The sequence below is a fragment of the Rattus norvegicus genome, chromosome 2 (genome assembly GCF_021556685.1).
Source record: "Rattus norvegicus strain SHRSP/BbbUtx chromosome 2, alternate assembly SHRSP_T2T, whole genome shotgun sequence".
Taxonomy (NCBI): Eukaryota; Metazoa; Chordata; class Mammalia; order Rodentia; family Muridae; genus Rattus; species Rattus norvegicus.
In genome coordinates, this window is record NC_141535.1 from 174,780,731 (window position 1) to 175,065,624 (window position 284,894).

Below are 284,894 nucleotides of genomic sequence, written 5' to 3' on the forward strand. Positions count from 1 at the left end.
AATAAGATTTTTAAAGTGGAGTCAAACCAGTCAATGAGTATTCTCTAACCACAGTGTATTTACCTTAGCAACTAACAACAATTATCTCCAGAAAAATCTCTGAATATTTGGAAAATAAGTAAGTTGCTTTTAAATAAACCATGGCTTTTAATGGAATGAAAATGGAAACAGAAACATTTCAAAGCCTGTGCAATAAAAGTAAAATTAATATTAAAGAGAGCTTCATAATATGAAAATGCTGTTTTATGATTTTTTTAAATTGTGTGTGTGTGTGTGTGTGTGTGCGTATACACGCACATGTATACAGGTACCCATGGAAGCCAGAAGAGAGTTTTGTATCCCCAAGAGCTGCAGTGGTTGTGAGGTGCCTGATGTGGGTGCTAGGAGCCAAATTTGGGTACCCTGGGAGAGTAGCACATCTCTTAATTGCTGTGCCATCTAAGAAGAATTGGGCTGGGGAGATGACTCAGCTGTTAAGAGCACTGACTGCTCTTCCAGAAGTCCTGAGTTCAAATCCCAACAACCACATGGTGGCTCACAACCATCTTAATGAGATCTGATATCTGATGCCCTCTTCTGGTGTGTCTGAAGACAGCTACAGTGTATTCATATATAATAAGTAAATCTTTTTAAAAAAAGAAAAGAAAAGAAAGAAGAAGAACCTTAGTTCAACCTTATGAAGCTAGGAAAAGAAAAGCTAATTATATTAAAAGGAAACAAGGGTCAGCATAGAAACAATGAAACAAAAACAATACTGAAAAAAATCAATGAAACAAGAGCTGATTATTTGAGAATATCAATAAAATGTATAAAACTATAGTCGGATAAACAACAAATACCAAGAATAAAGGAAGAAACATGGTATTCATATATATTAAAACATAAATGAAAGAACAGCATAAACAAGAGACGATGTAATGGACACATTCTTGCAAAGACTGAACTGATCAGAAATGTATTCAAGGGGCTGAGAGAATGTTCAGCAGTTAAGACACCATTGTTCTTGCAGAGGACCCAGGTTGAGTTCCCAACGCCCACATGGTGGCTCACAATATCTGTAAATCCAGTCTCAGGGGATCTGCTTTCTTCAGGTTTCCATGGGCACCAGGCACACACATGTTGCAAATATACACATGCATACAAAATAATAACATTTTTGTTTGTTTTTCAAAACAGGGGTTCTCTATGTAGACCTGTCTGTCCTGGAACTTGTTCTATAGACCAGACTGTCTTTGAACTCAGAAATTTGCCTGCCTCTGCCCACCAAATGCTGGCATTAAAGGCATACACCAACACTACCTGACACTAACAATTTTTTTTTAAAAAAACTTTTTATTGGTTCTTTGTGAATTTCACATCATGCACCCCAATCTCACTCATCTTCCTCTCCCTTTGTATCTGCCCTGCACCCTCACACCTTCCTCCCAACCCCCAGAGGAAAAAAAATCTCATTGTGGAAGCTGTCGTGTGTCACAGTGTACCTGAAAGCATACCCTCTTGTCCACGCATCTTGCAAACATTCGTTGCAGTGACTCATTCATTGGTCTGGCTTCTGCTACTCTATCAATACTGAAACCTCATGGGACTCTTCTCAGATAGCCTGTTGTTGCCCTGGGTCTTGGAGTTTTGGATCTGTAGGATCAGCTCCTCCATATACCCCAGCAGTTCATCAGTGGGGTAGATGTTGGGGTGGACTAATTCAAAGCCCTGGGTCTGGGCCTGAGAGGTATTTGAACTGGTCAGCCCACCAGCTCTCCCATTCTTACACCCTTGGGGCCAGTTCACTAGCAACTCTCACAACCAGGGCCAGCTCTACCCTGCTGCCTGGGTGAGTTACAGGGCCTACTCCCCCAAGTGTTGTAGACAAACATGGCCAGTTCTCCCACTCTCATGACCCCAGGCTAGCTCTCCTACTTGCCATAGGTGGGAAGAATCAACTGCACCACCACACAGAAAGAAGAGGCAGGGCCAGCTCTCCTGTGCTGCCCTGGAGAGGTGCAGGGGTTCAATATCCCAAGTGCTGCAGCCAGTGAGGGGCAAGGACAGCTCTCCTGCTCTCCAACCTGCCACAAGTGGTGAGGGGGGAAAGGGGGGAGAGGGGATCTCTCCCTTGTTCATGTCACCACATGAGAGACAAGTGGCAGGGCCAGTTCTCCCACACTCATATTCTCTGGATTGGCTCGCCTACAATTCCTGCAGTGTGTGTGGGCCCACTCTCCCGAGTACTGCAGCTGGCTAGGGGTGGGGTCAGCTCTCCTACTCTTACATCCCCAGGGCCATCTTTCCTGTGATGCCCAGGTGAGGGGCAAGGCCAGTTCTTTACAGCCCTCAGATATCAGCATGTCCCTGGGAGCCACCCAACCCCAGGCCAGGGACATCAGCCTGGTCATTGATGGTAACAGACCCCTGCTGCTTCAGGGCCAAGGACCCAGACGTGGTTCCCAGTGGCAGCACAGGCCAGGACCCCACCATGGTCCCAGGTGGCATCACTGGCCACTCACATCAGGCTGGTCCTTACTACCATTAAGTCTCCAGTTCCTTGTCTCTTCATTGTGCCCACATCCTTCTGTTTCTCTTTCTCTTCCATTTCTCCACCACTTACTGGCTCCTCTTGGTGGTGCCAGGGTCTTTGAGTGTCTGGGGCTTTCTCAGGAATGGTGTCAGGGGTGCTATACCTTGCTCATGCATTATGGCACCAGGCAGGGGTCATCTTGGACATGGTCAGCTCCCTCAGGCCTATAGGTGCTGGGGAGGTAATCATCTCAAAATAACTTCCTATCTGGGCCCATGGTGCCAGTCTGCTGGTCATCTCAGCTCGCTCCTTGCTGAGGCCTGCCTGAGTGGTACTATTTGAGGGTCTTCTGCCTCAGACTCACTCTTGTACAGGGCCAGAGGTCCCAGGCAAGGTTCTTCTTGTTTCTGGCTCAGTCTTAGCCTGGGAGCCTATCTGGGGCTGCACAGCACCTGACTGGTGGACTGGTGGTCATCACAGGATAGCTCCCTGATCAGGTCCGTTCTCTCTCTCTCTCTCTCTCTCTCTCTCTCTCTCTCTCTCTCTCTCTCTCTCTCTCTCTCTCTCTCTCTCTCTCTCGTAGGAAATGTAGGCTACAAATCATTCAGATGTTCACAGACCAGAACACTGAGCATAGACATGGCCTCTCCTCTGCCACCTACTGACACACATGTGACACAGCAGCCACACCTGCAATGCTTCTAGGGGCAGGAACATATTTTTTAATTACTCAAAAATATAACAGATACGCTGAGTGGTGGTGGGCCTTTAGTCCCAGCACATGGAAGGCAGAGGCAGGTAGATCTCTGTGAGTTTGAGGCCAGCCTGGTCCTCAGAGTGAGTTCTAGGACAGTCAAGGCTATACAAAGAAACTGTCTCAAACAAAACAAAATAAACCAAATAAATAAATAAATAAATAAATAAATAAAACCCAGATAACTCAAATAAAATTATATATACATATATATATGTACATATAAATTTTCTGCCAAAATAACTCTATTTGAATGACTTTTTTAAAAACCTCATTTTTCTGTTTTATGTTAATATTTATTTTTAAGATTATTTTTTATTATTTTTAATTATTGTATGTGTGTGTCTTAGGATTTCCATTACTGTGAAGAGACACCACGACAGCAACTCTTTCTTATAAAGGAAGGCATTTAACTGGGGCATTTACAGGTTCAGAGGTTTAGTCCGTTCTCATCATGGTGGGAAGCACGGTGGTACACAGGCAGACATGGTGCTGGAGAGGGAGCTGAGAGTCCTACATCCAGATCTGCAGGCAGCAGGAAGACAGAGAGAGAGCATTTGGGCCTGGCTTGAGTTACGGAAACTTCTAGGTCCACCCACTGCAGTGCACTTCCTCCAACAAGCCACATGTCCTGATCCTTTCAAAGAATGCCACTCACTATGAATCTATGGGGGCCATTTTCATTCACACCACCAAGCATAAAGCCTGTGCGTGAGTGTGTGCGCACAAGTGCAGGAACCTGTGGCAGCCAGAGGCAACAGATCCCCTAGAGCAGGAGTTACAGACTGTTAGGAACTGCTCAATATGGTGCTTGGAGCCAAACTCAGAGCCTCTGTAGGAGCAGCAAGCGCTCCTCCCCTCAGAGCCTTCTCTCCAGCCCCTATTTATTTATTCTGTGGCATATGTATCTGGGTGCAGGTCAGAGAGAACAGACTACAGGACTCTCTCCTTCCACTATGTAGGTTCCAGGGCAGCATCATCTTTTGCATAGACCATCTAATTCAACTACAGAATCCTAGAAGCAAGAAGGAAGTTCATAAAACTGAAAGATTAAAGATGAGTATACAGAATGCAACTAACTGTTTCTACATACTAGCAGTAAACAATCAGAAATTTAAATTTATAAATGCCAGTAACTATAAAGTAAATGTCCTATTATATACACAGAGCTAGATGACATAGATGAATCTGAAAATAAAATAATTATGCATGTCACACACACATACACACACGCACACACACATATACATTCTGATCTTGGTTAGGTATATTCTAAACAATGTAAAGAAATCTATAGAAGCAAAATTGCAGGGGGGCTAGAAATAGGAAGAGAATCAAAGAGAAGGGTTGGGATGAAGGATTAGAAGGAACAAAATCAGCTTTTCCTTTCTTTTTCTTATTCTCTCATACATAACATCCCAACAGCAGTTTCCTCTCCCTCCCCTCCTTGAAGTCTCTCCCTTACTTCCCCCTTTCCCATATCCACCACCCCCAAAGTTAGCTTTTCAAGATAATAATTCCCTTCACTGTGCTGACAGCTTCCTACATGAGTGTTTCAAAACATCAAATTCTGTATTTTACATTTGTGTAATTGATTCTGTAATTGTGGGATTGATTCAATAATTATTTTCATCATTCTTATTTTCACTACATTCTTTTTTCCTTTTTTCTTTTTTTTTTCCTTTTTTTCTTTCACTACATTCTTTTTTTTTTTATTAACTTGAGTATTTCTTATATACATTTCGAGTGTTATTCCCTTTCCCGGTTTCCGGGCAAACATCCCCCTCCCCCTCCCCTTCCTTATGGGTGTTCCCCTCCCCATCCTCCCCCCATTGCCGCCCTCCCCCCATAGACTAGTTCACTGGGGGTTCAGTCTTAGCAGGACCCAGGGCTTCCCCTTCCACTGGTGCTCTTACTAGGATATTCATTGCTACCTATGGGGTCAGAGTCCAGGGTCAGTCCATGTATAGTCTTTAGGTAGTGGCTTAGTCCCTGGAAGCTCTGGTTGCTTGGCATTGTTGTACTTTTGGGGTCTCGAGCCCCTTCAAGCTCTTCCAGTTCTTTCTCTGATTCCTTCAACAGGGGACCTATTCTCAGTTCAGTGGTTTGCTGCTGGCATTCGCCTCTGTATTTGCTGTATTCTGGCTGTGTCTCTCAGGAGCGATCTACATCCGGCTCCTGTCGGTCTGCACTTCTTTGCTTCATCCATCTTGTCTAATTGGGTGGCTGTATATGTATGGGCCACATGTGGGGCAGGCTCTGAATGGGTGTTCCTTCAGTCTCTGTTTTAATCTTTGCCTCTCCCTTCCCTGCCAAGGGTATTCTTTTTCCTCATTTAAAGAAGGAGTGAAGCATTCACATTTTGATCATCCGTCTTGAGTTTCGTTTGTTCTAGGGATCTAGGGTAATTCAAGCATTTGGGCTAATAGCCACTTATCAATGAGTGCATACCATGTATGTCTTTCTGTGATTGGGTTAGCTCACTCAGGATGATATTTTCCAGTTCCACCCATTTGCCTACGAATTTCATAAACTCGTTGTTTCTGATAGCTGAGTAATATTCCATTGTGTAGATGTACCACATTTTCTGTATCCATTCCTCTGTTGAAGGGCATCTGGGTTCTTTCCATTTTCTGGCTATTATAAATAAGGCTGCGATGAACATAGTGGAGCACGTGTCTCTTTTATATGTTGAGGCATCTTTTGGGTATATGCCCAAGAGAGGTATAGCTGGATCCTCAGGCAGTTCAATGTCCAATTTTCTGAGGAACCTCCAGACTGATTTCCAGAATGGTTTTACCAGTCTGCAATCCCACCAACAATGGAGGAGTGTTCCTCTTTCTCCACATCCTCGCCAGCATCTGCTGTCACCTGAGTTTTTGATCTTAGCCATTCTCACTGGTGTGAGGTGAAATCTCAGGGTTGTTTTGATTTGCATTTCCCTTATGACTAAAGATGTTGAACATTTCTTTAGGTGTTTCTCAGCCATTCGGCATTCCTCAGCTGTGAATTCTTTGTTTAGCTCTGAACCCCATTTTTTAATAGGGTTATTTGTTTCCCTGTGGTCTAACTTCTTGAGTTCTTTGTATATTTTGGATATAAGGCCTCTATCTGTTGTAGGATTGGTAAAGATCTTTTCCCAATCTGTTGGTTGCCGTTTTGTCCTGACCACAGTGTCCTTTGCCTTACAGAAGCTTTGCAGTTTTATGAGATCCCATTTGTCTATTCTTGATCGTAGAGCATAAGCCATTGGTGTTTTGTTCAGGAAATTTTTTCCAGTGCCTATGTGTTCCACATGCTTCCCTAGTTTTTCTTCTATTAGTTTGAGTGTGTCTGGTTTGATGTGGAGGTCCTTGATCCACTTGGACTTAAGCTTTGTACAGGGTGATAAGCATGGATCGATCTGCATTCTTCTACACGTTGCCCTCCAGTTGAACCAGCACCATTTGCTGAAAATGCTATCTTTTTTCCATTGGATGGTTTTGGCTCCTTTGTCAAAAATCAAGTGACCATAGGTGTGTGGGTTCATTTCTGGGTCTTCAATTCTATTCCATTGGTCTATCTGTCTGTCTCTGTACCAATACCATGCAGTTTTTATCACTATTGCTCTGTAATACTGCTTGAGTTCAGGGATAGTGATTCCCCCTGAAGTCCTTTTATTGTTGAGGATAGCTTTAGCTATCCTGGGTTTTTTGTTATTCCAGATGAATTTGCAAATTGTTCTTTCTAACTCTTTGAAGAATTGGATTGGTATTTTGATGGGGATTGCATTGAATCTGTAGATTGCTTTTGGTAAAATGGCCATTTTTACTATATTAATCCTGCCAATCCATGAGCATGGGAGATCTTTCCATCTTCTGAGGTCTTCTTCAATTTCTTTCCTCAGTGTCTTGAAGTTCTTATTGTACAGATCTTTTACTTGCTTGGTTAAAGTCACACCGAGGTACTTTATATTATTTGGGTCTATTATGAAGGGTGTCGTTTCCCTAATTTCTTTCTCGGCTTGTTTCTCTTTTGTATAGAGGAAGGCAACTGATTTATTTGAGTTAATTTTATACCCAGCCACTTTGCTGAAGTTGTTTATCAGCTTTAGTAGTTCTCTGGTGGAACTTTTGGGATCACTTAAATATACTATCATGTCATCTGCAAATAGTGATATTTTGACCTCTTCTTTTCCGATCTGTATCCCCTTGATCTCCTTTTGTTGTCTGATTGCTCTGGCTAGAACTTCAAGAACTATATTGAATAAGTAGGGAGAGAGTGGGCAGCCTTGTCTAGTCCCTGATTTTAGTGGGATTGCTTCAAGTTTCTCTCCATTTAGTTTAATGTTAGCAACTGGTTTGCTGTATATGGCTTTTACTATGTTTAGGTATGGGCCTTGAATTCCTATTCTTTCCAGGACTTTTATCATGAAGGGGTGTTGAATGTTGTCAAATGCTTTCTCAGCATCTAATGAAATGATCATGTGGTTTTGTTCTTTCAGTTTGTTTATATAATGGATCACGTTGATGGTTTTCCGTATATTAAACCATCCCTGCATGCCTGGGATGAAGCCTACTTGATCATGGTGGATGATTGTTTTGATGTGCTCTTGAATTCGGTTTGCCAGAATTTTATTGAGTATTTTTGCGTCGATATTCATAAGGGAAATTGGTCTGAAGTTCTCTTTCTTTGTTGTGTCTTTGTGTGGTTTAGGTATAAGAGTAATTGTGGCTTCGTAGAAGGAATTCGGTAGTGCTCCATCTGTTTCAATTTTGTGGAATAGTTTGGATAATATTGGTATGAGGTCTTCTATGAAGGTTTGATAGAATTCTGCACTAAACCCGTCTGGACCTGGGCTCTTTTTGGTTGGGAGACCTTTAATGACTGCTTCTATTTCCTTAGGAGTTATGGGGTTGTTTAACTGGTTTATCTGTTCCTGATTTAACTTCGATACCTGGTATCTGTCTAGGAAATTGTCCATTTCCTGAAGATTTTCAAATTTTGTTGAATATAGGTTTTTATAGTAAGATCTGATGATTTTTTGAATTTCCTCTGAATCTGTAGTTATGTCTCCCTTTTCATTTCTGATTTTGTTAATTTGGACGCACTCTCTGTGTCCTCTCGTTAATCTGGCTAAGGGTTTATCTATCTTGTTGATTTTCTCAAAGAACCAACTTTTGGTTCTGTTGATTCTTTCTATGGTCCTTTTTGTTTCTACTTGGTTGATTTCAGCTCTGAGTTTGATTATTTCCTGCCTTCTACTCCTCCTGGGTGTATTTGCTTCTTTTTGTTCTAGAGCTTTTAGGTGTGCTGTCAAGCTGCTGACATATGCTCTTTCCTGTTTCTTTCTGCAGGCACTCAGCACTATGAGTTTTCCTCTTAGCACAGCTTTCATTGTGTCCCATAAGTTTGGGTATGTTGTATCTTCATTTTCATTAAATTCTAAAAAGTTTTTAATTTCTTTCTTTATTTCTTCCTTGACCAGGTTATCATTGAGGAGAGCATTGTTCAATTTCCACGTATATGTGGGCATTCTTCCCTTATTGTTATTGAAGACCAGTTTTAGGCCGTGGTGGTCCGATAGCACGCATGGGATTATTTCTATCTTTCTGTACCTGTTGAGGCCCGTTTTTTGACCAATTATATGGTCAATTTTGGAGAAAGTACCATGAGGAGCTGAGAAGAAGGTATATCCTTTTGCTTTAGGATAGAATGTTCTATAAATATCCGTTAAGTCCATTTGGCTCATGACTTCTCTTAGTCTGTCGACATCACTGTTTAATTTCTGTTTCCATGATCTGTCCATTGATGAGAGTGGTGTGTTGAAATCTCCCACTATTATTGTGTGAGGTGCAATGTGTGTTTTGAGCTTTAGTAAGGTTTCTTTTACGTATGTAGGTGCCCTTGTATTTGGGGCATAGATATTTAGGATTGAGAGTTCATCTTGGTGGATTTTTCCTTTGATGAATATGAAGTGTCCTTCCTTATCTTTTTTGATGACTTTTAGTTGGAAATTGATTTTATTTGATATTAGAATGGCTACTCCAGCTTGCTTCTTCTGACCATTTGCTTGGAAAGTTGTTTTCCAGCCTTTCACTCTGAGGTAGTGTCTGTCTTTGTCTCTGAGGTGTGTTTCCTGTAGGCAGCAGAATGCAGGGTCCTCGTTGCGTATCCAGTTTGTTATTCTATGTCTTTTTATTGGGGAGTTGAGGCCATTGATATTGAGAGATATTAAGGAATAGTGATTATTGCTTCCCTTTATATTCATATTTGGATGTGAGGTTATGTTTGTGTGCTTTCATTCTCTTTGTTTTGTTGCCAAGACGATTAGTTTCTTGCTTCTTCTAGGGTATAGCTTGCCTCCTTATGTTGGGCTTTACCATTTATTATCCTTTGTAGTGCTGGATTTGTAGAAAGATATTGTGTAAATTTGGTTTTGTCATGGAATATCTTGGTTTCTCCATCAATGTTAATTGAGAGTTTTGCTGGATACAGTAACCTGGGCTGGCATTTGTGTTCTCTTAGGGTCTGTATGACATCTGTCCAGGATCTTCTGGCCTTCATAGTTTCTGGCGAGAAGTCTGGTGTGATTCTGATAGGTCTCCCTTTATATGTTACTTGACCTTTTTCCCTTACTGCTTTTAATATTCTTTCTTTATTTTGTGCATTTGATGTTTTGACAATTATGTGACGGGAGGTGTTTCTTTTCTGGTCCAATCTATTTGGAGTTCTGTAGGCTTCTTGTATGTCTATGGGTATCTCTTTTTTTAGGTTAGGGAAGTTTTCTTCTATGATTTTGTTGAAGATATTTACTGGTCCTTTGAGCTGGGAGTCTTCACTCTCTTCTATACCTATTATCCTTAGGTTTGATCTTCTCATTGAGTCCTGGATTTCCTGTATGTTTTGGACCAGTAGCTTTTTCCGCTTTACATTATCTTTGACAGTTGAGTCAATGATTTCTATGGAATCTTCTGCTCCTGAGATTCTCTCTTCCATCTCTTGTATTCTGTTGGTGAAGCTTGTATCTACAGCTCCTTGTCTCTTCTTTTGGTTTTCTATATCCAGGGTTGTTTCCATGTGTTCTTTCTTGATTGCTTCTATTTCCATTTTTAATTCCTTCAACTGTTTGATTGTGTTTTCCTGGAATTCTTTCAGGGATTTTTGTGTCTCCTCTCTATGAGCTTCTACTTGTTTATTTATGTTTTCCTGGAATTCTTTCAGGGATTTTTGTGTCTCCTCTCTATGGGCTTCTACTTGTTTATTTATGTTTTCCTGGAATTCTTTCAGGGATTTTTGCGATTCTTTCAGGCATTTTTGCGATTCCTCTCTGTAGGCTTCTACTTGTTCTCTAAGGGAGTTCTTCATGTCTTTCTTGAAGTCCTCCAGCATCATGATCAAATATGATTTTGAAAATAGATCTTGCTTTTCTGGTGTGTTTGGATATTCCATGTTTGTTTTGATGGGAGAATTGGGCTCCGATGGTGCCATGTAGTCTTGGTTTCTGTTGCTTGGGTTCCTGCGCTTGCCTCTCGCCATCAGATTATCTCTAGTGTTACTTTGTTCTGCTATTTCTGACAGTGGCTAGACTGTCCTATAAGCCTGTGTGTCAGGAGTGCTGTAGACCTGTTTTCCTCTCTTTCAGTCAGTTATGGGGACAGAGTGTTCTGCTTTCGGGCGTGTACTTTTTCCTCTCTACAGGTCTTCAGCTGTTCCTGTCGGCCTGTGTCTTGAGTTCACCAGGCAGCTTTCTTGCAGCAGAAAATTTGGTCTTACCTGTGGTCCTGAGGCTCAAGTTCGCTCGTGGGGTGCTGCCCACGGGCTCTCTGCAGCGGCAGCAACCAGGAAGACCTGTGCCGCCCCTTCTGGGAGCTTCAGTGCACCAGGGTTCCAGATGGTCTTTGGCTTTTTCCTCTGGCGTCTGAGATGTGTGTGCAGGGAGCAGTCTCTTCTGGTTTCCCAGGCTTGTCTGCCTCTCTGAAGATTAGCTCTCCCTCCCATGGGATTTGGGTGCAGAGAACTGTTTATCTGGTCTGTTTCTTTCAGGTTCCGGCGGTGTCTCAGGCAGGGGTCCTGCCGCTCCTGGGCCCTCCCCCACGGGAGCCCAGAGGCCTTATACAGTTTCCTCTTGGGCCAGAGATGTGGGCAGGGGTGAGCAGAGTTGGTGGTCTCTTCCGCTCTGCAGCCTCAGGAGTGCCCACCTGACCAGGCGGTTGGGTCTCTCTCTCACCGGGTCTGGGAGCAGAGAGCTGCTGCGGGCCGGGATCCGCGGGTATGGGACTTCCGGTAAACACAGAACGTGCCCGGTCCTAGAGAAATTCTGCTTCCGTGTGTCCCAAGCTCGCCAGGCAGCTTTCTTGCAGCAGAAAATTTGGTCTTACCTGTGGTCCCGAGGCTCAGGTTCGCTCGTGGGGTGCTGCCCACGGGCTCTCTGCAGCGGCAGCAACCAGGAAGACCTGTGCCGCCCCTTCCGGGAGCTTCAGTGCACCAGGGTTCCAGATGGTCTTTGGCTTTTTCCTCTGGCGTCCGAGATGTGTGTGCAGGGAGCAGTCTCTTCTGGTTTCCCAGGCTTGTCTGCCTCTCTGAAGGTTTAGCTCTCCCTCCCACGGGATTTGGGTGCAGAGAACTGTTTATCTGGTCTGTTTCTTTCAGGTTCCGGCGGTGTCTCAGGCAGGGGTCCTGCCGCTCCTGGGCCCTCCCCCACGGGAGCCCAGAGGCCTTATACAGTTTCCTCTTGGGCCAGGGATGTGGGCAGGGGTGAGCAGAGTTGGTGGTCTCTTCCGCTCTGCAGCCTCAGGAGTGCTTCACTACATTCTTAATTTACTGTATGAGTGTGGTGTGATGTGTGCGTGTGCGTGTGTGTGCATGCGTGTGTGTGTGTGTGTGTGTGTGTGTGTGTGTGTGTGCATGGAGGGTTGCTGAGGAAAACCAGGCATCAGCTTCTCAGTCCACAGGGTTCTACAAATGGAATTCAGGCTTGTACACTAAATGCCTTTTACTCTCTGAGGCACCCTGCCAACCCACCTTTCAGTGTTTAAAACACGTTTCAGGCAGTTAAATTATTTATTTCCTTCTTGGCATCTCACCTTTTTTGTTTCTCACATCTGATCCTAGAAACTAGTCCAGACAAGGACAGAAAATCACACATGCACCCAGCTTCCCAAAATAGGGGCCTTCAATCTGAAGCTAGTTTTCTTTCACACATTTTCCCTTTACTATCTATCTTAGAGCCTTCTCTGCTATTCAGTCTATCTCAGCTTCTACTGGTGTGATGACAGAAAGGTGGTTTCTAAGGTAACAACAGACAGGAAAGTATCAGGATCGGAGAAATGAAGGGCAAAGAGATGCTGCAGTCCTCGTGCCTTGCAGACAACCACAGCTGTCTCTCCAGCACGAGCTGGTGAGCAGTCTTTTCCAGATGAATGCTCTGAAATCCCTGACAGGGATGGGAGAACAAACCTCTGAGGGAAATAATTCAGGAGACACCAAGGACAGAGGCACAAACTATGGGCAATTAAGAGAAATCATGCTAGTCACTGTGCCATGGGAAAAAGAAACCATACCCAGTTATATAAGATCAGCACAGCCTGAAGACGGCAGGGAGCAATGATGGAAAGGAATGGTGGACCTCAAACTCAGTCCCATGAAGTATGGTCTAGTTCTCCTTCTGACCACTAGCTGCTTCCTGATTCCAACGCCTCAGTTTACACTGGGGAAATTTTCTTTTGTTTTCTAAACTGTGGTTTTATGTTCACTTAAACAAACAATTTCACGGAAGGGCTTCCTGAGAAAGCCATCCCCATAGTCTTCAAAGGGGAGCATGTGAGGAGACACCATGGTGAATCTGGAGAACATATTCAAGAATGTATTCAGAGCAGCGCTCAACTATAGAGAGGTAATTATTTAACCTCTCCAAGCTCTCCAATACTAATGGCCTAGCATACCCACTATATGAGAAATCTCCAGAAACTGCAGGTAACATTACAGTTAACATGTGTTCCCTTCATGGATTATGGACAAAAACAAAACTGGTAATTATTACAAATTGATGTTTGTTACAGTTTTCTGTAATGTCATTGGGGAATGAACACAGACATCTTTCTTTTATAGACAATCTCCTGGGAAAGGCCTAACACTAGCTAGTGAAAACAGGGAATATCTGTTATTCCCATCTTTTATAAGAAATGACTGTTGAGAACATAGGATCGTGAGGTTGGAGAGATGGCTCAGTGGTTAAGAGCTCACACTTGAGGACTCAAGTTTAGTTCCCAGGATCCAGTTCCACCAGCTCACAGCTGCCTGTAACTCCGGGAGACCTTAACACCTTTAGCTTCAGGGGCACGTACACACACACACACACACACACACACACACACACAGAGAAAGAGAGAGAGAGAGAGACAGAGACAGAGACAGAGACAGAGAGACAGAGAGAGAGAGACTCAATTTAAAAAGAACATGGGACCCAATACTTAATTTCAAAAACCAAACTAACCACAGCAATATATGTGTGTGCGTGTTGCGCGCGTGCGTGTGTGTGTGTGTGTGTGTGTGTGTGTGTGTGTGTGTGTTTAATCTGCCTCTTCAAAGTGACTTGACACTGTGTGGTTGACTGAGAAAGCCACTGCTTTTCTAGAGATTGAATTATTGGGAGCTTGTGAGAGGGCTCAGCAGTACAGGCACTTTTCACAAGTCTGATGACCTGAGTTTGATTCTAAGGACCCACAAAAAGATGAATGGAGAGAACCAACTCCACAGGTTCTCATCTGACATCCATTTGCACACCCTGGTATGTACACCCACCTACCATGGCAAAAACAGCAAAGAAAAGCTTTTAAATTATTTTTTAATGGGGAGAGAAAGAGAAGTGGGACAGTTTGAGCACCATGAAGAGGCAGAACTGGAGAGGCGAGAGTGAAGAATAGCCTGGTGTAAGGAGTCTGTCACCAGAGTCCATGGTGAAGTCCCAGCCCGTGCTGCTACTGATATCTGTGGCTCATATCAAAGGCCATGTGGACTTTCCAGGTCTGGGTTGCTGCTTGGGACCATGTTGATGTCTAAGGGCTATATAGAGCTGGGGCACTCAGGAGGGCAGACCCTTCCCTGGCCTAGGCCATACAGTAGAACTGGCACTGGTAGCAAAGGCAAGGGTGAGCCAGTCCCAACAACATGATGGCAGTAGAGTAGGAGAGCTGGTCTTGCCCCTTGCCAGCTGGCACTGGGTAAGCTAGCTGGGGAAGTGCTGAAGAGCTCACCATGGTGTTGTGGGTGAGAGAGCTGTTAGGCTGACCAACCCAACTACCACCCAGGCCTGGATCCAGGGCATTGAATTGGCTCACCCCAACATATACCCCATCTATGAACTGCTGGAGCATGTGAAGCAGCTGGTCCTTCAGACTCAAAGCTGCAAAATCTCCATGACAACAGAATATCCAAGAGGAGTCCTGGTGAGGATCCAGTATTGGTAGTGTGGCAGACCATTTTCTTTCTTTCCTCCTTTCTTTCTTCCTTTCTTCACCCTTTCCTGGGGATTTTTAGGCAGTAAATGGTTGCTGGAAAAGAAGGAACATTTTCTTTCTTTCTTTCTTTCTTTCTCTCTTTCTTTCTTTCTTTCTTTCTTTCTTTCTTTCTTTCTTTCTTTCTTTCTCTTTCTCTCTTCCTTCCTTCCTTCCTTCCTTTTTTTTTCCTTTTCTTTTTGTTTTTGGAGACAGGGTTTCTGTGTGTAGCCCTGGCTGTCCTGGAACTTGCTCTGGCCTTAAACTCACAGAGATCTGCCTGCTTCTGCCTCCCAAATGCTGGCACTGAAGATGTGCAGCACCATTGCCTGGTTGAGGAACATTTTCTTCAGTGGCATAGCCACAAGTAAGGTGCCCATGCTCCTGTAAATAACCCCTCACCCATGCTCCTGAGAGCAAGCTTCATTAAACGCACCAGAATAAGGTGTTGAGTATCTTCCTCTGTCACTCTATGTCCATTCCTTTTGAGGCAGGTCCTCTCTGTGAATCTGCCTTCTTTGCCAGGCTGGAAGCCTGCAAACCCAAAGAGTCTTGTGTTTCTATCTTCTTCAGAGCTGGGGTTGCAGGATTTGCAGGAATGCCCAGTTTGTTGCATGGGTACTGAGATTCAAGCACCGTCCTCATGATAGCAGGGAAAACTCTCTTATTACTGGGCCATCTCTTCAGTGTAAAAAGATGAGTTTAAAAATGTGATTCATCACACTAGGGTGACTGAAACAGGGAATGGTGAGCTCGAGGCTACCTTGGGCTACACAGTGAGGTTCTCTCTCTCAAAAAAAAAAAAAGTTTAAGTCTTTCATAACAAGGACATGCTTTAGAAAGTATATAAAGAAACAATTAAATAAGCATTTTAAAGTTATATGAAGCTGTGTGTGTCTTCATGAGGGTATATGCACATGAGTGCAGGTACCTGCAGAGGCCAGAGGCATCAGATACCCTGGAACTGGAGTTATGGGCGGCTGGCTATAAGCCACTTGAAAACTGAAAGTGGGTCCTCCCAAAGGGCAGTAAGTAAGTGATCTTAATCTCTCAGTCATCTCTTCAGTTCCATATAAGTAAACATTAAAAAATAAGTTGTTATATACCAAGAAATACATTTTAATGTTATGATGACTACTGATCTGTCACCTCACACATGAGAGCATCCTTTTTGCAGGCAGCATGGGAATAGAAGACAATGATGTAGACTCTGTGCTCCATCCACTTCCTGAGTTCAGTCTGGTAGAGATGAAAGCAGCCCATGCTGTTGTGTTCATCAGCACAAGAACGAATGCTCGATGTTATCAATTTACAAAGATAAAACAGTGCATTTCAGCCAGTCTACCCGGGGCCAGATCAGCAGTCCAATAACCTCCCACACCCTACAGCCTGACTGCCTCCCAGGGACACAGGAGGCCTGCTCTAACCAGAGACACAGGAAGCCCACCCTAACCAGAGACAGCACGGCTGGCTTCCAAGGAGACTGGCTCTACCCCTTGTCACAGAACTCTACATGTCTCCAAAGAAGCCAGCTCCAGTCAGAGACACCCAGGCCAGTTAACACCAGATGGGCAGAGACAAGCACAAGATTATAAGTGATGGAACCCAATATAATTCAGCGTCATCAGAACCCAGTTCTCTCACTAACACACCTGGATACCCTAACACACCTGAAAAGCAAGATAATGATCTAAAACCCCATCTCATGTAGATAATAGAGGCCTTTAAGGAGGATGTAAGTAACTCCCTTAAAGAAAAACAAGAAAACACAGGCAAATGGGTAGAATCTCTTAAAGAAGAAACAAATGAATACCTTAAAGAAATACCGGAAAATACAATCAAGGAGGTGAAGGAATTGAACAAAACAGTCCAGGATCTAAAAATAGAAGTAGAAACAATAAAGAAAACACAAATGGAAGCAAGCCTGGAGATGTTAAACCTAGGAAAGAGATCAGGAGCTTCTGATGCATCACCAACAGAAAGCAAGAGATTCAAGAGAGAATCTCAGGTACAGAAGATACCATAGAAAATATTGACACAATGGTTAAAGAAAATACAAAGCAAACAAAGCTCCTAACCCAAAATGTGCTGAAAATTCAGGACGAAATGAAAAGATCAAACCTAAAAATAATAAAAATAGAAGAGGGTGAAGAATCCCAGGGGCCAGAAAATATCTTCAATAAAACATAATGAAACACTAAATGCATAGAACAAGGAAAGAATATTAAAAGTAGTAAAGGGGGGTTGGGGATTTAGCTCAGTGGTAGAGCGCTTGCCTAGCAAGCACAAGGCCCCTGGGTTCAGTCCCCAGCTCCGATAAAAAAAAAAATAAAAAAAAAGTAGTAAAGGAAAAAGACCAAGTAACATATAAAGACAGGCCTATCAGACTTAGACCATACTTTTCAACAGAGACTCTAAAAGCCAGAAGATCCTTGACAGATGTCATGCAGACCCCAAGAGAACACAAATGCCAGCTCAGGATACTATATCCAGCAAAACTCTCAATCACCACAAATAGAGAAACCAAGCTATTCCATGACAAAACCGAATTTAAACATATCTTTCTACTAATCCAGCCATACAGAGGATACTGGAATGAAATTCTCCAACACAAGGAGGGTAACTACACCCAAGAAAACACAAAAAATTAAACACTTCATAACAAACCCAAAAGAAGAGAAACATACACACATAATACCACCTCCAGCAACAAACATAAGAGGAACTAACAATCATCTCTCTTGAATATCTCTCAACATCAATGGTCTCAATTCCCCAATAAAAAGATACAGGCTAACGGACTGAATACATAAACAGGATCCAGCATTATGCTGCATGCGAAAAATACACCTCAGTGACAAAGGCAGACACTACCTCAGAGTAAAAGGCTAGAAAAAAAGTTTTCCAAGGAAATGGTCCCAAGAACAAGTTGGAGTTGCCATTCTAATACCCAATAAAATTGACTTTTAACCAAAAGTTATCAAACAAGATAAGGAAGGATATGTCATATTCATTAAAGGAAAAAAATCTATCAAGAGGAAGTCTCAATTCTGAACATCTATGCCCCAAATGCAAGGGCACCCGCATTTGCAAAAGACACTTTATGAAAGCTCAGAACACACACTGAACCACATTAATAGTGGGGGACTTCAACATCCCACTCTCACTGATGGACAGGTCATTGAACCAGAAACTAAACAGAGACATAGGGAACTAACAGAAGTTATAAACCAAATGTATTTAACAGATATAAACTGAACATTTCACCCCCAAACAAGACAATATACTTTCTTATCATCACCTCATGGTACCTTCTCCAAAGTTGACCATATAATTGACCACACAAAGCAAGACTCAACAGATACAAAAAGATTGAAGTAATCGCATGTATCCTATCAGATCACCACTGACTAAGACTGGACTTCAATAACAACAACAACAGAAACCCCCATACTCATGGAAGCTGAACAACTCTCTTCTCAATGATAACCTTGTCAGGGAAGAAATAAAGAAGAAAACCAAAACCTTTATAGAATTTAACAAAAATGAAGACACATCACACCCAAACTTAAGGGACACAATGAAAGCAATGTTAAGAGGAAAATTCACAGCACTAAGTGCCTTCATAAAGATTGGAGAAATCTCACACAAGCAACTTAACAGCACACCTGAAAGCTCTAGAACAGAAAAAAGCAAACATACTCAAGAGGAGTAGATGGCAGGAAATAGTCAAACTCAGAGCTGAAATCAACCAGTTAGAAACAAAGAGAACATCATACAAAGAATAAACAAAACCAAGAGTTGATTCTTTGAGAAAATTAACAAGATAGATAAACCTTTAGCCAAACTAAAAGGCACAGAGACAGTATCCAAATTAACAAAGTCAGAAATGAAAAGAGACATAACAATAGAAACTGAGAAAATTCAAAAATATCATCAGATCCTACTACAAAAGCCTATACTCTACAAAACTGGAGAATCTAGATGAAATGGATGATTTTCTAGACAGATAGATAATACATACCAAACGTGATGGTTTATATATTCATGGCCCAGGAAGTGGCACTATTTGGAGGTGTGGCCTTGTTGGCATAAGTGTGTCATTATGGGCTTTAAGACCCTCATCACTACTATCTGGAAGCCAGTATTCTAGCAGCCTTCAGATGAAGATGTAGAACTCTCAGCTCCTCCTGCACCATGCCTGCCTGGATGCTGCCTTGTTCCTATCTTGGACTAAACCTCTGAATCTACCTATAAGCCAGCCCCAATTAAATGTTGTCTTTATAAGAGTTGAATTGGTCATGACGTCTGTTCACAGCAATAAAACCTAACTAAGACAGAAGTTGGTACCAGGAAGTGGGGCAGTCTTGCTGTGATAGACTTGACCATGCTTTGGAAGAATGTAGATTTTAGGACTTTGGATTTGGAATGCTTTAAATAGGGCTTAATGGGCTGTCCTAGTAGGAATATGGAAGACATTGTTACTGAGAGTGATTTGAATTGCTCAAACCTGGCCCAAGAGATTTCAGTGGAGAATTTCAATGAGGCCTAGAGACTGTTTTGTGGTATTTTTGGTGAATAATGTGACTACTTTTGGCCCTTGTCTGAAGAGTCGGTCTGAGGCTAAGGCAAAGAGACTCAGATTAATTGCATTGACAAAGGAAGTCTCAGAAATGCCCATCATAGACTTTGTTCTCTGGTTAAATCTCATGAAGAACATTTTGAACAAGCATAGCAAGCTGAAAAAGGAAAAATATAAGATATATGGTTCAAGTATTAAAAGGACACCAGGAAGTGAAACGGAGCTGAATCCTATATTCTAGGAGATAGCAGGTTAAGGGATTGGGACTCTGGGGCAAGATCCTACCCAGCTAGATTTAGATCTAGGCATGATGGTACACACCTTTAATCCCAGGAGATAAACCAAGCAGGTTTCTTTTCTTTTTTTTTAATCTTTATTAACTTGAGTATTTCTTATTTACATTTCGATTGTTATTCCCTTTCCCGGTTTCCAGGCCAACATCCCCCGAACCCCTCCCCCCTCCCCTTCTATATGAGTGTTCCCCTCCCCATCCTCCCCCCATTACCACCCTCCTCCCAACAATCACATTCACTGGGGTTCAGTCTTGGCAGGACCAAGGGCTTCCCCTTCCACTGGTGCTCTTACTAGGCTATTCATTGCTACCTATGAGGTTGGAGCCCAGGATCAGTCCATGTATAGTCTTTGGGTAGTGGCTTAGTCCCTGGAAGCTCTGGTTGCTTGGCATTGTTGTTCATATGGGATCTCGAGCCCCTTCAAGCTCTTCCAGTCCTTTCTCTGATTCCTTCAACGGGGGTCCCGTTCTCAGTTCAGTGGTTTGCTGCTGGCATTCACCTATGTATTTGCTGTATTCTGGCTGTGTCTCTCAGGAGAGATCTACATCCGGTTCCTGTCAGCCTGCACTTCTTTCTTCATCCATCTTATCTAATTGGGTGGCTGTATATGTATGGGCCACATGTGGGGCAGGCTCTGAATGGGTGTTCCTTCTGCCTCTGTTTTAAACTTTGCCTCTCTATTCCCTGCCAAGGGTATTCTTGTTCCCCTTTTAAAGAAGGAGTGAAGCATTCACATTTTGGTCATCCCTCTTGAGTTTCATGTGTTCTGTGCATCTAGGGCAATTCAAGCATTTGGGCTAATAGCCACTTATCAATGAGTGCATACCATGTGTGTTTTTCTGTGATTGGGTTATCTCACTCAGGATGATATTTTCCAGTTCCAGACATTGAACTACCTGAGGACCCAGCTATACTTCTCTTGAGCATATACCCAAAAGATGCCCCAACATATAACAAAGACACATGCTCCACTATGTTCATAGCAGCCTTATTTATAATAGCCAGAAGCTGGAAAGAACCCAGATGCCCTTCAAGAGAGGAATGGATACAGAAAATGTGGTACATCTACACAATGGAATATTACTCAGCTATGAAAAAACAATGACTTTATGAAATTCATAAGCAGATTTCTGAGTTCAAGGCAAGCCTGAGTCAGAGCAAGTTCTAGGTGAAGAAAAGCTTAAATTCAGGCTTGGTGGACCACACCTTTAATCCCAGTGCTTAGGAGGCAGGCATGCAGACTTCTGAGTTCAAAGTCAGTCTAAAGAGCAAGTTCCAGGACAGCCAAGCTTAGGCAGGACTTGGAAAACAGAAAGCTAGAGATAATGTAATAGAACAAGGGGACCGTGTTACAGCTCCAGGAAGCAGCAGAACTTGACAGCTTTGGCCATGTGGCTCTGGCTTTAGAGTCAAGAATAGAAGAACTACTGGGACAATTGATGCTGGTTAGCTGGAACTCAGAATTAATGGTGATTAGTAAGAAGAGACCAGCATCACTGAAGGGAATCTTCTAGGAAGTGTTTTCTGAGAGCACAAAGAAGTTGAGTTCCAGAGATAGCCAAGGTTGTACCTCATGCTGCAACTGTACTTGGTAATGTGTAAGAGTCACCCAGGTGGTACTGGTTTTGAAGACATGAAGGGGTCATAAAGAGCAGCTGAGGCCTGGCACTGTGAGAGGTCATAGAAGGCCATTGGTGAAGGTGCACCCTCAACTGCAGTTGATGGCCCAGGATTGAAGGTGTCATTCAAAGGAGTTGAGACTTGACGCCATAAAGAAAGCCTATTAGAGACTATTAGTGAAGCCTAGTTGCAGCAAAAGACCCCAGACTATTGGAGATACAAGTACCATGGGATGATCACCAAGAACAGCAGTGGCAGTGGAGTGGATCAACCTGAGCTTAGAGTGCTACAGAGGGCAGAGCTGGAGAAGTGATGCCAGACCTTTGGAGGAGCCCAGAAGATCATGTGTTCACCCCAGACATAGAAACAAAAAGCTGTAACATTGAAGTTGCCTTGGAGATCCCAAGATGTTTGAGGTGCCAGAGCCATGGGCTATCTACTGAGGAAAGCTAACAGGAAGTGAAATCAACCCAGAAGAAAGAAGTTTGTTGCAGTCAACAAAAGTGAAAAAGGAATTGGAAATCTAAAGACTGCTTTGACATCATACATGGAGATGCAGAGTTTGAATTTTGTCCTGCTGGTTTTCTATCTTATTTGGGGGATTACAGTTAAGTGATTGGATCTCAGAGGAGACTTTGAACTTTGGACTTTTAACATTGTTAAGACTGCTACAGACTCTGGGAACTTTGGAAATTGGTGTAAAATATACTTTTTTTAAATCATGCTATGGCTAGGTATGGCCCCATAGACTCGTGTGCTTGAACAAGCCTATGGGGGCCAGGAGTGGAATGTGATGGTCTATATATGTGTGGACCATGGCATAGTACTATTTGGAGGTGTGGCTTTGTTGGAGTAGGTGTGTCAGTATGGGTATGGGCTTTTAATACCCTAGTCCTAGCTGCCAGAATACTGGAAGCCAATATTCTGCTAGAAGCTTTCAGATGAAGTTGCAGAACTCTCAGCTCCAGCTGTACCATGCCTGCCTGGGTGCTGCCTTGATGATAATGGACTCTGAACCATATAAGCCAGCCCCAATTAAATGTTGTCCTTTATAAGACTTACATTGGTCATGGTGTCTATTGATAGCAGTAAAACCCTAACTAAGATACCAAAGTTAAATCATGATCAGGCAAACAGTCTCATAACCCCTTAGAAAATAGAAATAGTCATTAAAGACCTCCAAACTAAAAAAAGCCCAGGGCCAGATGGATGGTTTTAGGGCAGAATTCTACCAGACCCTCAAAGAAGAGCTAATACCAACACTCTTCAAACTATTTCACAAACTAGAAACAAAAGAAACACTACATAACTCATTCTATGAAGCCATAATCATTCTGATACCTAAACCACACAAAGATACAACAAAGAAAGAGAATTTCACTTATTAAGAGGCCAATTTCACTTATGAATATCGATGCAAAAATACTCGATAAAATTCTCACAAACCAAATCCAAGAACACATCAAAACCATCATTCATCATGATCAAGTAGGCTTCATCTCAGGAATGCAGTTCAATGTATGAAAATCCATCAATGTAATATACTATATAAACAAACTCAAGGAAAAAAGTCACATGATCATCTCATTAGATGCTGAAAAGCAATCAACAGATTCAATACAATTCCCATAAAAATTCCAACACAATATTTTACAGACCTCGACAGAGCAATTCTCAGCTTCATAAAAACATAAAACCTAGGATAGCCAAAACAATTCTGAACAGTAAAAGAACCCCTGGAGGAATCACCATCCCTGACCTCAAGCTGTACTACAAAGCAATCCTGATTGAAAAAAAACAAAACAAAACAAACAAATAAACAAAAAAAAAAACCCTACATGGTCTTGGTACAGAGACAGACAGATTGATCAATGGAATAGAATCAAAGATTCAAAAGTAAACCCACACACCTATGGACACTTGATCTTTGGCAAAAAAGCTAAAAACATACAGTGGAAAAATAAAACATCTTCAACAAATGGTGCTGGTCTAACTAGCAGTTGGTATGTAGAAGAATAAAAATAGATTTGTATTTATCATCTTGCACAAAGCTCAAGTCCAAGTGGATCAAGGACCTCAATGTAAAACCAGATTCACTGAATCTAATAGAGAAAGTAGGAAAGAGCCCCAAATTTATTGGCACAGGGGGAAATTTCCTGACCAGAACATCAATGGCTCAAGCTCTAAGATCAACAATTGATAAATGGGGCCTCACAAAACTGAAAAGCTTCTGTAAGACAAAAGACACCATCAATAGGACAAATCGGCAACCTACAGATTGGGAATAAACCTTTCCTAATCCTACATCTGATAGAGAGTTATTAACTAAAATATATAAAGAACTCAAGAAGTTAACCTCCAGAAAAAAAAAGTTACCCAATTTAAAAATAGGGTACTGACCTAAACAGAGAGTTCACAACAGAAGCCAAGAAGCACTTAAGGGGGTTGGGGATTTAGCTCAGTGGTATAGCGCTTGCCTAGGAAGCACAAGGCCCTGGGTTCGGTCCCCAGCTCCGAAAAAAAAAAAGGACCAAAAAAAAAAAAAGCACTTAAAAAAATGTTCAAAGTCCTTAGTCATCAGAGAAATTTAAATCAAAATGACCCTCACACCAATCAGAATGGCTAAGATCAAAAACTCAAGTGATAGCACATGCTGGAAAGGATGTGGAGAAAGAGGAAAACTCCATTGCTGGCAGGATTGCAAACTGGTACAACCACTCTAGAAATCAATTTGGAGTTCCTAGGAAATTGGAAATAGTTCTACCTGAAGACCCAGCTATTCCACTCTTGGGCTTATACCCAAAAGATGCCCTACCATGCCACAAGGATATGTGCTCCACTATGTTCATAGCAGCCTTATTTGTAATAGTCAGAAGCTGGAAACAACCCAGATGCCCTCAACCAAAGACTGGATTCAGAAAATGTGGTTAATTTACATAATTGAATACTATTCAGTCATTAAAAAACAAGAACATTATGAATTTTGCATGCAAATGGATGAACGTAGAAAATATCCTGAGTGAGGTAACTCAGATCCAAAAGGACATGCGTGGTGTGTACTCACTGATAAGTGGATATTAACCAAAGAGTACAGAATACCTAGGATACAGTCCACAGACCTTAAGAAGGGTAACAAGCAGAAAGACCCAAGTGAGGATGCTTCAATCCAACTTCGAGGGGGAAGAAAATAATCATGGGAGGTAAAGGGAGGGAGGGAGCTGTATGGGAGAGGGGAGGAGGAGGGGAAAAGAACCAGGGATGGGTGGGGTGGTGACAGGAGAGAAGCCCAAAGGGCCAGGAGAATGAATGGAAATAAGCTGTCTTGGGGGAATGGGAGGTGGGGCTCTCTAGAAAATACTAGAGACCCAGGAGGTAAGAGATTCTCAGAACTCAATAGTGACCTTAGCTAAAATGCCCAACATTGGAGACTCCAATCTCCAGTAGATAGACAGGACCTCAAGTGGGGGGATTAGGTTAACTAACCCACGGTCAAAATTTCTGACCCAGAATTGTTCCTGTCTAAAAGAAGTGCAGGGACAGAAATGGTGATGAGGCTGAAGGAAAGGCAGTCCAATGACCAGCCCAACTTGGGATCCATCTCGTGGGGGCGTTGGGAGGCATCAAGGCCTGACACTATTACTGAGGCTATGATGTGCTTACAGACAGGAGCCTGGCATAGCTGTCGTCTGAGAGGCCTAATAAGCAGCTGACTGAGACAGACACAGATACTTATACCCAATCACTGGACTGAAGTCGGACACCCCTATGGTTGAATTAGGGGAAGGATTGAAGAAGCTGAAGGGGAGGGTGACCCCAGAGGAAGACCAGCAGTCACAACTAACCTGGACCCCAGAGACTGAGCAACAACCAGGAGCGTACACGGGCCAGTCCAAGGTTCCTGGCACAAACAGAGCAGAGGTCTGCCTGGTCTGGCCCCAGGGAAGGGGAAGGTCTGGGGGTGAGCGGGGAGGAGACCCTCTCAGAGGCAAGGGGGAGGAGGAATGGGATGAGGGACTGTGGAAGTGGGGACCGGGAAGGGGGACAATGTAAGTACATAAAATACTTTAAAAAAAAAACAAACAGTTCATTTGGGCTTGCAGCCGTGGAGGTCCACCATCAATAGGCTCACTGCTCTGGGACAGTAGTGAGGAAGCAAATCATATCATAAGGATTTGGCAGAGCCAAACTACTCACCTATGGCCAGAGGCCAAAGAAGAGAAGAAAACTGTAAGACATGGACTGGAGGTATTCTAAAGAGATACTTTAGAATATTTAGAAGGCCTTCCCCTTCTTCTATCAGACAACAGGCCCCAGGAAACCAGAATTTCCCCAGGAGCTTCATGCTAGGAGAAAAGAAGGCGAAATCCTGGTACCAACCAGAGAAGGAACTCGTCTCTCAGAAAGATGGTTTACACTTTCTGACAACTTGTCGGTACACCATACAGGACAATCTGGAGCTAGGATGCTGATGGGTCGGCGACAGGCCGGACCACTCCACAACTAGACCCACTTGTTTAACCTCCTGTCTTCTCTTTCAACCCCATGTCTGGACTCCAACGATGGACTAGGGGAAAGATTGGACCTCTTTGTTCTTCCCAACGTGGCCACACAAAATAGTCCTTTTCTCTGCTCTCCACTACTGCTTGTCTGGTTAAGTGGCCTTTTCTGGACATGCGTTAGTTGTCTTATTGCTGTGACAAATTACCTGACAAGAGTAACTGAAGGAAGCATTGATTTTGGCTCAGAGTTTGAGCATGAAGTCCACATGGGAGGGAAGGCACAGACAGCAGGAGCAGGAGGTGTCTGCTCAGGTTGTGTAAGCAGTCAGGAAGCAGAGCGCAATGGATGCTGGGAAAGAACCCTTGGCTCTTTCTCCTTATGCAATCCAGGATCCCAGCCCATGGAATGCTTACAGTTCACAGTTAAGGTGTGTCTTCCCGCCTTAATTAACCTAATCCTTTGCTGGTGTGCTCAGAGGCTAACCTAATCTAGACAATCCTTCACAGGTATGCCTAGAGGCTTGTTTTCTGTGTCACTGTATATCTAGTCAAACATTAACCATCGCAGGATGATGAGGGATTGAGCCTAGCTCAGGATGGGGGATTAAGCCTAGCTTGCTACGAAAACCAGGGCCCAATGCTTGGCTTTAAAAACTCAAATAAAAATTCCCTTTGAAGTCACAGCTCTAATGACCTAAAGATCTCCCACTAACCTACTTCCCCAAGCAGAGGACCAAGCTTGGATACACACGGCCTTTGAAGGACACTTATGATCCCATAGGCATGGGAGGCTATGCCCATAGTCCCCGTGTCTTGGGGTTTCTATAGCTGTGCTAAACTACCATGAGCAAAAGCAATTTGTTGAGGAAGAGCTTTATTTCACTTTATAGCTTTTGGTTCATCATCCAGGGAGGTCAGGGCAGGAACTTACGTAGAGGATATAGAAGAGTGCTGCTTACTGGCTTGCTCCTCATAGCTTGCTTAGACTGCTTCCTTAGAGCTCCCAGGAGTACCAGCCTACGGTTGACACCACCGATAATAGCCTGTGTGCTTCCCTGTAAATCACTAACTAAGAAAATGTCCATCAGACTTGCCTACAGGCCAGTCTTATGGAAACATATTTTACTTCAGAGTTCTTCTGTCTCAAACAACTCATGCTTGCATCAAATTGATATAAAGCCAATGAGATCTGGCACTAACTAAAACCCAAGGAGCTGGGTACATCTGTGAGGGTTTTTATACTAATTAAATCATTTGAAGTGGGAAGATTCACCTGTAATCTCAGTCTCACCTTCTGCTGGCAGCCTATACACAGGGTGGGAAAGGAAGCTTGTTCTTTGACTGCTTGTTCTTGTTCTTGATGGCAAGTCCATTCAGTCATGAATGGCAGTAGAGCCTACTTCTTCAGGATTCTGGAATATACTGATGATGATCTGATACACCCAGCCTCATGGACTGAGCACCTATAAGATTCTTGTCTTGACCTTCCTTGGTAGGCGGCTATTGTTGGAGTAGCTGCACCACAGCCTATAATAAATATTCTATAAATCCCAGATACATGACTGATATATGATTTATATAAGGACAGAACCTATATAATATATGATATATGCATTATGTGTGTATAGAGAGACATGTATACATATGTATATTTGTACATTAAAATATATTTAATATATGTGAGAATGCATACATACACATATATAATACATATACATTATATAAGTTCTATTTCTCTAGAGAACCCTGACTAATACATATTTTGGTACCAGAAGTGGTTCTAGAGCAACAGGAGTAGAAGGATGAAGTTTTAAAGTATCTGGAATAGGCTTCCCGATCTGTCAACACCTATAGTTACTGAAGCCTCTCCTGTCAGCTTGGGAGTACTGAAAGCCCATAGTATGAATATTTCCCAGGGGTCTTGGTGAGTCTAATATATAAAACTTTTGACAAACTGTGGAAAAACAAAGAAAATGATTCTGCTGCTCCGTTGTTCCTGGCATCTTGGGATTAATTGACAAAGAAAAAGAATGAGCCCCATGATTAAATTAACTAACTTCCAGCATCTCAGAACACAGTGAAGGACCACGATGAGCTCAGTGATAAAATTGACCGGCGCCAGATGCAGAGAAGTAGTCTAAAGCTTGCTAGCTTCCCTCCCTCCCTCCCTCCCTCCCTCCCTCCCTCCCTCCCTCCCTCCTTCCTTCCTTCCTGTCTGTCTGCCTGTCTGTCTTTTCTTTCTAACATAACATTTTATTGATTCTCTGGGACACATACATCATATATATCCCAATCACACTCACTTCCCAGTCCTTCCACGTCCAGCCCCACTACCTTTGAGACCACCCCCCCAAAAATAAATATTAAACAAAAAACAGATTAAAAAAAAAGTCCTATGTGTTTACCTCACTGGAGTATGATCAAACTCTCAGTGGCCTGCCCCTAAATAGAACTGGGTCCTTCCCCTCCCGCACCCTCTCCAGAAGCCACCAATTGTTGAGACCTACACTTCAGCTTCCCCATCATACTTTAGAAAGTGTTCTCTTCAGCAGCTTCTTGTCTAAGCTGTTACTTTGCAGGGTGTTGTCACGAAAGTCTTCCATGTTTCTCCCTCTCGGCTATGCATCTGCAGTCACTGATATCACAAAAGTAGCTCTCTTACTCTTCCCAGCAGGGGCACAGATCATGGCCTCCACGTGGTCTTAGGTGACAGCACACACCACAAAAAGGACTCCCAGCTGCAGAAGGACCAGGCAGTCAGACAAGGCCCTCAGCAGCAGCCCAGGCCCAGACATCACTATGGCCTCAGGTATCCCCCAGCACAGCAAGGCCCAGGAATATCAACATGAGTTCAGGCAGAGGCCCAGGCCATTGACACCAGCATGGTCTTCAGTGATTAACATGAGCCATGTACATCAATACAGATCCAACCCAGCTGCACCAAGACCATGGACCCAGGCATGGCAACTGGCGGCTGCAGCAAGACCATGGACATCTGTGTGACCTTCACTGGTAACATGGGCTGGGCCATGGACATCAACATTGGCCTTGTCAGCAGCTTGGACTGAGATATGGCCCTTGGAGGTAGCACTGACCTGGATGTCTTCCTGGCCTCGGGTGGTAGTGCAGGCCACCACCAGCAGTACAGTCCCAGCTGCAGCTCAGATCACAGACATCAACATGGCCTCAGGCTGCAGCCCAGACCTCGGACTTCCGCACAGCATCCAGCAGTAACTGTGGAGAGTAACAGATCTAGCCATGGCCCTGGGCAACAGCAGGCACCTAGACATTACCACGGCCTCAGGGGGCAGCACAGGTCACTCATAACAGTATGGCTCCCTGTGGCAGCAGGACCCATAGACATCAATGCAGTCCGTCTAGCAACTTTCTCCTTCATCTGAAAGTTTCTAAATGTGCCCTGGAAGAGAGTCACCTCTCCAGCACTCACAGAGCTCAAGTTTCAGAAAATCAAACTGTAGCTCTTATTAGGTTGGCTGAATTACGGGGAAAAAAATTAATTCTTAGCTTTAGAAGGTATCAGTGATTAAAGTAAGGGCATTAACTGGTAAAGAATGGGATCCTTGGGTTGGAGAGATGGCTCAGTGGTTAAGAGCACTGACTGCTGCTCTTCCAGAGGTCCTGAGTTCCCAGCAACCACATGGTGGCTCACAACCATCTGTAATGAGATCTGATGCCCTCTTCTGGTGTGTCTAAGGACAGCTATAGTGTACTTATATATCATACATAAATAAATCTTTAAAAAAAGGGGGGGGGATCCTGTAACTTGGAATGGAGACGTATGGGAGGACCAAATTGAAGCTGAGAACTTAGAACTCTCAGATTCTTGAGGGTTTATCTTACCTGAGGAAGTAGTCTCCACCCTCAGCAGAAGATTTACTCTCACCCCAAACCCTGAAATACTGCTTTTCCTGCCTTTGACTGAGGAAATCAATTCTTCATTATCTGCAGAGTTTGCCAGAGGAGGTATATGCTTTGAATATATATCTAAATACCTTTGAATATATATCTAATATATGGTTTGGTTTCTCCCATAGCTAGGATCTACAGGTCCAGGAGTCAAGGGTTAGAAAAGGGAATAGTGTCACTCACTATTACACCTTACTAACCCTTTAGGATTTTTGCTTCCTGTTCCCATGACTTTAATTTCTGCTGGCCTAAAAGTTTTGATTCCAGAGGAAAGAGTGTTCCTTCCAGGAGCCACAACAAGCATTATTGAACTGGAAGTTCAGACCTCCCCACTTAACATTTTGGGCTTCTGGTACCATTAAGCCAACATGCTAAGAAAGGAATAACAGTGTTAGCAGGGGTGGTTGATCCAGATTACCAAGGGAAAATTGGATTGCTTCTCTGCAATAGAGATAAGAAAGATTATGTCTGCATTGCAGGAGTTCCTTAGGAGACCCTTTGGTGCTACCATGTCTGGTGATTAAAGTCAATGGGAAACTACAACAACCTAATCCAGGCAGGATGACAAAGACCACAGACCCTTCAGGAATGAAGGTATGGGTCTCTCCTCCCAGAAAAAAGCCAAGACCTACTTAGGTGCTTGCGAGAGTGGAGAAAATACAGAATGGGCAGTAGAGGAAGGTAGTTATAGACACCAGATAAGATCACATGACCAGATGCAGAAACAAGGATTATAATTGACATAAATATTTCTCTCATGTTTTGTGAAGCATGTGTTTGTACATATATTTGTGTTTTCTTTCCTCAATTTCTTTTTTTTTTCTCTTTTCTTTTTTTTGGAGCTGGGGACCGAACCCAGGGCCTTGTGCTTGCTAGGCAAGCGCTCTACCACTGAGCTAACTCCCCAACCCCCTTTCCTCAATTTCTTTATCACGTGATGTAATATCAATGAAGAGAGTATCTGTGTTTATAATATTTAACTTTGAGATACTTAAAGAGATAATACCATGTACTCTAAAATTTATAATATGCTTCTGATTATATGAGGAATAGTTATATCACATTGGGGTAATTACGGTTTAAATACATAATGCATTTGTAATTAATCATATGAGGGATAGTTTTTATCATGTTATATGTAGTTATGACCTAGTTATTGTTTTCATTTAGAAATTAAGCATGACTTAAGGAGATATGATTGTGTGTCAAGTTGACAAGGAGTGAAAGTGTGATGGCTGTTCTTGGTTGTCAACCTGACTACATCTGGAATTAACTAAAACCCAAGTAGCCTGGTATATCTGTGAGGGATATTCTCCTCCTCCTCCTTCTCCTCCTCTTCCTTCTCCTCTTCTTCCTCCTCTTCTTCTTCCTCCTTCTCTTCTTCTTCCTCCTTCTCCTCCTCCTTCTCCTCCTCTTCCTTCTCTTTCTTCTTTGTTTTTTGTTTTTGCTTTATGTTGTTTTGTGGTTTTGAGACAGGACTTCTCTGTGTAGTTCTGGCTGTCCTAGTACTAGTTTTGTAGACCTGGCCTCAAACTAGCAGAGATCCACCTGCCTCTGACTCCCGAGTGCTAAGGTTAAAGAAGCAAGCTACCATGCCCAGCCTGAGAGATTTTTTTTTCTTAATAAAGTCATTTGAAATGGGAAGACCCACTTTTTTTTTTTTTTTTTTGTTCCCCCCCCCACCCGGAGCTGGGGACCGAACCCAGGGCCTTGGGCTTCCTAGGTAAGCACTCTGGGAAGACCCACTTTTAATCTGGATCTTTGGAAGTGGGAAGATGCACCTTTAATCTGGGCCACACCTGTATAAAGCACGTGTGTTCTCTCTCTCTCTCTCCCTGCTCTCACTCTTGCTGGTAAATGCACTTCAGGAATCTGTTGTATAGTGAAGACCAACCGAGACATCCAGCCTTATGGACTGAATGGCTACTGGATTCTTATCTTGGCCCTTCCTTCCATTGGTAGACAGCTATTGTTGGACCACAGTCTGTAAGCCATTCTAATAAGTCCCACATATGACTGCTCAGAGATTGAGGGCATCCTGAGATGCTTTGTGAAAATGCTATCTCAAAACAAAGAAACAAGCACCTGGAGATAAAACTCAGTTGGTTAAAAAAAAAGAAAAGAAAGTAAACAAAAACCACCACCAGCACCACCAACAACAAAAAACCATGCCTTGCAAGTACAAGAACCTGCATTCAACCCTATTGTGTGACAGACATTTCCTGAGAAGATGTAACCAAGTATCTACCCACTTCAGAAAGGGACCAAGAGCACAGCACAGTATGGACACCACCACAGTCCAACTTGGTGAACCCATGAGGCTTATTAGGGTGGCTTACAGAAATGTGGGTAGGGACTTTCTTATAGGAACAGAAATGACTTAGAGACAGTGGTATCACCAAAGCACATCCACAAAAGCTGGAAACCTGGAGCACACCACAGACTCTACAGCAGCTAACAGGTGTGTCCTTTCTAGGTAGATGGCTCAGTCTTCTGTGCCTCTTCCAGGCTGCTTAGTTGGTCTTAAAGTTAGATTGTCTGAGAATGATGCTAAATAGTTCTTATCGATTATATATATTTGGAGAGGGAGGTGTCTAGTGAATCTAGTCAGTTTCAGGAACTTTCTAAAGCCATATTTTAGTTTTTACTTCCTGTCTTAAGGAGCTTCTCCGCAGGATAGAATGTTTTACCTCTCCTTTGAACATCTTGCCTAAAATATATATATATATATATATATATATATATATATATATATATTTCACCTCCCTTTTCATATCCTATGTCTTAAAGGATTTTCTCCAAATTGAGTGGCAACTGCTACACAACAAACCCCTAGATCACACAAAAGGGGCTGAGTTTTGGTTGCTGTGAACTTGTATTCGCAATGCTGAGAAGGGTTAAAGGATGGCACTTACTCACCAGCCATTCTTGGCCTACTCAGCAAGCTGAGGCTGTTGAGAGACCAGACTCCAAGGAAGGGGTGAGGTTGTTTGGCACCTGAGGAAGAATGCCACCCACAGTTGTCCTCTGGTTTCCACAAGCACACCTGTGGAAGAGCACAACAGTTATTAAGATTCAGAAGGTAAGCACTCAGAAACTTCAAGAAGTTTCAGAAATAACCAAGAGTCACAATGCTCCTCCCCAGGGTTACAGAAGCAATATCAAGTCCAACAGCTCCGGTGGTGGAGGTCAGTAGTCCACTGTCCTCACCCATGCTGGGATGGGTTTTTGCTGGTGCAGCTGCCTTTAGGGGCTCATGTTTCTAGAAGCAACCCCAATAAATCCACTAACTCTCAAGAACAGGCTTCAGTAAAACTGTTGGTGCCCTATCTGATGTGAACAGATGTGTCTCACCAGAAAGTCACATATTACACACACACACACACACACACACACACACACAAACACACACACACACACACACACACACACACACACACACACACTATAGCAAAGTGCATTCATCAACCTGTACTGGAAAAGAAGTAGGGAAATCTGATTTTAGTAGGTCCTAAATAGTTGCTTAATCAGTTTATTTTCCCTCTTGCTAACACAGGTAGGCCAAGACCAGGGCAGGCAGAAAGAGAATACTTGGAAACGCACCAGTGCCTGCATAGCTTACCCAAGCAAAACTACAATTCCTCCTCTGTCTCCTTTTTTACTTCAATCTTTACTTCTGACTACCGATAGTTACAGGAAGAGATTTGGAAACCGTGATTTCACAAAGGGGGTGTGTGTCATCAAAACAACATTGCCCTGGAAAAGATTTTGCATAGAAATTAAAAGGCAGAGCCATACAAGATACCCAAGCTAATTCGAGCACAGCCGCGAGGGCAGAGTCAGTGGGTGCTCAGAGGGGCCGAGGCACAGCTAGGAGGGTTCCTGGTAACTTGGAAAGGAGCGCGACAAATGAGTGAAAAGGGGCAGAGGAGGACATCGAGGCGCGGCCCGCGGACACTGCAGAAACAAAGGTCGAGCCTCTGGGACAGAAGCACCGGGAGCAGCTAGGCCGCAGCGCGCGGGTCGGGGGCGCGCGGGGCTGTGAAAGGGCGGGCGGCACCAAGGAGGAGCCAGCGGCCAGCCCCGGCGAGCGGAGTCGGCCGGGGCGGGGCGGGGCGGGGCGGGGCGGGCGGGCGGCCGCGGGCTTGGCCCGAGCGAGCGCGCGCGGGGGGGCGGGGCCGGAAGCGCAGCGGCCGCGACGCGGACGCCGGGAGCGGCCGAGCGGGGAGGCTGTGGCGGGCGGGCGGGCACGGAGGCCGAGGCCGCGGCCCGGGCTCTCCGCGCCGCTGTGGAGGGCGCCCTGGCCCTAGCCGAGCCGCAACAATAGTAGGAGCGGGTCGCCGGGCAGGATCGGCGGGCGAGGAGAAACGGGACCTCCGCTCCAGGGCGCTGCGACGAGAGAGACTTTCCGAGCCTGGACGTGCAGGAGCACACAGAGCTGACTGAGGAATTTGTCTGAGAAAAAGGCCGATCTGAGGCTGTGGCTGAGCACGGGACTGGACTAGGTGGAGGAACCTGCAGGTCGAAAAGGAAAAGAAGGTTTAAGATTTCCTGGGGTTTGGCCAATGCTACCGTTTTGAAGGTAGAAAGCATTGCGCTTCAGGTGTTTTGTGATTTTTGTGTGTCTCTCTGTGTCTGCACAATTGGCTGTTTCAGAATTCAAAACCTTTACTGTAGAAGATTGTTGTTTTGTTTTGATTTTTAAGAATTCCACAAATTTTGCTTCCCGGGGCTGCACTGGACTTTGTGTTGTGTGCATACTGCTGTATGGTTTTATTTATTTTAACTGTGCAAATCATCTGGAAGATTTTTTTCCCCCAAGTGCCATTTCGGATTTGTTCAGCCTTTTTGTTTTGTTTTGTTTTTCCTTCCCTGGAATAATTCTACTGTTGGCATTTTAAGCATTTGAAAATCAGAGATATTTCAACCTTTGGAGCTTAAAGCTTCCCTGTCAACAGAAGGACAGCTGGGAAAACTGGATTGAAAGGATGGTTTTTATCTGTCTGCAGCAAAGACTGATATTTTGAAGTCAGATTCTTTCTGTGGTTCGTTTTTTTAGCCCGTAGGGCTAACCTTGAAGAGATTTGTGGTTAACATTTTGGTTTCTAAGAAGGTCATAGTTTTTCCTTTTTTTTTTTTTTTAACTTTCCATTTTCTTCTTTCTTTTTTAAGACAAGGGGAGGGGAGGGTAAAGGGTTACGGAAGGAGACCATGTTAACTGATAGAAGCAGACTAGCACCGCAGTTCCCAAGGTCCTGACAGCTGGAGGAAACAAGGGTTCAGTCTTCAACTTGGGAGGCCTTCCTCTCACCTTCCTTGAAAATTGCAAGGGACTCAGGCCTGATCAAGACGCCCAAAGAAACGACAGGATTCCAGAACTGTGGAAACACGGAGAAACCATGAGCATACGATTGCCCCATAGTATAGACAGGTATGTTTAAATAATTTGGGATTTTTCCAACACTTATTAAAAAGACTGGGAGGGAGGTGTTGTGTTTGATTGGCTGGGCTGTGGGATAGGTTGTGGTCTATGAGGACTGTCAGTATATATGTTTATGCGCCCTCCGTGTGTGTCCATGTTCAAAATATATCCCATAATTCTGTGTCATTTATAACCAGTAAGCAATCAAGATGGAGAGGAGGGGGTAATGCGTGCAGTGGCTTTTGCCCTACACCAGGCATAAGGCTGACTCTTGAGTCCCCAACTTGCTAGCCTAGGGATTCCAAGGCTGGACCAAGCCTGATTATGTGAACCCACAGGGGTGAGTGGAGACTAGCTTGAGATATCTGGGGAGGGAAGGGAGATGGCGGACAGGGTTGTGAGCCCATCAGGCTGATTGTTAAGGAATGGTGGGCACGGTGGTAGGGTGGTTCCCAATTAAAATGAGGAAGATGTTCTGGCCTGAAATGTTGGGACAGAAACACCCTGCCAGTGTCACCAGTATCACGAGTGGTTGAAAATGTCTAGCCACATTAGAATTTCTTCAGGTTTAGAGTTTAAATTGAGACCTTCCAACAGGCTGATGCTCTAGGTTTAATTTTCCAAGCTGTTCTTAATAAGCTTGACTCTGCAAAACAGGCCTTTCCCTCTGCTTGAAGCCGGAAGGAGTTGTTCTGCCTCTTAGGCCCTTGAAATCAGCTGGAAGCCCATGATGCCCCTCCCCTGTGAGCCTGATCTGCCTTCCCTCTTACTGGTAGCATTGCAGTGTGGTTGTTCTCTCCTCCAAAGGATTGGTGGTACAACTTTGGTCAGTATCTGCCTTGCTGTTTCTTCCCCTTCCCCTCTTCAACCCTTCCTCTTTAAAAATCGTCCACCAGGGTGTGTTTTGTGGATATTCTATCCTAACTGGATAGCTAGGTAAGGTGGTTGGAAACTAACAGTCAAATGGAAAACTAGTGTTTGCGAGGTAGGAAGGAATATCTCTGTAAGTCAGCAGTTGCTCTCTCTGGGTCGGTTAACCTCTCGCTATTCATGCTAATAGTAATTTCCTTTTGACTGTGGAGTGCAGCCTAAAACATAATGTCTCCCAAACACCACCTCTGTGTTGTCTCAGGGTCCCAGTTAGATCTGTTTAGTAGTCTGTGTGTGGGAGAACTGGCCTACAGTTGGGAAGAGCAGGCAGGCAACCACAGAGGCAGTGTGGCCAGCTGCCATCTCCCTTCCCGTTTCCATTGTGGTCTCTTGTAATTTGCCCCTGGGAAAGGATAACTGAAGCTGTCAGAGTAAGGAGGTGAAGGGTTTGCAAGTCCACCCTTCTCCCTCCCCTTAGACCTGGGGGATTAGTATACTCAAATTAAGATTTGGGGCGGTGAAGACTTTCTGTCAATTCAGGGGTGTGAGCAGATGGAAACCGGGTATTGAGGGGTGTGAGGAGGAGGCAGTGAGGGCTTCTGGGTTAGCATGAGGTGTTCATCTAGGAGCTTGCATGACTTCACAGATACAGAGTCCCAGGTGCTCTCATTAGGACACTCCTTGTTTGACCTTCTTGATGCATCTGTGAGGTAGACAAGTCACTGCTCACATTTTGCAGATGAGGAGACTGAGTGGATTCCTGGTTTGTCCAGTATTCTAAGGAGTGTCAGGATCTAGTCTAAAATCTGAGTCTTCTGATTCTGAATCCCTGACCCTTTTTGTTGCCTATCCTGTCTGCAGAGGTTTATAGACTTACCGTTTAGAATGGGTACGGCACCATTTTGCTCTCTCTGGCAGTTGGGTGAGGCAGTTGTCAAGTGTTCCCCTGTACTTTGTACCTGTAATCTCTGGAGTTAAAGCACTGTGTTATTCCCTGGGAAAGTCTTCCTTGCTTTACCCTGCCTGACTCTGCCCCAGTGAGCGGGTCAGTCCTGGAACTGAGGTCCCCTTCTGGCTTTTCTTGCTGGCTTCCCTGATCTTGCAATAGAATCAAAGTACACTGCTGAACTTGATGTCGCAGTCGCCGTGCCTTATGAATGTAAATAATTCACTTTTTTTGTCACCTCCTGCTGGCTTCCCAACTTGCCGTGTATCTGGGACTCACAATCTTGCTTCCTCCCCTGGCATGATAATTTCGTCTGATGCCATGCTGGAGTAACAGATTAGAAGGAAATGTTTCAAATTATGGTGTCAGGAATCCTATTCTCTTAGTTTGCCAATGTATTGTATACGATGGTAGAAGTGTTAGAAAAGAACTCGTCTCTTTCTGCGAGCACGAGATCTAAGTGGGAAGTAGGCGCTGTGGTGCATGCTTGTAGCCCCAGTACTTGGGAGCTGAAGCAGGAAGGATTACAAGTTTGAAACCTGAGTTACACCCTGTCTAAACAGTACAGCACCCCAAAAGGCCACAGAAGTGGCACAGTTGGTTCTGAAAACAGGGGCTGTTGGTTTGCTTGTTTTTGTCCTTTCTGCTAAGTTTAGTGCCTGGTGCATAGTCAGTGCTCCATAAATACTTGTGATTTGTGCTGGGGCGAGTGAACATACCAAAAAGTGTGAATTCAACTGCAAGTTGTTCCAGTGACTTGGCCATATAGTTAATCCAGGGTAAACTTTAGCAAACGGTTCTTTGGTGTTACAGGATGGAGGATCATGTATCTAGAGACTGAGTGTGGCTTAAATAAAGACTGGGCTACCTACTTGGCAGTTCTTTACCTCAGTTTTCTCCTGTTGGGTAATGGAAGTCATTACCTGGTCTATGGAAGTCATGGAGTGTTTTTAGATGACTTCTCTCTTCATGATCACCAGTCATTAGTGAAAGACGAGATACAATGTGGCTACCCCTGCCCTCAAAGTTTTTCTTCATAATATCTTTTTGGCCCTTCATCTTAATTTCAATGTTTTCTGAAAATGTGTTTGGTATTGTAAATAGAGATTATGCCTCAGGGTAAATATTCTTGGGGCTGGGTAGGGTGTGAATTTGTATCTACAGAATGGCTTTTCTCTGCACAATGGTAGCTCATGTAAAGACCAAACCAGAAAAAATACAGTTCTGCCAAGAATTCTTGGTCTTCTCCTTTCCCTCCCATGTAGAGCAGCAGTGCCACAGGAGTTTTAAGCTCCTGTTCACACGATTCTGGTTTTGCTATTTGAAATTTGCTTATTATATCTCCTTCCAGGGCTGTTGAAAGGCACAAACCAGATGAGAGAAGACATTTCAAATTGCTTTTTAAGTTGTGAAACTACATTCTACGTAGTAAACTCATGGATTTGATTTAGCTTTGTGCACTACTTCATGAATTGAATAATATAAAGCAAGTTAAAGCTGGTGTGGTGGAGCACACCTTTAGTCTCAGCACTGGGAAAGGAAAGACAGATGGATCTCTGGAAGTTCAAAGCCAACATGGTGTACAAATCAAGTCTGTGGCCAGCCAGGGCTACGGACTGAGACCTGTCTCAAAACAACAATAATCATCTTAAAAGTTAAGGAGTATCAGAAAGTTCTGTTATTTTGAGAAATTAGGAATGAATATTTTGTTGTTGTTGTTGTTGTTGCAGAAGTATACAAGGTGAGGAAAACAGAAAACAATGCTGGGTTGGGAGTATAGCCTAGTTGGTAGAATGCTTGCTGGAGTGCAGGAAGAACTAAGTTCAGTCACCAGCACTTTATTCCTATAATCCTAGCACTGCAGAAATAAAGACAGGAGGATCGGAAATCTAAGTCCCTTCTTGGCTTCATAGGGAGTTTAGGCCAGCCTGAGCTACAGACTCTGTCTCAAAAAGAAAAAAAGCAATACTCATAGGAGGGTGTGGTGGCCCATCCTCTAATCCCAGCACTTGGGAAACAACTGAGGAAGATCACTGTGCGTGTGCGTGTGTGTGTCTGTGTGTGTGTCTGTCTGTGCTTGTGTGTGTGTCTGTGTGTGCCTGTGTGTGCTTCTGTGTGTGTGTGTGTCTGTGTGAGTGTCTGTGTCTGTCTGTCTGTCTCTCTGTGATTGTATGCACACATATATGTGGAGTCCAGAGGTTAATATGAGGAATCTTTTTCTTTTTTTTTTTTTTTTTTTTTTTTTTTGGTTCTTTTTTTTTTGGAGCTGGGGACCGAACCCAGGGCCTTGCGCTTCCTAGGCAAGCGCTCTACCACTGAGCTAAATCCCCAACCCCATGAGGCATCTTTTTCAATCACATTCCATCTAACTTTTTAAGACAAGGTCTCTCACTGAACCTGGAGCTTGCTGACTGGCCAGTGAACTCCAGGAATCCAGACTCAGGTCTTCGTGCTTTCAGGGCTAGCTCTTTACCTAGTGACTACTCCCCAGCCTCCTCCCCTGGAATTCGGATGAATGGGAGGGAGTTCTACTTTGGCTAATTAGATGTCATTCTGTGGGGTGCAGTTAGAATTTGTTGTGGGTTTTGCTCTCCCCACTGCCCTTTTTTTGCAGGGATGGAAGTAAAACACAGGGCTTCCGGCATGCTAGGCAAGTACACTAGAATCCCCAGGAAAGATCCCAGGCCGCTCCTCGTAGAAGGAACTTTCAGAAGAAATACAGACCCTAAAACTGTTACTGTCAGGGGTCTCTACCACTGAGAGGTCTGTGAGCTCTGGGACCAACGAGCTCCAGATATTTAATTTAGTTTCTATTTACTTTAGAAGAGAGTCTCCCAGCACAGCAATAAAGACCTAGAGAAGCAAGAATAAGGACCTGGAGTGCTGTCTTGCCCACAGCACACCCTTGTCTTCGTCTGGAGTGTGAGATGGAGACAACAGTGGATTTGCAGATGAAGCATTTGGCCATGAGTCAGTATTACAAGGCAGGGGCAGGCTAAGCTTAATCTTGATAATCAAAAATGTTCTGATAGAGCAATCTAATACTTTTTCCCTGGTCAAAGTACTATCAGGCAGAGAAACTGCCCTCTGTTTTAGGAGCTTAAACAAAAAAATAAAAATAATAACATTAATCAGAAACCAAAAACATAGTGGGAACTGTATGGGTAGTCCCTAAATGAACACAGGGATAAGGGAGCTCTGGAAGCTCATAGCCTCTGTGGAACAAGGTCTGGAAACTGTAGTCTGGATAGTGGCCCTGGCTGCTTTAAAGATCGAAGACCTGTGTGTGTTTTTAAAGGAGGTGTTAACTCCAAAAATCTGTTAGAAGACATGAGTTGTTTTCATTTATACTGACTCTACTTCACATTATCATAGTAGCATTACTATCAAAAATATTTTTACTGGTTTATTATTTTAAAAAAATTATCATGTAGCTTAAAAACTTACCTATAGGTGCTGTATATCTTCTGGTTTTGTTTGTTTGGTTGGTTGGTTGGTTTTGTTTTTCTTTTTTTTAATTCAGTGGATGTCTATTTCAATTTTTCATTTTAGAAAATTTCAGGCAATATATTTTGATCACTTCCCCTTTTTAAAGTTTATTTTTATATTATGTACATGGGTGTTGTATCTGCATGTATGTGTGTACCATGTGTGTGCAGTGCCATCAGAAGCCAGAAGAGGGCGTTGGATCCTTTGGAACTGGAATGACAGATGGTTGCGAGCCACCATGTGGATGGTGGGGATGGAACTCTGGTCTTCTGTAAATCAGCAAGTGCTTCTAACCATTAAGCCATTTCCCCAGCCCCTCCCCCCTTTCTTTTAATCACTGAGCTGGGGAAAGACTCCAGCTTAGACATGTAAATATTTTCCTAGCCACTCCCTTGCCCCATTGGTCAAACAGAATGAAAGAAGTTGATGATTCAGTCTCAAAAAACTGAAAGATTGTCAGTCACATTGGTGTTTGTAGGAAAAATTCCAGATTCTTGAGTTAGCAAATATAGGTGCTGGGGCCAGCTTTGCTCCCAGCTACATGGAGCAATGGCTGCCTGCTCTGGGTTTTCATTTTCTTAGCTGGAAAAATGAGCTCGTTGAGCTAGTCAGTCTCAAAGATTTGATCCTTAAAGATATTATGTCCCTAGAGTCTCTGGAAACAATGTCATTTTTCAGGGAACCAGGACTTTTTGGTTCAGGAATAATTCTTAGGTCTCCCTGAAAAGTCATGAAAAGTCAAAGGGAGCAGAGTACCTGATGAAAAGGGAAAGGACATTTGAGATCCAGGGATGTGGGAATGTGAAAGAACCATGGCCCCGATAGAATTGGAGACAATAGATCTAGAAGATGTCTTTAGGTTCAGAAGACACTCAGGTTAGACGGATTTGAAGGGGCAAGAATGATACTGATAAAAACTGGCAGGGGAGAGGCTGAAAAGATGGCTCAGGGGTTATGAGCCTTGACCCTGGTTTGATTACCAGCACCCACATGATAGCTCACAGCCACTAATAAATAACTCCAGTTCCAAGGAATCTGACACGCTTTTCTGACTTCTGTGGGCACTGGTCATGCACATGGTACACAGACATGCATGCAAGTTAAACACTCAGGTACATAAAATAAATAACCTAAAGAAAAAACTGTAAACAGGCAGGAGAGGAGCAGTTTTCAGGTGGAAGGGAGAGGAAGCCATTTGGGGCAAAGGGAAGATGAGCAGAGCTTCTGGAATGGACACGGTCTAGAAATGGTGTGCTTACAGGTCTCTGGAACAAAGAAAAGTTAACAATGTGTACAAGGTGGAGGTTAGTTCAGACTTTATGGGGGAGTCCACTGAGATTTATTACAGAGTGATTTAAAAAAAAAACAATATTTAAAGTCAGTGTGATGTTTCAGTGGATTAAGGCTTGCTTGCCATCAAGCCTGACAACCTGAGCTCAGTTTCTGGAACCCACATGATGAAAGGAGCCAATTCATGGTCTCTGTCCCCCACATGTGTGCTATGTCAGCCATGTGTGTGCATGCACACAATTAAGTGTAATACAAGACTTAAAAAATGGTGGGTAAAGAGCAAATCCTTGTGTTGATGTGTAAATCGGGAGAGTTTAAATGTGGGAAGGCTATCAGAAGTTCTTGTAGCAATCTTTGCCAGACATGAGTTTTGTGCCAGGATGGTTGGTGACAGTGACGATGAAGAAGAGGCTGGGTGCAGGCAGCATTATGGAGGACAGTCGATGAGGTCTGTTAGAGCTGAATTTAATGTGATCCCTGACTGTGAGACTAGTTGACTAGGAAAGGGACAGTGCTATTGATAGAATAGAAGCTTCATAAAAAGTCACTTGCCTCACTGGTACCCAGCAGTTCGGAGCACAGACTTTGAACAGATTTATTTTGCTAAGACTCTTGGGTTGGGCTACTTCTATCAAGTATCTAGTCCTTCGCTGCAGGCTTTTAGACAGAGGGGAAGGATGATTTGTTTAGGGGTAATCTCTTAGAAAATTGGGTCATGCTTTGAGAAGATTAGTGTGTTTTTTATAGATTCTGGTTAATCATTCATCTTCTGTTCCTAAATATCAGACCCTATTTAAGGGATGTAGAGGTTGTGCTAGTAGTTGGATTCAGAAGATAGAGGACTTCAAGGTGAAGGTTGTTACATGAGCCCCACTCAGCCACTAACGAGCTATAATCAGGATGATTTTTGTAAAAGCATTTTGTGAATTTTATAGCACAGTGGTAAGTGTTGTCAAGGAAATTGTTTTGCCAAGGACCCAGATTGGCTTAAATTTGACCTCACTTGTCACTGGAAGATCCATGCTTGGGCTACCCATAGTTCTCTGTTGAGTCTCTATTGAGAACTGACCATAATGGCTCTGAGATCATAGTGTACAAAACCAGGAGTGGTTGAAACTCAGCTAGCTAGCTAGCATGGTGGTGTACACCCTTAAACCCAGAACTTGGTAGGCTGAATTAGTGGATCTTTGAGAGTTTAATGCCAGAGTTGTCAATACAGTGAGTTCCATGTCCCAAGACAAGGAAGGAAGGAAGATAGATTACTTAAGTGTCTTTAGATCTCAGTCCAAGGCACAGTCTGTTTTGTTTGTTTGTTTGTTTTTGTTTTTTGAAACCTGCATTTTTGTAGGTCTAACTGTCTAGCTTGGAATTTATGGCTTCCTTCTTCCTTTCAGACTATAGCTTGCTAATTATGGTAGTATTGCTATTCCCTACCATAATAAGGTAGAGTACACTGCTTTCTGAGCCCACAACATTCATTTTGACATGTTTGTATCAAATGTTCTATCTCCTCCAACACCATTAGTCTTTTCTTTCTTTACTGATTAATACCATCAAATTCCACCATACATCTGTAGTACTCCTTCTTCACATACATATAGCAGTTTGATTCTATGATTCTTTATTTGTGCAAAAGAATTTATATAAAAGCACATTTTAAAATAAACTTTAAAAAAACTTGCAAAACAAATAAAAATATTACACACCAAAATTAGCCAGACTGAGAATTTACAGCTTAACCTGTATACAGTTAGAATTGGCATTCAAAACAGAAACTGTGAGGCTTCTTAACTAAATTTATTATTTTCTTATTAATAAGAAATTTATTAAGTTCCTGTTAAATAAATGCACTTATCTACTATCAGAACAACAACAACAACAACAACAACTCCTCAGCAGAACTAGAGAAACAGTTAGCTGCATGTCTCTGTCACACCGCATCCTTACCTGCATTCCTCACCCTCCTACTGAGCTTTCCTCGTTCTCTGTTCTTCATGTTAAACTGCACGCACAAGCACATTTGCTCACATACATATTATTGTCTAGATCCTACATATAAAAGAGAACATGTGATTTTTTTTTCTTTTTGAGATTATGTGACCTCACTTAATTATACATCCTAAGTCCACCCATTTTCCTGCAATTTTTTAACTTCATTATTCCTTGCGGCTGAGTAGTCAGTGTGTATATATATTCTAATTCTTTGCTATAATGAATAAAGCAGCAGTAGACTAGCATCAGAGCTTATATAAAAGTTTACACATAGCCTGTAACATGCAGAAGACTTCGATTTAAAAAAACTAAGAGGTGCACATCCTCTTGGTATCACATCCTGTCCTGTCAGTCAAGGCTCAAAACAGTGTGTCTTCTCTGCCTTTCTCAGTTCCCAGTTCTTATTATATTAGGTAATTTTATACATAACAAATACGACTTGAACTCTTGATATTGCTGATTTCCTACAAGGATTTCAAGAAAATGGTCTAAGCACTGCTGTGAGATGGGCTGGAGAGATGGCTCAGCAGTCAAGAGCCTTGAGTGCTCTTCCACAGGACCTAGGCTCAATTCCCAGCACAGAACAACTGCCTGCGACTCCAGTTCCGGAGCTACAGTGCCCCCTTCTGGCCTCTACTGGCACCAGGCATGTATGTGGTACACAGATAGACATGCAGGCAAAACACCCATGTACATGAACACTGCCACCAGGAGCTGAGACCAAGAATTCTTGTCCATGATGGCTGTCTGGTCTTGGGTACTTAGTAGTTATTGTAGAGACAGGCCCACCTTGTTGGAGTTGTTGCCCTATTCAAGTTTTAGGGATTTCCCACTAGCAGCTTACTCTCTAGGCCGCCTTTGCCCACAGGGGTCTACAGGCAGGGTGTACCTGCTGTTTCCTGCCTACCCATTCACTCCACAGAGCAGGGCCCTTAGAAGCTTCGCTCCAAGAGGCTGTGGCTGCAGAAAAAGGCCACTGTTGTTCTGGGAGGTGGTAACTGAAGAGAGTGTAGTGAATAGCCGTGTGAATGGGACCTTGTATGAAGCAGGAACTGCAAATCCTCTTTTCAGAGCCCCATAGACAAAGGAAAACACCACTTAGGTTTCAGTGTCTTCTCGGAACAAGGTTTCAGTATTAGGAGAATTCATTCATGTTGTCCCTCAGAAAACATTGGTGTAACAAATCTTCATATGTCATGCAAGCACATGGATTTAACATGGGTAAGATACCTACTGTGGTGTCAAGGAACAGATGATTTTGTTGAGAGGAGACATGTGAGATAGTACCGAAACTTACTCCTGATAGTCATTTGGAATGTGTGGGAAGGATACATTTAGGTTTACAGACATCCTGGAGGAAGAGACCTTCAGACTGAGACACAAAATGATAGCCAGGAAGGAGAAAGGAAAAGAAAATCCAGGCAAAGAACATCTTCCTCTGGAAGAGCTCTTCATTAATTTCAGTTTGGGGTTAAATCAGAGAATAAATTTCTCCCCAATCTGGATCATTCAATATGAAGGATCTTTGGAATGTTGTTGTTTTCTCTTAAAATGTTGGTACGAGTTCTCAGAATGTTAAGATTCCTCCTGAACATGCTGCCTGGAGTGACCTGTTGTTCTCTACTCTGTAGTAGCCCACATCACAACCAGTCTTCTCCACTAATGCTTTGAGGTTCTGTTCTACAGCCTTGGTCACTTCTCTTGAGGTGGGGCCCACAGACCACACAAGGTTGCCGGAGCACCTGATCTTTGTCTCTCATTTTGTCCTGGGAACACTCCATGAAGTGGGTTCTAGGTTCTCTACACCAGTGACTGAGTCTGAGGTGTGGATCTGGATATGGGTAATGGTAGATATGTAAGGCCTGGCAATTCCTGGGTCAGGGGTTTTCCTAACAGTTCATTCAGTTACTTAATTAAGGAATCAGAAGCCAAATCCAAGTTTTCTTTGCTCACTCTAGCCTTAGGCTAATAGCTATTCCTCTGCTTGTCTGGAAACACATCTTTAAACTAGACCTGAACTTGAGGCCTGGGATATTGATTAAGAAAAGACCAAGACATGGCATATATATAATTAGGTGTAATAATATTGTAGGGGGTTTTCTATGCTCCCAAATAAGTGCAGGGTGTTTGTACGCCTACTCTAGCCTATTTTAGCTTCCACATAATTGACACAAAGACTTTATTCTTACTAAAGGCTGCAAGCACTAGGCTGGGCAGGTTCTGAGCTAGTCTAACCCAACCAGGCTGCCTACTGCCCAGCCACATGTCCCATTACTTGCCATCTGGTCTTGCCCTGGCTCGCTCTGATCCACGTGCTTCGTCATGGCTGCCCTCTCATAATCCTCCTGGTCCCTCCACATGGTCTCCCCACACCTTTTTCTCCTCCTTTCTTACTTCTCTCCTTCTCTAGTCTCTTTGGTACCCCTCACTGGGCTTGGATGTCCCACCTCCTGTAGGAGCATCATTTTCTTTGTGGGCCCAAAGATAATTGACCAGTCTTAAGAAAGCTAGCTGTAACATTTGTTGTCCAGTCTCTATGTGCTGTGAAAATACAGGGCTCAAATGAAGTCGGCTGGAACAGTCTTGAAATGCTGGATGTTCTTGCTATTTTGAAATTGTCCCAGATGCAGGTTTTTGAGGAAACAGCATTGAGGCAGTCTGATGCGGGATCAAGCAGGATGCTGAAATTAGTATGCCCTTGAGTCTTGTCAGGGCCCCTTTAACTTCATTGGTGTTGTAAATCTATAAACTTTCATAGGTAATATACATTTCTGCATTAGCATATGTATGGAATGTACAGTGTGCATAATCAGCTGACCATGATTCTTTGCTCTCTGTTTGAGCAGCTTTGTTTATTGTCCTGTAAGTTAGTTTGGACTGTATAACCAAACTGTAATATCAGGTTTTATCCATTTAAAAGGATGGTATGATGAGTCTTAGGGATTCTGTAATCAACAAGGTTACTGACTGCTCAGTCCTGGCTGGAGACATTTTCCTGTCTCAGCCAGTCTCAGAGCTGTTCCCATGTAGCGGGATCAGCAGTTCATGTTACCTGTGTTTTCAGTCTTCCTGATCTCTTTCATGTCTGCAGTCAGGATCTTCAGGGGTCTCTTTCCCCATCCCCGTCAGATCTGATTGTTATTCATTTTGAAGGAATCCTTAGCTTTTCTTATCCTGTTGAAACAAGTACAAAACCTCTTCCCCAGTGTAACATTTCCTTCCATTCTGAAGTTATAACATATATATGCTAATCTATTTATCAGTCCTTGAAATCCAGTGTATTTTATCTGTCTGTGGGAGATCCCGTATCCCCATTTGTTTTATGAGTAAATTTTTTATTTCTGTATTCTCAGTTAACCTTTGTTTAGTTTTTATCAGTCAGAGATTATTTCTATGAGCTATCTTCGTAGTAGCCATCTCATTTAATAAGCTAGTAATTATTCTATTAGCAGTGGCCCACCTTATAAATTTTGAGAGCCAATTTTTGTTGTGTCTGGCTTATGGACAGTTTGGACAGTCTGTAACTGTCTTTGATATCAGGAATATCTTCTATTTTATGGCTTGCCCTTGAAGTTGGAGGTGTATTAATCTGTGCTTTCAATTGCTGCAAAAGATCTCTTCTCTATAAATTTATGGCTATATCAGCCATATATGGCTTTATTTTTTCTATTTAACCTTCAGGTCCTAAGTACTTAAGACACTTTATATTTTTTTTTATCTGGGGTACAGTTTTAACCCCTTGAAATTGAATATCTACCTCTTAAAGAAGTCAATCTGGAGGCCAAGATTTTGGTGAGAGTATGGTAGCATCTGCTCCTGGGTCTACCATTTTTTTTAAAGTTTAATATTATTTATAAATACCTTAATTATGACCTCCGATTATCTATATTTTACTGTGTTTAGGATTTTTAGTTGGATTTATTGGAGCTCCTCTCTCTATCAAATGTTTACTTAAATTTTGAGCAGTGTTGCTTTTCCTATCAGGCTTTAATTTCCTAGTTGCTCCCTAGAACAGTTTTTTCTCGGCTGACAGGAAAGTCTGTGATGTTTTCTGTGACAGCGTTCTGACAGTAAGGAACTGCCTCACATAGCTCTGGACGATCTACATTCATAAGCCCTGCTCTTTTGATATGCTTTACATATCCCAGGGAACTGTTTCCCTGGATTGTCATCACAGAAATATTATCTGTAGAGCCTGTTTGCTCACAGGTTTTTAGGAAATGACCTGGTCTTTCACAGCCAAAGCATTGGACATTCTGAGCTCTCAGCCCTTTTGCAGTTGCCTTTTCAATCATAACTGAAAATCATAAGCATTTGATTCAATATCTGTAGTAGTTTTAATCCATTCATAAGTAAGTGTAGATCTGGCCTTTAAACATCTAACAGCCTTTTTGTGTGTATTATTAGCATTTTCAAAGTCTAAAGATTCAATTAAATTTTCTCTAGCATCTGAATTTGTTCAATTTTCCCCTGAATTAATTTGAGAAAACTCTTTATTTTGATTTTTAAAATCCTCTAATCTCTCTTCTGTTGCCTGTAGCTTGCCATTCCACCTTTCAGTCCACTCCTTGTCTGTCTGTTCTATTGTCATCTTTCTTAAAGAGGATCTGTAAAATGGCAGTCACTACTGAATGTATAACTATTTCTATGCTGGTAATTAATTGTAAGAAAACCAAGTGGGATCCAGATGGCTTCTGCAGTGTTTTCCATTTCTTAATATGGAAAATATTTTCTTTTTTAATCTCTCTCTTTCTATGGAGACTGGTGTTTTTCTCTCCTTTCTTTGGAGACTTTATTTAGTATTTCTCCCTATGCCTTTCTATATTCAGTTTACTTTCTTCTGAGTTTAAGCATAATTTTAAATATTTTTGCCTGATCAGAAGTTTGGCTGCACTTGTATTTCTTCTGTGTGTTCTGCGCTTCCCCCTGCAGCTCAGCTCAGACCTTTCTCACTGTGACTGGCCCAGCCTCTGTCTTTCGTTCACAGGAGAGACAGTTCTGCCTTCCCCCTGACATTGGCCTTAAACTGGCATGCATTCTGATGGTTTGCCTAGGCCCACATGCCAACCTGGGTTGGCCGCTGCTTGCTTGCAATCTGCCATCCCTGTCCACCTGGCTCCCAGGCCTGAATTTCCACTTGCTATGGAAGAGAGGTCTGTTAAAGGAACTGTAAGCACCAGACCTGCCTAAGAAACTACAGTTGCTAAGAAAACATTTTTCCTCAACCCTTTACCCAGAACTTTTCAGGCTCTAAGCCTAGTTCTCTCTAAGTTTGGATTTCTGTGTAAGTTCTCACCCCAAAGTTGGTTTTCTATACCTGCGTTGCTCCCAAATAACTGGGGAGTGTTTGTACACCTGCTCTAGCCCATTTTAGCTCCCAAATAATTGCAAGGCTGCAAGCACTAGGCTGGGCAGGTTCTGAGCTAGTCTAACCCAACCAGGCTGCCTACTGCCCAGCCACATGTCCCGTTACTTGCCATCTGGTCTTGCCCTGGCTCGCTCTAATCCACGTTGTGTCCCCATGGCTGCCCTCTCATCTCTCTCTTCTCTCTCTTCTCTAGTCTGTTGGGACTCCTCACTGGGCTCTGAAGTCCTGCCTCCTCTGTCCTCTTCTGCCCAGCCATAAGCTTATCAGCTCTTTATTAAGCAATTAGAGATCATGAAAACAATTTTTACATAATATTGAGACCTGAGAAACTTGGCCGTGCCAACCTCCAGTCTACGAACAGATGTCTGGGCATAGAAATCAGCATTTGAATACACAGTGCTCAAGACCAACTCCCAACAGGTAGTTAGTGTTTTGGGTGCTGGGGGTAGATTACCCTAGACATTCTTTTGGAAGTGAGAGTGTCAACAAGTAAGCAAAGAATTACCAGCTCAAATGCAAAGATCTGGATTCATAACTGTTACAGGAAAGGCAGGAAAGATGTGGAATACAGGAAACATAAGAGACAAGTAGGGAAGGACAGTCATCACCAGGGAGAAAATACTTCAAAGATGGAGGCTTTAAGGTCAAATACTGGTGTGGTACTCTCAGTGCTCCTGTCTCCCATCAGTGGATTGCTGGCTAAGCTTGGGCACTGCAGATTCCCAGCTCTGTTTTATTTTATGTTTCATGTTTGCTTATTTTTCTTGTGTGTAAGGAAGAGAGGTGTGCATGCCATGGAACAAGACATTGTCAGAGGACCACTAGTAGTCCATTTTCTCTACTACCGTATAGGTTTTGGGGGTTAAACTCTTGTCAGGCTTGTCAGAAAAGGCCTTTGTGTGCTGAGCCATCTCACTGCCTCTCAGCCCTGCTTTATAGATAGAAAAGGAGGCTTAGAAAGCCTTAACCACTTGCCTAATGCCCATGAACTAAAAATGATAGTTGGGGATTCTTTTTTCTTTTTAATTCGGTGCTTAGCAAGCCTTGGGGGAACTAGTATTGTTTTCCTACACTCTTAGCAAGGCTTAGGTAGCAAGTAATTGTAAATCTTGTGAGGGAACCAGGCTTGAGTATTGTTGGACAGTGGTAAAGATGGCCTCTCGGAATCAAGGCTCCTGAGTTGCTCTATGTCTTCCAGCTAAAATCCCCTTGCCTTACAAGCTGAGGTTTGAGTTCGCCACCCAGGAAGAGGGGGACCCTGCTTTTTGTCGTTCAGTTGGTTAATGATGGGGAATGAATAGTATTCTGGGGCATAGGAAGTTTCAGTGAGGTTGAAAATAAAATCTCAGAAGTGGCTTGGCACTCTACTTCAAGCAGTGTGGCGTCTTTATCCGCTCACAGCTTGTCCTCATACATAGTACGTTATAGTAAGACTGTGTAGCAAGTGAACGGTTAGTAAAATATTGCTGAAAGTGGGTAACATTAAAAAATATCTTCTTCTTATTCTTTGACAATTTCAAAAGTATATACAGTATATGTTGATCCTATCCACGGCTAGGACCCCCTCCCCACCCCCTCTGGACACCTCTTCCAGAGTGTTCCCCTCCCCGCTTATTTTTATAACCCACTATGTCCAGTTAATACTGCAGATGAAATGTTGACTTGTCGTATGCAGGCTTTGTGCAGGTAACTATAGCTGCAGGAAGTTTATGAGTGCAGCAGCCATGTTATATCCAGAAGACAACATTGCATTCTTTGTGCCACATCTTTTGCAGTATTTCCTGAGCTTTTGGTGGGGAGGGATGATGCAGATGTCCTGTTCAGTGACATCTAACAGTCATTTATTCTCAGCAGTTTGGCCAGTCATGAGTCTCTGCGTTTACTGTTGCTGGCTACTAAAAGAAGCTTCTGACCAAGGTTGAAAGCAGCCCTATCTATAAACATAAGTATTTAGAAGGCAGTTTGACATGTCCATTTATAAAACCAACATTGTTGGATTCCACGCTAGGGTCTGTGACTTCCCAAGCCATGGGCTTTTGACCAGGTTCATGTACTAGACATGAATTCCCTCTCATGGGTGGAGTAAGCACAGAAAATAGTTGGTTGTCCTCATGAGCTTCCTGTCACTATTGCACTAGTGGGTACACCTTACTTGGCAAGGTGGTGCTGTAGCATTCAAGACCCACTTCTTGGTAATATCATTTCTTGGTAATGGCATTTCTCCTTGAAACAGCCTGACTGGAACCTTCCAGCACTGTGAGAGCTAGTAAGCAAGGAGGAGGTTTTCAGATCAATTCTGGGTTGATTTCTCCATGTCTCCAAGTGTAAAGTCTTACCGCGTAGCTGTCGTGGTCAACCAAGACCAGTGGTGATAGACTGCAGGGGAGGGGTGCTGTAGGGAGGGACGCACAACTGGCAGGGGATTCTCGTTCTCTCACCTTTGTCTTTTTAGGAGAAGCATTATCCACGTGTGCAGCATGTTCTGCCACTTTCTAATTAGCTTATAAAGTAGTGGATTTATGTCAGGTTTTAGTTTTGATTAGCCCACCCCCTGCCCTCTCACTTCTATCTCTTCATCCAATTCCTCCTTAAGCCTTTACCTCCTTTTCATTCCATATTACATGTTCTTCTGTTCCCCCACTCCTCAAGGATTCCCCACCCCGTACACCTCCTTCTCTCCTGACCGCTACTGATAATCCAAATTAAACATACAAATCTAAAGATGTGAAGCTAGGGTCTACATACGCAAAACACATGACAGTTGCCTTGCAGGGCCTGGGTGACCTGACTTAGTATAATTTTTCAGGTTCCATCCATTTTTCCTGTAAAAAAAAATCCATAATTTCATTTACCCTTTGCCTCTGAATAAAATCCTATTTTATGTATGTACCCCATTTTCATTATCGGTCATTAGGTGATGGACCTCTGGTCTGACTTCATTCTCCAGCTGTTGTGATTAGAGCAGTAATGAATGTGGTTGTGCGTCTCTGGCTCTGTGAGGAGTCCTTTGGGTGCATCCTCAAGAGTGAGATAGCTAGGTTGCTGTGGTTGGTAGTTCCACTTTAGCTTTAGAGATATCTCCACACTGCCTTCCGTGGTGGCAGTCTAGCACAAGCTAGAGTCCTCAGAGAGGAAAGAGTTGCAGTTGAGGAAATGTCTCTGTGATCCAGCTATGAGGCATTTTCTCACTTAGTGATCAGTGAGGAGGGACCAGCCCAAAGTGGGTGGTGCCATCCCTGGGCTGGTGGATGTGTTCTATAAGAACCCTACTGTGGATATTTCATATGTATCGTATTTCCTTTATTGTTATGTTTATTTGGATTCTTTGTTTATTATCTATTTGGATTATTTATCTTTTTATTGTTAAGGAGTAGAAACAGTTTTAAGGCTGGGGATATAGCACTATCTATGGTAGAATGTTTGCTACCATAGCATACATGAGGTCCCATGTTCAGTTGTCTCTCTGTGTGTGTGTGTGTGTGTGTGTGTGTGTGTGTGTGTGTGTGTGTGTGTGTGTGTGTGTGTAGAAGCCTCAATCAATGAAACAGTTTTAAGCTAAGTCCTTTAACTTTTTAACTTTTATCGGCCTTTGTTTCATTGCCGTTTTAGAACTTTTATTTATCTGTGTGTCTATGTATGGGGGAGCAGATGTAGTCAGAAGACAGTCTGTTCTCTCTCTCATGTGGGTCCCAAGAACCAGACTCAGCCCATCAGGCTTCGGCAAATGCATTTATCTCCTAAACCATCCTTCCTGTCCTCACTGAGCTTGAAAGTGTAAAAGCTGGATTTAATCACAGAATAGGTTTTGTTGTTGCTATTGTTTCTTTTGTTTTGAGACTTGGTCTCATATAACTGAATATCTGAAGCTAGTCTTGAACTCTTGACTCTCCTCTCTCCACCTTCCAAGTATTTTATTATGGGCATGCACCACCATACTCGCTCCAGCAGCTCTAGTAGTATTACGCGTGGTATTGGGTCATTGTTTGGGGTTTGTACTCAGTATCTTGTTGCAGTACTGTCTGTTGGGAGTATGAATTTTTGTGTCGAGTAGATCTATATTTCTCCTTATTTAACCCTTTAAAGCCTGTTTTTTTCTCTTTAGAAAATGAGATGAAGTGATACAGCACTTAGTAAAACACCTGACATTAAGAATGCAATAGCTGTTGGGTTTTATTATACCATCCTTACCTCATCTGATAGTCTGCAACTGGAATCTGCTCCCTGGATGGTGGAGCTTTGGATGTTGTTCACCGTATCCATTGCTGTTTAACCAACTGCCCAACAGGAACTTTGTTTGATATTACTCATTCATTTTGCTTATTTTTCTCAGGGTTGATTGGACTGCGCTGAGCAGTTGCTCTCAGTTGGCATCACCGCTACGCTCAAGTCATGTTGGGATAGGACACACCCTCTGTAAAATCGCTACATTGCCTGTCTTGGTGCTAGACTTGGTGCTAGACTTCATTGTGACTTGAGGTTTTTCTGAGCGAGCACTCCCAGAACTTTTGCAGAGCCTCAGGAATCTGCTAGTTGAAGGGGTTACAAAGGTCTGCTCAGAATTGGGGAAGAAATGGAATATAGGACTGGAGAGATGGCTCAGAGGTTGAGAGCACTGACTGCTCTTCCAGAGGTCCTGAGTTCAATTCCCAGCAACCACATGGTGGCTCACAGCCATCTGTAATGGGATCTGATGCCCTCTTCTGGTGTGTCTGAAGACAGCTACAGTGTGCTCACATATAATAAATAAATCTATTTAAAACAAAAACAAAAAAACAAAAAGAAATGGAATATAAGCTGTTAGGTAGGTAAGTATATAGGTAAGTAGATAGGTGGGTAGATAGGTAAGTAAAAGAAAAAGGAAAGTTTAGTTCTTTGACAGTTAGGAATATGTAGGTGATGTATTTTGGTCCCTTCTCCCCTTCTTATCCTATCTGATCCCCTTTCTACTTCCTCTAAACCCCCTCCTACTTTCACGTCTTTGTTGTTGTTGTTTTGGTTTATTGTGACCCTCTCGGTTACACCACTGAAGAAAGTGACTTGTCTTCCCCCCAGCAACTGTTACTTGCTCAAGGAGGAATTCGACTTTCTGATCCTATCCTCCATCCATAATGGAATTCTGATGGGCTTAATCTTGTGTGGGTCCTGAGCAGGCAGCCAGCTGCCAGGTAATGTGGGTTCATGAGTGCAAAGCCATGCTGTGTCCAGAGTTTTACAGAGCTCCTCCATATCATCCGACTCTGACATCCTTTCCTTCCACTCCTCCCCATGTTCCTTGGAGGGGTGATACAGGTACCACTTTAAGGCTGAAATTCAGCTTCTTGTTGTGGATGGCAAGACTCTAGACAGTCATTTCACTCTTTCATCAATAATTTATTTTTTGTCCCTCCTCTCCTTCAAATACTAGTTCAGGATTTAGATGAAAAATCACTAGTGGGGGCTGGAGAGATGACTCAGCAGTTAAGAGGACTGACTGCTCTTCCAGAGGACTGTCACCCATATGGCAGCTCACAATTGTCTCTAACTCCAAGATCTAACATCCTCACACAGACATACAGGTAGGCAAAAGAACAATGCACATAAAAATTAGATAGATAGATAGATAGATAGATAGATAGATAGATAGATAGATAGATAGATAGATAGATATTCATTCACTGGTGAAGTCTTACTGAATTTACTCACCTTGATTCTTTTTTCTCTTTTGTTAAAAATTTATTTTATGTGTATAGTGTTTTACCTGCACGTCTGTCTATGCACCATTTGAGTTCCTAGTGCCAGCAGAGGTCAGCAGAGGGCATTGGATCCTATGGAACTGGAATTACAAGCAGTTGTTTTCAGCCATGTGGGTGCTGTGAGTGAACCCCAGTTCTCTGCAAGAACAGTTAGTAATCTTAACTGCTGAGCCATTTTTCAAGCCTCGGGCTCTGTGTTCAAGTGCTAACAGACAGCTGGCCTGAAGTAAATGCTGAAACATCTGGTTGTCTTTTCCAGGAACTTCAGTGTTGACTACTTTGTCTTGGTTAAAAGTTTCCATAGATCCCTTACCCTAGTGCAATCAGTCCTGCATGTTGAGGAAGTCTATATATCACACACCTTTGTTCTCCCAAATGGCATTCTCCCATAAAGATGTCTGCCGGTAGAGGGAGATCTATTTGCCTAGTACTTGCTGATTTCTGAAAGGGTTTTAACAACCTTTCTGATACATGTTTTATTTGTTGGTTGGTTTTTTGAAATAGGTCTCACTGTGTAGCCCAAGCCATCCAAAAAGTCACTAAGTAGCCAAGGCTGACCTCCACCTTTAAGTAGTCTTCCCTCCTCAGACCCAAGTACCATGACTACAAGCATAAGCCCCATAGCCAGCTGACGTTCTTATTAAGTTCTCATTAAGCTGGGGTGTAGAAGCACTAAAGCTTGAAACTACATAGAGCGAACTTAGTGACCAGGCTCTAAGGAGTCGGGAAGGTCTGGTTTTCCTTCCAGTTTGGTGGTGTTCTTACGCAGAACTCGGAAGAGGCTCCAAAGGACTGTCTCAGGAATCTCTTTGTAGTCTTGGGTGAAGAACCTCTTTCCCCCACAGGTCTAGCATGCACTCCTCTGTAAGGATCTGAGACTCTGAGCTTTGTTTCCTCCCGTGGTCTTGTCCATGCTGCTCTGATACTGACATCAAAGATTGTATGCCTTGGAACATTATATTGTCTTGAGCTGAGCAGAGTACTAAGTACAAAACTGATGTCTCTATGATTGATGGCTCTGCCTCTAGACTGGAGCTCCCACCTGTGGGGTTTCTTCTTGGAGGGTCTGGTTCATTTAGTTTTCTGTCCGAGTGATTGGATGATTGGTGTAGAGTGCGGACACTTGGTACCTTTTATTAGGTGCTGTTGCCAGAACCAGGATGTAACCCAGGCAGAGTAAGACCCCACTTCATAATCATTGCAGTACATTTACCGTGTGGCCCCTTTATTGTTCAAAGCAATCTCCATCTACTACTGTACTTTACTGTCACTGCCTTCTTATGAGGAAGAGCTCTCCCGGTGCCCTTGGTTTCAATTTCCTCCTCTCCTTAGCTACCCAAAGCACTATTTTTGGCAACTCTTTTATTAGAGTAGCCTCTCTTTTGATACAAGCCTGTCCCTCCATCCTGGTGATTAATTGGGGAGCTTCATTCTGTGTGGTCACCTAGTCTGTCCTCCGTCTCTTGGGGAACTTTCTTTTTTTTTTTTTTTTCTTTTTTTTTTCTTTTTTTTTTTTTTTCTTTTTTCTTTTTTTCGGAGCTGGGGACCGAACCCAGGGCCTTGTGCTTGCTAGGCAAGCGCTCTACCACTGAGCTAAATCCCCAACCCCGGGAACTTTCATATGAAGCAATATGGTTAGAAAGTGAATTAACTTTCTAGGGCAGGAAGATTACCAACTCTAAGGCTTGAACTCTTGTCAGAAAGATGTAAGTAAGAGGTGCTGGAGTTGGGGATTTAGCTCAGTGGTAGAGCGCTTGCCTAGGAAGCGCAAGGCCCTGGGTTCGGTCCCCAGCTCCGGGGGGCGGGGGGGGAGGTAAAAGAGGTGCTGAGGAGGGAGGGCATGAGCCCTGCTGTAGTCAGTGGTCCCTTTCCCTGGCCAGCCTTCTGTACCATGTGTAAGACCCAGCATCTGCAAGAGCTGGCGTCTGCGCTGGCCCTGTTATGTATTCCTTGCTCTTCTGCCTGCCGTGGAGAAGGTGATGGAGGTAAGCGATCTTGACTGATTGGGAAGCAGAAGCCTTAGAGCCCAGAAGAATGCAGTGCTTTCCAGGTGGGCAGGTTACAGGCCTTGGCCCTCACCAGGGATGTTCACCGAGAAGTTTGGTAAAGATAAAGAGCCTCCTCTCCTTTATTTGACTTTGAAGTCATACTTGGCAGTTAATGGCTTCAAATAGAAATGTTTATTGTTAAAGTTGCTGTGCTGGGACTGTACTTGAGGGAGGTTGAAGGGATTCAATACTGATAATTACATGCTTAAGCCAAGGTATGGGGTCAAAAAATATGGAAAGAGTTGTCATGCGGGATGCCAGAAGAGTGACATTTGACACATCTCAAAATCTCTCTCTTACTAGGGCTAGACAAGGGTCATGGGCCGAATCACTGAACTAATAATCTATTTAACTATGCCACAAACACAGAAAGGAGTCAGTTTTTGTTTCCTTCTCCTGTGCATTTAACCGTCAATATTGTTGGTCAAAGATGAAGTACCTAAATTAAAATGTAAACTACTCAGCAGGCTGAGCATCTCCTGTAATGACAATTCTTACACACATACACACACACACACACACACACACACACACACACACACACACACACACACACACACATTCTGTGTCTTTGTTTTAACCCCAGGTGTGGAATGTGGGGTGCTTCAGATTGTGCACAGCAGCTGACTGTTGGATTGCTGGGGACTTTTCAGTGAGTTTGTAAATGCTAGGGCCTCACGAGGTGGAGTGAGTTGTTATTGGTTGCTGTTGGTCACAGTTTGTTAAGTAGTCATGTGCAAAGAAGAAACAAGAAGAAGAATTTAGATCTTCTGGTGCTGAAGATCAAACTTTTCCCAAAGAATTCAATGCCCCAATCAGCAGGGAGCATTCTAATTATTACGCTGACGCTGCCCACTTTCCAACCCCTGACTTTATTCAGGAATCTCTTTCCTTTCTCCGCCATCCTTTTTCCTCTCCTATCTAGTATTGGGGGGTTGAAAGGGTAGAAGAAAAGGGATGAGGAAGAATAGAAAAAAAGAACCCACAAAATAGCCAAAGACAGCTACAACTTCCCATATCTGCGACACTTTTTTTGAGGATCACTAAAGTGGCTGGTTTAATTGCTACTTCATTTAACCTTCATGACGTCAGAGCCCGCAGCCATTTATTTTGAGTTATAATAATCCCATATGTTTGTGCAGCACTTTGCAGTTTTAGAGCTGGGTGGTTTTTTGTTTGTTTGTTTGTTTGTTTGTTTTTCTTATTTTAAACATAGGTTCTTTTCATGAAAATGGCTTTAGTGAGCTGCGATCACACGATGAAGTTCACCCTTGGGTGTGCAGCTCTCATTGTTACCTAGTTGCAGACTTGTCATCATCTCCAAAAAAAATCTGTTAGCTATTAGCAGTCACCCCACCGTACATGTACACAGACCCAACCACTAATCTTCCTTTTGTTTCTGTGATTTACCTGTTTAGGCATTTCACATAAAAAGAATCACACAGAATATCATTTAGCATGGTGTTTTGAAGGCCCATTGTTTATAGCACGCTTCACCCTTTGCCTTGCCAGTCAATATGCTGTCATATCTGTAGTACTGCCTTCTGTTTTCACGCGTTTGCCGGTTGATGCACATTTGGGAAGCACACGTTGTAAGTGATGCTGCTCTGAGTGTTTAGGCACTGGTTTTGGAGTTATGTTTTTATCTCTCTTGGGTATATACCTTTGATGGAAATTGCTGTATCATATGGTAGTTCTATATTTAGCCTTTTGAGGTACTGTTTTTCAGGATTGGAGAGAGAGTTCCGCAAGTAAAGTACTAATGTACAAGTGTGAGGACTGGAACTCAAATCCCCAGAACCCATGTAAAAGCTGGGAAGGCACAGCAACTGCCTCACTTGTGAAACATGAGATTAAAAGTTTGGAGCCAGTGAGATAGTGAGCTCAAGGTTCCATGAGAAACCCTGCCCCAACACAGAAGGTAGTGTGCAACCCAAGAAGACCTGAAGTTAACCTCAGGACTTCACCCAAATGTGCTCTCAAATACACAACACATACACCCTCCTCCAAAATATCTATACCACTCCTGGGCATATACCCTAAAGATGCTCCAACATATAACAAGGACACATGTTTCACTGTGTTCATAGCAGCCTTAATTACAGTAGCCAGAAGCTGGACAGAGCCCAGATGTCCTTCAACAGAGGATTGGCTACAGAAAATGTGTTACATATACACAATGGAGTACTACTCAGCTATTAAAAATAATGATTTCATGAAATTTGCAGGCAAGTGGATGGAACTAGAAAATATCATCCTGAGTGAAGTAACCCAATCACAAAAGAAACATGTAGTAGGCATTCACTGATAAGTGGATATTAGCCCCAAAGCTTAGAATACCTAAGCTTAGAATACAATTCACAGACCTCACAAAGCTCAAGAAGAAGGAAAACCAAAGTGTGGATGCTTCAGTCCTTCTTAGAGGGGGAACAAATATACTCACAGGAGGAAATATGGAGACAAAGTGTGGAACAGAGACTAAAGGGAAGGCCATCCAGAGACTGCCCCACCTGGGGATCCATCCCATATACAGCCACCAAACCCAGACAATATTGTGAATGCCAAGAAGTGCATGCTAACAGGAGCCTGACATAGCTGTCTCCTAAGAGGATCTGCCAGAGCCTGACAAATGCAGAGGCAGATGCTCACAGCCAACCATTGGACTGAGAATGGAGGAGTTAGAGGAAGGCCTAAAGGAGCTGAAGGGGTTTGCAACGCCATAAGAACAACAACAATATCAACCATCCAGACCTCCAGAGCTCGCAGGGACTAACCCACCTCCCAAGAGAACACAGAGATGGACCTGTGGCTCCAGCCACATATGTAGCAAAGGATGGCCTTGTGAGGCATCAATGGGAGGAGAGGTCCTAGGTGCTGTCAAGGCTCCATGTTCCAGTGTAGAGGAATGTCAGGACAGGTAGGTGGGAGCCACCCTTATAGAAGCAGGGGGAGGGGAGATGGGATAGCCAGTTTCTGGAGGGGAAACTGGGAAAGGGAATAACATTTGAAATGTAAATTTTAAAAGTCCAATAAAAATACCAAGTATGGTTTTTAAAAAAAGTAGTTGTATGAGCTTATGTTCTATCAGCAGTCTAGGGGCTTCGATTCCCCAGCACCTGTCTGAGGGCTTTTTTCATGCAGTCATCCATGTATGCACTGGACGTCTGTTAATGGTGTTGAGTATCTTTTCATGTGCTTATTGGCCCTCTTTTTTTTTTTTTTTTCCCAAATCATTTGCCTTTTGTTTTTATTTTGAGACCAAATCTTACTGTGAGTACCTAGCTGGCTTTGACCAAGCTGGTCTCAAACTTGTGCTGATTCTTCAGCCTCTGCTTCCAGGATGCTGGTATTCTACCATATATCAATACTTAGCTCTCTGCCCATTCTTCATTTGAATTGTGTATCCTTTTATTGTTGAGTTGTAAGAGTTAGTATTGTTTTGTGCTTTTGATGTCAGATCTAAAGCCATGGCCCAACTTGCAGTATTTCTTCTAGAAGTTTTATAGTTTTAGCTCTCTTCTAGTTTTGTTTGCATTGCTGTAATAAAGACCATGACCAAAAGAAACTTGGGGAGGGAGAGTTTATTTCACCTTACACTCAGATGTCCTTCACTGAGGGAGATCAGAGCAGGAGCTGAAGCAGGAACCATAGAGGAACACTACTTACTGGCTTGCTCCTCGTGGCTTGTTCAGCCTGCTCTTTTTCTGTAGCACAGGGCCACCTGCCCAGCAGTAATATCACCCACAGTGGGTTGGGCCCTCTCACATCAGTCATTAATCAAGAAAATGTCCCTCAAACTTACCTACAGGCCAGTGTGGTTGGAGGCATTTTCTCAATTGAAGTTCCCCCTTCACAAATTAAAAGAAAGAAGCCAGGACAAGCACCTAAGAGTCTGTGGATCACTTGGTGTGAGTTTTGTACACAGGAGGCAGTAGGACTCTAGTCTCATACCTTTGTATATGAATGTCTTGGCTGTTCTCACATTATTTGGTGAGAAGGACTTTCTTTCTCCACTGAATCATCTTAGCAGCCTTGTTGAAAATCTGTGGACCCTTGGGGCTAGACAGATGGCTCAGAAGTGAAGCGTGTGTTCTGCTCTTCTAGAGGACCTAAGCTCAGTTCCCAGCACCCACATCAGGCGGCTGACAACTGCTTGTACCTCCAGCTGCAGGAATTCTGTGACCTCTGCTGGACACCACACACTTTCACTCACTCATGCACACACCAAAGCATATGTGCACATAAGTTAGAAAATAAAATATCTTAAAAAAAAAAAAAAAACAACGAAAATTACTGGAACTGGCCATGATGGTCCACACCTTTAATCCCTCTGCAGAGGCCGCTATATCTCTATTAATTGAAAACCAACTCGCTCTGTGTAGTGAGTTCCAGGACAGCCTGAGCTACTAGTGAGACCTGTTTGTTTGTTTGGTTTTTGTTTTTGTTTTGGGGGAGGAGAGAAGAAGAAAGAGAAAAATCACTGAACCCATAAATTTGAGTTTATTTCTAAGTTTTAATTTAAACCAGTTGAGATATGTGTATGTCATTTTTGCCAGTATCACATTGGAACATAATGGATTTTAAAGTTAGTAAATACAAGTTTTCTAGATTTGGGTATTTTTTAAAAATTGTCTGGGTTATTCATTTGTATTTACATGTTGAGTTTTAAAGTGAGATTATGCATAAAGTTGTGGACTATATTGAACCTCCTGACATCTTTCTGGTTACTCAGTCCTCATCTGAGACCCTTAGTGAGCTGTATTCTAGAGTGTACAGCTCTTAGGTCCTGGACAAGTTTTGTCAAATACTTTTGCTAGTCTTTTTTTTTTTTAATCCTTAAAGAAAAGATGTTTTCTAAGAATTTTGATATATCACGATGGATTGTAGAGTGAGACATTGACAGAGCGATGAAGGTCAGTGTTAACTGGCTGTTGATATTGTGTCTGCAACTCTGCCGAGCTTATTAGTTTATAGGGTTTCTTTCTTCTTCTTCTCCTCCTCCTCTCCCTCCTCTTCTTCCTTTTCCTCCTCCCCATCTTCTCCCTGTTCTTCCTCTTCCTTTCTCCTCCTCCTCCCCCTCCTCCTCCCCCTCCTCCTCCTCCTCCTCCCCCTCCTCCTCCTCCTCCCCCTCCTCTTCCTCCTCTTAGAATCCTTGGGTTTTCTAAATGCAAGATTATGTCACCTGTGCAGAGTCAAATCTTTTCTTCTTTTTAGTCTGGATGGTTTTCATTGTATCTTCTTGCCTTGTTGCCTGATTAGGTTCTTCCCTAAAGTGTGGAGTAAACAGGGTGATGGTTACCATCCCTCATTTTTATTCCTAATCTTAGAGTTTTCCTCTTTTTATCATGATGCGTGATGCTGCCTTGAGATTGGTATAGACCATCCCGTTAGGAAGAGGAAATTTTCTTCTGATCCCACTACCACATTACTCCGGCACCAACTGATTGTCATAGTTAAACCAGCCTCCCATTCTTGAGATAAATCCCACTTGGCCATGGCATCGCATTCATTTCCCATGCTGCTAGATTCAATTTGCTAGTGTTTTAATGAGGATTTTTACACTTATTTGGTCCTTAGAACAATCCTGTGATTATAGTCCTCCAGAAAAATTGAAGTATAAACTAGACAGTTTGCCTGTGACCACATAATGTCAGAACTGAAGCAAGAATGAAGACTTTTCCCCTCTTAACATAAATAATTCACCATTGACTTTCACTCCTTTGGGCTATTTGAGACAGGGTCCCACTATGTAGCCTAGACCTGCCTTGAACTAACAAGAGATTCATCTGCTTCTATCTCCCTAGTGCTGGGACCAAAGGCCTGCATTACCACATGCAGCCTGCTTCCTTTAAAAACAAATCACTACCAATACCATCCTGGACTGGAAACTCAGAGAGAGGGAAAGGGTCTTTTTAACCCTCTCATCACAAGTCCAGGTTTTGACCGTTATTCATGTGCTCTTCGATGTGTCTGTTTTGAGTCATGATCATCAGCAGGCAAAGTACATGTATAGCTCCACTTTCCTTTTTGGTGCTCAGCATTGGTGGTGCCTGTACATGCATTCATTCCTCCTGCTTCACATCTCATTGCCTTTCTCTTTACCTGGCACTGTGTATTTATCCCCTCCCCCTCCTCTGTCACCATAGCAACGGCTTTACCAAAGACTGTAATTGCAGAGTTTACTGAAAGAGTCTCAAGATTAAAATCTTTTGCTTTCTCCACCTTTTCTGATGTGTATATGGTCAGACTGTTACACGTTTCACATTGAGATTCAATCTCTTAGATAACCAGAAAGTTCCTATGGCAACTTGCAAGAGAGAATAGAGAGTGCAGGACAAACATTTAGCCATATCCATGTTGTTGGACTACACATGCATTCATTCCCTTGAATTTTCAGTGTATACATGTAACACATTGCTTCATCAATTTCAGCATTGTAATTTATCCCTGCCATTTTATTCCTGAGCTCCTGTATCATATTGGGTTTTAACTGTTTTTGTGTCTTTGGGTATTTTGCCTGATGTATGTTTATGTGCCTAGGGCCTATGGAGGCCAGAAAAGGGTGTCAGGTCCCCTGGAAATGGAGTTATAAACAGTTGTAAGCTGCCATGTGGGTGCTAGGATTCAAACTCTGGTCCTCTGGAAGAGCACCCAGTGTTCATAATTGCTGAGCCATCTCTCTAGCTCCTAGTATACAGTTTTTAAAATGTACTTCATAGACCAGTGAGATGGCAACATGAGTAAAGGCACCTGCCGCCAATCCTGATGTTGGAAGGAGAGCACCAACACCCAAAAGTTGTCCTGTCACACACACACACACACACACACACACACACACATACACACACACACAAATTTAATTAGTAAACATTCATCTTAGTGTTAGATCCCTGAGAGGATATCTTCTATAAGCCACATACTAATTATAACAAAGGCAATAAAAACACATTTAAAAAATTATCAGTCCTGATTATTTGTGTTGCCTCTCCTTCGTTATGTATATTTGGAACTTGCTTATGCATTAATCAAGTAAACCATATGCATGTTCAAACATAAAATGCAAGAGTATATGTACTTACTAATTTTCTTCCATTTTAAATTCAAATGGAATTGCCTCATTTTATAATTTAACAGCATTCTGAAATGGACTTTTACTGCCAGCAAAAAATAATGTGTTTCTACATCTCAATTTGAAGAGTAAAATTTATAGTGTCTAGTACTGATTGAGTGCTGTAGTGCTGTTTTTTCTTTTAATAGCTTTATTAAGGTATATTTGTATATATAGTATATTTGATATGCATGTTTATAGAATCTGTTTTGATGCATTTTATTCATGTGTACATATATGACACTATCTCCATAAAGAACATCAGCATAAGAATATAACCAACATTCCTCTCAGAAGTTTCCTGGTGCCTCTTCTAGAAACCAGCATCATGCACCCTTTCACCAATGACTTCCTTCACTTAACACAGTCGTTTTGGAGTTAGTCTGTGCTGTCATGTGTCTCAGTAGTGGGTTCTTCTACGTTGGTTGTTTAGTATTCCATTTTGTAGATAATTTTTGTGTATTTGTGCTGCTATAAGCCTTTTATGAACTCTCGTGTGAAGATCTTTGTGTAGGCATGTGTTTTGCTTTTTAGTTTTAGGAAAACGGCTCTATCGTGTCCTAGGTATGAATATAACGCAGCTGGTCCGGTCAGTAGCTGTGCAGTTGTACTTTATTGTGGTGAGTGACGTAGGTGAACATCTGTATATGTCTATTTTGCTCTTGCCCTGGTTTTCTTTTTGTTGCTGTGATTAAACAGACTAAAACCAACTTGGGAAGGGAAAGGTTTAACTTAGAGATTATAGACCATCATCAAGGGACGCGGAGGTAGAGACTGAAGTAGAAACCACAGAGCAGTGCTACTTACTGGCTTATGTCCTCTGCTCAGCCAGCTTTCCTGCACGGCCCAGGACAGCTGCCTCGGGATGGCACAGCACTGCACATAGTGAGTGCGCTAGACCCTCTTCCATCAATTAGCAATCACGATGTCCACAGATAGCCCACGGGCCAACCTGATAGAGGCGGCTCCTCAGTTGAAGCTTCCTCTTCCTAGGTCTGTCAAGTTGACAACTAAGTCAGCCTTCACAGCAATGTTTGTTCCTTCATCTTTCTTCATATGTTCACATCTTTTGACCACTTTAAAAGGATTTTATTTTATTTTTTATTTTCAAGAAAAGATCTTACTGTGTAGCCTTGGCTGTCCTAGAACTCTGTGTAGACCAGGATGGCTTCAAACATACAGAAATCTACCTGACTCTATCTCCCAATGCTGGGATAAAGGGTGTGTACCACCACTCCTGGCCTGAACAAGGTCTCTTTAACATTTATTTTGTGTGATGTGTACATATGTGGATGTCAGGGGACAATTGTTAGAGTCTGTCCTTTCTCACCATGTTGGTTCTGAGGACCCAACTCAAGTTTCCAAGTTTTAAGACAAATGTCTTTACTTCTTAGCCATCTTGTCAATTTTTAAAACTGGATCTATTGCAGTATTGACCCAGTTACTGCACTGGGTGTCTTTGCTCTGTTCTCCCTGGATTGTGGCTTGTCGTGTCTTTGCTGCTGGTTCCTGCTATTCTTCATTTTGTCTTTCGAAGTATGTCATTAAATTTGCGCATTGTACAATGATATTTGAAGAGCAAAGGTTCTTAATTCTGATGAAATCCAGTATATCAGTTTTTTCTTTTTATTAAAAGTTTGTACTTTAGGTATTTAAGCTGTACAACTTTGAAGTCTTAAGATTTTCTCCTGTTTTCTTCTAGATATTTTGTGTTTCTGTCTTTTAACCGTAACATGGTTTTAGTAACTTGGAACAGTGTGAGAGCAGCCAAGGTCTGTTGTCTGTGTGGTGTACACTTGTTGGAAGATTCTTCTTTGTCATTGAACTGCATTGAAACCAATGCAGAAATAGCCATCAGATACACTTAGTCTATCTACTATGTCCCATTGGCCAGCTCCAGTTACAAGCTTTTATGATTGTTGTAACTTTAACATACACCTTGGAAACAAGTAACAAAATATTTCCAACTTTGTTCTGCCTTCAGAATTGATTGGGCTATTCTACCTTGTTTTCATTTTCATATAAATTTTAGAATCAGATTGTCAGTTTCTTTCCAAAAAAGTAAATAAAATATGTTGATGTGCTGGGCATGGTGGCACACACCTTAATCCCAGCACCCAGGAGACAAAGGCAGGCAGATGTCTATGTATGAGTTTGAGAATAGCCTGATCTACAAAGCAAGTTCCAGGACAGCCAAGGCTACACAGAGAGAAACTGCCTCAAAAAACAAAAACAACAAAAAATGTTGAAGCTATAACACTTGGAAATCAGTTTGAAGAAAGTCTTTTTTAGCAGTGTTCTGTCTTTTTAGCTATGGACGCTGTCTGTTTCTCCATAGTCAGGTCTGTGTTTGTGGTGCTGGGCTTGCAGGCTGGATAAGGTCATTCACTTCAGAGCACAGAGCAGCTCCTTTCATCCTAGCAGCCCTAAAAGGGACTGTACGGCCTACGGTAGTTAAACATGGCACCTTCCCCGAGGCCATGAGGTTGGTAGGTAGTAGAACTTGATTTCAGATTTCAGTTTGCCCCATCTTGGGTTTCTATTGCTGGGCTAAAACTCCATGACTAAAAAGCAACTGGGGAAAGAATGGGTTTATTTATTTCATCCTACAGTTTTATACCACTGTTCATCAGTGAAAGAAGTCAGGGCAAGAACTCAAGGCAGAAACCTAGAAGCAGGAACTGAAGCAGAAGCCATGGAGGAGTGCTGTTTCCTGGCTTGTTCTACCTGCTTTCTTTTAACTCAGGACCAAGTGCCCAGGGGAGGCACCACCCACATCAATCGTTAATTGAGAAAATCCACTGCAGATTTGCCTATAGGGAATCTGATGGAGACATTTTCTTCAGATGAGGTTTATCTTCCCAGATAACTCTAGTTTGTGTCAACTTAAGAAAAGACCAGCCAGGAACGACCCTTGGAATCTTGGCTCTTGATTACTATACCATGCAGTCTCTGGGATTCCCAGAATGACACAGAAATAAGTAGAAATGCTATTACTGTACTGGCAGAATTAATTACTTAACTGAGTGGACATGTGAAAGACGAAAAGGGAGACAGAGATGGAGAATGAGAAATGGCTTTTTCAGTGCATTGGATTTAAGTATCTATTGGATGTCCCCCAGGAAGCTCTGTAGAGGAATCTGAAACTTGAGAGAATCTTAGCACTGAAAAGTATTGTATGGTTGGCTAAAGCAAGAACAGCCTGTCTTCTAAGACCACATGAGAACAAAAACACCAGGAAGAAGACATCAGCGTTGTCCAGTGAAGTGAGAGGTCCAGCTAAACAAGATCTGGAAAATAAAATCCTTCAAATTTTTCAGAGATTAATTTGATCAGAAGCTAAATTGACACCGCTTGGAGGAGTCAGGAGAAGATGGAAACACAGATGCTAAGTGTGCACCACACTTTCCAGAAGTCTAGATGAGAAGCAAGCCAGGAGATTGACTGATAATAGCTAGAGGGACTGACTGAGTTAAGGAAATAGTTTCCCTCAGGTTAAAAAGGATTTGGTTGAATCTGTGGCCTGAGTAGGTAGAGCCCAGAGAGGGTGATGAACTCGTACTAAGGAGACTAGGTGAGTGTGAATGTAGTGTGAGAGACTTGAGGTAGAGGTAGGAAGTTGAAAAAAAATGTATAAAGGCTCCAGTATTTGGGTAAAATAAGAGTGCCTATATTTATTAGTGCCATAAAAATGGTAGTTGAAAGCCATCCAGTTTTGTAGTAATAGAAGAATTAGCCAAGGCTTATAAAACTCGACCATGGACTCTAAAAGCCTGACCATGATGCTGACCTTGAAACTGCCTGCTGCAAAGTGTGCAGTGGTGTGATTTTTTTTTTCCTAGCTGAGTGTAACTGTCCAGAAGTGACAGCATAGCCCACAGATGGGCTCCTCAGTTGGACGGATTCAGTGAGAAAATTGGACATGCAAAAGAATCCGAATGCCTGCAAATAAGAAATTAAGAATCAACTGTAACCTGGGAGGAAACAAGAAAGGATGTGGTGGAGTTGCCAGCAAGCCAGACTAAATATGTATGGAAGGGAGGTTGAATCTGTGCACTTGTGTGTTTGTTTGATTCAGGATATGTTTATTAGAATGGTTTTCACTCATCTGAACTCAGATAATTGTAGTATTGCTTCCGCCTGGAGGAACATCCTCCTGCCATCCTTACTTTCTGTCTCTAGGCTGAAAGTGGAGTGGCCAAGTCTCAAGATGCCAGTTAGTAAGGCTGAAGATCATGGGGATTAGAAGTGTCCAGGGCATTTCATGTTCATGGCATAGGAATTGGGGCTCTGTATCAGCATTGCTTTTCCTGCTTCCACGTCTGGGAAGTGTGTTCTTACAGGGAAGTCACTCTAGGAAAGGCAAATCTGTGTTTTTTAAAGTGGCTTTGTGGACATTGTCAAGATCCAAATATAGATGCACAGTAAGTACTAGAAGTGAAAACCATAGGAGTTAAAAGAAAGTATAATTAAGGAATTCAAAATGGATTACAAGATCTACAGTTTTTTTTTTAACAGAATGAGAAGAGGGGCAAATGTAAACATTTATATCATTAGTATTATAATATTTATATTTTGAAATAGTTTCACTTGCTAGAAAAGGCTTTTGAGATTTAGATATGGAGGGGGAGGGAGGATTAGGAATAGACCTCAGTACAGTAATGGGAAGGAAATATAATTCAGCCCTACAAGAACAAAACAAAACAGGTCTCCGTAAATGAGCAGCCTTGGCCAACCTCAGTCCAAGAAGGTAGTCTGTTATTGATATCCATGGATAGATGGCTACATGTCACCATGTGCCTGTGAAGTATATATGAGGAGTGGCACCCTTACCTAAAGACTAGAGGACAGTACCAAGGAAGGGGAATCTGACTTCTGTCTCATCTGCCTTTTCCTTCATAATCTTGTAACACTTCTTCATGCATTCAACTGTGTTAAATATATGACCTAAAAGTTGTAAAGATGGTGGTGATGATGATGATGATGACTTTGTATCAAAATAAATAACATTGTTCCAAATGTTATTTAATACCTAACAATGCTGTGTGCTAAGTTCTCTTTTTATCTAGGGTCAACATAGATGACACATTAATACCTGGACAGAGCAGTAGGCCTGCAGCTGGCCTGTGTGCGAAATGTGAGGAAATTGTAGGAGAGTCTTTTGTGAGTGCCAGGAAAGACCTTACGTAGCCTTACTGAGACACATTTCACACATCATAAAGTTCACTCAGTTAGATTTGATGCTTAAGGGATGTATGAGAATGGTCACAGTTTGCCATTACCACTGCTAAGTTTCAGAATTCTTTCAGTGCCACAGATGGAGACCTCATCGTCTTGCCTATACTGCTCCTTTGGTTAAGTCCTACCTGCCAAGCCACTCTGAGTATTTCACAGACATGGAACCAACAAGTTTCTGGGCTCTTCTCTTGCCTAGCTTGGTGTTTTGAAGCTTCATCTATGTTGCAGCTTCTGTCATTTCTTTGTGTGCTTTTTAACTGCCAGTTAATATGACATTACTTGTTCATCTCTAGGCAGGCAGTTTCTTTAAATTGTTTCTTCATCGAGGCTTTTATAAAGCTTGGCTGTTGGAAACATTCATGTATATTTCAGGTGAGTGTAGGGTTTGAGCCTTGGGAGGTGACTGCTGAGCCAGACAGTGCCTCTCTCTATCTTTTTGAGAAGTGGCTTGTTTCCACCAGCACCTTCTGAATGTTCGCTTTTGTCTTTTACCCTATGTATTCTCGTTCTGGGTAACCTAGTAGGTAGAGCCTCATCATTGTCTTCATTTCCCTGGAAAGTCATAGAGAACTAATAACAAATTTTTCTTTTAAAAGTATTTATAAACATGCATGCACTATGTGTGTGCTTTTTTATTGTTGCTAAGAGTATTTACACCTTCTGGTTATAAATTCTTTATTACATATGTTATTTGAAAGTATTTTCTGTCATGTGTATTGTCTTCAATTTCTTGATGGTATGATTTGAAACAAAAATTAGTTAATTTTGATGAAGTTTAATTTTTCTTTTGTGACTTATACTTTTGATCTCATATCTAAGAAACTTTTGAATAACTCAAGAACACAAAGGTATAATAGATTTTGAAATTAAGAAGTGTGAGTACTCAAATTTTGCCCTTTTTATGTTAGCTATTCATTTTCATGAGAATTTTATCAGTAACATTCTGTGCCAGAAACAAATGATGAAAATCTGGGATCCTGATAAAGGATTTGTTGAGTTTGTAGCCCAGTTAGTACCGCACTTTCATACTCACAATCTCCTTCCCTCTGAGCACGTCTTTCTGCTGTTTTTTTTATTGTTTTGTGAATTTCGGGGTACAGATTTTGTACATATTTTCTCAATTTATCCCTGTATGCTTTAGTCTTTTTACTATTACCATGGAATCATTTGTTTGTTTGAGACAAGGTTTTACTATGTAGCCCTAGCAGGACTGGAACTCTATGTAGACTAGGATGCCTTCAGGCTCCTGGAGATCTGCCTCCCCCTGCTTCCTAGGTACTGGGATTAAAGACATGTGCCAAGATTACTTTCTCAATTTCACTTTTATGTTGTTTATTGTTATGTATAGAAAATACACTTTTGTTTGGTGATCTTGTATCTTTACATTGTTTTGTTGTTTAATTTTTTTGTGTGGATTCCTTAAGATGTTTGTACACATGATCAAGTCATCTGTGAAGGAGGGGGTTTACTTCTTTTCAGTTTGGATGTTTTTGTTTCTTTATATTGTTTAGTGATCCTAGAACTACCCCAAGTCAGCTAGAACGGACAAGACTTTCTCACCTTGGTTACGACAAGATGCTAGGAGTAAGACAGTCTGTCCCTGTTAAGCCTATTGACTGAAGATGTCTGTGCTAGTTTTTTTCAACTTGACACAATCTAGAGTTCTCTGACAAGAAAGACCCTCAGTTGAGAAAATTAGATTGGCCTGTAGGTAAGTCTGTGGGCATTCTCTTGCTTAGTGAGAGGGCCCAACCCCTGGGCAGGTGGTTCTGGGTACTATAAGAAAGCTAGTCCATAGCTGCATTCCTCTATGCCAGTGTTTCTCAACCTGTGGGTCACCATCCCTTTGGAAAGCCCACCAACCCTTTCACAGGAGTCATATATCAGACCTCCTGCATATCTGATATTTACATTACAATTCATAACAGTAGAAAATTGCAGTTTTGAAGTAGCAACAAAAATTTTTGGTTAAGGGTCACTATAACATGAAAGTCACAGCATTAGGAGGTTGAAAACCACTGCTCTTTCCCCTTTTCTTTAGTGCCTGCCTTCAGGTTCCTGCTTTGCTTAAGTTCCTACCTTTGCTTCTCTCAATAATGGATAGTGATCAGAAAGGTCTAAGCCAAACAAGCCCTTTCCTCCCCAAGTGACTTTTGGCTATGGGTTTTGCCACAGCAATAGAAAGAAAACTAGGATAGTCTCCCTTTGTTGTGGACAGAGAGTGAGATTGAAATTGACGGGTATTCTGGGCAACAAGTTCACATGGAGGTCTAGCCAGTGTGTAGTGAATTTGAAATGGGGCTAATAAAAGAATGGCATGGTCCAGAACCACAGTTGCAACTGGAAACTTGGTGTTTATCAGACTTTCCAGCCAGCTAAACTAACTTTATATTTTGCAGAGGATTTCTACCAGTTTGCTTAGACAAGACAATTAATCTGTATTGATTTTTTTTCTTTTTTAGATTTTAAAACTACTTTAAATTGTGCATCAGTGTGTATGTCTGCATGTGAGTATGTACACATGAGTGTAGCAGGTATCCTAGGAGGCCAGAGAAGTCAGAGCCCTGAAACTGGAGTTGTAAGCTGCCATTGGTGGTGGGTCCTAGGAACCAAACTTGAGTCTTCTGGAAAAGCACCCAGTGTTCCTAACCTCTGAGCCATCTCTCCAACCCTTGATTATTTAAAGCAAATCATGATTCCGACTCAAGTTTTAAAAGGTAGAAGGGGGGAAATTCTTTGGTAATTTCATCATGAATACAGTTGTCTTAATTTTATTTTACTTTTTAGAAGAGAAAAATTTAAAATAATTCTGTGTGGCATTTTGAATAACAGTGGCCCACAAAGGAGCATATATTTGAATTTTTGGTCTTCTGTTGGTGGACTGTTTAAGAAGAATTAGGAAGTGTGGCTTGTTGGAGGAGGTATGTGTCACTGGATTGCTAAGAGATATTGGATTGGGGATCTCAACTTGAGACCATGAGAGAGAAAGAAGAAAAACAGGGGAGAAGAAGGAGGTAGCCATTAGGCAGACAGACCATAATAAGCACATGGCCAAGAGAGGTTCGCCTGAGGATAGACCACTACGACAGAAACAGCCCAGACAGGACAGATTGGCAAGTAACAGGCACTTATATGGGTTTTAGCAACATCATCTGGTTAGAATAGCTCAGAGCCTGCCCAGCATAGTGCCAACAGCTCATTAATAAAATTGGTGTCATATGTCATTTACTCAGAAGCTAAACAGGCCATAGGGAGGTAGTCACCCCAGTAGATAATAACAAAAGAGGCATAGTAAAGTCCCCTCAAAACAATTCTGCAATACTGGGGGTAAGCTTTAAGATTGTAAAAACTCAGGCCAGGCCAGTCTCTGACTCCTACTTGTAGACCGGCTATCACTGCCCCTGTGCCATGCCTGCGTGCCTGTCTGCCACCTTGCTCCCCACCACAATGATCGTGGGTCACCCTCTGAAACTGTAAAGAAGCCCCCAATTAAATGCTTTCTTTTATAAATTGCTTTGGTCATGGTGTCTCTTCACAGCAGTAGGACACTGATAAGACAAAGGATGTCCTAAGGAGCCTGGTTCAACACAGCTGACCCTTAGGCGATCTCTCTGTAATGTGCTTTACTTTTGAATAACTGGTGTTCAACATATCCTGTGTAAAATTGTGGATTTGGATGTAACTTTCTACATTTTGTACATTGCACAGAATTAAGTTTGTTTTGTCTGTCTCTAAGCTTCTTCAGATCTTAAGTCTCCCAAGGACGTGTTTATACCTTAAGGTATGTCCTAGATATCTAAAGCATTTCTTTGTACCAGTAGACACTTGTTAACCATTGGCAAAGGTGAATGTGATTGCGATAGTGAACCAAGCATTGTGACAGACACATAGATCCCATCATTCAGGTGCTGACTTAGAACAATGAAGACTTCAAGGTCAATCTGGGCTACAGAGAAAAACCCTGGCTCAAAATGTGATCAAAAATACAAAAATCTCTGATTACTTAGGAGGCATATTAAGTATAAATTGTTTCATACTTGATATGCAGATTTTTCATAAAGTTGGAGGTCACTTGAAAGTTATGATTTTAAATGTCTAATGATATACAAGAGTCTTGGCACTAAATTGTTTGCAATCCAGTCTTACTATTTATAGATACTCTTTTACTAGAGTCTGACTTTCAACTTCTTATGGACTTAATACCAGTCTGTGACTCTTAATCCTGACATCAGCCTGGAGGGTCAGCAGTAACTGTAAAGGGCTGGTGAGATAACTCAGCAGGTAAAGCAACCTGATTTTGATCCCTGGACCATGTAGAGGTGGATGGTGAGAGTGACTACACACATGCACTCAAACACATATACATCATATACATACACAAAATAATAATAGTTTTAAAATAGCTAGTTAAAACAGCCTTTGGAAGCAAAACCATACCTTGGTTTTTGTCTGTCTGCCTGTCCTGTAAAAGAAGAAATGAAGCAGGGCTCAGGAGAAGCAGAAGGTGAGAAGTTCTGGGGAATTGAGCAGAGTGAAATCTGAGATGAGCTGCTGTTTCCCCAGCTTCTCCTAATGTCATTATCTTCAGACTCTGGATGAGCCAACTGGCTACCTATAGTTCTCACTCTGCCACTATGGGACCCCTAACATTTTATTTAAAGGCTCCCCTAGTGAGCTCGACTCTGTCTTGGTTACTCTTCCTGTTGTTATGACAAAATACCCTGACAAAGCAACTTCTGGAAGAAAGGGTTGACTTTTGACTCACAATTTGAGGGTGTAGTTCATCAGGGTAGGGAAATCATGGTGGCAGGCGCTGTCTCCACAGACAGGAAGGAGCTAGGCTCCCACCTCAGGTGATGTAATCTATAGAACAGAATGCTATGCTTAACAGAAGCTCCCAGGGGGCAACCTAATCTCTACCCAGAAGCAATCAGTACTACTACAGGCTCCTATAAAATACCAAAGACTGGGTAAGTTAAGTAATCGACACACTGACTTTTCTCCGCTCTGGAGGCTGGGAGTTGAGGTCGGGGTGAGCATATGGCTGAGTTCTGATAAGCCGCAACTGACTTACAGTTGTCTTCTCACCTGTGCTCATGCATTCTTTCCCTACACTGTACTTGTGAAAAGAAACAGCAGGCTCCCTGGAATCGCTTCTTCAGTGAGCATTGAGCCCACCGTGAATGCCTAATCATCTCCTAAAGGCTTGTGGTGTGACAAGACTTTTCCTGGGGAGGTGCAGCACATACTACCTACTCACCCCACATCCGGAACCTATACCAGACCAGAGTACAGGTCCCACCAGAATCCAACTGTGTGAATCAAGAGTTTTATTGAGGTTTCTTATAGGAATATGGGTGAGGGGTTGCTTACAAGAGCAGAAGAGATGGTGGTAGCTTACAAATCCAGACCACAATGTACAACCCTGCAGGCAGCTCAGTAAGTTGCAGAGATCTTTCCTGGTGCCTCAGTTGGTCTAAACCCCCTTATTGGCAGCTGTGCTGGTTTCTGCTTCTTGCAGGCAGCTAGTCTAGTCTAAAATCTTCATTTCTGCTTTTTTCCTCTCAGTCTTTTTTATAGCTCATTTTGTTTGCAAGTCTTTGCAGCGTGGCTTCTATCCTTCTAAGGGGACTCTTAGCTTTTATTGCTTACTCTGGAAGCAAAGGGCTAGTGAATCTTGTCAGTTTCAGGGACTGCCAGAAGCTATTTTGAATTGTTTACCTTCTTTCTTACAGAGCTTTCTGTAGTATTGTTTTTATTCTCAGGGGAAACTGTTCCACAACAAATTCCATCATATTGGAGCTTAGGCCTTCAGCATTTGGAGGGTCCATCCAATTGTGTAGCCACAATCACTCAGTACGTAGCAAAGGTTCTGTTCCACATTTTGTTCTTACGAGAAATGATGCCGTGAAATTCTCTGTAGCTCTTAACATTTATATGTGTAAAGGGATTTGTATTGTTCTCCTTCCATTCTCTGTAGTCACAGAACTTAGTAAGATTGGATTCGAATAGAAATACTTATTCTTTCATTTATTAGATACTCTTTGAGCATTTGCTGTGCTCCAGGAACTATTGCTAACACAGAGAGACAGTGAGCGAAATGAACAAATGTGTTCGCCCACTTTGAGGTTACCATTTTTTTAATTAAATTAGAAATTAATTTAAAATATATGAGGTAATAATAGCTAAGGAGATAAAGTGGGAAATATTAGGAATGTAGACAGCTTACAATTTAGGTAGGTGACCAAAGAAACGGTTACTTCAGGTAGTGTATCAGTTAAAGGACAAGAGCAAGTACTGACTTGTATGCCGCTAGATTGGGAGCTGAGATGCTACTAGGGACAGCGCCTTAACTCAGAAGCCCACGTAAGGCAAACCTGCTTGTTTTTAGATGCCAACTCCCCGCTTCTACGCACACCGCCCTCCTCTGCACCCTATCCTGTTTTGTGACAGACACTCTGTTCTAACTAACAATTTTGCAGCCTTTTTGTAAAACACAGTCTGAAATAAGATGTTTTATTTTAGCACCACTGCTGCCAGAACTGAGCAGGTCTGGCTGGCTTGGAGTCTGTACCAGCCCCTGAGGTGGAATGGGATTTAAGTAGCTCCGTGTGCCCTTCCCCCCACCCCCTAGGTGCTTCGTTGCCCCTGTCTGTCCTACCTTGCCTCATATCTTTCTGTGTAACTTTCTACCTGATTCTGACCTCTGCTTTCTTCTCTGCTTTCCACTCTTCCTCTTGCCTTGTTCTCATCACACTGTATTTCATGTCTCCCTTGTCCCTTCTCCCTGTATTTTTCTTCTTTCTCCATCCTGTACCTTCTAATGTATGTGGAGAACAAGAGTTACACAGGTGAAGAGTTCTGTCCATTTCTTCAGAGTAAGTCATATTTGGCATCTCAGTAGCCTCCCCTGACGCAGCTGCCTGCACATTCAGAACCTGCCGGGGAGACAGTCTAACCTTCTGCCCGTAGTCTCTTAGGAGATAAATGACTGCTAATCTTGGCCAGCCTGGCCTTGCGAGAGCCTGTGACCTTGAACTCATGCCCATGGCACATTCACACTTACTAGATTATGGGATGACATTCCATACCAGTCGGATCATGAGAGGCTCAGTGTGATCCCAGGAAGGAAGTACAGCAGGTGATGGAACGTACACGTCAGAATGCTACTGTCTTCACACTACCTGTCTGGGATGAGCCTGCTGTTTCCAGGACAGTCTTAAGTCCCACTCTTTGCCCATAGGATCATTCTCAGTATCTTTTCCTTCCAAGACCTAGAAAGACACAAAATTCTGCCCAGTTCTGTCCTGTTACTGCAGTGCTTTTAATGGGAGGCATCCTAGCTCCTTCCTTCTCAGTCTTCAGATTAGAACCCATTTCAGGGTTGGAAGGATGCTTGCAAATATCTAATTAACCAGCCCTCAGATGCCTAGTCCATAAGATTGTGTGATTGTGTGGTTCAATTTTGAATCTCTCTCTGTCTCTCGCTCACTCACTCTTTCACTCTCTAACTGTCTGATCTCTTAGATTTGTGACTCTCACAGTTACCCGTTATCATTTGTCTTACCAAACATTGTATTGAACAATGCAGTGCGCATAGAGTCCTGCATATTATGCTAAACTACCACTTCTTCATCCAGCTGGCCAGCAGAAAAGGAGAAAATGCAGAGACACTTTAAAAGTAAAAAGGTGGGCTGGAGAGATGGTTCAGTGGTTAAGAGCACTGACTGCTCTTCCAGAGGTCCTGAGTTCAATTCCCAGCAACCACATGGTGGCTCACAACCATCTGTAATGGGATCTGATGCTCTCTTCTGGTGTGTCTGAAGACAGCTACAGTGTGCTCATATAAATACATCTTTGGAAAAAAAACAAACAAACCCTTAAAAATAAAAAAAAAATTTAAGTGTAAAGACATATTTTTTCTCTTCAAAGAACTGATCATCTACTGGGGAAAACCAGAGATGTGGAAGTATATTAAGAAGGTTTGGAAAATAAATATCAAAGCAATTGTTCCTTAATACAATATAGAGCTTTTTAGAACAACTCCCAGGTATGATTATGCTAGATATGTAAAATCTAACTTACAATCAGTGGATAAAATAACTGTATATTATGTTTTTCCCCTTGAACTTGTAAGAAAGTAAGCAATGGTGTCTTTATAACAACTAAGATAAGCTAGCTGTGATAATTTGTATATACTGGCCAGGGAGTGGCACTATTAGGTGGTGTGGCCTTGTTGGAGTAGGTGTGTCACTGTGGGTGTAGGCTTAAGACCCTCATCCTAGCTGCCTGGAAGTCAGTCTTCACTAGCAGCCTTCAGATGAAGATATAGAACTCTCAGCTCTGCCTGCACCATGCCTGCGTGGGTGCTACCATGCTTCTGCCTTGATGATAATGGACTGAACCTCTGAGCCTGTAAGCCAGCCCCAATTTAATGTTGTCCTTATAAGAGTTGCCTTGGACATAGTGTCTGTTCACAGCAGTAAAACCCAAACTAAGACACCAGCCTAGAGGATTAGTCTAAATCAAAGAAAGCTTTCTGGAGTTGACTTGTTTTAGGTCAGGTTTTGGTGAAATTGGGTCTGTAATGAACTTCTGGAACTTTCCTCCATCATCTGTCATCTACAGTTCTAGAAACTATCCTAACAACCTCCTACTCCAAAAACTCTTTAGGATTTGTAAGTCCGTTTCCCACTTGGAACTCCGCCCATCCATATTTTTTGTACCATTAACTTTAAGATCACCTCCAAGAGTCCCTGGGGTGATCCAGTGTTCTGAGACTTACTGAAGGCCTTTAGCATTATCAAGCAGGCCTCAGTGGAAACCGTAGAGCCCTGAGAACATGAGGAACAGTGAAAGGAAGAATACTCTGTTGAAATGATTTGTTTGAGACAGGCATAAAACTAAACATTAGCAAATCTATCTACCACACCAAGAAAGAGGTGGAAACCCTGAACAGAGAGGCAGGCTGTGCTGAAGTCTGAGAGAAGGGCGCACCAGTCCTACCTTTCCACAGACAAGAGCAACATGTTTAGAAATGAAAGCCTGAACCAAGTTAGGTGCAGTTTAGAAAAGAGAAGAGCTAACTCCTTCCGGACCCCTCTACCATCTTAAGATAAAACTTAGAATCTTTGATGCTTTGACCTTCAAGAAGTCATGTTTAGCACCTCCAGTTTTCAAGACTTCTCCCATTCTGGAGAATTGAAGGCTGCTTTCTTCTTTTCTTTTTTTCTCTTCAGATTTATCTTTTTATTTTGTGTGTGTGTGTGTGTGTGTGTGTGTGTGTGTGTGTGTGTGTGTGTGTGTGTGTGTTTGCATGCACCTCTAGAGGCCAGAAATGGATATTGGGTCCCCTGGAACTGGAGTTACAGGCAGTTGTGAGCCGCCATGTACATGCTAGAAACCAAACATGGGTTTTCTGCAAGAGCAGCTGATGCTCTTAACTGCTGAGCAGTCCTCCAGCCTCCAGGTTTCTCTTTGTAATTTCACATGTCTAATTCATAAGATTCCTTTTCACATTTAGAAGGAGGAAGACTCCCTCAGGAGACTCCTTTCCAAAGCTAGCTTTGTGAGGTATGAGATGCAGGCAAAGGGAAGGACCCCACGGGTGTTTGTCTGTCAGTCTTTCACTGTCCTCACCACCAGCATTATCTGTATCTGTGAGTTGGGCTCTTTATTTTCTCACCCTACCCTTTTTTTTCCAGTTTCCTGGAAGTGGGTAATGGTTAGAAGAGAAGCAAATGGAAATGTCCTTGCATCTCTCACAGTGCAGTAGTTGGATGGGGTTTGGGCTAGTGGGGAGTGGGAAAGAGAGATGGAGTCAGCCCTGGAGGGAGAACTGCTGAGCTGAGGGTATGGTCTAATTACTCCTCTGCTTTAGCTTGCCTGTAATTGTGGTTTCTGGGAGCCAGCACGTCCTGGAAATCTGCTAGAACAGCAGAGGTTTGGGGTTTCCGCCTGGGATGGAGTTGAATTTTCCACTTGGAAGAGCTTGCCCCAGCACCCATTCTTGGCTGGGAGCAGGACGAATTCCTAAAGTTCAGAAGGGGCAAAAATCAATGTAGTTGTGGGACATAGACCTTCCTTTGGAACTGAGTAAGAGCTACATGTTCTGAAATTCTAGATTTTTTGAAAGATTCAGATAGGCAGCAGATAGCTAGTTTTGGTGAAAGGCAGATGCTGAAAAGTTAGACCAAACTGTCCCTTACCTCGAGCAGGGGATTCACATGCCAGTTCCTCCCTCACTATCATTGTATAGGGATGTCCCTAAATAATAATAGGTGGGAAATATTATACTAAGTCAGCAACTTAAGTTCTCGTTTTTCATGGTAATGAGGTGTGGTAAGAGTTGGCATATTCTGGGCATATATTATGTGCCCTGTACCAAACACTTGAGTGGATTCCACCATCTGTCTTCCTAATGATGCAGTGTCATAGTTATTTCGACCTCAGAGAAGTTGACAGATGTAGTAGGGTGCCTGAGACAGAAGAAGTGCACTTGGATTTGCACCTGAGACCTGAACTCAAGTACCAACTGCAGGTCTCAGCAGCCCAGAATCTCAGCCAAGTACTTTATCTTCCCAGACATCTCAGAGTGGCTCCCCAGCCTGCCCACTACCTGGTCCTTAGCAAAGGATAGCAGAATTCCTTAAATTCTGCAGTACCGGGTATGGAATTTAGGACCCGTGCATGCTAGGCAAGCTCTCTACCACAGAGCCCCATCCCCCCATCCCTCAGTTTTTTAAGGTGGGATTTCACCTGGCTGGCTTCAAACTCAAGATCTTCCTACCTCTACTTCCTGTATGCTGAGATCACAAGTATGTGCTCTGAATGGGCATAATTTAAATTTGAATACAGAAAAAACAAGCCTGCGTTCGAGATCTGAGATTTCAGAACACTGAAGTAATGTTATTTCCGTTCTCTGAGTGGGCCCTGGTAAAAGAAAATCATGTGATTGTGCCTGGATAAAATCAGTGTGTGTTTTGGTCCCTGGGAAAGAAGAGTCTGTGTGGCTCATTCATTTCTTCTTCTATCCATTATTCCCCGGCACACCCCACATTTGAACCACACTTTAGAACTAAGACTGTACTCCAAATTCTCAGACCCATACTACACCGTATTTAAACCTCTCTTCTACCCGTTAATAAACTTAGTCAAATTGCATGCTCTGGGGCAAATGCTTATGATTCATGTTAATCTATGGAAGGTATTATAAAACCACCTCCCTGAACCAGTCATTTTTATCTTAATACTCTTTTCATTGTTCCTCTCAAAATAAAATCTGGTTTAATAGAAAAGAGCATGTGTGTGCATGCATGTGCATATATGTATATGTGTCATCATATGGAAGGAACAGAAGCTGTTCTACAGTTCCCTCCTCTTCCCACAAAATGGCATTGGATCTCCCCCAATAGAAGGCAGCAGCTGATTTCCTCTTTATGTGGACTGACTAGCTCTGCAGACATGAAAGGCCTAGATGACAAGGCTACTGGAGAGTTCTCTTGATTTGCAGCCCACCTGTTCCACCTACAATCAGGAATGGACAATCTGAGTTTGTTGCTGGTAGAATTTTAGGCTTGGTAAATTTGATCTACAAATAGTGCCATGTTTCAGTGCAGTCAGCCTGAAGGGATTGTGAAAATCAGAAGGAACCAGAGTGGTTCTCTTGCCGATAGAACTTCTGCCATGAGAGCTGCAAGTGGCTGCCTGCTAGAGAAACTGATTGCATTCTTGCATGATTGGCCTTCTGTCAATATCCTACCCAGATATGTGGTTAAATTGGGAAATCCAGGAGGGATGAAGAATCATGCAGTATTAGCACAAGAAAGGACCCATAATGATCTATCTCAGCCTCTCACCAAAGGGGTGACAAACAGGAACACAGAGAAAGGGTGGATTGAGTTCATGCCCTCCTGTCAAAGAATAGTTCTTCTCTTTTTTTTTTTTTTTTTTTTCAGAGCTGGGGACCGAACCCAGGGCCTTGCGCTTCCTAGGCAAGCGCTCTACCACTGAGCTAAATCCCCAACCCCAGAATAGTTCTTCTCAATCAAATTTTCTTCATCAGGAGAAGAACGCAGCAGGGTCACCTTACCATGTTATTGTAAATAAGAGTACCTACTTCATATTTATTATTATTTATCATTTTCTGCTACCTTTTCAAGGGCATACAAAAAGAGAGGCAGCATTGGTCTAGAACCTAGCTGTCACTGAGCCCTACCGCTTGCTTTCAGGGTTTTTTCCTCTCTCCTGTTGCAGTCTCAGTGGTTTCCTCCCCTTGGGCTCTGTCTGCCTCAGTTGCCCCAGGCAGATTTTAGATCTTCTGAAACTTGGTTTGATTATGAAGTCACGTCCCAGTCTCCTCATCTCCAGATACAATCTTGAGATACTATTCTTTTAATCAGAGGCAATCGTTTGCTGGAGGACACACAACAAAAATCAAATTAATGTGGATTAAATATGATGGACAAGGGTTGGGGATTTAGCTCAGTGGTAGAGCGCTTGCCTAGCAAGTGCAAGGCCCTGGGTTCGGTCCTCAGCTCCAAAAATAAATAAATAAATAAATAAATAAATAAATAAATAAATAAATAAATAAGATGGACAATAGTGAACCGTCTACTTCAGATATCTGTAAGATGGGCACATCTGTGTTGGATAATTCAATTCATGTATTTTGCTTTGCAAGACAGGTTATAATTGCTTTGGTAGCAGCAGACTAATGATGTTGGTCTTCAGGCCCTATAACAAGAATAATAAATAGCCTTTTATAAAGTATTGCTGTATGCCATATATCAGCTAGATACTTAATGCATATCACTGTGTATGTAGCCCTAGATGGTCTGAAGCTCACTGCAGACAAGTCTAGCATCAGACTCTCAAGATCGACCTGCCTCTGCCTCCTGGATCCTGGGAACTGGCTATGCCAGTTTTAAAAACAGCACTGCATGATGGCTAAACACTAAACACTAAACACTAATACACATAAAGTAAAAACACACAGGTATTAGATATCACTATTCATGTGCGTGCGTGTGCGTGTGCGCGCGTGTGTGTGTGTGTGTGTGTGTGTGTGTGTGTGTGTGTGTGTGTGATGCCCACAGAAGCCAGAAGACGGTGTCAGCTCCTGGAACTGGAGTTACAGACAGTTGTGAGCTGTAGGTGATGGAAGTCAAATCTGGGTGCTCTGGAAAAGCAGCCTTCTCTTAAACATTGACTGTTGAGCTGTCTCTGCAGTCCAGTGTATGCTAATTAAAAAGAAAAAGTAAGAAAAGTGTGAGTTTCTGCTAATAAAAGCAGGAAGACCGGCGTAGTGTTGGATTGAGAGTGAAGATATGTGTGCATACCCCAGAGTAATCCTGATTTCGGTTTGTTTTTTTTTTTAAGATGACATTTTTCCTTTATTCGGCTGTATCCACAAATTGAGTATTCTGAATAATTCTTTGAGAAACATGGATGAGCAAATAGCTCTAAGTTTTGCTGAGTTACATACTTTTAGAATGTTCCAGAAGAAAAATAGATGGCCCAGAGGATAGTTCAACTCTTACCAACTAAAGCATCCATATTTGGCCCACCATATTGACTGCTTTAGTTTCAACTCATACTAGAAATGTGCAGGTTCTTTCTTCCCTCTGTATATGCTCCTTAATTTTTCTTTGTTTTCAGTTATATCATAGCTTTATTTTTTTTCTTTACAAGTACAATGCGTTCTAATCATATCCACTCCTCCCCAAGCCCTCCCAGATCCATCGTCCTTTCATACCAATCCAACTACATATCTCTCCCCCCACCCTATTCTGTTTCCCATTTTGGAAGAAAGCAGGCTTCTAAGAGATAACAGCCAAACACAACAAAACAAAATATGATGCCATACAATAAAACCACCACATGACAAGACAACCCAACAGAAGGAAAAGAGCCCCAAAAGCAGGCACAAGTATCAGAGAGCCACCCTTTCACCTGCTCAGCAGTCCCATAATATATGAAGAGGACCTGGTGTCTACTATGTAGGTAGGCCCTGTGTTTGCTGCTGTCTTTGTTGGTTATTTGAACCTTGCTCAGTTGGTTTAGAGGGCCATATTCTCCTGTGTCTTCCATCCCCACTGGCTTTACACTCTTCTTACCTCCATCTTCTGAGTTCCCTGGGCTATGAGGGTGGGTGTATGTGTGTGTGTGAGATAGAGACATCCCATTTAGAGCTCTGTGTGTGTGTGTGTGTGTGTGTGTGTGTGTGTGTGTGTGTGTGTGTGTGTGTGTGTGTGTGTGTGTGTGTGATAGAGACATCCCATTTAGAGCAGTATGTACCAAGGGCTCTCCACATATCTTCCTGTGAGTCTCAGTATCTGTTCTGCTGCAGGAGGAAGCTTCTCTGATGATGACTGAGTAAAGCACTGACCTATGAGTTGAGCAGAATATCATTAGGAATTATTGTATTGATCCTTTTTTCTTTATTTTTAACCAGTAGTGTTTAGTTTTACCTTAGGTCTCTGGGCTGTCTAATCTTTGGTTCTTGGTCACCTAATGTGGTAGTTTGAATATGCTTGGCCCAGGGAATGGCACTGTTTGGAGCTGTGGCCTTGTTGGAGGAAGTGTGTCACTGTGGGGGTGGGCTTTGAAGCTCTGCCCAGTGCAGAAAAGTCAGTTTTCTTCTGGTGGCCTACAGATAAAGATGTAGAACTCTCAGCTCCTCTTGCCTCATGCCTGCCTGTGTGCTGCCATGTTCCCACCTTGATGATAATGGACTTAACCTCTGAACCTGTAAGCCAGCCCCAATGAAATATTGTTCTTTATAAGATTTACCTTGCTCATGGTGTCTGTTCACAGTAGTCAAACCTTAACTAAGACACCCAGCAGTGTCAGTTATGGGTTCCATCTCATGGAGTGGGCCTTAAGTCAAATCAGACATTGGCTACTCCTTCAAGTTCTGTGCCACCATTGCCCTAGCATATCTTGAAGGCAGGGCAGATTGTAGGTCAAGGGTTTTGTAGCTGGATTGCTGTTTATGTTTCTGTTTTGGTAGCCTGCAGATTACCTTCCCATACCAAAGACACTAGAACATAGTGGTAAAGGCTCCATGTAGGCACCAGCTCAACTTCTCCATCTTCAGTGAGTTGTGTGGGTGTTGTCCTCAGCAATGGGACCCTGCTGTCCATTTGCAGAGAACAACCCATTGTCTTAGGGTTGTTTAGGGATTTCCATGGGACCCCCTTGGCCAACAACTCAATTGAATGCAGCCTAATCCTGGTACTGGGAGCCTTGTTTAGTGACAAGAGGTGGCCAGTTAGGACTCAATTCCCCCATTATTAGGAGACCTCATAGGATTACCTTCATATACTTCAGTTAGTTCCCACTACACTAGGTTTCCATATCATCCCTCAAATACTCCTCAATTCCAGCTATGTCTCTCTCTGCATCTCCTTCCTCAGCCCTGTCTCCCCTGCCTCCCTACCCAGTCCTTCCATTCCCCTCCTCAGTTGCCCCCAGTCCATCATAAAATCTATTCTACTTCATCCTCCCAGAGAGATCCCTATGTCCTACCCCTCCCACCTACCCCCAACCCAGTCCTTTCCTCTATACCTAACCTCAGGTTGGTCCACAGATTGTAGGTCGATTGCCTATCCACACATAAGTGAGTGCATACCATCTTTCTCTGTATGGGTTTCCTCACTCAGGATTACTTTTTCTAATTCCATCCGTTTGCCCTGCAAATTTCACATTGTTTTTAACAGTTGAATAATACTCCATTGTATAAATGTACCGTATTTTCTTTATCCATTCTTCTGTTGAGGGACATCTAAGTTGTTTCCAGTTTCTGGCTACTATGAATAAAGCTGCACTGAACATGGTTGAGCAGGTGTCCTTGTGGTAGGATGAAGTGTTTTTTGAGCGTATGTCCAAGGAGGGCTATAGCTGGATCTAGAGGTAGATCAACTCCTACCTTTCTGAGGACCTGCCATAGTGTACAGGTTTGCACTCCTACCAGCAGTGACTGAGTGTTCCCCCTATTTCCTAACTTCACCAACATGAGCTATCAGGTTTATATTAACCTAGCAGTTCTGAGAGATGTAAGACGGAGTCTCAAAGCAAGCTAAGGGTATTGAACATTTCTCTAAGTGCTCCTCGGCTATTTGTTTCCTCTATTGAGAAGCTTCTATTTAGATCTGTACCCCCTTTTTAATTGGATTATTTGGGGTTTTCTATATCTAGTTTCTTGACTTCTTTATATCTTTTGTATGAGTTGTTGATAAAAACCTTCCCCCATTTTGCAGGTTGTCACTTTGTCCAAATGATGCTGCCCTTTGCCTTATAGAAGCTTTTCCATTTCAAGATGTCAATCTTGTTATTCTTGGTGCCTGTTATGTCAGTGTTCTGATCAGGGAGTCTACTCCTATGCCAGTGAGTTCAAGACTATCCCCAGTTTCTCTTCTATTGGGCTTAGTGTGTTGGGTTTTGGACTTGAGTTTTTGTATAGTGATACATATAGATTTATTTGCACTCTTCTACATGCAGACACCCAGGTCACCAAGCACCACTTGTTGAAGATTCAGTTTGAAAGTATTGAGTATTTTTTGTATCTGTATTAATAAGGGAAATTGGTCTGAAATTCTTGCTCTTGTTGGGTCTGTGTGGTGTGGGTAACTGGGTGACTGTGGCCTCATAGAATGAATTAGGTAATGTTTCTCCTGTTTTTATTTTGTAGAATAATTTGGGGGAATTTTGGTGTTAATTCTTCTTTGAAAGTCTGGTAAAACTCTGGGCTAAAACCATCTATCTGGCCCTGAGCTTTTCTTGGTTGGAAGACTTAATGATTGCTTTTATTTCACTAGGGGATATAGGTCACTTCGCTTATCTGATCTTATTTAAGTTTGGTAAGTGGTACTGTCTTAGGTTTTACTGCTGTGAACAGACGTTATGACCAAGGCAACTCTTACAAGGACAACATTCAATTGGGGCTGGCTTTCAGGTTCAAAGGTTCAGTCCATTATCATCAAGGCAGGAACATGGCAGTGTCTAGGCAGGCATGGTGCAGGAGGAGCTGAGAGATCTTCATCTGAAGGGCACTAGATCTTAAAGCCCACACCCACAGTGACACACCTACTCCAGCAGGGTCACACCTTCTAATAGTGCCATTCCCTGGGACAAGCATAAACCATCACAGGTACCTATTGAGAACATTGTCCATTTCTTTTAGACTTTCCAGTTTTGTGGAGTACATGTTTTTAAAGTATGTTCTTAAAATTCTCTGGATCTCCTTCATGTCTATTGTTATATCTCCCTTTTTATTTCTGATTTTGTTCATTTGGAGAATCAATCAATCTCTCTCTCCTCCCTCTCCCCCCTGTCTGTCTGTCTGTCTTTCTTTTAGCTAGTTTGGATAAGGGTTTGTCTATCTTGTTGATTTTTCTCAAAGAACCAACTCCTTGTTCATTGATTTTATTGTTCTCTTTATTTCTGTTCTATTGAATTCAGCCCTCAGATTATTTCTTGCTGAGTAGTACTCTTGGGTGTGATTACTTCTTTTTGTTCTATAGCTTTCTGTTGCCAATGTAAGAGCTCTCCAGTTGTGTGTGTGTGTGTGTGTGTGTGTGTGTGTGTGTGTGTGTGTGTGTATGCGCACACACAAACATGCACACACATACACTTAGTCCTATGAACTTGCCTCTTAGAACTATTTTCATGGTGTTCCACAAGTTTTGGGTATGTTGCGTATTCCTTTTCATTGAATTCCAGAAAAGCTTTCATTTCTTCCTTAGTTCTGCTTTGACCTAGTTTCAATAGAAAGTCTTTCAGTTTTCATGCATTTGGTTGCTTTCTGTTGTTGTTCTCCAGCTTTAATCCATGGTGGGCTGATAGGGTATGGGGATTTATTTCAGTTTCTTATTTCTGTTTAAACTTGCTTTGACTACATATGTGGTCAATTTTTGAAAAAGTTTCATGAGGCTCAGAGAAGAAAGTATATTCTTTAGTGTTTGGGTGAAATGTTCTGTAGCTATCTGTTAGATTCATTTGATTTATAATGTCTGTTAGCTCCAATATTTCTCTGTTTAGTTGTTTGTCCACTGATGAAAGTGGAGTATTGAAGTCTCCCACTATTGGAAGTCTATGACCCAGTGTGTAAGGGTCAATATATGATTTAAGCTGTGGTAGTGTTTCTTTTACAAACTTAGATGTCCTTTTATTTAGGGCATAGTTGTTAAGAATTGATTGAAAGGTCACCTTGGTGGATTTTTCCTTTGATGAATATGTAGTTCCTTCCTCACTTTTGATTAATTTTGGTTTGTCTATTTTGTTAGATATTAAAATGATAGACCAGCTTGTTTCTTTTCCTTAGAATATCTTTTCCCAACCCTTTACCCTTAGGTAATGTCTGTCCTTGATGTTGATGTGTGTTTCTTTAGTGGAGCAGGTTGGATGCTGTTTTTGCATCCATTCTGTTAGCCTGTGTCTTTTTATTGAGAAAGTGAGACCATTAATATTGAGAGCTATCAATGACCAATGATTGTTGATTCCTCATTGTTGCTTATTTTGTTGATTGGTGGCAGTGGTAGTGGTGTTGTGTGGGTTCATTTTCGTTTTGATTTTACTGATATGAAATTATTTATTCTCTGTTTTCATGGGTGTAGTTAACATCCCTAGGCTAGAGGATTTTTCCTCCTGTAGGACTAGATTTGTAGATGTTGTTTAAATTTTACTTTATCATGGAATATCTTAATTTCTCCACTTAGGATAATTGAAAGTTTTGCTGAGTATAGTAGTCCAAGCTGACATCTGTGGTCTACAACACATCTACAGCAGTCTACAACACATCTGTCCAGACCCTTCTGGCTTTCAGAGTCTACATTGAGAAGTCAGATACAATTCTAATAGGTCTATCTTTATATACTTGGTCTTTTTCCTTTGCAGCTTTCAATATTCATTCTTCTATTAGTTTAGTTAATTAATGTCTTGATTATTATGTGCTGAAGGGACTTTTCTGGTCCAGTCTATTTAGTGTTCTGTATGTTTCTTGTACCTTTTATAGGCATTTTCTTCTATGATTTTGTTGAAAATATTTCATTTCCAGGCAGTGGTAGAGAATGCCTTTAATACCAGCATTCAGGAGGCAGAGGCAGACAGATTGGATCTCTGAGTTCGAGGTTATCGCGGTCTACAGTTCGAGTCCCAGAACAGCCATGACTATGCAGTGAAACACTGTCTTAAAAAAAACAAACAAAACAAAACAAAAACCCCTGAGCCTTTGAGCTGGGATTCTATTCCTATTATTCTTAGGTTTGTCTTTTCAGTGTCCCAGATTTTCTTAATGTTTGGTGTCAAGAGTTTTTTAAATTTTATATTTTTTGACTGATATATCCATTACTTGTAGTGTATTTTCAATGCCTGAGATTCTCTCTTCCATCTCTTGTATTCTGTTGTTGAGTCTTGCCTCTGTAGTTCCTGTTCAAATTCCTAAATGTTCATCTCCAGAATCCCCTTAGTTTGGGTTTTCTTTATTGCTTCTGTTTCCATTTTTCAGGTTTTGGACGGTTTCATTCATTTCCTCCCAGTGTTTGTGCTTTCCTGGATTTCTTCAAGGGATTTATTCATTTCCTCTTTAAAGATCTCTTGCCATCTTCATACAGGCAGTTCTGAGGGTTTGGTTTGTTTTTTTTGGGGGGGGGAGGGGATTTACCTATGTTGGACTCTTTATGGCCTGCTGTGGTAGACTGACTGGGCTCTAGTGGAGACATACTGCCCTGGTTGGTATTGGTTGTGTTTTTACACTGGCATCTAGGCATCCGAGGTTGGGATGATTATTCTTATAGATGCTGATTTCGGCATTTGTCTTTGTTAGGTAGGTGTTTTGTTCCTTGGTTTCTGTTTTCTCTCTAGATGTGTGTTGTCTGGTAGAAATTTTTCTTTGGATCTAATAGTCATGACTAGTAGGATTTCCTGGTAAAATATGATTCTGGGGTATTGGGAGCTGACACTTAGGAATGGGCATAGGCTACAGGTCTGAAGGGGTTCACAGCAGAGTGTTCAACCAGGATCTGCTTACTTCATCTCCTTAGAACCAGGGAGATGGTGAAGAGGGGGTCACCACAGAAGTCTGCTAATAGCTCTGGGAATGAGACTGGTATATTGGATCCAGAGGAACAGAAGGAGATGGGGAAATCCAGACAGGCTACCTGCTTCCTTGGCAGGAGTGGTCTGGGTTAACAGAGAGTACTTGCTGGAGTTGGGGGCTAGGATAAAGCACTATGTGGGGAGAGGGACGTTAGGAGTGGAAGGTCTATGGGATTCGCAGGTGATGTGGGCAGAGGGAAAAGAAGGCTGCAGCTGGTGTTCTCTTGTTGAGCTATGGATTGACTGGTGAATTGGATTTGGAGGAGAGGAGACAGCAGTGAAGGTCTCAGTTAGCTACTCTATTTCCCTGGCCTGCTCACCTGGTATGGTCTTGGGCAATGCCTTCTGGTGTTGGAGGCTGGGATACTGGAGTGAGTGGGGGAAGGGAAGGTTGGAGAAGATCTTTATTATCCATGAATGAGGTCAGAGAGAAATGGAAAACCACATCAGATTTTCTGTTAAAGAGCTGGGGATGAGACTGGGAGGTTTGGATCTGGAGAAGAGGTGTGGTCTACTTACAACCCTGACAGGAGCAGCCTAGCAGGGGATGCCTGCTGGAGTTAAGTGCTGGGACAAAGCAATTAGTTGAAGGAAAGAAGTTAGAAGGTGAAGATCTGGGGAGTCCTCAGGAGATGGGACCTGGGGCCAGGGGAGGCTGCCACAGGTGTGCTACTACAGGTGCTCTGCTGCAGAGCTGGGGATGAGACTGGGGATTGGGTCTGGGGAACAGAGGGAGAGGAGAGTAGATGCAGAAACCCTACCTGGTTTTATGGTTTTGGCAATTAGGTTTTGAGCGCAGGGAGTGGAAGTTGACCTTCAATACCAATCAACCCAGGAGTATAGTGTACATGGAGTGCAGCTGCAGGCAGGAGTATAGCTTAATAGAAGATTCTTGGCAAGAAATACCTGCCAGGTGCCATAGGGAAGTCGGCTGGAAGAGTGACGCTCCCTTCCCTTAGAGACTCTGATTATAGAAAGGGCAGAGCATAGCTCACAAAATAGAAGCCACTGTGTGGTTAAATTTTTATAGTAAATTAATTTTGACGGTATGCATGTATCCCATAACCTTCAAAATGCTGTCATTTCAATATGTTGGTGGTGGTGCTTCAATCCCAGCATTCAGGAGGCAGAGGCAGGTGGATCTCTGAGTTCAGGGCCAGCATAGTCTACAGAATGAGTTCCAGAATGGCCAGGGTTACACAGATAAACTTTGTCGGGGGAGGGGGGTATTGAGACCGTTTTTTACACTAAATTATTGGAATCTGATGTGTATTTATTTTTATAGCATATTGTAGTATGAACCAGGTACAGTTTGGCCAGTAAGCGAGTAAGTCCATGAAAAGTCTTTCTATTTCAGTTAGTCTTTATTAAAACTATGAAATTGTGAATTCAGTTTTAATTTATATGCATGGACAAGCTTACTCAAAGTCAGACATGCCTTTGGTACCTTGATATCTAAATTCTGTTTCCTGTATTATCTAGTACAAATATTTTCTATAGTATGTGTTCTGGAGCCACTGCGTGATCTATAAGACATGATAGTTGTTAAAGAGTAGATGTTAATCTAAAAGCACTCAAATAGCAATTTAGTTAGTGTTTAGGTTGGCACCATAGAAGGAAGGTTCACGGAAATCCAGTGTGGCTTCCCTGGAGTATATCCAAAGCTGAACCCTGAAGAATGAGTGGATCTCAGAGTTAAAAACTGGTGGCGGGAGGGTGGGGGTGGTGGCAAAAGGGAAGGACTTATAAAAGACACACACCATGTTCAAGACTTAGAGATCAATCAAAACCAGGAACCGCTGGACCAGCTTTGTGGCACATACCTTTTATCACAGCACTCTGGAGGCAGAGCAGGCAGATCTCTATGAGGACTTTTCAGGACAGCTAGAGCTACACAGTGGGACTTGAGTGCCTCAAGAAAACAAAAAGCAGGGAATCCCTGAAGGATGAAGGGTGTTGAACGTTGTGACTCACTTCTTTAAATGATAACTGAGGAACAAGCACTAGCTCCTGCAGGAGTTAAAGTGAAGGTGAATAGAAGGAGACCAGGTCTTATAAGGGGAAGTCAAAGGTGCCTTAGGCCATTGTAGAGGCCCTGCTGTTGAGGTGGATTCCTGAGATGCCGGGCAGTCAAGTCAGTAGGGCCAGTTGATTCGTTTAGAGATGAAGAAACTTGAATTTCTGGCATGGGCCTGCACAGCGCTGCTTGCTGAGGAGAGAGCATGTGCAGGGCTGGTCTGCAACTAAGAGCATTGGCCTCAGGTTTAGCATTCTAGCTTCAAGGAGTTGCTGGAAGAGGTGATTTTGTCTTTCTTCATAGCCTTTTAGAAAGCTGGTGAAGCCACTTGTCGTTCGATGTGGTGCTGCTTGCTGCTGCTGGGAATCAGATTTGGAGGGGCCAGGTGACTTGCCTGAGAACTGCCCAGCCAGGAAAGGACTGAACTTGGATTTGAGATTGCATTTGAACTATTAAAGCTGTGGGGGGATCCAGATGTTGTTGGCTGTATGGAAAGAAATGTATGTATGTGGAGGGGTGTGTGTGCCCATGAATGCATATGTGAAGGCCACAGGTAAACTTCTGGTGTCACCGTCTACTGTTGTCCACCTTATTTTTGAGATAGGCTCACTGACTGGCTGGCCAGGGAGCCCTGGGTTGTCCCAGCCCTGCCTCTGGACACTGGATTATAGGTACGTACGCATTGCCATACTTAGCTTCTTACATGGTTATTGGGGGCCTGGGTGCTTTGAGCCATCTCCTCCAGCTCCTAAAGCTCTGTTTTTGAAACCATAGCACGTGGTTCTCTGTGCTCCAGTATTGACAAACTAACCAACCCTTAGCATACTAGTCCTGCCTGCTTCCTCCACACATAGCTGTCTGATAGCCAGTTCCCTCTTCTCTGATACCCTCATGAAATTAGAAAGGAGAGCTTTCCTGGCTACACCCTGCCTGGGGCTGGAACTTGATGGCTTTTCAGTGCATATACCTTTGACATCCTGAACAGCAATTACACAGGTGCTCTTAAAGTGAAGATGTGAGTGAACCTCTTTTTTGTGGGGGGCAGAGGGGATGGAGTTCTGGGTCAACTTGTTTAAAAGGTCACTTTTTAACGAGTCACTCAGTTTAGACTGCTCACTAGAAGAAAGGGCAACATTTTAAACATTTTTTATGGTGGGAGGAGATTTCAGGTGCAGCTCAGTGATAGAGCTGTGGGCTAGCGAGCAGAGGCTAGCGAGCAGAGGCTAGCGTGCAGGGGCTAGCGTGCAGGGGCTAGCAAGCAGAAGACACCAAGGACACAAAGGATAATGAACTATAACGTATGACTTTAGGGGAAGAAACAAAGGTTGTGATTGCTTGTTAGCAGCTTAAAAGACAGTGAGGGCAGTTTTCTCAGAGAAGGAGCAGTAGTAGATACATCAGACCGCTCACAACCACCTCTTACTCAAGCTCTAGGGAGTCTCATGCCCTCTTTTGGCTTCCACAGTCACCTTCACAGTCGGCAGAAGCATGGACAACACACTAACACATAAATAAAAAAGTTTTCTAAAAGTAAAACTAATAGTAACAGATATAAACACTTGGGTAAGTGGTTGTTTAAGAACAGAATTCTCCAAACATAGCAGATTTCAAATAGAATAGTTTTTTGTTTTGTTTTGTTTTGTTTTACCTTTGAGAAATCTCACACTACCACTGTAGGGCAAGCTATACAACATCACTTACAATGTTTCAAAACAGTTGGGGATACAGAGTGAAATTCTGCGCCAAGCAAATAAAAACATTTAACCTGATTTTAATCACTAGGAGACATCAGGCATTTACCAGTTGTGGGCCATTCATTCAACAAGACTATTAGCTTAGACTCTTCAAAATATTCTGTGGAGGTGGGGAGATGGCTCAGTCAGTAAAGTGCTTTCTGTACAAATATGAAAAAACCCTAGTTCAGATCCACAGCACCCATGTAAAAAGCTATGGATCCCAGCTCTAGGAAAGCAGAAACATTCGAATCCCTGGAGTTCATTGGCCAAACAGCCTAGTTGAATTGTTGAGTTCCAAGTTCAGTGAGAAACCTTATTTTAAAAAAAATGAGGAAAACACCTAATATTGCCCTCTGACCTCCACATGCTTGTACAAACATACACATACATGTACAACACATACATGATACATCATTGTTATAGGAGATCAAATGGGCAGAGGGCTCAGTAGGTAGAGAGGAGGGAGAGTGTATATGTTTATATATGTATTTGAGAGAGAGAGAGAATGTATGTATATATGTATGTTTGTATATATGTATGTTTGTATGTATTATGTATGTTAAGGCTTTAGCTAAATCCTGGATTGAAGTAGTTAAGGAATGGCTGTAAAGAACATTGATAAGACAGTTGGGAAAGCTTGAATACTAATGCATATTAGATATATTCTATCAAAGTTAACTTATCAGACTTTGTAATGACACCATTCATATAGAAGAGTCTCAGGGTGGGTATACACTAAAGTAGTTAGAGGTTAAATGTCATGATGTCTGTACAATTTTTAAACGAGAAGAGGTGTATATGTAGAAAAAGAAGCAAATATGGGCTGGGGAGGGGACTCTCTAGTAAGTTGCTGTGCAAGCATGAAGACCTGAGTTGGTATCACCAGTGCCCTTGGGTAGGAAAACCAGGGTACCTTTAATTCCACTTCTGGCTTACAGAGGACTTGCTGCTCATCAGCTCTGTCAAATTGCTAAGATCCGGACTCTGTATAGATCCTTTCTCCAAAAGCAAGGCAGAGAGCAGCAGCAGATACTTCATATCAGCCTCTGTCCCCTAACCCCTGCTCATCCTGGGTATGCACTGATGCAGGTACTTTTGTGCACACATGTACCACAAGTTGTCTTTGACCTCCACCTGAACACCCCCAGGTAAGTAAATGTAAATATTAATAAATAAAAATAAAGAAGCTGGGTGGTGGTGGCACATGCCTTTAATTCCAGCACTTGAGAGACAGAAGCAGGTGGATCCGAAGTTCAAGGCCAGCCTGGTCTGCAAAAGAGAAACCCTCTGTCAAACAAACAAACAAAAAAGTAGGAGAGGAGAGGTGAAAGGAGGGGGAGACAGACAGAGCATATATGTGACATAGATGAATTGAAAGCAGTGGTTGTCAGCCTTACTAGTGCTGCAACCCTTCAGCTCCTCATGTTGTGGTGACTCCACCACCACCACCATAAAACTATTTCATTGCTACTTCATAACTAATCTTGCTACTGTTACAAATTGTAGTGCAAGCATCTGAGAATTGCTGAGGAAGAGTGTCACTCTCCCTTCAGCTCCTTCAGCTTTCATGCTGTTTGAAATTATTTAAAATCAAATATGGAGCAGGGTAACTTGATAGAGAGGGAAGGGGTATAAGCAATTAGGCAATATCTTTTAAAAGGAGTAGAGTTAAGTTGGAGACAGAAGTGAGCACAGCATTCTTTTTTTTTTCTTGAAAAACTTAAATAAAAACACTTTTATAGATCCTTAGAGATTTTAAAGCACACATATACTGCTTTAAATAGCTGTGATGCTTTTCTGGTTGAAAATACATGCTTTCTCTTTAAAAAAAAAAACATAGAATTGTGGAAACACATCGTAGGCTTTGGCTGTTTCTTATTTCCAGTGCTCCCATGCTTTTGGAAACAGCTATCTCTCTCTGTCAATCATTCAGTGCTTGTTTCCTGTAGACCTCTTTTTCTTTTTCTTTTTTTTTATTAACTTGAGTATTTCTTATATACATTTCGAGTGTTATTCCCTTTCCCGGTATCCGGGCAAACATCCCCCTCCCCCCTCCCCTTCCTTATGGGTGTTCCCCTCCCAACCCTCCCCCCATTGCTGCCCTCCCCCCACCAGTCTAGTTCACTGGGGGTTCAGTCTTAGCAGGACCCAGGGCTTCTCCTTCCACTGGTGAGCACAGCATTCTTTGGGATCTGGTAGTAGAGAGAAAGGTCAGGAATGAACTGGGAAAAGGTTTTAATTCACCAGATGAAAGGCAGTCACACACGGAATTGTACACGTAGTAAAAGGCTGGGAAATCTGGCATGGGTTCTCGAAGGGCTGAGGGAATGATGTGGCAGAGGGACAGTAAAATGATGTGATCATAGTTGGTGGTGATACTTAGTAGTTAGTTTGTTCCAGTGTTCAAAATAGGAGGTCCAACTAAAATTTCTGGACAAGGAAAACTTCCTCTTGATTAAGAGTGGGATGAGGGGAGAGCAAACCTGTAGACAGGAAGTGCATTTGTTTGTTATACTAGAGCAGGCTCTAAAGACCTATTTTAGCTGGATAGTTTGTATCAGAAAACTCCAGAGAATGCATATTTGAGGGGAAATTTCTACTCTTGAGGTTGAAATTAAATGGAACCTGAGCTTTGTTGCTACATTTTAATGGAGAAAATAACTGAAAAAAATCTTTTTTTCCTTCTGGCCACCATGTCAGACTGCTTTATTCTCTCCTTCACTTCCTCCCTGGTCTTTCATATTTTAACCTACTAAAGTCTTCCTTCCAAATGTATGCTTAGACTTGAAACTAAAATGACCTAAAGTTTGGCTGGTCTTTCCGTTCACCAGACTTGCCTAATATAGACATTTCTTCCTCCTCCTTCCTTCTTTTTCCTTTTTTAAGCTCTTAATTAAAAAAAAAAATGCAGCTGTATTTACGTGGCATATGCAAGGACACAGTGAACCACCAAATCAGACTGTTCCATGGATAGAAAGAAAGGTTTGTTGGGGATCAGACTACCAAGGTTATTTCTCAGGGACAGAGAGAAGAGAAAAATGGCAAAAAAGCAAGTGGATTTTATGTGACATCCAGCTAGGTGGGGTCTTTGATCTGTCACAGGCTCTTCAGATTGACAGGAACTAGATGCCCTGTCTGAAGTAGTTGACCTTTGGGGGTAGGATTAAGGGAGGTTCCTGGTAATTTAAGGGAAGTTCTTGGTAGGCAGAAACCCACCTTTAGGTCTCTGTTTAGTCAATAGCATCCTGTTTACCAGGCCAAAGTCCTTCTGTTTAAAGTAATATCTTCGTCACTACCTGTCGGGGGCAGGGTGGAAGGGAACACCTAACACCTGACAGTCTGTCTGTTCTCCATCATACCTGCCCTGGCCTATGGTTTGTTTGCTTGTTTGTTTTGTTTTTATTTTGGTTTTAGTGGAACCTGTCATGTCTGGTCATGGTCAACTCTCTTCTTTATTAGATAATGTATACTTGCGTTCAGTTTTGAAGCCCTATTCATGAGTGATAGAGTCATGCTGTGCAAGGCCATAGACTCAGTCCCCGCCACTCAAAACATAAAAGTGTTTCCAAGTTCAATGACTCTTCTGAGTTTCAGTAGGGATCTGGAAAGTCAGTTTGCTTCCAGAGTCAAGAGCAAGGTAAGAGGGACATTCTCTGGATTTAGACCCAGCTTGAATTGGATGGAGGATGTTGTGGGTACACTGAAGAAAGCAGTGGAGCAGCTGGAACCAAAGAGTCTTGACAAGCCCTTTTTGAGAGACCCATTTCTGACAGGAGGCTGGTAGTCCGTGGGGTCTGGGCCAAAATCCAAGTTTTCCTCATCCCCTTGCTTGTATCCCTATTGCCTGGCAGTGTCTGAGCAATGCTGTCCAATAACATTCCCTGTTGGAGAAAGGCGAGATACTGGAGCCTATCGAGCAATTCAGGGAAGCAGTAGCTTATCCTCATGTTAAACATTATGGCTAATGATCTAGTTAGCACTGCTGGATACAGGATGCACCTCTGAGTAATTTTACATAGATAAACTGCTGACTTTGCATTATTATAAGCTCACCACTGAATCAGCTCCCAGTCCTGCTCAGTCTGTCAGGTTTTTCTTTTAAACTAACCATCTCCAGTGTCTTGTCTGGTTTATGTTGTTCTGTTTTCTTTCTCTTTCTTCCTCCTGTCCTGAATCACTCTCTCCTGGGTCCCACATCTTCTTCTTTGATGTCTTCCTCTCTCTGACCCAAAGATCAGCCAGTAAAAAGCAGTCTCACCTGTCCAGGTAAGAGGGATGCATCTGGGGGAGAAAAGATTCCCGTATTTTTAAATGGGGGGGGAGGGTGGCGGTGGTGGTGGTGGTGGTGATATTGACTGGTTTCAGAATAGGGAGTATTAGTTTGTTTTGGAGACACAGTATAACCCAGGCCAGTCTAAAAAGTGTTGTATATAGCCAGACCACCTTGAACTCATCAGTCTTCCTGCCATGGCCTCCCAAAGGCCAGGATTGCAGTTGTCGGCCACTTCATCTGCCTCTTGGGAATAGTTAATATCATCACACAGGTCAGAAGTAAGCACAACAAAGAATATGACGAGAGGTCGTCAGCCCAGTGCCTGTTCTTTAGTCAACCCCTTTCCACCTCAGAGGAACTCTTCTACTCTGCAAAGATATTGCCGATGTTTACATATATAACAAATATGCAAGCACATCATTTCCTGTTTACCTACTGCTTTAAATGTCCACATAATTTTGTCCTTTCCCTTAATAGCATCATAGAAATCATCCTTTATACATAGGGTTTTAAGGACAAATTCTTCATTGTTCTATAGATATGAGATCATCGTTTCTGGTATTCTGCCATGGGCACAGTAATTCTCTTAGTCACTAACTACAGCTGAGATGGGGACCGCCCCTTCCTGAGGGCAGGCAGCAGCTCCTGATTCTGGAGCTGTGAACCTGTGCACATTCTAAAAAGCCAGGCCACAGCAGTGTTCTAGGTTTGTTTTCTGTCCCTGTATCTTCCCTAATTAAGGAAGAGATCAAGAAAGGAATCTATTGGTTGGTGAAATGTGCTTAGAGGGTTGAGGGTCTCAATCTCTAAGCAGTGTGCCAGAGGCTAGCTGTAGAGATGGGCTAATTGTGAGGTTGGAGTGTATGGTCACCAACAGAGCAGATTCCTATTCTTCAGTAGTATCCAGAAGATAAATGGATTTTTCAGAAGCTCAAACTATGGACACGCTCCTGGTATTTAAAGATCAAGGTTTCAAGTTGCCAATTCCCTAGTTCCTTAGTACTAAATGTCCAGGCACCATCTCGGAGAGGTGAGACTTTCAGAGACAAAGAGATGAAGTCATCAGTGCTCTGCTATGTTCATGGAGGCCTCTGTATGTGTCTGGCCCACCATGTCCTTCCAGTCTCCTCTTTTGCAAATCATCACCTAACACTAACTAGCTGTTTGTTTTTCTTGCATTCATTTTTCTCTGCTGCTCCGTTCTGTTTCATCAGCCCCATTGCATCCTGGTAAGACCCAGCAAGCACATGTATGTTTGCATAATCTTCCTGCTGTTGTCGCTTTGTTGTCTGACTCTACAAAGGGTATTTTTCTTCACACCTTGCTGAGTATTAAAGAGATCATACTTGCCCTGCCCAGTCAGGATTCCAGATAGGTGGTATTGCCAGGAGTATAGAACACATGACTAATTTCCTATTGGGATGACCAGGTTACAAGGTGGGTGGGTTATCTTTCACTGTTCAAGACTCTGGGCCCCATTTAACAGAGCCTGCTCTACTCCCTCTCTGCTCAACTCACTAATGTGTTTCCTTTACTCCTTCTTCAGGTTAAGTAGCCTGTCTTCTCTGGGAGATTCTACACCTGAACGCACATCCCCTTCTCACCACCGCCAGCCCTCTGACACTTCTGAGACAACAGGTAACTACCTGGTGGCATATCAGCACATAGACACTGGTGTGTGCCCTATAGAAAACTCCTGTACAGTTGTGTAAAACACCTGAACTTTATGTAGAACATGTAATGTGTATATTGGGTTTTATGGCACACATTAGGAGGTTTATAGCATTTACCTCCTTGTGCCAACCTAAGAAGTACGTTTTATATACTTATTTTGTGGAAAACTGAAGTAGAGAGAAACGTTAAGAAACTTGCCCAACCTCACACTTCTTGGAGGCAGCATTGAGGCTTGGAACAGTTGTGTCGTAACTCTAGGCCCAAGCCCCTGTCATCGCAGAGAACTGTCACGTATGTGCAGTGTCCAGTGAAGATCCACAGCAAAGACAGTTGGCATGTCTATGCATGAATATTGACATAAATAGAAGGGTTTCTCCTGACATTTATCACTCCCTGTATTTGGCAAGGAAACAACCCTAAATCACCTTCGTGGTTTATCCAGCTATTAACACCAGTCAGCAAGCTTTAGTGTCCCATTTGCTGTGGTCACTGGGTATGACAATGTAAAGTTTCCAGTCAACCCAGAGGTCTGCTTATCTTTACTACTAGTCCTGAGGAGCACAGCTAGACTTAGCTCTACCCCTTCTTCAGTCAGTCTCATCCATACAGACAGAAGGATCACCTCTCATATGGATTACAGGGTTGATTACATTTTTACCAGTCTCTGAGAATGCTGTATATGTGGACATGGTGACTCTGGGGAATCTTGGAATCTAGTCTTGGAAGGCATCTATAAAAAGCAATTGGCTGGCTTAGATATACTGACCTTCCAATGAGACTGCCTGACCAAACTCCTGTCCCCACCCCCAGCAGGTCTTGTTCAGCGCTGTGTCATCATCCAAAAGGACCAGCATGGCTTTGGCTTCACAGTTAGTGGAGATCGCATTGTACTGGTGCAGTCCGTGCGCCCTGGTGAGTGTCGTGACCCACCTGTCAAGAGTGGGCAGTTCTTTAAAGTGCTTCATGACTTGGAGACTGTTTAAATAGGGAATCTCTAAGGGAAGGGTGAATGAGTTATTCTAGAATTCTTGGTTGCAACCAAGATTAGCCATCACAGAGGCTAAGTGGTAAAGTACATTGTGATGCACATACATACATACACAATAAATAACTCCTTTAAAAATGTGCTGTGTGTGGAAATCTACTGGCAAATAACTTGAAATTAGAGAGAAAGTAGTTATTTTGCTGAATATATAAACATCAGGTTATTTCTAATGACTAGTAATTTAAAAATACTAAATGTGAGCTGGGCATTGTGGCACACACTTTTAGTCCCAGCACTTTCGAGGCAGAAGCAGGTGGATCTCTCTATGTATTCAGGGTCAGCCTCATCTACATATTGAGTTCCAGGGTAGCCAAGGCTATATAGTGAAACCCTGTTTGAAAAAAACAAAACAAATAAAACCACCGGGTATTTAGGCACACACCTTTAATCCCAGCACTTGGGAAGCAGAAGCAGGACAGCAGTCTCTGAGTTCAGAGGCATCCTGGTCTGCAAAGTGAGTTCCAGGACAGCAACCAGGGCTATACAGAGATACACAGTCTTGAAAAACAACAACAACAATAATAAAATCTGCCCACAGAGGCAAGAAGAGGGCATGGGATTCCCTGGAACTGGAGTTACAGGCAGTTACAGTTGGTGCCCAAAACAGTGAATGGTTCTAGGCACCAACCCAGGGCCTCTGCAAAAGTAGCAAGAGCTGTTAACCATTGAGACATCTCTCCGGCCATTTTAGATGAGGACAATATTAGTTCCCAAATTGAAAGCTAAAATGAAAGGTAGACTTGATATACTAGGAGCATCTAGCTGTACTTTGTGAGGGGTTTAGCAGATAAATACAACTTACAAGATTTAATGATCATCTTGGAGCAAATTTACAAGATATAATGTTCATGCTTCTCATTAACTTGTTTTTTGTTGTGGTGTTGTTGTGCTTCTTGGGTATAAAGATTACAATGAAAGCTATTTACAACCACATGGTGAACAAAAAACTCTGCAATTGAAAAGGTCAAGAGCATGGTCTTCTGAGCTCCTCTCTTGGTCAGCTGACATCAGAAGGCCTTAATATGGTCCACCTCAAATGAAGAGACTATCAATGGATTAAAAATCTTTTCAGTAGAGTGTTAAATCATCATCTCTAATGATAAGAACCCAGAACACTATCTTTATGAACTTCTCAAGACTTATAAAGCACCAGTTTGAAAGCTATTGTTTGGATCCCTTCTCTAATTCCTCTTATTACTTTACTAACTATATTTAATACAGTAAAATTGTGTCATGGGATAGTAAGAAATAACTCTTATCTGATCTTAAAACATTCAAATAAAGCAAAAGCATACTCTTCTCAGAGCCAGTGCTCCCTGTGCCCCATTAGTTGGCTGTCTGAACTCTATTCTCTGAGCTCGGTGAAGAAAGAGCAAAGCAGCAGATGTGACCTCTGCAGGCCACTGTAGATTAAAGTCATCATGTTGCTGGAGCAGAATTGGATGCCCACCGAGGATTTGATGTTCTGATATAAAATTTCAGAGCAGGTGATCTACGGGGGACTGTGGTATAGATCTGGTGGCTTTTAGGGGTGGCTGTAGGGCTGTGCTGACCAGCTCTTTTCCCCACAGGAGGCGCAGCCATGAAAGCTGGTGTGAAAGAGGGTGACCGGATCATCAAAGTGAGTAAGCTTGACCTCTCCCCCTTCTTACAGTGGTGGCAGTCAGGAGCTGCCTAGCACTGTGGCCTATCTCTACTTCATCTCCTTTCTCTCAGGCAGCCACTGGATTGGGATAGTACCATAGCAGGGAGGAGGGATGAAAATGGCCAGCTTCTGTGTTCTCCGCTCTTCAAATTCACTGACCTTGAAGTGTTCTGGAATAGGCTTTATTTATCCCTATTTCACAAAAGACAAAAAATAGGGTTAAGAGGAAGCAGCTGTGGCTAGTTAAGGACCCAAGCCCTTGGGTTCTTACCTTACTTTGTCTTCCACAGTGTTGACATGTCAATCTTCTGGATGTAGGTCTGTCTTTGCAGAGTGGAGCCCTGGCCACATTAAAGAAATCCTAGCAGCAGAGAATTTAACCCCTCTAGTAAGGAAGAAACCCATGGGGCCAGTTGATATACACAGGTGTAACCAAAAAAGTCAGTGAATGGAGACATGAGTCTTTTCCCTGAAAACTTAGAAGGCAGCTTGGAACAAACTGATAATGTAAATTTGAGTAAACAAGTAGCCAGAGGTAACTGAAAAGCACTGGGAAGTAGCCTAAGGAAATGCCATTTTCAACTTGGAAAAAGGTTTACACCACTAATACTCAATGTTATTTGTCCCTTGAACAGGTAAACGGCACCATGGTGACCAATAGCTCACACCTGGAGGTGGTAAAGCTTATCAAATGTGAGTTGCTTAGGGCATAACAACTAAAAAAAAAAAAAAAAAAAAAAAATAGAAGATTTGGTTTACTCTGGGACAAATTGGCAGGTTTACTGACCCTTCAGGTGTCGTTTATAGACACTGAGAAGGCAGCTGAAACCTCATCTTTAGTCTTGACATGAGGGATCAACTTAAACTGCTGTAAACCAAGCATGGCGTGATGCCTAGCAGACACTCTTCATCTTCATTTGCAGCACACCATCTTTGCCCCTCCTGACCGTATCCGACTAAGACCACTCATTTAATTGTCATCCGTTTTGTTCACATTTTACCTATGGTGGCAGAAGAGAGGCAAGAAATTCTAGCCAGGAACACCTTACCAAGGGAGTCTGTGCAGATAGACAGACGGTGTACTGAGGAAGTAAATGACAAACGTGGGAAGTTTGGGAGAGTAGAAGGCTAGAGTTTAAAGTGCCTGTTGTGTCCAGGCAGGCAGCGTGCTGCACTTTACGTTGGTTCAGTTTAATGAGATAAAGAAAGAAGCTGAGCATGGTAGTGCACCCACACCTTCTCATCTACACTGAAAGACTACCTCGAAAAAGAGAGAAGGGGGGCAGTGAGATGACTCACAGGGGTGTTTCCAGAGATATTTATGGTTAAGATTTTGGTTGGGGTCTATATGTGAAAAAAGGAGATCTTGGTTGGTGCAGGGCAGGAGGACAGAAATTAGCAAATGGCTAGAACTTTAAAAATGGGATTTTAACCTTCAGGGTTGTGAGGCTTAATAAATGGAGAAAGACGATTTTCTTTGTGCTTAACTAAGTACTCTTCTTAGGAACACTGGCACTCAACATGCCTCTTCTCTCTTCCTTCCTCTTAGCTGGCACCTATGCTGCGCTTACCCTCCTAGGCTCTTCTCCTCCCTCCGTCGGCGTCTCTGGGCTCCAGCAGAATCCATCTGTGGCAGGAGTGCCCAGAGTTAACCCCATCATTCCTCCACCACCTCCCCCGCCACCCTTGCCACCTCCACAGCACATTACTGGACCCAAACCTCTTCAGGTAATAGTCTTCCAGACGCCTGCTGATCACTCTAGGGATTCTATGACAGTCTCCCTCAGTGGAACTTAAATTAAATGAGGTTGTGGTAAGCAGAACAAAGAAACATGTGACTACCACCAAAAAATTAAAAATGCAGTCTACGTAAAAGGATTTTCATGCCTTATGTCCTACTCCTCTGAATGCATTCGTGGTTTTATAGGTAGTATCTTGAGTGTGTTTCCTCACTTAGTGGAGACTCACAGAGGACGTCTGGGAGTACTCTTCCTACCTGGGACCCAGGCATGGACAGGAGCATCTCTTAGAGACTGTTGCCAGTTGGTGTTGAGAGGGTGTGCTTGTAAGTCAAAGAGGAGGAGACTGCTTCCCAGAGCAAGAGGGCTCCCTGGAAGAGTGCAGTACAGAGGACAGTCAGGAGAGGGATGAGTCAGAAAGAACAAAACAGGTAGAAAAGAGCCCCCGAGTAGGAAAGCCTGTGTAAAGACTTCGAGGTGGCAAGACGCAGATATGGATAAGAAGCAGGTTTCCAAATTGAATAGAAGATTGAACCAGTGCTTTGGAGAAGTTAGAAAACAGTTCACTATTAAAGCTGATTGCAGCCAGGATGTCAGAAGCTCAGTAGTAAAGTTTAAACAAATTAAGATTTTATGTTAATGGCATTCCAGCAAGGTGCTACATTATCCAGAGTGTACTCATGACTAAGATTCTGTTCTCAACATTTTTCCTCACCCAGAAAGGAGCAGATAGAAGAGAAGCTGTTGAGCTAGTCCCCAGGTCTCACTATACTGTTATATTTCATTCCTAGGATCCTGAAGTCCAAAAGCACGCCACTCAAATCCTCAGGAATATGCTAAGACAGGAGGAGAAAGAGTTACAGGTAAGATCATTGTTAAAGACAGATTAGCATTGCCTTCATGAGATTATCCCTTATCACAGCAATCTACCAGTGTGTACAACTTAAGTTCTTATTTTTGGGAACTTGATTTTGTAGACCATATCCAAGCATAGTAACACCTTAGGGCTGTTGGTATATAGCCCAGTGGTAAAGCACATGCTTGAGGCTCTTGTTTCAGTCCCCAGCAAACAAAATGCTATCTCCAAACCATTAAAGGGTTGCCTTTGGACAATAGAATTTGTTAAAGCAGACCAATAAGTTGAATAGGACAGCAGAGTCCCATGGTTCATACATTAGGAGGACGACTGATGAAATATAAATAAATAAGGACACAGACTAAAGTGAGAAATTAGTAGAACTAAGGAACATGCAGTTCATTGGAATTGCTCCTAGAGGAATCAAAGGGAATGAACGGTAACCTGGGAGGTAGGGTGGGTTGAAGAATGCTGGTCTAAACTGATGAGAGAGAGGATCAAGAGAGACTACCAGGCCAGAAAGTATTATGATGGGCACAGAGACCAAGAAGAAGATTAGTTTGGCTGGAATAGGTCATCCTGTAAGTTCTTAATATATAAAACATTGCTTTAGTTTCTGTGGTCTATAAAAAGGAGATGAGGTGGTTCTTACCTTCACTGTACTTAACATCTAATGGGGGAAATTTCAAATTCTAGTAAGGGGGGAGTAGGAAGAACAAAGAGTTTGTAATAAAAATGTAAAGGAAGAACAATTACAGTGGCATGTAAAAACTTTGCAGTAAGTAAAAATGGTGTTTTGGTTGGGTTTGAAGGAGTGGAACTTTAACAGACAAAAAGAAATGGAGGAAACCCTAGCATATAACCTTCATTCTAGGACTTGGGAGAGTGAAGCAAGTGATCTTGGTTAATTTAAGGCCTGCCTGGTCTATGTGGTGAGTTTCAGACCAACCAAGGCTACATAGAGTGACCCTGAGTTTGGGGAATGTTAGTAAGAAAACAGTTTAGGTCCAAGGCATGGAGTTGTGAGAACACACTTAGCGAGCTCTGTGTTCTTGCGGCATGCTAAGTATTCTGTACAGCAGCAGTGAGTGAGGGTGGCCTTAGAAGTAGGAGTTAGAATGGCTACAGAGACTATTAAGAGATGTCCCTTTCCCCTAAGGAGTTATACCAATGCCATAGAACATGATGGGATAAATGAAGATATGCTTATTGTGTTGTAAATTGGCACTGGTATATTCACATTGGACACCAAGACACTGTGCCTATATGATGCCGCATATATAGGTTAGTAGACTAGAATTCAGAATTGTGTAATGAAGTTTATACATCTGTGGCAACTCATTTCCAACAAAGACACTAAGACAATTCAATAGCGTTTGTCTCTTCAACAGATAGTGCTGGGTCAACTGGGTATGTACAAAAAGTTAGTTTGTGTCCTTAGCTCATGTAATTAACAAAACTTAGGAATGGATTAATAAAGTCTCAACAAACAAAACTATAAAACTCCAGGAGATGGGGAAGAGGGACCTGCATCTGAGCTGAATATGGACAGATGGTTTCTTGTCATTATTTCCTCAGCACTGTAGCTACACAGCATTTATGTTGTGTTTGATATTCTAATTAATGAGCAGAGAAAAGCACAAATCTTTTTACAAGGAGACATGAGTATACATTTTCATAACCCTGGATTAACTGCTGGTTTCTTTATGCTAATAAAAGTACAAATAATCCCCTAAAAGATAGCTATCATCAAAATTAAAATGTATGTGTATGAAGGAATAAAATAAAATAATAAAAAGGCAGCTCACGGGCTGGGGATTTAGCTCAGTGGTAGAGCGTTTACCTAGGAAGCGCAAGGCCCTGGGTTCGGTCCCCAGCTCAAAAAAAAAAGAACCAAAAAAAAAGACAGCTCACAGAAGAAAAGAAATACCTCACAGTCAGATATCTGCTAAGGGTCCAACTACCAGGATACGTAAAGAACTCTTCCACCTCACAAGTAAAAAGGCAAATAATGGGGCTGGAGTGATGGCTAAGTGGTTAACAGCACCGGCTGCTCTTCCAGAAGACCCAGGTTCAGCTGCTAGCACCTACATGGCAGCTCACAACGAACTCCAGTTCCAAGGTGTCCACTGCTCTCTTGACTTCAGTGGGCCCTGCATGCACGAGGTACACAGGCATACATGAGGCACAATCTCCACACACACAAAATAATAAAATATTTTAAAAAAAAAAAGACAACACAGTTAATAATTTGACAAGGGGGCTGGAGAGATGGCTTTGTGGTTAAGAGCACTGACCGCTCTTCTAGAGGTCCTGAGTTCAATTCCCAGCAACCACTTGGTGGCTCACAACCATCTATAATGACATTTGATGCCCTCTTCTGGTGTGTCTGAAGACAGCTACAGTGTACTCATAAAAAAAAAGAATGGCAAAGGCTATAACGTTTTTTCAGTAGTAGAGCACTTGCCTAGATTCGGGATTCAGTTTATACTAAGCACGAGAAGCAAGCAAACAACAACCAAAACAAAACAGACAACCCGCTTTAGGTAAGAAGCTGACTAATTCAAAAGAGTATTTGACTTTTTTGAATTGGATATTTATTATAAGCTTTGTTGGGTTTTTTGTTTGTTTGAGTTCCCCCGCCTTTGGTTGTTTTGTTTGTTTTGGTTTTATTTATTTATTTATTTTGGTTTTGGTTTTGGTTTTCTAAGCCAGGGTTTCTGTGTGTACCCCTGGCTGTCCTGGAACTCACTCTGTAGACCAAGCTAGCCTGGAACTCGGAGATCCACCTGCCTCTGCCTTCCGATTAGAACCATGTACCACTACCACCCAGCTTTTTAAAATATTTTTTAAGAATGTGTATGTGGAGGTACTCTAAAGCTCAGGAGAGGCTATCAGATTCTCTGGAAGAGTAACAATGTTCTTAACTCCAGAGACATCTCTCCAGCCCCATAAATTTATTCTTATTCTAAACAAAATTAGCCAAGAATTTGAACAGTTCTTAAAGAAGACACACGCTAGCATGATGACATGCACCTGTAGTTTCACACGTGGAGTCTGAGGCAGGATTGCAGTTTGGAGGCCAGCCTAGGTTATGTAGTTTAAAAAAATTACTAAAAACATTAGAAGGGGGAACAGAAATACTCACAGGAGGAAATACAGAGACAAAGTGTAGAGTAGAGACTGAAAGGCCATCCAGAGACTGCCCCACATGGGGATGCATCCCATATACAGTCATCAAACCCAGACAGTATTGCTGATGCCAAGAAGTGCATGCTGACAGGAGCCTGATATAGCTGTCTCCTGAGAGGCTGTGCCAGAGCCTGACAAATAACTGAGGTGGATGCTCACAGCCAACCATTGAACTGAGAATGGGGTCCCCATTGGAGGAGTTAGAGAAAGGACTGAAGTAGCTGATGGGGTTTCCAACCCATAAGAAGAACACAATATCAACCAACCAGACCCCCCCAGAGCTCCCAGGGACTAAACCACCATCCCAAGAGAACACAGGGATGGACCTATGGCTCCATCGGCATATGTAGCAGAGGATGGCCTTGTTGAGCATCAATGGGCGGAGAGGCCCTTGGCCCTGTCAAGGCTCAGTGCCCCAGTGTAGGGGAATAACAGGGTGGAGAGGTGGGAGGAAGTGGATGGGTGGGTGAGGGAGTACCCTCATAGAAGCGAAGGTGGAGAGGAGAAAATAACGAGGGGAAACCAGAAAATGGTATAACATTTAAAATGTAAATAAAAAAATGCAATTAAAAAAAAAAACCACAATGAAAGAACTCCATGTAGCCAATAAGCATGTGAGAAGACAAGGACTGCTTCACAGCCACTGGGGTTTTTATAGCCAAAACAATGCAGAGTAGCATTCTGGGAAGGGCCGTAGACAAACCTGAGGAATGTTTTTTATGTTTTGTCTGCAAGTTTACTTCTTGGACTGTTTGCATCACTGACAGTGGGACTATAAAAGAGTACACTCTTGTGGAAATGTTAGACAGTTCTTCCAGGTGTTAAACACAGGTACTGTATAATCAGATAAATCCACTCTGACATAAATGCCAAGCAGAATTGAAAATTCATATTCACACAAAAATGTGTGCATGAACATTTATGACAACTATCTTTATAATAGCCAAAAGGAAATAACCTAGAGTCTGTCAACTGATAAGAAAAATGAGGTCTATGTACAACACAGTAGGATATTTAGCCATAAAAAAGAATGGATGCATGCTATAAATGGAAGCACCCTGAAGACATTCTAAGTGAAAGAAGCCAGACAGAAGCCCACAAAGGTTGTGGTTCTGTCTGTGTGGAATGTACAGAGTAGGCAAATGCTCAAAGACAAAGAGGTTGGTAGACTGGAGGCTGCCAGAAGCTGGGAAGTGAGAGAGGTAGACAGTGATTGCTTACAGGAGCCAACTTTCTTATTGAAGTAATGAGAATGTGCTGGAATATGATAGTGAGAATGATCACAATGGTGTGAATATACTAAAAAATTCTATTATTTACTTTAAATACATTTAAATTATGTGAATTATATCTCAGTGGCAAACTTTAAAATAATTCTTGGACACCATAGAAGCCTGAAAGAGTGAGTAATTCATGCAGTTTTCTATCAGTGCTTTCCTGAGGTGATAATTGAATTGGGTTCAGTCTGTGACCAGGCATTGAAATGACAGAAGAGGGCAGTGGTTGGCAAGTGATTTGGGTCACTTAAAGATCTTGGAGTCTCTCCTAAAGGAATCGATCAAGGATTTTCCAATCACTCTTCTTGAAAGAAGTGTTTGGGGAGCTGGAGAGATGATTCAGTGGTTAAGAGTGCCTGCTGTTCCTGCAGAGGCCCCAGACTCAGTTCCCATCACCCACTTGGAACTGCCTGTAACTCCATCTTCAAATCGTCATGGGCCCTTTGGCCTGTTCAGGCTCCTGCACATACATACCCTGAGGCACACACACTTGTCATAAAGAAACCTTGGTGCTGGCTGTTCTTAGTATATGAGATGAGGGCAGACTTGACAAGAACAATAGAAATTAGAATGAAAAAGAGAACATGTCAGAAATGTCTCAGAAGTCACGTCAGGGGAACTTGAACTGTGTGCTAAGAAGAGAAAGAGTAAAGGATGGCTCTGAGTTTGCTGCCTGGGTGCCCTGGGTGGAGTCAAATAGGGCACAGGAGCAAGGCTTACAGGTCGACTTTGAGTCTGAATTGAGCATGCCTGTGAGGCATTTAAGTAGTCTCTCTATCCTCTGGGAAATGGCTCTGGAGAAAGGAGATTCAGATATCCTCAGCAACAAGATAATCACTGAAGCTGGGGTCGGGCTGAAGCCAGCCAGCACACCAACACAGGAGAGAAACCTGAAAGTGGATTGAAGATTTGTGTGCGTCTGGCACTGTGCCAGCATCCAATGTCTGTACATACCATTTGCTGCTATTGGATCTTTTAAAGGGTAGCTGCTGAGGTGATGGGGCTCAAAAAACAATCTATATTGGTAGAAATAATTTTATTGTGGGAATTTGCTCTTAATTGGGTAGGATAAAGGAAGGAACCATTTGAAAAAGATTTTAAAGGTAGCTGATTGATGTCTAAGGAACACTCAAAGTGATTAGAGTGGTTTGGAGTGATAAAAGATGCAAGTTCGGAGTCACAAGAAGAGAGACATGGATGCCGTCTTACTCAAGGTTCCTATTCCTGCACAAAACACCATGGCCAAGAAGCAAGCTAGAGAGGAAAGGGTTTATTCAGCTTACACTTCCACATTGCTGTTCATCACCAAAGGAAGTCAGGGTAGGAACTCACACAGGGCAGGAGCTGATATAGAGACCATGGAGGGGGTGCTGCTTACTGACTTGCTTCCCCGTGGCTTGCTCAGCTTGCTTTCTTATAGAACCCAGGATCAGCAGTCCAGGGATGGCTGTAGGCATAAATTTTTTAAAAATTTTAGGGGCTGGGGATTTAGCTCAGTGGTAGAGCGCTTACCTAGGAAGCGCAAGGCCCTGGGTTCGGTCCCCAGCTCCGAAAAAAAGAACCAAAAAAAAAAAAAAAAATTTTAATAAGGGTTCAACATCTCTAGCCTACCACCCAGCAGAGGTAGCAAAAGAGAAAAGTTATTAGGCTATGGGGAAAGTGCGCCTGTTCAACAATAGTTCTTTAGGGGCAAACTTGATCTTTTTTGACAGCAATTCAATCCTGTAGCAAACACCAAATACAATTCAGCAGCTGCAGATGAGCCCTCTAGGCGACAGACACTAGGCACAAACCAGCAACTGTAGTTCAATCCTGAAGAAACTGCCAGGTTCACCAACCGGCCTGAGGTGAGGCTGCTGAAGTGGCAGGCTGCCGCGGGAACCTCAAGAGCAGTTCTTTGAGTTTTTCTCAATGGCAGTGTTACCAAAAGTTGAGCTCACAACGCTATGCAAGGTGAACCAATGCATACATGTCTTTAACGAAGAATAGTAAGGCAGAGAAAACCAAAACAAAGTTCAGTGCTCGTCTCCCGCTGTCTGTGAGGTCATCTTTACACTCCTTCATCATGTGTCCTTTCATGTGTCTGCTGTATCCAAACATCCTTTCACCTGTGTTCCCCTGGAAAACATCATTTGACATAACTAACTTTCCAACAACTATTCAGATAGCACCACCTAAACTGGGCTGGGACCTCCCCCGTTGATCATAAATTGAGAAAATTCCTTTTAACCGGATCTCATAGCGGCATTTCCTCGACTTGGTTTCCTTTCTCTTAGGTGACTCTAGCTTATATCCCCCAGTACAATGTGCAGTTGTTCACTGACTCATGGGCTGTACCTGATGAATTGGCTGGATGGGCAGGGATTTGCAAAGCATGATTGCAAAGCTGGTGAGAAAGACATCTGGGGAAGAACATGTGGATAAATCTCTCCAGATGGGCAAAGGATGGGAAGGTACTAGTGTCTCGTGTAAATGTTCATCAAAAGGTGACTTCAGCAGAAGAGGAGTTCAGTAAGCAAATAGATTGTATGATTGGTTCTATAGATAGCCTCATTCCTGATCCATTCCTGTCATTGCCCAATGGGCCCATGAACAAAGTGGCCATGGTTGCAGAGATGAGGTTATACAAGGACTAGACAACATGGACTTCCACTCACCAAGGCTATCTGGCTACAGATATGGCTGAGTTTCAGATCTGCCAACAGCAGAGACCATCACTGAACCCCACATATGGCACCATTCCCTAAGGTGACCAGCCAGCAACCTGGTTATAGGTTGACTACATTGGACCACTTCCACTGGAATAGAAACTTACCCTGGTTATAGATTTTCCTTTCCTGTGTGCAATGCTTCTGGCGAAACTGCCATCCATGGACTTACAGAATACATAATCCAGCATCATAGTATTTCACACAGTATTGCTTCTGACCAAGGAACTCACTTCACAGCCAGAGAAGTGCGACAGTGGGCCCATGACCATGGACTTTACTGGTCTTACCATGTTCCCCACCATCCTGAAGCAGCTGGCCTGACAGAGGATGGAATGGCCTTTTGAAGACACAGTTACAGCATCAATTAGGTGGTAGCAGCCTGGAGGGCTAGGGCTGGGTTCTCCAGAAGACAATATATGCTTTGAATCAGTGTCCAATATATAATACAGTTTCTCCCATAGCCAAGATCCACAGGTCCAGGAATCGAGGGGTGGAAAAGGGAATAGTTCTCCTGCTGCAGTTACCACTACAGTCCAGATATGGAGAGGACACGAGTTAGAGTTGGTGTGAAGATAGTGAATCCACTTCTAGTCCTGACCTTTGAGGTAGGAAGACAGACCTCTGATCCAGATCTTGAGGCAGGAAGACACACCTTTAATCTAGGCCACATCTTCTGCCGGAAGCCTATATAAGGACATGGAATCAGGAAGGTTTTGCTCCCTGCCTGCTTGTCCTCACCTTGCTAGCACATCCATTCCTTCACTGGCATTGGAACCTAGGTCTTCAGGATTCCAACAGATACAGAAAACCAGCTGAGACATCCAGCCTTGTGGGCCTGAGCAACCACTAGATTCTTGGACTTTCCCTTCACAGCTGCCCATTGTTGGATTAGCTGGACTAGAGCCTGTAAGTCATTCCAGTAAATCCCAGAGAGAGAGAGAGAGAGAGAGAGAGAGAGAGAGAGAGAGAGAGAGAGAGAGAGAGAGAGAGAGAGAGACAAAGACAGACACAGAGAAAGAGAGAGAGAGAGAGAGAGAGAGAGAGAGAGAGAGAGAGAGAGTCCATAACTTCCGTGACTCTAGAGAACCCTGACTAATATTAGCCTGCTATTGGGCTTTAGTAGAAACCAAATGTTTGACAATGTGCCACTCCAAGTGGCCTATGACCTGAACTATTCATCATAAACTGGACATTATTTGATCCACTGAGTCATAAAATAAGACATTCACAGCAGCAAACCATTTTCAAATGGAAGATAGATAGACAGATAGATAGGAGTGGAAGATATATATTGTCTTAGTCAGGGTTCCTATTCCTACACAAACCTCATGACTAAGAAGCAAGTTGGGGAGGAAAGGGTTTATTCAGCTTACACCTTCACATTGCTGTTCATCACCAAAGGAAGTCAGGACAGGAACTCAAGCAGGTCAGGAAGCAGGAGCTGATGCAGAGGCCATGGAGGGATGTTACTTACTGGCTTGCGTCCCCTGGCTTGCTCAGCTTGCTCTCTTATAGAGCCCAGGACTAACAGCCCAGGGATGGCACCACCCACAATGGGCTTGGCCCTACCCCCTTGATCACCAATTAGAAAAATGCCTTACATCTGGGTCTCATGAGGGCATTTACTCAAGGGAAGCTCCTTTCTCAGTGATAACTCCAGTTTGTGTCAAGTTGACACACAAAACCAGCCAGTACAGATGGAGATGTTTTGAAGTGGAGGAATGTTGGAGAAGTTCTCAGATGATATTATCTACTGAGACAAATGTTTGGACTCTAGTGGTGTGGAACAGATAAATGTAAAATGTAAGGAATTTTAATGAGGTAGGCAGGTAGCAGGAAGCTTCAGATGAAGTCACTGAATGTGTAAACATCACATCACCATTTAACTAGTAAGGTTTGCTAGTGATTCCTTTTGTACAAAAACAGTTCAACAAATAACTGGCAAGCATGTAACCTAATTGTATTCCGATCTTAGGGTCGTCTCATGATGCACATACTGTCATCTCCATTCTTGACAGCTGTATTCAGACTTGCCCAAGCCTACCCAGCTAGTAAGTCGAGGAGCTAGGGTCTAGTGACAGTCTTCTCAACCCTGTGCTCTCACTCTGCTGCATGCCGCAGATACGTTAGGAGAGGTAGATGGTGCCTGCTCTTCAGAAGCTTCTGATGATGAGCCAGTCTTCTGTAAACGTCTCCCTCCATATCTGAGATTTTCGCTATGTTACATTTGCCCTAACATTATCTGTGTAGTGATCTGGATAGTCACTTCAGTAGTTCACACTTGACTGCGAGTTACGGAAGACCTCATGCAGCCTCATCCAGCCCTTAAATATAGGTGAGTGGAAGGCAGCTAGGCCGTCTGGGGTTTTTTTGGTTTGTTGGTTGGTTTGTTTCCTTTCTCAGCTGCTACATACATTCTGTCTGTCATCAGTCACCCCTTTTTCTGATCCTAAATGATGGTGAAAATAGCAAGCATAACAGACAGAAATCTCTTCTCCCTTCTTGTTTTGTGATAACAACTGTTCTTACTGCTGGTAAGTCAGCTATCCTCTACTAACCACCCCTCTACCTTTTCCCCTCCTCCTCCTCCTCCTCCTCTTCCTCCTCCTCCTCTTCCTCTTCCTCCTCCTCCTCCTCCTCCCCCCTCCCCAGCGTATCTATGAAGTGTATAGTCGGAACCCCGCCAGCCTGCTAGAAGAGCAAATGGAAGGTGCCCGGCGGCGAGTCACTCAGTTACAGCTGAAGATCCAGCAGGAGACTGGTGGCTTAGTGGTGAGTGGTAGTAGGCATTGCTTCAGGGACAGCTCCATCAGACAGACTAGTACAGAAGGAGGAGAGCAGGGCAGAAAGCCTCTTGGGCCATGAGGCTGAGCACCATTGCAGTACCTACCTGGGATACAATAGAGATACCACAGGACGTCAGAGCCTGTTTCATGCCCTCCTTGCAAAAACAAATGCACTAAAATAGATTGTCTGTTTTACTCTTCCTTTCTGATAGTTTTCTCAGGGTGTATACTCCTACTCTGGCCTCACTTGCCATTCCTCTGGTTACTTTTTCTCTGAGGATCTCCTCAAAGGAACATGAGTGCCTTCATCAGCTTCAGTAAAGGATCTCAGTCAGTAGGGAAGGATCTAAATTCACTTTGTAGAAAATGCCACACAGGAAAAGGTTGTTTATTCTCCTCATCAGGGACTTTACTGTGAGTGTGTTGCTTGTAACCATCAAGCTCAGTTCTTTTGAGTAAGTAAAAAAGATCTAAAATTAGGAAATTGTAGTATCTAAGAAGAGTATTTCCCCAAACCCATAGAAATTGTTTGAGGCAGAGCTGGAAAGATGGGTCACCAGTTGAGAGCACTGACTGCTCTTCTAGAGGACACAGGTTCATTTCCCAGCACCCACATGATAGCTCACAACCATCTATAACTCCACTTCCAAGGGATCCAATCCCTCCTCTGGCCTCCATGGACACTGTACACACATGGTACACACACACACACACTCATGTATATAGGCAAAAACACCAAAAATAAAAACAAAAAAAACTTTTTAAAAATTTAAGACATTTTACATTCTTTTTTAAATGTCCTGTTCAGAAGTTGGTAAAAACATAGGCAAATAAACTTTACAAATTCACTCTCTGAAGGAGCTTTCATAGAGTGGATGGCTTAGATTGTGGGCATAGACCATCTAGTTTTGATTTCCAGCTCTGGTTCCCCTCAACTTTCTAACTCATGGCTAAATAACCTGACCACTAAGAGCCCTCTCTTTGATTTCTCACTTATAGAGGACACAGCAGAGTCAACCTGGTAGGGTGTCGCCAGAACTGAAGCATGCCCCTCACCATGCTCTGTGCATGTGTATGTGGCTGCTGCCACTCTGTGGTGACACAGATTCTGAGACCGAGCTGAGATGGGGATATGCGGACTCTAGCCTGGTTTTGGTTTTGTTGCTGTTGTTTGTTTTTTACTGAACATGTGGCTTAGAACAGTCACTGAGCTTCTGAGCTTCTTTCTGCCTCCCCATTTGTGACATGGGAATGGCCTCTCTTAACCGGAGTTGCTGAAAGATTGAATGCAGTTAAGAAAATGCTTTATGCACAGTAAAATGCTGTCAGTGTGCAATGCAATGGCCAGGACACAGCTCCATGACAATACCAGTGCTCCCCATAGACACAGCTGTTTAACATCTGTCCTCGGTGCAGCCTTAGGACTTTTCTATTTCTTGATGGTTAGAATGCCCTTCCCTGTATCTAACCGAAATAGTGCAATAAATGCTTTGAAGTCTAGGGTGGTAGGTGAGGGAGATTTTTGTTAAGTTTTACAATAGTCAAGCTCCTTTCCCACCTTCTCAGGCTACACACTCTCAGAGAGCATCTCTTTAAGTGGGGCATTTCCCAGGCAATAAAACAGAGGTGGCCACTTGCTATAAAAGCAAACATGGCTGTGATTGGGAAAATCAATGGGAGTGGGAGAGGCTCTAAAAAATTTCTCATCCTTTGGTCTTTTCTCTTTTAGGACATACTTCCACCCTGTGGTGAGACCAGTCAGAGAACATGTGAGGGTAAGTCCTGTCATCCCCTGGTATATATGAGGCTACTTTATGGTAGTCTCTCCCAGTGAGGCAGACTCTAGAGTAACAAGAACAAAGATACCAGTACACAGGGCAGTTGGGCGTGTAAAAATAAGCAATAGTTAAGTCAGAAACAGAAGCTGCTGAGATGACAAGTCCAGACAGCAGCTTGTTGACAGCATGTGACACTTAGGAGTTCAACAAACTCTTATGAAGGGGTGGTGACCACCTAAGGGTCAGGAATAAGCTGAAGAGAAAAAGTAACTTGAAGGTGTTACACAGACTTAGTTTAGGCAGTGACATATTCTGTGCCCAGTTGCAGAAGTAGACAAAAGCTGGATATGGGGATAGTAAAAGTCCAGTGTGTCAGGAGAAAATGGGGGTCTTGGTATGAAAGAGTTGAAGGGCAGCTGGCAAATGAAGGGCAAATGATGGCAACTTCCCATCCCTGCCTAGTGCCCACAAGAAAGTGTGTTCTTCAGGACCTGAGATCTTTTCTAAACTATCTAACCTGCTTTCTTCTCAGGCCGCCTCTCTGTGGACTCCCAGGAGGCAGACAGTGGCTTGGATTCTGGGACAGAACGCTTTCCCTCCATCAGTGAGGTGAGTGCCAGCAGACACAAGGCCCTTTTACAACTATGCATTCAATGTTCCCTTCCTGGTCACTGCAGGCCCTGGCCCATCATCTGTGTACCTCCCCCACAATTCCAGCTCTAGGGATTCAGACACCGTGTCCTAGATCCAGGCAGCTTTGACATACATCCCCATGTCAGATCATCCTATCTGACTTGTGCTTTATCACAGTCAATCAGCTCTGCTGTGTAAAGTGTGGAGTGAAAAGGGGGGGGGCAGTATTAGTGAAGCCCACCAAGACCCTTTCTGACTGTTTCTAGCTATTGGTGACAAGATGATTGGTATCTATAAAAAGAAGCTCACCAAGAAAATGGTGGAATATAGTATGGCCCTCCGCAATCTCTAGTTGGTGTACATAAGAGTTGATGCACTTGGCAATGACCATTGTGTGTGAACTATGACTGAGACTTCCTAGACTGAATATATACTACAAGCTCTTTGACCATCAGTAAGTCTCACGACCTTCTTGAGGCCTGGTTCTTTATGTGAAAAGGAGGTTAAGAGATGATGTTCCCTCAGAGAACTGTTGAAAGGTTAACTGTGATAATATATAATCAAGGGTGTGGTGAGTGTTAGCACTGTTGTCCTTATAAAGCAAGCTGACCCCGGAGAGGTGTCTGGATGAGGGAGGTTCCTTCTCACAGAATTCTCTTCCCTTAGTCATTGATGAATCGGAACTCAGTATTGTCAGATCCTGGACTAGACAGCCCTCAAACCTCCCCTGTAATCCTGGCCAGGGTGGCCCAGCACCACAGGCGACAGGGCTCAGATGCAGCGTTGCTCCCGCTCAACCACCAGGTGAGAGACATGAACCACCCCAGTCTGCCTTTCTCCTTTCACAACTAGGATTTAGGCCAGGGTAATCATCAGTATGTAACCTTAAATAATCAGACTAACCCTGCTCTTAGAACACACGGTTTGTGATGGTCACCTAGAGAACAAATTGAGAAGGCCAAGCACAGAGTGAGGTAAGGAGTCCAGTAGGTCAGCTTCTGTGTGAAGAATCAGTAGATGCCTCCCACAGATCACACAAGTTAAGGAAAAGCCGGTGATCTTTAAATGTCTAGGTATTCAGAATACTTATCTTCCCTTAGCAAAACTTTGCTTCAGTCAAAACTGAGGGCAAGGACATGAATAAGTGCAAGATACAATGATGCAGATATACGAAAATGTTGTGTATCAAATAAACAAGCCTTATTACTAGCCTCCTAATATAGAAAACAGAAGTTCATCATGCTCAGAATCTTTCCTTGTCAAAGCTGCCTTCTAAGCCCATGCTTGGGTTTTGGGGTACTGCCCAAAGAGCGCAAAAGGTGATGTGAAAGCCCCACTCTCAGAGGTAGAACTAGGTCCAGGGAAGATTTCAGGAAGACAGATTTTGGCCCAAGACCAAGTCCTGCAAAGAACCTGGGCTGTGGGTGGGCTTATCTGGAGCAGTGCAGACAGAGGGTAACGAGACATTGGCTCACAACAATAGGAGTTTGTAAATTTTACCACTACACTGATTTTACTTTCCAAATCCACATTTTAGTTTCATAAACTTAAATTCATTTTAAAAGATATTTGTCACTGCTGCAAATTTAAACCAGTATCACATACCGTGAATGTAAGGTAAGTGTGAATGAGGCAGCATGGGTGTTTAGAAATGATTTTGTAAAACCTTATCTAGAAAGACACGAACAGTGGAGAAAGAAAGCTGCTATTTATGTTAATAGGATGCCTCCTGTGTGAGCTATCTCTGGATGAATATGTGAGAAGCTAATGGTTACACCTCCAAACTATGTGACTGTATCATGTACTATAAAAATTCAGGGCTAGAAAGATGGTTCAGCAGTCAAAAGCACTGACTGTTTATTGAATTAATTATTTTTGTGGTGGGTTATTATGATCTCTTTTACTCCCCCCACTTCTTGCCCAAAAGTTTCCAAGAAAATGACACAAGACATACAATTTATTAATGAGCTATAGGCGCTGTGCTAGGCAGGTTTTGAGCCATTCTAATCCTTCCACCTGTTACAACCCTCACAAATGCCAATCACTTGCCAATCTGGTGTCTCTCAGGCTGATTCTGCTCTATCAGCCTGTCCACTTTCTCTAATGGTTCATCCATCTAATGGCAGTCTCCTCTTCCCATTGGCTTTTCTCTCCTTCCCCTCATGGTCTTTCTCAAGACCCCCTCGCTCAGTTCTCAGTCCCACCTTCCTTTCCTTTCTGCCCAGTCAGAAGCATCAGCTGTTGACCAATCCAAGATTGATGGGGAGCATTCTTTGCAGTACATAGGTTAATATCCAAGTTCAGGTTACAGTCTGGATAGGGGCAAGAACTCAGCTTCTAAATACACAGCTCATAAGACTAACTCCATCCACTGTCCTTCCAGAAGACCCAAGTTGGCTTCCTAGCATCTGCATGACAGCTCACAGTTGTCTTAGGGCTTCTACTGCTGTGATGAACACTATGACAAAAAGCAACCTGGAGAGGGAAGGGTTTATTTGGCTTATACTGCGATATCACAGTTCATTGTCCAAGGGAGTCAGGACAGAATTCAAGTAGGGCAGGTCCCTGAAGGCAGGAGCTGATGCAGAGGCAATGGAGAATTCTGGTTTCTGCCTTGCTCGCTTTCTTATACAACCCAGTGCCACCAGCCTCGGGATTGCACTGCCCTCAGCAGGTTGCCCCGCCCTCAGCAGTCACTAATTAAGAAAATGCCCTACAACTGGATCTTATGAAGGCGTTTTTTTCTCAATTAAGATTCCCTCCTTCCAAATGAGTCTAGCTTGCGTAAAGTTGACATACACACTAGCCAGGACAACAACCATCTGTAACTCCAGTTCCAGAGAATCCACCACTCTCTTCTGGCACCACAAGCACTGCATGCATTGGGGCATAAACATGGATGCAGGCAAAATATACATACACATACACATAAAGTAAAGTCTAAAGGAATTAATGAAAACATAAAATTTATCTATTTAAATTTATTATCTATGAGTAAATTTTATGTAGTATCATATTCTCAGCCTAGCTATATTTCTTTGCTTGTAATTAAGTCTGAGGTGAAATCTCCCTTTGTAAAGGTACTAAGACTTTGTAAAGATAGACTAAGAGCAGACTGAAACTTTATTTGATTGATCAAAGGATTAAATGGAAACTGAAGTGACCTCTCGGACGACTTGACTCACTGCTATCTAATGTCATGTCTCAGCACCGCATAAAATGATTCCAGCCTCACCAATGTCTCTCCTGAAGTCATCTTGGTGACTTCCGCCAGTGGTAAATTTCTCACGGTAAGCCAGGTGGAGCACTGTGAGTTTGAGGCCAGCCTGGTCTACATAGTGAGACCCTGACTCAAAAAAACAAACCAAAAACTCTCACACTGGAGGACATTGGTATAATGAGTCCAGGGGTGTTATTTTCAAACTGTAAGCCTTTTGGTGAAGCATTATAGCAGCAGCAAAGATTGGGAACAGTGTTTACTGTAATGAAGTAGAATCTAATAACATTTCATTAATTGTTTTCAGTAAAGAAATTTTATATTGGAAGCCAGGCCTGGTGGAGCACATCTTTAATCTCAGTACTTGGGAGGCAGAGGCAGGTGGAGCTGTCTGAGGGCAGCCTGGTTTACACAGTTAGTTCTAGGAATGCCAGAACTATGTAGAGAGACCCTCTCTCCAAAAAACAAGGAACAAAAATAAGAAACCAAAAACCCAGTCAGTAAGTGGGCTAATGAAGAAACAGATCTCAAGATATGGGTCACAATGATCAGTAAACATGAAAGGATACTTGACTTCACTAGCCGTAAGGGAAGTGTACCATCCTGAGACCCATCTTACCCCATTCAGAATGACAGTCAGTAAGAAAACACAGAACAAGTTGGTGAGGATGCAGATTAAAGAAAATCCTTATATACTACTGGTAATAACTAGTCCTAACTACTATTAAAATCAATGTGAAGATTTCTGAAAAACTAAAAATAGGTCTTTCATATGACTATTGTGTAACACTATTCTAGGGCAACCTGAGCAAATACCTACTTACCCCAGATAGAGATCTGATGATGACATCACCAAAGTCCAAATCGGCGAACTTGAATTTTGATTGGAGTTACTTACAGGAGTATGGGTAGGAGTTGGTTACAGGAGCAGAAATACTCAGCTAGAGGCATCACCAAAAGCTAACCCTAGCATGGGTGACAGGTCATGACAGCTGGAAATCTAGAATGCACTGTGGAACGTAGTCAACTGTCAACGGGTTGGAGAGAGTCTCTTCCAGGCAGCTCACTTAGCCAGAAATTTCTCAGCAGTCCTTACTGTTTTTATGATTGGGGAGGGAGTGGCCTGGCGCATCCAGTCTCAGGGATTTCCTGAAGCTTCTGAGTTGTTTACTTCCTGAGTCGTAAGGAACTTCCAGTAGCATAGAATGTTTGATTTTAGAGACAATTTCTGTATAGCAATGACCATCTATAGCACTCCTGGGCATTTACCCAAAGAGCTCCAGGTCAGGATCACAGATGTGCACATCCTTGTTTACAGCAGCACAGTTCACAGTAGCTGAGTCACGGAACCAGTCTTAGTATTCAGCCACAGAGGATAAAGAATATGTGGTGTGTATTCACAATGGAATTATTTAGCCAGAATAAAGAACCAGCTCATGTCATTTGCATAAAAATGGATGTAACTAGAATAAAGCCAATTTCAGAGAGAAAAATAGTATGTGTTTTTACCCATTTACTATTGCTTGGCTTTCTATAGATATATAAAATCATGTACTATGTACATGAAATAACTGTCCCCGGGGACAAAAGGGACCAACGGGGGGGGGGGGGGGGGGAATAAGGCACTAGAAAGGGGAAACGTATAGAAAGTATGCCCAGCATCCAATATATACCTATACAAAAACATTTTAAAAATAAGTTTATTTCTAAAAAAAATTTCCCCAGGCAAGCTAAAATCTAGTCTTTTTAGTGTTTTTGCCAGAGATTCTATGGGATCTAGATAGCATGGGCTTCAAAGACTGGGTGCTGTAAGATTGAGGGCCTTGAGGTGTATCTGAGAAGCACTTGCCAGCCTAACTGTGGCTTTGAATGTGTGAGCAGCTCAGGGCCTCCCTCTTTCACTTGTTGATACTTTCAGGGTCTCTCAGTCATCCTGGGTTAGAGGTAAGTGTCCTGAGAAGCAGAAGATAAGAAGACGCATTGGGATGCGCCTGTAGAGGCAGGGCGTGAGTAAAGCAGGGCGTGAGTAAAGTAGGTGGTTCCAGAAGTAAAGCTGGTTTTAGAGCCACTAAAAATGGGAGAAATGTGCTCATCAGAAATCCTTCAACAATCCCAGCACTCAGAGGCAGAGGCAGGTAGGTGGGTCTTGTGAGTTTGAGGCCAACCTGGTCTACATAGTGGGTTCCAGGACAGCCAGGGCTTCATAGTAAGACTATCTCAAGGAAAAAAATAAAATAAAAAACCTTTGATATCTCAGGGAACCTTTAGAAGAATCTGACCTATAAAGCATTTGAAAAGTTCATGTAGTGGTGCTTGATATGGCTCAGTGGGTAAAGGCACTGACTGCTCTTCCAGAGGTCCTGAGTTCAATACCCACAACCACATGGTGGCTCACAACCATCTGGAATGAGATCTGATGCCTCTTCTGGTGTGTCTGAAGAGAGCGACAGTGTACTCACATACATGAAATAAATAAATCTTTAAAAAAATTAAATAAAGCTCAAAAAGTTCATGTAGTATGAAGTCTTCTGGAAATTATTACTGGTATGTCAGTTAGGAGTAGTATCTTATTAAAATCCATGGAAAGAGAAAAGAAAAATAAAACAAGGTAGAGTCTGGGTTCTGATAGGGAATGGGAATCTACCATAGATTGTTAAGCAGACAAGGAAAACAATGCCCATGGGTGTTTGGGGAAGGTCAGTCCCATGCTGTCTCGTTGAAGAAGAGGCAGATGTGCTGCTCTGGTCTCTCTAGCAGTTACTAGTTCATACCCTTGCTGCCCACACTAGCCAGCAGAATTGTGGTAGTCGTGTAGTTTTAGGAAGAAGAGTGGTGATTTGGTCTGTATAGGAAAACACAGGTCTCCAACTCAGTAGTCCATTAGGTGCTATCAGCTTTTACTTTGTTAAAGGACACTCACTCCTCATCTTTTGCAAACAAAAAGAGAACTTTTTCCAATATCCCATCTTCCTGTGTCATGTGACTAAACTGTTCTGTGTCTTCTGGGTCCAACCAGAAGCAGTTGGCTTTCTGGGAGCAGAAATCATTACCTTAGGGTGCTAGTGAGACCCAAGTGGCCTTTTTAAAGTTAGGCTGCGGGGCTGGAGAGATGGCTCAGAGGTTAAGAGCACTGACTGCTCCTCCAGAGGTCCTGAGTTCAATTCCCAGCCACCACATGGTGGCTCACAACCATCTGTAGTGGGATCCTATGCCCTTTTCTGGTGTCTGAAGACAGCTACAGTGTACTCATATAAATATAACAAATAAAGTTAGGCTGCTAAACATGTTGTAGAAGAAGTTGAACCTATGTCTTCTGTAATCTTTCATCTCTGTATTTTAATTCTTTCCTTCAGGGTATAGATCAAAGCCCAAAGCCTCTGATTATTGGCCCAGAGGAAGATTATGACCCAGGTTATTTCAACAATGAGGTAACAGTTTTCTGGCTTACTCCTTTAATTTTCCTCCCTTGCTTTACCCACATTGCCCTTGACTAGAAGAAGTTTGATTGGCACCAGCTATGAAAGGACCCTATGGGGAAGGAGGCTTAGCTAACAGAGCCGGGAAGATAGAGAGCTTAGGAATAAAGTTTGCTGTCTGTCTCCTGTCTCTGTGCCTCCTGGCCATTCTCAGTTTTCTGCCTTCCAGAGTGACATCATCTTCCAAGATCTTGAAAAACTGAAGTCACATCCAGCTTACTTGGTAGTTTTTCTACGTTACATCTTCTCTCAGGCAGACCCTGGCCCCCTGGTAAGTCAGAAATGTCAGTCTGCTTGAGCCCTGCTTGTACTCAACAGAGAATCTCTGACCACTATGTCTTATCTCTCTATGTATCAAGCTTTTAATGTCAGACCATAGACAAAGTCAGGCATCTCAAGGACAGAGACAGACCAGAGCCATACTTGCAGTCCAAGGGATAGCAAGAAGATCTAGGCCAGGAAAACTGTCGTTCTCCATTAGTTAAGGAAGTCTTCAGAGTTTTTAAATGAAAGCAGATACAGACTGACAGGAATTGAGAGAATCATCCTTACAGATTTACAGTGTTGCTATAAAAACTTTGAGGAGGGCAAAGCACTAAAGAATCTTCCATCTAAGGTGATACATGAAGGATTACCAGCTTCTGGAGGCAAAGGCAGATGGTCTCTGAGTTCAGGGCTACCTTATGAGACCCTGACTGCCCCAATGTGGTGCACAAAGCTACTGTCTTACACGCCCTCTCACTCCTCCAAGCTGCATAGAAACACGGGATGATTGGGAAGGAGGGTCAGGGTTGTGTTTCTCAGAGTAAGCCCAAGGAATGAGTTCCTGGTTTTTTCTATCTGCGAATATCACAATTAGAGGCCAGAAGGAACATTGATTTGCTCAAAGGAAACTTATTGAATACCTGTTTGTTTAGACCCAAATGCTGATGTCCCAGAAGCATTCCTGAAAAGTCACACATCAACAAGAGAAGCAAAATAAAAGCTCTTCAGGAATAACACATAAACATGTGAAGAAGCACCAAGAAATGTCGGGTGTGGAAGGAGACAGTAGAGGAGTGGCCAACCTGAAATGTGCTCATGGGAGGGACAGAGGTTGCTTATGGGTTTTCAGCCTCCGTATTGTTGGCTTTTCAGAAGGAGAATTCTTCTGTAGGAGGTTGTCTTAATTTGGAGATATCTATCCACTTACTGGACTCTATCCCTAGATGGCAGTAGGAGCCACCACCTAGTAAATTTAACAAGTCAGAATGTCTTTACACATTACCAAATGTCCCCATGGTAAAGCCATCCCTGGGGAAGATTCACTGCTCTAACCCAGCTTCTCTGTCATTGTAGCTTTTTTATTTGTGTTCAGAAGTTTATCAACAGACAAATCCCAAAGATTCCCGAAGTCTGGGGAAAGACATCTGGAACATTTTCCTAGAGAAAAATGCGGTAAGACCATCATGAGTTAGATTACAATTCCATAGTCTGTACCACGAGCAGAGGAAAACCAAACAAAAAATTAAAGCTAAATAGAGACAGGGTGGTTTTGTTTTTTTTTTTTAATATTTCAAAAATGTGTTCACTAGGACGGTCCCCACTCACCTTGAATTTAGTGCTGCTTCCTCCTGGAGGAGCTTCCTCCTGTCAGCTTTGCTGTCCTTATGTGGACTGACAGACACTGGAGCAGCCAGCATCATGGGGATTTTATACCCATTAAGTAGGAATCCAGGCTCTGCACCAGATGCTGCTTCTCATGTTTCTTCTGAAGAGGAATGGGGGATAGTCTTTGTGAGAGGCACATTCTCATAGGTAGGTCGTCAGTTTTTAGGATTCTCAGATTCCACTCCTGCCTCTCAAGGATTTGTCTCCCCTAGAGCTGTAGAGACAGGTCAGTGCCTGAGAGCACATGCTGTTCTTCCAGAGGACCCAGGTTCGATTCCCAGCATCCACATGATGGCTCACAACCATCTGCAACTCCAGCTCCAGGGTTTATGACAGGCACTCACATATTGCACAGATAACACACATAGGCAAAACACACAAAGTAAGAAAATATTTTTTTCTAGTTTAAAAGTTTTATATCCTTTGTGTGTCTCTTTAGTTCCACATATAAAATACACACTACCTCTTTTCAGAATGTTTAGAAATAGAGCAATGGCTCTCAACCTGTGAATCAAGACCTCTTTAGAGGTCTAATTTTATAGGGGTTGCTTAAGACCATCAAAAAACACAGATATTTACATTATGATTCATAATAGTAGTGAGATTACAGGTATGAGGTAGCTACAAAACAATTTATGGTTGGTCACCACAACGTGAGGAACAGTATTAAAGGATCACAGCATTAGGACGGTTGTGAGCCACTGAGATGGATATTCTAATTACTCCCCAAACCTTGTCTGCCTTTCCTTCCCTGGATGAAGAAACAGACCCAAGAATATCTGATAATCTGGATCAATGAGGCAAGGAGAGTGCGAGTTTCTGAGACTTAGCCAGGGATGCGTCAGGATCCTGCTGGCCAGAGCGTCTTCCTACAGATGACATTCCATATCATGACTTTACAATCTGATCAACTCAACTAATTCCAAGTGATTTTTTTCTTCTCGCACTCGACTGCTAGGGCTAATGAAGTGGGGAAATTAGGTTTTCCTCAGTGTTTTTCATTTACTGCCTTCAGTGGATCTTGAGTAAGGAGATTGGAGCTGCCGTGTACTCTCTGCCATCACCCAGCCATGGCAAGAGATTTAAGGACACATGCCAGAGATCCTGCAGGACTGGATGACATATATCCAGTTCCCACTGGTAGCAAAGGGACGAGCAGCGATTCATCCGATAACAAAGGTTATCTATCCTCTCGAGATGACTCGGAGGCAAGGGAGAGTCTAGCAGCTGATTTAACACTGGTTCTGTTTTGGAACATGCCATTCTATATTCCATGCATCAGAGTAAAAAAACTGTGGCCACCCTCAGAATGTAGTATCCACTTGCCTTGTAAACTCACATGCCATTTCCCAAAGTCCCTGGGTACCTCACACTCCAGTCCTCTCACACTCCGATCCTCTCGGTGCACACGGCCTCACTTTTACCCCCACTTTCTGTGTTACAGCCTCTCAGAGTGAAGATCCCTGAGATGTTGCAGGCTGAAATTGGTAAGTTGCCCGTGAGTCAGGTTGCCTTTTCTAGTGCCCTCTTGTACTGAACTCTCAGGAAACACCTGAGGCAGAGTCAAAGTCCCTGACTCTGGCAGCTGTCATGTAATGGGAGCAGAGTCTATAGATGATTAGTCCAAAACACTTGAAACTTAGGAACGGTTCTGAATAGATACGACCTAAGAGCTCACTCTGCCTTGTCACAGGAAGATACTGGAGCAGTTAGGAAACCTGAGTTCATTTCTGCCAACCCTCCATGGGACCCCTGGGCATTTTGTAGGCTTACTTGAAGAAGAGGAAATTAGACTTAACCAAGGCTTTCTAAGCAAGGACAGATTGCTGTGGGCAACTTGTAAAATTAGAGACCAAACCTTACTCCAACCCACCTACCAAGTCAACCAAGAATCTCTGGTCTCTTGACTCAAGAGGACTTTTCAGTTGGTTGGTTCTAGGGGTTGGGTTTTTGTTTACTAAAGAGTCAGTGAGGACCAGGGAACAGGTGATGATGCTATTCCTCCCAGTTCCAGAGTAAGCCCTGGGTTTGAATCCCAGTACCCATAAGCCAAGTGTAGTGACACACCTCTGTAATCCCAGCATTCAGGAAGTAAAGACAGATCAGGATTGTCCTTAGCTACATAGCAAGCCAGTAGAGGATACACTCAAAAACAAAAAACAGACAAACAAACAAACAAAAACAACGTAAGAAGCTGGGCATGGGTGTTTATAAGCTAGAATTACATTTGAAAAGAAACAATGGCAAAGACACAGGGAGGACAAATTACATGTACACGCAAAGCAGCTTGCTCAAAACTACAGTGAGATACCCTGCACGGTACTTCTACTGCATGCATTACTTACATAGTAAGTTCCGGGCAACCAGAGCTACATAGTGATACCCTGTCTCAGAGAGAAAGAGGGAGGGAGGGAGAAAGGAAGTGAGAGAAAGAAAGGGAAGGAGGGAGAGGGAGGGAAGGAGAATGAAGTTGCTGTTTCCAAGGCCTTGGCCCACCCTGTGTGGTGCTAGATGTCAGAACAGGAAATACACATCTTGGTTCCATGAAGGTTTCTGTTTAGTTTGTTTGTTTGTTTGTTTGTTTGTTTGTTTGTTTTGACAAGACAATAGTTATGGCTCTTTTATTAATTTTTTTAAAGGTTTATTTATTTTATGTATACATTGTAGCTGTCTTCATGCACACCAGAAGAGGGTGTCCGATCCTATGACAGATGGTTGTGAGCCACCATGTGGTTGCTGGGAATTGAACTTAGGACCTCTGGGAAAGCAATGCTCTTAACCTCTGAGCCATCTCTCCAGCCCCAGCTCTTTTATTTATAAAAGTTTATTTATGTTGAATGCAGGGTAGATTTCCCCCAGGTTATAATTAATTTGAAAACAAAGGCAGAAATATTTTAAGAACGATGTCTAATAATGCCTAAGATTTGGGTAAATCATTGTATTATATTTTTCTTTTTTTTAATTTTTTATTATATATTTCCTTACTTACATTTCAAAGGTTATTCCCCTTCCCAGTTTCCTGTCCATAAGCCCCCATTCCCTCCTCTCCCCCTCCCCCATACAAGTGTTCCCCCTATTCATCCCCTTATTGCCCTCCCCCATATTCCCCTGCACTGGGGGTCCAACCTTGGCAAGACCAAGGGCTTCCCCTTCACTGGTGCCCCAACAAGGCTATTCTCTGCTACATATGCAGTTGGAGCCCTGGGTCAGTCCATGTATAGTCTTTTTTTTTTTTTTTTTTTTTTTTTTTTTTTCCAGAGCTGGGGACCGAACCCAGGGCCTTGCGCTTGCTAGGCAAGCGCTCTACCACTGAGCTAAGTCCCCAACCCCCATGTATAGTCTTTCGGTAGTGGTTTAGTCCCTGGAAGCTCTGGTTGGTTGGCATTGTTGTTTTTATGGGGTTGCAAGCTCCTTCAACTCTTTCAGTATTTTCTCTAATTCCCCCCAAGGGGATGCTATTCTCAGTTCGGTGGTTTGCTGCTAGCATTGACCTCTGTATTGGACATGCTCTGGATGTGTCTCTCAGGAGAAATCTAAATCCAGTCCCTTTCCGTGTGCATTTTTTAGCTTCATCAATCTAGTTTTGGTGGCTGTACATATATGGGCCACATGTGTGTCATGCTCTGAATGGCCATTCCTTGAGTCACTGCTCTAAACTTTGCTTCCATATCCCATCCTATGAATATTTTCCCCCTTTTAAGAAGGAATGGGAGCATCTGCATTTTGGTCATCCTTCTTCTTGAGCTTCCTGTGGTCTGTAGATTACATCTTGGGTAATTTAAGCTTTTTGGCTAATATCCACTTATCAGTGAGTGCATACCAAGTGTGTTTTTCTGTGATTGAGTAATCTCACTCAGGATGATATTTTCTAGTTCATTCCATTTGCTTATGAATTTCATGAAGTCATTGTTTTTGATAGCTGAGTAGTACTCCATTGTGTAGATGTACCACATTTTTTAAATCCATTCCTCTGTTGTAGGGCATCTGGGTTCTTTCCAGCTTCTGGCTATTATAAATAAGACTGCTATGAACATAGTGGAGCATGTGTCTTTGTTGTATGTTGGAGCATCTTTTGGGTATATGCCCAAGAGAGGGATAGCTGGGTTCTCAGGTAGTTCAATGTCCAATTTTCTGAGGAACCTCCAGACTGATTTCCAGAGTGGTTGTACCAGTTTGCAATTCCATAAACAATGGAGGAGTGTTCCTCTTTCTCCACATCCTCGCCAGCATCTGCTGTAACCTGAGTTTTTTTGTTTTTTTTTTTTGTTTTTTTGGGTTTTTTTTCAGAGCTGAGGACCGAACCCAGGGCCTTGTGCTTGCTAGGCAAGCGCTCTACCACTGAGCTAAATCCCCAACCCCCTGAGTTTTTTATCTTAGCCATTCTGACTGGTGTGAGGTGGAATCTCAGGGTCAGCAGACATTTAAGCATATATCCAATGAGAAAGGGCTTCAATATTTCCTCATGGAGCATTAGATATCTAGAGAATAATTATATCCTTTACTTTAATAGGAACAGAAGAATGATTCAGCCTTAGGCCTGACAAACCTGAGTTCAGTTTATGGAACCCACAAGGTGGGGAGAGGAGAAGCAACTCCACAGAGTTGTCCTTTGACCTCCACATGCATGCCATGGCACACGCACACGTGAAGCATGTTTTTAATTAAACAAGAAAAAAACATATTGCCTGGAAGGAATGCAGGCCTCACCTGCTTCAGTCTAATAGGCCAAAGAGCCAATTTTTCTACCAAGCATCACAGGATGAAAAAGCCACTTGAGGTGCTTAGCAGAAATTATCTTCTCCTCCCCCTCCCCCTCCCCCTTCCCCTCCCCCTCCTCTCCCTCCCCCTTCTCAACACCTTTTTATTCTGCCTTCCCTGGTCTCCCACTACAGACCTACGCCTGCGGAACAATGAGGACCCTCGCAATGTGCTCTGTGAAGCTCAGGAGGCAGTCATGCTGGAAATCCAGGAGCAGATCAACGACTACAGGTTTGAAGAGTCCCTTGTTCTTGCTACACCTCTGGAGGGTGCATCTGATTTTCTCTTTCTGGATACAGACCTGCTCAGTATGTCACTTGTTCCTCATTGTTTCTCTGGTGTAGATCCAAGCGTACTCTGGGCCTGGGCAGCCTCTATGGTGAAAATGACCTGCTAGGCCTGGATGGGGACCCTCTTCGAGAACGCCAAATGGCTGAGAAGCAGCTGGCTGCCCTTGGAGATATCTTGTGAGTTTTCAATTTAACTCCTACCTCTGAACTTACCAGACAGGTTGGCAAACCTTTAAGACTGTTTTCTGCCCTCTTCTACTTCATGCATCGTCTCACCTAAAGATAGGAGATCCTGCTGCATTTCTTATGCCGAGGGCCCCACTCTGAAGCCTAGAGCTGCTGACCATTTGCTTTCTGGGAGTTATGACTGTCCAAGAGTACTGTGAGCTTTCTGCTTCCCTTTCATGATCTTTCTCCTTCCCTGCCTCTTTATGAATGGCTGACACTCAGTGAGGCTGCCCCCCTGCAGGGGATGGAGCATCTTGAGATGTCAGAACTAACTTAAAGAAAGCAGCCATTTTTGCACAGGTACAACAGAAAACTGGAGCACCTTCCTGGGAGCTTCAGAGCAGCGACTCTTGCTGTGCTTCTCCAGCACTTCTGTTTCTTTTGTTTGTTTGCCTTTGACTTTATGTATATGAGTGTTTTTTCTGCCTGTAAGTCAGTGCTTTGTGTGCCTGCAATGCCCACAAAGGCCAAAAGAGGGCATGGAATCCCTCCCCCCAGCCCCACAGCTAGAATCAAACTCAGAAGAACAGCCAGTGGTCTTAACCCCATTCCCTCCCCAGTCCCTAAGTCCCATTTTCTAAAGCATATGTTGTCCATGATTTGAATCCCAGGGCAGGGTTGATGACTGAACTTCTAAGCCTAGACAGTTTTTCTTCCCAGTATTTCCTCTTACTGAGTAGTGACCTTATTAATCTGTTCTGCCTCTCTGGATCTCACAAACTAGATGACAGAAGTTAGCCTGGGTGTCTTTGGTAGTGTCAATATCATGAGTCTTTCAGTTTAACAAACATAAAATATGTCTCCACTGTAGAAGGCATCTAGTGAACAAGTGGTTATATCCTTTGTGGGTATTTGCAGTGATGAGAAGAGACAGCAATAGACAGGAATTAAGTAGACTGGTATAACAAGCACTGGAGGAGGGTAGACAGGATGGGGACGGTCAGAAGTGCCACAGTCAGTGGGTTGCAGATTTAAATAGGCCAGTCCAGGTGAGCTACCTGGAAAAAATAGTACTTAATCAGTGAAGACATTGACTGAATTAAACGTGACATCTGGAAATGACACTGCAGACAGAACAGCCAGGGCAGACAGAAGCCAAGAAGAATGTGCTCAGCATTTAAAGAACAGTAATGAGCAGGGAGCAGCGCAGAAGAGCGGAGTGCAGAGGAAGCGAGAGCCTGGTCATGGGAGAGACAATACAATATGAAGAGGAGTTTGCTCTTCACTTAGCAAGCAAGGAGCTGTTGGAGTTGCAAGAGATGGGACAGCCAAGAAGTTCACTTAGAAGGTTCCTCCATAGGAATCCCCACCAATGATGGTAAAACAATAGCCATGGAAGTTGTGAATAGAGGTCAGCTCCTAGTGGAGTTGAGCAATAGAATCCTGAAGAGAATTCTTAAAACTTGAGTGTCAAAGTCAAAGAAGAGATCACTAGAGTTCCTTATATAAGCCACTAAAAAGACTGTCAGTCACTCTAGGTGAAGTGGGTAACATGGGCAACACTTTTGGACATGTTAAGTTTAAGGTCTCTTTGGGATATTAAACTACAGATGTGAATAGACAGCTACATGTATGAATCTGTCATTTGGTGACAGATCTGGGCTTGGGGGGGGCTTGGGTTACATCTCAGTAGTGAAGCAGTTGCCTAGCAAGCAGGAGGCCCTAGGTTCCATTTCACTAAAAAGTTAAAAATAGCTGAGCCTAGTGGAAGAGACCTACAGACTCAGCCACCTTGAGGCTGAGGCACAAGTCAAGACTTCCTTGGGCTACTGAGTTCAAAACCAAACTCAGTAGGACCAGGATTAAAAAATGATAAAGGCAGAGGATATCCGAGTGCATGCCTAACATGTATAAGACCCTGGGTTTAATCTGCAGTACTAATTAATAATAAGGAGAAAAGACTAGGACATCTGGACCTGAAAGGAGGCCGCACAGAAAGCGTGGTCTTTACAGCGGCGGCCTCCTGACCCTCAGTAGTAAGGTGCCATTAACTGGTTCTGGGATGGAGTTCATACCTGACTGAGCCTGTTCGGAGAGTCTATGAACCCAACTTACAATAATTTTCAAGTAATGATAGTTTGTACTTACAAGATGGGAGCCTTCTTCTGGGTATTTTGAAAATTCAGTGGGCTTATTGTGTAAACAGCTTATGAAAATGTCTGGCCCATGGTAAGACCCAAACATTAGTTGCTGCTACCTTTGCCTCTTTACAAGAAATTTCTTTGGTCAGGCTCCAGGTTTTATTTTTTTCTCCTGATAACTTCATGCTTTGAAACAGAGAACAGAGACTAAATTTGCCACATGTACTGTTGTGCTAGAAAAACATTATTGTCACGATCATCATTGTGCTAGTTGAATCTTTGAGGAAATAAAAACTTCTCACCTCCTGGGCTACAAGACTCCAGAACGTTTTGAATCTGACCTCGTATCCCCTACTATCCCCCCTCTTCTTCCAGCCTTTGCCTCAGGTCCAAGTCATCTGTTCTTTCATTACAGGTCCAAATATGAGGAAGATCGGAGGTGAGCAATCCATGGTGTGGTACATTTTCAGCAGTCAAGGTGGGAAGAAGTAGGGCCGAGCTCTTCTGTGTTTCTCATTTCTGCTACCTGTAAGAAAGCTGTAACACTATAGAACTTGAGTCTGTGCAAGTGTAGCTCCCAGATGACTGACCATAACATGTGGGACTTCGGAAGTCCAGATCCTTGATGCCTAGGGACCACTGCCTGGTAGATGGCTCTACTCCTTGGTGTTGACAGACTAGCCCTCACCTCCTGACTTCTCAGGCCCGCCATGTATCTACCCACATTACCCCTGAGTTTCCCTCCTGACCTCTTTCCCTGTGGAAAGATTTCATCTCCCTAAGAATGGTAGTGTTAGAATCAGTCTGTGACAGCAGAAAGAAAACACCTCCTTTCTTGGTGATTTTTTTAATGTAATTTCTACATATTGACCTTATTATTTCTTATCAGCTTAAAAGGGTCTGCATTCCCTGCCTGTACATGCTTTGTAAGGGAAGAGACGGGCCATGAAGCCAAAGTAGAAGCAGATAGTGTGTCTACTGGATTTCAGGCCAAATATAGTTTAAGCACACAGCTCTGGATAGTTTCATTTGTGGCAACCAGAAACACCTCGATAGCCTTTGCTCTCTTTTTCTCCTTGTTCTCAGAGATGGGGGAAGGTGAAAGCTGTAGGCCTACTTTAAACCCTCGTATGTGTGTCTGAGGATGTTGACTTAGCCCATCCTCCAGGCCTTGTGTTTCAGGACTTTGTGTTCCATCCACTGACCATCATCCCTTCATGGGGAGAGAACACTGTCTAGATTTCTGTGGGAGCAATGGAGAGCTTTGGCCAGCTCCTGACTGCAGTTGCATTTGATCATCCATTCATCACTTTGAATATTTTAGCTCATAACCACCCCTTTTCTTCTCCGTGGGATGCCTATAACGGAGACTGTCCTCAGGGTTTTGCTCCCTCAGCCTTCTGTTACGAAACATGACTTGAGCTTTCTGGTTCACAACGCTCCTGTTTTACAGTGCCCCCATGGACTTTGCTGTTAATACCTTTATGAGCCACGCTGGGATCCGTCTTCGGGAGTCTCGATCCTCCTGCACGGCAGAAAAGACCCAGTCTGCCCCTGACAAGGACAAGTGGCTGCCCTTCTTCCCTAAGACCAAGAAGGTAACAGAACTGCCCACAGCACAGCTGTCCTGGAGCAGGGCTCTGTGCTGAGGCAGACCAGGAAGCCATTTCACAGCCTTCCAGCTATATCCCCCTCTTTTCTCCAAACCTGACCACAGGTGAAACATGTTCATTAGAATAAAAACCTGAGTCAGCTCTCCAATGATTTGTGTAGGGCCAGTCTTAGGACAGGGCAAGGGTGATTAGCAGTCTCGTGTCTGAGTGTTGGAACCACCTCCAAACTAATGTCTCCTATCTCAGCAGAGCAGCAATTCCAAGAAAGAAAAGGATGCCTTGGAGGACAAGAAGCGAAACCCCATCCTCAGATATATTGGGAAGCCCAAGAGCTCCTCTCAGAGCAGTGAGTATTTTAGAAAACAAAAGCCTTGGCCATTCTTTGGTAGAGAATTGAGCCCCTTCACCTTCCCAGGAAGTAGAGGGGCCTCCTGTGTTTCTGGGAGCCAAGGCCTGAACTCTGGAGACTGTAGCTTGCTCTTAGAACTGCTGCTCTCTCCCCCTGCCACATCTAGCCAATTTCATTGAGGGAAGGCTAATTTTTCAGAGCCAAGGGGTGTTAGCCTGGAACTTCAGAAACAGCTGTAGCTACTGAGTAGTTCTGTGGAAGAACTTATGGCTTGGAAAGACTGCCCTGTGGTCTTCGTTTCATCTTCATCCCTGGAATTTATGCACACTCCTGTGGTTTTGTGTTTGGATCCTTGCTGAGGGTTTTAAATGACCGTTAAGTAGAACTGGCAGGGATAGGGACAAGCTCCATGACACGATGGTAGCCCTGAGCTTCAGTGGGAGTCGCCTTCATAGACCTTGGTGACACTTGGGTGGGGGAAGGGACTTCCGCGTCTACTTTGGTTTTGTCACCACCTTCTCGTTTTCCAGCTTGATAGGATTTTTATTTGACTCTTGCAACGTTAACTGACTTTTCATGGTTTACTTTTGTTTTTGTTTGTTTTTCTTTTAGCATTTCATATTCCCTTGTCCCCTGTGGAAGGTAAAAGGACAATTTTCTTCGGTTTTATCTCCTCATTAGAATTGATTTTCCACCTCCAGAATCTTGCTGTTCTTTCCCATCTGGTCCTATCTGGTCCCGACTTGCTTCTTCCTTTTCTTCCCTCCATCTCTCTTAAGGATTCCTCCTTTCTGTTACTGCTTCTCTGTAACACCGACTGCTGGGGTCCCTCTTCTGCACTGTGTTAGCTGCCAGACTTTGTTACCTCACCTGGTTTCTGAAGGATGGGAACTCCCTTCCCTGAGGCGGGCCTTCCTTGAGGTTCTGACAGAGACCAGCCTTCTTGGCGACAGCTTTCCTGTGGCCCTAGCCTTTACTGTTCCAAGTGTAGTCTCTTGTCACTGTAACAAAAAGTTAGAGACAACCTAAAGAGAGGAAGTGTCTATTGGAGCTAGTGGTTTCAGAAGTCTCAGTTCATCGTCACTTGGCCTATAGCTTTGTGGTATGTCAGGACAGTGTGGCATGTGGAGAGGAAATCTGTAACTCATGAAACAAGAAGAGAAGCTACTGAGAGGTCCAGGGCTCCTTTTCAAGGACCCATCTGCCCTTGTAACCTCCTTCTAAGTAGACCTAACACCTCCCAGTCACACCATCAGCTGTGACCTAGCCATCAGTGTGCAAGCTTTTGGGAGGCCATGTATATGAAGCAAACTCTACTAGACTGCAGTGTGTGCTACAGGGAGAGAGAAGAACAGTCAGCTTTTCATTCAATGAAGTAATAATCAGTTTAAGGTTTTTTTTTCTTTAATTGAATTTCAAGTTGCAAATAACTTCTTTTATTTATATCCCTATTCCTGCTTAGGCCCTTCAGTATAGTACAGGAGGACATTAAGTTGGAAGCCAGGCTGGCCTACATACTTAAATCAGTAAAGTACTTGCCACAAAAACATCAGAGCTTGATCCTCATAGAAAGCCAGGGGTGTGGTCCTGGAAGAAGCTCAGTGGCTAATAGTGCTGGCTGCTCTTCCAAAGAACCCAGTTCTGATTCACAATCCACACCGTAGTTTGCAGCTATCTGTAATTGCAGTTCCAGGGGATCTGAGGTCCTCTCTGGCACCAGGCACAAAAGTGGTGCACAGATATCCATGCAGGCAAAGCACACACACATTAAATAAATAAGTTGAAAGGAACAAAAAGACAGCTATGGTCTTCTAGTCTTCTCTCTCTTTCTCTCTCTCTCTCTCTCTCTCTCTCTCTCTCTCACACACACACACACACACACACACACACTTCAAAAACAATAATTGATATAGACCTATGGAGATGGCTCAGTAGAGTACATGATTAGCATATGTAAAGTCCTGACTTTGACTGCCAGCACAACAGAAATAATAATAGATTATATACATTAACCCATAAGCAATTTAGCCAACATCAAAGCATCATAGAAACAAGCAAGTTTATTTCCATCGGTGAGATTTGTGTGTATACAATTAAACAATTCAAATTGTGCATGGTGGCATACTCCTATAACCCTAGAACTTGGGAAGTTGAAATAGGAGGATTAGGAAATCAAGGTCAGCCTCACTACAAAAAAGAAGGTACAAAAAATTGATAACTGTTTTCTAAGTTCTACAGTAATTTGAACATGGCAAAAGAGAGCAACAGAATACAGTCAGGAAATTCCACTGCTATAATTCATTTTATGTAAAAATGGCAATTTAAAATAGTGCCTTGGAATTATTTTAAGTTACTGACATCCCATGCTATCCTAAGCCATAAAAATAATGCTTGGAAGAAAAATTTAACGAAAGAAAAATTTAACAAAAGAATAGCCTAGAAATTCAGGCCCATCATTGGAACCAAGCCACCACTGAGCTGCAGTTCCAGCTCCAGGCCCATATCTGCCAAAAATCTGCTTCTCATCTGCCATGCAAAGGAAAGGGTGAGGCAAGAACGGACTGTAAGAAGCTTCGCTTGAGGAGCTTGCAAGGGAACAAGAATGTACACGGTGGGGTAAGGTTGCTGAACCCAGCAGTGCAAGATAAAAGATACCAAGGGTCCACATCTTCTCTTTTTTTATTATTATTGTTTCTGACTGTGTGGGTATTTGCACATGAAGGCAGGTGCTCAGAGGGCTGAGGACTTGGATCCACTGAAGATGCAGGCAGCTGTGAGTTGTATGACTGGGCTGCGGGCAACTGAGCTCTGCTCCTCTGGAGGAGCAGTACACACTCTTACCCCAGTGAGCCTCTCCAGCCCCAGGCCATCCACATGCTCCTTGATTCACACTTTATCACTCTAATTGCTTGATTTGATTTGGGCTTCTAAAGTGTCCAGGACATCAGATGAGTGTATGTCTACATCTGAAGGCCAAGCATCTGCTGCTGGGAAGGCTCACTTGGACTCACCTATATGTCGTGGGACTGTAGAAGTCAAGGTCGACCTTGAGTGTCAGTCCTCATGAGACAGCCACCTTGTTTTTTATGGTAATCTCTTATTAGGAACTGGGGCTCACCAATCTGTTAGGCTGGCTGTCCCCATCTTCCTGGGGACTGGAATTAGGTGCTTGTCACCACACCTGGTTTTTTATGTGAGTGTGAAGGATCCAACTCTGGTCATCACATTGGTGCATCAAGCACATCACTGAGCTGTCACCCGGACCCACGTAACTCACCTGTACTTAGTTCCATCATCAGTCAGAGAGTAGAGAACAGGGAGGAAAGTCCACAGTGAAACTGCAGGGATCAAAAGTCTGCTCCTTTCTGTTCCCCCTTGTTACTCTGAGTTATCCAGCCATACCAGATCTCAGGGCTACATCTGCTTTTTGCCACAGCCACACCCTATATAGGGCATACCTAGCTGTTTTTCTGGCAGCCCAATAGTAGACTCTGCCTCCTGCTGTCAGTTATAGAATGAATATTCCTGGATTCTTGCATAACCATGCAGACAAGTCCATTGTAGATGCACAGTAGACCACGAGTCTATAGTAATCTCCAAGCCAACTGCACATTCAGCCTAGGAAGGGTCCTGAATTCCAAACACAAGTGACAGTAACAGCCCTATAAACACTCACCCAGCCGCTTACTTCACACAAGTGCACCCTGACCATCTGTCTCAAGGATAGAGTTGTAGACATGGAGAGAAAGGTAAATGCTTTTCCTTCTCTCGGGCTTGGAAGTTTTCCTGTGAAAGTCAGATTTTTGCGACCAGGAGGCCTGTCTTGTTATTAACATCAGGTCCCTGGGTGCCTCTGCTGCCTCCTCTGCCCTCTACCTAAGCCCTGCTCTAACCTCAGTTCTGACTTAAAGATGAGCTCCTCATTTCCCCTCTGGCTCCCAGAAACTGGGCTTGGGTCTGAGGCCCACTTTGTGGGGTTCTTAAGTATTATGTCTAGGTTTCTCCTCCCTATCTATCTCTTGCTGTTATTGAAACAAGACTAGTTCCTTAAGACTAGCTTGGGGCAAGAGCTAGAGTTTAAATACCAGAGAGTAGTGTGTCACTCTGTTCTAAGAGATCACCTCTCACCAGTTCTTTAGTAGTGGAGTTCAAAGCTGGCGAAAGGAATGGGGTGGAGAGTTGTGGGTGGAGATTGGGAGGTGAGTTCTGAAAGTGATAGAAATTTGAAAAGGACCTAAGGTTTGCAATATGGACAGATTCCGTGTAGATATGGTTTGGTCTTCCTGGCTTTCTTTTTTTTTCTTCTTCTTCTTCTTTTAACCTGCCATGTGACTTAAGAAAAGTTAGTGGCTGTTTTTTTTTTTTTCAAGTAGAATGTAAAAGTTCCAAACACTCTTGTTTTGTACATGAGAAAAAAGGATACTTAAGAAAGGAAGAGTGTCCGCCTAGGACCACGCAGCGCAATCAGAGAAGAGTGAGGACTAGGTCATGTGCCTGTCTTCTGGTCCCATGCTGTTCTCATCTGTGCTTGTTCATTGCTCTGTCTTCTGGGCTACAGGGGAGTAAGGGCCTTGGAACAGAAAGCATAGTACCCTTCATTTTCTTTTTGCCTGCAGTTAAGCCAGGCAATGTGAGGAACATCATTCAGCACTTTGAGAACAGCCATCAGTATGATGTCCCAGAGCCGGGGACACAACGACTCTCAACAGGAAGCTTTCCTGAGGACCTGCTGGAGAGTGACAGGTAGCTGTAGCTGGATGGGGCCCACCAGCTGCCCAAGACATGGGGCATGGGCAGGCTTCATCAGGGATAATCCCAGCTGCCTTGCTCCTCTCCACTAGACTGTGAGGTCCCACCATAGGGCCTGCCCACCCTGAGTAGCTGCAGAAACCATGACAGTGTTGGGATGAGATCAGTGGAAGACCATGGAGACAGCCTTGAGGTTGATCCTGTAACTACCAAGTAATTCCTTCCCAGAGTAGAGTTAGATTGTACGACCTAACAACTAATCAGAAAGCACTGGGTGATGTGGATAAGGGACTTTAGAGAGAACAGAGGGAAGTCAACTAAGTCTTTTCCTCTTAAGAAAACTTAAGCTGGGGCTGGAGAGATGGCTCAGTGGTTAAGGGCACCGACTGCTCTTCCCGAGGTCCTGAGTTCAAATCCCAGCAACCACATGGTGGCTCACAACCATCTGTAATGAGATCTGATGCCCTCTTCTGGTGTGTCTGAAGACAGCTACAGTGTACTCATATATATAATAAATAAATAAAATATTTTAAAAAGAAAACTTAAGCTGGGCTGGTGAGATGGCTCAGAGGTTAAGAGCACTGACTCAGGAACCACATGGTGGCTCACAACCATCTGTAATGGGATCTTATGTCCTCTTCTGGTGTGTCTGAAGACAGCTACAATATACTCATATACATGAAATAAATAATATTTTTTTAAAAAAGAAAACTTAAGCTGGGTAAGTGTGATGGACAGGCCTTTAATCCTAGCACTAAGGAAGCAGAGACAAGTAGAACTCTGTGAGTTCTAGGCCAGCCTGGTCTACAGATAGAGATCTTGTCTCTGAAAATAATAATAAATTGTAGAAATGCTTAGAAAGTGGTTTCTGCAGACACTTTCAAAGACAACCAAGTGGCTGGGAATAAGTCATCTATTTCAGCAGACCACAGTGTCAGTTGGCTCAAGACAGATTGTTCTTCCCTTAGGGGGAAAAAAAGGCAGATGTGGTGACACCTGTCTGTAATCTTAGCACTGAGCGCTCAGTGCCAGCCTAGCCTACAAAGTAAGACCCTGTCTCAGAAAAGGTGAGACAGGGTGAGGATTGTGCTGCCTTATTTTCTACATCTCCATCAGGTATCAGTGCTAAACAGGATGTCTGTCTGGTTTTAACACACACTGTAAGATTTATATGCTCCTGACTGGCATAATAACAGTCGAGTCCTGGCTATAGCCAGCTTTAAATAAAGATTTCCTGTAGTCAGAAATATCCGTATAGACTCCTAATCATCCTTGAGGTACCGTACTGCAGCCTTTGTATGTGAAGATAATCCTATTATAGAATCAAGTCTGAAAGCCACTGAGGAAATAGCAGTTGGCAGAGGCAAGTCTGCAGGTAGCAGTGTAGATATTCTAACCATTCTGCCTTTGAAATAACTGTCAAAACTAAGTGAGACGTTCTTCTTTCTGTTTTATATTAGGCCTTCATAAACTTAGTGCATGTCAAAGGATTTGACAGAGATTATGATTTTATTTGTTTATTTTATATATATGAGTGCTATATCTGCATAAAAACCTACATACCAGAAGAGGGAATGGGATCCCAATATAGGTGGCTGTGAGCCACCATGTGGTTGCTGGGAATTCAACTCAGGACCTCTGGAAGAGCAGTCAGAACTCGTGGGGTTTTTTTTTTGTTTGTTTGTTTGTTTGTTTGTTTTGGTTCTTTTTTTTTTTTCCGGAGCTGAGGACCGAACCCAGGGCCTTGCGCTTCCTAGGCAAACGCTCTACCACTGAGCTAAATCCCCAACCCCAGCAGTCAGAACTCGTAATAGCTGAGCCATCTCTCCAGCCCCCAAGAATTTGACAAAGATTAAGAGTTGTACTGTTGGTTTCAATTACCTAATATTTTAGGTAAATTAGACATGAATCATTTAATTTGCTGTGACAGGTGTGATAATTTAAATATGTCATATATTTTAAGTTTTGGAGAGATTGTCAATACCTTGAGAAAATATTTGAATCCACTTACAGACTTGTACCCTTTGCCTTGTTGGATAAATTTGTTCTACCTAAGGCAGTCACCAAAATCCTAAAACTATTGTAAGCAGAAGCCTTTGGATTTTATTGTAAACTCCTTGGCAATCTTGGGAGAATAGTTTAGAGGCTCAGCAGGTAGTGAGTGCCCCAGGGTTCTTCCAGGAAGGTACAAAGCTTTGCAGCCCCGCTAGCCCTACTGAAAGAGGTTTGCATTGCTGGCTGAGGACACACAAACAGTGCAGTTGACCTGGGTTGGAATTGTTCCTGTAGATTTCTGAGGGGTAAGTTCAGTGGGGCATCGGTTGTCAAAATGTTTGCAAACCCTGAGGACAAATTCAAGCCCTTGGGAGATGAGCTCCCTGTTGAACCTCTGGCTGTTTAGAGAATATAAATGAAGATTCAAGGTACTGGGCTCTCCGCTTCTGTAGCCAGCTTCAGCATTGAGAGCTCTCCAGACATCTCAAGGCCCTCTATGTTTCCAGACACAGAACAGGATATAGCTTAGTAATAATGGTAATAATGTCCACAAAGGGCCAGCCCAGCCGGGCCTGACGGCATCCAGGGGCATCTAAGGGTCAGAGGTGCCAGCTGTGTTGAGACTGATGCACTGCAGGACTCAACAGAAAGCAGTTCTCAGCTGTCAGCTTCTCACCAAGCCCCAGGGACAGCCAGGGTTGAACCCCTGCCTGTCTGTAACCAGGCCCTGGAAGCGTCCTTCCCAGCCATTCTTCCCTGGTATGGAAATTGCAGCTTAGGAAGAGAAGAAATCTACATCACAGCTAGAGGGTGAGAATAGTACAACAGATAGCGTCTTCTGACAGCCTGGAAATTGTAGAGCAAGGTATGGGATCTGTAACTATACCACCCTCAAAGAGGATCTTGTCAAGAAAGGATCCACCTCAGAGTCAGAGAAGAGAGTAGCTGGTCCAGAACAGGCAAGGTGTTCTAGCCATGGGATGGCCTCCAGAGCAGAGAGGTTGGATGAACCTTGTAGTTCCTGATGAAGGCCTGTGTTATCCACGGGTCTTCTAAAAGGATCATGGCATGGTGTCTTAGACATCTGGACACACCACAAAGCTGATTCTCTGTCTTCACCTTTCTGATAGCTCGAGGTAAAGAGGGGAAACTATCCAATAGCTCACTGGGGAGAACAAAGGGTCTATAGAGCAGCCAGAATGGCTTGTTGTTGTCTGGCTTCTGGACCCTCATGTTTAAACTCCTGGTATTGAGGTGCCCTTCAAGTGGGGTAACAGGTAAAAGCTAGCCACAAGTCAGATTTCAGAGTTTCCTGTCCCTCCCTGACAGTTCGCGCTCAGAGATTCGACTGGGCCGCTCTGAGAGCCTCAAGGGCCGGGAAGAGATGAAGCGATCCCGGAAAGCAGAGAACGTGCCCCGGTCTCGAAGTGACGTTGACATGGATGCTGCTGCAGAGGCTGCCCGCCTTCACCAGTCAGCCTCGTCCTCTGCCTCCAGCCTCTCCACCAGGTGCGTAGCGTCCAGTGGCCACACCCACTGCTATTCAGTGTGGTGACTATGTATTAAGAGTTGGCATTTTCTCCTCAGGTCTCTTGAGAACCCAACCCCTCCCTTCACCCCCAAAATGGGCCGCAGGTGAGTGATGAGCACTGTAGTGCCTCTGTTTGGTACCTCTGGCACATCTGTGTTCTGCCCCCTTCCCATACCTAGGGCTGGCTAGGGTTGGGTAGGAAAGTGATGGACAATCTTGAGTGTAAGTTACCTACAAGTGAAGCTAAGCTCTCCGTTTTCCACAGGAGCATTGAGTCCCCCAATCTGGGGTTCTGTACAGATGTCATCCTTCCCCACCTCCTGGAGGATGATCTGGGCCAATTGTCTGACCTGGAGCCAGAGCCAGAGGTCCAAAACTGGCAGCATACAGTAGGCAAGGATGTGGTGGCCAACCTGACCCAGAGGGAAATTGACCGGCAAGAGGTCATCAATGGTGAGAACCTGCCTTGTTCCCCTCATCTCCTCTCATGCTTGTGGGGGTGGGGGTGGGGGTAGTAGAGATTTCCCAAGGTCACCTCATTCTGACCTTAGCCTGGGGGTAGAAAAACAACACTCTACTTCTTCGAAAAGTAGTGTGGTGTGGGGACCAGATAGTGACTCTAGACACTTGCTGATTTACTTTTTCCCCTGCCTCTCCCTGTCACAACCCCTGCTCAGAGCTTTTTGTGACAGAAGCATCTCACCTGCGCACACTCCGAGTCCTGGACCTCATCTTCTACCAGCGCATGAGAAAGGAGAACCTAATGCCTCGGGAAGAGCTAGCGCGGCTCTTCCCTAACCTGCCTGAGCTCATAGAGATTCACAGTAAGGAGCCTGCCTCTCTCCAGACTCCTTATGCCACCTTTGACTGTGTTTTAGTTTGAACCTGCCCCATCCCTACCTAGATCCCCCTGAGTAAATAGGGTTTCTACCGCTGTGGTGAAACACTATGATCTAAAGCAAGTTTCAGAGGAAAGGATTTGTCTTACTCTTCTATAAAACTGTTCATCTTCGAACCTGGAGGCAGGAGGAGTTGATGCAGAGACTGTAGAGGGCTGCTGTGACTGACTTGCTCCCCATGGCTTGCTCAGCCTGCTTTCTTATAGAACCCAGAACCACCAGTCCAGGGATGGAACTTCCCACAGTGAGCTGGGCCCTTCCCTGTCAGTCACTAATAAGAAGATGTCCTATAGCCAGATCTTATGGAGGCATTTTCTCAATTAAGACTCCCTCTTTCAGATGACTCTAGTTTGTATGTTTGGTTGGCATAAGACTAGCCAGCATACCCTGCTATTCCTGCTGGGAGAAGCTGATGGATAGCCTGAAACTAATCCTCCAGAACCCCCAAAATAAAGGTTTCCAGACTCTTCCATGAACTTCTGTCAAAAATGCCTTTCCTCCTAGTAATAAAGTATCTAGCAGTGTCGCTCAACCCTTGCATTCCTCTTTCCACAGATTCCTGGTGTGAGGCCATGAAGAAGCTCCGGGAGGAGGGCCCCATTATCAGAGACATCAGTGACCTCATGCTGGCTCGGGTATGGCAATGAGGAAACTGGAGGAAGTGAGCTCTCTTTACCTACCCCAAGACTAAGGAATTTCACAGGGGAGGGGGTAGTTAAAGGGAGGGGCTGCTGCTCCCTCACAGGAGTGTGACACCCAGACCATATCCATTCTGCCTCTTCAGTTTGATGGTCCTGCCCGAGAAGAACTCCAGCAAGTAGCTGCACAATTCTGTTCCTATCAGTCAGTAGCCCTAGAGCTAATCAGGACTAAGCAACGTAAGGAGAGTCGGTTCCAGCTCTTCATGCAGGTATCCTGGGCGTGTCTTGACCCTCCCTCATCTCTGTCATGCTCACCAAAGATCTAACCTCCTCTTCTGGACCCTAGCCTCATCTCTTCTCTACTGAGGATAGATAGCACCTAGCTGTGCCCCCACCCACCTACATTACCCAACACCACATACTGTAAATTGTTACCTCCAGGGCAGAGGTGCCTTTGGTTGACAATTACTCAGCATTGCAGGCAAAAGGTCTGTCTTGCCTATAGAGCTAGTGTGTACTGTTCTCTAGAATTGGAATGAAACTGCCCTTCTGTTTTGACCATCTCTTCCTAGCACGTCAACCCCTCCCTAAATGTTGAAGAAAAAACTGCCACTATTTCTAGGGGGCCCATCTAGGGTTAGGGCCCATGTGGCATTTTCACAGCCATCTTAACCCTGAGCCCTGAAGGCAGCTCCCAACCACGGTAGCACTTCTTCCTCTGTCTGCTTCTTGCTCTTCAGGAGGCTGAGAGCCACCCTCAGTGCCGGCGTCTGCAGCTCCGAGACCTCATCGTCTCTGAAATGCAACGGCTCACCAAGTACCCACTGCTGCTAGAGAACATCATCAAGCACACAGAGGGTAGGGCAGGGCAGGGTGGGGGTCTGTGCCTTGCGGCAGCAAAGTTCCTTACTTTGTCACAGTTTTGTGATCTTCAGTGTCTTCTTCCTCATCCTGGTACAGTGAGTCTCAGAATGATTGTAAATGTGATTTAGAAACACAAAATGCTACAAGGCCACTGCTGGCTTGTGGGGCTTTATACAAATCAGGAAGTATAGACCCACAGGCTGGCCCATCTGGGTAAATTGAGTTCCTCCGAGGGCTTTGCTGAGTGTTAGCATTCATTCATACCTCTGCTAGATGCCTCTGCAGTGTTCAAGTGTCACATCCAGGGGACTAGCAAGATGAGTAGAGTGGAAAGGGAGAACCAGGTTGTCCTCTGACCTCCACACACACACACACACTGTGGCATGCGTCCACACGCACACACTGTAACAGTAAATAAGCAGATTTGCTAAACCAGAATAACAGTAGAGGGTGCACTTTGCGTTGCAGAGGCGCCAACCACACACATCCCTCTATTTGGCAGGTGGCACCTCTGAGCATGAGAAGCTCTGCCGTGCCCGGGACCAGTGCCGGGAGATTCTCAAGTTTGTGAATGAAGCAGTAAAGCAGACAGAGAACCGCCACCGGCTAGAGGGGTACCAGAAACGCCTGGATGCCACTGCCCTAGAGCGGGCCAGCAACCCCTTGGCAGCAGAGTTCAAGGTAGGAGGTGGAGACTGCAGCACTGAAGCCCCACATGCATCCTTCTTGTGTCCCCTTAGGAACAGAACTCAAGTCAGGGCCCAGTGAGTCTTAGAGGTGAGAAAGATGGCTTGTCACCATGCCCTGGGAGACACACCCTATTACTGTCACCATCCCTAGATGGACAAGAACAGACAGCCTCACTAAGTAAACGCTAGATGGTGGAGAACTCTGACTTTGGAAAAAAACAGAACTGAGAATGAAGTAAAGGTGGAGATCATATAGAGGGACTGAAGCTGAAGAGGGAGTCAGGAAAGGCAGCACATCTCCTTGGGAGCTTAGATGATGCAGTGGGCCAAGTGGGAAACCTAAGTCAAAGCCATTGGTAAATCCCCCAGAACATCACAGGACACACACAGGGCTTCACAGCACCTTTTACTTCTCTCCGTCCCTTGCAAGAGCTCAGAGGTAACAGTCGTTTCCTGCTCACTCATTCCCAGCACCTTAGCCTAATGTCCATGCACAGTGGTTTCTTAAACACTTGTTGAGTGAATGGAGTGGTGGTGTCTTCTTAACAGAGCCTGGATCTTACAACAAGGAAGATGATCCACGAGGGGCCTCTGACCTGGAGGATCAGCAAAGACAAGACCCTGGGTATGTGCCAGGACTGAAAATGGGAGGGGACCTGTGGTAAGTGTGCTGCTCTGGCAGGGTAGTGGGAAGCGGAGGAGACACACACAATGCAACTAGAATGTCAACATCGGGCTCCTAGAGCACAGCGTGGGCAGGGAGGATATAGAGTTGGCCTTACTGTATTCCTCGGAGACCTGGGCGCGGGCATCTAGCTTCTGGGCCCCTCGTGCTGATGAGGGTGAGTGAGCTCAGGGGTTGTCTTAATTCCCAGACCTCCAGGTGCTTCTGCTTGAGGACCTGGTGGTACTGCTGCAGAGACAAGAGGAGCGGCTGCTGCTAAAGTGCCACAGCAAGACAGCCGTGGGCTCCTCCGACAGCAAGCAGACGTTCAGCCCTGTGCTGAAGCTCAATGCTGTGCTCATCCGCTCCGTGGCTACAGGTACTCATGAGGAGATGAGCCAGCAAGCCTGGCTGATAGAGGCCCATTCTGGGGCTTCACAAGGCTTAATATCCTCCTGTGTTTCCTCCTGTGTTCCTGTCTTGACCCAGTCTAAGCAGGAAGCTTTGGTCCAGGACGGGCAGGCTAAGGGGTAGATAATGGACTAAGAGGAGATCCACAAGCTAAAGCGGGGTTGAAGGACACTGATGGGTACACTGGTGAGGCCTGAGGATATCAAAGAGGAATTGGCATAGACGTAAGGAACAGGACAAGTCCTGTTGCCAGAGTGCCTGAAACAGAGTAGAGCTTCAGTACACCTACAGCACAGAGCCAAGTCCAGGGATCTGAGATGACAGTGCAAAGTGTGATATGACAAGAAAGGGTAGGGTCCCACACTCCGGGATCACCCTCATCTATGACACCTGACCTCCCCAAGCAGTTCAGAAGGATGGGGTAGACATGAAAAGATTTGCTAAACCCTAAGCACTGTGTGCACATCAGCCCTCAGTAGTAGAGCAAGAGAAAAAAAATGACCCTGACAGATGTCCCTGCGGGAACCCAAAATTGCCCACATCTTTTGTTGGTAAGTCCTAATTGATTCTAATGGCCCAGCTCTATCTCATGGTGTTTTCTTCAGGTTAGGGACTATGTCTGCTGTGCCCAGTGTAGACTTTCTGGCTTCCTTCCTTTCTTTCCCCAGACAAGCGAGCCTTCTTCATCATCTGCACCTCCGAGCTGGGCCCTCCCCAGATCTATGAGCTGGTTGCATTGACGTCATCAGACAAGAATATGTGAGAAGTTGTGGGGTCCCATGTAACTTCAGTCCCCTGGGAGCCAGAGGAGTGTGTGGAAGGATTTGAGCAGTGAGGCCGGGGCTGGGCCCAAAGCAGTACCTGGATGGAAGGCTGGGAAGAGAACTAGGAAGCAACATAGGCACAGAGCAGCAGAGGCCACCACCCCAGGACATAACCAGACCCTGGGACAAGCATACCAAGTCCATGTATGACTCAGACCCTGTCTCTTCCCAGGCTGTCTGTCTACCCCATGTTCTCAACATCGACTGCCAGAGGTGACCCAACATAGTGGGCAGAGACCGGTTAAGTCAGACAGTTTCTTCCCAGTGGGATTTTCATCTGTATGGTGTTATTTGAGGAGGAGCTGTATACAGAGTATATAACTTAGTACATAGTATATAAAGTCTATGTTAGCATATATTACACTAATGTATTGGTATATAGAGTACAGCTTAGTATAGGCTTAACAAAGTGTTAATATCTAGTAATTGGTAGGTATGAGTCATATAAACCCAGGGGAACAGCCAGCAAGAAACGTTGATGGAGATGGAGACCTGCCTAGAATAGGTTTCTTGAGACAGGATGCAGAAAGGTTTTTGGCAGTGGGGTCCACAGAGGACACAGGTATGCCTGGCCATGTTCTCATCACTAGTCCTGTGTTTCTGCCGAGCAACAGATGGATGGAGCTCTTAGAAGAGGCCGTGCAGAATGCCACCAAGCACCCTGGAGCTGCCCCAATCCCCATCCATCCCTCACCACCAGGATCCCAGGAGCCGGCCTACCAGGGCTCCACCTCCAGCAGGTGTGGTGCTGAGCCCTCCAGCTCCCAGCAGTGCCCCCCATACCACTGCCTGTTTCCTGATTCTCCTCAGACTTTCCTCCCTAGGGTAGACAGCCTCCTCAGGGAAATGCCATTAGGAAACAGTAGCTCTGGCAAATAGAGGAACATGCCTCTGCTGCCTGCCTTCTGTCCTCCTTGCCCTCCCCAACCTCTCACTTGGATACAATGGAGACTGCCTCTAAAGTAGGGCTGAGGTATAGACTCCAGCTAGAAAAGCGAGGCCAGCGTCTATCCTCTGCGTTGCCAGCCTGCACAGCCCAGTCAGGTGGTGAGGCCCAGCACCTTTGCCTAGCCCCCTGCTCCTTTATAGCCTGTGAAAGATAGGAGGGGCCAGACTGGGACTCATGACATCCTGACCAGGCTGGCAAAGCTAGAATTGCCACCAAGTGGTCTGCTCTAACCTTCAATGGGTTTCTTCCCTCAGGGTAGAAATAAATGACTCAGAAGTATATCACACTGAAAGAGAACCCAAGAAGCTACCTGAAGGTAAGGCCTCTCTCCATCTTGTGGGAAACCAGCATAGTCCATTTCTTATAGATAGGGTCAGATTGAGGTATCAGGTGACAGGTGTCTATCAGGGCCAGAGGTATGAGGTCTGTGATAAAATGAGTAGAAGAGAACTGGAAGAGGGGAGTCGGGAAGAGACTGACAGCTTGAGCAACTCCACTGCCTCTGTAGTAACAGGGTTAGCAGAAAAGGCCCTGCCTGCTTCAGCCAGAGATTGCTGTCAGAGAGTAAGAAGTATTGGGTGCTCAAGGAGTTCAGGCTTAAGATGTGATTACTGGGGTGGGATGTAGCAACTCAGTTGGCAGGTAACTTCCCTTTGACGTTGTCTGGGGCTTTTTTGTTTTTGTTATTGTTATTTTTGTTTTGTTTTGGTAAATTAGGATCTTGAGTTTGGAGAAAAATGTATAGCTCCCTGCATACGTCACTCTTCTGTTTCCTTCCACTTCCTTCCACTTAGACCGTTTTCCTCTGAGTCCCACAGGTCCTTCATAGCTTTGTTCAGTGGCTGCTCTGTTATTTTTGTTATGTCAATTAACAGTATAACCAGCACTTCTAATGCTCACACCCTGGGTTATCTTTTTTTCCCATAATACTCACCACCTTCTAACAAATGCTAATTTCCCAGTTTATTTTTATTCCCTGTGTCCCTCCACTAAGACCTTAGGTTCCACCCCCAGGCACAAGTCTTCGTATACCAGTGTGTGTCAGGGGTCTGCTTCATGAGGTGCTTCATGAATTCCCATAGAGCTTATCAACTAGTGCTCCCAAGTCCTGGGTCTGCAGCCAGGCATGGGCTCACCTCTTACATCTCCTCCGCCATGCCCTAACACTCATTCAAAACAGGCCCCGGGCCTGAGCAGAGAGTTCAAGACAAGCAGCTGATAACACAAGGGGAGCCTGTGCAGGAAGAGGATGAAGAGGAATTGAGGACCTTGCCTCGAGCTCCCCCCTCCCTGGATGGAGAAAACAGAGGCATCAGGACAAGGGACCCTGTCCTTCTGGCCCTCACAGGCCCTCTGCTCATGGAGGGACTTGCTGATGCTGCCCTGGAAGATGGTGAGTGCTTCAAAGACAGTCATTGGCCCTGGTGTCCCAGTGGCATAGACAGTATGAATCTCACCTTCTACCTGCTCAGAGATTCTTATTAGATATGCTGGAGGAAAACCGAAATGCCAGCTGGTCAGTCAGATCCCACCAGCTCCACCCTTAGACTGCAGCAGACTGTTGGTGCAGGAGCGATGATGCCCCTCTTCTCCCTGAGCCTTCCTTTAGTAGCCTCTGTGCAGTCCTTCCCTAAGGAGACCTCTGTCTTCCTACAGTGGAGAACTTGCGTCACCTGATCCTGTGGAGCCTGCTGCCTGGTCACACTGTGAAGACTCAGGCTGCTGGCGAGCCTGAGGATGACCTCACACCCACCCCTTCTGTCGTGAGCATCACCTCTCACCCCTGGGACCCAGGGTCCCCAGGGCGAGCTCCCACCATAAGTGACAGCACCCGACTTGCGAGGCCAGAGGGCAGCCAGCCAGAGGGCGAGGATGTTGCTGTCAGTTCTCTGGCACACCTGCCGCCAAGGACCAGAAGTTCTGGCGTCTGGGACTCTCCTGAGCTGGATAGGAATCCGGCTGCAGAGGCTGCAAGCACAGAACCAGCAGCAAGTTACAAGGTTGTGAGAAAAGGTAAATACGTTTGTGCGTCCATCGTGTTGAGACCTCTGCTGGAGTAGAGGTGTGTTCCAGGCAGACACGTTGCACATCTTCCTCTGGGATGCTATGTGAGCCAACTGGCACTGGGACTTGGGAGAAGATGGTATTGATCTGACGTCAGACAAGCAAGGTTCAAAGGCCTGGCTTGCTACTCAATGTCTGTGTGTCTTAGACAAATTTCAAAGCATTCTTCGTTTTCCTTCTGTAACAGAGGACATTTCCTACCTCAGCCAAGCACAGATCAATTTCCCAAATACAAGTTTTTTTGCTATTCCTCACTGATTATCTTTAAAAAAATAAAGTGTAACTCTTCCCAAGAGACTTGGGCTGTGCACAGAGGGGCTTAAGCAAAGCTGGGAGGTCCTTCGGAAATAGGGATAGTCTGGGAGCAAGTGCAGAGAGCGGTAGAGAGGATGCCCCAAGTTGGAGGTACTACTGTGGGCAGCTCTGTGGCTACTCCAGCCAGGTTTGAGTAGACCAGCAGGGCTAAGGGCAGGGTGCAGCAGATCCTGCAGCACAAGCTATGGTAGAGGGAGTGCTCGCCTGAGGAGTGGTCAGAAGAGTGAAGCCAGGCCTGAGCCACTAGGGCTGAGAGGGCTACCTGGCAATGACTGCTATCAGTGCCTCGTGACGCTGCCCTGTTCTGTTGGCCAAAGGCTGCCTCTCTTGGGCTTCTGGGAACTGACCTGCTTCCAGTCTTCCAAGGTGACTTGGTGGAAAGTTCTCTGCAGCTCCCAGGACAGAGCCATGTGTGATCTTATACTCACTTTGTGCTTTCCTTCCTTCACTTTGTTCTCCCCTGCCATGTCCACTTGTTTCTCCCTCCCTTCATGCTTTGTCTCCCTCTTTCTCCCTTGCCTTGTCTCTCAGTCTCTCTACTCCCTGGTGGTGGTGTCGGTGCAGCCAAGGTGGCGGGCAGCAATGCTATCCCTGACAGTGGCCAGTCAGAATCTGAGCTATCTGAAGTGGAAGGCGGAGCACAGGCTACGGGTAATCAACTTCTCCTTGGAGCCAAGGCCAGGCCAGGCGGGAGCAGGGGTCCAATGGGATAGTATTGGGCCCTTGCTGTCAGAGTTCCATTACCCAAAACATTGTGTGTGTTCCCTGAGCTGTCTGAGATGGGTAGGAAGTAGTACCACATTACCCCAATGGGTAGGAAGTAGTACCACATTACCCTGGAGACAGGAAGACCTGTACCTCCAGCTTTTTTCTTTTCTTCGGAGCTGGGGACCGAACCCAGGGCCTTGTGCTCGTTAGGCAAGCGCTCTACCACTGAGCTAAATCCCCAACCCCTGTACCTCCAGCTTTAAGACACCACTCACTGGGACCTGTAGAAGCCAATTCAGAGCTTAAGCAGCCTATGCTCAGGAAGTCTGGCCAGCACCCTCACTCTAGTGTACTTAACCTGAGCAACTGCTTCCCAGCCCTATGGTGGGGGAAAGTTTGCATGGCTTTGCAGGCTCCCCATGTTCCTATGGTGGGACTTCCAGTGACCCGTTACATATTGCTGCCGGCTATCTCTGACCTCCCCTGATCAGGTGATGTTTCTAGGAGTTGGTGACATGTAGGGCAGTGTCAACATGCATCAGTAGGTGTGAACTGAGGTACTTGAAGTACTGTTGCCTGCTGCCTTCCAGAGGGGCCTGAAACCTTGCCCCTTCCTCCCTTCATTCTCATCGCTGAGCATCTTCCCCTGGCTGGTGGCCAAACTGAGAACAGTTGCCATCTAAGAGAAAGGGGGCTCTGGGAGTCTGGTAGGCAACATGGCCCTGTATACACTAGGTTGTCTGTAGAAGTCCCCTTGGCCTTTTCTGTCCCAGGGCACACTGGGGACATGGGAGAAGTACTCGAGAGCCTCTGCTTGTCTGATTTCTCTCTCTTGCCATTGGGGCAGGGAACTGTTTCTATGTCAGCATGCCAGCAGGACCTCTGGACTCCAGCACTGAGCCTACTGGGACACCCCCAAGCCCCTCACAGTGTCACAGCCTCCCTGCATGGCCAACAGAGCCTCAGCCCTACAGGGGAGTCCGTGGGGGTCAGTGTTCCAGCCTGGTCCGCAGGGATGTGGATGTGATCTTCCATACCATCGAGCAGCTCACCATCAAGCTTCACAGACTGAAGGTGAGGAACATGGTCTCAGTCAGGGAGCCCTCCCTCCACTACCCAGGACAGTTACACACACACACACTCTTCTCTCTCTCTCTCTCTCTCTCTCTCTCTCTCTCTCTCTCTCTCTCTCAGACTCGGGCCTCCCACATGCTAGATAAACCATTAAGCTGCATCCCAACTCAGGAAGCATATATATATATATATATATATATATATATATATATATATATATATATATATATCTTCAACTGGAGTCCTAGGCTACCCTGCCTACCCTACCACACCCTCTGAACCTTAGCACTGGAACTCAGATACTTCCTACAACCCTTCTAGGACATGGAGCTGGCCCACAGAGAGCTGCTCAAGTCCCTTGGAGGAGAGTCATCGGGTGGAACCACACCTGTGGGGAGTTTTCACACAGAGGCAGCCAGATGGACAGACTACTCCCTCTCTCCTCCAGCCAAGGAAGCCCTGGCCTCTGATTCCCAAAATGGTCAGGAGCAGGGGTCCTGCCCTGAAGAAGGTGAGTGAAGTCAATCCCTGTGGGTGTGTGCCACCCTGAGGGAATGCCATGAGCCATGAGTCGTGTAAGCAAGTAGTGAGGCGCGCACGTTCCCGTGACTCTCCCCTTGAGATGAAGTGAGCTCATCCCCTCAGCTTCACAAAGAAGTATTTGCCAGGCATAGTGGTTTGTACCTTTAATCCCAGCACTCAGGAAACAGAGACAGCTGAATTTCTGTGAGTTCGAGGTCAGCCTAGTTTCAGGCCAGGAGGAGCAGGGGTCGGTCTGAGGCAAGGTCTTTGTTCACCGCTGGGTAAGCCAGGCTGGCTGACCCACCAGTTTCTTGATGTTCTCCTGTCTCCTGTTTCTAGGTGTTCTGCCTATCCCTTGAACTCTCTCTAGCCCCAGAAAGTGATCTTTTAAGGCAAGCTGCACAGAGGCTCCCCCCAAATAGGGACTAGTATTACAGAACCCCTGGCCTGCTTATAAGTCTATATACCACATACATGCAGTGCCTAAAGAGGACTGGAACTGGAGTTACAGGTGTTTGTAAGTTGCCATGTGGGTGATGGGAATTGAACCTGGGTCCTCTGGAAGAGTAGAAAGTATTCTTAATCACTGAGCCATCTCTCCAGCCCCCCAGAACCCTCTTTTTACGTTGATTTGAGAAAGTAATGCACCAGGAGAGCCTTGGTCTTCCTCTGCTGCAGGTTCTTAGTGGCTCAGATCTGGATCGTGAGGGCAAGGCCACTGCAATGACCAGATTCAGAAAGTTAAAAGGCCTAACCTGTCTTGGTTTGGGGGGCCAGAAAGAAATGCAGCCTCAAAAGAAACAAGGCTTGGACTGACATGATGGTCACCAACCCTAACCATCTGAGTTCGCATCCCCGGATGTACATATGGAAAGAGAGAACTGACTCTAGCAAGTTCTCTGGCTTCCACACACATTCTATTTCGTATAAGTGAAAAAAGCGTAATAAAGTTTGTAGAGGAGAAAGCTTTGTCACAGACAGCTGGTGCTGAAGTCATCCAGGGACATGAAAAAGGACATCTCAAATGTAGCCAGCTTCTCACCCTCGCCATCTTCCCACAGGCTCCGACATCGCCCTGGAAGACAGTGCCACTGACACAGCTGTGTCACCAGGACCATAGCATCCAGACAACCAGAGTCTGGCCTGCCTCAGAGCACAACCCTGGGAGACCCAAGCCTCCCCTTGAAAGATGCCACGAGGCCAGGGAATCCCTCGTGTTGCCTGGTCTGTTTCCACCAGACAGTCCAGTTCAGTGTCTCTTCCTCTGTTAGCCCAAGTCTCCATGGCTTTTGTCTCCTGAGCATGTTGACCACAACAGAAAGGCCTCCACCCTGCATAGCCACATAGCCAGTGTGGGGTGTGCTGTGTGCACAGTGCCCTCAGGTGTGCATGTCAGAGGAGGAGGCTTATGTGTGATTGCACTTTTTTCCTCCCCTTCTTCCTAGGCCCTGAGACAGCTAGGTGCCTGGCTCTCCTCTTTGCCCCTTTAGTTTCCTATAAATGTCTATTGTATGTGTATCTTTGCAATTGTAAATAACAGCCTTTTTTTTCTGTCCCTAGCATGTTCAACCAGTTAGAGAGAGCCAGGCAGCAGCCCAGCTCAGGGCCATGATTGTTTATGTCCCACTGGCAGGGAGGTCTCCCAGACTCCAGCTCTGTCAAGCTCCAGGGCCCGCCTCTGAAGCCTTGGCCACTTCTCCCTTCTTGTTGTCAGGAGACACCCCTGCAGGGTTCCCCAGCCCTTCCCCACCTGCCCCATAGAAACAAATACAGCAGGTACGGATCTCAAAACAGACCCCGAGAGAGATGTGGAGTGGATTGCTGGAGTCCCTGAGTTAAGTCAGGGCTCTTCCTTCCCCAGGGGCCACAGCACCATTGCCTCATCACCCTGTCCTCACGCCACTCCCCACGATGAACATACACACTGTGCTAGGTGTATATATACATATATATAAATATATATAATATATAAAATACAGATATGGAAATGACTGTTTTGCTGTTAAAATAATGTATACTCTTATTTTCTTCCTTTCATGGTTAAGATTTTTTTAAAGAAAAGTTAAATATTCTTCTATTGTGGTTGTATGATTCTTAGACTGACAGAGGGTGAGGCTGCCAAGAATGGGTAGAGGGCAACAAGAGCCCATGCTGCACCATCCTGCACCAGGTCTCACCTGTCCCAAAGCCCTCTCACCAAAGTGTAGACCCTCTCACCAAAGGTTGGGCAACTTACTCTGGCCCAGAAAAGGACATTGTGGTTACTTCACACAAAGGAACATGGCTGCTGTACCTACTGTCAGCCGCAAAACATGAAAGGGATGGTCACCACACTGCCCTCCTCCCTCCTTCCCACAGGTCAGAAATGACAGCTGAGCAAGTGTGGGTCTGAAGCCAGCTTTAAGGACCTGGTACATAGCTGAGAAAACCATGGATGGCCATGGTGCACCCTGACACAGTGACTTGGACTTAGAGCAATCAGAGAGGTCTCTGGAGCCACTCACCAGCCAGTGCAGAAGATGGAGCTCTGGAAGGTGGAGGTGGCAGAGGGCTAGAGATGAGGGAGATGTCCCCTTTACCTTGGCTGGAGATTCCCTGTAGGCTGGCATGGGCTCTCCAGAATTCTTAGCAGAGGCAGCCAGCCCTACTCTGGATGTCCATGATTTCTAGTTGCTGGCATGCCATGTTTAATGTTTGGCCTTTGCTCTGCAAATTGGATACCATAGCATACCCTTTCCAGAGTGCCTTCTTCTTTGAAAGCAGAGCCCTGACCTCTTGAAAACCAGACAGACACATGGAGATAAGTATCAGAGAATGCTGGGGAATGGGTCCTAGTTCAAAGCCTGCTCCCTCCATCAATTATGTTAACTAACCCCCATCATTGTAAGGCTGTGTGCACACTGACATGGCCTGGGGGATGCTACTGGGACTCGGAGCAATGGCCCTAGCCAGGAGCTCAGCTCATCCCCCAATGGAGCCATGTCTAGCCAGGGAATATGAACAGACTCAAGAACCCAAATGTTCCACACAGTTCTGGAGTGATTGTCAAAGAACAGCACTAGAGACTATGTTACTGGTCCAGGATACTTTCCCAAGGAGACAGCGGCTGCCTGTAGGAGGCCTAGGTAGCTGTGGCCTCCTCCTCCCTGACCTTGGCCTTCACAGGGTCCCTTGGCAACATCAGTTCTTGAATCATGATGTGTGTTGGACACTGTGGGTCAAAGCAGTTTTTCTGAAAGAGAAAAAAAAAGTTAACAGGAATGAAGATTTAACTCCAGGGAAAAAGCAATGCTCTGGACAGTTTTAGGGTTGTTGAACAGGGGAAGGCAGTCACAGCATTGCTAACTGCAGGAAACTTGGGTTACTGCATTGACACCAAGAATCAGGGCAATGAGACCTGGAAGTGGGCTACAGACTTACTGCCAAGGACAGCCACAGCAGACCCAGGGGGGCCTTGGGTGAAGTCTTGGACTTGGAGACCTGAACCTGGTATTGCACAGCGGTGAGGAAGCCTTCCAGCCCCACCTCTGTGATTTGGTTTCCTAAGAGGAAGCACAGATAGTGGCATCTGATGTCACTGGCAGCCTGGCTCCCTCTGCTTCCAAATTCAGCAGGCAGGACTGTACTAGCCCTCTACCCACTACCCTTTCTCCTTCACTTCCCTTTACCCTCCTGATGCCTCTTCCTTACCTAGCTATCTTACCCTTGTTACCACTGCCCTGGATCACCTCCCTGACCCAGCACTTCCTCCTCCAGCCCCAGCCCCCACCCCAGCCCCATGGGTCTGGCAACATGATGCTCCACTATTGGAGAATTGAGTCCATCCCATGGAGCTGGAGCGGCACAGAGCCCAGGTAGTCCCATGGCAAGGATAGGCAAGGCTTGCAAACATACGGAGGAGGTTGAGGTGCAAGAGGACCTTGTTCCCAGGCAAGAAGACCTTCCCATCTCGGTGTTCCACGGGCTCCAGGAGAGGGTTAACCATCTCTGTAGCTTCAACAACCAGCTGCTAAAGCAGAATACTTATTGCAGCAGAGGAGAGGGGAGCTGGTCAACAGGCCATTCATTCATTCATTCATTCATTCATTCAACATACAGGTTTTGAATGCTGGTTATAATTCAGGCTCTGTCCTAGGTGCTGGACATAAGCCCATACCCTCAAAAAGTTCCTTGGTGTGGGGGAGCCAGAGAAGTAAACATAAATGTGATGTGGAAGGGACCTGAGAGCAGAGGACTCTGGGAGTGCAGACCTTAAAAGGCAGCCTGGGAGTGAAGAGTGAAGTTGTTCACTTAGACAGAGAGGGTGGGTTCCCCAAGCAAGGAATGTGGCAGGTCCAAGGGCTCTGGAGCCTTGGGTGCACACGGGACTGAGATTTTTAATAAAGATCTGTAACTCTTCCATAAAGAGAGTAGTCTGAAAACTAATGTCCTGATGAGAGACAGTCTGCTCAAGACAAAGGCAGACTGTGGCGTGGGAATTAAAAAGCTGTCCTCCTCCCATCTAACTTGCTCTTCTGCCAGAACTTGGCTTGGGTGCCAGGAAAGAAAGGGCAGGACTTTCAATTCCAGGAGCATGTGACAGGGTCGTGGAGTCTCCTCATGGAGAACCACTCAGATGTAGGAGAAGGGATTGGAAGACAGGATGTAGGTGGCCCAGACTTCCTAAAGACAGACTCTGAAAGGGGAGATCTGGCAGCAGGAAAGGGTCTGAAGGAGGGTCTATGTGGAGCAGTGCAGTGACTAAAAGTGTCTTGGGGAATGTCTAAGGGGCAAAAGCAGCCTGTCCCTGTGCAGATGCCAGATATTGGAGGGCTGGTGGTGAGCTGAGGGCCTTAGAGTACAGCCTCACTTGGGCAGCAGGTCCCCCTAGACAAGGGAGTAAAGGGTCCTGCCAGATGGGAAGAGAAGTAGGGCATTCTGAGTGTCACCTCCACAGGAAGTGCAGGTTAGCTAGCATTTGTGTGTGTGTGTGTGTGTGTGTGTGTGTGTGTGTGTGTGTGTGTGTGTGTGTGACCTCAGCAGTGTGAGAGCTGGGGCACATCCCTGAGGGCCACTTACTTCTGACTCCAGGAGGATGCTGCGCTTCTCTTTGGCCCCCGTCTTCGTTGCTTTGCCCTTGCTTATCTTCTGCTCAGGGATGGTCACCTCTGGGACCAGAAGAGGAGCCAGAATGCACAGAGCAGACCCCGACACCACCCAAACTCTCCAGAGAAAGGGGCTTGGCAAGGCAGATTCCCCAAACTCTGGGATTCGGGGGAACCATAGGGACATCTACAATGAGCTCCCATCCAGCTGAGAGCTTCCTTCTCTCAGGACAGCCATGGAGGTCTAGTCCTACCAGATAAAGGAGTGAGCCACAGTGTGTAGGCCAAGGGGAGCACCACTCATTGTAAACAAGGCCGGGGGAGAGTCTTGAAAGAACAGCTCCTGGCAGATGAAGTCAGGCCCAAACCAGGTCCCGCACCCTGCCCATAGCTCTTCCTCCAAGCTCGGGGAAGGTTCCCGTAGAGGGGTGCCCACACTTACTCCCCTTGCCTGCCTTTGGGGCATCTTCTTTCTTAGGGGTTCCTTGTGTGGGTGACTGCCCGGGTCCCAACTTCTCTTCCTTCTTTACAACTTCCTGTGCCCCATGCAAGAAGACATAATCGTGAGTAAGCTGCCTCCCAGAGGGGGAATAGATGAAGGTTTGGCCTGAGACTCCTTCAAAGGCCAAGTCCACTTGCCCTCCCCCCTCCTCCCTGTATACACCTTGGAAACTCCTGCCCTGCCCATTCAAGCCTCAAGGCTCCCCCTCACAGCACGCCTACCCCTGACTTCTCCTTTTTCTTGCCTATGGTCCGAGGGGCTTTCATTGACTGCATCTTTTCTGCCTTGTCCACCAAAGTAACGTTGCTGATCCCCAGATTCTGAGACTTCTCTCGGTCTGTTTTGGAGTCCCCGTGTCGGGAGGAGGAAGGCTGCGCTCACAAACAGGAGGGTGTGGAGGAAGTAACCAGAGCCTCGCCCCTCCCCACCCCCTTGCCTATCCATCAGTTCCAGACAAAGCCCAGAAATGGCAGAGAATGAGCTGAAGGCCCAGGCTCTCACAGGACAGGGAAATAGCCCACTTTGAATTTGACTTTAAATTTATTTATTCATTTATTTGTTGCAATACTGGGGATCAGATCCAGGACCTCGATTGTGTTTTGTGAGCACTGTACTATTGTATATCTTCAGACCTTGGTTTTATCAAGCCAGGGTCTCACTTTAGCTCAGGCTGTCCTTGAACAAGTGTTTCATCTGCCTCCTAACTGACAAGGTTCATAACATGCCCAGCCAGCAGATTATGTTGAGGTAAGTGCTAGGCAGTATTCCAAATGTGTTTTATATATAGTAACTCATTTAATCATCTCAATTCTGTGAAGAAAGTAGCAGCTACCCTGCTTAGTTAGGGAAAGTGCAGCTCTGGGTTTAAGCAATGAGTTCAAGATCAGAAAGAAACTGTTAATATGGCCGGGAGGATTTCAAACCAGGTGGTCTGAACAGCATCATTGCTCTTAACTACACTCTAATTGTCAGAGTAGCTGTATAGTTAGAATCCCAAGTTGGGTTTGGCAGACCATAGGCCTGGAGAATCCAGAGGGGCAAGAGGATTCAGGGAATTTAAGAGTGCTGGGCAAAAAGCAGTCGACCTGGAAAACAAACACAGCTGTCCTGGAACCAGGCAGCTTCTCACCGATCGAGACCGCTCCTGTGTTCCTTTCACCAGCAGCAGGCGGCGCCGCTCCACCACCTCCCTGTGGGTCAGCTCAAAGGGGCGCAGGACCTGAGGCAAGGCCAGCTTCCTGCGTCAGACACCTGCGTCAGATCCCCTACCCCGCCCAGCCTGACAACCCACCTCGGCCAGCTTCAGCGCTCCCTTGTCTTGAATGTGGTTGTGCGCTAGGGACAGCCAGAGGAGAGAGCGGTTCAGCCTCAGGCCCTGGAGAACAGAGTGATTTGTAAGCCAAGGACAAGCTGGCACCCCCACACAGGAAGCATCCCACCACACGCACATCCGCAATGTAGCCGGCTCCTTCATCCCCGATGTGGTTGAATGCCAGGTTCAGTGAAACAAGGGTCCGGTTGCTGCTGTGCAGTGTGGACAGTGCCTGGCCCAGGAGCTGTGCCCCATGGTCGTTGATGTTGTTGTTCCTCAGAGACAAGTGAACGATCCTGGAGGAGAGAGGGAGAAGGAGAGGGGGAGGGGGAGGGGGAAAGGGGGAAAGGGAGAAGGAGAGGGAGAACCGGTGTTCCTGGGGCTCAGGGCCTCTTGGGGAAGTGAGGGGTTCTAACTAATAGGTGGAGGGGCAAGAATTAGAGGTGCCTGGGATAAAGAAAGGTCAGGGCTAAAAGTAACTTAGAAGGGGGGACAAGCCAAGAAGGAAAAGTGAAGTCAAGGAGACTCACGTGCTGTCCAGTCCCATTAGCTTGTTAAAGGACTGCTCTGGTATGGGGTTCCCCTCCAGAGATACCTTCCTGAGAAGGAGAGGGAGCTGAGGCCTTGGAAACACCACTGAGGCCACACAAGTGGGAGGGAAATAGAGTGAAGGGTGGACATTTGGGGAACATCTGGGAAATGGAACCTAAGGATATCCGCCAATATAAGAAATAAATCTATGGGGGCTGGAGAGATGGCTTGTTAGTTAAGAGCACTGACTGCTCTTCCAAAGGTCCTGAGTTCAACTCCCAGCAACCACATGATGGCTCACAACCATCTGTAATGGGATCCAATGCCCTCTTCTGGTGTCTGAAGAGAGTGACAGTGTACTCACATACACAAAACAAATCTCTTTTAAAAAGACATAATTTAAAAAAAAAAAAGGGCTGGAGATATGGCTCAGTGGTTAAGAGCACTGACAGCTCTTCCAGAGGTCCTGAGTTCAAATCCCAGCAACTACAGTGGCTCACAACCATCTGTAATGAAATCTGATGCCCTCTTCTGGTGTATCTGAAGACAGCTACAGTGTACTTATATATAATAAATAAATCTTTAACAAAAAAAAAGAAAGAGAGAAAGAAAGAAAGAAAGAAAGAAAGAAAGAAAGAAAGAAAGAAAAGAAAGAAATCTATGACAATTCCTCAGGTTGAAATTCCAGAAGCGTGACCAGTGATACAGTAGTCTCTAAGACAGCCTTGACTGAGTCCTACTTCTAAGTACCTAGGCCATGCCAGGTAGTTCTGTCCAATGGGGTAGCTAGAACTGGTGACATTTGTTTGTGTGGTGGTGTTTCAGTTTGGTTTTCTCTGTGTAGCCCTAGCTGTCCTAGACCAGGCATTAAGCTCAGAGATCTGCCTGCCTCGGCCTTCCTTAAAGTGTGTGTACCAGTAATACTCTCAATGAACAGAATATGGCAAAATGATCGGATGTCATTTCTGAGTTTAAGTTACAAGGACTGGTTTCCTTCCTGGGTGCTCTCAGACACTCAGCCAGGTAATGAGAAGGCCCACAGTCAGTCACATAAGCCAGATGAGAAGCAGAGTCCCTTCCTCAGCTTCCCCTGAGAGGGCCACAGTCCCAAGCCAAGCTTTCCTGCAGCCTCAAGCCTGAGCCAAAGGAGCCCAGCTACTCTGTTTCAGAGTACTTCAGGGGAACTCCCAAGGGGATGGTTAGTTGATTTGTTTGGTTTTGAGACATGATCTTACTCTAGCCTCAAATGCCTCCGGCCTTGGCCTTTTCTGCACTACACTTTTAGGCTCACGTATGTTGTCTTACTCCATTCTCTTGATTGTTTTAAGCTACTACAGTCTTTAGTTACTTTGTTACACAGCAGCCAAAAAAAAATAAAAAAAAAATGACCTCTACATGGTAATAACTTCTCTCACAGTCCTAAGAAAATGGAACCAATGGGTAGAAATTTCTCTATTCAAAAATTTCCCATGGTATGTAACTGTGGCTGTTTGGGCTGCCTTGTTTCATATAAACAATCCATGTAAGTCATCGTACACTGCTTGGCTTATTCTTACATAATGAATTCTCAAGGTTCTTTTTCTGCTCGACCCTTTGCTTCTACTCCCCCACTGCCAAAGACACAAGCTGCTGCCCTCAGGGAACATGCATCGGGTTCACAGGAAGAAAACCCTCACGTAGAGCACTGAGAGGTACTTAGTGTGAAACAAGAATTGACTCTAGGGTCCTGTGGGAACCTGAAAGGGGGCAGACAGCTAAGTTGGTTTTGTCCTTTGTACAGCAAACTGTAACTGGCTACTGCCTGCTTTCTGTTTGTTTGTTTGGTTGGTTGGTTGGTTGATTGGTATTGTTTGGGTTTGTGTGTGTGTGTGTGTGTGTGTGTGTGTGTGTGTGTGTGTGTGTTTTACAAGATAGGTTTTCTCTTTGTAACCCTAGTGGTGACTGTCCTAGAACTCATTTTGTAGACCAGGCTGGGCTCAAACTCAGGGATCCTCCTGCTTTGCCTCTTAAGTGCTAGGATTAAAGGTGTAGGGCACCACTGCCCGGCTGCAGTGCTGGAGTCAGCTACCTTAAACCTACCTCTGTCCCCACCCATCCCTGTGATTCCTAAGCATCGAGCTTAGCACCACCCCCTACAGACGGCCTTCCAGGTCTTCCTGCACCACAGACCCATGTGATGGGCAGCACTCCTCCAAGTCCACATTCCCACACTGCCGCAAAGCAGTGTCTGTTCCTGGGCCCTTCTCTCGCTGCTGGCTGCATCAGGACATGGAGCAAGGGCCATAATCTCTGAGGAGAGGGAGAGGCTGATGAGAAGAGAGGATGAGACCTCAAAGAGCTCTATGGATGCCACGTGCTTCTCCGGTGGGAATCCTGCCACCCAACAGACTTGGGCTGAGCCCCATTCCCAGCCCGGGTCTAACTCTGTAGGCAACTGCTTCCCATCACACACCCTAGCCAGGCCACTTAGACACTGGGGCCTGACCACAACTGACCTGAGTGTGGGTGAACAAAGAGGCAAAAGGGCGATGAAAGCGGTCAGGGTCTTTTCAGTCAGTCCCACCTTCCACAAGCTGGTATTAGAAACAGAAACAGCTGGACGCCATGCCCCACAGGGAGCCCCTTCCCACAGTTCCCCCAAGACGCACCCTCCACCCTCCCCAGAAGAGCCCGCTGCTGTCTCTTTTCAAGCCAGCCAGAGGCTGACCTCCCACAATGCCTCTCACTTGATGGCCTGCAGCTGGCTGAGGGGGGGCAGACATTTGGAGAAAATACCCAGAATCCGTTCTTCAATTTTCCAACCTGAGGAAAGAAAGTCATCTCAGACCCTGAAGGAGCCTGGTATGAACTGCTGTGAGCCAGTAGGGGGCGGTGATGCTCCGGGGTAATGAGCTGCGGGGGGCGGGGGCGGAGATCATCACCTCGAATGTAGATCTCTTTCACTGTCTTGCTGTCCTCCTGCTCCAGCTCCACTTGGATGGTGGGCCGAAAAAACACATACTTGCTCTCTAGGCTGTTCTGGCTGCAGGATGCCGACAGCCTCTGGTCATCTAGAAGACGTGAGAAACGGGAGGGCCTGCAGCTCCAGCGTGCCCCGCCCCGTGAGTAGGTTGGGTGGGCTGTGACTCACCTTGGACGGGCTTTTCTGACATGGAGGCGGAAGGGACAAAGCTCTGTTGGGGCCGTGGCCGGGTGACAACTTTGGGAAAGTCCGTGTATCCTGACCGTGCGCAGAGCTCGGCGAAGTCCGTCTCCAGGACCCCAGTGCACTGGTACTCCTCTGCGGGGCAGCAGTAAAGTGGGCCCCGCCTGCAGCGCAGCGGTAACCTCCATGCTCACAGCAGCCCCAAGTGGAAGCTGCTTTGCTAAGACCAAAGCCGAAAACACTAAAGGAAAGCAAGAGCTCACAGAAAGGGTCCTACATCTACCTAGCTGGGTTGCTGACACGTTTGTAAAGGTTTTGGAGATTCTCGTTGTCTTGATAAGTTCTATTAAATCAACCATGCCCACCACCTACCACCCTGAGACTCTGTAATAAGATGCAAAGCTGGTGTCTGACACCCCCCACCAAGGGACCCCTGCTTTTCAGTTCTTACTATGGTAGCCCAGGAAGGGCTCTGGGAAATGGGGAGTTCCTGCCAAAGCCCCACAACAGCACCCCAATATCACTTGTGCTTGGCCTTCTACAATAAATCTGTGCAATAAGGGAGCCTAGCCCCAGGTCACCAAGAGGCCGTATGACACAGAAAGGGAGAACTCCTTGGGGAAAAGGTAAGAGGCACTTGGCCCCTGTGGCCAGCTATCAGTGGGATTTCAGACACATGGGAAACAGTCAGCCAGTTAGCCCGATCTCCTCATTTAACTTAGAAGGAAACCCGTGGACGGTGGGTGGTCCCTGCACAGCCCTACGCATGTTCAGGCTGGCTCTTCTCAACTGGTTGCACCCTCCACCCTTCTTAGCACTGCCCACCTCTCAAACACAGAGCCCCTCAAACTTTAACATCCATGAGGAGTCTGTTAAACAAACACCCTCCTGGGCCCATGCCAAAGCTCTCCTAGCTTTATTCCGTAAGAGACAGTCTCAAAGGAATTTGGTCCTGTCCTCAGACCAATGCATAATGGCCCCAAGCACAGTTTGAGAAACTAACCACTCTAATCTGCATACCTGTCAGCCACATCTGCCCCTGGCAGGACATACAATGGTAACTGTAAGGGTCTCTATGACCTCCGTGTTGCCCTTATCTAGGGTCCCTGTGCAGTAGTCGCTTGAGTTCTCCTCCCTACATCTGCCAAAGCCGCTCTAACTATCCTTGCTGTAGCCTTCTACTTTGAGTCTCTTCAGGCAGAGTTGTGACCCATTTTGGTCTCAGGCCTAACTTTCTAGCACCCTAGCAGTTCCTGGTTCCCAAAGCGTTCACCCTGCCACTCTTCGGTCCCACTGAGGCTTCTCCTGAAGGCTCGCCCCTGCATGTTCCTCCCAGCTTTCTTCCCATGAGTGTATCCCTACCCAGTTAGCATCCCGGACTACAAACCTGGGACTCAGTCATGCCGGGTTCCTCTCCATCCCCCTCACCCTTCACCAATTTCTACCTCCCAGGAGCCTAACACACCTTGTGACACCTTCACCATCCTGTGCCAACTACCACAGCCCCTGGACTGGGCTACTCAGAGTCACGCTCCCATTTCTGCTGCCCTTCTGTTTCCCGCCTGCTCTGCACACAGCCAGCGTTTCCTTTTCTCTTTTACTCCCTTGGGTCACATCTTATTGGGTGTACAGCTCAAGTTTTATAAGGAACTTAGCGCCTCCGGCCTCAGCATCCCAAGTACTGGGATTACAAGTAATCATTGCCTTTCTGTGCCCAGTGAACTCTGTCCTAGCTTGTCCTCCTTATGAAAGATGCTCCAGTTCCTCATACCCTGCCTGTCGCTGCACACTAACACTGACAGAGAAATGGCACCTCACAAAGGTAGGCCAGCAGCATCTTTTCCCAGTGTGTTTTATTTCCATTCCAGGGAAAACAGGGTCCTTACCTCTTTAATAACAAAAGCATCGAATTTTTTATCAAAACGCCTTTCGATATATTCCCTTGTGTGTTTAATTGGTTCAAATTGGGTTCCATCATTGCAACATGAAAAGCCATGGTCCTGTGTATCCGACTTTAATAACTTTCTTTAAACGTGCCAAAGCGGAACTGTAACTATGGCCACGGGGCAAATACTCAAAAGTAACTGTTGTCTAAATGAATATCCATAGAACTATGTTCATAAACCTTCCCGCAGCACAGCCGTATCTTCTCACCACTGCCCCCGCCTTCTTCGGCCTATCTTATCACATCTTACAGTGCACGTCAGCGTCCCGGGGCAATGTGTACTCTTTTAAGACCAACCCCTGAGGAGATGGGATGTGGTGATCAACATTTGATCTCGGAGGAGATAGGGAGACCTCTGAGCTCTGGGTCAGCCTAGTCTACAGAGCAAGTTGCAGACCAGTTTTAATTTAAAAAGGAAAAGAAAAGTAAAAGCCAAGTCCAATTAACCCAACCCTGCCAGGCCAGCATACCGGGATTTTTTGACTCTTCCTCACCCACCGGGGGCAGGACACTTGCTGCCTTATCTTTAGCAGCCCGATCCCCCTTCTTGGTTACTGCACCAGATGACTTTTGGGTCCCAGGACGCGGTGTCCTGGGTGAGGTTCCTGTAGCGCTTGGCTCACTTGACATAGCGGTGGTTTTGGACCCCTCCGAGTGAGAGGCAAGATGAAACTCTGTGGGCCTCACTCTGAGGATCTCCAGTCAGCCAAGCGACTCTTGCGACTGCCCTCTCCAGGGCAACCGAGCCTGATTGGGTGGGGCTGTGGCCGGAGCAACCGGCAGAGAGTGCACGTGAAGGCCCTAGACTCAGCCCCTGCCAGGGCCAGTGGGCGTGGCTAGGCACGGTTAGGGGTCTGTGTAAACAGAGAAGGGTTCCGGGTAGGGCATAGATGTGTGGATTCTAGGGCAGTGTGGGGTAGGCCCCTAACGGTCTGTGCTCGCAGGGGGCTGGGGGGAGAGGACGGAGGAGAGTGCCTTGTGAAGAGCCCAAGTGGTCAGGGTTCGGGCTACGCTGAGTTCTCCTCTACTCAGCTACCTGGAGGACTGGAGGCTTTGCTGATTTGATCTAGGAGGTCCCATCTTTATTTATCATTTCGCCATCCTGTGCCTCTTTGAGTTGCTTGGCTTCCTCTAGCCTGGCGCCTCATTCAGCAGCGCCACATGGATCCCCGTATTTCCAGTACTGATGCCGCTCCCTACAGAGATGCTACCTCTGAAGAGACCTCCAAACTAAGGGACACTGGGGACACGGTGTTGCTGGTGTTTTCATTCAGCCCCTCAGCTTTTAGAGGAACATTTATTGAGTGACTACCGTGTGCCATGGGAAACCAAGAGTGAGCGAGATAAACACGGGAGGCCCGCGTTCAGAGAGCTGGTGATCAGCCTCCCCACTAGGGGGAGGCAGAGGAGGCTAATCTAGTAACGTGGAAACCACAATGGAGTGCAGCTTGAGCTGTACCTGTGACCCACGCCTTTAACCCAGCACTCAAGAGGCAGAGGTAGGCCGACCTCTGAGTTCCAGGCCAGCCAGAACTACATCGTGAGACAGTGTCTCAAAAACAAAACAAAATGAGACAAACCCATTCTTTGCCTGGCTCCCCTCCTGCCTTCTGCAGGAGCCTGGAGAAGAGAGTAGCTATGAAGGAGACTATGTGGGGTGGGTGCTCTGTGGAATATGTGAAGGACGAGCCGGACTCAACAGATAACTAAGGAAGGCTGAACTTAGATGTGCTAACTCCTGGGGCAGGAAGAAGGGAGGTAGATGGCCTCCTTCTGGGAAAGAGTCAAGCCAGACTGGAAAGTTAGGCTTCAGGGCCTTCGAGGCATAGAAAGTTTGACTGTCATAGTCCAAGGCGTACCAGGAAGACAAACACCAGAGGTGGGGAGCAGTCCTCTGAGCAATGACATGGAGGATTACTGAGGGAAGGGTGGGCAGGTAGTTAGGGCCTGCTGTTGGAGTTTTTAACTAGTTAAGCCTGGAAGCTACTAGTTAAACTGCAAAGTGCAGAAGGCAGAACCTGTAGCTGGCACCCTGTCTAACCAGAGACACACACAGCCTGCCTGGGCATACACACAGAAAAGGTACCCAACACATATTTTAAAAAATCAATCTAAAATCAGACTTCAACAACAACATTCTGCCCACCAGCTCATGTCCACAGCCTGGGGGACTTGAGCAATGGGCTGGAAAAGGGAGGTTAGACACTTTGCCAACTAGTGTCTCCCTCGGTGGAAGCAGAGCCATCCTCAGTCTCCGTTCACTTCACCAAGTATGTCTATTCATGGCCTGCTGGTCCAGGCCCTGCTCCTGGCAGGGTTCACAGGCACTCTCCCATACCATGCTGGCTCCTCAGCGGTCCTGGCGCCGGGATGGAGGTGATGGAGGATGCCGTACTGGAGGCAAGTCATAGTGTCCAGGGATGTGGCTGTTTTTGGGCGAGTCATAGTGGCCGGGTGGCAGGCCCGGAGGAAGAGGGGGCATGGAGCCCACAGACTCTTCATCTGAGGACAGAGAGGACAGGATGAGGTGACTCAACCTCCCGTGGCTCCTCCTACTCTAGCTGCTTCCTACTCACAGAGAAGTGAACAACAATGCGTGTGGTTGGCTGGGCCAGGCACCAGGATGATGTATGACTGAGCCAGGCCCTCTGCTCAACTACCCTACCTGTCCACCTCAAACGATATGAAGACACTGTCTCCCAACTCGGTCTCTACTTTTCTGGGTCTCTCTCTCTCTCTCTCTCTCTCTCTCTCTCTCTCTCTCTCTCTCCCTGTCTCTCTCTCCTCCTCCCCCTCTGTCTCTCTCTCTCTCTCTCTCTCTCTCTCTCTCTCCCTCTCTCTCTCTCCCTCTCTCTCTCTCTCTCTCCTCCCCCTCTGTCTCTCTCTCCCCCTCTCCCTCTCCCTCTTCCTCTCCCTCCCCGCCTCCTATTCAAGCACCATCTCAAATACTCAACCTTCAAAGGAGGAACAGACTCAAAGAAGGAGGGCAATTCTCCCAATGTCATGCCTGTTTTGAGACCAAACCATCCAAAGGCCTCGGTCTTGCCGTATCACACCACTCTTTTCTTCTCTCCCCTCCCCTTCTCCCTTCCTTCTCCCCGTGTTCCAGTGCCCTGTAGCCCCTGCTGGGGGAATGGGTTGCTCACTACGGCTCAAGGGAGTGGGCTGCTCATAGGTGCCGCTGTCTCTCTGAGACTGCAGTTGCTGCTGCTGCCTGTCCCGGAGATGAAGAGGCTGCCTGGGGGGAGACACTGATGGAGGGCCTTTCATCTCCACATAGCTGCTTTCTCGGGGTTCCCCAGGCAGGCCGGGCAGGTCTCGGATGGTCGCATAGGGGTTCTCACTGCTCAGGGACATAACGCTTGCCCCTAGTCCTTCTTCAGAGATGGGACCTAAGGATCAGGAAGAAAATCAGGCTCCTTGGAGGTCCTGGCTCCTTGGCCTAACTTCCTTTCCCTCCCTGTCTCTGTATTCATACCTTTATGACAGAATGGCCCCGGGCCATTCCTGTGGCCATAGCTACAGCTATACCTTCGGTCCAGGTGGCTGGTGCCTGAGGAAAGCTAAGTAGAAGTCAGACCTGTGGCCTGCCCAAGCCTCCTCTGGAATCAGGCTCTCCCCCAACCCCAACCCCACCGAGATGATCCAGCAGGTGAGGCTGCTCACATTTACCTCAGCCTCGGCCTCCAAGCACCTACCTCTGTCATGGGACTCCCGTCGGTGCTTCCAGTCAGCGGGCAGTGTGGCGTGGTTATCTCGCCCATGGTTTCTGTTTGGCCGCTCAGATGCCTGGGAGCTGACAAACAGCTGACTGCCTGGAATCTATTGGGGAGCACAAGCCACGGTGAGGCTCTCCTGAGAGGTACATGTCACCCACAGAGCACCCCCCACCCCAATGCACTGACCTTGTTAGGGGGTGGAGGGTTAGGAGAACACTGAGACAGTGTGTGGTAGCTAGGGTTGGAATAGTAGTGACTGTAGCTCGGAGAGACATCTGCAGGACAAACACAGGTGCCAGGTAGCTCAGAGACAGGACGAGGCTGGGGCAACAGCAGTTTACCCTCCCTGTTCCCTCCATTCTTCCACCCCACATCCCACGGGGGGCATACTCAGCAGTACCCCGCTACCCATCAGTCACTTAAGCCTCACGCCAGCTCACCTGGCATGACGTAATCGGAGCCATCCAGTCGCCCAGTGCTGTAAGCCACTGCCAAGTGCTCATGTTCCTTGCCCTTTTGCCAGTGTCGGTAGCCAATAAACAGTGCTACCAGGGCCACCACAAGGGTCCCCAGCACTGCAATGCCAATCACGGCACCCAGTGAGTTATGGATCACAGGAGAGGTGGGCATTATGGTGAAGGACTCCTGGCTGCCTGTGAGATGGGAGTAGGCATTGAGACGGGCACCTTTGTTCTTCTAGTGAAGTTGAGTGCATTTTAAGGAAGACAGAGATGGTACAAGGGCCCTGGGTCCCAGAGCCTAGGAGGAAACGAGGGCCAAAGGGTCTAAGAACTCACCCACTTTGCAGTGCGCACCACTGTGTCCTGGGGGACAGACGCAAGCCCCAGTCTCTGGGTGGCACATCTCTCCAGGATCACACTGACATAGCTGGGAGCAGTTGACACCAAACATTCTTGATGGGCAGCCTAAAGACAGCCAAGAAGGCAAGCAGGGGTCATGGAGCCAGCAAACTGCAGTCTCCTCTTAGACAAGGGCTGTGGTAGACATCGGAGTTAGTGTTCTACTGGTACCTTCCGAGCAGTTGGGTCCAGTCCGGCCTGGGATGCAGACACAGCTCCCATCCTGGGGGTGGCAGGTGGCACCATGATGACACTGGCAGGGTTGGGAGCATTTGAGTCCCCAGTGGCCTGGGGGACATGCTACAGGAGACAAGGGGCTGTCAGGCAAGGCCTGGCCATCCCCCTCAGTATCTCTGAGTCTTCAGCCTGGCTGCCTCTTGGAGATACGAAGGCTCCGAGGGGCATTTCCACACTGATGACTCTAATGTTCATCTCCAGCCAGCTGACCCACACGACCCACTTGACATCTGCACTTGACTTTAACAAAATAATGTACCCAGTGCAGGGGAATTGGAGGCTTCCCTACTGCCCCTGGAGGGCTTAGCGCTGGCCTTGTCTTTTTTTTTCTATGCAAAATAAAACAAAACCCTTGGACAAGATGACTTCCTTTATGCCCTGCCTCCTGGAGGCACAGTTAGCTCTATCTGGGCCATAGTTTCCCACTCCCTTTGAAGCGTGCTTCACCTGCTGCCTAAGGCCAGCCACTTCTTTCTCATCCTAGAGTTAGCAGGAGATGACACATAGTAAAGATAGCGTGAGAAAGTTAGGAGGCTGCCACACTGAGTAGGAGGACCCACGTTCCAGGCCACAGCTCGGCAAACAGGCTGGACTCAGTAGGTTATGAAAAGGAGTGGACATGTGGTGGGAGGAAGACATTTTGGGGGGCATGAGGGAAAGTAGGATTTAATCAAGACCCGTGGTATATGTGTATGAAATTTCCAAAGACTAATAGCTAGAATGTTTTAAAAAGGAAGAGAAAATATCTCCAAGAGGGAACTTTGGGGGTTTGCTGTTCCAAAAACACCTAGCTCTTTCCAGGCTCCCCATGCTAAAGGGCAGGCGATCTTCCCCTCTGACTTGCTCACTGCCACATCTGCCCACTAACACTGGTACCCGGCCTAAAGGGGACAGCAGGCTCTTCCCTATGGTACAGGTGACAGAGAGAGAGAGGCTTTCTGCCCAGGGCCAGGAGAGGTGCCAGAGTGCAGGAACCCAAGCAGCAGGCACACTGCCCCACACAAATGCTACTCACATTCAGAGCAGTCAGGGCCTGTCCAGCCTGCCAGGCAGGAGCAGGTCCCATCCGACGGGTGGCAGGAAGAATGGTTGTTGCACTTGCAGGGCACACAGCGTTTGCCATAGCGACCAGGCGGGCAGGCTGAGGAAAGGGACACATGGTGACTGGGGGACCCTTGACCAGGCCCTCCCTACCCACTTCCCACTGGAATAACTATCCTGGAGATGAGAGTTGGGCCAAACCCGCAGGGTGGAAGGGGGCTCCTAAGTCTGAACTGCTAACAGGAGGGGCTGGGGTCTAGTGAGCCTCACGCCTCTGGCAGGAGGGGCCTCTGAACCCTGGTGCGCACACACAGTTGCCGTTCTCAGGTACACAAGTGCCACCATTCTTGCAGGTACAGGCATTGCTGCAGTTGGCTCCCCAAAAGCCCTCTGGGCAAGGCAGGTGGCAACGTGTGCCTGTAGGAGACAACCAAGGGTCATCTCCTGTGGAGTACAACTCCACAGCAGACCTGGGACCTAGACAACCCAGAATGCTCACCCATCCAGCCAGCCTGACATCGGCAGTGTCCATGAACAGGGTCACAGCCATCGGAGTGGTCACAGTCACAGACACTGGCACAACCTTCACCAAACTGTCCCTTCTTGGAAAGTTAAAGGAGGGGAGGGGAGGCTAGTCAGCTGAGGGATGCTTGCCCTCCCCTCCCCCAGGCAGGCAGGCAGTGATCACTTACCGGGCACGGAAGTTGGCAGTGAACCCCACGCCACCCAGGGGTGCAAGTACAGGCTCCAGTTTGGGGGCTGCAGACTCCCTCGTGGGCACACTGGCAACTGGCATTGCAACTGAAGCCCCAGGTGCCAGGGGGACAGGGCACAGAGCAGTTACCACGCTGCCAACCTAGAGAGGGTAAGCAAGTATCCGCTGGGTACTGGGTGTGCCAGCTTTACGCTGTGAGCGGGGCATGAGAAGAGCACACGGACTCTAGATGCTGAACACGCTCAGTGGCTGAATTCAGATTCCCACTGACTGTTCAATTGCTTTGGCCTCCTATGGCTTCTACCCAACCTGGCCGCCTCCGCCAGCCCACCTGAGTCTCCAGTGTCTTCTACCCCACCTGAGCCGCCTCTGTTTCCTCCATCCCACCTGGGCCTTCTGTTTCTTCCACTTCACTTGGACCTCCAGTCTCTTCTACTCTGCCTGAACTTCCACAATCTCTTTGACCCCACCTGAGTCTCTAGTGTCTTCTACCCCACTTGAGCTGCCTCTGTTTCCCCCATCCTGCCTGGGCCTCCTCTGTCTCTCCTACCACCCAAGCTCATAGTGGTGGCCCCACCAGGTCATGTGTGGGATAACAGGAAGAAACGGGGGCTGAAGACTTGAGGCTTGGTTAAATCTGATACCACTGGATCTGAACCCAGCTTAAGGGCTGCCATCATGCCGTAGGGTGGGCCTTGGAAGCCCTCCCTGTCACGGGATGATATGATTCCATAGAACTGAGGGTGAGAGATGCTCACCACGGAGACTTCTGGTCTGTACCTCTTAGGGACAAGTATGACATTTGTAGTGAAAGGTGTTCTCGGGGCTGGAGAGATGGCTCAGCGGTTAAGAGCACTGACTGCTCTTCCAGAGGTCCTGAGTTCAGTTCCCAGCAACCACATGGTGGCTTACAACCATCTGTAATGGGACCTTTTTTTTTTTTTTTTTGGAGCTGGGGACCGAACCCGGGGCCTTGCGCTTGCTAGGCAAGGACTCTACCACTGAGCTAAATCCCCAACCCCCTGTAATGGGATCTGATGCCCTCTTCTAGTGTGTCTAAAGATGGCTACAGTGTTCTTGTATACATAAAACAAATAATTCTTTTAAAAAAAAAAGAAAGAAGGAAGGAAGGGAGGGAGGGAGGGAAGGAAAGGTGTTCTGTGTGATACCAGCACTCCAGAGGGCTGAAATACAACGGGTGCTCAGATTTTGAGTCTATCCTGGGCTATATATCGGGACTCTGTCTCAATACAAATAAAACAAAAAAACAGGGTGGGGGAAGCCAGATCAGGGACCAATGAGAGAGGACAAGGAAGTTTTCTAGCAGAAACTAGCCGGGATCTGTTCCCAGAATCCGTTCTAATAAGCTCAGCCCTGTGTGTGCTCTCCTCATTCCCACCCCAACCTCTGCCCTCAGCACCGCACGGAGTCTGCCCCTCCCTAGTCCATTACCTTCCTTGCAGATGCACGTGCCGTCGACAGGAGAGCAGGCAATGGCATTTTCACAGGAGCAGTGGGAGGAACAGTTGATCCCATAAGTGTTAGGTGGACAAAGATTAGCGCAGTGAGGTCCCTGAAAGAGGAAGCGCAGAATGAGGGGCTGCTCGGAGCTCATCTACTCAACTCCTTTCCTGCTGTGGGGCAGAGCCTCACCGTGTAGCCAGGTGCACACCGGCAGAGGCCGCTGTCGGCGAGGCAAACACCGCCGTGCAGACAGAGGCAGTGCTCCTGGCAACCGGCTCCGTGCGTGTCCTGAGGGCAGCTCTCGTTGCAGTGGAGGCCCGCCCAACCTGGCTGGCAGGAGCACTCGCCGTGCATTGGGTGGCAGCTGTGGGCGCAGAAGGGGACAAGGGAGTCTAAGCCAGACTGCAAACAAAAACAAAAAAACAAACATCTCTCCCCAGAGCTGAGTAGTGAGCCAGGAGTTCAGGGAGATCCTCGAGAGAGCCAGGCTGGGCAAGGAGGAATGCTCAGGCCACTCCTGCCCCTTCTCTAGACCCCTTCTCAATTTTTCTGTGACATCAGGTGCCCCTCTTAGCTACACCCTACTGCTTTTTCTGGGAGCTCCAGACCAAAAACCGGTCTCCTGTATCCGTGTTCTCCACAGCCCACCTGAGACTGTGTTCTGGGTCGCAGGTGCAGGGATCTTGGCAGCTCAGACCATAGCGGCCATCTGGACAGAGTCGCTCAGTGCAGCGGTCGCCTGTGAAGCCATGTTCGCACAGACACGCGCCATTGGCAGGAAAGCAACGAGCGCCAGGAGCACAGTCACAGGTCTCAGCACAGTCTTGACCGAAGCGGCCCACAGGGCACTCTTCACGGCACCTGGGTCCCGGGTTATGTACAGCTGTATAAACTCAGTGCCACCACCTCCGGGTCCACTCCAACTCCCTAGGGCCACACACTCACCGATCCCCGATATAACCAGGAGCACAGTGGCACTGCCCAGTAAACCTGTCACAAAGGCCACCATTGTGGCAACGACATTCCTGAGTACAGTTGGGTCCGTGGAAACCCTCTGGGCATGGCAGGGAACAGATGACACCCTGTGGGGAGAGGGTGAAAAGTCACTTAACCCCCTTCTCATGACCACAGGCTCACAGGCGCTCAGACCTCTCCAGGGTCCTGAGTGCCTGTCCCAAGAAAGCACTGGCCTGTAGCCCTGTGGAGAACCACCCTCAGAGTTCTCTTGGGAATCCCAACCCCATGCACACAGGCCCCACCCTTCATACCATCCAGCCCGGTGGGCAGCTGCAGGAGCCTTGAGAGCCCTGAGGAACACCTCCATTTTGGCAAGGATAAGTTCTGGGGCAGAAGAAGCCATCAGTGCCCTGTGAACAGGGCACATTACAGCTGTGGAATAGGGGGTGAGGTAAGAGTGTCATGAGGAAGAAACTTCAGGGGACCCCCTTGTTCCCCAAGAGTGACCCCCTGCACAGGAGAGGTCTCTGGGACAGGTAACTGGGATACCCCAGCATCAGCTGGTAGGGAGAGCAATTGTGTGTGACAGGTCTGCTCCTCCAGCACACAGGAGCCTACACATCTCCTCCCTGCTCACATGGTCCCCTCTTGATATCTGCTCCTGTGACAGCTGCTCCACCTGGAGACCTCAACCAAACCAGGCCTCTCTGCATGTGGCCCTGGATTCTGCCTAGGTCTGCATCTCAGCCTCTCTCTCTCTCTCTCTCTCTCTCTCTCTCTCTCTCTCTCTCTCTGTGTGTGTGTGTGTGTGTCTGTCTGTCTGTCTGTCTGTGTCTCTGCCTGTCTCTCTCTGTCTCTGTATCTGTCTAATTCTGTGTCCATGTGTCTCTGCCTCTGTCTCTGTTTCTGTATCTCTATCTCTCTGTGTCTGTTTTTCGGTGTCTCTCTGTGTCTCTGTCTCTCTGTGTGTCTGTCTGTGTTGGTCTGTCTCTGAATCTATGTCTGTGTCAGTCTGTGCCTCTGTGTCTGTCTGTCTGTCTGTCTGTCTCTCTCTCTCTCTCATTCACACACACACACACACACACACACACACACACACGCTTTCTAATGCTATGATAGTGGCAGTTGTTCAGGGAATCGTTCACAAGGAATTGATGGCTGCTCAAGGCTGCTTGGCTGGTACCCATCAGAGCTGAACTACGATCCCAGTTCCTCAACGTCATCATTTCCTCACGTACAGTCCTATGTCCACACCTCCTCACACACCTGGGTCCTGTTCTCCCTGGGGGGCAGAAGCAGGCTCCATCCCGGGGGTCACAGGATGCCCCATAGCAATGGCAATCAAACTGGCAGGCAGGACCATAGTGGCCATCGGGGCAAGGCTGAAGGCAGTCGGGGGGCTGCAGGCCAGAGGGGCAAAAACACACCCCACTCCTGGGATCACAGGAACTGCTGTTGCCACAGAGGCAGAGCCTGTCACACTGTGGTCCCCACATTCCAGGAGCACACTCTGCAGAACAGAAAATGGGAGTCACTAGGGATTTAGACCCTCCCTAGCTTCCAGGTAGGCCCAGTCTCACAACCCACACACCCACCTCCTCTACCACGTCCCCAGAAAAGGCAGCTAGCAGCAATGAACTCCCATAGAAACCGTCCCGGAGTCACTAGCAACTTACCACTGGAACAGTCGTCACCCCGCCAGCCTGGTGCACACTGGCACCGATTAGGAGCCACACAGCGACCGTGGACACACTCCTGGGCACAGAGTGCTGGCCAGAGACAAAATAAATGAGAAAATAGCTCCACCTACCTTCCCACCCTTAATCTGTGAGGTCAGATCCATTTCCTCCTGTACCCAGGCCTGCAGCTCCCCAAACACCAGCTCTGCCTGAGATGAAGACTTAGGGAGCAAGTCAGGGTCTAGACTACCTGACCCATTTCTGTGAACATTTCTAAACATCTTGGGAAATGGGGGCAGGGATTCTCAAATGGTAGCTGGACGGTAATACGGTCAGAAAGGGTCGGGGCTGAGGTGAGGGTGGAGTCGGGCCAGGAAGCTGAGCCTGCGGGGACAGGAGCCCAGTCATAGCTGATGAAAGGTGAGGACAGGCAGGGTCGCATCTGAAGATAGGCTCACAATATGCTAGGGGACAAGAGACTGCACAACAGTAAGCCCAGCCTCCATTTCCAGCCCCTCCTCAGCCTTTTCACCCCAATCCCAGCGGCAGCTACTGGCCAAAGAGGAACCGAAGGAGTAGACAGAAGCACCCCACCACAGAACCCCTTACTAGGTCAGGGGAAAACTCAGATGGGTGGGCTCCTCCCATGCCATTCCTACCCCAGCCCAACTCAGGACTCACGGACACAGGCTCCACTGCTCTCGTAGTAACCCCCACAGCACTGCAGGCGTGGGCGGGAGTCCATCTTCACCACCTGACGGTACACAGTCCGGTAGACAACCCTGTGACAACCCAGGAGGTGGTCGTCAGTGCTCTGAGCTAAGGCCCTGGCTGCCCTGGACACCCTCTCACACCTCAGTGAGGCACAAGAGGAAGTCAGAGGTTCAGTATCCCCTCCCTGCCCCACACCAGCCACACACGTGTACAGTGAACCAGACACACCTTAACAGGCCACATGGGCGCCCACTGTGGACAGGTGAACACCACAGAATGTCCTCTGAGCGCCAAAGGTTCTAAGAGAGACTGGGACTTCACCAGCTCCTGACCCACAGAAGGAAAAAGCACTCACGTAGGCTGAGCGCAGGTGTGGGGGTCTTCCCAGGGCCTGTCGCAGGACTCGGCTGGGGGCAGGCTGAAGGGGCGAAGGTGGGACTCCTTAGTGGTCGTGGTGAAGCTGTGGGAACAGGTCAGGGGCAAGGACAGCCTGAGATGTGCAGCAGAAAGCCATGGCCAGGCTTTACCACGTGGAGATCAGTACCCCAGTACTTGGTCTTCCTCCTACTGGGTACATCTTGTGTAGAGGCTTCTAGAACTGGAATGTTCTAGGACTCCTCCTACCAGAGCTATTTCTTTTCCTAAGAGCCAAAGCCTTACACACACATGTATCCCTCCCAGTGTGGAAACTTTGAACTTGTCTGGACCCTGCCGGTAGTGATTGAAGCACTTTTGGCTAGCTTCTGCCCAGGGCCCTGTTTTCCTGTCCTGTCCCTACCTTCCCGCAGCCAGCACCTCTGCTTCACCTACAATGAATGGCTCCCTCTCACTCACAGGAACCCGGGGACAAAGACAGGGAGCGATGGGTATCACAGACAGGACAGAAATGAGACAAGGGCAGAGGTGGGGAAGATCAAACACCACCGAGGGTGCACATAGACCAGAAACAGATTCCCAGGAGGAGGCACTCCTGTGGGATGAGCATCAAGCTTGGGCCCTTCTCACCTTTCCCAGAAGGTACAGACATTGGGATCATTGGAGTTGAGTGTTCCAGCCAGACGCAGGCCTAGGGCCAGGAGGAGGAGGGGACAGAGTGGCATTGCACAAGCCTGCCACAGGGCACCCAACAACAGAACAGCACTGCAGCCAGCAGCCGGAAGGACACATCTGCAAAGATCCAAGCAGGAAGCTTGCTGGAGAAACCAGCCCATTGCCTCCATAGTCCTCTGGTCACACCAAGGTGTGAGGGGTGTATAGGGCAGCCAGGGCCTCAGCATGGGAGTCCTCCAGCTCCCCCAGAACAGTGCTCCAGTTACCCCAGAACAGTACTCTAGCTCCCCCAGAACAGTGCTCCAGCTCCCCCAGAACAGTGCTCCAGCTCCCCCAGAACAGTGCTCCAGCTTCCCTAGAACAGTGCTCCAGTTTCCCTAGAACAGTGCTCCAGTTTCCCTAGAACAGTGCTCCAGCTTCCCTAGAACAGTGCTCCAGTTTCCCTAGAACAGTGCTCCAGCTTCCCTAGAACAGTGCTCCAGCTTCCCTAGAACAGTGCTCCTAGCGCACTTCTGTGTCACCAGGTCTCAGCTCAGTTTGCTAACACACTGACCCCAGCTTTCATTATTCCTAGAGTTCTGTGCCTCAGGCCTGGCTTGAGTGCCACCTTCCTTTTCTGTCTGCTCCCTGACAACTCCAACACACACACACACACACACACACACACACACACACACACACACACACACACCACAGGCACCACGTTCATCTCTCTTCAGAGTCTCCTAACACTACGTATCAACTTCTCTTGTCCCCTGAGCACCCCTTAGCCTAGCAAATATTCAGGACACCACAGTGCGAAGCTGGGACCAATGAAGGAGGTTCTAAGAGAAGCCAGCATGGGCTCAGTTCAAAAGAACTCTCCAATGGACAGTTCCGGGTCAGATGCCACTGAGAGCAAGCGTTCATTGCTGTATGCAGGCAGACACGAGCCAAAGCGACTGATGAAGTGCAGAAGCTTCCTGCTATGGGGGACTACATATGTGGGGCCGCAACTGAGTGACCCACACAGCCACTGGTGTGCTCCAAGGGGGCCATTTCCATGTTTCTCTCACAGCTCTAGGAAACTGGCCCCTCACCAGCTCCACACCCAGGCCTCATTCATCGGGTGGGGAGAGGGTCAGGCCTCCGGATGAAATGAGTTTTTCTCTGAACTCCAAGGCTCAGAAAAAGCTGAGGGCTAGAGGCCACCCCTTCGCCTCTGTGTTCCTGTGTTCTGCTTGGAGTTTCTTAGACTTGCCCAGGCTTCTCGCTCCACTCTCCAGAGATGCCCACATCTGCTTGTAATTTTTCCAAGAGGTCGCACTTGCTAGCCCCTTACACCCCTGAGGATCTCTGGAATGCTTGTTGCAGCCCCACCCCGCCCCCCCCCCACCCACATACTCTGGCAGATCGTGATTCTATCAGCTCTGACAGGGTGCCTTCTCAAATTAACACAGACATCCTAACTGAACCCCAACTCCCTGCTGTGGTCCAGCCCCCTACCTTGAACCCCAACACTTGAATTTCCCCCTTGGTCCTCTCCACTCCATGTCACTACCTCCCAGAGTGAGCCTCTTCCCTACTCCCTCACTGACCAGAGCCACAGCACCCCGCCCCTCCCCTAGGACCCCCGGCTGGCTCTGGACTTCTCAGACTTCGCTCTTCTGTCAACCAAGTGACTCACCAGTGGTGGCCAGCATGGGTCTGGGAAGCCAGATGCTGTTCTGGGGAATTCCAGTGCTCAGGACCTAGATCCTAAAAGGGGGGGACTCAGCTGGGTCAAGGTGGCAGCACAAGCCTGTAGACCCAGCATTCAGCAGAGGCAGGCGGATATCTGAGGCTGAGGCCAGCCAGGCCTACGTAGGGAATGGTTGTGGGGAGCTCCCCCTGCTATCACCACTCTGCCCCAGTGTGAAGGGGTCTCATCTGTCTGGCTTGGCTACTGAGCAGGCACTGTGGCCTTGGGAGGTTGGGGGTCCAGGGAGCCACACCATAGTCAGAGGTACCCACAACCTGACCCATCGAGTGTATAACCAGACACTGTCCCTACCCCTACAAAGTCAGTTCCTTTCTCAAGGTTCCCAAACTGTCTCCTCCAACCTTATGCTACTCACTGGCCACCAACAGGGTTGGCTCTAACTGGTCTTAGTTCTCCCAAGGGTGTTCCACAGTCAGGGCCATGGAAGGCACCCAGGGCTCTCCACACTTCTTCTGCCCTACTCTTGGGTCTTTCCTGCAGTCCGTTCTTCCAAATTCCTGGGCTCCAGTTGGGATACAGCTCATCTACGGAGTCACCCATGGTGGGCAATGAGCGGCCCCTGCCCTGTCTGCTCCTAAACCATAGCACGCTGTGGTGGGTGGAGCCCATTGCCGGAAGGGAAGACCAAATTAGGGCAGAGGTGGCTTGAGCTGTGGCTGTGTGAAGTCCTTCACTGTTTCAACTGCCCTTACCACCCCGGCCAGAAGCATCACAAGTGTTGCCCATCTCCCCCTATGGCCGCTAGAGAAAACAGCTCAGCGGGGGGGCTCAGGATGTCCCCCCCCCCCCGCACAGAACAGGGGTGGTGCAGTATTATGGGAAATTGCGAACTGCAACTCTGCTAAGAGGATAGCTGGCTGGAGAAAGGTTACCTTCCCTCCTTCCAACCGCCTTCAGGGTGTGGCTGCATTGTGGAGGAGTCTTCTGTTGCTCTGTCCAGGGCTAGAAGCCAAGATGGGGTCAGTGGAGACCTGTGGGTGGACAATAGGAAGGGGAGCTAGGAGGGGAGTCCTAGCAAGGAGCAGAGGATTTTACCTGGCCATTCCCAGCCTGAAAAATAAACAGGCCTGGCGAGGACCCCAAAGCCCCCCAAGCCGGCTTCCCTCTGCTGGGCTGGGGCCCTGACACCTGTCCCTTGCCCTGCAGCTCCACTCCAGTCCCAGTAGCAACCAGCCTCTATGATTATACACCCGTCACGGGGCTTAGTCCTTAGTCCCAGCTCGCTGCCCTAGGAGACCCCTCTTGAGCCCCTTCTGCCCGACTCCCATCTCGCAAGCTTCTGGTTTGATGTAAACCCCAAAGGGCTTTCCTTCACAACCAGTCAAAATGTGACCCTGTATTATTCTGAGATGGGTCAGGCAAGGGAGTGAGTGACTCCCACAGGCCACTTCATGGAAAGCTTCCATCGGCCCTCAGCACCCCCACCCACCCATCTCAGAAGGTGCTCAACCATCCAGTCCACAGATGAGGAAGCAGACTCAGTAAGCACAGGAACCTGCCCAAGGCCCACAGCCATGGTGTTAAAAGAGGAACATAAAGCCAGCAGCGGCAGAGGCCTCCAGATAGTTCTGCTCTGGAGGGAGAATAGGAACCCAGGGGCTTGTATCTTTCTTTACAGCCTTAGTTATAGGAGCAGGGAGCTGGCCAGAGACTGGACTGAGGCTGCCTCAGAACACGATCAGAGGCGTGGGAACGGCACGGAAGGCAGTCAAAACGAACAACTCTTCTCTCCCACCTCCACATGCAAATTGCTGGGCTCTTGGCCAGACCGGGCTCCATTTCCTGCCTGCAAGGCTGCAAGCTACATTCCTGCCTCTCAGCTTCCAAGTCCCACAGGGCCCAGATCTGTTCCCTTTCCAGGAGCCCCCCTCTGCCTGACTGCACCCCAGCCTCTGGGAGAAGGATGTGAGTCTAGGGCCTCTGGGAGCTGGTGGATGATAGATGGTCCTTATCCAGCAAACAGCAATGGGAGGGAGGGATGGAAGGAAGACTCGGGAACTCAGACTGCTTATTCCAGCCCCCACCCCCACCCCCACCCCACCCAGAAGTGGTGTAGCACGGGATAGCCCTTGCACTCTACATACGCCACCAGGAGACTACTGTGCAGATTAAATGCTGTGAGGCACTTGGGGCCAATCTGTAACACATCCACATTAGCTGTACCCAACGTCCACAGGACCTCCTGCATTCCCCTGCATTCATTCCAGGAAAAACTAGAGTTGTTTTCTCTCTCTCTCTCTCTCTCCTCTGTCTCTCTCTCTCCCCCTGAAGAACCCCCACGATGATGATCCGGGAATAAACAGAGTTGAAAATGCTGACGGGGGAGAAAGGAAGTGGAACTGGGAGAAGCCAGAAGCCAGAACCTGATCCCCAGAATGGTGGGCTGCATGCCAGGTGCATCTTCACACTAGAGCCGGTCACTGAGCAGGATCTGTGAGTTCTCTGTCCTCCCTCACCTGCGGTACCGACTCCAATCCCTGACACTCCCCCAGCCTGTGTCCAGAGTGTCTAGTCCTGTCCCTGTCAAAGCTAGCTGTGTGGCTTTGGTCATGTCACTTGAGCCCTCTGGGCCTCCATCCCCCTCTCAGTCTCCCTGACTGGGACTGTTTATACATCCGGCACCTCCGACTTTTCCCCTTCATCGCTGATCTTTCTGGTCAGTAAGTCTTCTATTCCCGTGAAGGCTGTCACATACACTTGAGCTGCACGTTCCCCACACAATGTCTTCTGCCTCCCAACGAGGGGTGGACGTATGAACACACACAGAGATGTGCAGCTTAGCTCGGTTCTGAGGTGGGCTTTTTAGTTTCTGTCTCTCTTTGCCCTTTCCTGGGCTGCCTTTACCATTGAGACTGGCTCACACAGTCCTTCCCAGCCAGGAGTGAGACCCCAGCCCAGACCGCCACATTCTCCCCACAGAAGAGCCCCCCTGCCAGCCTTGACCGCCCAGTAGCACCTCACACTACACAATCTCCATGAGCACACTCAAACACGGCCCCTCCTATACCCAGCCAAGTCAGGCTCTGGCACGCCAGGCATGTCTGCCGGATGGAGGGGCCGGAAGCCTGAGAGAGGCAGACTAGAGGCTGGGGCAGCAGGAGCAGAGCAGGGGTGAAAGGCTGGCCCGCTGCTGGCTCAGGAAACGGAGGCCAGAGGGTCTACCAAAGGCCTTGTTTACTCAGCAGGAAATAAAGAACCAGCAGGGATTCTGACTCACAATCTAAGCCAGTCTCCGCCCCAGCTCCAGCCCTAACTGCCACCTGGGGAGAGGTGGCCCTTTTTCCTAAGCGGGCAGGCGGGTCTTTATTAAATGTGTTGGCCAAGGGCTTTGTCTGGCCACCAGACAGGGACAAGCCTGGAGAGTAGCTACCTCACTAGCCTGCCTTCCTTACCACCACCCAGAGATTACCTTCAGAGAGTACAATCCTGGCAGGGCAAGGTGACTTTTACATTTAATCTCAACACTCAGGGGACTGAAATAGGAGGATAAATTATTCCAGAACAGCCTGGGCTACTTACAGAGTGAGCTGCTGTCTCAAGGGAAAAAAAAAATTCACATAGTGCAATCTTGCTCTGGCTACTGCCGGCTTCTATTACCTTCTGTGGACGCCCACTACAGAAAAGGCCACTATATCAGTCTGTGACTGAAGTCAAGGGCCCCACATGCCTCTCACTGTGCAGCTGCCTCTGCTTAAGCCTCACCTTCTCTCCCTGCCCTCTAAGCTTAAACAGTCATGGGCCCCAGTGGCCCAAAGGAGCTCTGGCGATTTTCCCTGCTCCACACAGAAGCTGGCTCCAAGTGGGACGCTCACCTCTGACACAGGGAAATGACCCAGTCAAAGTCTGCCTCCTCTGGAAACAAGCAGAGCTCACCTAGGCAACTCCAGGTCTGACGGCAGAACGGCAGAACACTGCTGTCTAGGGGAGGGCCGAGGGGCAGCCTGGACTCTCAGTCTCATCCTGTGCAACACTCACCAACACTGGCGTAGACCAAGGTCTCCTCCCAGACCATCCCTGGGCCACACTGGGCTCTTTCACTGGTGTAGGCTTGCTTGGTGGTGCTGGAAGTGAAGCCCTGGGCTTCAGCATGCCTGGAAAGTGCTACACCACTGAGCTGTACCCTGCCTGGCCATAATGCTTATCAACAACTGTCTGCCACCATGGGCAAGGCCCTTCACCACACACCCGGTGCCCAGCGCCAGCCAGCACCCACAGCAGTTGTGTGGCAGGGATAGGTGGACACCCTAAACAGAGTATAGAGTGCTACAACCTTTCCTCCACTCCCCATCAGGCCTCTCAGAGCCCTGGACACAGTGCGGTGACACTGGTTAAAGAAAAAAAGGGGGGGTTGGGGATTTAGCTCAGTGGTAGAGCACTTGCCTAGCAAACGCAAGGCCCTGGGTTCAATCCCCAGCTCCGAAAAAAGAAAAAAAAAAAAAGGTGGAGCCAGAGAAATGGCTCAGCAGTTAAGAGCACTGACTGCCCTTTCAGAGGCCCTGAGTTCAAATCCCAGCAACCACATGGTGGCTCACAACCATCTGTAATGGGATCTGATGCCCTCTTCTGGTGTGTCTGAAGACAGCTACGGTGTACTCACATACATAAAATAAATCTAATAATAGGGAGGAGGAAGAGGAGGAGGAAGAGGAAGAGGAAGAGGAAGAAAAAGGTGGAATACAGAAAGACTAGCAGCACAAACTGAAAGATGGCCCCCCATCTGCCAAGCTGGCCTGGGTCAGGAGTCCCTCAGGACTGACCTCCACGTTCCCAACTGGTGAGTGGGATAAAAGCAGAGCCGTGCAAGGCTCCAAGTCACTTAGCAGGTGTAGACCAGATGTGAGTCCTCATCCTGCACCTTGGAGCCTGGGACAGTGCCCACCACAGCCCACAAATCCTTCCAAACACAGAGACTGAGTCCCAGATGCCCCTCTGTGGTTGGAGGCAACCACAGGAAGGGAGAGGTGCCCACACTCAGGGTTCTGCTTGCAGGCTGCTTCTCTCAGACTAAAGGTGTGTGTACATTAGGGAAATACATGAGGGCTAGCCTTTTCGTCCTCTTAGCCCTTACGCTATTTCAGAGATGAAGAAATATTCTAGGTGGGTAATCTGCCTTTCTTCACACAAGCTACCAGAGCATAGCAGGGGTGCAGACCAGGCCTCAGTGCAGACTCTGTGTGCCTTTCCTGCCACCCCCATGGCTTCTCCCCAACCTGGAATCTTTGTTCTCAATCTCTATATCCCCAGGCCTTGTTTTGCCAAGTCTGTGTGTATTGCATTGCCTGAGTCTGTGTTTATGTCTGTCCATCCTCTCTCCTCCTGCCCTTCTGCTAGCTCCTGCTCCTCTACAGGGCAGGCACCAGGAGTCACCGTCCTGTACCAAGCTGGAGTTTCCTCAGAGAAGCTGAGAGGTTGTAGAGCCCCAGACAGTGGCTGCGACAACTATCTTTCTCTAGGTTTCTCGCTGGTGGAGCAGGCTGCCTGGGGAGGGTTTCCTCTTCTGGGAATGTCTGATAGGGCATGTTGGAGTGAAGTGGAGAAGCAGAAGCCAACCCTCTCACTTCACCCTTCACTGAGAAGAAAAAGGCAAACAACGGAGGTGGCGGGGATAAGATGGCAGGCTTTGGAAGAGCAGCAAAGGGTAGGCTGGTGGGTAGGAGGCCAGTCCACACCCATCTCACCCGTGCACACATAGACACAGGTAAGGAACTGTACTATGGGGTGGAGTTGGGTTTGGGGAACAGCCTCCAACCCCCTACGCCCAGCATAGACAGGGGTTGAGAACTGACCCCTTATCCGGCCCTGCCTAAAGCTGAGCCTGGCTGAGCCTGGGAACCTCAACCAGCACATGCTGTTCCAATCTCCGGGGAGCAGGGGTCACTGTCCCCAGCTGGGGCAGCAGGCTCTACTAAAAATCCAAAACACGGAGTCACGAGTCCATGGCTAGCAGCTGGAAATAGGAATGTGAGGTGAGGGAGGCCTTGCTGGATGGAGTTTGGGTTCCTGGGGTCGAGGGCCCACACCATCTGCCTGGCCATGGGCCCGCATCATCCAGGAAAAACAAAAACAAAAAACCTCAGAGACTATAGGTGCCTGCGGCTGACCTCTCTCCTACAAGATGGGAAAGGACAGGCAAATCCAGTCCCTTCCCTGGGCAGGGATAGAGGAGCAACCCAACGAACACTGAACGGGGTCTTTATCCGGGAGACACGCTTTCCCTCAGTCTGTCCCTCAGGAGGAGACAGACAGGCAACTGCATTTTGTTAGTCCCTCCAGAAAGAAGAAACAGGGGGCGGGGAGGCGGCGGAGGGAAGACAAGGTTCAGGGTTAGTTTTCAGGGCTTCAGTACCACCAAGGTTCTACAACTCACAAACAGCACTCTGGAATCCTGGAGACTTACAGACTGCCTTCCCCTGGGGAAGAGAACATTTTCCCAGGCCGTCCCAGTCCCAGTTCTAGCTCCTAATCCTCAGAGCTACGCAGCAGCTTTCTTTTCTACTTAGATGGGTCTCCCTCTCTCTCCCTCTCGCTCTCTCCTTTCTCTCCTCTCTTTTCACTTAGGCGGCTCTCTCTACTTAGATCTCTCTTTCCCCCCTCTCCCCTAACTCTCTCTCTGCCTCCTTTCTTCCTTCTCTTTTCTTCTCTACACTTAGACGGACCGCGACACACACACACACACACACACACACACACACACACACACACACACACACACACACACACACACACACACACACACACACACACACCCCTCCGGGCCCCCATCTCCCCTTTTCCGCTCCGCAGGTTTCACCCACCCCACCCCCTCGGCGGTCTCGGGCTCCAGAGCCCAGGGCGGGTCACTCACCTGCCTCGGAGCTCGCAGTTCGGAGGGGAATGGCGTGTGCACCGACGGGTCCCACTGCCCGACGGAGTCCGCTGCGCGGGCAGGAAGGGGGTGGGCCTCCGCCCGCGCCCAGGCAGGAAGTCCGCGCGGGGAGGCTGGAGCCGGGCCGGGTGGGGTCAGCCCTCCGCACGCCTGTCTGTGAAGTGGACCGGGAGAGCCGCCCAACCTGACAGGCTCTGGACCAGCCCCGGCCCCGGGTGTCGCGGTCCACCCGACGCCCCTCTTTCCTGCCCGGCGGCGCCCCCTGGCGGCCTTCAGGGGAGGGGCACCCTGCCTGCGCGATCAGATCATTGGGAGCTTTGCATGGGTTGAAGCATGATGCTGCTGTAAAGAAGCCAGAGCGGGGCTGGGGATTTAGCTCAGTGGTAGAGCGCTTACCTAGGAAGCGCAAGGCCCTGGGTTCGGTCCCCAGCTCCGAGAAAAAGAACCAAAAAAAAAAAAAAAAAAAAGCCAGAGCCAAAACTGAGCAGTTGTCTGTCAGCTTGCTCAGAAGCACTCAACGACCTACCACAGTCAGGGCTCAGAACAAAAACGACGTGCCTGGGGGCGTGTGGCTTAGGCTGCAAGCCCTAGATTGAATTCTAAACAGCAGGAACACCTTTATTTAAGAGTGGTTGACATATGATAAAAGTCTTACTTGGTTTGATGAATATTGTTCCAAAACTTCATCGTGACAAAATATACGCATTATAAAACTCATCCTTTCAACAAATGTTAGGAATACCGTTCAGTGGCATTAAGTACTTCACATGTACAATACTGTTGCTATTATCAGTTTCCAGAGCTTTCTCCTCACCCCAAACTGAAACTCTGTCCGCACCCCCTGGCTCTGCTAACCATTCTGAAGTCAGGCTATACCTCTGTTAGGGGTTTGACCTTCCACATCTAGCTTACTCCACTTAGCATGGTGTGTCATTGGTTTAGACAAATGTGTTCACCCCAATAAAAATGTCCCTCTCTGGGAATGGAGAGATGGCTGAGGGAGGGTTTTGGGGAGTGGTAAGTAAATGCACTTGTCACCAAACTTAAGTTTGATCCCAGGGACCCACATGATAGAGGGTGAGAATCAACTCCCCACACTTGTCATCTACACCCTCAGCAGTGTCATCCACAGCAGTACATATCCCGCCTCTCAACATAAATATAGTATTTTAAACATTCTCGTTTACCTGCTTTACATTACAATGATGACCCAGATTCCATTCTCACCCCTAACCCAAATCCCATGAAAGTTTTTATTTGTTTTCTGTAGTTTTTTTCCCTAGAATTTCTGTATAAATGTCATCATAGAGTATGTACTCACATATGCCCATCTTCCTTCCCTTGCCATAAAGTTTCTGGGCCACTGGGTGTTCTCTACTACAGCAGGTGACAGCAGTGGGCTATTCAAGAACAGGATTGCTGTATCCTGACAGTTACTGATTCTTGGGTATTGTGGTTCCAAGTCGTTTGTGTATAATATTTACTAATATTGTGTATAATATTTGCTAATATATAATTAATAATATTATGATCCAGCCGAGAGACAGGCAATTCTATTTAACAGTTATTCTGATGGAGAAAGCTGTGTTGAGCTCAGGTGCAGTGGATGGCAACAATGTTTCAGTGAAGGAAATATCAAGTTGGACTTTGGTACCACTAAATATCCAGCAGGGGGCAGTAAACGCACAGCTCAAGGTCAGACGGCGTAAGACCTGCGCTCCATCGTGTTTGAAGCCTTGAAAATTACCTTATCCTTCTCATTTAAATGACCAAAGAGGGAGACCGAGGTGCAGAGAGAAAGTGAGACATGCACATGGCCCCACTTGTGCTCCATGCTCGTTTTCTGGGACTGCATTCTGCCCTAAGGTCCCCATCCCATTCCTGCTAAGAAACTTTAAACTTGGGCCCTAGAAATGAAGTTTCTTCTACTGTTTTGCTAAACAGTCACACAGACTGCCCGCTAAATACCCACTTACAATATTAGTAATTCCTCCAGCCTTCGTCAGAGAAGCTACTGGCCCCTCCTCCTCCCCACCAACTAAAGCAAGCTTTATTTAATATCATCCAGGAAGATGAACACTGGCCAGCTCCATTCCCAGGATTCCCAGAGAATGGTCTGGGGAAGCTTCGTATAGCAGCAGACAGGAGTGAACTAGAAACACATAACCAGCCAAAGTGCGGAGAGTTAGCGATGGTGAAGCATTGGTCCAACTGGGACAACTACAACATCCCCTGCAAGGCTGGGGAACCACTGCAGAAGGAGGGCAACAAGAATCCACAGCAAAAAGATGTCTTCTAGACACGACATGCTACTACTACACACATGAACTCAATGTATCCTAGGGTCCCAGTCCTCCTAAGGGAATAGCGGACAATGAACACTCACTGAAGGAGAGGTATCATTATTGCCTGTGGTGTAGACATTGATAAGCTACCCCTGCCTCACTGAGTAACTTCCCATCCACACTCAGGCAAATAATTAACTAAATGCAGTGGGCCATGCACAGGAAGATAAGACAGTCAAGAGGAACGGCTTCCTTCAGGAAAAAGAGTGCCAGTAGGAGAGAAAGGGAGATGAGGCAGGGGAGTAGGGAGTGAAAATGATTAAAATTAATCATATAAGTGAATATATGTAATATATGCAGAATAAAATATTATATAAAATTCATTATGTTCGGGGTTGGGGATTTAGCTCAGTGGTAGAGTGCTTGCCTAGCAAGTACAAGGCCCTGGGTTCGGTCCCCAGCTCTGAAAAATAGAAAAAAAAATTCATTATGTTCTATATACTTTGTTATATAAAATTCATTCTATATAAGTCATTTTACACTACACATGCACACACACACACATATACCACCTATACACACACACAACAATGATAACCCCTTACACAGAGTAGCTTATGGTATGTAATGGTGGTGGTGGTGGTAGATATTAAAGACGGGGTGTCAGAGCCAAGTCTTACAGGAACCTCTTAGGTCACACTAATCCAGCAGGATTTTACTCTGTATGGAATGAGAAGCCATTGGGATTGCTTGCCCAGAGGCAGGACATGATCCATAGAGGGAATATTACTGTGTTGATAGGCTGTAGGGAGAAGAGGAACCTGGGAGCCTGGGGAAGAAGCTGCTGTGCTGATCCACAGGGGCTCAGGAAAGCTCTGAGAAGCCAGGGCTGGAAGCCCCATCCCCACCCTCAGTGGGAATGGTCTTACAAGAAGTCCTAGAGGCCTCTGCCTTTCAGGAAGGTTGCTCAGAACATCACAGCTCCCAGAGGAGACTCCCTGACCAAGCTCAGAGAGGAAGCTGTGTGTGGAGACCAGGCCCTCTCGTTCTCAGCTCCCAGGGGTGAATGTCAACCTCCCTAGCACACAGCTCTGTGTTCCCAGAGCCCCAGAGAGGTGACAGCAAACACAAGAATGGAGGAGAGGGCCTGGGATATCCAGCTTGCCCAGTAGGCACTGACCAGCCTGGCCTTACAAGGAGCAGGGGCTGGGGCTCAGGAGGGATGTGCGAGCTTGTACACTGCTTGCTCACTCTCTCTTCCAGTCAACTCCTCATAACCATCTGGCTACAACTGAGAATGAGCAGACTACGCTTGGCCCTTGCAGAAGAATGCCAATGGATTCCCCTCATCCTCCTGATGTCCACACACCAGGACCCCCAAATGTCCACCCTGTGCACACTTTAGATCTCCAGGTTCCTGTGCCCAAGATGGTCACTGTTCTGCTGTGCTCACGGGCTCCAGCCCCTCCTGTCCCCCCTCTGCTTCTGCCTCCTGCCAGCTTGTCTAGCACTCAGACCTTCATCTTCAGCCCTCCACTCTAGCTGTAATCACAGCTCAGCCTGGCACACCCCCTGCATGAATAATTGGGGCTGATTTAGGGGCTATCAGGGGAAGGGGGGCTAATGGAGCTTGTGGGGGGGCACCCTCATGAGGAGGGGAAGGCTGAAAGGCAATTAGCTGGACAGGCAGCCTGGGAGTCACCTAATGTGCCTGTCTGAAGGAGGGGCTGGTGAGGGGCCATGGAAGGAGGAGTGGCCTGCTTCACCTCCACCTACATCTAGAGACAGAGTTGGACTTGAGGAGAGATCTGCCACTTCCTCAACAGGAGGCTCAAGGATACACCGGGAGGGAATTTCAGGAAAATCGTGACAAGGCATGGGAGTAGGAGACCTAAGTGGAGAGAACTGTGGAGAGAACAGGAAGCTGAAGAAAGAGTCGGGAGTTCCTGCTGCCCCACAACACACACTCACACACACACACACATGCACACACATGCATGTACACACACTCACACACGCACACACGTGCTCACACATACACGCTCACACACACATGCACACACATGCATGTATACACACACACACACACACACACACACACACACACACACATTGGCCCAGCTGAACCTGATCTCTCGCTGGGGACTGGGAACCAGCTCCTGATTAATACCAACATTATCCCTGAACACTCACTGTCCAGCCTTTCCTCATTAATTACCTCCTCTCCCACCCCAGAAGAGGGGAAGCCAGCTCCTCTGGGGCTGAGTCATGAGCTTCTGAGTCCCCAAGCAGGGGGGCATCAGGCCCTTAAGAAGTAGGGGGAAAGTTAGCTTCTGTGTCCACCATCCCACCCTGGCCCTCCATACCTCCTCTCTCAGCCTGGAGCAGACATTCACAGGGGGGCCTGCCTGGAGAAGGCGGACCTGATACTTAAGCCTCTGTGGCCCACATCCATCTCAAGATGAAGACAGGAATGTGCAAAGCTCCAGGTGGAGAAACAAGACTGCACCAGCCAGCTCATAGGACGTCCCATGCAAACAGGAAACCGGACACACAAGGTCAAAATTCCTGTGACGTGGGAACAGCCTGCTTAATAGCTCTGGGGGCAGGTGAGGGCTTCGGACAGACTGGGCTCCCCTCCTCCTCCCCTTATATCTGTCCAGCAGCTATAGATGTGCTCACAAAAATAGTCCAGTGTCGGGGCACCAAGACCTGGGCTCCCTCAGCTTTTCCATCCCTCATCTCCCCGGGACTCTCACTCACAAATCGTGTCTCTTGTGTCAGCCGATGACCAGACCTTGTGTGGCTGCCATTCCAGAAGAAGGGGTAGGGGCTTTGTGGGATCTTTCTGTGCCCCTCCCAACACCTCCATGTACCCCATTATAAGACCAAATGGGCCTGGAGACCCAGCAATCAATATCCCTCAAAGATGAAGACACTAATAACTTTATCCCTCTTGTCTTCCCCTTCTCGCTTGCATTAGCCCTGACCACAGGCCCCAGGCAGCTGAGACCTGCAGTGGGCAGGCCTGGCGCTGAGTAACCCCTTCAAATCCAAGTGAGAGGCACAAAGGAGGAGTGCAGGAAGAGCTTCCGACATTTGGAACAGCAGGCTACAGGGGAAGACATGGAAGTCTTAGACGTACAGTTTCTATGTCCACATCACTATTAACTGTCAGAGCAGTCGGTCAGGGTCCATAACCCAGCAACAGAGGGCCAAGGTTCCTACCCTCTTTCCTAGGCTACCCAAAAAGATAAGTCAGGAGAGGAAGTCCTGCTGGGAGAGCCTAGGAGTTCAAAGGGTGGGGCTAAGGAGACACCTGGGGCTGGGGCTCAACCCTGCCCTCCCTGTACCAATGGAGGACTTTAGAGCCCCAGTCCCAGAGCCTCTCTTGTACCTCACACATTCCACTCTGAAGCAACCTCAGGAAGAGGGGTCTGGGGTCAAAGAATCTCTTCTCAAACATTGCAGTCCCCAGGATACCTACTCATACTCAGGATGGGTTAGATTACCATCCTGAAGACTAGCAGGGTCCCCACTGGGTACCCAAGGCCTGAGACAGGCTAGCGAGAGGAAGGAAGAGAGAAGAAAAATGGGGAGGAAAGAACACTAACATAAGAACAGCCTGTCTCGGGCTGGAGAGATGGCTCAGCCGTAAAAGGCGAGGCTCACAACCAAAAATACAAGAACGACAGTATGTCTCAGCTGTGCATAGCTGTGCCTTGTGCACAGTGTTAATCTCAGCACCCGGAAGGCAGAGGTAGGCCGGTCTCTGAGTTCGAGGCTAGCCTGGTCTACAGAGCGAGTTTCAGGACAGGATAGCCAGGGTTACACAGAGTAAACGCTGTCTTGAAAAACCAAAACAAAAATCAACAAAAGGAAGAGAGGGAGGGAGGGAGGGAGGGAGGGAGGGAGGGAGGGAGGGAAGAAGGAAGGAAGGAAGGAAGGAAAAGGTGAAAAGAAAAAAAGAACAGTATCTCGCTACAGGGCACTGGCTGAAGGGCAGACACCACCAGGAGAGCTTTACATGTGAGTCTCAGCTCCCAGCATCCCTGTAGGGTTCTGCTATTATTGTTACCCTTTCCCATTTTGCAGAAGGCACTAAGGTACAGAGATGCTGAGCGACAGCACTGGTAATTGGCAGAACTACATGTCAGTGTCTAGTTTACCTACCAGGGCACAGAAGCCGGCAGAGATGAAGAGAGCCAGCCTTGTGGGAGGTGGCTACCAAAGCTCTGGTTCCAGGGACTGGGTTCCAGGCAAAGAAAAGCAGACTGTCTCTGGGGCTCTACCCCGCTGAGTCCTGGGGCTCCTGGCTGCTCGCTCTTTCCCTCCTAGCCTCAACTGGTTTGTTCCTGCAGCTATGACCCTGACTTATCTGTCTCTCCCAGCTGGAGCCTTCTGCCCCAACTACTGGTAAAACTGTCCATTTTTCGCAGCTGGGAGGAAATGGGCTATCTGGGAAAATTCAGAGCAAGCAGCCAGTTCATACCCTGCTGGAGGTGCCTGGGTAGCCTGGCACACATCAACAGGACAGGAGGCTAGAACCCAGGTTCCCAGTGACTGCCCTGCTTCTACCAACACGGGGTAGCCAGTCCAAGGCCCATATAGGAAGGAACACAGCAAGCTCCCTCTAGCTGTTTGTTACTTATACCTCCAGGGCCTGTGAAGGCTACAGTCAGGACCTGTCCTCAGCCTGAGGGGCACGGGCAAGGGGGGACATCCTCCCGGAGAGCCCTAGAGACTGTCTGCAGGACAGCGGAGTCCTGGCATCTGCCAGCTATTCTAGCCTCCTGAGAATCCAGCTCTGAGGGAGCAGGAGAATGTCAAGTTCTTTAGAGACCTGGCCCAGGGCTGGAGCCCTAAGGAGTCCACTGCGTTGACCACACCACTTCCTCCTCTTCCCCTGACTGGGGGTGAGGGTGGGGCGGAGATAGTTCTGCTCAGTGTTCCACAGCACCCCAGCCTCTCAGAGCCTCTCTTCCAGTCAACACAGCCCTTGTCTGAGAAGGGAGAGTTATAGGAGAGATAATACTACCCTATGGCCCCAGGTTGCTGTCTGTCTCAAGCCCCTCAAAGTCCCCAAGGTCCCATTCCACCCATCTCCTTATAGCTATCCATCTCAACTGGTGTTCAGCCCCTGGGACTGAGGGCAGCTAATGGACTTGGCACAGCCAGGAGGTAATTAACAGAGAGGGGGCAGGGGCCACAGTGGGACAAGGACATAGTTAATGTCAATGGGACCCAACAACAATGGCAAAGAGTGCTGCTTGTGTGTGATCACATGCACGCGCCTTCATCTAGGCTGGCTACATGTGCTAGGCCAGGGCAATGTGGACCAGTGTCTGAATTTCCATCCATGAGGGGTGGCCACTCGCTGACAGAGTGTTCAGTCCCTTCTTGCCCCTGTGCAAAGCTTCAAGTCATGTTGCCTGAAGGCCTGGTGCTCCTCCTCTCTGCTGTCCACTTCGGGAAGGCTCCCATGCCTCATTCCCAGAGCTCTGTGCCTCTTCGGCGTCTGTGGTAACCGTCCAGGTTGGTTCAGGAGTCTCCATGTTCCGTAATCAACACTAGAAATGCCCTCATAGGCTTTCCGGGTCTCTTCTGCTATCTGGCCTCCAAGCCCTGCCCAGTCATGCTCAGTGCAGCAAACCTCAGAGCAGAGCCGTGTACCCCCAGCAAGGCCTCCAAATCTGCTATACCCATCCCTCGTAAGAGGATCAAAAGACAGAGACACTGAGAGGAAGGGGCAGGCAGAGCCTGCAGGGGTCCTGGGCTCTTAGGACTCTGGCAACTGCCGCCCTCCCCTGCCTGAGTGCTGATTACCACGATTCATCTCCCTATGTCTCATCTCCCTGTCTTTGCACCTCACCTCCCTCTGAAGTCTCTTAGCTTCAGTATCTGTAGCTCTTGTCCATGGCCTCACCTGCCAAATCTGATGCCTCCACTCTGTCCCCCTTCTTCAGTGAAGAGCACTGCCCATCATCCCAAGGAAAGGAACAGAGAGCCTGCCAACGAGGCCCCGGGGACCAAACCCCCCATCAATCAGCCTGCCGCCTTGGGCTAGCCCTCCATTAGCTGGAACCAGCCTGGACAAGAGGCAGACATACTGCAGGGCTCGGTCCAGAGTGATAAGAACAGATTGAATCACAGGGACAGGGCAGGGAACTGGGCACCCAAGGACAGGAGACAGCCATCGTTTGCCCCAGGAGCTGTGTGAGTGAGCATGTGAAATTGCAGGAGCCCAGCAGGTGATAGGAAGTGAAGGCTGAAATGCTACTGCTCCCGCCCCAGGGTGGAAGCCTCCACTGGGGCCAGGAGGCCTGGCTCTACTCCCCTGATGTGGTGGAGTTGAGGGATATTAATGTAACAGATGCCTCAGGCCTTTTAGTTAGGGTCACAAAGAAAGGTAGGTAGACCCCATCTGTCCTGTGAGTAGCACGGGACAGCACCAGAATTCTAGCCTCGGAAAGTCACAGTGCCCAAGCCCCACTTCCAAGTGATAATCTCAAAGCTTCAGGTAAGAAGGGGAACAGAGGGGTAGGAACAGGGTGCTGACCCTCCATCTTCAGTTCCACACTCCTCCCCACCCTACCCCACAGTATTGGGGATTGAACCCAGACCCCTCCACACACCAAGCAAGGGCTCTACTGCCGGGCCAGGTCTGAGTCTTCTTTGAACTTGTTTTGAGACAAGGTTTCCTTAAGTTTCCCAGGCTGGCTTTGAACTGATTCCACAGCCCAGGTCGACCCTTGAATGTGAGATTCTCCTGCTGCACTCAGACTCCTGTAGCTGGGGTTAAAGGTGTGTACTACCAGGTCTGTTCCTTCAATCCTTGCTGTGTACACACATACACACACACACACACACACACACACACACATACACACACACACACACACACACACACCAGTTTCTCTGTCTTGATCGTTTGTTCTAATGTGTGATTGCTCTGTCTACCCCCAACCCCAGCGGCTGCCGTCCCCGGGGGGCCCTATTCCCTTTCCCCAGCATCGGCCTTTGTGAAGACCAAATAAAGACAGTGAGGGTGTGGACAGGCTGTCACCACCAGGTGAGGGGTGAAGATGAAGTGGGAGACAGCTGCATTGAGCAGAGAGGCAACCCAGAGGGACCCGAATGGGAATCGAGTCCAGAGACCCAGAGAGCACACTCTCTATTGAGTCCCTTCTCCCCAAGAATGGGCAAGAGTCACAGCCAGGGATAATAAATATAATTGCTATTATGATGGATGCTGGCCATGAAGCAAGGCCACCCTCTGCTCCCCGCCTGCTGGTCCCCTCCACATGCTGAGGGTAAGACTTGAGTGTGATAGCTGCTGGGCGCTGAGGGAGCCCAGGGTAGCCTGACATCCAGACTCCTAGCCCAGAACGTCCAGGTAACTCGGTGGCGCCTGTGCCAAGGCCTGCAGCCGCGCGTGCACATCCTTCATGCTGAGGCGCTGTTGCGGCTCACGCTGCCAGCAGCCGCGCATGATGGCGTAGACATCAGGAGGGCAGGCGCGCGGCCGCTCCAGCTCCCGGCCCTGCGTGATGCACTCAATCGCCTGTGAGAGGAGAGGAAACAGAGTGAACTGAGGGTTTCAGAACAGGAAGGTTACCGGCTCTCCCACAGGGCACCCCCCCCCCCGACTGACTGACGGACTGACTGACTGGAACTGTATGGTGCCCTTCAAACTCTGAAGCTCTTTCCTGCTCCACTCTGAAATGTAGGAATAATTGCTGCCTGACTCTCGGATTGCCTCCAGAAGGCTAGTGTTACAGCCAGTGAGGACTTGCCGGGTAGGAGGAGAAGGGTGAGGGCATGACGTTGCCTAGGCCTTCACCCTTGGCCTCAGCCTCCACCTCCCAGCTTCAGAAGGGAACAGTGTGGGACAACAGCCATAGCCTTCGGTGTGTGTGGGCGGGGAGCCATTTTGGTTTAAAGCAGGGGCAACCCTTGCCTCTCCCTTTTGTGGGCACCACTCTGTGGGGGAGATGGCTGAAAAGAAACTGCAGCAATAGACTCCAGGAAGTGCTGCTGGGGCGGCTACAGGGGAGATCTGACAAAGAGCCAGTGACAGGGAGATGCTTGGAGAAGGCGCCTGGTGCCTCTCTTCCCCTTCTCCCCGTCCCCATTAGAGGACTTAGATTATGGGCAGCACTAATTCCATTCCTTCTCTCAGTGCTTGAGAAAATTAAAATCTATAACCCTCTCCCCCACCCCATCAGCCTCGGGGGAACAGACTGCATTAGAAGGAGAAATGGAAACTGACAGCTGTGCGCCAAGGAGGAGGCTTGGGGGAGCTGCTGAGGAGACAAAACACCTGGGGTCTGCTCTAACTGTGGCTAGCCAGAGACCAGGGGAAGGCAGGGCTGTCCTTCTCCAGCTAACCTCCAGCCTTCCTGCTGTCTCCTCTTTCCCACCCTCTCTCCTCTGCCCTGTAAATGCCCGCCATGACCTCTAAGACACACAAGGCATGGCCTGGACTCTATCCACAATGACCTCTAAGGACCCCCCAGAAGCCAGCTGAGCTTGGGTTTGGGACACTGAGCAAGAGAAGGACCAGGAGAGGAGAAGAGAAAGGGGGCTGAAGGCAGGGCTGACCTCAGTGTTGGAGAGCTGGTACCAGGGTTGCTTTCCATAGGTGAAGATCTCCCAGAGCACCACCCCGAAGCTCCACACATCACTCTCGGTGCTGAACTTGCGGTAGAGGATGCTCTCTGGAGGCATCCAGCGGATGGGCAGCATGGTCCGACCTCCCACCTGCAGAGATACACCATATCACCTCCTCTGGGGGCAATCACAAAGCCATTCCCACCCCCTTAAATTGACAGAAAGTATGGCAGGGCCAGGACTGAGGGACCAGTAGAGAAAATAGTTTCCCACCCAGGGCTGAGGTGCTGGAAGGGATGGGTGACCAGAGACCAGAACCCAGAGCTCACACAGCTAGAGGCAGAGGAGGGCAAGCTCGCCCGTGCAGGGTCTGACAAACTCTGAGTGAGGCTGGGTATGGATGCTGGGGTAGGGTCTAGGGATCCTTACACGGTAGTAGTCTGTGCTGTAGATGTCCCTGCTCATGCCGAAGTCTCCAATCTTGACCACTAGTCCCTGACCCACCAGACAGTTGCGTGTGGCCAGGTCCCGGTGCACAAAGTGCAGGCTGGCTAGGTACACCATACCAGCAGCCACCTGGCTAGCCACAGCCAGAAGCTGCCCAAGGCCCAAAGGACCAGGAGCCACATCCTCGCCGCCAGCCAGCAGTTTTGCATCAGGTCCGTGGGACCTGAGAAAGACGGAGATAGAGAGAAGCTGAGAGGGAGAAGCTGGGTGGGTAGAGCCCTGGGAGCTGCAGAGGGGATGCTTAGAAATGGGTGTGAGGAAGGAAGAGACTAGGGGCAAAAATGGAGGGAGGAAAGGAGGAGGCAGTTGTGTGGAGAGAAAGGTAAGGGAGAAAACAGGCTTGCCTTTCTCCACAGAGAACCTCACCCCCAAGGATACTAAGTCCATAGTCCTTGGAGGAACTCAGCTCCAGCGTCCAGCTACCCCAGTCCCCATTGCCACCATATCACTTAAGCACAGCCTTTGCTAAGTCCCTGTCCCCATCCCACTCTGCCCCATGAAGGGAGCCTCTCCAGCTCCAGGCCAGCAACTTGAGTCCTCGTTGAATCTCCTGTCCCCTCCCCTCACTTTGTCCTTAGTGTCCAGCTAGTCCGTGGACAGTGTTCCTTTCTGACGGTTTCCAGTCCCATAGCCCCCGAGTCTAGGCCATCCTGATCATTTGGTGCCACTCCCCACATGCTGCCCCTGCCCAGCCTTTGTCCTGATGGTTGCTTTGTTGGCAATGCCTTCTCCAATCTGCCAAGTGTCTGTCGAACACCAGCAAGGGATGGAAACAGAGAAGGCTTCCTGGAAGAAGGGACATTTAAACCAAGACTCCAGTCCAGAGCAGAGACATAAACCAGGGAACATGGCCGGGAGGGAGGTCCCATGTGTCACCAGAGCAAGCTGAAAACATGAAGGCCCAGTCCCCTGCCCAAAGCCTTTCAGAGTCTCTCCTTTCCTCCCAGTACCCCACGGGGCATCACTAGCTGCTCTTCACACAGCCTGGGACCCACCTAACAACCTCTCTCTGGCTAGGCCGGCAAGACCTCACAAACAAGGGAAGAGCTCTCCATGGCCTCCCCTTGACTGGTTCCTCTGCCAACCCATCTCCACACACCTTAGGCTAGCTCGCCTGACCTACTCAGGTCCTCTTGTAGGTGAGTCCTACAGACAATGTACATGAACCTTCACTCCCTAGAGCTTCTGGGAAGTCAGATCATCTGGCGGACAAACAAGGATGCTCGTGCAGGGAGGGGTTCAGGTACTGGGCCAGGGACTGGGTTCTTGTACCGGAGGAAACGGTTGAGGTCCCCATGGCGCATGTACTCGAAGACCATGAGCAATGGGCCACCCTCCGTGCAGACTCCAAAGAAGCGTACGATGTGTTGGTGCTGTAGCATGGTGAGCAGCTCTGCCTCACGATGGAAGTCCTGACGAGCATTCTCAGATGTCTCCTTCAGTGCCTAGGGGTAGGGATGGAGGTGGAACTGGAGGGGAGCCCAACCCCACCTCATCTTGATTCATTCAAATATCCCCCCCCCATCCTGACACAATGGTGCTCTGAGGGACACAGGCCAGCAGTCCCTACCAGGACCATAGTCTCACCTTGACAGCCACCAGCATCTTGTCCTGATCATTCAGAAGGTTGTAGCACTCAGCAAGAAAGACCTTTCCAAAGGCTCCCTCCCCTAGCTCCCACTTGAGAATGATGTCCTGGCGCTTGATATGGTGGACACCTGGGAGGGGCTTGTAAAGTCAGAAGGCAGCCCTGGTGTGGGCAGGATGGGGCAGTGGTACGGGCAGTGCAGACACAGGAAATGAGGTGTGGGTGGGTGGGAGCATCTGCCCAGAGAGCGTCCACAGTGTGGGAGATATGGCCCTGGACAGAGTTGGAGATAGGATGGGGAGAGGCCTGGGTCAGGGGCTTCACACAGGCTTCACACACACACATGCACACACACACACACACACACACACACGCACTCACACTCGCTCGCCTACTATAACAGTTCCTCACAGGTATCACTGAAGTACTGTGGGTTCTCCATGATGTGGCCCTGGAGTCCGGAGCCTTTGCCCTCAGTAGGGGAAAGAGAACTGCCACCCAGTGTCATGAAGTGTAGGGACATGGCCAGCCCATCCTCTGGCGCCAGCACAGCAGGGCCTGGGGAAGAGACATACCCAATGGAGCATCATAGAGCCCAGGCGCCATCTCCATCCTTCCTCAGATGAGCTTGAATAGTACTCAGGCAGAGTAGTGCCCCAGTAAGACGGTAGGCAAGGGGAGGGAAGTACCAGGGCCTCTCTTGATCTGGCTCCTGGTACCAAAGTAACTCCCCTGCTCCTGACAGAGTGGAGCCCCCAGACCCACCTGAGCGTTGACAACAGCTCAGCCACCAATGGATAGCTGCTGCCTCTAAAGCAGCCCAGCCCAGTACACGTACAGCCCGAGCCCCATAAACACCCTCCCCAAACACAGGGCACAGATGGGAGGAGCCAGCAGAAAATTGGCCAGTAGGATGGGTGGATAGACGGACAGACGACAGACAGACCGCCTCTGCCAACTCACGGTTGATCCCAAATTTGCTCCTCTGTCCACATTTGTTGAGCACTAGGAGGAGGGCAGAAAGGAAGAGGGCGGCGGAGACGGCCAGGCCCACAGCCACAGAGACCTAGAAGAAGGGTCAGGCCTACAGGATTCTGTACTGTGAGCTTTGCATACCTCATCCTACAGGGGAATCCAGAGTCAGGTCCCCAGCCCTGCCCAGTTTCCCTAACAACCTCAGCTAGCTGGGAAATCAGCTGACGGAGCTCAGGACATAACAGACTGATTGTCCTGCTCTACCTCCAAATGACAGGCAAAGGAGCTGTGCCTGGCCACCCCAACTCACCCCCCATCAGTTTCCATACCCCACACTCACCCCAAAAGGTGTTTCGTCCTTCTTCTCCACTGGGTCTCTTGATGTGCTGTTAGTGTCTGTGGGGACATGGGGCACAGAGGGTGGGCCTTGGCACATACTGCCATGTCTCTTCCAGCAGCTCCCCACCCTGGCCACACTTCAGGGTCCCATCTAGCTGTCCCCTTTCCTTCAGCTCTGAGACAATACAGCTGCCCTCCAGCCCAGGTAACTCACCCACTGGCGAGAAGGAGACTGCAGCAGGAAGGAGGAGAGAAAGCAGTCAGAGAGGGAGAGTGCAGGGAGGCCCTCCCCTCCAGGATGCTCCTTTATGGGATAGATAGGATTCTGGGCCTCAAGAGAGAGGAAGCTGTAGCTGCCTGGAGGGCACAGCCCTCTCTTTAGCTTGGACAGGTGGAACAGCCCAGGGCCTCAACAGGCCCAGCTTGGGAGAGGGAAAAGAAGGACAGCACAGAGTTGGCCACCAGCCCTCCTGTCCAGGACAAAGCTCTCCAGCTCTGGGAACCAGAGTCATAGCAGGCAGAGGCCAGACCTCCCTGGATTGCTGGATCTCCACCCAGGCCCTCCCAGGAACAGGGCAGGGTTCAGGGTAGCTCTCACACCAGGGATGGGGTCCTCAGGGTTGAACTCAAAAGGGTTGTCCATAAAGGCAGCCATGATGGAGGCAGCAGCCTGGCCATAGGGGTTGGCAGCCAGCAGGGTGTAGTTCCCGTTGTTGACATGCGTGGGCTGGTTGAGGCGAAGGCAGCCATGCCGCATGGTCTCATTGGTCAGCGCTGACTCCAAGAACTGAGTGAAGATGAAGCTGGTCTCATTGAGCACAGAGCCGTTGAAGAACCAGCGCAGGGACGGTGCTGGCTGCCCGTCCACAGAGAAGGGAATGCACCAGTGATGCTGTTCCACGGCTTTGCCCAGATGCACACTGGCTGGGACTATGGGAGAAAGCAGGTGACAGGAAGTGGGCAACTGGGGGGGGGGGAAGGAACCCAGGGGAGGAACAAATCAGGGGACAGGTCAGGAAAAACAAATCAGCACACCCTAGGAAGTCCTCTAGGAGACATATTTGGAAGAAATGGCAGAAATGGACAAAATCTGATGCTTAAGGGTTACACATGGAGCCCAGTACAGGCCTAGTGCCTGGCGTGACACCCACATTACTTGGGCAGTCCTGGGTACCAGCACAGCATAGAAACAAACATACAAACAAACAAGCAAGAAATATGGTTTTGAGGCAGTCAGAGTCCCTTGCCTCTCAATAAAAAAGCCTCTCAATAAAAGAAAGCAGTATATATATATATATATATATATATATATATATGTGTGTGTGTGTGTGTGTGTGTGTGTGTGTGTGTGTGTGTGTGTGTTTGTGTAATTATGTGTATAAATACATACAATTGACATGGGAATTCTCACTAGCATTCATACCATGAAATCTATGTAGTATATTAAGGAATTATAGTTACTTTGTTGCCACAGATGTGTTTCATAAAGTTTTGACAAAAGAAAATAAAAGAAAAACAATACATAAAGTTTTAATTTCTACAATGCATAAAACAAACAAAATTTTGTTAATAGGGAAACAGACATATAGAGAAGTGCTATTTCTAAGGTTTATTTCATGTATATGAGTGCTTTGCCTGCATGCATGTATGTGCACCCATGTGTGCCTGGTGACCCTAGAGGCCAGAAGAGGGCCTCAGAGTCCTTGGAACTGAGTTACAGATGGTTGTGAGCCACCGTGTGGGTGCTGGGAAACCTACCTGGGCCCCCTGCAAAAGCAATCAACGCTTAAAACTGTTAGTTTCCCACCCCTGTGGAAAGGGATGTTAGCAAGGAAGTGTTTAACATAAAAATTAGGGTGGAAGAGATGGAGTTGGGACCGAGGGAGGGTGTCTTCTAGAACCCTGGCAAGCGTAGTCTTTTTCTGTTTGTTTGCTTGCTCGATTGCTTTCGTTTTTTCTAAGATAGGGTTTTTCTGTGTAGCAGCACTGGCTGTTTTGGAATTCACTATGTAGACCAGGCTGGTCTTGAACTCCACCTGCCTCTGCCTCCAGAGTGTTGGGATTAGAGACGTGCACCACCACGCCTGACTCTGGCAAGGGTCATTCTTTCTTAAAGTATGTAGTTATCCAGCTGTGACAATTTTGTAATCCTAGCATTGTGTAGGCTGAGGCATAGAGGATCAATGGCATGGGTTTCATTGCAAGACCCCATCTCTAAATGAATACATAAACAAACAGTGTGTGCTTGATGTGCATAACTATGTGTATTTCACAACAAAAGGAAGGAAGGAAGGAAGGAAGGAAGGAAGGAAGGAAGGAAGGAAGGAAGGAAAGAAAGAAAGAAAGAGAGAAAGAAAGAAAGAAAGGAAGGAAGGAAGGAAAAAAGGGTGCTGGAACACAGATTGAAGATAACACATTGGCAAAGTCAGAGAAATTAGACAACAATCATAAAGAGGAACTCAAGAGAGGAATTCCCCTCCTTCCCAACTAGGATGCTTATCTATGGTCATACCCCCTTGATTAAACCTAAGCTTGTCTAAGAACAGGATGCAGAACTGACGTAAACCCCCTTCGCTAAAAGTCCAGCCCTGAGCTCATTCTACCCACAAAGTTCAGTTTGCACAAATGTCAGCCCAAGCTGGGAGTAGTTCACCAACTATAAAGTGGTTATCCCGCACCTAGACTAGCATCCTAAGTGAAATAAATAAATAAAACATGGTAGGACAAAAGCCTTAAAGAGAAACAGGCAATGAGGCCAGGCTGCAGCTGGTGCTGAGGGCCTCAGGTAGCAAGCTTGGGCAACGGGCCAGAAAGAAATCCATCTATAACCCTCTGGCCTTGAGGAGCCTCCAGGACTTCGAGAGCAGGATCAGGTTTTCATGGGAATCTGGAAACAGCTGGGAGGGAGCAGCTGTAGAGACGCCCACTCATGATCCCAGCTACCCCCCCCCTCTTTTCAGGGAAGAGGAGATGGGTTGGGGTGGGTGCAGGGGCTGTCACGGGGGCTTACAGGAGACGCTGACTTGGACAGAGACCTCAGCCCGGCCCACATCATTCTCTGCCCAGCACGTCACATTCTTCTTGTTGAGATCACTGGTGACATTGACCAGAGTTAGCCCCAGGGATGGCAGATCTCCAGATTTCTGGACCAGAGAAGAGAGAGTCATCAGGAGGGCTTCAGCAGGCATAAGCAGGAGACAGGGGATACAGCGGATGTGTTTGGGAGCCCTTTGGTTCTATATGGAAAGGCTGGGGAGGCAAAGGGAAGGCGGGCAGAGAATGGCCTCCTTCACAGTTTGTAAAGTAGCTTCTGGGTCAGAGAAAATCTAAAGCCCAGCCAACAGTCTCAAAGTAGGTAGACAGTACTCTAAAGCAGAGGTGGCCATCAAGGGGCCGGAAAGCCATCCTCCACATTCACACGCAGCTCATCAGACAGCCAACCAAGTAGGGCCTTGGCAACTCATTCCTGGCTCACGTAGTTCTGGCAAACTCAGTTTCAGTCCCAGGAAGATCAGAAACAAAGGACGTTAACAGGCTGCAGCTAGAAGCAGCTTCAGCCACAGCATCACTGTCTTTGGCAAAGGAAGAAGTTGCCAGTGAGTGACTTCAGAGATGAAATGGCTGATTCTGAATCACCATCAGTAGATTAAAACCAGCTCAGATATCTCTCTAAGAAACCATGGCTGCACCACGTGTAAATATGACCTCTTAAGAATTCTTCATCTTGATGAGTTCAGCAACTGTTTCTAAGTTGAAGAAGGCGGCAGAATTTCCCGGAAACTAAGTCTCACCATGTCATCCTAGCTCTGTGGACCAAACTGACCTTGACTTCAGAGGTCCTCCCGCCTCTGTCTCACAAGCACAGGGATTAGAGGCCTGCACCACCACCACCCAGCAACTTCAGAGGTCTCATTCACAATTTTACCTGGCTCTGACAGTGGGCTGTGCCCATCCAGAAATTAGGAAGTAGACCTACGGGATGAGGGTGTTCAGTCTAGGGAGCCTCACTTTAAAAGGAGAGTCAACTCCAATTGCTGGAGACCTCTGGAGCAAGGAAGGGAGGGAGACTCTGGCATCATGGCTGCCGAGAGTCCCACTCAGAGTGCAAGTTTGCTGCCTGTGAGTAATAGAGAAGGGATAAGCAGAACAGAGCCAATGTCTGCGTGTGGAAACATCTTCAGCCAACGTTGGGAAGTTCCAGTTTCTGGTATCTCTTTGGAGAATTGACATATTACTAACACCTATTTCCTGAAAACTTCCATAGAAAAGTCACGCCCTAACTGAGGTGTAGGAGGGGACAGCAGCCAGTTCCATGAGAGCCAGGAGGCCACACAGAGAAACACTGTCTTGGGGGCGTGGGGGAGCTCCAAAGTCAACTATAGCTAATGTCAGTTGCTTGTGGCCAGCTTGAGGACAGATGCAAGGCCTGGGAAGATGCTCAGGTAAGAGAGATAGGGACCAAACAATGCCTAGAGGTAGGGAGGATGTCAGAGAGCCACCATGGCTACCTCTGTTTACAAATAAGAAAACAAAAAAGCAGGCAGAAATAGGGATTTGTTTTTCCTGAAAGTTATTCCAAGAAGTAATTAGTGAGGGCTGAAAGTGAAGGCTCAACTGGTAATTTGCCATGAAAGAATGAAGGCCTGAGTTTGGATCCCCAGAACCCCCATAAAGCTGGGCTCGGCATCATGGTCGTATAACACCAGTGATCTTATAAGTGAGACAGGAGGCAGAGGCGGGAAACTCTCTGGAACTCATGAACCAAAAAAATGAAATATAATGGAAGGTGAGGGCGGACATCTGAGTTTACCCTCTGACCTCCATGTGCCAGTGCACGTGTGTGCCAGTGACGTGTGTGCCAGTGCACACGTCTTTAAAATAAGTAGTGAGGTCAGAGCCAGCTGCCCATTACTAATGTGTTCATATCCAAGAGAATGCTGCTTCCTGAGTATTCAGGGACATTGAAAGCCCTTGCAATTGGCTCTGGGAGTGGAACACAGATCCTGTCCTGTGTCCAGGCCTCAGTTTCCTAAGTTAGAATATATGGAAAGAAGGGTCTGTTGGGTCCCTTCTGGGTCTCACATGTGAGACCATGAGTTCAAAGATGGAGTCTCAGGTCTGGGGGGTCTGGGGGTCCAATATACCTGCCTGAGAACCTGCAATCTCCTGGCTGTTATTCCTAGCCTGACATCTGAGCCATCTCTGTCCTCCCCATTTCCCCGTGTGCTCCTTATTACTTTTGCTGTCTCTTATGGTCTGGTTCTTTGCCCCCTTTGAGGGGCTACAATGCTTCTCACCTTCATGGTGGCTGTCCCTTCCAGCTCTGTGAGGATCCAGTCAGCCTGCTGTAGGGCCTGCCCCTCCACCTGGCACTGCAGAAAAACGTCATCCCCCACTTCCACAGAGTCATTGGGCATCTGGATCTTCACTGAGGGTACACCTGCCACCCAGGGTATGGAGGGGCATTAGAATCTAAGTGTGGGCTGGTGAGCCCCACCCTACTCACGAGCCCAAATCAATGGACTCCAGCCTCCAGGGTCCATAGCCCTTACCAATGCTGCCCAGGTCTCTCCAGGCAGCCCCAGGATCCCCCCACCACACACACAACAGTACCTACCACAACTGTTGTTGTGTCCCAGTGGGAGGAACTGGTCTCCAGACCCAGAGCCCTGAAGCTTTTGTGTATACACACCACACAAATCCTCCTGCTCCCAGCGCTGGAGCCACAATAGGGCACAGGAACAGTGCAGTGGGTTCCCTGACAGGGTCCTGTTGGGTAAGGGGTGCTAAGAGTCAGGGAAAGAGGGTGCAACAGGTCCAAGTAGCCAGGAGGCAGTGCTCTGGAGATGGCTGGCTACCAAGGGGTCTAGGCAGAAGGGGTGGGGTTTGGACCAGGACCATAACTAACACAGTAATGAGACTTTAGCTACTAAAAGACGTAAGGGCAGACTGCTGTAGATGCCAGCTGAGGGTTGCATGGGATTCCTCTACCCCAGCTCTAGAGGGAGAAGCCAAGCATGGTGGTAGGAAGGGTAGGTCACCATGGCCCTCAGGCCTTAGGTACCCATCCCACACATGTGGACTATTCTGTGTATCTCCCTCCCAGTGCGTGTGCACTGGGAATGGCGCTACTGTCCTCAAGCACCAAGATGGCCACGGTGTATTCAACCCTGCCCTGAACCTCTGAACACACACACATTCACACACACACACACACACACACACACACACACACACACACACACACACACGTTACTCATCCATATAGGCTGCTCAGCCCAGCCCTGCCCAGCCCAGCCCAGGATAGTCCTGCAGGCTCTGCTTTGATAGGGGTTTCGGGGAGTGGCTGACAGGCACATAATCCCCAGGACAAGCTCACAGACACAACACAGTTTCCAGAGATGCCCCACCTCCCACCCCTCCCCTGCTCCACATAGACAGATAGTCCTGGGGCCACAAACACATGCATAGCCACATATCGCACACACTGGTCCCTTGCCCTGCCCCTGCCCCTGCCCCTGCCCACACACTCACAAGTCCTGTAGGGAGAGGCCCTGCACAGTTTTCCAGGAGAGGGACTCCAAAGCATTGGAGGAGAGATTCCTGTGGGAGAAACATGCCCTGAGCCAGCGACCTTACTCTGACCCAGTCTGAGGCAGAAGTCCAAAGGAGACTGCTACCCCATCCCCCAATGAAGTCAACTTGAACATCGCACTATGCCTGAGGACATGTGGGACTGTGGGAATGGGGTGGGCAGGTAAGTGTTTCTGTGTACAGACTTCTCCTTGGGACAACAAGGGTTAATCCCAGTTAACCCCTCCCTGACCCCAGGGAGAGGGCTCCGAGGGAACAGCCGGTGGCCCTGCCCCCACACCTCGGCCCCAGCTGGCGAAGTGCTGAGGCCACAGCTGGGGTAAGGGGCTCCATCTGTGCTCCCCACCAAGGAGGAGGGGAGGACCAAGGCTCTCACAACCTCCTCCCCCACCCAACCGCCAGACAGGGATGTCAAAGTACTTCCTCAGGTCAGCATCCCTTTCTTTCTGCTCCTCTGAGAGCACTTCCGCAGGCTGAAACCCAGGGACATACTTCCCCAGGTGAAAATGAAGAGGGAGCTCATCCAGGGCTCTGTTCCTGGGTCCCCAGGAACCTGCTTCAAGAGCTCAGTGCCTTGTGTGGACCATACACTGCCGTGGCTAGACCCTTGAGGGCCATGCCCTAACCACTCCCTGCCTAGCCAGCCTTGACTTTATAAAGACTGGGGTCTGCGGAGTTCTGCAAACACCTGCAACACCGCCACCTTGGTTAGCTCAGAGCTGAGTGTTGCACCTGTCCAGCCATGTACAGTCATGTGACCTCAGTCAAGAAACGTCGTAATTCCCAGAATTTTCATCTATAAAATGGGGACCATATTTTCTCTGTCACCAGGTTGCTTTCAAGTAGTCACTGCCCTGAGAGACATGAACGGCCACGCAGTACACATTTTAAAATTCTTTTTAAGGGTTGGGGATTTAGCTCAGTGGTAGAGCGCTTACCTAGGAAGCGCAAGGCCCTGGGTTCGGTCCCCAGCTCCGAAAAAAAGAACCAAAAAAAAAATATTCTTTTTAAGTTGTTGTCGTGTTTTGTTGAGACCCAAACACATGGCTAAGTATGCCATGGAACTTCTGATCCTCCTGCCTCCACCTTCCCCGTGTGTAGCACCGCACCTGGTTGATGTGGCCGCGGGGATCAAGCCCAGAGCTTCGTGATAGTAGGCAAGTATTCTACCAACTGAGCCACATCTCTAACCCTAAGTGGACATTTTAAAGCCAGGACACACAGTAGGTAACATAACATCATTCTTGTTCACTCCCTGGACCCAAGTGAGAGTTTAAAGGACCCAGCCCTACGCTGGGAAAGGCAACCCAGGGACAGACTACCAGGGACTGACTCTAAGCCCCTCTTCTGCCCACTCCACGTCCCTCTGTCCGCTACAGAACAGGTAGCCAGAACTCTCAGGAGTGAGGAGGGGGAGGGGTAGTGACCGGATTATACCACCTCCGAAGTTTATGGACCACCCCCACAGCGCACCTCACAGGAGAGGAGACAGAAATTCTGACCAGAAACAGAGGTCTTGCTCCCACCCCTCACACCCTATCGACCCCAGGCAGAGAGCCTGGATAGATGCCTGTGAGAAGCATCTCTGAGGCATGGAACATAGAAGCAAATCAACAAAGATTCTAGCCTGATTGGATGAGAATCAGAACCCGGAAGCAGAAAGAAATGCCATAAGGAAGGGAGACTAGGCTGGACCTTCCTTAGGACAGTTCCCTGAGGAGCACAAAGCCCATTCTGGAGCCCAAGGGAGGTCCTCCTCAGCCCCGCCCCCACTGATCCAGCCTGGCCACTCACAGGTGACTGAGCCGAGGGGTGAAATGGAAGGCATCAGGGGCCACAAAGCGGAGGCCACTCTTCACGATGGTTCTAGGGAACGGATGAGAGGAATTTAAGCTCCACATTCTGCCCACCCAGGCCAGATATCCCTGTGGAGCTGCGCACCCCTCTCCATCCCTTCCAAAGTTGCCTGGACCCCTCAAACCCCTTAGCCTCCCAGACCTCCCCCACTCTCAGGTCTTTCCAGATCCCGATATGGGTGGGCACCCACCACCCTGTGCCCAGTCCCACCCTGTCTACCCTTAGTCCTCACAGGCTTCTCAACTCCCCCAGGCCCTGCAGGTCCTCAAACTCCAGGCGTTGCAGATCCCGCTGGTTTTCCACATAGCTGCAGGGAGAGGGGAGAGGGGTGGGCCAACAGGGGAGAAGGATGGGTCACCAGGGGAGAGGGGTGGACCAACAGGAGAGAGGGGTGGGCCAACAAGGTGAGGGGTGGGCCAACAAGGGTGAGGGGTGGGCCAACAGAGGTCAGGACCTTAATGGAGTTGCCCTGTGCCTACAACCAACCCACCTCCCTCGCTCGAGCACATGCACCAATCACACCCAGACCCACTTCGCACACCCATTCGTGCACATGCCCCCACATGCTGACATGACTCATGAGTCATGCGTGTGTATGCATGCACACATGCACCCTCACCTTTACATACATGCAGAATCTCACATGCCTCCTGCAACACAGAGGCAAGTGTACAGAAACACTCAAGGGTGTCCTCAGTACCCTCCCTGGGGGACACACATGAATGAAGCTCACATAGAGTCTCCCGTGCATACACAGATAAGGTGTGAAGACATGTTAGCCAGTGCCCACTGCCATTCTCAGCTTGGGCTCCATTTTTCTAGCAGACTTCTCCAGCATATATATGCTCAATGACAGGGGACTGTGCTAAGACTCACTTCCACAAGAGACAAGGCTCTCGGAGGCGCTTGCTCCACCCAGTGCTAAGGATGCCCCAATTGTCATACTACTGTGTGCTCCCAAACATACGTGCCCTGTGGACACCATCTGGGTTCATTGACACCAATCACACACACACACACACACACACACACACACACACACACACACACACTCATGGTCCCCTTATACCTTTGGTTCTTCCCCACAGCAACCCCTACTCTCTCCTCTCCAGCACTTTCCCAAAGCAAGCAAGGAGCATAGAGCTGTTGCCCCCCACCCCAGCCCCTCCTTAATTGTGAGGGACCCAGGAAGGGAGAGAGGATTGGGAAGGGGATGGAGTCTGAGTGAGTGGGTGAAGAGAGATGGAGATCTCACAGTGCGAGACACGGAAGGCTGGAGGAGGTGGGTGGCAGAGGGAGGGCAGATAAACAAAGAGTGGAAAAACTCAGAAGAGATTGACAGCAAGAAGACAGTGGGCTGGGGCGGGCAGGAAAGAGACAGATAAGGAGAGGGAGACCCCAAGACAGAGATAAGGACTTAGGAGTAGGGAGAATGAGAACCAGGGAGGCAAGAAAGCAAAACAGACGGAGAGACGGAGCGAGAGCAAGCGGCACTCGGGGGCGGGGTGCTGTGGGCGCAGTCCCATCTTGTAGATCTGGCATCTAAGAGTTCCTGTGAACTCACGCCCTGTAATGATATGTCCTCCTCTCTCCTCTCCATCCCCATGTGTGCTAGGGGCCCCCCGACTCACTAACCGTTCTCAGAACTCTTCCCCTTGTTTAGGAGCTTCCCCTTAGTTAAAAAGAGCAGCAAGGAGCAGGTCAGGCCAAGGGACCCTGTCCTTCTCCCATCCCAGCCTTGTCCCCCATAGGATGGGTCTGTGTCTGCCCTCCCCCTGGAGGCCTAAGGAGTTGTTGCTAGCCCACTACTGAGGGAGTCCAGATCCCTGTTCTGCCCCCAAGGGTTTCGAGCTACAGAGACCCAGGGAGTTGCTGAGAGGATCTGTAGAGCTGGGTATGTGCGAGCTGTCAGGCAGTGTGCTTCATGCCGCCTCATTTGTTCAGATTCATAATCTGTCTGTCTATTCGAGTCCATTAGCTCCTTGTTAGCTATGCGGGTGAGGGAGGGGGGAGAAGTCTGTGCAGGAGGAGTTGGGAGCATCAGGCCCCACCCAGGGGGGACAACTCAATTCACCACTCTGCCAACCTCTTCCTCTATAGCCCAGGCTTGCCCACTACTCCTGTCCCTGGGCTGGACTCCCTTGGAGTCTTGAAAGGCTCTGGGGGAATGAGAGCCTTGATGGAAACAGTCAGGAGGCTGGACGCTGGTTTGAATGGACAGGCCTGGGAGCAACCATCTAGACTTCATGCCCCATCCCAACCTGCAGGAGCCTAGACCCAGGCCAAGACAAGGCCATCTCCTCTGTTCTTGGTCTCCCTAGGGCCATTAGAGAGAGATTGAGTACCTCCGTTAATTACCACAAGATGCCGGAGTAACTCGGTGCCAATCAGCTGCAGGCTGCTAGCTGCCCAGCAAGCAGAATACTCAAGTATTTTCCAGCCATCACTGTGTGATGTGGGGGTCCCTTCAGGTCAATTATACTCTCAAAGGTTTCACTAGCTGCTACAAAATACTTGAGTATGTTGTAACCGATTATTGCACATTGTCAAAGTACTGCAGAGCTGAAGGTTCCTCCTCCCAGCTCTGGACCTGGAAAAAAGGAGAATCTCTATGCAACGGCCTGCCTGACGCAAGTAGGGAGACAAGGTGAAAGGAGAGATGGGCGAGCAGAGAGAGAGGCAAAGGGGTTTCTTTTCCTCGCATCCAAATCAAGAAGTCTTGTGGTCAGTGGAGAGGAAAGGAGTTCAGACACCAAGCTGGTTCCTCACCATCTCCCACCAACTCCAGCTCAATCGCAAATCCAGAGAAGAGCTGGATCCCCCTCCCCCGCCCCCGCATGGCAAGGAAGAGGTTGGGGGCTGGTTCCCCCCTAAGAAAGAGTAGATAGCAAAGGTGCCGCCACACTGCCAAATTCTGCACAGCTGACCACTCCTTCATGGACTTAGGGACTTGGGCTCTTGATTGAACCCCACAAAAAGGTTCTTATCCTAGATCGCTAGACCAAAACCTGATCCACCGAGTTTCAGTCTTGCTCTGCCCCAAACCAGCACCACAGTTAGCTACCCTTAATCCTGGGCGACATCCAGACAGTGACTGCGCGGCTTTGCCAGGGTGGTGGCAGCGGCAGAAGCCGCCCCAGCACAGCCAAAGGCTACACGTGCCCGTCTCCTACAGCAGCCAAGCCTGGCCCCTCAAGCCAGAGGTGAGTGCGCGCCCTCGGGGAAGGGCTCTGCTCTCCTGACCCCGCGCCCCTCCCCCCCGACACACACACTCACAGCTCCGTCAGGTTCCCGGCGCCCCGCAGGCCGCGGAGGGTATTCAGGGTCCCTGCCCTGGTGCAGCGCAACCCCGAGGGGCCCACGGGACAGCAGGTCTCACGACAGGATGCGGCGCAAGCACAAGCCAGCATCAACGAAGTCACCAGACCGCCTAGCCCCGCGGCCGGGCGATGCCAACCCAGCTGCCCGTGCCGCTGGCCTCGCAGCATCGCGGCGGCGCCCGCCTAGCTCGGGCCGCGCGGCCGTCCGTGCGCTCCTGGCTGCCGCCGCCCGGCCTCGCGCGACACGTGCGCGGGGCGGTGTTAAAGACTAGCCACCAGGAGAGGGCGGCACCCACGGCCCCGCCCCGCCCCGCCTGCCGATGCCCCCAGTGCCCCCTCCCCTTTCGGGGCCCTATTGCCAGCTCGCCTTCCTCATGTCCCTCACGGCTGCAGGAGACCTGGGGCGGGGGACTGCCACAGATTGCTTCACATGTGTCTTCTGAGGCTGGGGGAGCTAGGAAGCCGATACCCTATTTCTCACAGTAAAACAGCTGCATTTTCAGATTTGCGGGGACCAGGAGAGATTGAGCAAGAAAAAGGTTGAAGTCCGGGTCAGCCCAGCCAGCCTCACCGTGCACTTTACCTAAGAGAGTGTTCACGTCACTTGGAATAAGTTAGATGTACGCTCTCCAGACCCTAGTAAGGAAAGGGAGAGGCCTCGCTGAGGCTGGACGCAGAATCTGGGGAGGAAAACAGGGGTAAAGAAGAGTCCTTTGAACACAGCTGGAGGGAGATTGGAAAGTGGAGACCTCTCGGTCCTCAAGAGCCCACAGGGTGGCGCTAGAAGCCCTCGCGCCGGGGCGTTGCGATTGGCCTGGGGCTCCGAGGGCGAGGGCCGGGGAAAGCTGTTCGGAGCCTTGCTTGACTGTGCCTCTCTGGTCTTGGGGTCAGTTCCCAATCCTAGCCAGCCAGCTGCGGCCCCAGAGCCGGGGTTTGGCCAGGCAGACCAAGCCTGGCATCGATCGCCGTCCTGACAAGAGCATCGATTTCTGTGCGGAGAAATTAATAGATCTCTTAGTTCTTCGGACGTGTGAGCTGGGAACCGTTCTTGGTATTTGTGAACCTGAGAAGTCTCAGACCCAGCATCCAGGCCACCAAAAGGCGAGTCTTGCGCAATGGCCTTCTTGACTGCAAGCATACGTGTCACGTTTAAGAGATACCATCCCAGCATGAACTGTCCCCCAAGTGCCTCTGAACAAATACACATACAGAGACCCACCAAGCATCCTGAGTTCTTAAAAATAACCAAACGAAGGAGGAATCTCACAGAGACGACTCGCCTCCTAGAGATTTGAGCCAAAACCAAGAGACTTGACGGAGACATACCCCCGGCCCAAGAAATTATGTCCAAAGTAGCCTCAGGAGGCTGGGAAGGGCTGTGAGAGGTGAAGCACTGAGATTTTCAGGTTTCACCAGCGGAGTCTGACCTGTCCAGGCTGCAGGAAGTTACCCTGCAGATGTCAAAGCACCTGTTGGACCCCAGAACCACACACACACACACACACACACACACACACACACACACACACACACACACACACACACATATCAAGCCAGGGAGCCCAGCTGCTTCCTCCGAGCGGGGGCGGGGGGGGGTGTTGTAGAGAGGGGGGCGCCAAGGAGCAGGGGTTCGGGAGCTCAGTTCTTGGCCCCCAACCTTATTTCCCCAACACCTCTGTCCCCCACCTCCCTCAGTTGACAGGCTAAATATTTTCCCTTGACTTGGTGGGAGGGGCGGAGAGAACAGAGAAGTCGGTGGCGTAAACCAATCTGTTTCTGGAAAGGGCGGGAGCTGGGCGATGTCCCTGCCTTCCTGCCCCAAGAGCTGAGGCGGACCGAGGCTAGAAGTCTGAAAGCCCAGGAGGTCCGCGGAGAGTCTCAGGGTGGAGTCCTGCGTGTCTCCGGACCCTGCTGCCGCCCCCCCCCGGGGCACTCCCGGGGGCGCTCCCAGGGCTTCCACTCTGTCTTCCCTCCTGACTGTCTCACCTCTGGATCTTTGCGTTCAGAATCCTAGGTCAATTTCTCCCTTTGGATGCCTCTCTGAGGCTTCCCCTCTCCTGTCTGCATCTCTGTTCTCTGGATCACACTGAAGCTGTCTCCAGCTGCCGTCACAGGCTTTGTTTCCTCTGATCTGAAATTCTTTTCTATCTCCCACTGTCTCTACTTGAGATTTCTAATCCCTTTGCTCTTGTGTACCCCTTCCACACTGGAACCTGGGTCTGACTGCATCCTCCTTTCTTCCTGGAGGATACCTAGAAGACAATCAGGGCTGAGGTCATGGCAGTGCCTGCTCTGTGGCCCTGGGGAGTATACTTGCTTATGAGCCTGCTGTCCTTGGGATCTTGCCTGGACACACTGGAGGGTGAGTCCCCAGCAACGTCCTTCCAACCCCCATCTCCCTCCAGAACTTAGCCTTTGGTTGGTTGGTTGGTTGGTTGGTTGGTTGGTTGGTTGGTTGGTTTTGGTGTCTCAAGACAGGGTTTCTCTGTGTAGCCCTGGGTTGTCCTAAAAATCAATCTGTAGAGGACGACGGCCCTGAACATGGAGATCCACCTGCCTCTGCCTCCCAAGAGCTGGGATTAAAGGTGGGCAGCACCAGGACTGATTTCTGGTTAGTCTTTATTGGAACGTGAAGACTAGGATTAGATCTCAGGACTTTTCTCCAGATAGAACTGTTATTTTATTTTTAAAAGAGGTTGTTATTTTTCCCCCCTCTCAGCTCCCTGAGAGGTTAAGGAGTTAGAAATTGATCGAACAGATGTTCTCTAACTCATTGCTGTTTGTGAAACCGTGATCCCAGTAAAATCTGAGTTTAAACCAAAATGAGACTGAGAACGAGAGGTTGTTTCTAGGGCCACTGAATGATTAAGAGGCAGGCCGGGACCAACAGCTGAAAACCAGGCACTGTTAAGCAATTTGACTTATTGTGTGTAGAAGGCTCAGAGACTGGAGAAGCAGACCCAGGGCAAGTTCTAGCACCCCAGGCTTTCATCTGTGTCCCCCCACCCACCCTGGGGGGGTCCATCCACTGTGGGCAGGAGGACTGTCTGAGAGAGGACTGCCTCTCCTCTGTGCCTCAGTGCTATTCCTCAGATCACGCACTTCTCACCAAAGGCATCCAGGGAGTGGGAGTGGGACCATGAAGACCAAGTGGCCCTCAGAGGGTTGCCAGGGGCTACGTGGGACAAAGAAGCAAAGAGGAAATATTAAGCATATCACTCCATCATTCAATCTGCTTTTGTCCACCATACAGAGGGAACCCAGCACTCTGGGAACATGAAGGGCCTTAGGACGCTCTTCTAAGTGGGGGCTTCCAGGACCAAGGCAGGGCTCCCCTTCCTGTAAGGATATAACAACAAATGGACCGGGGTAAGGTGTCTCCTGAGAGGGGCCAGTCACAGAAGAGTTGAAATGCACGCGTGTGCTCTGCCTGAGTGCCCTACCCCAGCTCCTTCTGTGCCAGGACACTGCACAACAGATGCTAGGCAGAGCACAGTTGTCAGAATAAAGCATGGGCACCCTGGGACTTACTGTTTGGTCAACGAGCCCAGCTGTTGTTTCCCAGTGAAGCTCTCCATGGAGTTTGGCCTGAGGAAAAGCAGGGGTTAATCTGCAAAGGTCTTAGATTTGTTTTTCCAATGTCTCACATTAGGGGAGCTCTGGAGAGGCTAAGGCATGATGGGAAGTGGGCACCTGAGGGACACCCCCCCCACCTGCCTCAAAGAGCCTAATTGGCTTTCATGGAGGGAACAGAAGTGTTTTTCCTTCTCTTGTTTTTGTGTGTGTACCTGCCTTGCCTAGTGTGTGCACAAGCATGTGGGCGTGTGAACGTGCACACTGGCAACAGCTGACAGTTAAGCATAGACCACAGAGAGAAGGTCTAGGAAGCCAGGTCTTCCTGTTCCCCACCCCATCCCAATCAGCCTTGACAAGCGCTAGGGCAGGGACTGGGCTGGGACAGTATAGAAGAATGTGGGGTGTGGTACCAGTGTGTGTGTGTGTGTGTGTGTGTGTGTGTGTGTGTGTGTGTGTGTGTGAAAGAGAGAGAGAGAGAGAGAGAGAGAGAGAGAGAGAGAGAGAGAGAGAGAGAGAGAGAAGGGGTTGCTAGAGGGCCAGATGAGGAGAGTAGACCAGAACATTACACCAAAGCCTTTAGACTTGCATCTTATAGGAAGACCCTGCAAGCTCTCCTTAGGAGGAAGTGAGGCCAAGCATCCAGGCCCTGTAGGGAAAAGAGCCTGAAGGCAAAGAAAGACAAATGGACTGGGTCCCAAACCAAAGAGGAGAGTGAGGATCCAGATGTGCATGCCTGTAGTTCCCCGAGTACACAGAGGTTCCAATCCTGAACTGGATAGTGAAAAATTGACTTAGAGCAACCTTGGAGAGAGGGTGGAAATGTGAGCAGACGTCACACTGGGCCGCACTACAGCTATTCCCATGACCTGCTGCTAACTTAAGAGAACTCATGCCTGAGGAGGAAGGGATGCAGGGCCAGACAGCTACAGCAAGGACACAGACAGGATTGCAGGCCAAAGACCTAAGGAGAGGAGCCTAGGTTTGAGACTGGAGAGATGAATGGAGGCCAGCTTGTCTACACCCCAGAATGTCAGGCTGAAGGAGTGAACTGAGAGGAACCATGGAATGTCCCTGCAAAAGCAAAAATGATTTAGGTGCCAGTGGGCTGGGCCCCTGAGGGCAGAGACAGAAGTACTCAGTACTCACTGCCTCCCAGGCAGTTTGCCCTCATTTTCTCACCAAACACTCACCGAGCACCAGACTTTGCGTCAGGCACTGTGTGAGAACAAGGATACAGCAGTGAGTTAAACCAAAATCCCCGCCCTTCTGAGGCTTGCAATCAACAAAGGTAATAAACGAATTATATACAAGATAGTGGAGAGTTACAGGGAAACGGGATGTGGTACACACAGACTCAGGAGACAAAGTCCCGGGTTACTGGAGCTACACGGTAAGATCCTGTCACAAAACACCATGGGCTGGGGATGTAGCTCAATGGTATGGTGTTTGGATAGCCAGCACTGACCCCCCCCCCAACAAAAGAGCAGGGGGAGATGGTTTTAAGCAGAATAGCGGAAGAAGTCTTCACTGAGGTGAAGGAGGCGAGGAAGCCATGTAAGGGAACGTGTTCTATTTACAGGAATAGAATGCACAAAGACTCTGAACCAGGAGTCTGACTGGTGTGTTTGGGAGAAGACAGCTCTTCATTAGAGCACAGCTTGGTACTGTCCATTCTGTGTCCTCTTGCCAGCATGGTGTCCCACCCCCCAGAGCTGCTAGGACAGGGTTCTTGGTCTACTCATTTGTCTGTCCACATGTGCCTACAGTGTGCCCCAGTCTTGACATCCGCTCGGAGGTGACAGAGCTCCGTCGGCTGGAGAACTGCAGTGTGGTGGAGGGTCACCTACAGATCCTCCTCATGTTTGCCGCCACGGGAGAGGACTTCCGAGGCCTCAGCTTTCCTCGCCTCACCCAGGTGACTGACTACCTGCTGCTGTTCCGAGTCTATGGCCTAGAGAGCCTTCGAGACCTCTTCCCCAACCTTGCTGTGATCCGAGGTGCGCGCCTCTTCCTGGGCTATGCACTTATAATCTTCGAGATGCCCCACTTGAGGGACATTGGGCTGCCGTCGCTTGGGGCCGTGCTGCGTGGGGCCGTTCGTGTGGAGAAGAACCAGGAACTTTGCCATCTCTCCACCATTGACTGGGGCCTGCTGCAGCCTGCACCTGGTGCCAACCACATTGTTGGGAACAAGCTGGGTGAGGAGTGTGCTGACGTGTGCCCTGGTGTGCTGGGGGCTGCTGGTGAGCCCTGTGTGAGAACCACCTTCGGTGGGCACACCGACTACAGGTGTTGGACCTCCAGCCACTGTCAGAGAGGTGGGTACTTACATAGGACATGGCTGTAGCCACAGGGAGGCAGGGCTGGGGGGAGGGCGGGTCTGGACTTCACTGTCCCACATTTTGTTATTTGTTTATTTGAGACAATAATGTAGTCTAAGCTGGCCTAAAACTTGACATGTGGCTGAGGTTGGCTTTGAACACCTAATTCCTCTGTCTCTGTCTCCTAAGTTTGCCTGGCTTGCTGCCTTTATTTTTAAGTCTTTACCCTTCCAAGGAAAAAGACACCCTCATCGTTCCATTTTCCAGGAAAGGAAACTGAAGCTCAGAGAAACTAAATAATTGATATGGTATCAGGCAACATAGAGTAGGTACTGAGGGGGCTTGGGAAGAGGGTAGATGCAGTGGACAGATGTCAGCCCGAGAAACTGTCTTCGGAGCAGCAGCCAAGGATGCAGCCAGGTGGCCTGGGCTCACCTTTGCTCACTGACATCTCTGTGCCTGTGTAGGGAGGGTGGGAGCCCACACAGCATTAGAACAGAGCTGGGGCCATGGTATCAGTAAAAGTGGTCTCGCCCCTGGGTGGTTGGGTTGGTAGCAGTGCAATAGGGAGATGGGGTGGACGCTAAGGACAGAAAAGAAGAGGAAGGGATGCAGAACAGGCAAGGGCAAACTGTGACCTAGGAAGTCTGCTCACATCCATGGAGGCAGAAGGAAAGCAGTGTAGAAAGTGGGGAGGGGAGTGAGACCTTCCAAAAGCCAGCAGCAGATTTGGGGTTCCCTAGCCCGAGAGTCATCCTCAAATAGCTCCAGGTCTGCACCCCTCACCTCTAGCCTCAACTCCAGGCAGGAGAGTAACCAGATCCCTGCTGTGTCAGCAGTGAGCTGCCTCCCTGTTGGCTGTAAACACAGCTGCTGCATATCCTCCTAATTTGTGTACCATGTCAACAGGCCCTGGCTGGACCTACCTTGCCCTGGCCTAGCTGATCAGGAGTGGACAGCTGGCTCCCCCTGGCACCATACCAAGCCACCACTGGGCAGCCTAGACAGGACAGCAGGCTGCAGAGCAGCAACCCTGATGGACAAGGTCGCTCCATCCTGAGTTCTGAGACGTGTTTCTCTCTCTCTCTCTCTCTCTCTCTCTCTCTCTCTCTCTCTCTCTCTCTCTCTCTCTCTCTCTCTCTGTATAGTCTAGGCTAGACTAGAACCCCCCATGTAGACCAGGCTAGCCCCAAACTCATAGAGATCCACCAGCTTCTGCTTCCCAAATGCTGGGGTTAAAAGCATGCAGCCCAGCACAGCTTGAGTTCTGAACTCTCAAGGAGGCACTGTGGGAGGTGGAGAGAGAGGTGCAAAGAAACAAAGTCAGTAGAGTAATCTGAGTCAGAGATGTCTGGTGCTGAAAGTGTGACCTCAAGATGGGGTGTACCAGGATTGGAAAGGGACATCGCTGAGGGGTTGCTGAGGGGCAGGTAAGTTCTAATGTCCTCTGCCCACAGTGTGTCCCTGCCCCCGTGGGCTGGCCTGCACAGTAGGTGGCGAGTGCTGCCACAGTGAATGTCTCGGGGGCTGCAGTCAGCCTGAAGACCCTCGAGCCTGCGTAGCTTGCCGCCACCTCTACTTCCAAGGAGTCTGCCTCCCCGCCTGCCCTCCGGGCACCTACCAGTATGAGTCTTGGCGGTGTGTCACTGCGGAGCTCTGTGGCCATCTGCGAGAGGTTCCTGGACATGCCACCGCCTTTGGCATCTACGAGGGCAGCTGCCTAGCTCAGTGCCCTCCAGGCTTCACCCGTAATGGCAGCAGGTGAGGGATACTCTTAGGGTGGTCCGAAGATCCGAGCAGTCTCATCGGTCCAAGGCTTAAACTGTCCACTTGTCCTGCCAGCATTTTCTGCCATAAGTGTGAGGGCCTGTGCCCCAAAGAGTGCAAGGTTGGGACAAAGACCATCGACTCTGTCCAAGCCACACAGGACCTAGTGGGCTGCACCCATGTGGAGGGGAGCCTCATCCTCAACCTTCGACAAGGCTGTCAGTATTCTTCCTGGTCACGCCCTTGGCCACGCCCTCCGTGGTCACACCCTCCCTCCCTTGCATGGTTCCCCCTCATCCCTCCGTTCCTACCTCCTCGTTTGTCCCTCCAGCTCCCTTCCCTGTGGACCCATCACCTTCCCTGGCCTGCTCCACTCCTATCTTTCTCATCCCCAGACAATCTGGAGCCAGAGCTTCAACGCAACCTGGGGCTGGTGGAGACCATCACCGGCTTCCTCAAAATCAAGCACTCTTTTGCACTCGTGACCCTGGGATTTTTCAAGAACCTCAAACTAATCCGGGGAGATTCCATGGTGGATGGGTAAGGGGTTAGAAATCAGGCTGACCAGTCACTTCTTTCCCCCAACATTCTTGAAACAATGGTAACGAGAAAACTCTGAAATTAGTTTGCTAGCTGTGTGAATTCGAGGAGGTTGCTTGAGTTCTCTGGTCCTGAGGTTTTCCATCTGTAAAATGAAGCGTGTGTTCTAGGACTGTGGTTGTTACTTAGGCCGTTGTATGCAAAGTGTGATAAATGGTGACTAGAACTCAGTACAGGCAATAAGAGTTCCATAAGGGATAGGTCAAGATTGTATCACCTGACAGCTCAGGGCAGAGCGAACCTGCTTACATGTAAAACTGTTCCTACCAACTAGCAAAGGAGGTCTGCTCACAAAGTAGCCAGTGTTTTCCAAAATAAAAAGAGGTTGAAATTGTCATCAGTCAAGTGGTTCCCTGTGGCTTCTTCTTCTGTCTCCTGGCATACTATCATGACCCCCTAGGGGTACTCACAAGCTGGTCAGGCATAGCGTATATGTCCCCCACAGCCCTCACAGTCCCTCGAAGCCCTCACAGTCCCTCACAGTTAAAGTGAGATGAAAGAGAGAAGAGGCAGACAAACTTCTGGCCCCACTACACACAGGCAAGGACGGCAGAGAGAGGGTGGGTGAATATCAGGATGTCACACTGCTAATCAGTGGCACTGAGGGGTATCTCTGAGCCCCCTCATGAATGTGAGTGAGCTGCAGATTATGCCTATGCCCGGTGCACCCTCTACAGGGGAACCTATGAGCCAGCCCCTGGCTGCTGGAACCCCTGTCACTTTGCACAGCAAGGCACCCGGCTTTCTCCAGGAACTACACTCTGTACGTGTTAGACAACCAGAACCTGCAACAGATGGGGTCTTGGGTGGCCGCAGGGCTCACCATTCCCGTGGGCAAAATATACTTCGCCTTCAACCCACGCCTCTGCCTGGAGCACATATACCAACTGGAAGAGGTGACCGGAACCAGAGGCCGGCAAAGCAAGGCTGAAATCAACCCCCGGACCAATGGAGATCGTGCTGCCTGTAAGGCCCCACCCAACCCCAAGTGTGCACACAGGGCAACACACACACACACACACACACACACACACACACACACACACACACACACACACACACACGGACACTAAAATATGGAGGGGATCAACAAAGGGGGAAAGCAGTCGTGGGGCGGGGGTCAGCGTCAGCGTTAGCGTCAGCGTCAGCATGAGCCTGAGGCAGATGCTTTTCTTTTGCGCCACTCAGGCCAGACTCGCACTCTACGCTTTGTGTTCAACCTGACCGAGGAGGACCGCATCCTCCTGCGCTGGGAGCGCTATGAGCCACTGGAGGCCCGTGACCTGCTCAGCTTCATCGTCTATTACAAGGAGTCGTGAGTAGAAAGTGGTCCCAGATAGAGAACCCTAGTTTCCTTCCTTCCCTTCCTTTCCTCCTCTCCCTCTCCCCCTCCCCCTCCTTCTTCCCCTTTCCCCACCGTGTGTGTGTGTGTGTGTGTGTGTGTGTGTGTGTGTGTGTGTGTGTGTTGGGGGATTCTCACCATGTAAACTAGCCTCTGGCTCTCAAAGATTCTCCTGCCTCAACCCCATCCTCCAAGAATGCTGGCATTCCAGGCTTTGTGCTAAGCAGCTTCCAACTATTTTCAAGACCAAGGGAGGTGAGAGCATGGTCCAGCTGGCCTAGGGAGAGCCAGTAAGCTAGGACCCTGAGTCACATGCAGCCTGGATCTGTCTCACCTTGTTTGGTCCTCTGGGCCTCAGTTTCCCTTCACCAAATGAAATGAGGAGGGCGACAGGAGTTTCTGAGAGCCCAGGAGATCATTCTGCTAGGAAAGCTAGACTAATTAAGCTTCAATTCACTGTGCTAGCATTCTCTGCTGACCACATGCTCTAGCCCCAGCGGTGGTTTGGGAAGTACCCACTAATTTGGCCACTTTTATGAGTATCTTTACCAGCATTTCATTAAAGCCTGAGGAAAGGAGTGGGGGATTCTCTCTCTCTCTCTCTCTCTCTCTCTCTCTCTCTCTCTCTCTCTCTCTCTCTCAGAAAGTATCTCATTATGTAGTTCTAGCTGTCCTGGAATTCTTTATAGGTCAAACTGGCCTCAAACTTACAGAGATTCTCCTGCCTCTGCATCCAGTGCTGGGATTAAAGACATGGACCATCACCACACAGCCATTTCTTTTTAATTGGGTCTGGTTGGCCTCAAACTCTGAACTCATCCTCCTGCTTCTAATTCCTGAGTGTTGGGATTACAGAGGTGCACACCACACCCTGTTTATGTGGTGTTGAGGATCAAACTCGGGAGTTATGCCTGTCAGCCAAATACTTTACCAACTGAGCTACACTCCAGGCCAGAAGGGCTAATTCTTTGGAGAGAGTTGACCGACCTTATCAGGAGGGATGCCACAAGAAGGACTTCTCCCAAAACAAGTTAAGATTCAACCACAGATATTCCAGTCAAGCCTTTTAGCACAATCTTATGAAAAGCATAAAGGAAGCTAAGACAAGAGACTCCTAAATCCAAGACCTTGTGGTTAGCCCAATAAGACCCTATCTCAAAGCAGGAGTAGAAGGACTGTCTGTGTGTATCTCGGTGGTGGGATGCTTGCCTAGCATGTGAGAGCCCCAAGTTCCATCCCCAGAACCACAGAAAGAGTGAAAACAAAACCAAGAGACTTCCTGATAAGAGAGATAGGGATTTTTGTTTGTTTGGTCATTTTAGTTTTTTGAGACAGGGTTTCTTTGTGTAGCCCTGGCTGTCCTAGAACCCACTCTGTAGGCCAGGATGGCCTTGAACCCATCGATCCACCAGCCTTCATCTCCCAAGTGCTGGGATTAAAGGCAGGAAATACCACTGCCTGGTGAGAAATGGACTTTGGACAGCTGTGGGGGTAAGATGTGCTGTCCTTGGTAAACAGGGTCTGAGCCACTCATGTTGGAGGCACTTTCTGCCAAGTAGAACTGAGAGGATTTACTGCAGCACCATCTCAGGGTCTGGCTGGAAACAAGTAGGGAACCCACAAAAACAGGGTACTCAACTGGCCTGGGATCTTATAGGTCTCAATGGCAGGAGAATGCCCAGTATAGGGAGATGGGGAGTGTGTTAAATACAGATTCCTGGGCCTTACCCTGACAGTCTGAGTTGGTTAAGGTCAGGCAAGGCCTATGAACCTGAATTTCTACCAAGCCCCTAACTGATGTTGAAGCTGACAGCTCATGGGCCACACTTCAAGGAGTTACAGACATGGGCAGCAGTGTGAGTGGCTACCCACCCACCTATGTTCATGCATGCAGTTCACAATGCACACAACTATACGCAGCTGTGTCTAGGTGCTAAGGGAAAGAATCCTAGGGTTCTCCAGGAGGCTCCTCCCCAGCATCTGCTTTATAGTATGGCTGTTGTGTGTTCCCTCAGGGGCGGACACTGAGAATCCTGGCCCACTTCTGGCTCTGACCCAGACCTACTCGTGTGTCATACCTCACAAGGCATCTTCCCTCACAGCACCTACTCTGCAACCCTCATACCAGCTCCTGGACCATCCCACTTCTGAGTTCCAGCAAGAACAGGTCCTCAGTCCTCTCCTCGTCTCACTCCACCCGGCTCCGTTCTGTCCATGGGGCTGGGGAGATGGCTCAGTGGGTAAAGTGGGGCTCACTGCACAAGCGTGAGGACCTTGAACTCAGATCCCCAGCACTTACATAAAAGCCAGGTGTGGCAGTGTGCATCTGTTTGTCACACCAGCGCTGGAGGACAGACAGAAAGATCCTGGGGGTTCACAGAAAGAGAAAGCACCAGGTTCAGTGAGGGACCCTATCTCAAAATATAAGGTAGTGAGTGACTGAGGAAAGAATGTCAACACCAACCTCTGGTCTCCACACACACCAGCACCCGTGAGAACATCCCTACATATGCACCTTCACACATGCACACATATGTACACGCATGCATACATACACATGCATGCACATGCATGCACACACATGCACACATATACACACAAATGCATACACAAAAGCACATACACATATATACACACACTCATACATGCACATATACACATGGGCAAGCACACATAGACACACACGCACACATACACATACATGGGCAAGCACACATACACACACACAGGCAAGTACACATATGCACACACACATACACATACACACACATGCACACGTACACACACACTTTTCAGTCTGTGGCTCAGCATAATTCCACCTCTCTCCCTCCCATCAAAGAAACAGATATCATGAATACAGATGTGATAGCCCTAAACCTGCTGGTTGACATCTTCCATTCGGTCCTTACTTTCTTTGCTCAGGAGCCAGCCCTCCTTATATCCTTAAAGCCATGGTATCTCTTCAAGACCTGCCTCTGGCCTAACCCCAAAAGTCTGCCTTATTATTCCCTTGATTTGGTGGATCTTGGCTTCTGGAGATCTACTTTTAAGATTTGAGAGCTAGCCAGTTGCACACACCTTTAATCCAAGTACTTGGAGGCAGAGGCAGCTGGATCTCTGAGTTTGAGGCCATCCTGGTCCACATAGAGAGTTCCAGGATGACATGAAAGCTAGGAACCGACTTCTAGAAAGGTGTTTCTAGAAACACAAGCACATGCAGAACTACACCTATAATCTGGGAGGTTCATAGATTTACAAAGCCCACGCAGGGACCTCATGTAAAACACTCTTCTCACTGGGTGTGGTAGTGTAGGCCATGATCCCAACAAACCCTCAGGAGGTCAAAGCAGAAAGAGGACAGGTTCCAGACTAGAAATACTCTCTAAAACAGAATAAAGCAAAACCAAACTAGATCATGCTGTCCTTGGCAGGAGAGTGCTCTCCTGGTCCTGGCTCCAGGTCACCTCAGTACAGATGAGAATGATCTGCTAGTTTGCCTTCATAACCGTGTTCTAGGTTATTTTAAAAATAATTCAAACTTTTTGTGGCTCCTTTCATGAGAACAAAAGCTCAATAATTCCTACTAAGGACAAGGGATGTTTCACTACAATTTGTGATGTGTGGCCAAGATCAGAAGCCATATAGTGTGGGTGAAATGGCTGGAATTACAGCTGTGCTCACATACATAGTTGGGAAATGGCTGAGAGTCCTGAGTCGTCGGGCTGGTGTGTGTGTGTGTGTGTGTGTGTGTGTGTGTGTGTGTGTGTGTGTGCGCGCGCGCGCCTGTCTGGTGGGTGTACTAGAGCTTGGAGATCCCTCAGCACTGGGAATGGGGTATTCAGCCCATTCCAGAATGCCACAGAACACGTGGGTCCAGACGCCTGTGGAACTCAGAGCTGGAATCTGTTGGATGTGGAACTACCCCTCAGCCGCACCCAGGAGCCCGGGGTGACCCTAGCCCCCCTAAAGCCCTGGACGCAGTATGCTGTGTTTGTGCGAGCCATCACACTGACCACGGCTGAGGACAGCCCCCATCAGGGAGCCCAGAGCCCCATTGTCTACCTGCGAACATTACCTGCAGGTGAGCTCAGGCTCTAGAATGGAATGCCTAAATCCTAGTGAAGAAGACAGAAGCTCGCAGGTGCCAGACACAGAGAGGCTGGAGCACCCTGAGGACAGGGCTCTTTTCACACTACAGAGAATTGGGACGTTTGCTGAGCCTCGGGGAGGCTGGGGTTGGACTTGTGATAGGTGAGTGAACTCAGAGTCCTGTGAAGGATTTAGATTACTGAACGTGAGCTTCTTTATAATAAACAGTCTCCCCAGGGTTGGGTTCTGGACTTAGTTGAATGTTTACCTACCATGGAAGTCCTATTTTCTGAAACAGAGAAAGAACAGAATGATTTCTAGGAAAGAAAGGCTTTGGAAAAAGAGAGGGTCCAGAGAGAGAGGGAAGGAGGGAGGGAAGGAGGGAGAGGGATGGGGAGGGGGAAAGAGAGGGATGGGGAACGAGAGAGGGGGGAGGGAGAGAGAGAGAGAGAGAGGGAGAGAGGGAGGAGGGTAAGAAGAGAGACCTCATTATTGAAAGGTCCCATCCCCCATCCCTGAGTGGCACCCCTTTCACAATCATAGCACCCACAGTACCCCAGGACGTCATCTCCACCTCCAATTCCTCTTCACACCTCCTGGTGCGCTGGAAGCCGCCGGTCCAGCGCAATGGAAACATCACCTATTACCTGGTGTTGTGGCAGCGGCTAGCAGAGGACGGTGACCTCTATATCAATGACTACTGCCACCGCGGTGCGCAGGGGGTGCCTCAGGCCGGAGGCACTGGGGAGTGGCGGATGGACCACTGCTCTGACTTCTCTCCTCTGCACCGTGGCCACAGGTCTGCGGCTGCCCACCAGCAGCCACGACACACGCTTCGACCGTGAAGACCCGGCACTGGAGGCTGAGCCGGAGCAAGGCTGCTGTCCTTGCCAACACTCGCCTCCTGGTCAGGCCCTGCCTGCACTGGAGGCACAAGAGGTCACCTTCCAGAAAAAGTTTGAAAACTTCCTACACCATGCCATCACCATCCCCAAGTGCGACTAGTTTTGGGAGGGATTGGGAGCGGTACCTTGTAGAGGGTGGGACTTAGTGGGAGGGGCCTATTATGGTGTGGGCCTGGCCTTGGTGTGGGTGGGTTCCGAGGCGGGGAGAAGCGGTAGAGCGGCCGGGAAGCTGAGACGGTTCCCCTGGCCTCCCCAGGGCCCCGTGGAAAGTGACATCCATCAACAAGAACCCCCAAAGGTGAGCTGGGACAGGTGTGGGGATGGCGGGAGGGGCTCTGAGAACAGGCTTTACGTCTCTGACTCATCCCATTTCCAGGGATTCGGAGAGGCACCGCCGGGAAACTGGGCTTCTCAGACTAGGGAAAAACAACTCGGATTTTGAGATTCATGAGGACAAGGTTCCCCGGGAGCGAGCAGTATTGAGCGGCTTGCGACACTTCACAGAATACAGGATTGACATCCATGCCTGCAACCACGCGGCACACACTGTGGGCTGCAGCGCTGCCACCTTCGTCTTTGCACGCACCATGCCACATAGTAGGTGCCCCCTCACGCCAGTCAGCGCTCTGTAACCAGCAGGCTTGTCCTCCCACTAGTCTCAGAGCCTTGCTCTGTTCACCCTTCCCGGTTCCCGCGATTGTGGAACTACTCCAAAGTTCCCAGTTTGGCCCAGTTTAGTCTGGGTTTGAACATGAACAAGAGGAATTGCTTGTGGCCCATTTGCCAGATGCCCCCTCCTACAGGAGAGGCCGATGGCATCCCAGGGAAAGTGGTCTGGAAGGCGGTTGGCAAGAGCAGTGTCATCTTGCATTGGCTTGAGCCACCTGACCCCAATGGGCTCATCCTCAAGTATGAAATCAAGTACCGCCGCCTTGGAGAGGTAGGTAGCCAGCTACCCCTATCCCACCCTGGGCCTGCACCTCCACCCGCTTCCCAGCCTGCGGTCTGTGCTGCCCGCAGGAGGCCACAGTGCTTTGTGTGTCCCGTCTTCGATATGCCAAAGTTGGTGGGGTCCACCTGGCTCTGCTGCCTCCTGGAAACTACTCTGCTAAAGTTCGGGCCACCTCATTGGCTGGCAATGGCTCCTGGACTGACGGTGTTGCCTTCTACATCACCGGTCCAGGTGAGGCAGACTTGCTTCCCAATCCCGTCTCCGTTCGGCATCAGCCCCGCCCATTCTCCAGTGTTGCCCAAGAAGCAGCTTCCATCCTGACCGGTTAATTCTCCCCACCCTCCACCACCAGAGGAAGAGGATACTGGGGGACTGCGCATCCTCCTCACTGTCACCCCTGTCGGCTTCATGCTGCTCGTGATGCTTGCTGCCCTTGGTTTCTTCTACAGCAAAAAGAGGTAGTGACAAGTCCCACCTATTTCTGCCCCATTCTCTCCCTTAGCCTCCTCATAGGAACAGCACAGTCAGAGGGTAATAGGGTAATAGACGACAGAAAGGACCCCCTTAAAGACAGTAACTTTCCCTGAAAGGCATGGAGGAAACATACCTCTTAGCTAGGGGTGACCACTCATCTTTCTTAACCTGGAAATGTCTTGTATCCCGAGAAACTCCTTGGTGTGGACATGGGGGGACTATTGGTTCCCATACCCTTAGCTCAAGCAAGCGGGTTCTGCTGTGACAAGAGGAAAATGGGAGCCCTAGAATATGCTTGGACAGATGTCAACACATAGACCTGGCCCACAAGAAGGCCCACAGAGAGAGGACCCCTCTTCCCACACCTGGCTTTACCTGTTGCCAGCCCATTTGATCCCAGGACTAGTATCACGAGCAGCTTGGGTCTCCCCCAGAGGGTACACTGACCAGGACAATTGTGGTCAATGTCATCCTGAGGGTTCATTTTTCCCCTTGACCCATTACCTCCTGTTGCAGAAACAGCACGCTGTACACATCCGTGAACCCGGAGTATTTTAGTGCATCCCACAGTAAGTCCAGGGGCACAGGTGGTGTGGGAAGGGAAGTGGGAGCACAGAGCAAAGCTCCAGAGAACCTTCTTGGAGAAGGTGGCCTTGGGAACAGAGCCCTTCAGACGAGAAGTCAAAGGGAGTCCTTGTCTGTATAAAGCACACCTGAAATGACACTGTAGCCTTTGGTGAAGAAACAGCACCCTAATCTGACAGTCTGGGGGTGACAGCTAGGGAGCTGGCTCAGTGTGTGAAAGTGTTTACCCTGCAAGCATGAGTGCCTGCGTCTGGATACCCAGCATCTACATAAACACTTGACATCCCGTGTATTCCTGCAACCCCAGCATGGGCAAGGGTCCCTCAGAGCTTGCTGCCCACACGCCCCAGCCAAGTCAAAACGTGGCACTTCCAGTTCCATGGGGGATTCTGTATCAGTGGAATAACTCAAAAGGTGCACCTGCACACCTACGTACAACACACACACACACACACACACACACACACACACACACGCGCGCGCGCGCGCAAAGAAGTACTGCCCTAATTTGAAACTAACAGTTCACTGTTTTCTGTACCAAAAAAGCCAGCATAAAACTGACATAGACGCCTTTGTCCTGCCTTTATGTGAACCTATAGTTACCAAAATCTTTTTTTTTTTGGAGCTGAGGACCGAACCCAGGGTCTTGCGCTTGCTAGGCAAGCGCTCTACCACTGAGCTAAATCCCCAACCCCGTTACCAAAATCTTAAGGGATGTAGGATCTTTAGAAAAGTAGTCTGTTTTTCACATTAAAGTTGGATAATGGCTTTAAGAAAGAAAAAAGAAAGTCAAGAGGTAAATGAAGGCAGGTTGGAGAGATGCACCCCTGCCTCCCAACATGCACCCCTTCCCAGTGTATGTCCCCGACGAGTGGGAGGTCCCTCGGGAGCAGATAGCCATCATCCGAGAGCTGGGCCAGGGCTCTTTTGGGATGGTATATGAGGGACTGGCACGAGGACTTGAGGCTGGAGAGGAGTCTACACCTGTAGCCCTGAAGACAGTTAATGAGCTGGCCAGCGCTCGGGAACGCGTTGAATTCCTCAAGGAAGCATCTGTCATGAAGGCCTTCAAGTGTCACCATGTGGTAAGTGGGAAAGGGTCTGAAATGAGGTCAGGGCATTATGCAGGTCAGGACTGGGACTGCTGTTAAAATCCTGATAGGGGGGCTGGGGATTTAGCTCAGTGGTAGAGTGCTTACCTAGGAAGCGCAAGGCCCTGGGTTGTGTCCCCAGCTCAGAAAAAAAGAACCAAAAAAAAAAAAAAAAATTCCTGATAGGAACGGAGTTGTGTCGAGAGCTGAGACAGTCATAATCAGGGTACAGCACTGGGTGTCCAGAGAGTTATTAGGGTCTTGATTGGAATCAAGGTCAGAGATGGGCCAAGTCATGATTATGGTGATAATCAGATATGATCAGGGTTAAGAGTTAAGCTCAGAGGAGCTGATAGGTCAGGATTACACTCAAGTGAGGGTCAGGGTGGGCATCTGAGTCAGGTTATAATCACGGCAGGCTGAGGTTTTGTCACCATCAAAGAGATGGGAAGGACTACAACAGAGATCTTTGTCACTCCAGGTCCGTCTCCTGGGTGTGGTGTCTCAGGGCCAGCCAACTTTGGTCATCATGGAGTTAATGACCCGTGGAGACCTCAAGAGCCATCTCCGATCTCTGAGACCTGAGGCAGAGGTTGGACCGAGAAAGAACTGAGCCATCTGGGGCTGGGGAGTTGAGAAGAGTTGGGCACAGTGTGGGTGTGGGGCAGTCCTTCACCAGCCCCTCTCTTGCCTGTAGAACAACCCTGGCCTCCCACAGCCAGCACTCAGTGACATGATTCAGATGGCTGGTGAGATTGCAGATGGCATGGCCTACCTTGCTGCCAAGAAGTTTGTGCACCGGGACCTGGCAGCCCGCAACTGCATGGTGTCTCAGGATTTTACCGTCAAAATTGGTGGTACAGTGGGTACTGGGTGGATGAGGGAAGTCGGAAAGCAGAGAGTCTCCCTAAGCTAGCTGTCTCACAGGCTTGGCAGGCAGGTCCTCAAGCCTCCATAGCTCTGTCTCCGTGTTTAAGAGAAGGGATGACCTCTGAGATCCTTTGAGCTCACACATTCCAGAATGCTTAGAGGCTGGAGGTAGAAAGGTTTGAGGACTGTCTCCCAGGGGAACTAACTTGTGACTCCCATGCCCTGAAACTCTTACTTTCCAGACTTCGGAATGACTCGGGATGTGTACGAGACAGACTATTACCGCAAGGGTGGAAAGGGGCTACTGCCTGTGCGCTGGATGGCCCCTGAGTCCCTCAAAGACGGAATCTTCACCACTCACTCAGACGTCTGGTAGGGCCTGGCGGGAGCAGAGGGTTGCAGGGATGCAGGGATGTGCAGCAGCATCTGGGAGGGCCTGGAACGCGTCCTCACGAGGGGTGTCCAGCAGCCTGAAGGGTGTTGGATTCAGGCCATTCTCCCTGTGCTCCAGGTCCTTTGGTGTGGTGCTCTGGGAGATTGTGACCCTAGCTGAACAACCGTACCAGGGCCTATCAAACGAGCAGGTGCTGAAGTTTGTCATGGACGGTGGAGTTCTAGAGGAGCAAGAGGATTGTCCAATTCAGCTGTGAGTCATCTTACTGTCCGCCCTTCCCTCCTCCATCCCTGCACTGTGCTCACTACCCTCCTCCATCCCTGCACTGTGCTCACTACCCTCCTTCATCCCTACACTGTGCTCACTACCCTCCTCCTCCATCCCTGCACTGTGCTCACTACCCTCCTCCTTCATCCCTACACTGTGCTCACTACCCTCCTCCTCCATCCCTGCACTGTGCTCACTACCCTCCTCCTCCATCCCTGCACTGTGCTCACTACCCTCCTCCTCCATCCCTGCACTGTGCTCACTACCCTCCTCCTTCATCCCTGCACTGTGCTCACTACCCTCCTCCTTCATCCCTGCACTGTGCTCACTACCCTCCTCCTTCATCCCTGCACTGTGCTCACTACCCTCCTTCATCCCTGCACTGTGCTCACTACCCTCCTCCTCCATCCCTGCACTGTGCTCACTACCCTCCTCCTCCATCCCTGCACTGTGCTCACTACCCTCCTCCTCCATCCCTGCACTGTGCTCACTACCCTCCTCCATCCCTGCACTGTGCTCACTACCCTCCTTCATCCCTGCACTGTGCTCACTATCCTCCTCCTTCATCCCTGCACTGTGCTCACTACCCTCCTTCATCCCTGCACTGTGCTCACTACCCTCCTCCTCCATCCCTGCACTGTGCTCACTACCCTCCTTCATCCCTGCACTGTGCTCACTACCCTCCTCCTCCATCCCTGCACTGTGCTCACTACCCTCCTCCTCCATCCCTGCACTGTGCTCACTACCCTCCTCCTCCATCCCTGCACTGTGCTCACTACCCTCCTCCTCCATCCCTGCACTGTGCTCACTACCCTTGGTTCTGACCTTACTTCTCCAAAGCATCTACATCACTGACTCCCAATTGTTTGTCTCTTTGGTTTTGGTTGGTGGGGGGTGGTTTGAGACAAGGTTTCTCTGTGTAGCCCTGGCTGTTCTCTAACTGACTCTGTAGACCAGGCTGGTCTCGAACTCACAGAGATCTACCTGCGTCTGCCTCCTGAATCCTTAGATTAAATGCATGCACTGCCCCCACAGCTGAGCTACTCCCAGTTCTTACCTTACCTACTTTCCTCATTTTTCCCCTCTGACCCCTCCTTCCTTCCACCGACTGATACTGTACTGTGGGAGGCAGGGTCTGCCTGGCATCCCTTTAACCCTGCCTCACCCCACCAGACAGGAGCTGATGAGACGCTGCTGGCAGCATACTCCACGCCTGCGCCCGACTTTCGTCCACATCCTGGATCGCATACAGGATGAACTTCGTCCCTCTTTCCGGCTCTGCTCCTTCTACTACAGCCCCGAGTGTCAGCGGGGCCAGGCCTCCTTGCTGCCTACTGAGGCAGAGCCTGACTCCCCACCAACCTTAAATGGAGCTTCAGACTATGGTCCCCCAAATGGGGACCCAGGACACTGAAGGGTCAACCTTTCCCAACCTGACTGGCCTGCCATGGGCAGGGAAGGCAGAACCCAACCTTCATGGCCAGCTGTTCCCCTCTTACCCCGAATCCCCCTAAGACGGGTCAAGAATTAGCTCAGCACTAGCAGAGAGCAGGTGCCAGAAAGGGAGGCATCTGAACTCATAGACGATAGCCTCACAAACTCACAGAGACAGCCTGTGGGAGGGACTCACAAGGCAGAAATGTCCTGCCCTCAGAGAGAAGCACTGCCACCAGGGCAGGGTCCAGAGACACGTCCCCTTCAACTTCAGGTGTCAACAGCTTGAAAGCGAATGAGAGGCAGGCCTGGAGATCTTTCTACTCCCGTTGGGGTCTGGACACAAATGTCCACAGACAATTCCTTCTTTCCCTGTGGTAGACTCCTCCTCTCTGCCCCACATACCAGGACCCTGAGCAAGTGGGTCTCACACATGGCCCTCACTTCTCTCCCCCTGCTCTACCCAGGGACCTCAAGCTTGGTGCTCCTCCTTTGCCTCAAGGGCATCCCTTGATGTGCAGTTTCCCCTTCTCCAGGTGTCCCCTGGATTGCTAGCCCTGAATGCTAGGGTTGCAAGAGCCTTGTCTCCCCCTCTCCCCCTGTCCCTTCTCCCACACAGCCTCTCCCGGGAAGACTGGAGAAGACTCAATAAATACCAAGGTCTGTTTGTATTTGGTCCCAGGCCACCCATTATCTCTCTATCTACACAGTGTTGACACTGGATAGACTCTCTCTTTCCTAAGGCAACAATACAAGAAGAAGAAAAAAAAACCTACTATGAAACTTTGCCTTCATAAGGACCCCAGCAGCCAGGATTGCCAAACAGTGACACAGAGTAGTCTTGTCATAATGGCACCCATGGCCGGAAGTGGCTGAAGCCCACAGGGGTTCTCTATATCTGTCCTTTCAACAGAACCAACCCGTCCTCCATCCCTCATCTGTATCTTGTCCGTTGCTGAAGCTGACCAATGGACAGGCATTACCTTCCAGCAAACCACAGGACAGACTTCGAGTGGCCAGAACATGGAGTGGAGGAGGGGCCCTATTCCTACTAGTGCCCTAGCCAAGGCAGAGACACGTGCCAGAGCAGGGTCTGTGTCAGGATCAGTGTGGTTATTCTGGGAGGCCAGGATCTCCACTTCTGTCTCACATGCCTTTGAAGGGCTCTGCCATTGCGTAGTCCAGGCTTTTATGTCAAAACCAGGGCCTCAAAGCTGCTTAGCACCCTGCACCCAGGCTGACGCTGACAACGCAGACGCACCACCATCCACTGAGCAGGCTTGCACATTGCACAGTCCTGCGGCAGCTGGGGGAGCCACAGAACCATCAGAACAGAACCTGATTTGGGGCAGGCGCTGAGCTGTGTGAAGCCATATCTGGTTCCACAGCGATCCTGTTTCCCGGACTCTAGGTCGGCTGCAGGGCGCTGTCTCCCAAGCCTTGCCTGTCATTGTGACTAATACAACACTGACCCCTAATGGTTGCTACCAGAACTGCAGCTATGGGAGAGAGGGTTTGGTGAGCTCCAGTCCAAGTAAATAGCCTGGACCTGGAACCTGCTCACTCACACAACACATAGATACGTCGTCACAGTATTAGGATTAGTCCCTCCCACCCAGCTCCCAACCTCTTGTGCTGGACATCACATGCTCAGGATGCCATGGCAAATTGGAAGTGGGGGAAGCTACAGGAAGGGTTTGAGAGTTGAAAAATCGCTTCTCTGCGATTTTGGGTTCCACCTCAGAGTTATGTTGCCATCCGAGTCCTGGAAAGTATCGGATTTAATAAGATAGGAAGAAAGCTGATGATTGGATTCCAGAGGGGATTTTCCAGTTATTCAGGAGGGGAAAATGTCTTTTTTTTTCAGAGACAACAGATCTGATAGGTTGGCTTTGGAGGAAAGGATAGACATCTACCAGAGAAAGAGGAGTAAAGGAGTCTAAAGAGAATAAAAATGCAACTTCTTGGCCCTCTCTACTAGTTTCCAAATTCAGACAACTCACAAATAAGTGGCCAGCCACTGGCCAACCAAAAGGTAGCAGACCTGGTGGGGATGACAGAGCATCCCTTACACCCCTTAATCACCCCTCTACATCATCCCTGTTGCCTTGTCATGGGTCCCCAATCCGGCTGCAAGTGTGCTGGCCGTGACTACAGTCCTCCGGGGACTAAACCCAGGGACCCAAGGAAGAAGAGCTGCTCGAGTGGTCCTCGGAGTAGTGAACCTCGTGGAAGGAGAAGTAAGCCTGCCCAATACAGGCAGGATAAGGTTCCTGAGGAACCCAGAGTGTTTAAGGAAGCAAGCTAGAAGGTCATTAGGATATGTCTCAGTGTGGGTCTGTCCTTCTGTGCTGCCCATTAGCAAGAACATGAGATTTTCTGTTTACTGTTTCCAGAAACAACAGATTCCTTCCTAAGAAAGCCAGGGCCCATCCAGGCCTGCCCTCTCAGGGTGTGTTAGATCCGTGTCCTCAAACTAGAGCAGAGGAAGGTCAGTTAGACTTGAAGGCAGAAAGAGAAGAGGGGTGGTTGAGAGACTAGCGTGAGAAGAAATCAAGGAGCTTGGGGCTGCGCTGGAGAGGTGGCTCTTCCAGAGGACCCAAGTTCAATTCCCAGCACTCACATCAGGCAGCTCATAACCATCTATAATTCTAGTGCCAGGGGATCCAACTTCTGGCTTCTGTAGGTACCTACGTACCTACATACATGTGTGTGCAATTTAAATACAATGTTTTTTTTTCAAATCCAGAAGCTATGAATAAAGGTCCAGAAAGGAATGAGGAAAAGGCAGAGCTGAGGACACACAGGGGTCACTTGGGAAATGAAACTGCTGAGCTGACCACTCATGGGGTCAGACAGGAAGGGAGGCTGGTGTAGGTTTTAACCTCCAAACATCAGTCCGAGAGGGCATCAACTGCTGTGGAAGCAGCCGGGCTGAGGCAGCACTGTGGAGATTTTACAGGGTGGGAAGCCCACACCTGCAATGAGACCGTGATGACACATGCTCTGTAAGCTCTGAGGCACCACTGTCACCATTCGTTAGCTGTGGCATCGTTTGAAGAGACACTGCAGAAGCGCACAGAGAGGCATGAAAGGCGGCCACAGTGAGCTGCAAAATCAGTTTTCTGCGTTTCTAGGTGCACACTCAGGGAGCACCTGTGAGTGCGAATATTGGCTGCATGATAGGACCTTCAATTAATTAATCCTCCTCCTGCCCCCCTGCATTTTCTTTATTCTTAAAAGACTAGCCATCATCTACAGAGTGAAAAGCAGAGAGTTTGTTTTTAACTAAACAGTCGCCAGAGACTAACATGGACGGCAGTAGGGCTGCTGGACCCATTCTGCTCTCTCTACTCACTTTCGTACTGTGGACTGTGAGGTCTCTCAGACCCTTTCTCCAAGGACATTTTTCTTCCTGCGATGTGGGAGAGGTAGATTTCTTGGATTCAGGAGTAGTGATGTGACATCTTCCAGCTGGGGAGGAAAAGACAGGCGGGGACAGAGCAAAGCAGACACTTGCTAGGGATTCCCGGCAGGGGGCTGATAGCCTCTCTGTTTAGAGCATCTTTGGGGGTCACATGTAAGTGGGGAAGAGGGTCCCCAATGCTGTGGGATCATCTTCTGTCTATAGTGGCGGGTAGGATCTAGTCTCCTTTCCCATCCCTTCCATGGCCTCTGCTCAGTCTCTCCTCACATGTATGATGGGTCTCTCCTCACATGTTTGAATGGGCCTCTCCTCACAAACCTCTCCTCACATGTATGAATAGACATTATACTCCTTGAAGCTTCTATCCAAATTCTTCTCACTGTGATCCACTCAGAACCACAGTCCTAGCTGTTCCTCTCCACCTACCCACAGTATCTTTTTTTTTTTTCCGGAGCTGGGGACCGAACCCAGGGCCTTGCACTTGCCAGGCAAGTGCTCTACCACTGAGCTAAATCACCAACCAAGGGATGGATTTTTATAGGACAATTTGTCTTATCTAGGTGGTCAGATTATATTAATTGGTTGTGAGTTTATTGTGTGGACGTTTTGTGGGGTGAGAATTTACTGATATAAATCTGATTGACTAATTACAAGCTATTGAATTTTGATTTTAATGGGTTACTGGGAGTTGTGACTATAACCACAGGGGGGAACGTGAGCAAAGTTCTTAGCAAGAGAGTCAGTCACAAGAGGCCGGTTGTTGCTGGGCTCAGAGAGTTGCTCAGAGAGTCGCCAGTGGCAGTGTGGGATGGAGATTGGGAACTTGGTGAGTTGGGTTGAGATGCTCTGCTGATTAAGATGAGAAGCCCCCGAAGATGCCATGTGGCCCGCTGGAGCTGGCACTAGCATGGGATGGTAGATTCTTTTTGTAATATTTACCGCTACTGGGCTACATCCTAGGATCTCCCATAAATTGGACACTGGATCTGATGCTAAATGCCATCCCATCCTGGAACTTAGTTCTTTTCTAAGTACATCCATTGCTTCCTTTTTTTAAAAAAGATTTATTTATTTATTCTATATAAATACACTGTAGCTGGGGCTGGAGAGATGGCTCAGTGGTTAAGAGCACTGTCTGCTCTTCCTGAGGTCCTGAGTTCAACTCTCAGCAACCACATGGTGGCTCACAACCATCTATAATCAGGTCTGGTGCCCTCTTCTGGCCTGTAGTTGCATACATGCAGGCAGAAAGCTGTATGATGTATACATAATAAATAAATAAATGTTTAAAAAAAAATACACTGTAGCTGTCTTCAGACACACCAGAAGAGGGCATCAGATCTTATTACAGATGGTTGTGAGCCACCATGTGCTTGCTGGGATTTGACCTCAGGACCTCTGGAAGAGCAGTCAGTGCTTTTAACCACTGAGCCATCTCTCCAGCCCCCCTCCTTTTTTTTTTTCTTTTAAAGATTTATTTATTATGTATACATCCATTGTTTCTTAAAAAAATGATGCTGAGCCCTGGGCATCATGCCTTTATTTTTTTTTAAAGATTTATTCATTTATTATATATAAGTATACTGTAACTGTCCTCAGACACACCAGAGGAGGGCATCAGATCTCTCTACAGATGGTTGTGAGCCACCATGTGGCCGCCGGGACTTGAACTCAGGACCTCTGGAAGAGCAGCCAGCGCTCCCAACCGCCGAGCCATCTCTCCAGCCCCCGGCATCATGCCTTTAATCCCAGCTCTTGGGAGGCCAAGACAGGCAGAGCTGGGTGATTCCCACGTCATTGAGTTCCATGACAACCATGACCATATAGTGAGTACTTGTCTCCAATTATCAAACAAACAAACAATCCCGTTACCCACAGTATCTTATGCTCACAAATAGCATTCTACATGCAAAGTGTATTTGTTCACACCTGTTTTCAGAAGGACCTCAGCAATGGTCAGGACTTGCCTGAGATCATGCAGCAGATGATGAAGGCCCAGCCTGTCCTGCCCAGAACTGAGAGGTAGCAGCAATGCCCTCCTGGTTCTCCCTCACTCCCGGCCTTGTCTCTAACTTGTCCCTCCCTGGCCTCTAGGCCACAGTGTTGAAGCCTCCCCATTAACACTCCAATGGGCCCTTCCAGAGTAATGAGATACCCTGCTTCATACACATGCCACCTTCAACCCAGCCAAGAGCATCCCTTTCTCCACTTTGCACAGTGCCAGCCATCACCAGGCCTGGCTTGCATCCTGTAAGACTTCCTCCTTGCCTGACCTTTCCCACCCCAGGGTTTGTCTTCAATCTATCTCTGAAACAACTCCAGGGTGGTTCCTACTGCTGTGCGGTGCCATGTGTAACTGTGGGGTGTCCCCTTAGGCAAACAGAAGCCATTCCAGGTGTTTCCTCAGACTGCACTGAATAAGGATTGTGACAGCTGAGAGCAAATGCTAAGCAAGTCAGAAACAGTGGCAGGAAGAAGCTTCTAGCCCAGGCTGGGTCTTGGGAGTAGAGGTGGGTCTGTCAGGAAAGGGGAGGGGCTGCTCACAGGTGCTGCAGCCGGAAGGAAGCTGCTAGAAGCAAGCCTCCCCCCGACCCCCACCCCCGTTTCCTAGAGCCCCTCCCCCCATGTTGTTGCCAACATTTTACAGATGGGAAACTGGGCCTTTGGGAAGTAGAATCAACTTGCTCAGAGACCCGCAGCTAACATTAAAAAGTGTCAGAACGGGCTAGAGAGATGGCTCAATGGTTAAGAGCACTGACTGCTCTTCCAGAGGTCCTGAGTTCAAATCCCAGCAACCACATGGTGGCTCACAACCATCTGTAATGAGTTCTGATACCCTCTTCTGGTGTGTCTGAAGACAGCTACAGTGTACTTATATATAAATAAATAAATCTTAAAAAAAAAAGTGTCAGAACTGGGGTCCAAGGTAAAGTCTGCTGACACTTGTCCCACCCTATCCCCCTGACTAATGAGGGCCAGCAGGAAGCTGTGAGGACAGGTAGCTTGACTTCCATCCCTCTAGAACTTCACGCCTGGACAGAGGACCACTCCTTGGATCCTTTGACCTTCGCCCATGCTTCCAGCCCAGCTGTCATTGACCTGTGTACACACCTCTGCCCTCTTGCATCTCCTGTATCTTTTATCCCTCACGACCGGTACACACAGGTGCTCAATGAATTCATGGGGGGAAAAATAACCTAAAAAGACAGCTGAGGCCAATGTGAGCCAAAAGCAGCATACAGAGGAGTTCGTGGTAATTTGCTGTACCATTTACCAGGTCTCTCAATTAAAAGTCTACCCCACACCTCACGAAGTGACTTCAAGATGACCCAAGTCGTCATGTTCAGGGCTTCGTGAAGCATAGTGAGATGTTGCTCAAACTAGATGTAAAGACCTCAGCCCCTGGGCTGACCCAAGGAGTCTGCAGCTTCACTGTTTTTTTTTTGTTTTTTTTTAAAGATTTATTTATTTATTATTTATAAGTACACTGTAGCTGTCCTCAGATAGACCAGAAGAGGGCATTGGAACTCCTTACAGATGGTTGTGAGCCACCATGTGGTTGCTGGGAATTGAACTCATAACCTCTGGAAGAGCAGTCGGGTGCTCTTAACCGCTGAGCCATCTCTCCAGCCCTGCAGCTTCACTGTTACAGCCCGAAACAAAGTCTACACCAGTGGTTCGCACCCGTGGGTTGAGGCCCCTAGAGGATCACACATCAGGTGTCTTGTTTATCAGATATTTACATTACATTTATAACCATAGCGAGATTACAGCTATGAAGTAGCAATGAAATAATTTTATGGTTGCCATCACCATATTAAAGGGTCGCAGCAATTAGCAAAGTTGAGAACCACTGGTCTACACTGAGCCATGCTAGACAGAAAAATAGGAGCCCTGGAGTCTCTCGTCCTCCTGGCCTTCAAGCTCTGTCCCCATCTTTTTAATACTGCCTGCTCTGACCCCAAGATCCTTCTGTGGACTTAGCATCACAGAGTCCCTCAGAGTATGTGGACTCTTTGGATTCTCTGAGGAACTTGCCAGCATCTTCTACATGTCTCTACTGGCACTCCCCCACCCCCCACCACCTCCAGGTCACACTCAAGTGACAAAGGATCTCTGCTACTGTCTCCAGACTCAGAATCCTTGGATCTCTTATTGATCCCCCTCCAGCTCTCCAGACACTCCTGGTGCCAGCACCATCCATCCTGGCCACGCGCATAGGAGCTCCACGCACTCCAGCCTCACAGCAGCACCCCCACCCCTTGTCCCACCTTCCTGTTGCCTTCTGCAATTTTCTCCAGGTGTCTTTCTCCAGGAACTTCCAGCAGCAAAATATCTTGGAAGGGAGAAGAAAGGAAGAGAAATGGCTGGAGAGAGAGCTCAGCAGTTAAGAGCACTGGCTTCTCTCCCAGAGGATCCGTCTTCAAGTCCCAGCACCCACATGGCAGCTCACCATAGCTCCTGGGTGTATCCAGGCTGTGATGCGGCTCGTCCAACAGTGGCTGTCCTGACAGAAACACCAAGAATGACGTGGTTGTTCGGTCCATAAGGCTGAATGTCTCAGCTGGTGTTCGGCATACGTCACACAGACACACATGCAGGCAAAACACCAATTCACATAAGATAAAAATAAATATTTTTAAAAAAGGAAGGAAAAAGGAGAGGAAGGACTAGCGTGTTCTGGCCGTGGATGGAAAAGACCACCTGACTCCTGGCCTTCACTGGGGGGTCAGGCCATCACTGGGCCTACCATTTCTGCCTGTGGGTTCTTCTCTGTTTCGTTTTCCCAGACAGGTCTCACTGTGTAACCCCAGCTGACCTGGAACAGATTTTCCTGGACCCTGTGTTGATCCTCATGCAGTGTCAGCCTCCCAACTACAGGGACGACAGACATGCCACTAACTGTGGCTGTCGACTTGACTCCATCCGAAATCAACTAAAGCTGAAGCAACTGGACACTCCTATGAGGGATTTTTCTTGGCTGGAACATTTGAGGTGGGAAGACCCTCCCTGGGCCATACTTTCTGGTGGGTATGTAAAGGACACAGAAGAAGGAAGGCTTTGTTTTTGCCTGTTTGCTTTTGCTCTTGCTGGCAAATTCATCCAACCTACTGCTGGGGCATACCCATGCTGGCATTAGAACCCATTTCTTTCTTTGGGATTCTGACGTATGCCGAACACCAGCTGAGACATTCAGCCTTATGGACCGAACAACCACGTCATTCTTGGTGTTTCTGTCAGGACAGCCACTGTTGGACGAGCCGCATCACAGCCTGGATATACCCATATCCGCACACTCTTCTCTCTGCAGACCACCCTGTAGATGAAAATTAGCCATTCTTAGATCTATGGGAGCCCTTGGTAGCCATGCCCAGTCTTCCCAGAAGGAAAGTGTGTCAGCTTTTTTAAAGGTAAAAAGACCCCTGCTGTGTGCATGAGGTGGACAGTTTCGGGAAGTGGGCTATGCAGTGTGGGACTGTAGCCCATCCACAGGGCAGAGCAGAGGCTGTTCTGGGGCTCCCTGCTGCCTGGTAAGGGATGTTTAGATTTCTGGCTTCGGTGGTCACAACCAGATATCTGGAGTGTAAAAAGCAGACTCGCTCTTCTCTTTTCACAGATGGAAAGCAACCATGGTTCAAGGGGGGGAGTGGAAGGTGGATGCTGAAGACCAGGCCGTCCTAGTCCTGAGTCCCAGTGTGAAGGCAGGCCAGCTGGGGTTCTGGAGTTGCTGAGGCCCTAATCTACATTTTCCCCTCCATGTGCTTTCCCTGCCACAAACCAGCTTTCCCCTGGCTTGGGGAAAGAAAACCACAGCAGCAGGCTGGGGAGACTGAGGACTGCAGTGCTCTAGGTCATAGTCCCCAGACCCTTAGAGACTAGCTGCCACTCACCTGGCCTCCTCCTCGGGAGGCCTTCCAGGCATTACAGACCCCCAAAGCACCTCTGACCCCACCCTCCTCCTCATTCCTATCACCACGAAAGTACCTTCCTGTCTCATTCCTAGATTTCCTCTGTGTCCCAGAGAGGATGCACCACATCTGACCTGTGATGGACACCCCACCCCACCTATGCACTCACCTCCACCTGCCCTCCTCAGGGAGTACCCACCTGCGCTGAGTGTTGGATGAGAGCTGTCACAGGCCTCCATTTCTTCGTATATACACATCATGATGTAAAGATAATACCAGCCTCACCCACAGGGAGTACTGCAGCCTCAGGGAGTGGCAGGGCCTTGCATTGAACCACAGCTGACTTAGGACAGCTTATTCCATTTTGCAGAGGTGGGCACTGAGACTCAGGGCCACAGCACGTGCCTAGGCCACAAGGCTATACTAATATACTAGAAGCAGTTCATCAGAACCCAACTTCTCTCTGTCTCTCTGTCTCTGTCTCTGTCTCTGTCTCTCTCTGTCTCTGTCTCTCTCTGTCTCTGTCTCTGTCTCTCTCTCTTTCATACACACACACACACACACACACACACACACACACACACAGAGTCCCATCTTTTTTGCTATCTATGTGTGACACATGCAACCTCAGAGGTGGCCTCTGAAGGACAAACATAAAGGGAGGGTGGAAGTCACTAAGAGGTCACTATTTATTAAAATTTCTTTTCTTTCCTTAGAACGCCAATGTGAAGGTGTTGAGCACAGCCTCTATGCCAGCAGCTTACCAATGCTGGGAATTCCAGAGAAATCGGAGAAACTTTCTATGTCAAACAGCACTCAAGATGCTCAGGCAGGCAGAACACAAGTGCTACCCATCTCCAAAATTAGTAAATAAATGACCTGACCCATGCAGGAAAGGGTTTTTTCTTATTTATTGAAGAAGTTGAATGTTTAATGACGACAGCCAGTTATGCGGTCTTCCCTGACTCCTGAAAGCACTAGAACTGCAAACTGAAAGAGAAGCAGAGGAGAGGAGCCCAGGAGACACCTCCAGGGGTCGATGTGAGAGCATCATTAACGGGTCATCTAATTTTAGTCACTGTCGGCTGCGCTGAGAAGCACCAGAGTCCCTTCTGTGACACACTGGCCGAAAACAAACAGTCCAGCTATGATAATGACGATGTGGCAGGAAATCCCTAACGAGAGACATTCTGCATTCACTTTGTTTTAAGAGAAGGATTCCAAAGGGACTGAGGAACGTTCCACTGAATGTCACACGGTAGTTGTGCGGAAGGTTTCAACTTACAGAAATTGTTAAAGTAATTGGGAGATGACGGCATACATTAGCCAACTTCAAATGGCTTAGAGGGGAAAGTTGTTGAGCATGGCCTCTATGCCAGCAGCTTACCAATGCTGGGAATTCCAGAGAAATCGGAGAAACTTTCTACGTCAAACAGCACTCAGGAAGCTCAGGCAGACAGAACACAGCGCTACCTGGTTTTGTATTAGAACTTGGAACTTGTCTATAACCTAAGAAAGTCTGTTCTCTAAAGGTTCACCAAAGGTGAATTTTTAAGAAAAAAAATGAAGAAAATGACAGAGGAAGACAGTGGGTGGTGAACATGAGCACGTTCACCCATACACACGCAAATAAATAAGAAAGAGTAAAAAACAAACAAACAAACAAAAAAACTAAAAGCAGAAAAGTTGGGCTGGTTTGGTTGGAAACTCAGTTGTGTCTTATGATGTTTTCTGGAGCCTGTCTTATGAGAGGATGTTTTGCTGAGGCCAGACACGTGATGTTCTTCTGGAGCTGTCTGGTGAAAGGGCGTGTGATGTTTGGCTGGAGCGGACGCTTGAGAGGACATAGGGTGTTTGGAAAGCATGTAAGTTTAACCCAACAGTCAGTGGATGACACCAATGCATTGATTCGCCTTCCTTTCTTCTTTGATCTTTGCTTCATAGAGAGAAACGCACCAAAGAACTTCCGGAGGTGTTCCAGCTGCTTCTTGCTGTCTCAATGGACTCATGCCAGTCAGTGAACATTACCATTTTTTCTAGATCAAGCTGCTGCTGGTGACTCGAGTGGACTTCTGACAATGATGATTGGAATCACCCCAAAGAACTACTTCTAAACAGGTCCATGTCCCCCTTGCCCTATCAGCCATCTTCCTCCCTGGCGTCTGGTGGTGGTGGTGGGGGTGGCTAGAAGGGAAGTTGAAGCATTAAGAGCCCTCTTATAGCAGGTTTTGAAAAATCTAAACCTACAGGGTGTGGTGATGAGCATCTTTAATCACAGCACTTAGGAGGTAGAGGCAGGTGGATCTCTACAGGTTCAAGGCCAGGGTGATCTACTTAGTGAGTTCTAGCCAGCCATGACTACATAGTGAGACCCTGTCTCAAAACACAAACGCCAAAAATAGTGGGAAATACTGGGGAAAACATTTCTCTATGAAGAAAGAACTACAAATTACTGTTTATAATTATAATTCTAAGGAAATAAAATATTTTTGTTAGCACTGTGACAATTGAAAGATAATGAAACATTGCTAATAGCTACAGAAGTAGCCAGCCTTCTACCTACTGTTTACACACAGCCTTTATCTCTACATACTCAGAGCAAAAGGATTGTGCATTATGGCCAGCCTGGGCAACCATAGCTCAAAATAATTAAATAAGTGTTGGAGAGACGGCTCATTAATTGAGAGCACTTGTTTTTGCACAGGACCTAGGTTAGATTCCCGGCATAAGTGTCCGTAATTCCAGTGCCAGGGGATGCGATGCCTTCTCTGACCACCTCAAACATTGAACACGCACACTGCACATACATCCACAAGCAGAACACACACAAAATAAAATACATCTTGTCTTTATTTGTAATAAAGTATATTTAGGTTCATATAGAGCAATAAAATTTGGAAAATATAAATAAGCCACCACGAAAGCCATGCTTAGTACCACCAGACTATTAATGCCAATTCAGTTGTTAGTTAACCACCTGGAATTTGGAACCTTCGTAGGCATAAACTTTTAATTCAGATTTTTCACTTGCAAAAGCCACTTAAAACTAGTTCAGATGTTGAGAGAAACTCATTTTCCTCAGGGGTGTAGTAATGGTAAATTGCTCATAGTCTGCTAAATATTTCCTGCCCAATCTCATACAGGCAACACTTGTCATGGTTTGAATATGCTTGGCCTAGGGCTGGAGAGATGGCTCAGTGGTTAAGAGCACCCGATTGCTCTTCCAGAGGTCATGAGTTCAAATCCCAGCAACCACATGGTGGCTCACAACCATCTGTAAAGAGATCCGATGCCCTCTTCTGGTGTGTCTGAAGACAGCTACAGTGTACTTACATATAATAAATAAATAAATCTTTAAAAAAAAAAAAAGAATATGCTTGGCCTAGAGAGTGGCACTCTTTGGAGGTGTGGCCCTGTTGGAGTAGGTGTGCCACTGTGGGTGTGGGCTATAAGACCCTCATCCTGGCTGCCTGGAAACCGGTATTCAGCTAGCAGCTTCAGATGAAGATGTAGAGCTCTCAGCTCCTCCTGCACCAGGCCTGCCTGGATGCTACCATGTTCCTGCCTTGATGATGATGACTGAACCTCTGAACCTGTAAACCAGCCCCAGTTAAACGTTGTCCTTGTAAGAGTTGCCTTGGTCACGGTGTCTGTTCACACAGTAAAACCCTAACTAAGACAACCCTAATTAAACTCAGTGAGTCAAAAGAGAGAGATTATGGTGAGATGACTCAGTGATGACATTTGCTGCAAAGTCTGAAGACCTGAGTTCAAGCCCTGGAACCCACACGATGGTGGGAGGGGAGGGGACTGACTCTGGCATTGTCCACTGATCTCCACATACACAACTGGGCAGAAAGGAGGCAGATAAGAGAGGTTAATAGAGGTTGAATATGGTCATAATACTTTATATTCCTGTATACAACCGTCAAAAATAAAAAAATATTAAAAGTCTGAATACTGCAAATTTTCATTTGGATTTTTGTCATTGCTACAGTCTTTCACATGATACAAACTTATTTCCAGAGTCTGGGAAGATGGCTCAGTGGGTAGAAGGTGCTAGCTACACAAGTCTGACAGCCTATGTTTGACCCTGGTACCCACGCAGGAAGTTGAAAATGGCAGCAAGAATCCATAGGACCAGGTACTCCTGCAGTGGGGTGGGGACAGAATTGCCTGACAGCTTGTAGGCCAGCTGGCCTGGAAGACACAGGGCACTAGAAGAAACAAAAAGAGAAACTCTAATTCATGACCTCCAACTTCTGAAAGTTGCTCCCCCCCTCCCTCTCCCTCTCCCTCCCCGTCTCCCCCCTCTCCCCCTTCTTCCTCTGCCTCTCCCTCTCCCTCTCTCTCTGTGAATAAATAAATAATTTAATTTTTTCAATACAATTTTCAACTAGTATTAGGAAAGAAACAAAATAGCATAGTAACATTGTATTAGTCATTACTGTGGTGGCAGTAAAAAGTATCTTACAAAAGAAAAAAGGACTTGTTCAGTGTGTTCTTGTGTGTGTTCTGTGAGCCTGAAGTTGTCAATCGCCAGGAGCTGCAGTTCCAGGCAGTTGTAGCTGCCAGACGTAGGTGCTGGGAACCAAACCTGGGTACTTTAGAAAAGAAAAGGGTGCTCTTATCTGCTGTCAACCTCTCCAGACCCAGGAAGGCACGGAGTCAGGAGCAGCAGGAAGCTGGTTACATTGTTTCCACAGGGGAGAGGGGGCCAGACTCCACTTCTTCCTTTTAGTCTAGGACTCCAATCTGGGTAATGAATGAAAGGGTACTATTCACATTTAGGTTGGGATTTTTCTGCTCAGTCAAATCTTTCTAGAAAACCATGGTGATCTTAAATCACATCCCATCAAGTTGACAATGCAGTCTAAACATCATAATTATCCAAAAAGTAAAACTTTCTTTAGATCATTTACTTTTTCTAAATTTCCATATATTCTTGATTTATTTCAGAAGGTAGATGCTTATCATGGGACTGTCTCAGACCCAGCAATAGTATAAGTAATAACACAGGAGGCTACTAATTAAGTTTAAAGCTTAGGCCTTTCCTTGGACAGTCTCCCCGCTAGCTCATCTAACTTAACCCAACTATCTAGCCTACGAGCTGCCATGTGACAACCTCTATACCTCTCTACTCTGCTGCAGCACCTGCTTTCTTCTCCTTGCTTCATTCTCTTCCCAAAAGTTCCGCCCCCTTCTTCTGCCCAGCTATTGGCTGTCAGTTCTTTATTGCAACCAATCAGCAGCGAGTCAACCTCTGATAAAATTCTAGAATGCCTTTAGGCAGGTGGGGAAGGACAGCGAATATTTATTTTCTATTTTGAAAACCCAGTGATGGCCGTAGAAATGAGGACAGCAGCATCTCTGCAGGTTCAGAATTAACAAATGAAAGTACGGAGGGAGACACACCTTAACACAATGAAATTTTTAAAAAATTACCCCAACAGATGTTGGCTTATCTTAGTAAAGACACTGAAGCAGAATATCTAAAACCATCCAGATAAGCGTTCACCATTGGTTTCTGTATATTTTCTTTTTCTTTTTCGTTTTATTTTGGGGGTTGTTTGAGACAGGGCTTCTCTGTGTAGCCCTGGTTGTCTTGGAAGACTTGGCTGTCCTCAGCCCTGGAGATCTGCCCGAGTCGGTCTCCCCAGCACTGGGATTAAAGGTGCCGGTTAGCACCTCTCAGCACTGTACGCTTACTTTGCAACTCCAGATGCCTCTGCTTGGCATTCTGATTGCTTTCAGATTGTTGTTACTGTATCTGCTGTCTGTCTTCTGGGAGGCAGTAAGAATGCTAACCCAAAAGCAGGCTGCCCAAAGAGAAGACCACAACCGTCATGCTAGATTCCAGAAACCATGACTCTTACTGTCACAAGATTGTACACCTTTAATCCCAGCACTCAGTGAGTTTGAAGGCAGCCTGGTATACACAGTGTGTAATGATACAAGCTAAGCCACACAGTCACCATCAATCCAGTTCCGACACTGGACGCTTAGTCCCGTGGCAGTTGGTCTCATGTAAAGTGACAATTCTCCCACTGAGGGTCCACAGTGGTATTTCGCTGGCTGCATCTAAACCTGTTCCTTGCCTTCCATGATCCTGCTCTTTATTGGGTTTTTTTTTTTTAATCATGATTTTCATCAACCACTACTAAGTGACAGCCAAGGAGAAAAAACTCAAGAAGCAGGGTGCTCCCACGGAGCCCAGTTGTCCTCACCTATACCTTCAACCAGTCCATGGGACCTGCCGTCTATCAGTGGGCTTTTGGAAGTGAAGGCTGACAGCTACCATCCCAGGCTCACGATCCCTTTCTGCTCCTTCACTTCTTTCATCACCATTCCTTTTTCATAAGAAGTGGAGGCATTAGGAAAAAACATGTGGGGCTAAAGAAATAGCTCAGTGGTTAAGCTACCCCCTGCTCTGCTAGAGAACCAGAGTTCAGTTCCTCTGGGAATCATGGAAACATCTCTGCTCTGGTGCATCTTCCTAACAATGGTCTAAAAACCCTGAAACCATGAACCAAAGTAGCATTCCTACTTTTAAGGTATTATCACGGGGATTTGTCACAGTGGCAAAACATAGAACACCAGTGCCTGAAATTGATGCTGTAATCCTAACATTTGGGAAGTAAGGCAGGAGACCAACTGGAGCTTCATATTGAGGTACAGGTCAAGATAGGCCAAAGAAGCACAGTTTCAAAAGAAAAAAAGAAGGGGTTGGGGATTTAGCTCAGCGGAAGAGCGCTTGCCTAGCGAGCGCAAGGCCCTGGGTTCGGTCCCCAGCTCTGAAAAAAAGGAAAAAAAAGAAAAGAAAAAAGAAAAAAGAAAGAGAGAGAGAGAGAGAGAGAGAGAGAGAGAGAGAAGAGAGGATGATAGGAGGGAAGGCAGGCAGACAGACAGAAAGAAATCAGTACTGGAGAATTAAAGTCATTGCTGTGACTAAGCTTGACTTTGTACTTAAGAAGGTTTGGAAATTTTTTCATTTGTAGGGACACTGGAATCCCATCAGGGGTATGTGCTTCTCGGCTCCAGAGACCTTTGGTAAGGTGAGAGGGCCCAGAGCAGCAGCCTTTCTAGACAAACTGGATTTGCTACAAAGATCTCACTGGAGCCACCAGAAATATTTCAAAAATCTTTCTGGTATTAGCACTCTGAGGACTTTCAAGAGCTGGTTAGCCAAGCAGTGATGGCACACACCTTTAATCTCAGCCCTTGGGAGGCAGAGGTAGGCAGATCTCTGAGTTTGAGGCTAGCTTGATCTTCAGAATGAATCCCAGAGCAGCCAGGGCTAAACAAAGAAACCTTTCTTGGGAGAAAAAAAAAAACTCTCCAAAACCGACCTTTAGTAAGTATAATCAAAATGCTTTAACCTCCCTTCTGGCCTACCACCCACCAGACGTAGTGGAATGGAAAAATGAAAGGTTAATAGGGCAAAGGAAGATGTGGATCTGTTTAGAAATAGTTCTTTGGAGCAAATTCAGTCTGTGTGGTCAGGATAGCAGCAGCTCAGTTCACACAAATCAGCAGCAGGAGCTCAATCCACTCTCAAACACCATTCATGAATCAGCAACAGCAGTCCAATCCAGAAGAAACCACCAGGCTCTGCCAATTGACCCAAGTCTGCAGAAGTGGCAAAAAGCTGCTGGATCACCACCAGAAGTTCTTTGGTGTGCTTCTCTCTATAAAGTCATGACAAAAAATAGCTGGCAAAGAATGGTAAGGCAAACCAATACCATACAGCGTTGTCAACAAAGCCCAGCATCAGTGAAGCCTGACAATGGCCAGCAAAGAATGGTAAGGCATACCAATACCACACAGCATCATCCACTGTCTGTTGAGTTATACTTATACTCTTTACAAACATCATGTGTTCTCTCAAGCATCTGTTCTACCAACACATCACATGCCCTTTTCCCAGGCCGCTTCCAGAAAAACACATGTCTATTCTCAGCCAAACATCCTGTCATGTGACTGCTTCAGCAAAACATCCTCTCATAAGACACTTTCCAGAAAAACATCACATGACACAACTGAGTCTTCAGAGAAACCAGAAATGTCCACTTCAGTTCTGGCTTTGGTCTGCTGGTGACATCTTCTCTCTTCACTTTTATTGGTGTCAGAGTGTGAATCCCAGAAGGATGCCCACAAGGTTTGGAATTTGTTTGTAAGGGGAATGTGTAAATATGGAGAAGGAGGCTTAGGTAAACCTATCAGAGGCTGGGGAGTGGGCTCTATGGTTGATGAAATCTGTGATGGCTAATCTTGGTTGTTAACTTGACTACATCTGGAATTAACTAAAACCCAAGACACTGGGCAAAACTGCAAGGGATTTTACTCAGTTGGATGATTTAAGATGAGAAGACCCATGCTACATCGGAATCATTTGAGATGAAAAGAACCACTGTATGGAGAGATGGGGTTGCCAACCCACAGTCAAAAACTCTGACCCAGAATTGTTCCTGTCTGAAGGAACTGCAGGGACAAAATAGAGAAGAGCCTGAGGGAAAGGAGGTCCAGTGATGGCCCAAATTGAGATCCAGCTCAAGGGGAGGCACCAGGGCCTGACACCATTACTGACGCTGTGATGTGTTTGCAGACAGAGATCTAGCATGGCTGCCCTCTGAGAGGCGCAACAAGCAGCTAAAAGAGTCAAATGCAGATCTTAGCATCCAATCAATAGACGGAAGTCGGGGATGTGGTTGAATTGGGGAGAAACTGAAAGAAGTTGAGGAGGAGGGTAGCCCCATGGGAAGACCAACAGTCTCAACTAACCTGGACCCCCCAAGATCTCCAGACCTTGAGCCACCAACCAGACAGCACACACTAGCTGATATGAAGCCCCTGACACATATACAGCAGAGGACTGCTGGGTCTGGACTCAGTGAGAGAAGAAGCACTTAACACTCTAGAAACTTGAGGCTCCAGGGAATGGGGAGGTCTGGTGAGGTGGGGGATGGGGACATCCTCTTGAAGATGGGGATGGCAGAGGTGGGGAAGAGTGGAATGAGGAACAGTTGGGGGGCAGACCAGGAGGGGGATGAAGACTGGACTGTAAAAAAGGATTAAAGACCTAGGAAGCGCAAGGTCCTGGGTTCGGTCCCCAGCCCCGGAAAAAAAAAAGAAAAAAAAAGGATTAAAGAATAAATAAATAAATAAATAAATAAATAAATAAATAAATAAATAAATGGAGGGGAAGAAAAGAATCACTGTAAATCTGTGCCACACTTTCCCAAGTCAGGCTACATAATAAAAGAACACGGAAGAAACACACTTTTGCTTTTGCCTGCTTGCTTTCACTCTCCCTGGCAAGTTCATCATCTATCCTCCATGATGAATTTCTACACTGGTGTCAGAACTTCAGGATTCCAACATATATCCGTAAGACACATCAAATATGAGTCTTATCCTTTAAATAGTACAAAACCTGTGGTTAGGACAAGGAATTAACATTTTTATCTCCCCACCTTATAATACGTTTATGAAATGTTTGTTTATACAAAGTCCCAGTGCTCTATTCTAGTAATTTGATGGCCTGGAGCAGTAACTTTCTCCCTTCTTCCTTCATTTGCTGTGTACCAATTTTTTACAGAGTAGCCAACTGAAGAAGTGACCCATGCCGGTGGACAACAGACACAGCCATCACTTGAGTTAGATGTACTTCCTGCTTAGATGCTTTTCTGAACCCACCCTCTTGACCAAGAGAAATTTTGTTTTGTCCAGATACTTCGGCTGCAATGGCAGTCTCTTTCTTGGAAATCCTGAACTTATTTCTAACAGACCAGAGACCAGCTGAGACATCCAGCCTCCTGCACTGAACTACTACTTGGCCGTTCCATTGGTCGACAGCCACTGTTGGACTATCTGGACCACAGCCTGTAAGCCACTCTAATAAATCCTCTTTTAATATAGATCCATTCTATCAGTTCTATTCCTCTAGAGAACCCTGACTAATACAGACTGTGTACAAGGAGTGGTTCTGGAGAAACAGAATTATAAGAATGGATTTTTTTTAAGTATCTGAAATAGGCTTTCTAATTTGCTGACACCTATTGTTACTGAAGTCTCTTCTAGAAACACGGAGAGCATTAAAATGCCTTGATGTGAATTATTTAATCAATTTATGAAATAAAAGCGCTTGATTATCCTGCTTCACCTAGGGCAAGGAGTAAGGAGTTTGGTGAAATGATGAAGCTACTGATTGCTCTTCCCATCATCCCTGGATAAACGGACAAAGGAATGAGCCCATGATAAAGCTGACCAGCTCTAGATTCATATGCACACTAGATTCATATCACACTAGATTCATATCACACTATATTCATATGCACACTAGATTCATATCACACTATATTCAGATACACACTATAAAGGCTTCCAACTGTTCCGTGGAAGAGAATCTTCCCTCTAGCAGCTGCAGAGCTCAAGTTACAGAAAATCAAACAGAAGCCCTGCTTTTAAGATTAGCTGACTCATAATGAAAATTTAAGTCCCAGTGGTAGATGGTGTTGGCAGTTAGAGTAAGGACACTGACTAGTAAACACTTGTATCTTGGGGTGGAAGTGTATGGGAGTGTCCCCGTGAGGCTGAGGATTCTGAACACTTTAATTCTAAAGAAGTCTCTCCTTTAGCAGAAGATGCGCCTCCAATTCCTACCTCCTGCAATATGGCCTTCTTCACCTTTGCTGGGAGAATTAATTCTTTACTGTCTGCTGAACCAAAGGCGACCTTCCCTGAAGAAGATGCCAGGCAAGACAATACCGGTGTCCCTCAGAACCCACCAATAGTTGCCTCTAGACCTATAACCAGACTCGGGCTTTAAGCAAGCTCCTCAGGAGAGGTATAAAGTGTAGACAAAGAGAAAGTACACTACTGAAGTGGGAACTTCTGGGTTCTTTGGAAAGTCAGTGATGTCAATGTTTTGCCGGGGCACACAGGTGAGAGGAGTTTTGCTAAAGCAGACTGTGAAGGGACACGTGATCTTTAGAAGGAATATAAATACGACCCCACAGACAGTGGGAGCTTGAACATCGGTTTGTTTTGCTCCACCTCATTAGTCTTCGCTGACAACACACATGTATTGGTTCACCTTACACTGCATTTCTGGGCTTCACTTGTGGTGACTTCATAGAGAGAAACTCGCTGAAGAACTTCTTGTGAGGTTCTTGTGCTTGTTTCTGCAGACTCAGGCGGATTGGTGAGTTTCTTCTGGATTGAACTGCCCTTGCCAATTTGTATGTGGTGTCTGCCGAGTAGACCGGACTGCAGCTGCTGATTCGTGTGTGGTGTTTGCTAGTGGACTGGACTGAGGACAGTGAAGATTGGAACCACCCCAAAGGACTATTTCTAAACAGGTCCACTTCCCCTGTATCCTACTAACCTTTCTTTTCCAGCACCTCTGGTGGGTGGTGGGCTAGAGGGGAGGATGAACCCTTATTAAAATAGGTTAATAAAAAATATATGCCTACACACTGCCTACTAAAGAGCTTGAGGAGTTTGCTAATTCATTCAAGCAGAAATCTGAGGAATATGTGTTGGATAATGGTGGAAGAAACATGAACTGGGTCAGGCTGAGGTTACTGATGTGGGCCCCCTGAGGGGAAATTCTAGTTTTAACATGGAAGCTCAAATAGGTCTTTTTTTTTTTTTAAGGTGTGTTAAAAGTTTGTTTGAGGGGCTGGAGAGATGGCTCAGCAGTTAAGAGTACTGATTGTTCTTCTAAAGGTCCTGAGTTCAGTTCCACATAGTGGCTTACAACCATCTGTAACGGGATCCAATGCCTTCTTCTGGTGTGTCTGAAGACAGTGTTAGTGTACTCATATACATAAAATAAATAAATAAATCTTTTTTTAAAAAAAAGAAAATTTGTTTGAATGGTTGGCTGAAGCATTTTTCAAAAGATGGCCTACTGAAAAGAATCTAGAGATGCCTGATGTCCCCCGGCTTAGTGTTGATGATTTTGGGGAAATCACAATAGAAGAGTGATTTCCCCAGCCAAAGATACCGTCCAAAGAGTACACATGGACTGACCCATGATTCCAGCTGCATATGTAGCAGAGGATGGCACCAATGGGAAGAGAAGCCCTTGGTCCTGCCAAGGCTGGACCCCCAGAGTAGGAGAATGTCAGGGCAGGGAAGCAGGAAGAGGTAGGTAGTTGGGGTGGGGAACCCCCTCATAGAAGAAGGTAGAGGGGGGATGGGATAGGTGGTTTATGGACGGGAAACCGGGAAAGGGGATAACATTTGAAATGTAAATAAACAAAATATCCAATTTTAAAAAAATGCAAAGGTTACAAAAAGAAAGAGTGGGTACACTGTGTAAAACCTAATCCTCCACAATAGGAAGGCATGTCCTTCAGTAAAATTTCATAAGATACAAAAAGGTGAAAGAGGCACCAGCACATTTGAAGGGCTTTGTTGTTGTCATTGTTTCCTTGTGTCTGATTGAGGATCAGACTCATTAAATGTGGTAGGTTAACCGGGTCCAGAGTAGCAGGAGCCAGGTGGCAGCACTGAGTCATCAGAGGCAAGGTGGTTATAATGGACGCATGACCACAGAAACACCCACAATGCTCTGTCCCCAGTGGGAAGCAAAATCGAAGTGATTTTTATCATGGCATGAGTCATATGGAATTTGGGACTTAATAGCCAGTCATGGTATGTATTAGAGTTCTCTAGAGTAACAAAGCTGAGAGAGAGAGGAGAGAGAGAGAGAATGACTTACAGATAATCCAATGATGGCTGGCTATGAACAGAAAGTCTGAGGAAACAGTATTGTTCAGATCGTGAGGCTGGATGTCTCAGCTGTTCTTCAGTGTACTCTAATACCCAAAGAAGTAGGCTCTAATGCCAGTGAAGGAATGGACTTGCTAGCAAGCAGAGGGAAGCCAAAGCGTCCTTCTTTCCTTCCCTGCTCCCAGCAGCAGGTATGGCCCAGTACAAAACAAAACAAACAAACAAAAAAAAAACCCATATCCTGGGCCAACACACATCAGTTAACAAGAACAGTTATTCAGAAGCAGAACTACAGAAACCAAAAGGTAAGGTTAATACATCTATGGACTTCGATGGATTAGGCTTTTGTTTTGTTTTGACAGACAATGCGGTCTGAATGCTGAGTTTAACAGCCCGAGTGGTACTAAGAAGGCATAATGCTTTTTTGAACTGTGTAAAGTTTATCCTTGTGTTATTCAAATACTGATTTCTCTGCCCTCATGTTTTGTTTCAATCTGAACAGGTATTGTAGTTTTTATGTAAAGAATCTCCTCTCTGGGGTTGGGGATTTAGCTCAGTGGTAGAGCACTTGCCTAGCGAGCACAAGGCCCAGGGTTCGGTTCCCAGCTCCGAAAAGAAAAAAAAAAAAAAAGAATCTCCTCTCTGAGGCTGGAGATGTGGCTCAGTGGTTAAGGGCACCAACTGTTCTTCTAGAGGTCCTGAGTTCAATTCCCAGCAACTACATGGTGGCTCACAACCATCTGTACTGGAATCTGATGCCCTCCTCTTGTGTGTCTGAAGACAACTACAGTGTATTCATATACATAAAATAAATAAGTGAAAAAAAAAAGAATCTCCCATCTCAGCAGTTAATGGCACTGCCTGCTCTTCCAGAGTTCCTAAGTTCAATCCCCAGCAACCACATGGTGACTCACAACCATCTATAATGTGATCTGATGCCCTCTTCTGGTATGCAGGTACACATACAGATATATACATAAAACAAATCTTAAAAACAAAAAATAATTTCCCGTCTCAAGTTTGTGTAAACAATGCTCTTCCTTATCAATAAAAGCTGATCGCCCAATGGCTGGACAGAAAAGGGAACAGGACAGGACTTCTGCCAGCAAGGGGGGAGAGAGAAAGAGAGAGAGAGAGAGAGAGAGAGAGAGAGAGAGAGAGAGAGAGAGAGAGAGGAGGACCATATGATCCAGAAGGCCTGATGGTACTTGAGGTGTCAGTGGCAGATGGGGATGCTGTCTGGAGCCTTTAACGGGTCCCTATAGGTGAATTACAGAAGAGACCTTTGGGATTTTGGTGCGAGGCTCTACCATCATCTGTAGACAACTATTTTCCCTTTGAAAGATAGCTCTTGGCCTGCTGTTGGGCCTTAATGGAAACTGAACATTTGACAATGAGCCATCGTATTAAATGTATATGCCATGGGGCTGAAGCAGATCCTGAAGGCACAAGCAAGTTACATGAAGAAGTTTCCCAAATGCCTGCAGTTTCCACTCCTGTTACAACACCTTCTGCTGCCAAGCATGCACCCACAGCCTTATGGGGTGTTCTCTGTGACTGGTTGACAGAGGAAGACAAGACTAGAGCCTGTTGTGCATGTTACAGGACTTACCCAGAAGTGGACAGTTGCAACATTGTAACTCCTTTCTGGGACAACCCTGAAAGACACTTGAGAAAGGAAATCTTTACAGTGGGAAGAACTTCAGGCAGTACATACGGCACCACAATTTGTTGGAAGGAGAAGTGGCCAGATGTGTATCTGAGTTACGGTTTCTATTGCTGCAACAAAACACCATGACCAAAAAGAAAGTTGGGGAGAAAAGAGTGTATTCAGCCTACACTTCCAGATCGTAGTCCATCATTGGAGGAAATCAGGACAGGAACTCAAGCAGGGCTGGAACCTGGAGGCGGGAGTCATGGAGGGATGCTGCCTACTGACTTGCTTCATATGGCTTGCTCAGCCTGCTTTCTTGTAAAATCCAGGAACACCAGCTCAGGGATGGCTGTAGGCATAAATTATTTGCAGCCTATTTTAATAAACGCTCAACGTCTTCTCTAGAAAAGAAGTTATTAGGCTATGGGGGAAGTGGACCTGTTCAGCAATAGTTCTTCGGGAGTGAACTTGATCTTCTTTGACAGCAGTTCAGTCCTGTAGCAAACACCACTGGTCTGGAGGCAGACCAGTCCTCTAGGCAGGCAGACACCAGGCACAAATCAGCAGCTACAGTCCAGTTCCTTCAGCAAGCAGACACCAGGCAGCTGTAGTTCAATCCTGAAGAAACCGCCAGGCTTACCAACCGGCCTGAAGCAAGACCACTGAAGCAGCAAGCTGCTGCAGAAACCTTGAGAGCGGTTCTTGGGCGAGCCTCTCTGAATGGTGGTGTTATCAGAAGTTGAGATCAACAATGCTATGTAAGGCAAATCAATACATGTGTGTCTTTAGCAAAGAGTACTGAGGTGGATCAAAGCAAACCAAAGCTCAGTGCTTGTCTCCCACTGTCTGTAGGGTCATATTAAACTCCTTCATCAAGTGTCCTTTCACATGTTTGCTGTTTCCAAACATCATTTCACCTGTGCACTCCAGCATAACATCATTTGACGTAACTAACTTTCCAACAACTATTCAGATGGCACCACCTAAACTGGGCTGGGACCTCCCGCGTTGATCATAAATTGAGAAAATTCCTTTTAACCAGATCTCATAGCAGCATTTCCTCGACTTTGTTTCCTCTCTTTGGTGACTCTAGTTTATATCCCCCAGTACAATGTGCAGTTGTTCATGACTCATGGGCTGTACCTGATGAATTGGCTGGATGGGCAGGGATTTGCAAAGCATGATTGCAAAGCTGGTGAGAAAGACATCTGGAGAAGAACATTGGATAAATCTCTCCAGATGGGCAAAGGATGGGAAGGTACTAGTGTCTCGTGTAAATGTTCATCAAAAGGTGACTTCAGCAGAAGAGGAGTTCAGTAAGCAAATAGATTGTATGATTGGTTCTATAGATAGCCTCATTCCTGATCCATTCCTGTCATTGCCCAAAGTGGCCATGGTTGCAGAGATGAGGTTATGCCAGGACTAGACAACACGGACTTCCACTCACCAAGGCTATCTGGCTACAGATATGGCTGAGTTTCAGATCTGCCAACAGCAGAGACCATCACTGAACCCCACATATGGCACCATTCCCTAAGGTGACCAGCCAGCAACCTGGTTATACATTGGACCACTTCCACTGGAATAGAAACTTACCCTGGTTATAGATTTTCCTTTCCTGTGTGCAATGCTTCTGGCGAAACTGTCATCCATGGACTTACAGAATACATAATCCAGCATCATAGTATTTCACACAGTATTGCTTCTGACCAAGGAACTCACTTCACAGCCAGAGAAGTGCGACAGTGGGCCCATGACCATGGACTTTACTGGTCTTACCATGTTCCCCACCATCCTGAAGCAGCTGGCCTGACAGAGGATGGAATGGCCTTTTGAAGACACAGTTACAGCATCAATTAGGTGGTAGCAGCCTGGAGGGCTAGGGCTGGGTTCTCCAGAAGACAATATATGCTTTGAATCAGCGTCCAATATATAATACAGTTTCTCCCATAGCCAAGATCCACAGGTCCAGGAATCGAGGGGTGGAAAAGGGAATAGTTCTCCTGCTGCAGTTACCACTACAGTCCAGATATGGAGAGGACACGAGTTAGAGTTGGTGTGAAGATAGTGAATCCACTTCTAGTCCTGACCTTTGAGGTAGGAAGACAGACCTCTGATCCAGATCTTGAGGCAGGAAGACACACCTTTAATCTAGGCCACATCTTCTGCCGGAAGCCTACATAAGGACATGGAATTAGGAAGGTTTCCGGGGTTGGGGATTTGGCTCAGTGGTAGAGCGCTTGCCTAGGAAGCGCAAGGTCCTGGGTTCGGTCCCCAGCCCCGGGAAAAAAAAAAAAAAAAAAAAAAAAAAAAGAAAGGTTTCCTCCCTGCCTGCTTGCCCTCACCTTGCTAGCACATCCATTCCTTCACTGGCATTGGAACCTAGGTCTTCAGGATTCCAACAGATACAGAAAACCAGCTGAGACATCCAGCCTTGTGGCCTGAGCAACCACTAGATTCTTGGACTTTCCCTTCACAGCTGCCCATTGTTGGATTAGCTGGACTAAAGCCTGTAAGTCATTCCAATAAATCCCAGAGAGAGAGGAGAGAGAGAGAAAGAGAGAGAGAGAGAGAGAGAGAGATTCCATAACTTCCGTGACTCTAGAGAAACCTGACTAATAAAGCCTGCTATTAGGCCTTAGTAGAATGTTGACAATGGGGCATGCCAAGTGGCCTATGACCTGAACTATTCATCATGAAATTGATATTATTTGATCCACTGAGTCATAAAGTAGGACATTCACAACAGCAAACCATTATCAAATGGAAGACAGACAGACAGACAGGAATGGAAGATATATATTCATATGACCCATGTGAACGATCAGGGTCTGACTAACAGAGTCCTTTGGCCTCTATCTATATGCTCACAGACATACTTAAGAAAGCCTAGAATACAATAAGTAGAGATTAATAGGTAATTCTGTTGGCAGCTCAGAAAACCAAAATGGCTGAAGGGTGCTTATGTCTCCTCACAGAAACAGGGCTCTATTGGGAATTGAATCAGAGTCCATTCATGTTACATTAAAGCAGAAAGCCCGGTTATATTTTTTCCAAGCCCTGAAACTTTGTGCTTGGCTATTTAAAAGTGACGATGTAGAGAGAATCTCTTAAGCTTGTGGCCAATGAGCGAAGCAGGAAATAGGAGGTATCTAGCGGGGGTAAAGAGAAATCTGGGAAATAGTTAGAGATGGGCATAAAAAAGACAAGGAGAAGAAACCAGCCACATAACTGAACCCAGGTAAAAATAAAAGGGATAATAAGTTAAAAGCAAGTCAGAAAACAAGCCAACGCTTGTGACCTAGGCACTTACTAACAAATAATTAGTCTCAGTTGTTATTTCTGGGAATTAAGTGGACCAGAAGAAAAACCTGATTATTTTACAGCGATAGAATAATTAACGTGGCAGAGGCCGTTTCAGGGCCCAGCATTCAGGCAGCAGCATGAATGTCACTGGCTACTTTTAACTAAATTACAGTCAGAATAGAAGCCAAGGTTTAAAAACACTGCTGTTTGGGCAGAAAAGCCCATTTAAGACTGAGGTTAAGCAACGCATGAAGAGATTACCAATGTTCAAAAGGGAACCACGTGCCAGGCCTGTGCCATGCTTTAATCCTAGCTCTCTTTGGGAGGCAGAGACAGCCAGATCTCCATGAGTTTGAGGCCAGCCTAATCTACAGAAACTCCAGGCCAGATAGAGCTACATAGCAAGACTCTGTCTCAAAAAGCAAACAAAAAAGAAAAGAAACAAAAGGTCAAGAACCATGAACCGGAACGACAGGAATGATGTCTTGAAGACATCTCAGAAATCATCAGACACCTGGGAGTAAGGGATAAAAGTGCCAACTAAGACTTCCCCTTGAGGAATAAGAGCTGCTCGGGCCCTGTGCTAAGGAGTCACCTCTCTAGCTCAGCCATGCCACTGAAAGGCAAGGGTGTCTGGCTGCAGGCCCCCCTAGTGGTGGAGCTTGGTATTGTCCACAGGTGTTGATGGCATGCAGAATGTAAATTAAAAGAAGATGGAGCTTCCACTTAGATTTGGAAGGAAAGCCAGGCAGTGTATATAGAAGGACCGGATTCCCTGGGAGCAGCCATATGAAGGTCATATGTGAAAGTGTAAGAGTGGAACCAGAGATTCCCTGCCAAACTCAGAAAGGTAGAAATGCCAGGACCAGGGCTGCAGGCAGTGAGCAGAGGTAGCTCGAGAGAGGGGCCATATGGACTACAACCAGCAAGGCCACAGAAAGGACGTTATATGTCCAAATGTAAGACACGGAGTTACAGGGTCTTAAATGTTTGGTGTTTGCTTTTGGTCTTGCGTTGGTCAGGCCCTTCATATCCCTGTTCAACTGTGAAGTGAGACTGTTAGCTCTGTGTTATATCTGGGAAGTCTGTGACTCTATTTTGAGTCTACAGGGATCTGCAGCTAAGAGTTTGCCTTGCATCTCAGAGACACTTTGAATTTAGACTTTTGAACAATGTTAACAGGCTGGATACTGCCGGAAATGAACAGAATGCATCTTGCCGGGCGGAGAACAGATGAATACAGGTGTCAAGTTGCCAATGGATAAACTTGTGAGTTCAATCTTAATTGTCAACTGGTTGATAGATGCATGGATTACTAAAGGACTCTTCTGGACTGTCTGAGAGGGTGTTCCCACAGAGAATTAAATGAAGGACGAAGGCTTTCCCTGAACATGGATGACACCATAGCATAGACCAAGGCCCCAGAGCAGTGGAAGAGTGCTAGCCAGCACAGGTGAGCTCTCTGCTTCCTGGCTGCTCTGCTCTGCCATGCCCTTCCCAGCACAATGACTGAGGTCTGAAATTGGGAGCTAAAATAAGTCTTTGTCCCCTTTAGATGTCTTACTCCTATATTTTGAAGCAGAGTTAGAGGGACATAGGTAGATTGGGAAAACGTAAGTTGGTTCTCTGAGATGAGTGCTTCCCGCTGGCAGAAACCATGGTGAGGAGAAATGGGGAAGGCATGGGGGGCTCGCATCCAAACAGGACAAGCAGGGCAAAGAGGAGGACCCAGGCGCCTATAAAATACCCAAAGCTATTTAACCGACGTCCAGACTTGGCTTCTCCCATCCGGAATGTACAAAGCTGATACTTTTCTTCTCTCTGCTTTCGGAATGGCTACAAACAGTGGGCAGGGGAGGGCATTCTACGTAGAGGCAGCGACTTCCTGGGTGGTCTCTTCATCTGATGACTTCACAGATGACTGTGTTAAGCAGCAGGGCCCAGGCAGCTTTGGATGTAGACACTCGGGAAATAAAGCTTCAAATTCTCTTACTGGAAACAGCTCAGACCTAAGCGCTGCTGGAGACGGATGGCGAAAAGGAACACGATGACTGTCAGTTACAGCTTCTGGACCAATCACAATCAGAGGCCTGCAGCTTTGTTCACTAATTCTTCTGTGTTACTCTAAAAAAACTGTCATAGCCACCATTCGAAAGGTGTTACTGTCCAGGTCTCTAGCTCCCTCCTTCTAGGAAGTGGAGTAAAGAGTTAAGATTATCTTTTAAAAAAAATTTTTTTTCTGAGACAGGGCTTCCCCTAAGTATCCCTGGCTGTTCTGGAACTTGCTGTGTAGATCAGGCTAGCCTCAAACTCACAGATCCTGCCTCTGGACTAAAGGTATGCATCACCATGCCCAGTGAGAATGTCTTTTAGTTTTTAACAGAACGAATATAAAAAGAAAATTGTAGAAAGGGTCAAGGGATTGACTGAGTTGAACATAAGGTTTGTATTAGTTTAGAGTCTTTTGTTCTCTGAGGGAAGAGCATTGTTTGCAGTTTATAGACTACAAGGGTCTTTTTTGCAAGGCAGGGTCTCAGATGTCCCAGGATGGCCTGGAACTTGTCGGGTAGCCCAAGGATGACCTTGAATTTCTGATCCCCCTGCCTCTGCCGCCTGAGTGCTGGGATTAAAGGTATGTCTGGTTCAGCTTTTCCTTTACTCCATGCCTAGTTTATGCAGTGCTGGAGATGAAACTTAAGACACCATGATGGATATCAGCTAAGCACACTGCCAACTGAGCCCACATCCACAGCCTCCTCAGTGCCTCTTGACTCATTATTTCCAAAGAGAATACCTGGTCCTGGGCTCACTACCACACTTATCAGAGCCTCCCTACACACTCCATTTTGGTTTGTTGGTTTTGTAGCCACAACTTCACAAGTTGAAGTCTTTCTGATTGGAGAGACAGATTGGACAGATCAGAATGACAATCTTCACACTCTGTGTGTGAAGCTGATTGTTCTGCATCACCTTTTCATTCTCTCTCTCTCTCTCTCTTTCTCTCTCCCTCTGCCTGTCTCTGTCTCTGTCTCTCTGTCTCTCTGTCTCTCTGTCTCTCTGTCTCTCTCTCTCTCTCTCTCTCTCTCTCTCTCTCTCTCTCTCTCTCGTTTGGTTTGGTTTAGTTTGGTCTTGGTTTTCTGAGACAAGATTTCTCTATGTAGCCCTGGCTGTCCTGGAACTCATTCTGTGGAAGACCAGGCTGGCCTCGAACTCAGAGATTTGCCTGCTCTGCCTCCCAAATGCTGGGACTAAAGCCGTGCAACCTCATGCCTGGCTCAGCATCCCTCTCTTTCTCTCCTTTTTTTTTATTTTTTTTTTTTGATTAACATCATTATACAGTAATGAACTCACAAACAAAAATATCACACTGCTAAGTTAAAGTAGCCACTCAAATAAACACTTGCCCAATCCCAAACTCTATAAAAGAAGTATAAATTCCATCTAATAGAGTGAACTTTAAATCCAATCAGAAGGTGGTTGACTACTCCCATAGCATTGGTGCCATGATTACACCAGGATATCTTGCAGGCAGCTCACTGTCGCGGTATCAGTTGCAGACAGATCTTCTATGCAACTCGAATGGTCGTCCTGAAACTGCATCACTTTGCTCATGACTTTAAACATCAGCTGTCAATTACACTTCTAGGCACTTAACCATGGCAAAAAAAAAAAAAAAAAAAAAAGAGCCATGATATGGTTGAAACCAGAGCAATTACCTTCACTCACAGCTCATGTGGCCTTTGCCTGCGTTCCATCCTTCCTCATCACCTTTCTTCTCTAAATATAAAATTTTTATACAATGTATTTTGATTACGTTTTCCTCTCCTGCAATTCCTACCAGACAGATCCTCCACCTCCCCATCCACTCAATTCTATGTTCTTTTTTTCTTTCTCTTTCAAAAAAAATCAAAAATCAAAAATAAAACCAACAAAAACTAAAATCAAAACAAAAAAAAAAACTAATAAGGGGGAAAAAGCCCAAACGAAGCAAATAAAACGAAGTCCACAAAAATACCATTGTGTTCACTTTGTTTTGGCCAACTAACTACTGGTGTGCATGGGGCCTGTCCTGGGGTTGTGAGGTCCGAGTTGAACCTCTTCCAGGACCTCTTGAACGAGACTCACAGAGACAGTGATTGATGCAAAAGCAAGAGGAGTTTAATTCCGACATGCCAGGGTCCTCCCACTTAGTGGAGACGACCCTAAGCAGACTCTGACAGGGAGTTATATACCTTGCAAACAATTGGGGCAGAATTCAAACAATTGGCAACTAGGCAGGGTATTATTGATGGGGCAAAGTGACCTCCAAGCTGACCTGTGATCAGTGGACCGTTCTGGACTTTCCAGGGGGAATGGTTGGGAGTCAAGGAGAGGTCAGTTGGGAGTTACAGGTGGCTTTGTTTGACAGTTTGGCTTGCAGTTGCTCCAGGAACTAACTACTCCCTGGAAGGGAGGGGTCTTTGTGCTTGGAGATTTGTGGTAGAACTTTCCCACTGGCCTTAGATTGACCCCAACTCTGGCTCTTTCAGGGTATGGCTGATATACCCAGTGATACTTCATTGGAAAAATCTCATTTTTCCCTTTGTCAGAAGGTATCTTAGGGCTGGAGAGATGGCTCAGCAGTTAAGAGAACTGATTGCTCTTCCAGAGGTCCTGAGTTCAGTTTCCAGCAACCACATGGTGGCTCACAACCATCTGTAATGTGATCTGATGCCCTCTTCTGGTGTGCCTGAAGACAGCAACAGTGTATTTAGATAGATAGATAGATAGATAGATAGATAGATAGATAGATAGATAGATAGATATAGAGAGAGAGAGGAGAAATTATCAATTGCAGATAGCTTCTTGATTAGGGATAGAAGCCCATGTTCACTTCCCCATCTTAGCCAGGACCTGTCTAGCTTGAACCTATGCAGGTCCCATGAATGTTGCCACAGTCTCTGAGTGTTATGTCAAGAATACATTGTTTCAGGGGTTGGGGATTTAGCTCAGTGGTAGAGCGCTTGCCTAGCAAGCGCAAGGCCCTGGGTTCGGTCCCCAGCTCCGGAAAAAAAAGAAAAAAGAAAAAGAAAAAAAAAAAAGAATACATTGTTTCCTTGGAGACATTCATCCACTCTGGCTTACAATCTTTCCACTGCTCCTTCCAAACAGACCCTGAGCCTTTAGGGGTTGAGATTCCATTTAGTACTGAGTGCCCCACAGTTTCTCTCTTTGTACCCTTTCCAGTTATGGGTCTCCATATTAATTTCTATCGACTACAAGAAAAGCTTCTCTGAGGCGGGTTGATCCAGACACTGATCTATGTATAGGAATAGCAATTTGTTATTAGAATTTTTTTAGGTTTTGTGAGACAGGGTTTCTCTGTGTAGTCCTGGCTGTCCTAGAACTGGCTCTGTAGGCCAAGCTGGCCTCACACTCAGAGGTCCGCCTGCCTCTGACTCCTGAGGGCTGCGATTAAAGATGTGTAACACTGTCCAACTTGGGGGCTCATTTTATTGCTATATTCCTTTAGTAAAATAATAGTGGTCGGTTTGCCCCTAAGCCCATGGCCTATTTAGTCTTAGGTTCTTGGCCACTTTAACAGGATCAGGAATGAGTTCCACCTTATAGAGTGAACCTTAAATCCAATCAGAAAGTGCCTGGCTACTCCATAACATTTGTGCCAATGTAACACCAATATATCCGCAGGCAGGTCACTATTGAAGGTCACAGGGTTAGTAGCTGGTTGATACTGTGATGGCCTTTCTCCCCCAGTAGCATGCAGAGTATATACTAGTATTATGCATGAAAGTCAATAGAGGTACAGCTTCTACCTGGCCATTCAATCGACTTCTCCATGTTTAATGCCAGAACTAAGTGTTGTCTTCAGTTAGAGAGCCTTACCATCAAGTTGTAGAGAACAACCAATAGATTTGGCAATAGGCTGTGATGTTTGGGGGTGTCTCAATTAGGGTTTCCGTGACCTCTGTTCTCTTGCATTGGCCTAACTCTCCTATTGTGATATTCCAGCTGTGGTCTTATTTGTTGTTTGTTTGTTTTCCAAGACATGAATTTTCTATGTAGCCCTAGCTGTGCTAGAACTTGCTCTGTATACCAGGCTGCCCTCAAACTCAGAGATCCCCCTGCCTCTGCCTTCTGAGTGCTGGGCATGGGACAAAAAATATGCTGTCTTTTGCATTTCTTTTTAAGATTATTTATTTGTTATATATGAGTACACTGTCTTCACACACACCAGAAAAGGGCATCAGATCTCATTACAGATGGTTGTGAGCCATCAATGTGGTTGTTGGGATTTGAACTCAGTACCTCTGGAAGAGCAGCCAGTGCTCTCAACCGCTGAGCCATCTCTCCAGCCCTGTCTTTTGCATTTCTTTTTTTTTTTTTATTTTATTTATTTATTATATATTATGATTACACTGTCGCTATCTTCAGACACACCAGAAGAGGGCATCAGACTCATTTCAGATGGTTGTGAGCCACCATGTGGTTGCTGGGATTTGAACTCAGGACCTTGGGAAGAGCAGTCGGTGCTCTTAACCACTGAGCCATCTCTCCAGCCCTGTCTTTTGCATTTCTAAGCCACGTTAAATATAACGATGTGGGTCATAGAATCTGGTTTCCTGGGTAGATGCCAAAAAATGCAGAAGATGTCAGCTGCCCAGTGTACCCTGCCTCTGGCTCGCAAGTTCTATCTCTTACAAGCCCCACAGCCTCCCAAGATAGCAACTACCTGCTTGGAAGCACACAATGGACAAAGCTGTGAGATAGTTCGGAATGGACCACAACCGCCAATCCTGCCATTTCTAGCAGTGACATGTATACTTAGCGAATCCCCTAAGGTTGCTTAGTGTTGCCCTAATTTGAATCCTTCATCTGCTCAAAGACGGACACCAGACCCCTCCTCTCTAACTGAGGGTCCCATGGGTCCCACATAACTAACACAGCCCCCCAGCAGCTGGAGCAATGGCCCCATGAGCAAGGTTCCTGCTACACAGCATGTGGGCCTGAGTTGGGAGCCTCGGGATGCACATACAAACTGGGCACACATCTGCAAGCCTGGTGCCGGATTCACAGGAGATAGGTGACTCCCAGAGGGTTAACTGTCCTGCCAGTCTAGCTGAAATTATGAGCTCAAGTCTTAATGAAACACCCTGCCTCAAAAAAATAAGATGGAGAATGGTCAGGGAAGCCACTGGCCTCAACCTCTAGCTTCCTTGTTACATACGTAGGCGAGCGTGCCTGCGGTATAACACATATGTTGAACAAGCACAGACACATATACATATATACACAAAAGTTCTTCCAGAGGTCTAACCCACATCCTTCCTGTTGCAGCTCTGCCCCATTCTCCTCATGTATCTCCTCAAAGCAAAATTCTGAGTATGAATCTCTGAGAAGCCTTATAACGCTTTTAGAGAGGGGACAAAGGTCAGATAGCAAGAACATCTCATACCTAACCCACCCCTACCCAGGGGCCTGCCTTCCAGAAACAAGACGGTAGCCCGACTGCACTTTCCATGACGTGGGTCCTTTCAGAGACAAAGGCAGTGGGTAAAGTGACATTTCCTGCCCCTGGGGGAAAAAGTGGGAGGAGAGATGAGCTGCTGCCGAGTGTGCACCTCTTTTGAGAGCACACACACCTGCTTCTATGGAGTTCTGCTTGGCCCAGACATGTCCCCAAGGTACGTGGAAAGTTCTATCCCTCCTGCCTCCCTGAGCCTGAGCTCCCACTTCTCGGTTAAGCAATTGACCCAAGCCAGAGCTGCCATGGTGCCCACAGCTTTCGGTCCATCTCCGGGGCTCTGCATCTCTGCATCCCTGAGGGCAGAGGATGGGATCCCAAGAGGTTGTTAAGGGACTGGAACAAGAGGGTGGAAGGAGATGGCAGGTGGAAGAGTCTCAATCAAGGGAAGGCCTGGCCTAAGGGACCTACCTCTCTACAGGCCTCCAGGGCTCAGAGATCTAGCCTAATCCCCAGGGTTCTTGTTTTACTGATGACCCTTCTGTTGTCACAGCCCCTTTGAAATGCCTTGACTCCTTTTTCCTATTCCTGGGGTCCCTACCCACTACCCCCTGGTACACACTTGCACTTCTGTCCTCATGGCAGTCCCTGTCGGGAAAGCCATTTGGAGCTGTTTAAGAGCCTGAAATCTAGAAGGGAGGGAGAGGTGGTCTGCCTCGGGGAAACCTCAGCAATCTCCCTTGTGCCAACAGGGAATCATGAAGCCACCTCCCCAACCTTCAGCACCTTCCAGCCCATGAACCTGACCCAGGGGAGATGCCAGGACTTGGGTTGTGGGGGCAAGCCCAGCATGCAGGCTCTGAGGGAACAGGAGGTTCAGCTCAGCCCCAGGGTCACCCACACGGTGGTGAGTAGAAACTTGGGTGGGTACAGCTGCCTCCTCCACTGACATCCTCTCAAGGATGAGGGCATTCACCGGAGCCCATGTCAATATGAGAGCCCACAGGAATAAATGGTTAGCTGAGGACCGGAAGCAGGAAGTGGGGAGTGCCTTCCTCCCATGCATAGCTACCCACTTGCCCTCAGTTTCCTTGGCCCTGAAAATCTCAGACCCAGTCATCAGGGGACCAGGACACAGCACACTGGCACCAAATGCAGTTGTCTGCATACTGTGTCAGCACCTCCATTTGCCCGGAGCATTCCAGATCTTTTTTTTTTCAGTTCCTTTTCCTCTCACCAACCAGCTCAGTTTCCTTTACTAGAGAGGAAGCCACTCTCCCTCCCCTGGCCTGAGGTGACTGCCTGTACCATCTCCTGCCCTCTAGGGCCACTATGGAAGATACAGAAGGAATTTAAGTCAGTGGCCTTGGAAAGGACTTTCTGGGCAATCTCACCCTAAAATAGATTAGGGGAGGAGCTAGAATGAGGATAAAAAGGAGGCAGCATGGGGTCAGAAGAAGTCCTATAATCATGGCTGCTTCTGTCCCTGACTTCTCATGCCCAGGCCTCTGCCTCAGCCCCAGGAGCTGCCTGGGTCCTAGAGAGTGTCAACAGGGAGGAAGAGGAACCTGGGAAAGGTGAACTGTCATTGCAAGCTGAGACCAGAGCATGGGTTCAGAAGACCCAGGCCCACTGGCTCTTGCTCAGGACTGCCCCGCTTTGGTTCCATGGCTTCATTACCAGAAGGTGAGTCACAGAGGAAGAAACCCCCACAGGGTCCTGAGTCAGTCAGGGAAATCCTGACATCTAGGGCTCTAACTTCCAGGTCTCCGTCTCTCGGCTCTCTTCTCTCCTCCCGTTTCTCGATCTTTTTCACACCAGAAGAAGGCATCAGATCCAATTGCATTTGCTGGGAATTGAACTCAGGACCTCTGGAAGAGCAGTCAGTGCTCTTAACCGCTGAGCCATCTCTCCAGCCAGATCCCCCATTTCCCAATCCTACTTCTCTTTCATTATCTCCAGCTTTCGACTTCTAAACTTTATTACTGTAACTACCATGTCTGTTGCTGCTGCAGCTCCCGCTCCCTGCTGCTGCAGCTCCCGCTCCCTGCTGCCCTGCAGATGGAGCAGGAACTCAGTCCCCTCTCCCTCTCATCTCCACTTAGTCTTGGTATGCTTGTTTGGGGTGGAGGTGAGAGGTCTCTTAAGGGAGGAGACAGAAATGAGGTCGCAAGTCAAGAACTGACTCCACACTTCTCTCCAGGGAAGCTGAGAGGCTACTGCAGTCCCAACCTCTAGGATGCTATCTGGTGCGCTTCAGCGAGAGCGCTGTGACCTTCGTGCTGTCCTACAGGTGAGGGGCGGTCCTCATGGACCAGCTGGAGGCGGGGCTTCGTGCTAACTAAGGGGCAAGCCCCTGTGCTGACCGCTCTCTCCAAAGAGAGCTCAAGATGCTTCCCTCAGCCTGGTGGGGGAAGAAATGCCAAGTCTGACTCAAAGTAACTCTCCAGGAGCCGAACCTGCTGCCGTCACTTCCTCCTTGCTCAGCTAGGGGATGGGCGCCACGTGGTGCTGGGTGAAGACAGTGCCCACTCGCAGCTTCAGGACCTGCTTCAACACTACACAGAGTGCCCCCTCAGCCCCTACGGGGAGATGCTCACCCAACCCCTTGCTCGCCAGGTGAGCCTTTACCCAAATTCCATAACTGAATGTCATCGTCGCCGCCACCCCTACCAAGTCCAGGTTACTGGCCTCTCTGTCTTTCTCATCCCAATCCACGATCGGCCACACTGACTTACCCACACCTCTTCCAGAAAGGTGTCCTTTCACGACCAGACCAGCCACAAAGAACAGGGTACGGAGAGGCAGAGAGGCAGTCAAGTTAAATTAAGCAAAGTTTACTTAGTCTCCAGAGCAGGGCTGAGAGGGAGAGATTCTGTCAATAAACCTGTGGCCAAGACAGATGGGCATCTCGCTCACAAACCTTACTACAGTAGCAACGACAGACAGTGGCTACGATAGACCCTACTTAGCTTGACAGACGTCAGGGACCTTCAAAAAGTGCAGGCGCTTCAGACCACTGTGTATTGAGAGAAATAGGTTAAACACGGAGGAAATAAACAGTCGCGATTTATATCTATCTCCTGGCCTTCACAAGGCATCTATTCTAAGATAAGGCAGATGCCGTAAGTGACACAGAGAACACGTTGATAACAGGAAGGGTGAGTGCTAGGAAGAAAGCCAAGCAGAGATGGAGAACAACAGGATAGGAGAACAACAGACACAGCAGAGAAGCTAAGGGACATCTGAGCAGAGCCCTGAATGGTGTCAGAGGGAGCTGTGCAGACAGCTGGAGAAAAAGCATTTGGCGTGGAAGTGACAGCAGGGGCAAAGGCCCTGATGGGGGAGGATGTCTGAGGTGTCTGAGGACTGAGCAGTGAGGAAGCAGCCTCACTGTGAGCAGAAGTGAGGATCAGGATGATGGATGGACAGAGAGGTCGGAAGTGAGGTCAGAAGGGAGACGTAAGGGGGCCCTGTGGCTCTTACAAGGCTCTAAGGTTTTATTCTGAATAAGATTTGATTACATCGATGAGTTAGAAGCAAGGGCCTCACCTGACAAGGTCATGAGGGTCCAACAAGGCTGCAGGAGGTGAAGACTACAATGTTTCAGAGAGCCTCCGTTCTCTGGGGTGTGGGGAGTGGGGTAATGGGGTGTGAAGGGGCGTTAGGGCCAAACAAGGCCACCCGAGATGGAAACTGCGGTTGCGTCAGGGTTTCAGAAGTTGATGGGCCTGGCTAGCACAGGGGAAGTCGAAGGAGTAAGAGAGGGCCTGTGGGCTGTTTAGAGTGTAGGGTTGACAGGGTCTTTGCAGAACAAACAAGGAACTGGGAAGACGTTTAGATGAAGGAGCCTGTCTGAACCAGGTGTGGAAATATTTGTAGTTTGAGTTGTCAAGTAGGAAGCTTCGGGCTCAGAAATAGCTGGAGGGGCTTGTCTAGCTCCAGGCTACAATTTCAGTCACCAGCTCCACAGGAGAAAACAGGAAAAGGCAATGGGAATCTGTAGGACTGAATCCAGTCTGGAAAAAGGGTCAGAACAGGAACTAGGTCCAGCACAATCAAACTTGAAGGTCTGGAACCTTCTTGAGCAGGAAGCCCTGGCATGGGCTAGAGAGACTGGGCAAAGAGACTGCAGAATGGTGAGAGTGGGAACCAGTGGGGATGTGTGTGCACCTGAACGGTGGTGCTGGCTGCATGTGGGCTCAGAGAAGATGTAACCCATTGTCGGAGGACAGAGGACAGCTTGTGTTGGGTTTGATGAAGGAGGAGGGTGAGGTATTGACGCTGACTTCCCTGCTGTTCGGGCATCAGGGTGAGTCTACTGCTTTCTCAAGGAGAGGTGAAATACAGGGTAGACACAGGAGAAAGAATTCTCATCTGGATCTAGGAAGCCAGACGCAGAGGGCATGTGGAGCCCTGCGTGAGGCTAGCCTTAATGCTGTGCTAAAAACATAACTACCACGGAGCAGTTAGAAGGGAAGGTTTGTCTCTCCTGAGTGGTCTCTGCCCCCAAACACGAAGCTTCTATCTTCATACATTAAGCTTCTTGAGCCTGAAGAAGTAAGGGCCAGCAGTTATGGAGGTTGGTTCCCGGAGGCAAAAACTCCCAAAGCCTAAAGCCTCCCAATTTTATGCAACTGTAAGTACAGATGAGACAGTCTTGGCCCTCATTCCAGACGGTTCATTGTTAGACACACCTGTGAACAGAGTTTGCTTCCGTCCACAGTTCCCAGGCCCCCTCAACACCCACCCCCTCTATCACACAGAGAACCTGGCACACACACACACACACACACAAACACACACACACACCATACACACACACACACACACACACAAACACACACACACACACCATACACACACACACACCATACACACACACACCACACACACACCACACACACACACCACACACACACCACACACACACACACACCACACATACACACACACACACCACACACACACACCACACACACACACACCACACACACACCACACATACACACACACCACACACACACACACCACACACACACCACACACACACACCACACACACACCACACACACACCACACACACACACACACCACACATACACACACACCACACACACACACACCACACACACACCACACATACACACACACACTCACACACACCACACACACACACACCACACATACACACACACACCACACACACCACACACACCACACACACACACACCACACACACACACACCACACACACACACCACACACACACACACCACACACACCATACACACACACACCACACACACATACACACACCACACACACACCACACACACACACACACACACACACACACACACACACACACTGTCTCCCCCACCCTCTCAGACCTAATTGCTTTTCCTGGATCGCTTGTCACCAACCGCCCCAACCCTGCATCCTCCTTCTTTTCCTGCAGACAGCTGAGCCTGCCGGTCTTTCCCTAAGGGGTGAATCAGACTCTGGAAGCAGAAGACATGACCCAGACACCCAGCACAGCCTGTTCATCCAACAGGGGCAGGCCCATGCCCAGGCCCCAGGACATAAAGAGAAAGTGAGGGCCTCCCAACAGAAGAAGGTACTGTATTGATCAAGTCAGCCTGGGGATGGGGGGGGGGGGAGTGTCAGGGCATGGAGAGGGAACACAGGACGGAGGGAGAGGTCAGGAAGGGAAGGCTCTCATGGGTAGAGGCTCAGGCTGTGATAGGCCTGGGCTTAGACCCTGTCTCCACAGTTCTCATTAATTCTCTTCCCTGGCCTTGCCTTTTTCCCTAGACTTCCCAGGCATCCAGACCCAGGCCCCCCATTCCTGCCAAGCCTCAGCTACCTCTTGAAGTCTATACAAGTCCTGCTCCACGACCTCATCAGGCCCTACCCATTAACCCCGTCTACCAGGAGCCTGATGAACCCATAGCCTTCTATGCCATGGGGCGGGGCAGCCCTGGGGATGCTCCTAGTAATATCTATGCTGAGGTGGATGGCCCACGGGAAATGCCACCCATTGGGCACCCCACCCTCCATAAGTGCTGGTCCAGGCCTATCTCAGGAGGCCAGGGAAAGGGGGTACAGGGAAAGAAAAGCTCAAGAAGGCCAGCAGGAAGAGGGAGCCCCTCCTGAACGGCAGGCAAGGCGAAGAAAGAAGCAGGCTGAACCAAAATGGAATGGACCATGCTACTGAAAACCTTTGCCCAGCCCCAGGCCTGAGGTTGTTCCTGGACATGCACATGGACTCAGCTTTGTCAAGCTCTACCTGCCCCTACTCCTGAGAACATTAAAGGTGATGGGTTTCCTTCAACCTTTCTCCATCCCAGGCTGCCTCTTGACAGTCAGGCCTTCCTCAGACACATGTGGCACTGATCCAGTTCCTCGGAGAAGAGCGCTTAGGAGCCCATGCATTGCCACCAGTGGGCTCAGAGGAGGAGGCCACCCATTGTGTGCTTGCCCTCACAGTTTCCCCCACAGATAGTTTCATGTCTGAATGTGGTATTAATATTAAATGAGTTGGACTCTTGCCCCTGTACCTGCCTCAGGTTCTTCCTCAGCCTTCCTTTCTGCTGCCACCAAAGACTCCTGCTGGGCCTTCGCCAGCTCAGTTCACCTGTGCCATGCCAGCTCCTGCCCTCTTAACCCTGGGTTCATCCAGGCTTTGCCAGGGTTCCAAAGCCACTCGAACATTGATTCAGCCAATCTCACTCCCACCCTACACACACACACACACACACACACACACACACACACACACACACACACACACCACTGTCCACCTGTGTCCCATATCCTGACTGATTAGCTCCCAGCACCCAGCTATCCAGCCAGAAATGTAAGGTCCCTAAACATCTCCGTCCTCTTTACTTCAATCTCTGTAGGTCAATAACGTCTGCCTTCTCCCCCGACCCATTCTAGTCCCTGCCATCTTCTCATCAAGACTTTTCTAAGAACAATGGGTTTTTTTGGTTGTTGTTGTCATTTTTGAGACTCGGCCTCACTGTGCAGCCGTAGTCTCCTAGAAGTCACTGTGGTATAGACAAGGGTGACTTAGCCTTTGTAGGTATCTGCTTGATTCAGCCTCCCAAAGAATGCTGGGGTGCTCAACACACCTGGCAAGGTCTCTTGCAGCCCAGGCTGGCTCCCACCTTACTGTGAAGCTGCTGAGGACCTTGAACTTCTGACCCTTTTGCCTCTTCCTCCTGAGTTCTGGGATTACAGCTGTGTACCACCAGGCAGCCCATACAGCGTGTGCGATCAAGACTGGGGCTTGGTACATGCTAGGCAAGCACTTTATTGTCTGAGCCACACCCCAATTTCTCTAAGAGTGGCTTAACTGCTCTCCTAGCACCAGGCTTGTCAGTTCTGACCCATTCTTCCCTGAGAAAGCAAAAATGGGCTTTCTGAGGCAGCCCTCCAGCTCTTCCTGACACCCCGGCGGGCCACTGGCCCATTATTCTTTATTTCTTCTCTCTCCCCTTCCTACTGAGCATGATGTCCTGGACACAGGCCTGGGGATACTCAGCTATGTCCAAAGTACTGGCCCAAATGCTTGACATGAAGCTGCCACAGGAAGGGAGGGGGAGGAGAAGAGGAGAGACGGAGGAATGGATGGAAACCTAAACCCCCACTGGAGGCCAAAGGGTTAAGACCTTCTAGAGACCATAGACCTGGCCCATGAACAGACCCAGGGAGGACAGACTGTCCAGAGCTGCATTCTGAGGAGCGTGTGGCAGAGCATGGTGGCGCTCTCCTTCCTCATCCCCTACAGGCATGCACTTCTAGATAGGCACTTCAGGACAGAGAGCATGCATGGCTCCCCTCAGGCCTCCGTAGGTGGTAAGTCTGATCCGGGAGGGTAACTTGGGGCGTTTTGTGTCCTAAGACCTTCACAGAGCCCTGGGTCCTTTCTTAGGGAAGGCAGGTGGAATAGACTCCAGGTGAGCAAAGCTCCTTCATCTGCAACAAGGAGGTGTCATCCCGAATGCCAACTCCAATCCATTGGTCTCGGCTGCCTAGCGTGCGGCACTGGAAGGATATTAAGGTCAGATCTAAGCTCAGCAGAAAAGAGCAGGGTGACGGATGAGTGGCGTGCGTCTGCTGTGCATGCGGGAAGGAAGGACGAGCAGCATTTCTTTCTCCTCTATTAATTAAGTCCAGTTCTCTCATTATGCAAATAATGAAACAAGCCAGAGAAGGAGAATGTCTGGGCCAAGGTCATGAATTAAAACCCCTGTTCAGTGTTCCCTATCCATACTCTGAATCCTCTCTTTTCCACAAGGGATGGAGAGAGTTTCTCAGCTAAGAAGCTGGTTGCTTTCCAGAGCTCTGCACTGGGACTTCCCTGCACCCCAGCTTTCCCTGTCCCTCTAACAAGTCTGCCTTCCTTACTCCAAAGCAGCCTGGAGCTCAGAGGAACAAAATGTGGGATCTGTGCTTCCTCATAGCAACACACACACATACACACACGCACACACCACACCACACCACACCACACCACACACAAACACACACCCACATGAATACACACACACACACACACACACCATTCCACACACAAACATACACACATGAATACACACACACACACACACACACACACCATTCCACACACAAACACACACACATAAATATACACACACATGTAAAAGGAACAAATGTGGGATCTGTGCTTCCTCATAGCAACACACACACACACCACACACCACACACATACATCACACACACACACACACACACCACTGTTTCCTCTGAGAGTCGCCAGGAACAAGGCAAGGAACTGTATGTACTAGGGAAGCCATCCTGCCTCCTGTGCCCTGGTTTTTTCTCCTGAAGAGACTGGACCTTAGGAGCCTTTGCATCTGGGCCCTGGTCCAATTGCTGCTGTTGTCTGAGGAATGGTTTGGTGAGAACAGATGTTAGAATTTGTTTGCTGGTTCTTGTCTGGCTAATAAGTCATCAGCCACAAACTCACTCCTCAGGAATCTTAGTCCTTCCAGCTCCTCTCCAACCCTTTTCTCTCTCCCACTGTGGTTCATAGGGGTCTAGAGGTTCAAAGACTCTTAGGCAAAGTTATTGATCTTTTGGCTGAAAGTTGAAAATCTTGAGGACCAGGACACGGGCTCCCTTTGCCAAGTGCTTCTCCCTTAGCTGGGGTAGGCTGGATGGGCAGCCAGGGGCACAGGAGTGGATGCCTATAGAAACAGGCGATTCAGAACTGGGGAGAAGGGTGCCCTCAGAGTCTGTGAGCCCTTGGAGGATGCACACTCCTGGATCGGCTCCAAGTCTCTCCTGGGACTTCCTGACCTCCTGGGTTTAAGCCCTTGTCTCACTCAGGGACCCATCCCCCTCCCTGCCCCACCCTATGGGATTTTCTCCCTTCTCTGCCCAGACTCACTTCAGGACTGGCTTCCTGCCCTAGAACAAAACTCCTCTGGAGACTCTGGAGTCCTGACCAGGGAGGAATCTGCCCTAGGTCCCACTTTCATCTCACACTGGGGGTTTCTGGGGCTGGTCATGCAGTAGGCTGGCCTGTGGCTCCAGAGTCACCTGAGGAGTCTCTGGAGGTAGCCTTTGCCACTGCTCCCCACCCACCTGTTACCCTAATTCTGCTAAGGCTCGGTTAAGGTAACGTGTGCTCTTTGGATCCTGCTTTCTTCCCTAGCTGAGGCACAGCAGTCTGACAGGCTCTTCCCTTCAGTTTTCTTGCAGACAGCAGCCACAACTGCCCCTCCCCCAGCCTGGCACCCGCACCAGCACCAGTGACTAGCCAGTTCTTTCTTCCCCACTCCAGTGCTAATCAGCTGGAGACTCACCGGTTGTGAATCAGCAGTTCCGTGACTGCTGGAGATCTAGAGCCTCCTAATCATGGGAGAGATGGGAGCGAGGGGTGCACGACAACCGACAACCGATAACCGCTCTCCCCAGGAATCAGAGGAGAGAGGCTGAAAACACAAGAAAGGTATCCTGAGAAACGTGGGTAGTCCTCAGGGTAGGTTCCGGGCAGGCAAGAAGAGGGGATGAAAGCAGGGAGTCAGAAAGCAAAGGATTTCCCTAGACTTCCTGGCAGAGCACAGTGGGCACCTACGCCTCTTTAGGGCACTCTACTGTTGAATGCTGCAGACTTTAGGCTTAGGCCAAAGTAGGCCCCAAAGACAAAGTGGGACTGGGGCCTCCCCTGCAGAGATGTGTTTTGCTCGGGCAGCTTTGACTAGTATGACAACTAGGGCCAGCAGGCAGGGGCTTTGGAGATCCCTGTGACACCTAAAGAGAGTGCAGGGTCAGAAAGGGAGGTGACAGAAAGCTCCAGACAGTGAGACAGAGCCCTGACCTTTTCATCCTAACCAAGTCCTGATACTAAGAGACTCCCAGAGGGATAAGGTCCCTGACCTGCCAAAGCTTGAAAAGGTAGCCCAGCCCTGAAGCTGAGCACTTGCCTATGTAAGGCCCAGAGCTCAGTCCCCAGAGCATATGGAAATAAGGTCATGACCCGCCCCGCCCCGCCCCACCCCGCCCTACCGGGCAGTACTACAGACCTCAGGCCTACAACTACAGTGAGGCCCTCAGGTGTGAAATTGATCATCTGAAGAAGGAAAGGGAGCTGACTCCTTGGCTTCCCAGACAGCCTCCTCACATGGGAGGTGGGACCAACTCAGCCTTTTCCAGCCATTCCGTCTGTGACAGCTGATGTTGTCAACTGGAAGAGATCTAAAACCACCCAAGAGGCAAGCCTCCTAGCACATCTGTGCTGTGGCAGCAGTATCTAGACCAAGACTAGCTTCTGAGAATGCTGGTGAGGGACTACTGTTAATTAATGTGGGAAAAATGCTCCTTAATTATGGATGGAACCACTTTTTGGGGCAGGGGATCCTGGACTATAGAAGTGGAGAGTGGGTTGGGGATTTAGCTCAGTGGTAGAGCGCTTGCCTAGCAAGCGCAAGGCCCTGGGTTCGGTCCCCAGCTCTGAAAAAAAGAAGAAAAAAAATAATAAGTGGAGAGCGGAAGCTAAGCAGCTTCATTCATTCACTACTGTTTCCTGGAAACACGGAAGCAATCAGCTGCTTCAAGTTCCTTGTGATGGTTGGTATATGCTAGGCCCAGGGAGTGGCACTGTTAGGAAGTGTGGCCTTCGTGGAGTGTGGACTTTAAGACCCTCAACCTGGGGCTAGAGAGATGGCTCAGCAGTTAAGAGCACTGGCTGCTCTTCAAGAGATCCTGAGTTCAATTCTCAGCAAAGGGTGGCTCACAACCATCTGTAATGTGTCTGTGTCTGTAATCTGGTGCGTCTGAAGACAGCTACAGTACTCATATACATAAAATAAACAAATCTTTAGGACCATCCTGTCTGGAAGTCAGTATTCTGCTAACAGCTTTCAGATGAAGATGTAGAACTCTCAGCTCCTCCTGTACCAGGCCTACCTGGATGCTGCCATGTTCCCACCATTGATGATAATGGACTGACCCTCTGAACCTGTAAGCCAGCCTCAATAAATTGTTGTCCTTATGGAGTTGCCTTGGTCATGGTGTCTATTCACAGCAGTAAAACCCTAACTAAGGCACTCCTGTTGCCTTGACTTCCCTGCCGTGACATGCTTAAAGTATGAGCCAGGAAGAAAAACAAAACAAACTTTTTCCCACCAGATACTTTTGTCAGAATATTTTATCCTATCAACAGAAAAAGAAACTAAGACAGCAACCCTCCTGCCCGGTCCAGGCACTTTGGCCCAGCCTGCTCTCATGTCTGCCCACAGTCAGGCACAGTTGCCACTACAGATCAACTGTCCTTCAGACCCAGCCTTTCGCCAGTGACTGATCCTTGTGACTGCCATTTCCCTGCTCCTTCATCAAAGATAGTAGAAAGTTTCAGAAATGCCACTTGTGGCTGTCTCGAGAATGAGACTGGAAAGCAGTGACCCCTGCACAGATGCACTCAAAAGGGCTGGTTATCCTTAGCGGTAGCTAAGGTACCATAAGATAAGACTATAGAGAACTATCCTCTATAGTCCTCCCTGAGTGCCAGCTAAAACCAAAATCCAACCACTTTCCTGAGCCCGGAGCCATGCCAGCCAACAGCAGGGAACGGCACTGGGTGGATGGAAGTCCTCACAGCAAGTTCTCCATCTTTCTGCAGTTTGAGTCAGATCTTCAAAAACCTCAGTCCTCTCCACTCGTTTCCTGGCCAGTGTGACTGTACATCTGTTTCTTCAAGGATAATGATTTGTTTTGAGGCAGGGTCTCACTCTGAGCCATCTCTCAGTCTGACACATTTTTAAAATTGTTTTTCTAGGGGCTGGGGATTTAGCTCAGTGGTAGAACGCTTACCTAGGAAGCGCAAGGCCCTGGGTTCGGTCCCCAGCTCCGAAAAAAAGAACCAAAAAAAAAAAAATTTGTTTTTCTAGAATAGGGGCATAGTGGTGCACACCTATAATCCCAGCTCTTAGGATACAAGACTAAAGTTTGGTCAGCCTCAGCTACATAGTGAATTTCAGACCAACCCAATTGCTGTAGTGACCGCCTCAAAACACATTTTTTAAAAGATAAATAGAGAACCCTTGAGAACCGGAGGTGAAAGGCCCATCTCCTGCACCCCAGCAGCGTCGGGCACTTCCTAGCACATCACGGTACAGACTCTGGAGAAGCTACTGAACGCAGAGTGGTAACAGCACAGGTGGTTAGAACTGCACCTAGAGCATGCCAGGCCCAGAGAGCGCCTGGCGCGAAGGGATCTCAAGACCTCCCGGCCCTGCTGAGCCCACTATGAGCCCCAGCTCTGAACCCCAGTGGACAGGGAGTGTAGCCGGAGCCGATGCTCCCTGCTGAGAATGGCTGGATGCACACATCCGAACTGCAGTCCCTGTGGGACTCAGAGCCCTGTCTGGCTCCAACCCCAAGTAGGTCAGATTTCAGATAAGCTGTTAGTTTTCCTGTAAGTGATGAAACCCTACAACATACTTAATGAGAAACAGACGCCTCGACTTACCTCCATACACAGAACCAGAAACTGAGATGTCAGTCTACTGGACCCTAGTTCCACCACAACCTCTTCAAACGTCGGCTGAACACTACTAAACCCTGCCCGGTATTTCCCATCAGCAGTAGGCCGAAGCACGGTGCCCTGCATGGCTCCTCTGCCTGGCACCGACAGGCTGGAGTCTACCACTCTGTTCCTGCAGAGCAGGTAGGGCTCTCTGATCCCTGGCAGCTGACTCATGCATGCTGTACAGTTTGTGATCATCCCTGCTTGAGCCCTGCCTGATCTGAAAGGAAGATACTGCACTGCGTGCTGTTCCTGGTGTGCACATAGCACTCCACAGCTCCTATGCTACATTCCCTTCCATACCCCTTCTTCAAAACACACAGAGGTTTTGAAGTCTCCATGGAGATCTCTCTCTAGCCTCCGACTTCTATGCCTAGCTTGCAAATTAACCTGTGTATATTGTGGTATAGTGGTGAACACGACTTACTCCAAACCAGTCCACGCCCTTGACCTCAGTGTTAATTTGATTTTCTCTGGAAACGGGATGTTTTGCCACAACCTGCTGGGTGTCCCTTTGATTCTACTGCTTCTTTTTCTTTCTCTTTTTTTTTTTTTTTTTTTTTTTGGTTCTTTTTTTCGGAGCTGGGGACCGAACCCAGGGCCTTGCGCTTTCTTTTTCTTTTAAAGGTAGGGTCTTGGTACTATAACTCAGGCTGGCCTTGAACTCACGATCCTTTGACTTCCGCATCCTGAATGCTGAGATCACAGGCATACTGCACCACACCCACACTGACAAGTCCATTTTGAGTCACCTGAGACCAGCAATACGCTCCACATTTGGGGATCACGAGCCTGATAATCACGCCTGCAGGTGAGACACCAGCAGCTCCCGGGGTGGTCAGTGGATACCATGGGCAAAGGGGAAGCAAAGCACTAAGAAGTCACTCAGGTGCTTAGCAGGGGGTGCTTTGCACAAGCTTAACTCTGAGATCCAGACACAGTGTAGGCAGCATCCGTCACACTCAAATGTTTTTATTTGAACAGACATCCCTGTTTTAAAAAAAAAAAAAAAAAAGAAAGAAAGAAAGAAGGAAAGAAAGAAAGAAATGGTGGGAGAGTTCACCATCTCATCACACCCGACAGGAGCAGAACTCCCAACCAAGGTCATAGATCCTTGGGGCAGCACGCGAGTCTTTCCAGCCCCAGCACAGAGAGCTGGATTTTCTAACTTGTTAAGAAAAATCTATCAAATATGTTCCTTCTCCCGGACGTGAGGGCCGAGTCCTCAGGGTAGAGGTCCTGGACACAGAGCAGCTGGGGTCCTGGAGGTGAAGCTGGGGTTGAGCCAACTGTGCCAACGGGAGGTCCTGGGCCATCAGTTCCTGAGCCCTAGAATCCATATTTGGCTTGGGTCTGCCGGCGACTGAGCTTGTTTTCTGACCACGTGTTCTTCAACTCCAGCTCCCGCTCCTTAGCCTAGAACACAAGAGGGGGTAGAGAGTCACAGTGGGCAGACTCACTAGGAATCACACCCACAGCCTTCAGACAAACTAGGCTCACACAGCACCACTGTGCATCCCAGATCCAGCTGCTGCTGCTGCTGCTTCTTCTTTTTTTAAATAAAACAGATAAAGTTTCTATTGAAAAAGCCTTCTGGGGACTACCAAGACTGATGGCTCAGTGAGTAGAGGTGCCAGCCAGCAAGGCTGAGAGCTGACTTCAGCCCCTGGGACCTGTGTGATGAACACAACAACAACGAACAGTGAAATCTGTCCTGACCTCTCTACTCACATTGTGGCACACATCTAAGTAAATACAGACACACAAACGAGAAATAAAATGTACTAATCAACTTTAATAGAGAGGATGAAGCTCAGCTGGTAGAGTTCTTGCAGGAAGCACTCAGTTCTATCCCCAGCACCTTAGAAACCAGAGAGGCACACGCCCACAAATCTCAGCACTGCCAAGGGGCAGACCTGAGGGAACCAGAAGTTCAAAGTCATCCTAGACTATAGCCTGGAATGCTTGAAACCCTGCCTCAAAAGACCCAAAAGAGAGCTGGAGAGATGGCTCAGCGGTTAAGAGCACTGACTGCTCTTCCAGAGATCCTGAGTTCAATTCCCAGCAACCACATGGTGGCTCACAACCATCTACCATGAGATGTGATGCCCTCCTCTGGTGTGCCTGAAGACAGGGGCAGTGTACTCACATACGTGAAATTTTAAAAAACACCCAAAAGAATCCCATAATAAACTTCTTTCTTACATGACATGGTTTCACTAAGCACCTGAGCCAGACTCCTGAACCAGAGGCAAAGGGGAATGATATTAAGAACACAGCCTCCCCCTAGTGGTCACATGGAGAACAAGCGAGCATGTCTAACCAAAGGGTGCCTGGGACCCGACCTCATTAACTCCATCCCCACTGAATGGAATCCTGTGAGCCTTGAGCATCCTCACCTGATGAATTAGATATGTGATCTGGTGTTTCCTCCGCTGCTGGCCAGTTGGTTGCTCACCTTTCTTCTACAAGAAAAAACAAAAACAAAAAGCAGTCCTTAATTCACAAATGGAAAGACAAATTTCTCCTGTGCCTGGGCAGTGTAAGGCTGACGAACTGAGGCATCAGACACACAGCCCAAATCTTCAGGGAGAGCAAGTGAACTTGGAGCTGTTTTTGTGTCTGTATACTTACAAAGTTGACCTTCTATTAGAGCCATTATGAAAAACAAATCTAAAGTGAGAATCCTTGCGAGACGCAGCCTGTTAATCCCCAACAGACTGGCTATTCTTTGAGGTCAGGACAGGAATTCTTTGTCTCTCTCCCGCTAGCCCAAGCTCCAGGCTCTGCCTACAGACATTAGCTTGTCGTAAGTCTAGGACAGATTTTATGCCATGGGCATGTGATCTGCTGACCTCCAGACTTCCTATCCATCTGCCTCTTTTTTTTTTTTTTTTTTCTTTTCTTTTCTTTTTTTCGGAGCTGGGGACCGAACCCAGGGCCTTGCGCTTGCTAGGCAAGCGCTCTACCACTGAGCTAAATCCCCAACCCCTCCATCTGCCTCTTAAACCTTCATTTCTGTCCTATTCTCTCCAGCCTGGCAAGAAGTCTGGTCTGGCTCCTACCTACCACTTACTAAGCCCTCTCATGCATCACCTTTGGCTGAAACTGTCCTGTCCTGTCCTGTCCTGTCCTGGGACACATCAACCACTTCCCTGGGATGACAGAGTTCACAAGCTCATTCTTCCTCGATCCATCTTCCAACCTCCACCAGTAACTACATTCAACTGCAAACCACACTTTGATGCAAACGATTTACTGTCAAGATCTATACTGGTCTGAGCTTTCACTGTGTGGTTTTTCTGTCCTCTGCCAGAGCTGTCTCGGGCTAGAAGCTTTCTCGCCAGCCCCACCCAACTCTCAAAACTCCTCCCCAGAGTCTCCTCAGCACTTATGTAATCAATTTGCACTGTAATCATTTACACTCAAGTGTCCTTAAATCTCTTCCCAACTCTGCTGTCAACTTCTTGGGGAGAGAGGGGACTCTATCCTTTCTTCTCTTAAAAAGCAAGCTCAACAAAATGAAATAGGACAACACCCCAGGGTTGGGAAAAGACCAGATTCTAGCTTGCTATTCAATGCACTGCAACTGTAATTGTAATGTTACAATGGAAGGTGATGCAGGCAGACTTTCAGTGCCTCCCACAGTGAGCACACCGGCAGCTGCCTGTGAGGATGCCTCTCAAGTCCAAGCTAGCAAAGCCCTTTCTCCTAAGTGGTTTTTCCAGTAAACAGTGATAGATCTATGCTGCTCTAACCACAGTCCTTTACTCTATCCTGTATGACGGCCAACATTCAGTTAAAATAAATGATGGGGGCCTGGAAGGACATCTGTGACCATA

General features: G+C 47.1%; 7 protein-coding genes, 1 long non-coding RNA gene and 1 other non-coding gene across 69 annotated transcripts in view; 3 read left to right on the forward strand and 6 right to left on the reverse strand.

Moving 5' to 3' along the window:
• Positions 1-3,097: 3,097 nt before the first annotated feature.
• Positions 3,098-3,224, reverse strand: LOC120101281 (small nucleolar RNA SNORA17). Its single transcript, XR_015679336.1, has one exon. It is a non-coding gene; the product is annotated as a small nucleolar RNA SNORA17 (small nucleolar RNA).
• A 24,164-nt stretch (positions 3,225-27,388) lies between these two features.
• Positions 27,389-33,759, reverse strand: LOC102546356 (uncharacterized). Its single transcript, XR_015676207.1, has 4 exons — positions 33,284-33,759; positions 32,581-32,707; positions 28,830-28,968; positions 27,389-28,472 (listed from the first exon to the last, which is right to left on the reverse strand). It is a non-coding gene; the product is annotated as an uncharacterized LOC102546356 (long non-coding RNA).
• A 102-nt stretch (positions 33,760-33,861) lies between these two features.
• On the forward strand, positions 33,862-155,256 carry Arhgef11 (Rho guanine nucleotide exchange factor 11). Of its 44 annotated transcripts, none has more exons than XM_087634705.1 (43): positions 34,967-35,092; positions 97,248-97,280; positions 98,502-98,516; positions 98,834-98,925; positions 99,772-99,873; positions 101,578-101,627; positions 102,287-102,344; positions 103,201-103,379; positions 104,182-104,253; positions 114,079-114,198; positions 115,942-115,987; positions 116,523-116,599; positions 117,290-117,427; positions 123,194-123,268; positions 123,486-123,587; positions 124,655-124,753; positions 126,411-126,453; positions 129,859-129,955; positions 130,069-130,191; positions 132,739-132,762; positions 133,777-133,921; positions 134,183-134,282; positions 134,898-134,927; positions 138,902-139,028; positions 142,359-142,538; positions 142,617-142,664; positions 142,826-143,013; positions 143,238-143,384; positions 144,015-144,094; positions 144,244-144,369; positions 144,841-144,958; positions 145,467-145,645; positions 146,203-146,278; positions 146,529-146,696; positions 147,397-147,487; positions 148,167-148,292; positions 148,756-148,817; positions 149,682-149,894; positions 150,158-150,514; positions 151,412-151,531; positions 152,436-152,662; positions 152,984-153,173; positions 154,246-155,256. In XM_087634705.1, exons 1-43 carry the CDS (start codon positions 35,061-35,063, stop codon positions 154,302-154,304), a joined length of 4,734 nt encoding a protein of 1,577 aa, XP_087490831.1. In that variant the 5' UTR covers positions 34,967-35,060; the 3' UTR covers positions 154,305-155,256.
• Positions 153,334-166,744, reverse strand: Lrrc71 (leucine rich repeat containing 71). Of its 4 annotated transcripts, none has more exons than XM_087624310.1 (15): positions 166,174-166,612; positions 163,744-163,893; positions 163,535-163,663; positions 163,340-163,415; positions 163,109-163,186; positions 160,613-160,681; positions 160,219-160,378; positions 160,062-160,145; positions 159,900-159,989; positions 158,992-159,141; positions 158,711-158,804; positions 158,243-158,331; positions 157,079-157,190; positions 156,605-156,726; positions 153,334-156,416 (listed from the first exon to the last, which is right to left on the reverse strand). In XM_087624310.1, the coding sequence occupies exons 1-15, from the start codon at positions 166,331-166,333 to the stop codon at positions 156,306-156,308; spliced, it is 1,674 nt and encodes a 557-aa protein (XP_087480436.1). In that variant the 5' UTR covers positions 166,334-166,612; the 3' UTR covers positions 153,334-156,305.
• Positions 166,745-166,957: 213 nt separating this feature from the next.
• Pear1 (platelet endothelial aggregation receptor 1) lies at positions 166,958-193,414 on the reverse strand. Of its 10 annotated transcripts, none has more exons than XR_015661383.1 (25): positions 193,204-193,377; positions 180,753-180,851; positions 179,806-179,876; positions 178,095-178,256; positions 177,445-177,549; positions 177,057-177,157; positions 176,373-176,465; positions 175,963-176,206; positions 175,008-175,128; positions 174,685-174,821; positions 174,388-174,600; positions 173,929-174,103; positions 173,728-173,848; positions 172,253-172,416; positions 172,060-172,162; positions 171,831-171,977; positions 171,535-171,660; positions 170,454-170,582; positions 170,220-170,348; positions 169,863-170,075; positions 169,609-169,697; positions 169,402-169,525; positions 169,182-169,266; positions 168,850-169,095; positions 166,958-168,205 (listed from the first exon to the last, which is right to left on the reverse strand). XR_015661383.1 is itself a non-coding variant. In XM_087619865.1 (25 exons), exons 9-25 carry the CDS (start codon positions 175,008-175,010, stop codon positions 168,054-168,056), a joined length of 2,346 nt encoding a protein of 781 aa, XP_087475991.1. In that variant the 5' UTR covers positions 175,011-175,106; positions 175,963-176,206; positions 176,373-176,465; positions 177,057-177,157; positions 177,445-177,549; positions 178,095-178,256; positions 179,806-179,876; positions 180,753-180,851; positions 193,204-193,414; the 3' UTR covers positions 166,958-168,053.
• A 2,832-nt stretch (positions 193,415-196,246) lies between these two features.
• Ntrk1 (neurotrophic receptor tyrosine kinase 1) lies at positions 196,247-213,060 on the reverse strand. 2 transcript variants are annotated; one of them, NM_021589.1, is given in 17 exon segments: positions 196,247-196,594; positions 197,635-197,793; positions 198,073-198,313; positions 199,423-199,595; positions 199,738-199,868; positions 200,150-200,296; positions 200,702-200,804; positions 201,054-201,109; positions 201,267-201,284; positions 201,653-201,982; positions 204,063-204,195; positions 206,350-206,492; positions 206,670-206,821; positions 207,587-207,655; positions 209,441-209,512; positions 209,736-209,810; positions 212,780-213,052. In NM_021589.1, coding segments are annotated over 17 exon segments (2,400 nt in total). In that variant the 5' UTR covers positions 212,992-213,052; the 3' UTR covers positions 196,247-196,408.
• Positions 213,061-214,412: 1,352 nt separating this feature from the next.
• Positions 214,413-234,166, forward strand: Insrr (insulin receptor-related receptor). 4 transcript variants are annotated; one of them, XM_087632138.1, is made up of 22 exons: positions 214,413-215,185; positions 218,166-218,717; positions 220,178-220,481; positions 220,563-220,705; positions 220,883-221,027; positions 221,839-222,053; positions 222,276-222,402; positions 226,272-226,510; positions 227,062-227,229; positions 227,318-227,513; positions 227,680-227,721; positions 227,800-228,020; positions 228,227-228,363; positions 228,444-228,606; positions 228,728-228,833; positions 229,366-229,418; positions 230,290-230,519; positions 231,007-231,117; positions 231,223-231,382; positions 231,638-231,767; positions 231,907-232,041; positions 233,234-234,161. In XM_087632138.1, the coding sequence occupies exons 1-22, from the start codon at positions 215,101-215,103 to the stop codon at positions 233,238-233,240; spliced, it is 3,669 nt and encodes a 1,222-aa protein (XP_087488264.1). In that variant the 5' UTR covers positions 214,413-215,100; the 3' UTR covers positions 233,241-234,161.
• A 33,873-nt stretch (positions 234,167-268,039) lies between these two features.
• Sh2d2a (SH2 domain containing 2A) lies at positions 268,040-274,549 on the forward strand. Of its 2 annotated transcripts, NM_207605.3 has the most exon segments (7): positions 268,146-268,209; positions 268,742-268,896; positions 269,494-269,675; positions 270,193-270,282; positions 270,440-270,608; positions 273,451-273,609; positions 273,807-274,549. In NM_207605.3, coding segments are annotated over 7 exon segments (1,131 nt in total). In that variant the 5' UTR covers positions 268,146-268,175; the 3' UTR covers positions 274,149-274,549.
• A 7,459-nt stretch (positions 274,550-282,008) lies between these two features.
• The window catches only part of Prcc (proline rich mitotic checkpoint control factor), a 25,641-nt gene continuing 22,755 nt past the window's right edge, over positions 282,009-284,894 (reverse strand). Inside the window, 2 exon segments of the mRNA NM_001107700.2 lie at positions 282,009-282,468; positions 283,452-283,517. Coding sequence (NP_001101170.1) covers positions 282,382-282,468; positions 283,452-283,517 — 153 coding nt within the window. The 3' untranslated portion in view covers positions 282,009-282,381.

Bases quoted from the DNA above. Each gene is read 5' to 3' on its own strand.
- Arhgef11 (XM_087634705.1), top strand. From the start codon at position 35,061: ATGAGCATACGATTGCCCCATAGTATAGACAG. The intron at 104,254-114,078 runs GTAAGATCATTG...CCCCCTCCCCAG, and splicing joins AGGAGGAGAAAGAGTTACAG to CGTATCTATGAAGTGTATAG. The intron at 130,192-132,738 runs GTGAGTTTTCAA...CTTTCATTACAG, and splicing joins GCTGCCCTTGGAGATATCTT to GTCCAAATATGAGGAAGATC.
- Lrrc71 (XM_087624310.1), bottom strand. From the start codon at position 166,333: ATGTCAAGTGAGCCAAGCGCTACAGGAACCTCACCCAGGACACCGCGT. The intron at 163,187-163,339 runs GTGAGAGGCATT...TTCTAATACCAG, and splicing joins AGCCAGCTGCAGGCCATCAA to CTTGTGGAAGGTGGGACTGA. The intron at 156,727-157,078 runs GTATGTTTGCAA...GCTTCCTCTTAG, and splicing joins CTTGCACCTCAACCTCCTCC to GAAACCAAATCACAGAGGTG.
- Pear1 (XM_087619854.1), bottom strand. From the start codon at position 178,189: ATGCCACTCTGTCCCCTCCTCCTCCTGGCCCTAGGCCTGCGTCTGGCT. The intron at 175,129-175,962 runs GTGTGTGAGGAG...CCTATTCCACAG, and splicing joins CCAGGGAGAACAGGACCCAG to CTGTAATGTGCCCTGTTCAC. The intron at 174,601-174,684 runs GTGAGTGTGTGG...CCCGGGACCCAG, and splicing joins CCTGGTTATATCGGGGATCG to GTGCCGTGAAGAGTGCCCTG.
- Ntrk1 (XM_087631798.1), bottom strand. From the start codon at position 212,991: ATGCTGCGAGGCCAGCGGCACGGGCAGCTGGGTTGGCATCGCCCGGCC. The intron at 207,656-209,440 runs GTGAGTGGCCAG...TTTCTCCCACAG, and splicing joins ACCCCTCGGCTCAGTCACCT to GAATCTCTCCTCCAATGCTT. The intron at 196,595-197,634 runs GTCAGCCCTGCC...CTCCTCTCACAG, and splicing joins ACCAGCTCTCCAACACTGAG to GCGATTGAGTGCATCACGCA.
- Insrr (XM_087632130.1), top strand. From the start codon at position 215,101: ATGGCAGTGCCTGCTCTGTGGCCCTGGGGAGTATACTTGCTTATGAGC. The intron at 221,028-221,838 runs GTAAGGGGTTAG...GGCTTTCTCCAG, and splicing joins GGAGATTCCATGGTGGATGG to GAACTACACTCTGTACGTGT. The intron at 227,722-227,799 runs GTGAGCTGGGAC...TCCCATTTCCAG, and splicing joins ATCAACAAGAACCCCCAAAG to GGATTCGGAGAGGCACCGCC.
- Sh2d2a (XM_087624309.1), top strand. From the start codon at position 268,124: ATGAGCTGCTGCCGAGTGTGCACCTCTTTTGAGAGCACACACACCTGC. The intron at 270,283-270,439 runs GTGAGGGGCGGT...GTAACTCTCCAG, and splicing joins ACCTTCGTGCTGTCCTACAG to GAGCCGAACCTGCTGCCGTC. The intron at 273,610-273,806 runs GTACTGTATTGA...CTTTTTCCCTAG, and splicing joins GGGCCTCCCAACAGAAGAAG to ACTTCCCAGGCATCCAGACC.